We start from the raw sequence: 250,613 nt of genomic DNA on the forward strand, positions 1-250,613 counted from the left end.
AACCAACCAAACAAAAAAAACCCCAAACAGTTTATTTGCCTTCTGGTTTCTGAGTCTTTAGGGGGCACTTGGATCAGATTTGTAAGTGTTTCTCCACAACTGTGAGGGCTAGAAACATATTTATTTATTTGTAATGAAAGTTAAGATTTTCACCTAATCAGTTGTCTCTAGATTCTGGGGCTTTAAGAAGAACACTGAATTTAATGAGACTCACAATAAAATAAGGAGATTGAAATATGGTATCAGATATTTCCCACAAGGACATTGCAGCGTGCACTGAGTAATGGGTTCAGGAAAGTGATGGACGAGCAAGGGCTGGAGGGGAGTATTCACCTTACAGATGGCACAAAGCTTGGTGAGATGCACTAGGGGCAGAAGGGGGATGCTCCAGGGAGAAGGTGCAGGACTTTGCAAAATAGTCCAGATAGAGTGTTCAAGAGTACTATAAACTATGCAGAAATCTCAGCGAATTGGAATATAGCTCTGATACTAAGATAGGTCTCTGAGGGATGGAGATATACATGGTAATGCACTCAGAAACCAGAGATGCCCTGTGGAAGATCTAGTAGGATGGGCTGCCAGACTGCACCATGCATTGCAGATGTCTCAGTGCTCTGGAGGAGGGGATTGTCCTGAGGGATGCACTGTTGGAGGACTAAAGGGAATAAACTAGTCAGAGAGCTCTTAGGGACTGGAGATACTTCAGGAGGGTGAGGGAATGAGGATTAAGGAATGGGGGTTAGCCAGGTAGAGTTGGGTGCTTCCCTGTAGGGAAAAGGGTGGATGGAGATTGTCCCAGGCTAGGGAAATGCCCTAGGCTAGGGCAAACCTCCCCTTGGGAGGTGTGATGGGGCAGTGCTGGAGGCTAAGGCCTGCTACTTTGGTGCGGAGACCAGGGCTAGCTGAGAAGTGCCCTGGTGGGAGCAGTGGAGCTGCCCTTCTGGTTGGACACACGGTGATGGTAGGGATGCTGGAGAGATGGGGGCGCACTAGGAGGGTAACGGAGGCACCGGGGCCTGCCTTGGAGGGAGGCTGGGGCGGCCCCAGTGCCATTTCCTGGGGGATGACTGGAAGGAGCCTGGGGTAATGGGGGCTGCCCTGGGTTTGTCGGTGCCTGGGGACTCAAGGAGTTTCCTCAGCGCTGGGGTTCTGGTTGGGGAGAGCGGGGGCGGGGGCTTCCCCGGCAGGGCTCCGCCTCTGGGGGCAGGGCCTAGGCGGGCTGAGCTGGGAGCCTGAGCCTGCAGCGGACTTCCTCGGCTGCGCTCGCGTTGGAGAAAGCTGCTCGAGCGAATGCACCCTAGACACTGAGCCACCCTCAGCTCTGGTGCATGGTCCCAGCGGAGCTCGGCCGGCCTGGGCTGCAGCGAGCGCCCAGCCCGTCGGAGGAGCGGCCGCTGCTGCGGAGCGACCCGGAGAACTTTCTGTGTCCCAGAGCCCGGTGCAGGGCTGGAGCTGCGGCGGGGACTGCCAGCATGAGGCGGCTCGGGGGCTCCCTCCTGCCGCTGCTGCTGGGAGCCCTGCTCTGCGTCCGAGGTAAGCGCTTGCCTCAGGATCGTCTCTTCCCTGGGCAGCCCCCTTCTCCCGCCCCCGTGCGCTGAAGGCCCCTGGCCGGGGGCAGTAGCAGTACCGCTCCCCCAGCGCTGTCGGGGCGCGGGACTCCCCCTGCGGGGCGCCCAGGTGCAGGACCCCACCGCCCAGCTTCTCGGGCCAGGAGGGCTGTACTCACCCGGCTGAGATCTGGGGGCAGCAGCTGCTCCTTCCCTCGGGCCTTGGTGCTTGAAGCCCCCAGCAGCTGCTCAGACTCTCGGCCCCCTTTCCCTCCAAAGCCGCGTCCCGAGCGCGGGGTGAGCCCCTAGCTAGCGCTGGGTCAGGTACCGCGCACCTGGCTGGCTCTCCCTGGGGGGTGGAGGTGGGGGGAAGAGCTCCGCCGCGTGCGGGGCACCCGGGGAAGAGGCGCGCTGGCGGAATCTGTTGATTTAGTAGTAAGCTGGAGATGGCTGAGTGTTTGCCTCGCTCTGGCGCTGGAGGCATCCCGCGGGGTTAGATACCTGGGCAACCTCGCGTTGCCTTTTCCCGAGCTGGGCTTTGTCTGCTGTGTCCTCACCCCATGCCCCGGGGCACTCGCTTTTTCCCCTGCTCCAGAGACGGGCGAGTTAATGGTGGGGGTCTGGAGGGAACCCTGGGGTTCCTGAAGATCACTGAACAACTTTCTGAGTAGATAATGCTGCAGCAATCGGGCCAGGCCCTTCACAAAGCCACAGAAAAGGAGCCCCGCTCCCTTGATCTATTCTTGTATGATTCACGGTTTTCCAAAGGGCCCCTTCCCTTCCCTTCAGCAGCACATGCTGTCTCCTTCCTCCTCTCTCTGAAGTTTGGTCTCTAATGGACTTAGCTCTTTGTTTCTGCTGCGCCCTCTGTTTGTTTCCTCTGCTCTGTGTGTTTTGAGAGACTGTGACACAGAGGATGAGTTCTGAGCTAGAAGGTTGTATGTGTGCAGGTTATTTCCAGCCTCTCCTGCATGTTGGGACAGCAGCCCTTCCTGGGCAGGAATGCAGCTACTCATCCTATTACACGGCCCCTTAAAGGTACAGTCCTGCTTTGGTGAAATGTCTCCTAACTTACCCTCTCTGCTTTTGAAGGAATTAAGGTGTTTTTCTCCCCACATGCTATCTTGGGACTCCTTGAGATAGAAATGTCAACAGAGGGGAACTGCCAAAAATAGTGGATACAAAACTCTGTGTGTATAATAACCTCTTCGTAGTGGAGCAGCTTGAGAACTAGTCATGAGAATTGTGTCCACCTATTTGCTCTGTTTAAGTCCAGTCTAGCGAACAGGACAAAATTCTCATGACTAGTTCTGCCCCCTACACAGTGATGTATTTAAAAAATGTGGGGGGTAGTAGTGATAGGGAGGAAAGGGCCTCTGTTGAGCATCTTTCAATAATGTTTACAAGGGAAGTTGACATTTTGTGAGCTGGAGGTTCCACTCTTGGCTGATACAATGCATTTTTCTCAGATGCTGGATTGAAGTTGTAAGGAATCTTTGCACTGATCTCCATGATTGTGCAAGCATTGCCTCTGGGGTACAACCAGGTTGTGTTTAGTTTTCAAGCAGTGTTATTGCCTTTCTACCAAGAATAGTATTTGCACACTATTTTGAAGAAGGTGCTAAAATGGTTTGAAAATGCTAGGTAAACAAGACTGTAGCGTTGTATCTCAGAGAATCTGGTATTAGTAACCAGAGGAGATAGAAGTGCCTCTGGAATTGCCACAGGTGTTGGAATCCAGAAGGAGTGGAAAGAATCTTAACTATAGAAATTTGTGTAGGTAAAAAACTGGATGGAATTTTATTTTGGCTGTTACCAAGGTGCTCCTAGTTAATGTGTCTTGGCTGTTAACGACTGACCAGGTGGGGGATGTTTCACTGTAAAGTGCAGGTGAGTTGCTGTGTTTGCTCTAAGCGATAGTACACTGATGTCCATGGGAAACTTTTCATGGCAGTTTGTCTATGCCTGAGGTTCCATGCCAGTGTTTGTTCCTGGTCTACCTATGTAGCTGAATGCTGGGGTTTAAGATGGGTTGTGCCAACTGTAGCTATGGGAAACTGTATCCTCTTTACTTCACAAACATAAACCAGATTTGTTTCAATAAGGAAATAATTCCCAAATATTTTGCCCCCTTTTTGGGGTGAGTGTCAAGGAAGGTGCAAATGCCTACTTTTCAGGTGTCTGCCCTCCTGCTTCTGTAGTCTCTTACCAGCATTGCATCTTAGCAATATCCGTTTGGAAGGTTTAGGATTTAATAATTTTATTTGCAAAGCATCCATACCTGAGGTGCTCAGGGTGCCACACAGTTCAAAGTACAACAGCCATTAAAACAGCACATTTACTGCTGTGTCTCAGCTCAGGGACAAGAAGAGGGGCTCTTATCCAAACAACAAGCATGTCAGATTGAACTTTGACCCACTATTAATGGAGAGCGGCTGTGGAAGCTTGTGCCAAAGAAGAGAGTGTGCATATGTTTGGCTCACATGTGGAGAGGTGAGGCATAGGGAGAGATGCTTGCAAGTTAATGTTAATGGTGTTGGTGGGGAAGGAAGGGTTGATGGAGTGATGGTCTATTAGAGTTTGTCTGCAAGGTTACAGAATCTTTCTGAGTTTTGTGCCTGTAGGTTTATCTTTGAGATCTTTGCCAGTAGAATTACATCTTTATTTAAAAGTTTTACTTCACAAACTGACAACATTTTTAGAATCCCAAACTAAAATGAAACTTTCCATTAGAAGAAGTGTGGTCAGGACTGGGAGTCAGGATCCCTGGATTCTGATCCTGGCTCTGCTACTGACTTGAGATCCTGGGCAAGTCACTGAACACTACTCTACCTACCTCTCTCACAGGATGTTGACCCTATTGACAGGATTACTGTTGACCCCATTATCTTGGCACTGGAGGTTGTGAGATGACCTTCCTGAGGCAAGGAAATCTGTTTATAAAAGCTGGTGTAGGACACTGTGCTGCTTCTTTTTTGTCAGAGTAATGAAGAAGTTGCAGGTATAATGAAAATAATTCTACCCCAGATCTTTCCAAATCAAGACTAGGTGCTGCAGAAAGAAGAACAGGGGTCTATTTTTATGTACTTCTACTAGCAACAAAACTTGCCAACGATAGCAAAGAAACTTCCATTTCCATGGTGAAATGAATATGGTTGGTCAGTTAATACAGGAGACCACAGCCTGAGTACATTAAACAAACATTTCGAATTGAATTTAATTTTGTGTGTTCACTAGCATTTTCTGCAGTGGAGATTCCCCCTTTCTCTGAGCTCATACCATAGAAATTAGGGTGCGTACTGTAACTATATTAAAAAGTACTTTAAAGATACTAAGTATTTTCATTTTAAAAGGGGAATTGTCAGATCAATTCAGGCTCCAAACTAGATTCTATAAAAAGAAGGCTTCACAAAACCCCAAGAGTGATATAAGTGTTTCCATGCAATCTCTTGGAAATTTAAAAAGAGAAGCATTCTCCAGTTGTCTGCAGCTCAAACCTGGAAGCTACTAGTAAAAAATATCCATGAAACAGGGGAAGACTGACTGACTGTACAGGGAAAACAGTGAACCTGACTCTATATGACTGTCAACTACAGAAAGGAGATTACAAAAATAGATAATTTGTTTCTCTAATTTCCTTTTATCTTTCCTTAACTATTGCTTGTAGAAGGTAAAACATTTTCAGACAGTTTTTTTTTTTAAAGTTGATGGTCTCCCTTTAAAGTGTTTTGTCTTTATCTTGTTTTAGAATCTAGAACAGGAGTTCTGGTATGCAGAAAACCCACCGCATTAATTGGCTGTCTGTATTTCGCAGAGACCTTTGCAAAGAACACTAACCGTAGCTGCCATCCGTGAATTTAATGTGCCTGGCAGTAGGCTCTTTTAGAGTTGGGTTTGCAGTGACTTTGGTTCTTTGACACAGCTGTTATGCTAAGCGTCACTCTCCTATGGGATTTTATTGTCTGCACTGGCCAGAGACTAGGTGCAGTAATATTTCTTTAATCCCTTCTTTTCATCCCTTCTGCAAGGAATTGCATTTTCCAATATTGAAGGCAAAAATGAAGAGAATTTGTAGGTTAGGGAATTCTTTCAATCCCATAGGATAATGGGTTTATTCATTCTGTGGGACTGGTGGTTCAGGGACAGTATTATAGTGGGGGTGATTGATTTTCACCTTGCTGTGGATTAGTCTATATCAGGGGTCGGCAGCCTTTCAGAAGTGGTGTGCCAAGTCTTCATTTATTCGCTCTAATTTAAAGTTTTGTGAGCCAGTAATACATTTTAACGTTTTTAGAAGGTCTCTTTCTCTAATTCTATAAAATATAACTAAACTATTGTTGTGAAAAGTAAATAAGATTTTTAAAATGTTTAAGAAGCTTCATTTAAAATTAAATTAAAATGCAGAGCCCCCTGGACCGGTGGCCATGACCCGGGCAGTGCGAGTGCCACTGAAAATCAGCTTGGGTGCTGCCTTCGGCACGTGTGCCATAAGTTGTCAACCCCTAGTCTATATTGAGCTTTTGCGCACATTCTCTCTACTTTAATCACACAGCACTACCCATTAAATGCTGAGGTGCTCCAGTTTGCACATCTAGCCTCTGAGAGCTTTGTGCCCTAGAGAATTAGTTCTGTTCTTAATAGAACCTTTTTCATAAGTTACAAATCCAGGTGGAAGGAGGTTCCATGCACCGGGTATGAAGAGAAGTTTTGATAGACACTTCACTAGTATCAAATGGAATTGGTGCAATATTTCAGGTGATTGAAATTTTCCAAATCTGTCTATTTCCTAGCAACATTAGGGTTTCTGAGCTCACATGTGAGCCTGACTTTTAAATGGGACGCTATGTCACAGGGCAGATAAAGGCCTGCATGAAGGGTTTGAATGAGAGTGCAACCTTAGAGTTCTGATAAACAGTATTGGAGATTTTAAATTTCTGTTTCATGTAGGGCTGGCAGTTTTCAGATATTTGATGATGTGGGCTTTATGGGTAACCCAGGAGATCCACAGTCTAATGGTGTTCATTTAATGGCTAGCATTGTATATTTGTATTAAATGTTTGGATTGCAAATTGCAATCTAGTTGGATTAAAATGTTGATATGACCAAAGACATTATGCTTTTTGCTCCCCAAATACTCCTACATCTAAATGGATCTTGCTAATGCATCACCTCTGATGGTAATACTCATGGCTAAGTGAAGTGTCCAGCTATCTCTCACCATGAGTTATGCAGTGGATTATTTTTGATTCCTTACTGACCTGTGGTAATAGGACGTTTCCTGGAACAGGCCTCTGCTAGAAGCTGTGCTGAAGCAACAAGCTTGCATGAAACCAAATTCCAGGTGCTATAGCAACTGACTGAATCTTGTCTCTGAGGTTAAAGTTATCAGCAGTGAGGTATGACTGGGACTGTAGCCAGTGGAGACCCCTCTCCTGGTTACTTGTGTAGTGAATTCCTTAGTATGCCCAAGCAAGGCATAATTTTCTGTGTCCTTTTGTAACTGCCTGACAGCCCCTCCTGACTGCTGGAGCTTTCTGTCCTTATTGCATTGCAGCAGTTCTTTAATCAGAAATCTTGTTAGTATTCAGAGATAATTGATCCGACTCTCTGGTAGGGGGTGGGTGCCTCCTTCTACTTGCCACCCCCACTCTGACCCCTGTTGTCTCTTTGTTTTCCTCTGTTAAGTTTGTGCCAGTGATGTAGTGTGTGTGCTGTTTTTCCAAGCAGCCTGAAGTTGGCCGTAACCAAGAGCCGCAGTTAAATAGAGCCTGATTTCCCCGCTTCCTGGAGTTCAGTTGTTTGACTCCATTTTCTGGTCGTCTGTGTTTTTGATTTACAGAGAAGCAAACCTCCTTGTTGCCCCCGGGCATCTCTTAAACCCATTAAAACAAACTCCATTATTTCCCTGTGCTTAGAAATCCCCCTCTTTAGTCCCAGCATCCATCAAAATAATGTATCCTCTGTAAGGTCCTCTGAAAAATGTTTAATAGGGGCTTTTCAAACTCAAGGACAGTTCCAGGTTGGAAGGGGGAGGGGAGCCAGGAACCAACCTAATGGGAGGTATGACTGTGACTTGCAGTGAGCCCTGACTTGATCTGTCAGCTCTCCCTTCACCTCTGTGCAGAGGGCGTGGTGAACCGAGCAGATCCAAAACTGGGATCAAAGCTGGAAACAAAAGTCTTCAGGAGAAAAATTTCCCATCTGGTCAAGAGGAAGCTACACAAAAGTGTTGTATAATGTATCGCACACGGTCCGTACTTCTTTGGAAAGACAGAAAAAGTGATTCTAATTAGATTAGAGGGAAAAGTGGTGGCTGCAGTCCTGCTACTGGGAGTTGGGGAGGCACAAGGGGAAAAAAATATTTAAAAAGTCCAGTCTCAGTCACCCTCCTTTCCCCATCCATGCAGTCTCCTCTTGCAGGGGAAACTGCCTTCGGCAGGGAACCTACTCTTGGACCTGTCTTTGGACCTACTGGAAAAGCCAGTTTCTTTACCTCCCCTCCCATCCCCCAAACCCGGTGTTCAGGATGAAACTGGTGTTGGCAAAGCATAAGGTGTTTGGTTCTTTTTTCTCATCCAGCAGATGAGGCAGAATGCTGCGGCACTGCACAATACAGAGGAAGATGCTGTGTCAGCCCCAAAGTGGTTTTGTTCTAAATTAGAGAGATGATACAGATCAAACTCATAGGATGCTGGTAGGGGAGATAAGGTCCAATATTAAAATAGCACAGCCTTTTAATTTTTCTCTGGATTTTGGATTAATGGGATCTGTATTCTAGGGAGGGATTGGAATTGAAAGAGAGTGCTCCATTGGGGAGCAAGGAGAAGGCGGGGATTCCAAGGGTATGAGGTGACATGGAAGATGGCACAAAGCTGAGAGTTGGAGAAGTAGATAGATGGAGGGTTTTATTAGGAAGCAGGCTCGGGTGCAGCACAAGCAATGTGAAGAGTCCTAGGTGGGAACAAGAGTGGAGGGTGTAAGCAGGGGCCAGGATGTGTGCAGTCATGAAAATGAGGGCCAGAAACTTGAGCATGATGAGGAGTGAAGTGGGGAATCAGTCAAGGAGATCCAACCATAGGGAGATAAAGGGCTCTCTGAGGCCTGGTCTACACTATGCGTTTAAACCGGTTTAAGGAGCGTAAAACCGATTTAACGCCACACCCGTCCACACTAAGAGGCCCTTTATATCGATATAAAGGGCTCTTTAAACCGGTTTCTGTACTCCTCCTCTCGTTAGGGAGTAGCGCTAGTATTGGAATTACCATATCGGATTAGGGTTAGTGTGGCCGCAGATCGACGGTATTGGCCTCCGGGTGGTATCCCACAGTGCACCACTGACCGCTCTGGACAGCAATCTGAACTCAGATGCAGTGGCCAGGTAGACAGGAAAAGCCCCGCGAACTTTTGAATATTTCCTGTTTACCCAGTGTGGAGCTCCGATAAGCACGGGTGGCAATGCAGTCCGAAATCAAAATAAAAAAAGAGCTCCAGCATGGACCATGCGGATGTGATCGCAGAAAGGGCAGGCAAATCTGTTCTATCAGCGCTCCATTACAGAAGACGAAATTCAAAATCATTTTTAAAAAAATCTCCAGACAGACGCCATAGCAGGGACTCAGCGCACTGCTGCGTGACAAGCGTAACGGAAAGCCAAAGAATCAAATGGACGCTCATGAAGGGGGGACTGGAGTGGGGACTGGAGGACTCAAGCTATCCCACAGTGCCTGCAGTCTCTGAAAAGCATTTGCATTCTTGGCTTGACCCTAGAAGCTCCAAATGCTTCTAGGGTCAAACACAGTGTCCGCGGTGGTTCAGGGCATAGCTCGGCAATTTACGCAACCCCCCCCCCACCCCCAGAAGTGAAAGGGAAAACAATCCTCTCTTGACTCTTTTACATGTCACCCTATCTTTACTGAATGCTGCAGATAGACGCGATGCTGCAGCAGTCAACACCAACATCCTTGCTCCCCCCCCCCGCCATGGGTGGCTGATGGTACAATATGGCTGATATCCATCGTCATCATCAGCCTATTGGCACATGGGGCAGTGCAAAAGGACGGGTAACCATGCCGACTAGCATTCAGTGAGGTCTATCATGGGCGCCTGTGTAAAAAGCTCCTGATTTTTCCTGGTAGATGGTGCAGTATGGCTGGTAACCATCTTCATCATAGCAACAGGGGGCTGAGCTCCATCAGCCCCTGCCCTTCATGTGTAAAGAACAGATTAAATTGTCCCTGGACTAGCAGCGGGATGCTGGGCTCCTCTCCTCCACACTGCTTAATGTCCTGTCTGGACTATCATAGCAGCTGGAGGCTGCCTTCCACTCATTTCTCACTAACAAGTCACTGTGTCTTATTCCTGCTTTCTTTATTACTTCATCACACAAGTAGGAGGACACTGCTACAGTAGCCCAGGAAGGCTGGGGGAAGAACGGAATCAACAGGTGGGGTTGTTGCAGGAGCACCCCCTGTGAATAGCATACAGCTCATAATTTCTGCTGGATCTGACACAGAGCAGCTGTGCTCTCTGGTTCTATGATACAGTGGTTCTCTAGTACACTTGCCCATATTCTAGGCAGGACTGATTCTCTTTTTAGATACCAAAAGGAGGGATTGACTCAGGGAGTCATTCCCAATTTTGGCTTTTGCACCCCGGCTGATCTCAGCCAGGGGCGCTTTTGCACTGCACCATTTGCTGCTGTCATAAGGACTGGTAACCATGATCATCTTATTACCAATTTATGGTATGGTAGATGGTACAGTATGGCTGGTAACCATCTCTGCTGTCATGCAAAAGCAAAAGCATGCTGCTGTGTAGCGCTGCTGAATCGCCTCTGTCAGCGGCATCTAGTACACATACGGTGACAGTCACAAAAGGCAAAACAGGCTCCATGATTGCCATGCTATGGCATCTGCCAGGGCAATCCAGGGAAAAAAGGCGCGAAATGCTTGTCTGCCGTTGCTTTCCCAGAGGAAGGAGTGACTGACATTTACCCAGAACCACCCGCGACAATGATTTTTGCCCCATCAGGCACTGGGATCTCAACCCGGAAATTCCAAGGGGCGGGGGAGGCTGCGGGAACTATGGGATAGCTACAGAATAGCTACCCACAGTGCAACGCACCAGAAGTCGACGCTAACCTCGGACCATGGACGCGCACCACCAATTTAATGTGTTTAGTGTGGCCGCGCGCACTCGATTTTATACAATCTGTTTTGCTAAACTGGTTTATGTAAAATCGGAATAATCCCGTAGTGTAGACGTACCCTGAGTGGCAGAAGGAGGAGGTGATTTAGCTACCGCATTTTGAAGGATTATATGGGAGCAAGTCGGAGTCAGGGAGGAGAAAGAGGAGGAGGTTGCACGGTGAGAGGTGACTCAGATGTGAATGATATTAGCCGGTGGGATGGAGAGAGAGAGCCAATTTCAGCAGTGCTTTAAAGGAAAAAGTGACAGAGCTTGGCAACTAGGCAGAGAATACGTCTTTATACCTGTTTGGGCAGCATCTATAAATGGGGGCCTCACAGTTTCTGTTCTCTAATTCTGTTCTTGGTATCTGTTGTTTCTGTTCTTAAAATGCCTGAGTGTGCATCTTTACTGCTCTGAGGGCATCCCCCAAACCTGTTTCTCCTAAGTGTTTTTAGGGTGCCTATCACCATAGGCCCTAAACATCAATATGATGAGAACCTAGGCTCCGCGTGCCAGGACAGAAGTTTGAACAGGTTGTGGGTAGGGTGCCATTCCTGGGACTAAAATCTGAAACTTTTGATAGATGGAAAAGTATAGACTTGGGCAAGTAGCAATGGCAACAGCTGTGCATAGAGTGTGGCCACAGATCTCTACCCAAGTGCTGAATCTGTGGAACTCCTTGGAAGTGTACAGTGGGAGTTGGTAGGTAGGAGGTTATTCAGAGTTTGAAGTGGCCCTCATTGAGCATTGGCTGACTCCCACATCCCTCTAGGCTGCCTGTCTGAATGAACAAGGGGAACTTAAGAACACTTATCACTTGCAGACAAAAGCGTCTGTGCCCCCCACCCCATTGCTTTCCTGTTGTGCTTTGTGCCCTTTCTTTGTGTTGATTGGGTGCTCACCCAGTGATCTGCCCAGGGAACAAACTCTCTAAACAAACAATACTCACTCTTCCTGTAGCTTTTCAAATGCATGGGGAGAGAGGGAAATTCCCTCAGAGGGGTGAGTCTTCTGATGAAGCCAATTAATGGTCTCCATGATCCAAACTTTGAACAAACCAGGGTTTGATGGCATGAAGTGAAGGGCTTGCACTTGAGGAAAAAGAGGAGCAAGGCTGGAGCAGGAGCTGGTCTTGGCAGTGCAGAGCATGGGAGAGGTTTTTTTTCATTCTGCTTGTCTCTGTGATTGTTTCTTCTTTCTGCTACTTTGGGATTTGGTCTAGCTCAGGATGCTGCACCTTCCAGTCTCTGTCTCTCTAGAAAATGTTTACTCTCCACTCCTACCAATTTGAATGGTCCTAGCTCCAGCCATAACGCCCCAAGACTTTCATCTGCAGTGCTCTCTTATATTGGAGGCACAAGTGTTTGTAAGATTAGGATAAAGTCACCCCAAAGCATGATATTGACATGGGTACACACTCCTCTGGTATTAGCTGGTTCTAGTGGGGTAATGGACAGATAGTATCAGTGGTGCTAGTGCTGTGGGAGGAAGAGAGGAAGCTCAGGAGTCTTCTTGCTGAGAAATGAACCTTGACCACATCTTTATGTTCCAGATGCTCATTAACAGATATGAATGCATAGTGGTGGGAGAAGGGGGGAATCATAACAATGGAAGATATTTGCCTGCTCTATGGACTTTAAAAAAACCTATTTGACTCAGCGTGTCTTGCAGGACCGAACCCTACCATGCTACAGAAAGAAACTGTTAGGAAATCATAGCACCACTAAATCCATGTACCAATCCATCAAACGCAGGATAGAAATAAACAATATGCAAATAGGTTGTCAAGCAAGGCAGGGGAGTGAGACAGGGATAACAGCTTCGGTATGTACATCATGGCTTACTCCTCTAGCAAAGCAGCCTCTGAGCTGAGGGCTCATTAAATGACTGTGACAGCTGCTAATACACCTATGTTTTCTAGAAACATACTTCAGTGCATGGGTCCTAAAGGCTAACCCGTAAAAGAGAAAAGTGATATTTTTGAGAAAAAGCCCAAAACAAACTCAAATGATATCATAGTTACACAATCTACACCCTACATTCCAGGGCTTTAAATATGGTGGGGAGCTTCAAATTGGCTATTTAAATACACCTCTACCCCGATATAACGTGACCCGATATAACGCGGTAAAGCAGTGCTCCGGGGGGTGCGGGGCTGTGCACTCCGGCGGATCAAAGCAAGTTTGATATAACATGGTTTCACCTATAATGCGGTAAGATTTTTTTGGCTCCTGAGGACAGCGTTATATTGGGGTAGAGGTGCATTTACTAGGGAGAAGAGGTCCTCTGAGCCATAAAGGAACAGCTAAATGAATACAACACACTGATAATCCTGCTATATCTATTTGATAGTATAATTCAACCCATTCCCCTGTATGAGAGTGAAGTCTGGGGCTCCAAGCCATCTACGCTAATTGGGGCAAAATTCTGTATTTACGCTGTTCCCCCTCTCCCCCCCCCCCCCCAGAACTATATGTACACAGGAATTTCAGTTGCTGCAGAACAGAACTGTGATGATTCCCCTTCCTGATGATTGCATAAAAAGAGATTTATTTCTGGTACTACCTCAGCCAAAGCAGCAAATACTCCCACCATGTAAAAATACTTGAGGACTACAAACTAAAACGAAAAGAAAAAGTAATCTGCTCCTCTTCTATAAACATCACACCTGGGATTTAGCCCTCCTCTCCAGGTCAATGGAGCAAACAACTTCTTCTAGAACCATACAATGCTTAATAAGGCTGTCGGCTAAACCTACCCCAGCTGTGGGGTACAGATCAAAACCAATAGCCACCTTGACTGTGACAAATTCTTCTATGCAAAAATCACACTGGCAGATACTTCAGCATAGTGAAATGTGCACAACCAATTTGGCTGCCTCTTACCAAATACAGAACTGGCCATTGTACATTAGAATTGGAAGCTGGGGGAAGCTTCATAAACCTAGGAATAAATGACTGTGCTGCTGAAATGACAGGAGAGATGGAGAGACTTTCTATTTCTGTGTTCAGAATGATTAGGCATGAGAGAGAAGGCAAGGAACTCTATCAGAAATAAGACTTTTTCCTTTCCCCTAGACTGGGTTCTGAATAGTGTTTCCTTATCACATTTTAATGGAGTCAGAATCAGTGGCATCATGCTATGTGGCCTCCCTGTCAGCAAAACCCTAAACACATTGAAGCACTGGCCTGGGCAGATGCTCTGTGTATTGAATCTGTTTCTTGACAGAATCCCAGTGTTCTGTCTTTTATGTGGGCAGCACTTATATAGCTTGTCATGCCAATAAAATATCTTTGAATGGAGTTTGGTGGGATGAGGGTGCAAATTCTAACACGATGTGAGAGTATTGGTGAGGGGGGATTTTGATGAGAGCTTTTTTAAAAAATTACTGGAGGTTTTATTCTTGTTGCTGTAGTGGCTCCTTCCCTTTCTCTCAGCACCCTCCCTTCCCCAAGTCCTCGGTTTCATGGTTTATCCAACATGTTTTCCTTCTTTTAAGGAAATTTCATTTATCCTTGGAAGCCAAAACTGCTTCCCCTCTTCCACTTAATAATGTTCCCAGCTTGCTGTAATGATAACCTGTCTGCCTGCCTTCCGGTCCCCATTTCTTTCAGGGGCACTAGGAAAAATGACCCGCAGCAGATCATGAATCACACCTGTGCTCTCCCCCATCCCTTGATCTCTGCCTGCTTGGACCCCCTCCATGGTGTTGTCTTGTTAGTTACACTTTAAAAAGAATCTAGTACATAATCTTCAAAGAGGTTTATTTGGAGGCTATGGGGTGGGGTTTGGTCTTTATCTCTGCAGTTGCCTAGCTCACACCTTACTGTTGCTGCTCAGGTAATTACGGAATTAAATTGCAAATGACTTGTGTGACTGCCAACAAGGGCACATGGTCTAGCTGGAACACCACAACTGGGGTTTAGTGCAATCTAGGTTGTGGCTGATTTATTTTAAAAATATACATTTAGAATAGCACAAGTCCCATGTTTTGGGACCAGTGATGGGAGCACTATTCTATTTCCCCTACCACATACCTGATGTCCATCTCTACATTTTTAAAAAGTGAATTTCTTGTGGTGAGGGTGCCAGGCTGACTTTGCTGAGAACTGTGTTTTTTTTGTTTTGTTTTTTAAATCCCTGGAATACATATAGCATTGCCAATAGCCATGCGAATGTCCTCAACTGACAGTGTGCCTCAGCCTTAACCTAAAAGGGCTTGAGAGGGGGAATTCAGTCATCATGGCCTATTTAAATGTTGGCCTTTCACTACTATTTATATAGGAGGGGAAAAAAGTTGCTACCCTATTGGTGGCATTCTCCTATTCCTCTGAGAAATCCTGTGGACCCTTATATTTCCTCGTTTTCTGCCAGTATCTTCATTAACTTATTGGCATTGACAATTGCCTGTAATGGGGCATCTGGTCTGTGAATCGAGGTTATTGCTAAAGTCTCTTTTCTGGCTGTAATGACTCCAGTAGAATGGATTATGGATGGGCAGGAAATTGAAAATGGAGGCTAACCTGTCTGACTCGCTTGGTAGACTCCAAGTGTAAGACCTAACTTGGTATCTTCTGGCTTCAGCAAACTTCAAACAATAACCATTAAATGTCCCCTTCAATTCTTTGTAGCATTAAACTAAATTTCTACTTTAGAGCTCAGTAAATATGTGATTGACCTTCACAGCCGTATTTACTCAATAACTGAAGTGCCTTTCTCCGGAATCTGTGAGGATTATCTGCGCAAGACCTTTTTTGAGAGTGCTCTATTTACAGATTTTTGACTTCATGGTCTTCTAGGGCTGTTGGCTCAGTGATGCTGTGAATGGGCCTTATGCTTAGATCTTCCCCAGGCTGTTTAGTCTCTTCCCTGCATACAGAGAAGCAGAAGGCTTTATTTTGAAGGATATTGGAGTTTCTCCCAGTAGGGATAAGGAATTGTGGAACTGAAGTTGGTTGCTTTCCTCAAAGCTCTTTATTCATGTACTGAAGTTGGTGGTATATTCCCAGATTAGGAGGTTATATTTTAAACTATTTATTGTACTGAAGTATAGAATGAACTGATTCACAAACACTTGGTAAACAGTATATAAGAAACAAAATAGCTCTTGAGTCATTACAGAAACACATCTGTGAAAGCCTGGACAGGAAATGACCCTCTGCTCCTTGTCCTTGCACTTAGTTTCTGCATAAAGTGCTGCTCCCTGGCAGCCCCCTTCCCCCCTCTATTTAAACATTGCATTTTTTGGTGACCTGAGAGCTGTTTTGTCACTTAAGCACATTCAAATCAATGTTACGCTCTAAGGGAGGATATAGGGAGGTCTGTCATGGAACAATATCTTGCACAGAAACAAAATTCTGGGATATGGAGTAAGGAGTAGAGCTTGTTCCTTGGCCACAGAAAATAAGTCTACACAACTTTGGTGACTGGAGAGCTAATTTTTCTCTTATATTTGTTCAAATCCTAGTTAATTTTTCCAGTTACTAAGTATTTGTATCTGGGGGGGAATGAGACATCTGAAGTATGGGGGAGTCATGACGATGATGTCCAGGCAGCGTTAAGAATTAGTTTGTGTAATTCAGTATCATTTTAGTACCTGCATTTAGAAAAAATAAATACAATTTGAAGTGGGATTAAGTTACCAAATTGAACCTATGTATAAGAAACTGGGATCAGGGGGAAATTGCTTGAGTTCAGCCAGTAAGAAGGAATGTGTGCCGCAGCTTGAAGAAAGGGGTGATAACATGATCCTACCTGTGTCTGGTTTAGTGGCATCCCTTTACTTCATTAGGTTTGACCCTGACCTCACAAGGTTCACTTCCTGCACGTGCAGCCATTGCACATGTTCTTATACAACAGAAGGCACTAACTAGGCTTACCTATTCTTAGTATATTTTCTGTTGTGAATTAGTTTATAAATATATTGCCTTAATCAGAAACAATCACACTTTGGGATGAGAGGAACTGTGGTTGTGTAGCACCAAAAGCACTTCACAAACTTAACTGAAGATGTGAATTGCACATAGCGGTCTCTGTCCCAACATGGAAATATAGCTGCCTGTAAGTGAAACAAAACAGCTTTTTTAACAGCTACATGTTAGTGTTAAGAGTGGAAGTGAAGAAGAATCCGTATCCAATTGAAAAAGCAAGAAAGATTTAGAGAGACAGACTCTAATTACTGGAGTGGGAATTTTGCCAGGACATGAGAGTTAACACCCCAACTAGAGTAGGGAAAAGTTCCACCGAGTCTCTGACCACAAATCAGTTTCATTTCCTTTGAAAGATGGTACATCCAGGAGTACAGCAGCCAGTAGAGCACGGGGAGTGGGGCAAGGGGTGGGGGGCAAGGGGTGAGTGCCATGGGTCATTCTTGGCTCAGTGACAGGAGTGCACTCTCTTAAATCACCAACGCCACTTTTTGTAGTACTTTCAGTTTCTTGAAGGCTTTCCACCCAAGTATTGACTCGGATAGACCCAGTCTAATGTGTGGGGTCTGATGGGGTTGCAGCACAAGGTGATAGGTATGTCTGTAGCTATGGGTGAGCTTGTATTTTCTCTGAAAAGGTTTGTAACTAGAAGAGGTTAAATAGTTTAATAAATATAAAGAAACTTGGGGCTGGATCCAAGTGTCTATGGAAGTTAACTGGAGTCTTAACAGTGATTTAAATGGGCTTTAGATTAGTCTCGGAGCTCTTTAAAAGGGAGATTCCCACCACAGTGATATTGGCCCTCTCCATTAGGGGGTGCCTGCCTGCCCTTTGGTACTCAGGTTTGCAAGCTGGTGGGCTTGCTGGATACTTGGGTGCTTCTAGATTCCCATGTCACAAAAGTGGCTCCACGTTAAGACTTGTACTGTTCCAGTTACAAAAAGCTCTACTGGCTGCTGGTTTGGGTTCAGATGTTTGATTTTAACCTGTAAAGCTGTAATCAGGTTGGCTCTTATATGTCTATTTAAATGCTTCACTGTTCTCATCACGGTGTTATCCGAGGGACCTGGTCACCTGAGTCTTCCCGAGTGATACTGTGGCTGTTGAGATCATCGGAGTCACTGGATTGAACATTGCCCTGATTTAATTGGGAGAAGGCTGAAGGCAGGGTACTCTCTTTCCTACTGGAGCTTAAACTGGTTGATCTTTGGATCACCATACTAAGTCTGCGTCTCTCAGCCTTGTTCTGGGTAGAAGGGATGCTGGTTCAGAGGTTTTGTTGGGGAAATGAGAGAGTTTTTCCTCTTCTCTTCCCCACCCTAAACACTGCTCCTATGTGGTGAGCTGTAGTTTTACGACTCTGCCTGGGCTCAAAGCCTTAGATGAGCACATTTTGAAACCAAATTTAAGGTGGTCGTCCCTGAACTCCTATTGAGTGTTCCAGTTACCAAAGACAGTGAAGCTTTGTCATTATTCATGATTGATTTGCTGTATTTTACTTAGGCACAGGGTACTTACTTGCTTTCCTCAAGTCATCATCTGTGTCTGGTGTTGTATGGGCTGCTGGTCGGTCTTTCTTCCCACTGGGGCGGTGTGATGCCCCTTCAGGGTCTCTGTTGCTTTTGGAATTCACCTTCCAGGCTTGGTGCTTTCTTAGAATCTCTCATTTGTTTAATACTGTGAGAAAAGGTCCTTCTGAAAGCAGAAGAATTAACGCTGAGCAGCATCTGCTTGGAGGAGGAAGTGTGTTTGTGTGTAAATAGAAGATTTAAAAGGGTCCTGCTATTGGCAAAGGAGCAGTTGGGGAATTTTTAAAGGAATATTGTTGCACCGAGTTGGCACTCGGAGGCCCTTCGGAAACAAGGGGCTGAAGAATTCCTATCTGCTTTTGCTTGATCGGAGAGGGCCTGTGCTCTCACAAGCTGCTATGCTGTCCTTTTGAACCATTGTCTCCTCTCCCCTGCTTGGATTGCAGAATAGTCACTCTTTTTTTGTTGTTGTTTGTTAGAGAAAAGAAACATTCCAGATTTTTCGACCTTTACATTCTGTACTTTTCTCTTTTTGTTGTGCTTCTCCCCCGTCGAGCATTGTGGGAGAATCTTCCCCTCTGCAGGGGATTGTGGGAACAGTTCTGGCCTCACTTATCACCAGTGACAAATCAATGGAAGCCTTCAGAAAGCTGGCCCCCAGGATTCCAGCTCAGCCCAGCCCTGCAGCAGTGGGAGGCTTCCCTGGTGGATAAAAGACTCCTTGCAGCTCTGACTTGTTGCCTTAAATCTAACTGAGGAAACCTTTTCTCTCTCTTTAGAAGCAGCCCCCTCCGGTCTTGATTTGTCTTGAGGAAGGTGGCAACTGGCGGGTGGGAGATACTAAGGGGGGAAACTGTGGGGGGGCGGGGAGAGGCAGCATTTGAGTTTGTAACGGTTTTTCTGTTTGTTTCCCTTTCACAATAGTCTGGCCAGTACACACAGAGGGCTTCTTTACCTGTCCTCCAGGGAATAAGGGAGCCATCCCAGAATTCCTGTTCAGCCACTCACACATGTTTTCTACTACTGCTCTTGCCTCAGTAAATTTAAAAATCTCCTTCCTGTTTGCTGCAGCCAGTGTGGAGTGCAATCAGTTAATCAGTTACAGGTTACAGGTAACCATGGAATTGCAGGACCTCATCAGTGTTGGGGTGAGAGCAGATATCAAGGGATGCAGATAGAAACATCTTCCAGGATTAAGTCCTGTGAGAGATAGGAGATAAGATCACCCCCTGCATCTCATCTTCACTCAACCTCTTGTGTTAATGAAATGTTGTGTGTCTGTGTCTGTCAAGGAAGTTTTTTCTTTCAATAAAACAATTCTTGGCTTTGAAAAGTCTTTTATATAGCAGATAGTGAAAGACACATTAGCCCAGTAAAAAGAGAGAGGCACAAAAAATCATATTTATTATTATGGATAATAATATAACAGTGTGCAGTCTAATCCTTGAAGCCCTGTGCTGGCCCTCTCTATTAGCCCCTGCTGCTGTGCATATTCAGCCTCCAGGACTTGAAACAAACATCTCCAGCACTGGTTCTCACTTTGGAGCCAGAGTTAGCCTCACAAAGCCTCCCTGAAGCTGCTGGAGTCCCGCAGTGCTCCTCACAGTGCATGTTTGCTGTGTGTATTCTCATCAACAATACAGTCGGGCCCAGCAACGGGCTCTAGCATTGGGCAAATATTTCTACAGCTTTTCATTAACCGCTCTTGAGGGGTGTGTATGTGTGGGGTGGGAGGGGAGAGGAGACAGTGGGGATGACTGAAGGGGCTTATCCCCACCAGTTTGGAGATGTGGGACTCTAAAGTGGGCTTTAGTCATCACTTGGCTTCAGTATTGAAGCTGGAGGATCTGCATTCATTGTTGTTTTTTGGGGAGTGGGTGAGTGAGCTTTGGGACATGGTGGCTCTGGGCCAGCCTGTCTCTTAGCTCTGTTAGGGTGCATTAGCTGAGATGCCCTGTGATCTGAGCAATTTGGGCAGAAGGGTTGAGTATGCCCTAGTGTCAAAGCCTGCTCTCTTGATAGAGAACCATATAAGCCTTGCTCCTACCATTCTGATGTGAGCACAATTCTTCCAACTTTCCCACCTCTTCTGCTCCTAGTTAATTGTTTTTCAGTTCCTAGGTTTTTTTTGGTCTTTGGGTCCAGGCTCCAGAGGCTGAAGAAACAGCAAAGGTGGTTATATATTTAAAGCAAATGGTTCCAGTGTGGCTGTAAACTGCTGAGGTTTATACTATAATGTGGTATTGATACTCAGCTGCCCTGGAGTGGCTCTGGCCCATTTGAAGGCAGTTCCCTGGCCTTTGTAGCCTTGTTCTTCCTCTACCCCATTACCACATTCTTGCAATAGTCATGTAGGCACCTTGCTTCATAGACTTTAAGGTCAGAAGGGACCATTATGAGGTGGGGTCTGACTAACACAAATGCTTCCTGCTGGGTAGTCTGTGAGTACAGACTGCCATTCCTTTATGCCCCCATCCTAAAGCTGAAAAGTCTAACTGGGGACTCTTGCTGCTACAAAACCTCCATGTTAGCCCTCCTCTGCCTAGCGTCCCAAAAGAGGCTAATGGGGCTAACATTTGAAGCATGCCATTCCAGCCAAGCTGTAGGGTTAGTAACAAGCTGGGTATATAAATTATATTAGCCTGGATTCTAACCTTGGCTGCTCTGTATGGCACATTCTATGAGCTTGTATTATAGATTAAAATGTCTCTTTTAAATTGTTTTTTCTGAACATGGTGGGAGTGAAGCAAGAAGGCTTATTTCCACTCTTGACATATCTTACCATACCTGAGCAGGAGATGCTTACCTGGCCCAATGTTGGCATGTGGCTAGGGGAGAGGGTTCTGTTGCATATGGACACTTCCTCTCTAATAGGTCATTGTTGTTGATTTCCTGCCCAGGCTCTAAAAACACTCAAATTTTCAGCATTGTAACTAAATTAAAAAACAAACAAACCCCAAACGCCTTTGGGATGTGAGAAGAGGCAGGCTTGGTACCTTGGTGACTGTGCAAAATGCATTTGTCCCTCTAAGCGCTGATGTGTGCAGGTGCAGAGAGACCAGTGGTGGTAGTAGTAAGGCTGCTAGTGAAGTTCTGCCTACGCACAGCTGCATCTGTTCAACTCCCTTTACCAATCTCTCCATCTATAACTGGTTTCTGTGAGGGAAGTTGCTGCCTCTGATCAGAAGATGTGAATGCTAGGGAGAAAATACAGATATCCCAGACAGGAAATGGATTCTGGGGAAGCCCAAATGTTGAACCTACCTATGTAGATTCTTTTAAGACCCTCATCATTGTAGTATGAGTGCTTTACTGAGACATGGTGAGAGCCTTCCCCTCCTTGTGACTTCTCCTAGTTATACATTAGAGGCAGAACTTGCTGCAATATCTGAAGGAAAGGTCGTCTAACACTTTCCATTATAAACTCTCCTTTTCAGTTGCTTATAACTTTAGAAAACTAACCATTCAGGCTGAAATTTTACATGTTGAGTGTCTGCGTCAGGTTGAACTTTTCTGGAAAGTTTCAGCTGAAAATGGTTCAGTAATTTCTGAGAAAAAGGTTAGGGGAAATGTTATTTAGTCCATGTTACAATCCTACAACTTTTTCATTGAGAAACTCTAGGACTTCCATGCTTTGCAGCAAGGACTTGAAATAGGCTGGGGTTCACCTTTAGATTAAAGAGAGAGATCTTTCTGCCCTTGTGAAAATTCATGCATATTTGGCCAAGTTATAAACATTTGAAAATTGCCACTTGCATTTGCTCAGTAGAAGGTTGTTAGAGGTTGGCAGCAAAAATCTCCAGGAATTTGGTCTGCACTGAGCATGCTCCAGGCTATGGCTTCAGAGTTGAGTGAGACTTTTGTGACAATTGTTCATTCAGGTAGCTGGGGGCTGCTGTGGCATTGTGTACTAGAACTGATTGTTGGGAGGCTTTCTCTCCTGTGCTGAATATTCCCCCAGCTGACACCCATGCAGCCTGGAAGAGGAAGCAGCAGCAGCCTGACTTGAATACAGAGGAGAGAGCAGTGAAGGGACATGGTAGGGGCAGAGAGGATAGGAGGAGTGGAGGACAGTGACAAGGTTGGGGAAGCAGGGAAACAAGGGTCAGGGCAAAACAGGCTAGGCTGTGTGTGGTGGGTAAAAGGTGGGGTAATGAGGAACAGGTACAGAATAGGGGAGGCCAGTTCATACCCTTCAACCCCTTTCCTCTCTTCCCCTAAAGCTTCCAGGCTCTCTTCTACAGTCTGCTCTTGTTTCCCACTAGCTTCTCCAGGCTCTTCAGTCCCTCCTCATGTCCCATATCACTCTGCTTGTGCATGGGACTAGGCTCGTGCCTCCTCTCACATTTTTCCCACTGTCCTGGGGCATCCTGGGATGGGGAGGAATAAATGACCAGTTTCTTATTGGTGAGAAACATCACACACAAATCTTTGTTTCCATTTTTTTTCCCTAACAAACTTGACAGCTATGCAGCATGAGATGTCTAGGGCCTGATCTCCCCCCCCCACCCCCTGAGTGCTTAGCATTTTTATAGCACTCTGTATGTTCAGAGCACAGCTCTCATGACTTCTGTTGCAGTTCTGAGTGCTCGGCATTTATGCAAATGATGCCCAGAGCTTCTCAAGTTGGTCACCCAGTAGTGGACACTTAGCCTTAATCTCTCTGTGCCTCAGTTCCCCATCTGTAGAATAGGGATAATAATACTTCCCTACCTCACAGGGGTATTGTGACGATAAATCCATAATGTTTGTGGACCATTCAGATATAGTGCTACAGAAAGCTCAGGGGGAAACTTAATAATTTGGTATTCATTGCAGGAGTTGGGTTGTATGCAGTAAATATAGCATAGAGCCATACGTTGAATGATGAGGCTAAAAAAAAATATTCAGTAGCTACTCATTCTGTGAGCACCATCTGTCCTATGTACTGAATGAGGCTGGAGTGCAGTGGAAACATAATATATGATACAGTCTAATGACATGATCACAGCGCCTACACATACAGGGAGGCAACCTTAATTCTATCCCTTCTTAACTTTTGAGTTCTTGACTTTGCAGCCTTAATGTTCTTTTTTATGTAATTGTATATACACTTTGCTGTCAATAGCTGTTTAAGTTTTCTCTGAAGCATGCAATACAAGAGACCAGACTAGCGGAATTATAGCTCCGTCCTGCTGTGGCAATTTCTATGTACCAAAGAGCAGCACTTCTGATTCTCACCTATGCAAAATTATTCTTAAAATCTAATGAGCTCTTTAGCCAGCACTCCAAGCCTGACAGTTTTTCTTCTACTGGGAGAGGTTGGTATTGTGGAGCTCACAGCTGCTCTATAGCCAGTGATGATTCTACGCTGTTCCCTACAGTGCCATCTTCGTGGTCTGGGTGACTAAATTACCCTGCCTGTTCTAGTGGAGCAACAGTGGTGCCTGATTGTTACACTGACAGCTCCCATCCTGGTGACTGGAGGTGGGGAGTGTGTTTTTTCTCAGGGTCCTGTTTGATATTTGTCCTTTTCCATTTTTGAATTGTCTTGAAGTAACTGCCCCCTATTTTTGCTGCTTTGGGGTGTAGAGAATGTTCTGAATCTTCACTTACCCTGTGTTCACCTCCTACTTCCCCTTCTCTGACCTGAGGCCTGGTGAAAGAAAGGGGTGAGGGGGGCTAAAGGCTACATGCCTGCACGTGAAATACATAGAGAACATGAGTTGGGATCCATATGGATTTCCACCAGGAAACTGCATTTCTGCACTTATAGCTCCAACTTCCTAACGAAGAAAGAGGTTTTGTCCCCCTAACCCCTTCAAACCCGGTTCTCCCTGCAGCAGGCAAACCAGACATGCAATGGGGTAGGTCAGTGGGGGCCTGAGAACTTTTGGGTTTTGTGTCTTCACAGTGCTACACTGTGGAAGGGGGACTGTTCTCTTCCCTCCAGCCCCCCCGCCCAACCAAAAATAAATACAATTTTATTTCATCGTATTGCTGCTGAACTGCTGTTGCTTTTCATACAAAAAAAGGTGCAAGGGGCAAGGAGGAACGAAAGCGTCTGGCGACAGGAGGAGATGAATTGCTGGAGAATGACACTGGCAGGGACTATTGTTCATTTTAACGCTGAAGCAGGGGCAGAGAGAAACGTTCACACGCCATTCTTGGGCATCCTGCTGGGCAGGCTAGGAAAGGGGCATTCCAGCTGGTCATGAGATTTGGCCAGCCGGATTGAATTGGGCTGAATAGAGTGCTGGCCGTTCATTTTATTTTTTAAAAAGCAGCTTGCTGATTAACTGCAATGGAACCTGATTAAAGGGAGACTCTGAAATCCACATAGACCATTACAGACATAAAACTGTCAGCCTACCAGCATGTGATAACCAGGCCTTAACTCTTTGCAGGCTGAGGAGGTTGTTATGAGAGCCAGCATTTCACAAGAGATCTGTGTGGCTGAGAGAGAGAAGGACTTACTACCATTTGGGGAAGGGGCTGCATGCACCATAGGAGACCTGTAAACCGTTCCCCACCCTATGAAAGATAAGTGACTAGGAAGTGAAAATGGGGCAGAGGGCTGCTGCACCGAATAAAGGCTCCTTTGCGTCACTTGAAGGCTGCAATTCACAACCAAACTCCCCTTGTGGTGGTAATTGTTGAGAACTTGTTTTAGTAGCTGTGCAGCAGTCTGGGCCCATATCTGTCTCCTCCTGAACCCTACAAATGCAAAAGGTAAGAATCCATAGACAGATTTGGAAAAAAATCCCTCTTCAGTCCCTTACAGGGGAACAATACAGAACTCCTTTCTATGACCTTGGATATTACCATGGCATGTTTAGCATAAAAAGGACACATACTAGTATCTTGTAAGGGTGCCTAGTTAAATATTTGTATGTTTGTGTTCTCAGATGGAAAAAAAAATAAAAAAAAAACAAAGCTGCATTCTAACTAAATCTACTGGTTGGGAGGGGTGACTGCAGAAGGGCCTTTTGAAACACAGCTTCCTGCCTCTGGTAACAAGTGTCTAGGCTGTCATAAGGTTTGGCCTCTTCAGTGATGGGATTGGGCTCTAGGGGTATATCTACACTGCAATTAAATACCCGTGGCCGGTCTGTGGCAGCTGGCTTGGTCTATGGGGCTGTTTAATTGTGATGTAGATGGTTGGGCTTCAGGGGCAGGGTCCCAGAGCCTGGGCTCCAGCCTGAGCACTAGCATCTACACGGCAATTAAATAATGCTGTAGCATGAGCTCTGTGAGCTTGAATCAACTGTTTAATTGCAGTATAGACATACCCTGGGGCACTGTACCAAGGGCTCTCCAAGAAGTCTTTTGAAACTAGATGGTTTATCTGTCCTGCCATTGCACCCTGGGGAGTTTTCATTTCTGCTTGTTGAACCTTTTCCCCTTTTAGTCTGAATTCAAATAGGAAAAATTAACCATAAGAATAGTTCTGGGGCTCTTGCTTGTCCCGTTACCCCATGAGTTACGTATTTGGTACTTCTCCCGGATCCTGTGTCTGGAGAAGTCCTGATATGTGCTTTCTACTCGCCCTGTTGCTTGTTCAATGTCATGGGTTTTTTTTGTGCTGTTGAGCAGCACAGCTGATGTATTCACACAGGCTCCCCGAGGTTAGAAAGGGATCTCTGGTGTGGGGAGGGAGAGAGAGGCCATTCTTGCCCCCCATCACTGCCCAGCTTGCAATATGGAGGAGTGGGGTAGTGGGAGATGGGAGTGTAGAAACTCTGAGTAAGTTCTCCAGCCATTTTGCCTTCTCCTTGAACACCCCTGCATGTGCATGCCCACTGACTCAGAAATGTTTCTGTAGCAAGGTGAAAAGGAGCAGGACACAACTGGGAGGAGAACAAAGGTTCTTGAGGAGTTGCTTTTCAGTATCCAGTGCTCCTTGCTTGGGGAGGGGAAGTGGATACAGTCAGGAGGGGGATGGTGGTTTCTGAAGTGGATGCTGTTTCTTCCTCCCTTCAATGCCCCCCCCCCCCCGCCTTGGTTTTGCCCATCCAAAAGCAGTAATGCATCGTGCTCCCTTGCTAGCTGGTTCCACAGGAGGTAGCTGTCTAGTGCTGAGCCTCTTTCACTGAGCTTTTTTTCTAGCCTGCCCCTCCACTTCATCCCCTTTGCCATGAGTTGGATCTGGCAGTTCCTGTAGAATGTGTCTTTGTGTGCTATGGGGAGGGTCCTGGACAGAGAGCCCCCCTTCAGCATGGGTCAGTTTATCTATCAGTAGGTTGGAGAATAGCATGGTGAGAATATGTTCTGAGAGAGAGGGGCCTCTCATTTCCCACCATGCTTGGAAAACACTGTTCTGTATAGCTCACTGCAGGTGCACTCCAAGAGAAATATAAACTCCCAGTGAGTGAGATTGAGGAGAAAAGGATCTGTCACTAGCAGCATTGCTCAGTCACAGAGACTGGGAATAACCACCCTGCTTGTGGATGCCCAGGAGCTCAGTGTCTGCATGGTTAAGGATTCAGGAATAATAGTTTCCTCTAACTTATGATCCATCTTCATGGCAAATGTGGAGAGAGGTAGGTGGTAGAGATCCATGTAAACACAGCCAGCTACAAGAGAATCTGATCTGGGAACATCCCCCAATGTTCCTCCTTTTTGTTCCTTTTCTCCAGTGCAGGAGACCTGCTTCTCAGTCCCAATACCGAGGTCTCCCTACCTGGGAATGGCTCTCTTAATTTCTGATGGCTGGTTTCCTCCCTCCCCCACACCCCCAGTAGTCCCCTCCTGTAGCTCTGTTAACATTTAACAAATTTCCCTCCATGTTTCTTTTGGCTGTGGATCAACGCAAACTCCCTAGATCCAAAACCAATTTAGGGCTCTGAGCAACAGTAGCGTTTAAGTGTTGGCTTCTTGCCAGCAGGCCAGGCAGCCTCTTCACTGAGAAGAAATCTAATTCCAGTGTTTATTAGATCAACAATGACTTCAGGGCTGGGCTTGCTTTAATTCTAGCCTCTTAATAATTATAAGGCTAGTATAGGAACTTGGGACCCCCAAGAGTGTCTCAAGAGCTAAACTCTGGCCTTCCTCTGGCAGGATGCAGATCCCATTTCATTTGGATCAGAGAGCATAAGGGAAGAGGACTGATTGCACTTCAATTGCTGAAGAGGAGCAGGAGGCTTTATTTTGATTTCTCGAATGGACTGTGTAAATCCTGTCACATCTGCATGATAGTAATTTGTTTTCCAGAGACGTTGTGTTTTAATAATCAGTTTAGGGACACGGACCTACATGTGGGGGACGGATGGTCTTGTGGTTAAGGCACTGGACTGGTACTCAGGAGGATCTGGGTTAGTTTCCTAGCTCTGGCACAGATTCCTTGTGCATCACTGAACAAGTCGCCTGGGACTTGAGTTTCAGAGGCTTTGAGCATCTCCAATGCTGGTTGAAGTCAATGAGAGATGTGGGTGCTCAGTAATCCTAAAAATCAGGCCCTAAATCTCTTTGCCTCCATTCCCTGTCTGTAAAGTGGTGATAACACTTCCCTAACTCCCAAAGGTATAGAGGATAGATTCATTAATATACGTGAGTCCCTCTGATATTACAATGACAGGGGCCATAGAAGTACCTAGGATATAGACCCTGGTCAAATTTGGGTCTGTAACTGGGCAGCCTTTTTTCTTCAGTGGTCTCTGTTGCTGTTCTTTCCCTTCAAGTTGATGTGAAATCCAATTTCTGGGCACAGATGTGGGGAGTGTGAGGTGGCCTTCTAAGCATTGGAAGAGGTTCTGAGGTGTGAATGAGAATGAATCAGAGAGTTTGCAGGTGTGTAGGCACAGACCCTGATCTGGGATGAGGCTGGAGAGATTTGCTTCGTGCAGCTGAATTTGAAGAATTTAATAACTCCTTTCTAAATATTGCAAAGGAGACTGAGGCCCAGGTGCAGTGGGAGTCTCAGGATGATAGTTCGTGAGCTGCCTAGAAAGCAGACAAGTGCTTGTGGATGGGCTTAATAGGGGCTGGTATCTCCTGCTAGGAGCAGGATGCAGGCCATGGACACCCTGCTGTAACCCGATTGCTGAGGTTCTAGTTTTTTCCTGCTGGCAGTTCTGTTGGAAAGAGGCGGTCCTATCTGAGCCCATAAAACATATTTGTGTTTGAATATTTTTTTTTAACTGGTCATGGTTTCTTTTTACTTTTAAGTTAATTTCTTCCAGTTTTCTGGTAGGCAGCAGGGTTGCTGTGATGTCTTTGTGGCTGTGAGGTACTGTTTCTGCCAGGCCAAGCCCAGCTCTGCCATAGCCAATTCAGTGTGGGCAGTTAATAATTGCCCCCTTGCTGCTCACCCTCTGAGGGTCACATCATACCAATTGTTTGCTTATTTTTTTAAAGCTTTATAGAGCAACTCTCTCTCCCAAGATAGCTCCATTTATCTTGTGGTTCTTGCTTTTGAAGTCCCTCTGTCTGTGGGATTGCAAAAATGAGTTTCTGCCTCCTTCTCACCACAAAACCACACTGTGTATCCTATCCCTTCCCTGGAGATCTCTTCTGCTAAGCTGAGCCATTGCGGTTTGTGTCCCAGTCTCTAGTGTGGTAGAGAGCTGGGGAGCTACACAGCTCATATGCTCCACCACCAACATGATGGCCTCTTCAGAGAACACCAAAATAACCCCCTTAAACCAACCCTCTAAGAGAACAGTCTCTGTCCTGTCCCGGGAGCCTGGTCTCTCTGTATCATACCATAATGATGGGAAGAGTCTGACTGCAACCCGCAAAAGCCAAAATAGGCTGTTTTAGAGAGAGCCCCTGTCCTCTCCTCACCCTGTGGGGCTTGGGCTTTGCAGTCCCACTGGTGTATAAGATCCCCCCACTACAGAGGGTCCCGGAACACTGATGAGTTTGATTCCCTAAAAGGAGGTGTGACTGCTGTGATGTTGATTTTTTTTGTATTTGTGAGGGCAGTGGAACTAGATTTGCAGCATGAATGGGGTACAACAAGCAACGAATGTTCCATGTTCTGGCTCTGGGGAAAGGGCAGTCACATGTCCTGAAAGAGAAGAGAGCCTTTTTAACAGCAAGCCCAGTGCCTGGGAACACCCTCCCAAAAGAGATCAGAGAGAGATCTAGCTTCACTACCATCAGCTCACTGTAAGATCCAGCTATTTCTTTTTCTTTTTTTCTTTCTTTGAATCAGCATTCACCAAGGAACCAGTTTTCACAGATCTGCGGGATTGGTGCTACACCCCCAGCTTTGGAACAGTCTCTTGGAGGAACCCCTTCAGTATCCCAGAGCTGCAAAGGGTCTCACTCTTCTTTCAGGGTAGGCCTTATTGAATTCCAGGAGGCGGGCGGGCCGCATCAGGGTAAGCCATGCAGCCTCACCGCCTCCTAAGACTGAACTTCTGGAGCTTCAGCACTCCTGCTTCACACCGTGAGCTGTGCTCAGCAAGTCCAGCTGCGATGGACTCCTGGTAGAGACTTGTACGGTCTCCAGGGATTAATGCACCTTAGCAAGCATTTGCAGTGACACTCAAATAGCATTGTCAAAACAGGGGGTTATTAGTCAACTGGAACAAAGCATAGGAATTCCTTTGGTTAGCCCAGAGACATGAAGGATAATGCATAGTCCAAGCCCATTCTGGTTAGCCCCGAGCACAGCCTAGCTGTAGTGAACTCCCATGTTCAAGCTCGGTTTCTCCTTCAGGGCATGTCTTCATATGGACAGCTACGGTGGGACAACTGCAGCTGTGACACTGTAGTACTTCAGTGCAGGCACTTCCTATGCGAAAGGGAGGGGTCTTTCATTAGTGTAGGTAATCCACCTCTCCAAGAGGCAGTAGCTAGGTTAATGGAAGAATTCTTCTGTCAATCTAGCACTGTCTGTACCGGAGATTAGGTCAGTTCAACTGCATCACTTGGGTGTGGATTTTTCACAGGTGAGAGTCCAGGTACATTCAGCAGTCAACTCTTACCCCCCACCTCAGACCTTCCCAGTCCTTGGTTCTTAAACTGGGATCTTTGCTCAGCTTTCCTGCTGAGATGTGGGGAAATCCATCTCCCTCTGGGTCATTGGCTGCTAAGCGTCAATATCCTGGTCACTGGGTTGTCTATTGATGTGGGGTCGGCCTCAGGCAGTCTTTTTTTTAGTGACTCATTCAGGCTCAGCTAGCTAGGCGACATTCATACCTACAAAAAGCAACAAAGAGTCCTGTGGCACCTTATAGACTAACAGATGTATTGGAGCATAAGCTTTCGTGCATCTGACGAAGTGGGTATTCACCCACGAAAGCTTATGCTCCAATACATCTGTTAGTTAGTTTATAAGGTGCCACAGGACTCTTTGTTACTTTTTACAGATCCAGACTAACACGGCTATCCCTCTGATACTTGAATTCATACCTATGTCTCCTCGCAAACAGCCCTTTTTCTCCCACTGAGTAGCCACATGAAATTTAGGGAAAGCCAAGGCACACATAGGATTCATAAAAATATTACATACAATTCCCACTTTGTTACACCGGTGCATCAGGAAGCTTGATATATTGGCAGAGGGTGTTATTTTTTATCAAGCTAACTTACAGATGTTTTTTAAATGCAAATAGAGAAGTGTGAGGGCCTGAATACCTTAAATGCAAAATGCTCTTCCTCTGTTGAGGAGACTCTCAGGAATGTACCAACAAGCCCTGATGGACTGGATAATGGGATGACCAGAAGAGAGTGGAGATTTGGGCACGGGGAGAGGAAGCTGAAAGTGAGAGAAACCTGTGAGCCTGAAGAAAATGGAACCCAAATCCTTAAGAGAATGTGTAATAAGGAACTGCTGACAAGTGGAATGAAGGACTGAGAGGGTTGAGAATCAACTGTGTGCTAGAAATATTAGTGTGTTCACACACCAGCAGGGAAGTCCTTTGTTACCCAAAAGGTGACTGAGCTGGTGGGATGTGACACAGAAAAAGAGCCAATTCAACTTGATAAAAGTTAAGGTAGAAAACAACTGGTCTGGCAGCACTTTCATTTTCATAATAATAGGAGATAGGCTGCAAAAAGATCTTCTCCAAGAACCAAATTATGTTACCAGATTTAACATACCTGGCAACCCCCAGGGTACGTCTAGACTACCCGCCGTATTGGCGGGTAGCAATCGATTTCTCGGGGATCAATATAGCGCGTCTCATCTAGACACGATATATCGATTCCCCGAAAGCGCTCCCATCGACTCCAGAACTCCACCAGCACGAATGGCAGTAGCGGAGTCGACGGGGGGAGCCACGGACGTTGATTCCGCGCCGTGAGGACGAGAGGTAAATCGATCTAAGATTCTTCGACTAGCTGAAGTTGTGTATCTTAGATCGATTTCCCAGTGTAGACCAGCTCCCAGTCAGAGGAGTTTCCTCCAAAGGCTCAAGAGAGCTAAGAAAAACTGCAGCTTTGAGCCCAGCCAGACTTAGAGTGCTGTAGAAGTATTCATTCTGAGATGACAGGAGTGTCTCCCAACTGTTGAACAAGGTGACTTGTGAATTCCAGAGACTGGCAGGTTGGAAAAGACATGATAGAGATTTTTGGGAAAGAGTCCATTTTGGAATGTTTGTCCTCTTATATGCCGTTAATAGGGCAAGTAGGATAAACCAGGGTGGTGATACTGTTGCAGTTACAGGAGGAAGTTCTAGAACTGTCTGAAAGTTAATGCCTGAGTGATAGAAACAGAGAGGGGTTGAGGAAGAAGGGGGAGGAATTCATGTATGTAACTCAAACTACCAGTCTCCTATGCTACTGGCATGGGTGACACATATCAAAGGGTTCTAAACCTCATGCCAAACAGTGGTAAGGCAGAGCTGTAAAGTTTCCTGACTTGTGAAATAACTCTCAAACTCTGATTCTGGAAAGATCCAAGAAATGACTCAGTAATTGATAGGGAGTGACTGCTGGTCATGAGAAAATAGCTGCTGCTGGGAGTGGGTTTAGAATCATAGAATATCAGGGTTGGAAGGGGCCTCAGGAGATCATCTAGTCCAACCCCCTGCTCAAAGCAGGACCAATCCCTAACTAAATCCCCAAATCCCTAAGTGGCCCCCTCAAGGATTGAACTCACAACCCTGGGTTTAGCAGGTCAATGCTCAAACCACTGAGCTATCCCCCCCACCCCCAGGGCTGGGCAAACTTTTGGCTCGAGGGCCATATCTGGGTATAGAAATTGTATGGCGGGCCATGAATGCTCACAAAATTGGGGGTTGGGGTGTGGGAGGGGGTGAGGGCTCCGGCTGGGGGTGTGGGCTCTGGGATGGTGCCAGAAATGAGGAGTTCAGGGTGTGGGAGGGGACTCCGGGGGCAGGGGATTGGGGTGCAGGCTCTGAGGTGGGGCTGGGGATGAGGGGTTAGGGGTGCAGGAGGGTGCTCCGGGCTGGGACTGAGGGGTTCAGAGGGTGGGAGGGGGATCAGGGCTGGGGCAGGGGGTTGGGGTGCAGGAGGGAGTCAGTGATGAAGGCTCCAGACAGCACTTACCTTAAGCAGCTCCTGGAAGCATCGACATGTCTCCCCTCTGGTTCCTACGTGGAGGCACACCCAGGCGGCTCTGTGCACTGCCCCGCCCGTGGTTCCCGGCCAATGGGAGCTGTGGGGGCAGCACTTTGGGTAGGGGCAGCGTGCAGAGCTTCCTGGCTGTGCCTCCATGTAGGAGCTGGAGATGGGGACATGCCGCTGCTTCCGGGAGCCGTGCAGAGCCATAGCACATGCAGAGCAGGGCAAGTCCTGGACCCTGCTCCCCGTCGGGAGCTTGAGGGCCAGATTAAAACATCTGAAGGACCGGATGTGGCCCCTGGGCTATAGTTTGCCCACCCCTGGTTTAGTCCCTAGATGAATAATAGAAAGATTGGTGAAATCCAAAAGCCCAGGACCCTTTTTGGCAGTGCTATAATAAGCAAACAGTTCTCCAGCTGTTTGGTCTATAGTCTGTTTGACCTCCAGGGTTCTGCAGAGCCCTTTGTGAATGAAATGTTGAGATCCAAGTAGTGAGGTTTTGAGGTCTGAAAATAAAGAGGAGTTGGGTCTTTCATAGGTCTTGCCATAATTGATTAGACCAGTGGCCCATCTCTTTCAATATTCTGTCTCTGAGAGTGGCCAGTGTCAAATGCTACAGAGGAAGTTTCTTCTTAACCCTGGGCAGTTAGTGCCCTGACTCATGATGGTTCTCAAACTCTTAATTATGTGAACCTCTAGAGAGAGATTCTTGGAGATACCTATGGTCCCTTCTCCTCCTATAGGTGATCCCATAACCCTCCCTCTGGCAACCACAGCAATTGTTTACAAGGGGAAATAAATATTTAGAAGAGTCTTTAATGCATTTTAGCTTCTAATATAGTTTAGCAGCAGGGATCTAGGAGGAGACCACACCAGGTGTCTAGCCAGTGGTCCACCCAACACAATAGGAGAACCATCTCACTGAAGCCTGAGAGCCTGTGTCCTTCATGAAATGGTCTGCATAGTTGTAAGGTTGGAGGTGTTCCTCTGCCTATGGATTAGGGGAAATGTCTCTCTGAAAGGTAGATAATTGGAAAGGTCCTGGGAGTGAAACCTTGGCACCACAAGTCTTGTAACTGCAAGCTGAGAAGGGAAGCATATGGGATGGAGCAAAGTGCTGCCCTTGTCCTGTTGGGATAGAATAGGAGTTGTAAAGCAGGAAGGGGGCTCCCTGTTTGAATGCTCAACAAATTTCATTCCCTAAGGAGGGTGATTAATGAAATTCATTAGGACACTTCCCACTGCAGGGAGTGAAATACATCTGAAACACCTTCTAGCTCTGGTCTTCTGTTATAGCAGCATGTTGCTCCTCCTGCCCAGTCATCTAGCTGGGACTTGGCAGTTGTCCAATGTCTGATAATGTCTCCTAGTAGTGTAAGTTGGAAGAATGGTTAACTATTAATTTAACTTGACTGTCATTTCATGAATGGGAATGAGCAGTGGGTGACTTTACTGTTTGCTGTCCCATACTGGTTGGGAGGCTCTGCGTAAACAACATCTGAGTGGAAGAGATAGATGATCATTGTATCACATTGCTGAGGTGACTGGCTAACTTGTAAGATAGTACTGGGTTAGAGTTAGAGACATTCAGTTGTGTTTGAATTTTTAGGGATTGAATCACTTACATTCTCTCTTGCAGGTGTTAGGTAAAAAGCAGTCTACTCTACTCCCTCTCCAGCAGTTGTCTGCGTTGTTTGGAGGATAGAGATCTGTCAGAGACCAGACAACAACAACAATTGATCAATCAGCTCACACACATCCATCAGCTTAAGCAGCTTAAGTGATGAGTGTGTGTTAGTGAGTGGGGGTGAGCATCAATATTTATACACAGAAAGAAAGTAATTAACAAAACATAATGGTCATGCATAATCAAACAAGATTCTACAACATAAAACAACAAAAAAAAAAAATAAAAAAAAAAATTAAAAAAAGACAGGATGAGGAGGGGGGTGGGGAGGGTGTGTGATGAAGTAGTTTGATTAGAAGTTTCAGACAGAAAGTTTCAGAGACATTGTGTGGTCTCAGTTCTTCAGAGTTCAAGACTCACATTTCAGACATTCCTGTTATTTTAACTGTTGCAAACTATTTACCAAGCTAAGCTAAACCCCATTTTGCCAATTTCCTGCTGGGCCAAGAGAGTAAGGCCTTTGGCTGGAGAGAAAAAAGAAAAAAGTAGTAAAAATAACTGGTTTAACATCTGTTTTAATATCTAAAAAAAGCATTATAAATATTAAAAAATAAATAAAAAAAAAAAATAAAAAAAAAATAAAAATCAAAAAAAAAAAACATTTTATTTTCATTTTTTTAAGTCTCTTTTTTCTTTTGTCTGAAAAGTTCTGAGTGGTGTGGAGGGTGTCCAGAGGCAGTGTGGGTCAGAGGCAGTCCGTCACTGTGGTCCTGTGGTCCTGGGTCTGTGGCGTGGCTGGGCTGGGAGGTGGTATTCAGTGGATGGATTAGCGTTGCGTCAGTGGACTGCAGTCTGGTGGGGGGTGGAAACCTCGGCTGGTGGGTGGGGCGTCACTGGAGAGCGGACACGAAAAGAGCCGAAGTTTTGGTTGCCCTGGGTTCTGGTGGTGGATCTGTTCTTCTAGTGGCACACGCCAAAGGAAAACTGCGGGGCAAAAAGGGAGAGGTGAGCCTGAGCCTGCTGAAACTGAGCGCGCGGCAATAGTGAAACTCCCAGTGAATGAAACACCCGCCAGTGTGGTGGGTGGCCAGGTTTGAAAGGGGGTGTCCATAGAGCAAAGGGGGGGGGGGTAATCAGGGGATTGGGGGTGTACGCACGAAACAGAGACAGGACTGAACCTTAGGGAGGCCACTTTTTTACCAATGTTTCTTACAGTATTTAGCCAAAATAACCTTAAACTCCCTATTTATTGGCTCAACTTTCCCGCTAGACTGTGGGGGGGTGTGGGTGTAAGGAGTGTAAAATGCTCAGCCAAGTGGGTGCTAAAATCATGAAAAGACAGTACCAAAGTGGGGTCCGTGATCTGAGTCAAGTATAAGAGGGATGCCAAGGGCAGGGGGTGCTCTGTAATGATCTTCGCCACTGAGGCAGCAGTACATAGCAGTTCAGCAAAGCTTTCAACCAAAAAAAGGAGGGCAAGAAAAAAAAGAGAAAAAGGTTTTTCAAAGCAAAAGCCTTTCTGCAATCAAAAAATAGCTGCAAGAATTGAATTGGAGCAAGCAGAAGGTGTTGGTCCGCATGCGGTAATTAGCAGGCAGTTGGTGCTGACAGGTGGAGTTGACTGCCACTGCACATACCAATTAGGCAGCCATGCCTGGAGCAGTGGGTTGAGCACTGGTGCGAGCGATGGTGTCCACAAGTGCGTGCGTAGGGTGGCTGCCTCGGGGAGGTGCCAGCGGCATGTGCACGGGCAGAGGTGGAGCAAGGGAGAGGCTCAGCAGCTCTCCCCATCCAAGCCCTTTTGGGTAGAGTGGCTCCGTACTGCTCTCCGGTACTAAGTTCAGCAGCGGGTACTGGTAGTAGGTAAAAAGCATACTTGCTATCAGTAAAATGGCATTGGGCTCCCAGCTGGCCAGGCAGTGCTCGCCAGCGCGGCGGGCCAGTGGGGCTTGGGCTCCCAGTGGCCTGGCCAGGGCCCCAGTGTGAAAGCCTGGAGAGGTGAGAGCAGACTGCAGAATTCTGGTGTGAAAGAGGAAGTGTCTTTAGCAGGGTTGGATGACAGTCAGGTTGTCCAGTCACCTCTGATCCTGACTGTGCTGACTGGCAGGGATGCTGACAGGGTAGCTGGACTGGGGGCCCACACCTTGGATTAAGGTGGCCTAAGGGTTAAGCCTCTAGCGGCCTCTAGCTGCTGCTGTCTTTAAAAGTTGGCTGCTAGTCTGCTAGGGAGGGAACCAGAGGCTGTGGGAGTGCCCCTACGAGGATGACAAGGGCAGAGAGGGGCAGGGTAAAGGCGGCAAGGACAGTGAAAGTCAGTCAACAGGGCAGGTCTTCCAGTGGAGCGGCATGGAAACCTAGTGCAAGACTGGACAGGAGGCTTCAGCAGATTTGAAACCTAAAGTTGTTAGAACTGGGTTTCTGGTTCTCTTTTGGGTCAGGTTTTTTGGATCTTTTATGGGACTATCCATTTCTCTCTCTGTCTTTAACAGGTGGTCAGATCCTCTGATCCTGTGGGACCCACTAATCTTGCCTTTGTCTATAACTGTGGGGAGGTGTCTTCGTGATAGTATGGCCCCGTGGTTGATTAGCCTAGAGGATGTCATCATCTAGGGACTGGTGGTGTAGGATTCATTATAGTAGGGCATTGGCTGAAAATCGTGCGTCGTCTGTGGCGCAGCATTGGCTGTAAGTGTCAGCCAGGAATTTGAGTCGTGGCGGGGCTGTCTCTGTCTAAGTGAGAAGGTGAAGGCCAGGAGAGCTGAAAGAAAGCAAAAGAGATAATGAGAGTCTGGAGTCCAGGCAGGAAGGTGAGAATGCTGATGAGTGAGAGTGAGGGAGTTTGAATGCAGATGTATCTGGAGGGAGAACTACTGAGATGAGAGAATGATCTGACACTGGATTTAATGGCCCTAGGATCAGGCTTTATAAAAGGCCCCTAGATCCTGTAAAGCGCCAGCGAGGTAGGGTCTCGGCAGTCAGCGGGAGGCTTTATCAGGTGGTATGGGCGACAATGGGGGTGCGAGTAGCAGAGGGAGGCGACGCGGCTTTTGTGCATGGGAGACGGGGGGGCTAGGGTCTCGGACTTTCGAGGGGGGGGACATGGGTGGGGGAAATTCCAGGCGGAAGGCATCAGAATATTTACTGGGGCTCTGCTGCTGAGGGGAGCAGGCCAGCATCTGAGTCAGGGAGGTCCCAGGAGAGTGAAGGCAATAGTGAGGATTCAGAGAGAGAGAGAGGTTTCCCCCTTACCCGGGTTAGGGAGAATCATAAACTGAGTTCATCAGCCAAAGTACCCTAAAAGGAGTGCAGAGAAAAAGCCTCAAGCACAGAAGGATATCCAGCCCAAAAAAAAAAGGGAAAAAAGAAAAACAATGGGAAAAAAGAAAACATTTATCAGCAACATTAACATTAGAGAAAAGAGTGGGAGGGCATGATTTAAATTGGGATGCACCTTCAGTTTCAAGAGAGGGAGGAAGACAGGCAGTCCCTGGACTGAAGAAAGGGAGAGATGAGGCTCAGAGAGGAACAAGAGGGAGAAAGCTGAGAAAAGGGTTAGGAGGGAAATAGGAGAGGCTAGAGGAGGAGAAAGACAGGGAGGAAGGAAGACATTAGGAGCCATCTTAAGATGCAGCTGCTGCCCCTGGAAGCCTGATTGAAATGCAGCTGCCGCTGTTGTGGTGAGAGTGCTGAGGCTGCCCGCAGGCGCTGGCTGAGGGCTGGGGTGGGGCTGGGCTGGCTGGTGTGGGTATTCTGTCGGGCGACTGGTGGGTGTGGGTGGGACCCTCTGCACTGAGCTCTAAGGCCCCACGGGGCATTCACGCCCCGACCTGGCTCCCAACGTGACTGGGCCGCCACGTTTGATGATCTGGCCTTCCTGACGCACAAAGCCCTGAACATGCCTCTCTTCGCTTGCTTTCTTTTCCAAGCCACCAACGCCTTTCTCCTTTGCATCTTTCATCTGCTTTCTCTTTTTTTCTCTCTTTCTTCTTCCTTCCATTTTCTTCCTCCCTTCCTCCTCCTCTTTCTCCCCTCCTCTTTCCTCCCTGCATTCTGCAGATTCCGCCCTGCTGTCCCTGTGATGAGCTCCTCTGCTGAGGGCTGGAGGTGACGGGGAGGGAGGAAGAAGAACGGACAGGGAGTTAAAACACGCCGTGTAAGGATCGCTGTAACAGGGAGGATATGAGAAAAAACATACACCTGCCATTTTAAAATGAGCATACCCCCTATCTATAATTTTTAAAGATTTCAGCTGCTGTGTTGTGTCCCATCTCAAAACAGGTCTGTACTCTCTTCCCTGGTCACAGTCTATTTTCCCTCTAACTTCTTGGTCCTCTTATCTCAGGTCCTGAACTGCTCTTAAGGCAGCCTGTTCATACTTAAGTGTTACACTGCATCCTCCCCTGTCCTGTCACACACACTGTGGTCCTCTTCTCCAATTCATTCCTGTGTCTGAGCCCACACTTCCCAGCGGACTCTCAAGTGCTTTGACCTGAGGACTCTCAAGAGGCACCCAGTGACAGGAGCCCCCCAGCTGGTCTAGGCACAAGCTGGGATCCCTTATCTGCTGGGAGAGTGGCTGGAGAGGCCTCCGAATTGCCTGCTGGAAGAGCCCCCCGTGGTGCCTGCACTGGTGAGAGGCTGTGGACCCTCCACTGGACAGAGGCACCGCACCAGAAGGAAAGTAAAAAGAGGAACCCCACTCACCTCTCCAGCACCAAGTTTGTGCGGAGTTGGTATAGCAATCAGTGATCTGTCAAGATGAGACTCTGTGATTATGAGGGAGAGAGACTACAAGAAGACAGGCTCAAAACAGAAGAGCAATAGGGCAATCAAATATAAGACACAGAAGTTAAAGCAGTTATTTATAATTAAAACAAAATGATACAAAGTATATAAAAGTTTAATAATGTAAAGTGATAAATTAACAGATTTGGCAGGTAAAAAACAGAGCTTAAAAAAGAGATTCAGACAGAGAAAAGTTAAAAAAGAGGGAGGATAAAAAGACAAAGGGGATGAGTAACAGGTGATGTCCTGACTATGAGTTCTCTGGCTGGTGTTTCCAGAGGCTGGTGGTGACAGCTCTGGACCACATTATATAGAAGCAACCTTTTCATGTTTACCTCTTTCCAATTGGTGGCTCATTACCATTTAATGTGTCTGCGTGGAGTGGTCCTGTGTGAAAGTCATTTCTCATTTTGGGTGGCCCCATAAGATCTGTCCCTGAGATGTTTAGTTGCAACTCTGTGTTTGTGTGGTAGGAAATAGTTACTGGTTGCGTTTCATAGGAGCTTGTAACTAAGCAAGAAAAAGCCACTCATGGCTTAAAGCAAAAGGTATTTCTCTGCAGTATCCTTCAAGAGTCGCTGGGTGCTTTGTATGAGCTATATGTTATAAAATGGTCTATGCTTAAGAGAAGGCAAAAGCTGCAGCAAACCTCATGTCAAGACAGGGGTATGCCTATTAGTAATAGGCAGTAAATTCTACATGCAGGGAGCATAATGCCTGTACTCTCTGGAACTCAAGGTTCTATATAGGACAAAGCAAGTGGCCAACTGAGTCTGGCCTCAGTGAATGAGTGCAAATACATGGTGATAAAAGATTGAAGAAGCTGGACCCCAGCCAGTGAGTACCTTGGAGGTACGAAACAAAATATTAATAAATATTGATACAGAAATTAATGGGCCTCAGTGTAAGTTTTCGAGTGATGCATTCTATGGAGAAACTGTAAGGATGTAAACTGCCTTATTTAGGATCTAATGCGATCAGACACTCTTGAGAAGAGAGTGGTGATAGTGCAGCCTTGAACACTAGTGTATTTCAGGTATCAGAGAGGTAGCCGTGTTAGTCTGGTTCTGTAAAAGCAGCAAAGCATTCCAAATCCTTCTCTGAAGGATAGAGGTTCTGGTACTAGAACAAAGATGTGCTCATTGATATTGTCACTGGATTTATAACCCTCCAAGCTCATGATGCTTGAAGACTGGTTTGAGAGACTAGTATTGTGTTGGACTGCTTGGATGGAGAGTATCCCTTGGCAAGCACTTGGAGCCAGCTAACAAGACCTGGGTTGTGATTCGTGAGATATGTAGTTGTATTTGGCACAGTTAGCGTGACAGTGTAGGCCTTTTAACTGGACCAAAGGGAGATATCTTGATAACACCCATATAACAATGCAAATTTTCTACCATCCAATGGCAACTAAATGCAGAGAAAAGATCCCTGAGTTGTGCACAGTTAAGCCAAGAGAATTAGGGAACTAAAGAATGAAGGAGTTTCTTTTGGTTCTTTTAGACTAGTCCAGAGTCTTGGATTTAGTTCTTTCCAAGCAATGTTTGGAGATGGCACAGTTTGAACTTTTGAGTGACTTTATTTTCTTCTAAATAAATGGGCCTGGCCACACCAGTTATTTGGAGCAGCAGGTTCAGCAGCTGCCTAGCTGATATGGAAAACTTCTAGTATTGGTTTTTATATAGTCCATCCTTCTTTCACGCTCCACACTTCCCTGCGAGCCGTTGCAAAGCAAAATTATTTTCTACAGTCTGTTCTCCAGGTGCTTTGTCCAGTTTAGTGTTAAGTGGTCTAAGTAATGGGACTTCCATCGTTTCCCTAGGGAGACAATATCACAACCTAATGCATCTCACACTCAGGAATAGGAATGCTGATGTTCAGCCTAAATGTTCTCTTTCTTCATTCCACTTCCTTACTCATAATTTTATCCCTGTGATCGCCCTGAATAGTTCCTCTCCTTTATTGGTATTAACCTGTTCAGATATCTGTAGATGGTTATTGCTGTCTTCCCTTAGTTGTCACTTAACCAAGCTATATACTGTGGTGGTGTTGTTTTTTTTTCCTCTGAAACCCCTTCAGCACCTGATTAATCTCATTCTCAGAATTCCCTCCACTTTCTCTACATTTTTCTGGTGCTGAGGTACCTAGAATTGATTGTTTTATTTCAGATCTATTTAGAGAGGGACCTCTCAGCTCCCTGATGCCAGGCCTCTGCGTATTAGCTCATATATATATATTTTTGGCTGCAGTATTGTACTGTAAACCCATGTCTAACTTGTCCATTGTCTTGCCTTAGTTTCTCTAAGCATTTCTGCTTTCCAGATTTTTACTTCCCTCATAGTATTTGAGAGTCTGTTTCAAATTATTTTCCACCAGATGCATTAGTTGCATTTTTTCTAGGTTGAATCTTAATTTCCTGCCCATATTTCTAATCTTTTAAGGTCCTTTTTGTATTATTTTTCTGTCTTCAGTAGTGTTTGCAGCAAGTCCTATTTTGGCATCATCTGCAGACTTCTTTAACATGCCATTTATTCTCCTTCAGATCACGAATGAAGATATTTAATGACTCGATCTAACACTGTTCTCAATGGTATCTACTAGCATCTTCACCCCCCCATAGCTTGACATATTGCCACTTCTCATTACCCTTTATTTGTGGTCATTTAGTCAGAGTTTTATCGTTTGGATTCATAACCAAGACAAGTTGAATTAGTTTTATGAGTAGGTGGATTTTATGGGGATAATATTCTGCCCTTCTATAGTATCTTTCATTCAGGGATACCAAAGTCCTTTACAAGCATTAAGCCTTAAGGCAGGCATCCTGCTGAAATAGTATATTTTACAGATGAAAAGAAATAATTTGCCCAAGATATTGCACTGAGTCAGTGGAAGAGGTGGGACTAGAATTTAGGAGTCTTGAGTTCCAGTGTTATATACTCACATCTTGTGAGAGAGAACTTAAACGGAGGAGAAAGCAACTCTAAGGGCTTGTCTACACTACAGGACTATTCGAGATATACAGTCGAATTTGTGGATATTCCCTTAATAAAATAATTTGTGTGTATCCATAAATAATACACAAATTCGAACTTCTGAGTCCCACATTCACAGGGCCAGCTGGAAGCGGGGTGCACTGTGAGAAGCTATCGCACCCACGCCCACGCACTCCCGCTGCCAGGATTTCAATGCATTGGGGCCCCAATGCATGGAAAATGTCAAAATTCCGCCAACTCTCTTCCCCCCTCCTCCCCCTCTCTCTTGAAAAAAAAGCGCCTTCTCTGGTCTCGCTCTGGCGCGTGGTCCACAAGCACCGCGACAGGCCACAGCACACGTGAGATGCACGCTCGCCGTCTTCACCGCACTCGTGGCCTCTCCTCGCATCCACCTCTTCCACAGTCAGACAGTGAGAGGCTGGCGAGGAGGCGGAGGAGGCTCCAGCAGGGGCAAGCAAGAGAGTCTCTCAGCAGGGCTCTCACAAAGGGCAAGCCGGAGGCAGGGTGGCAAATGGTGGTGTTCATGGTGGGGTGGGGGGGTGCGATTCTGGGTCGTGGGGAGGGCACAAGACTGGAGTGACATAGTGCTGGGATGCTGGGGACTGGGGGAGAGATGCGCGGCTTCTTCAGGAAACTGTGACACACTTTCCTTTCCTGTGTGTGAGGCGCGTCCCCTGCCCATGCCGCCAGGACAGCTGGATGCAAAGCAGCTGCAGCATAGCAGTGGCGAACGCCCAGCCCATACTTGCTCTGAAACAGTAGCGCGCCAGAGGCGGCAGGTCAGTGGCGTGGGCAAACTTTGGCCGTGTTCAAAATCTTGTGTGTAGCCCTAGCCAATCGTTGGTAGGCGCAAACTGTGAGCAAACAGTCTCATGGTAAATGTCCGATGGGGTCGCGAGATGGGATTCCGATGGGATTGGCTATAGATAGGATCACCAGGGCACTATAGACCCAGGCCAGCTGGCACATCCCACCAGCCCACCCACAGCAACCGCTACTTTTCAAAGTAATGGTTTTGCAAGCTGCAACCAAGCTGGGCGATTACCAACATCAATCAGAGCGTTCGGCGGGTGGCAGGGCAAGGTTCAGGTTCTCGGTGTGTTTTAGGCGTTGTGGCACTTTCACCGCATTCCAGCCACAAGCGGTCGGGGATGTCCAGATGCCTACAGTGATCCTCCTACAGTGATCCTGGAAGCTCTATACCTACTCCTTGGGCCCTGCCCAGGCTCCTTGGACACTGAAGGAACGCTTGGCAACTGCCGGAGAGTGGTCTTCAACTACCGGTGGAGTGTGCTGAGGTGACGGACGAAGCTTCGTGGCGGACCAGACTATCTTCTCTCGGACATCTGATGCTCAGAGCATACAGCTTGCTGCGTGGTGTGCTGTGCTCACAATGTCTGTGAGGTCAGAGAGACCTGTGCTCCGTGGCCGCTGGAGGTTGGCGAGCTGTTAGCCTGGCTGCTGTTCAGAGGCTCAGAGACAATCCCAGCAGGAGAGAATCCCAGCGATAGAGCATTTGAAGCGAGTGAAGGCGAGGATAGTTTTGCAGAGTGACTCTAGGAGTGTTTTTTAACTTGATTTAAGAGAATTTGATTTAAAACTAAGTTTTCCCTTAAACCCAAGGACATGTTTTTTTTCACAACATTTTATAATTCTAAATTATAAAAAAAATGACTTTTGATTTCTTCTTCTTCGTTCTTCGTTGAAACATGCATTTGGATTGTGCTGGGTGTGGTGGGTGTGGTGTGCATGGCTGGGGGCAGGGGTGAGGGGAATAGGGTGGGTTTTACCATGATGGGGTTGAGGGGTGGAAGGGGGGAGGAGGTGGGGAGGGGGAGGGGGGGCCCCTGGAGTGGGAGTTGGAGGATTGGGGCTCTTGGGGGGGAGGCACGTGGGGCACGGGGATGCCGTGAAAAGGGAAGCCTGCAGGACCATTCACATGTCTCAGGCACCAAGGAAACATGCACCTGAGACATCACACAAGCAGCTAACTGGCCACAACACTGTACCCACACTGTCCTGCAGCCTGTGTGTGTGCCAGCTGTTGCTGTGCCCCAATGACTGTACCCCTTAAAAATGCTGCCACTGTGTACTGTGTAAAATGTGTAGTCAAACGACACGAAGCAGCGAAGAAAGTGAATAACACAAAACAGCAAACGCTTGCATACACAGTATACAATAATGTTATAACTGGGGTTGGAACTTAGTGGGGGTGGGGTGTGGCTGTAAGAAACACTAGCCTACAAATTCTTGTAGAGGTTCACGACAATTACAGCGCTTCTTGTCACTTTGGGTGAGGCTTCTTGTCTATTTGGGTGAGGGGACACTGCTGAGCTGACCTTCTTGGCTCTTTGGCTCTGGGCAGAGGGGGGTGCCAGGGCTCTCTCTGCTCCTGCCTGTGGTCGCTGGCAGTGGGCCTCTCCCGCGCTGCCTTTGCTCCTCCTGCAACATCTACTGCGCGCGGGGCCTCTCCTGCTCTCTCCGCCTGCCATCCTTCCTGCCGTTCGTTCTCCCTGCGACTCCTGCCTGTGCTCTGTCCTCCTCTCTCAGTATCTCCGCTCTGGCCTCCTCCGCCTCCTCTCTTGTCTCTGGGTTCCTTGCCTCCTCTTCTCTTGGCTTTTTCAGTTGACTGGAAGGGTGAGTGAGGATAGCGGATGGATCGCGGGAGCGAGCTGATGCAAATGAAAGGTGAGGGCCAGGCAGAAAACAGTAAACAATTTCAAATGTTTACACAGAGTCAGTTTCCTTGAACAACCTGATGTTTGCCAACAGTAAACACAGTCTAGTCTCTTTCAGTAGTCAAGACCAGAATGAAGACTCATTGGCGGAGAATCTTGCAGACTCAGCTGGCGTGCTTGACGAGACTGCTGCATCCCTCTCCTTACAAGTCAGACTGCTTATCAGATAGTGCAACTGCTTATCAGATAGTGCAGTTTGTCTGTGCTGCCAGGCTTAACAAAAGTGCGAAAAGAATGAGCGTTATAGTAGATCCCTGCTCCGTGAGCCGAAAGACAACTGCACTTCCTTCCTCTGAGGCGCTGCAACACGTGGCTGTTAAGCGGCAACTCTAAGACCTTAAAAGCCTTATACATTAAAATGGGTCACTGTAGCCGAGTCATTTGTATGCAAAGTAAATCCAAAGTAAAACTCTGTTAGTCTAGCACTTAAACAACAGTAAAAGTACTAATTCACCAAAAAGACATCACACTTCTACATCGCACTCTGCAGCACACCGCACACAGAGAAAACAGCTACAGCAGGACGAAGCCCTGCTGCTGTGCGACCACAACGTGCGACACAAGAGGAGGGATGGTAAGAATGCTCTAGCGCACATGTTTCCTCGGGCTCCTGGCGCTGAGCCTCCCAGAAACCTCTTGCTCAGGCTTTTCCATCTGCTCTCTGAGCTGCTCTTGCTCACCCAGAGCTTTTTTCCTCCTCTTTTTGAGTTTGCTGCTTTTGTTTGTTTTTTTGTTTTTATTTTGAAATATTTGTTTATATTATTTGCTTTGTTTTTATAATCCTCCTGTTTTTATAAAAATTTCCCATTTTGTTTAAAATATACTTTTCTTTGATCCTTCCCTGATTCCGAGTTCCAAAAAAAAAATAAATGTTTCCAGGGTTTGTTACCTAGGGATCCTGATCCTGGCTCTGATGTCCTGGTGAAGAGTGCGGGGCGGGCGGGGTTCGGGATCTGCTGTCACTGGATCCTGAGTGGCCCTTGTCTCGGGGAGTGGGTTCGATGTCGCTGTCGCGCACTCGTCCTCCGCAGGTACCTTCCTCATCTCTGGATCACACTGAGTCCACCCAGAGAAGTGCCCGCCAGAACACACTGCACGTCATGTCTGGGGCACTGGGCACTGGGCCCGGCAGACCCTGCTGCCTGGGGACTAGTGCGCATGTCTCTTTGGTCCTTCACTTTCATGCATCGCTTTGACGCGGAGTCTCATCTTTGGCTCTGAGTATCCTTTTGACCGAGGCACTCGCTTTGGGCATCCCCTTTGTTGCCTTCAGCTTCGCTGGACTCCTCGCTTCTCCTCCGACTCCTCCTGGGATGCCCACTGGACTCCCACTCCTCGCTCCACTCCTCATCTTCCCACACCTCTTTCTATTCTGGAGCTGGGCGACTTCCTGCGGCTGGGGGCTGCCCGACGTGGGCAACTTCTACAGAACTCCAGATTGCAGAACTGCAGACAGGAAAATGAATTCAAATTTCTCGGTCATTTCCTGGGCTGGCAAGAAGACAAATTCAGCTCTACTGCTGTCAGAAGTGCCAACAGAGTGGTGCACTGTGGGGAAGAGTGTCAGCGTCAGAGCATTAGCATCCACACTGTAGAAGCGGCTGGCTTCCTGGTGTGGTATTAGCATCACTGCGGGTGTCGAGCTAGCAAAGCATTTGAATTTAGAATTACGAATTAAATGGCCCCTAAGTCATCTCCACTTCTTGAGCATTCGGTTCTTGAGTCTTATGTTCACATTTTCCAAATATTCCCCTATCTGCTCTTTACCAATAGCTCTTTCTATAAGCTCTTCATTATTTACTAACTGCTGGCTCTGGCTTCCACTGAAGTTGGTGGGAATTCAGTAAGAGCAGGATTGGGCCCTAAGTGTCCAAACTTCTTTATTTTTAAGATCTATTTTTAAAAAGCCTCCTGTCTCTTTTCCCCTTTAGTCATTAATTCTACTCCCTCCAGTTTTTTACCAGTTTCTTATTCCTTTACCCTTAAAAGTACTCATAAGAATCTGTCTCCACTTCCCCTGAATCCCTTTTGCTAGCCTTAACTCATATGTTCTTTTGCTGCTCTCAAATCTTAATTGACTGCAATCTTATTGCAATTGTCTTCCTTATGTTATAACCCAGACCTACTAAATTTGTTGAACTTGGCCCCGGATGACAGTTGTACTAAGAGTAATAGGCTGAAGATAAAAGTAAAAAATATTAGGCAATATTTTTGATTAAATTAATACAACAGACTTCTGATAGTAAAGTATGAGAGGCTGTGAAATTGCTTCCCCAGGGAAGGTGTGGAAGCCTCATTGCGGGGGGTGGGGGGGTGTATATAAAAATTACACTTGACAAGACACCAGAAAAGTTCAGCTGAAGGTCTAAACGGCCTTTTTCATTTCTCTATTCCAAGATCCCACAATTGCTTGACAGTTTATTTGAAGCATGGGCTAGAATTCATGTTTTCAGTAAGGCTCTGGGGTAAATTCTGTTGCATGCTCCTCTACCACTGTTTGTAGCACCCAATGGGTCTGCAGTTACAAGGCCTGTGCCAGAATAGTTCTGTAGTTGTCCCCTGTTAAGAGCTGGGCTTGGTTTTGCATCATGCAGTTTGTCTCTTGAGGTTAGGGCAGTTCTCTGATCTTTGAATTGACCTGAGCACAGTTAGGATGGAATGAAATTCCCTTCCTGGTCTGTAGGAAGTTGTTTTCCCTGAATCAGTTTCTATAGCAAATGGCTACACTTTCTTTGCTTGTCTATGTTGAGGGAAACTGAAAACTTTAGTTTGAGTAGATTTTGGATTTTTCCTCTCTTCCCCAAATAAGTTTTCCACTGAAGGAGAGTACAGTTAATCCAGCTTTAGAAGAGGGATTTGCTGACCGTTGTTTAAATAGAGAGCTCTACTGGCAGACAGTGAAGAAGGAACATTACACCAACACATTCTGATGTCAGAAGGGGCACTGCTCACCGATAAAGGCCACCAAGATGTTTAAGTAGTGGGAGAAGCTGAACTTAATTTGCCTGTGTGTACCATGGCCTCCAGAGATTTGATATCTGATAAGAAGTTTGTATAACTTGCATTCTGAATGTACCACTTGTAGGAACAGGCCAATAGTTTCAAAGCCTTCAAGCACCACTTCCTCAATTTTGTGTTCTGAGGGGCGTGTCAGAGACATTCCTGCTAGAAGGATAGCCTCCCTCGTAAGGCAGGTTTTGCAGTGTCTACTTTGGGGTTTCCCAATAAGGGGTTCAGATGCTTCAGATATTTTAGCGTGTTATCTTACTGTCGTGCCCATGTGACTCCTCATAGTGAGCACAGCACTGCAGTTGCTGTGCCTCAGTTTCCCTAACTGTGTTACCAGCCCACTCTGGTGGCTCACCCTCCAGGCAGGTCATTACAAGCGTTCAACCCCCATCCAGAGTAGCAGAGTCCAAAGTCAGTCCAAAACAAATATGAAATAAAGGACCCTTTCTCAGCTGGGCCTAATAATTGAACAAGGCCATTTGATCTCTAGTGTGGAGGGGGATCTCAGCCATCACAAGTGAGGCTGGGCCTGACTCTCCTTAATGGGTCAGCCAGCCTGTGACACACACCCACATTCTCCTGAAGACTTTATACTGTACATATTTAGGTTTTTTTCCCCCTCGCCCCATAATATTTTTCTTTCAGCTTTCTTCCAATTTTTTTGTGTGTTTCTAGTGATGAGGTGTCAAACAAAAGTCAGTATGCCATTAACATTTTGCTCTAGTGCACCAAGTGAAGGTAAAAGTTTTGTTTTGTCCATTGCAGATGGGGTGTGTGTGTGTGTGTGTGTATGTATGTATGTATAGGTATATATGTGTGTGTGTGTGTGTGTGTGTGTATGTATATACCCCCAGATCTGTGACACTCAGTCCTGGACCTAAAGAATGATTGATCTTCCTAGATCCCTGTGGTTCAAAACTGAATAGTTTATACAGGTAGTAAACCCAGGCAGATATTGTCTTCTCTGGATTTTCAGAGCATTATATCAGTACTCCATCCCACCTCACCAAAAATCCCTCAAATTTGCAATACTCTGAAAGATCTAGATGTATGTGTACCCAGAACATAACGGTTAGCTAATCATGGGTAAATGAATCACTCCTACCCAACAAGCAAACTGTTGTCTGCTAGTTTCTGTAGAGTCATGTTAGGTTTAGATAGATAACTAAAAAGGTGGGTTTTTGGGGGGTGGGAAGCAGTACCCTGCTTACTCACTTGATCTTGTGTGTCTGGGAGTAAGGAATGTGGGTACTCCTGAAGACCACCTAGGATCCATAGCAGCATCATTACGTGTGCTATCCTCAGCCCATGTCCGCTGAGGCAACTTCAGCCTTATTCAGGGATTACTAGAAAATGCTACCATTCCAGAGTGAGCTTCCACATCTTGACAAAGAGTTGATCAGCCAACTAGCTGTTAACTTCAGAGGCCAGCCTCTGCAGATGGGGAACTTCTTTAAGCAATAGTCTCTGGCAGATGAACCAGCAACAGACTGGAAATAAGAGTAGCCACATAATCTCTGTTGTTCTGTTCATTCCTTCTGGGGCACCTGGCATTGGCCACTGTCGGAAGACCGGATACTGGGCTAGATGGACTTCTGGTCTGACCGAATATGGCCATTCTTAAATTCTTTTGCTCTTGCTGAAATTGGAATTAACATCCCTACCCTTGGAAGGAAAAGGGCCATGGGAAGTTAAATGAAGCAAGAATTTTAATCTCATCTGGAAAAGGACACCTAATAAAACAGGGGGCTGCAAAGTCCAGTCTGGGTGATTACATTCTGACTCCCTAAATTCCCCTGTAAATTCCAATGGATGTTATATTTGTGACTGATGTGGAGCTGCTATGTAATAATCTCAGACTACTGAAATGTAATAACTTTATAAACATTGTATGTGACCTGGTCAGTAAGGGAAAGTTATTGTATGTTGGGTTATAAAACTTTCCTATATCAATGTATTGATCTAGCTTAATAGGGAGCTGGGGTGTGGAGGAGGTGAAACAACCAGGAAAGCAACACAGGAGCTAGAGAAAAGCAAACCTACCAACACACATTGGGGTGCAATTACAGGACAATAGCATGCTTCTAGGCTTCAGCCTGATGTTGCACAGCTGTTTTGCCAGGCCGGGAAACTAGAGATCAACAGGACACTAAACAATTAAAAAGCTCTCTCAGGAGAGGAAGAGGGGATCAGTTGTCAGGGACTGTTCAAGGGGACAAGTTGACACTGAGAAGCTCTGAAGAAGTTGGGCCTGCTAGACTAAATGAGAGGGATAGAATCATAGAACTGTAGGGCTGGCAGGGACATTAAGAAGTTAAGTCCAGCCCCCTGCACTCAGGCAGAACCAAGTAAACCTAGACCATCCTTGACAGGTGTTTCTCCAACCTGTTTTTAAAAACCTCTAGTGATGGGGATTCTGTGGCCTCTTGGAAGTCTAGTCCAGAGCTTAACTACCACTATTGTTAGATTTTCCTAATATATAAAGTAAATTTCCCTTGTTGCAGATTAAGCCAGTTACTATTTGTCCTACCTTCAGTGGACATGGAGAACAATTGATCACTGTCCTCTTTATAACAGCCCGTAACATATTGGAAGACTGGAGTCAAGTCCCCACTCAGTCTTCTTTTCTCAAGACTAAACATGTCCATTTTTTTGTAACCTTCCTTCATAGGTCAGGTTTTCTAAACCTTTTATCATGGTTGCTCTCCTCTGGACTCGCTTTCCAATTTCTCCATATCTTTGCTAAAGTATGGTGCCCAGAATTGGACTCAATACTTCAGCTGAGGCCTCACCAGTTCTGAGTAGAACGTTACAATTACATTCAGTGTCTTACATATGATACTCTTGCTAATTCACCCCAGAACATTAGCTTTTTATGTAGTGCATCACATTGTTCACTGATATTCAATTTGTGATCCTCTACAACCTCCAGATCCTTTTCAGCAGTACTACCACATAGCCAGTTATTCCCACTTTAGAATCATAGAGAGGTCATCTAGTCCAGTCCCTTGCACTCATGGCAGGACTAAGTACAGTCAAACCTCGCAATAACAGGAATTCAGATATAACATGATCATAAGTTGGCTCCCCTTTAAGGCTGTAATACTGGTCATGTTTTGCTGGAATACTTTTTTTTTCAACATTTATAAATAAACCGCGTTCTTCTGGTCTTATAGGATAAAGTGACTCATGGCCGTTGCAGGCCCATTGCACTTAGTTCTCGGGTTGTACATATGTATGGTGTTTGCCTATGAACTTGTTATTAATTTCCTATATTTTAAAAAATATTTTACCGTTATGGATGCGGTAGTTTACAAACGCAAGTTGTTTTCTGCCCAAGAGAAATTGTATGCCTTGGATCAACTAAAGAAGGGCAAACAACAAACTCAGCTTTCTAGAGATCTAGGAATTAGCGAGTCCACTCTGCGAGGGTGGAAAAAAGAAGAAAAGCTCCATAGCCTACCCTGCATTCTTGAAGAGGAAACTGGTTTACAGCGTAAAAAGGTCAAGTTTGCTAATGACAAAGGCCTAGATTCAGCCTCGTATCAATGGTTTGTCCAGGCTCGCTCAGAAGGAGTTCCCATTTCTGGCCCTATTCTGAAAGCTCAAGCAGAGAAATTTGATCTCCTTATCAATGGAAATGAATCGAAATTTAAGGCGAGTAACGTCTGGGTGGACAGATTCAAGAAAAGGCACACTATAAGCCAAGTTCTTGTGTCTGGGGAAATTCGCTCAGCTGATGAAGATGCTGCTGATTCCTACCCAATTGAGCTTAAAAAGTTGCTGGAGGAAGGCTGCTACACAGCCAATCAAGTTTACAACTGTGACGAGACTGGTTTATGCTTTAAAATGTTACCTGATTGCACCCTCTGAACCAGGACTGATAGTCACAAACGAGAAGGCTTTAAGCAGAGGAAGGACTGAGTCACTCTCTTGTTTTGTGTCAACAAGTCTGGCAGCCAGAAAGTCAGACCTCTGATAGGAAAAGCGAGGTCTCCCAGATGTTTTCATCATGTTAATTTGAATACACCAACAGCAAGAATGCATGGTTGAATAGCTCCATATTTAAAGACTGGTTCCATAAAACTTTTGTGCCAGCCGTTCGGGCTCATTTGCGAAAACTCAAGCAGGAGGAAAAAGCTCTCCTGCTGCTGGATAATTGCCTTGCCCACCCCCCCGCGGAAAATCTTGTCAGTCGTAACGGCAAGATTAAAGTCTCTTATCTCCCGAAGAACACTGCATCAGAAATCCAGCCACTGGACCAAGGCATCATATTGGTATTTAAGCAAAACTATAGTCGTGAAATGATCAAGCGGATGATAGCGGATAACAGTTCCTCTGTCAACACATCACTGGCGTCACTCAACTTGAAAGAAGTCTGTCACCTCAGTGGGAAAGCCTGGGATGCTATCTCTGCACGTTGCATTGAACGATGCTGGATAAAGGGTCTTGGTCCAGCTTTTCTGTCATCTACACATGATGATGGTAATGACTACAAGCCTGAATTTACAAGATTCATTGAAGACGACGTATGTTTAACCAAAGAAGCACTTGGAGAATATGAGCACAGTCATCATGATATCCTCAACTGATTTTCAGCAGATGACATCTGCCCCATATATGAACACATCTCAGATGACGAAATTGTTGCAAATGTCAGTGGGAAGAATGAAGCTGCACCACCAGAGCCGGAAACCAGTGGTGCTGATGACGATGATGTCACCTCAATTCACCCACCAAAAGTGTCCAAGGCAGTAAAGCACCTAGAAGCCAATTTGAGGTGGCTGAAAACTTAAGATGTGGACAGCATCAAAATCTTCCAACTCAGAAGCATACTTGACTTTGCTAGAAGCCAACAGTCCGCAGCAAATAAGCAGACCACACTAGATAGTGGTTTTTTTTTTTTTTTTAAAGTGATGAAATTTTAAAATTTATGGAGTCATGCAACCAGATTGACTTTGCACCCTGCACAATGATTAGTATAGTCGATTTCACGTTTCTTTCATGAACATGTAATTAAATTACTACTTTTGTGTTTAAAACACACTGGGATAACCGTTGTTGTTTTTTTTTGTTTTGTTTTGTTTTAAACAAGACTTAAACTGACCGGCTTGAAATGGTAAATTTTCGTTACCCTGCATTTATCACGATCGAATTTTTTGAACCTCAATTATCGTGTTATAGCGGGGTTTCACTGTATTCTTTAGATCAGTGGTCCCCAACCTTTTTCATCTGGCGGGCACCAGACGACAAGCCACAGAAGACTATGCTGGTGGATGAGTGTCCGCCGAAATTCCGCCGACAAGCGGCAACGTCAATAGGCATCACCGCCAAAATGCCGCCGACATTCAGGCAGCATTTTGGTGGCGATGCCTCTGGATGACTCAGCTTGTCGGCGGCATTTCGGTGGATGCTCGTCTGCTGGCCAGTACGCTGGCGCACTTAGACGCCCTGGCGAGCGCCACGGCGCCCGCGGGCACCACGTTGGGGACCTCTGCTCTAGATTGATCCCTGGAGGTGTTTGTCTAACCTGCTCTTAAAAATCTCCAATAACAGAGATTCCACCACCTCCCTAGGCAATTTATTCCAATGCTTAACCACCCTGACAGCTAGGAAGTTTTTCCTAATGTCCAACCTAGACTGCCCTTGCTGCCATTTAAGACCATTGCTTCTTGTCCTATTCTCAGAGGTTAACAAAAACAATTTTTCTTCCTTCTTCTTGTGACAATCTTTTATATACTTGAAAACTGTTATGTCCCTTCTCAGTCTTCTTTTTTCCAGACTAAACAAACCCAATTTTTTCAATTTCCCTCATAGGTCAGGTTTTCTAGACCTGTAATAATTTTTGTTGCACTTCTCTGGACTTTTTCAGAGTTGTCCACATCTTTCCTAAAATGTGGCACCCAGAACTGGACGCAATACTCCAGTTGAGGCCTAATCAGTGTGGAGTAGTGCTGAAGAATTACTACTTGTGTCTTGCTTACAACACTAATACATCCCAGAACGATGTTTCCTTTTTATGCAACAACGTTACACTGTTGACTCATATTTATCTTGATTTGTAGTTGTGCATTTGATTTTTCTTTCTCAAATGAAGTAAAGAGAGGCACTATGTTTGCCCTTCTCCAGTCTTCTGGGGCCTCACCTATCCGCCAGGAGTTTTCGAAGATAATTACTAATGGTTCCGAGGTTGATTTAGCTTGTTCCTTAAGTACCCTAGGATGAATTTCATCAAGCTCTGCCATCCTGAATACATCTAATTTATCTCAATAGTCTTTAACCTGTTCTTTCCCAATTTTGGCCTGTGTTCCTTCTCCCTTGTCATTAGTATTAATTGTGTTGAGTATCCAGGTGCTATTAACCATTTTAGTGCAGACTGAAGCAAAATAGGCATTAAACACCTCAGCTTTATCGATATAATCAGTTATTAGCTCTTCTTCCCTGCTAAGTAGGGCCCTACACTTCCCTTCATCTTTTTCTTGCTCCTCATGTATTTAAAGAACCTCTTGTCACTACCTTATTATGTCCCTTGCTAGATGTAACTCATATTGTGCCTTAGCCTTTCTGATTTTGTCCCTACATGCTTGTGCTCTTGTTCTGTACTCCTTAGCAATTCATCCATGTTTCCACTTTCTGTAGAATTTCCTTTCGATTTGTCAGGTCATTAAAGATCTCCTGATGGAGCACTGCTGGCCTTTGCATTGGGATACTTTGCAGTGATACCTTTTAATATAGGCTCCTTGAGAAACTGCCAGTTCTCCTGAACTACTTTTTCCTTTAAATTTTTTTCCTATGCACCTTGCCTACCAGTTCTCTGAGTTTGTTAAAGTCTGCTTTTTGGATGGTAAGCTCTAGGTAAATAGGCCTGCATATAGGATGGTTGGTTGATTTTTAAGATCTGTTTTCTCTATAATGCTTTCATTCTAAATTAAATAAAATTTTGTTTTAAGAAGGCTGCTTGATTACTGGGCACCACTATCATTGCTTCTGGAGGGAACAGAACTGCAGGTACTGAGGAAAAGTCTGTCCTGCTGAGGTAATTGCAGTTGATCACAGGGACTGCAGCCCAGGGCTGGTCTGAGAGTGGGGAAAATTGTGTGATTCTACCCCTAGAGAGGTGACCGCTTGAGGCCCAAGACCTGAGGGGGTGCTCTCAAAGAAAACAGGAGGGGTCAGAGGTGCAGTTAGCCCACTAACTGAGTCAATATTCTTACAATCTTCCTTTGGCTAGGGAGTTTCTGTGCACTGTTAAACAGCTTCCATTTTGCTTCAGAGACAGGCAAAGTGATTCCTATGTATAGAGAGTTGATAGTGTCTTGGTCTCCTTGGCAATGAAAAATTCTAGATAAATGTTTAGCAAAGTCAAGATTGGGGGTGCCAGTGTGTGTTCCTGTTGTAGAGGAGTCTGCAGTAGCCCAAGTGAGTGACATTCTAATGTGATTATAAGAGGATGTTTCTGCCTGGTTGCTTATTTAGTTGCCCAGAGGGGAGACACACTGACTTCCGGCCCATTTCCAGATTCCTCTAGCTGATTGGGATTGAAACGTGAGATGGGGTCATGTTCCACACCAATGTGCACTTGGTTGGTTAGTTTCCTATCACACATGCCCTATTTTTAGAGAGAGCGCTCACCAGCAAGGAATGACACTTCATTGAGTCTCCTCACACCCACTGCACTCTTTCTACTTTCCCTCAAGGTAATTTGGTACTCTGGGGAGAACAGTCTCCTAATCCCTAGTCTTCTGGGTGTCTCCTGTTACAGAGGGGAGCAGCAATAAAGTTCCGAGTGTGTTGTATGTGAGAGGATAGAGCAGAGTGTTGGACACAGGAGGTTGAAATCCTGCCTCATTTGAAATAAAGGGCAAAATTTTCATTGACTTCAGAGGGGGAGGGGGATTTTACCTTTTGAGTTTGTAGGAGAGAGATACGATCCATCTAGCTGTGGTTAGTTCTTTGACACACATTAACTGCGATTTAGTTATGTATAAAAATTTAAGCCTATTTCTCAGTGTTGGGGGGAGGAGTTGTAGTATCTGTACAAGGGTGCAGTGTCCTCAGCTTGCAGTATTGTCAGGGTAAAGCAGGGTTTATAAAAGGCACTACTGGAAATAACCACAAGGCCAGTGAAACTAAAGATGACAAACCACAAAATATTAGGCCACTGAAGATAATAAAAGGCACGTGGCTTAACTATTTTATGTACTATATCAGTTTAGGTCAAGCAAAGAACATTTACTTGGACAATCACTTGTCAGGGATGGTCTAGGTGTACATTGTCCTGCCTCAGCACGGGGGGCTGGATTTGACGACTTCCCAAGGTCTCTCGCAGCCCTACATTCCTACGATTCTATGATTAATAGCAGAGTTTAACTTTAAAGATGATAATAAAATAGGGAATATAGCAGAGTAAGTTGCAGCACACACAGTGAATTCTTAATATTACTAGACAGCTGCAGTTATTCCCCTTCAGCTCTCTAAGCTCCACCACTATCTTGATATTTGGCAGCAAAACTAATGCCCCATAAAAATAAACCTCTGATTTGCCATTCATCTAAAAATAATTTGTAAAAGTTTCCCCCCAAGTTTGGGAGTTGACTGTCTTGACACTTTACCTCTTGTTGTTGGCAGATGCCACCTCAAATTGACTGGCTCAAACTCGCTCTAGGCCTAGCCCTCTGTTGAATTACATTGTTGTTCTGTTTTTTTGTGGTAAAGGGGACAACACTGAAACTGTAAACTCTCATCCACTTTCCTTTACCTCCCAGATTGTTGCTGTATGGGAGGGCGAAGCTGGGGGTGCTGCTGTGTCTTCCCTTAGAGCACAGTCAGAGTTCAAACTAGCTCAGATGAGTTGCCAGGTACTGTTGGGCAAAATGGTAGAATAATTGGTGCTCTGTGAAGTTGACCATAGAAAGAGGTTAGGTAAGGACAACTTGAGAGCACAGAGACAAAATGCAATAGGTTTCTGCCTTTCTAGGAAGTGGTAAGCTCCCAGCGGAAGATGGTTTGCCCAGAATTTTTCATAAGTTTCCAGTTTGAGTGTTTTTCTATCTCAGTGTGGGTTGATGAAGAGATTTGAAGGGGGTGCTTGGTCTTGTAAACTTAATTTTGAATTGGCAAGCTGATTATTTACCCCAAATAATTAACTTCCAATAGTCAAGCAAGTCCCATGGATGACATCTTGCTTTCCTCTTTGAACACCGTCACTGGCTTTCCCCACCTTCTGAATCATGCTCAAGTTTCTTAGCTTGGCCTCATCTTCAGGGCTCTGTAATACTCTGCTACTGCCTATATTTCTGTTTTCTCGCCCCCCCCCCCCACCCCTTTGCTCTGCTATCACTTCCCACCTCATCAATGAAAATTGAAAGGTGGATAAGGAACTGGTTAAAGGAGAGACTACAACAGGTCATACTGAAAGGTGAACTCTCAGGCTGGAGGGAGGTTACTAGTGGAGTTCCTCAGGGATCAGTTTTGGGACCAATCTTGTTTAATCTTTTTATTACTGACCTTGGCACAAAAAGTGGGAATGTGCTAATAAAGTTTGTGGATGACACAAAGCTGGGAGGTATTGCCAATACAGAGAAGTATTGGGATATCATACAGGAAGATCTGGATGACCTTGTAAACTGGAGTATTAGTATGAAATAGGATGAAATTTAATAGTGAAAAATGCAAGGTCATGCATTTAGAGATTAATAACAAGAATTATTATTATAAGCTGGGGACACATGAGTTGGAAGTAACAGAGGAGGAGAAGGGCCTCGGAGTATTGGTTGGTCACAGGATGACTATGAGCCACCAATGTGATATGGCCGTTAAAAAAGCTAATGCGGTTTTAGGATGCATCAGGCGAGGTATTTCCAGCAAAGATAAGGAGGTGTTAGTACCGTTATACAAGGCACTGGTGAGACCTCATCTGGAATACTGTGTGCAGTTCTGGTCTCCCATGTTAAAAAAGGATTAATTCAAACTGGAACAGGTACAGAGAAGGGCTACTAGGATGATCTGAGGAATGGAAATCTGTCTTATGAAAGGAGACTGAAAGAGCTTGGCTTGTTTAGCCTAACCAAAAGAAGACTAAGGGAATATATGATTGCTCTCTACAAATATATCAGAGGAATAAATACCAGGGAGAGAGAGGAATTATTTAAGCTCAGTACCAATGTGAACATAAGAACAAATGGATATAAACTGGCTATCAGGAAGTTTAGACTTGAAATTAGACAAAGGTTTCTAACCATCAGAGGAGTGAAGTTCTGGAACAGCCTTCCAAGGGGAGCCGTGGGGGCAAAAGACACATCTGGCTTCAAGACTAAGCTTGATAAGTTTATGGAGGGGATGGTATAATGGGATAGCCTAATTTTGGCAATTAATTGGTGTTTGACTATTAGCGGTAAATATGCCCAATGGCCTGTGATGGGATGTTAGATGGGTGGGATCTGAGTTACTACAGAGAATTCTTTCCTGGGTGTCTGGCTGGTGAGTCTTGCCCACATGCGCAGGGTTTAGCTGATTGCCATATTTGGGGTCGGGAAGGAATTTTCCTCCAGGGCAGATTGGCAGAGGCCCTGGGGGGTTTTCGCCTTCCTCTGCAGCATGGGGCATGGAAGATTCTCTGTACCTTGAAGTCTTTAAACCATGATTTGAGGACTTCAATGGCTCAGACATAGGTTTGATACAGGAGTGGGCGGGTGAGATTCTGTGGCCTGCATTGTGCAGGAGGTCAGACTAGATGATCATAGTGGTCCCTTCTGACCTTAGAGTCTATGATTCTATGATTCCCTTGGTCTCCTTTTTCCACTCTCTCATCTTTGCATCTTTGTCCCAGCCCTTTACTCTTGAAGCATTTTCTTTCTTTCTTTTTTGCACCAAATGTTGACTGTTCTCTATTCTTTAAAATTCCTTCTAAGAACATGTTTCCATGAAGCCTTTTAAAGGTGATGTGCAAAGGAGTCAGGGGAGAGGGGAAAAGCTTGTATGTCTCCTCTCCTCCCCACAACTCTCCTTATGTTCTATTAAAGAAGGTCTAGGAGGCTTTAATTTAAAACAGATAAAATCTGAACTTCTAGTGTAGCAACCCTCTTTTTTTTCTTTAAGGACTCTGTAGAGAACTAATAGGTGTTTGACTTCAGATAGCATGGAACCTCCATTGCTGGTGTTGCTGATTTATCTCAGCATAGGGCTTGCAACTTTTTAATCACACAAAACCGACACCCTTCTCCGAGGCTCCACCCCCCACACTCCATCTCCCTTCCCTCCATCACTTGTTCTCCCCCACCCTCACTCACTTTCACCGGGCTGAGGCAGGGCGTTGGGGTGCAGGAGTGGTTGAGGGCTCCAGCTAGGGGTGCAGGCTTTGGAGTGGGGCTGGGGAATGAGGGGTTTGGGGTGCAGGCTGGGGCAGGAGGTGAGAGGTGCGGGCTCTGGGTGACGCTTACCTCAGAGGCAGCTCCCTCTGGCTCCTAGGCACAGAAGTGGCCAGGTGGCTCTGTGCGCTGCGCCTGCCTGACAATGGGAGCTACAGAGCTGGCGCTTGAGGCAGGGGCAGTGCATGGAGTCTCCGTTGCCACCACTGCGCCTAGGAGCCGGACATGCCAGCCACTTCCGGGAGTAGCATGGAGCCAGGGCAGGCAGGGAACCTGCCTTAGCTCTGCTGTGCCGCTGACTGGATTTTTAGTGGTCTGGTCAGCGGTGCTGACTGGAGCCACCAGGGTCCCTTTTCGACCAGGCATTCAGGTTGAAAACCGGATGCCTGGCAGCCCTAGCTCAGCACTTTCTGGGTCTGATGGCCTCCTTTGTTTTCCTTCCTACTGAGTCATTCTGGAGTTGTGGGGGTGTGTGTGTGTGGGGGGCTGGAATGTCTGCAGCAAGTGTTCAGTATTGCCAGCCCATATATTCAAAAACCATGCATCAGACCCCCCATATTCATGAGATTAATTTAAAAATTGAGATATTTAAAAATTAATAATCGTTGTTTTTTGCCTCCCTTCTGTTTTTTTGCCTTGAAGAGAAGTGCCAGCTCCTTCTCCAATTTGTGTGCCATCATCTTAGGTTCAAAACTGCCCCTTAAATACCCCCACCTCCCATACAGTTCTTCCTGTTAACTGCTCAAAGGGGGCTCTGCTTATCCCTTTCTGTTGCTGAGGGCGTGGGGAACTACCACTCTGTCCCCCTCCCTAGTTTGGCTGTCCCACTCACTCTGCCTCCCTGCTCTCCCATGGTCTGGTATTCCCCACCTGGCCCTGATTCTCTTGCCCCTTCTATAGTGCGCTTCCTTTCCCCTCACAGCCTCCTACCAGTCACATTCTCCTTCTCTGCCATGTTATGTTCCCCTAAGCACACCCCTTTGTTCCTCCTGCTCCCCACATTCCCCGACTCCACATAGTTTCCTGTCCCATTTCCAGTATTGCCAAACCCAAATGTTCAATATCATGAGACAGGCCCCTAAAGATCATGAGACTTTAAAATAAAAGTTTTATTTATATTTCGCTCCTGGTTTGTAAGCCCTAAGGATGCACTTGAGTCCCATGTCAATGTTTTTCTACGCAAGAGGCTAGAAACTGAGATACACATGTAATTGAGATGCCAGGAGGGCTTTAAATAAAATATTAAATATTACAAGATTAGGCAACACCCTGTTATGTAACAGATTCACCCTCCCTGCTGTCACTGTAGTTTCATTCCCGCCTCCTCTGCATCCTTCTAGGAGATGGTGACCATCTTTCCTGGAGACAGCCAGCTCACTTTCACATGTACAGATTCAAGGGACAAGGTGGCCAACTTGCTGAGGGCAGTCTGTGGTTTCATTTCTCATTATCATCAGGGAGACTGGTGGCCATTTTGGATAGGGATAAAACTTCACAAGATTGAAGGCAGAAATCAGAAACTCATATAATTGTTTAGCATCCCTGACAATATCGCAAGACTTGGGATAAAATTGGAAGAGTTCTTAATTCACAAATCATAGAAATTTAAAGATGCAAATACCTATTAAGCCATCTTGTCCACCTGTTCCTTTGAGTCCAGTGGTGGAATATTCCCTATAGTCTGTTCGCTATGGCCTTTGTCTTCCCTTCTCTGGTCCTAAGTGACAGTGCTCCCACCTTATCCCTTGGAAATTGATGCCATAGCCTCACCCATCTCATTGTTACAGATCTTCTGGAAGTTTCCACTCATATTAACTTTTGTTCTGTTTTCTCTTAAATGGGTCCTGTGTTCTTCTCTTGTTTCCATTAACTCCACAACGAGGTGCGACAGCAAATGTCAGCAGATGAATTACAGTGAACCGTTTTAGATCTGTAGGGGTCTGCTCTTAGATGAACTAGATTCAAGTAAATAACAAAGATGCACCGGTGAGAGGGTGGCAGTGACAATTAAATTTAAGGAAGCCCAAATATCTGCCTGCTGTGCTGATCCCTAGGCCTCTTCCTGGCTGCTTGCTTTGTGGTTTTACCTCCAGATAGTGTCACTCCGGGAATCTGTACACATCATTGAGACCAAGGATGGAAGGTGTTTTTCTTTTTGCAATGAGTTGTATATGTGGGGAAGAATTGTGATGTTTGGAAGCTGTTGCACTTGCGTTAAAACAATGGGGTCCTTTCTCCCTCTCTCTGACCATTTGATTATTTTCTTTGTCTCCCCCTGCAGGTGTAAAAAGCAGCACTGACTGTTCCTGTGGACGCAATCACTTTACTTGTGCAGTCAGTGCCTTTGGCGAGTGCACGTGCATCCCGGCTCAGTGGCAATGTGATGGTGACAATGACTGTGGGGACCACAGTGATGAAGATGGCTGCAGTAAGGAAATAACTCCTTTTGTGTGTACATGTGGGTGAGCACGCTAGCAGGCAGGAGTGTGTGTGTGTGTGAGAGAGAGAGAGAAGGCTGAATATGAAGGTTTTAACTTTCCTCTATGGACCTGAGAACTCTGTGTCTGATTTAGAAGTTACAATGAGTTTGTTTTGGCTTGTTTCGCACCTGCTAACTGTCCTTTTTGACTGAGGCCTATTTCTGGAATAATAGAGAGCTATTAGTCAGGACTATGTGTTCAGGTAGCACAGGATGGGAATAGCGGAGGCATCTGTAGTCAGAGTAGAAGTCAAAGAGGAGGCTTGCTCTTGTACTATGCCCATGTTCAGTCCCTAGCATGCTTTTTGTATTTTAAACTTTGATTGAATTCTGTTTTGAGCTGGTGAAAATCGTTTTGAACTAAAATGTAAAACCTGTGAACAGACAGACACACCAAATGAGCCTACCTCTCTGCTCCACCCGCCCTTCAAAATCAGTTGCCCTTGAGCAGTGTGTCTCCTTCACCACCTGGCTCCTTTTTGGGAGCTCCAGTGGCCCTGACTGTATGAGATGCTTTTCCATTTATATTCACAACAGCTGAGGTTCACTAAAGTGCTTGAGCTGACAGTCCTCAGATTTCAGAGCTAGGGAGCTAGTAGCTGTGGGGCTCTGGACTCTGAGGCTCCCATATTCTGACAGAGCCCAAATCCACTAACCTCGGGCATTGTGCCAGGCCCATTCTTGCTTTCTGGACTGGTTGGGGTCATGTGGGAGGAATTGGGGGGGGGGGAAGGGGGAGTGTCCTCTTCCTCATGTAAATTGGTTTGTGTAGCTGAGCTATATAGGTGGAGTAAATAAACGTGCTGTGTGAGTATGTTCTGGATTAGTGTGCCCTCCCTCCATCTAGTGGGCTGCAATGTTACCCACCCTAGATGCTCTGTGAGGGGAGGGGAAAACAGCCCTTCTAAGCTACGCTCCTGTCATTCATCTGTTGCTGTGGGATCCTGTGAGCGAGATCATCTGACAACTGATGTCCGTGTCTGTTTAGCTGTGTGCACAGATGAGAACTGATGAAAAGCTGGGCTCCCAGTGGGTGTAGCAGGAAGGAAAAGAATTAGAATGCAGAATTCCTCTCCCTAGGACCACAAGGAAATGCAGCTGCTTCCTTTACTCACCTCCTGGGATTTCACAGATTCCATTGGAGGATAAAAGCTCAACTTGAAGAATTACTTTTCTTCAAATGACCTAGTATCCAAAGGGAATCCAGGCCCCTCTCTCTAGTGGAGGTGGGGAAATCTTTCTCCACTGAGACATGTGTCCCTACCCAACTTCTCCTTGGTTCCTGCTGTTCTGACATCTGTGCGGGAGAAAATTTCATTCCTCTTGTGGAATGGAGTATTAGGGAATCCCACTGATGTTTCTCTGCCCCCTTTCGATTCTCTCCATAGGTGTGGGAGAATCCTGCACTGCTGTAGGGAAGTTACCTTCCTCCCCAACCTTGGTTCCGGCATCTCTGGACAGAATATTTAGAAACATGGGAAACTCACAGGGGGAAAATAGGCCCTCAGGAAATTAAAGAGAGCAGGACTCTGACGTAAAGATGACCAGTGGGAAGAGAACCTGAGAACCCTGTGCAGGAAGCAGGGAAATTATCCGAGACAATATTTGGAGAGTCCAAGAACAAAGGAGGAAGTGGAACAATGGGGATAGAATCTGCCCAGACCTGCAGGACTGGACCCAAGGAAGAAAAGCACAAAACCTCCAAGAAGAACCTTCATGTGCTATGGGGGTGGGTGCCTGGGAGCCAGGGAAAATCTCAATCCCTGAAAAGGGTGGGAGGAGAGAAACAGGAACCCACCAGTTGTCTGTCTCAGGTTGAGAATAGGGGAGGTGAGACAGGAATATCTGATAACCAAGCACCCTGGGCTGATTTTGAAAATTGGTCTTGCTGGCCTCCAGTGCACTTACTGAGGCAGGACGGGAGATAAAAGGGAGACAGGGTCTACTTGGGCTTCACACAATGAGTGAGGCTTCACACAAACTGGGGAGGGGTGGCAAATTGATCTGTGATCAGATTGGCTGACCTCCCTATGATTGGGAAGGAGAAGAAATAAACATGGCAGTTGCAGACAACCAAGTGAGCTATAAAGCCTGGGAATCTCAGGCCATCAACATGAATCAGTCTGAGTGACTGACCCTTTACACTCAGGGAGGGGAGATAACACAGCTGCAAACAGGGGCAGCTCTCTGGAAAACAGCAAGTCTGAGACAGGAGTGATTAGACCCCCTGCTGCCAGACTATTGTGTGTAGTTCTGGTCCCCACAGTTTAGAAGGAGAGAGACAAACTGCTAGAGCATACAAAGAAGGGTAACAAAACTGGTAAAATGGGAGAGGAGCTGGAAGGAGCTAAATTTATACAGGGTAGAAGTAACTTGAGGGGAGGGGTTGGAAAATGATCTGCCTCTATAAATACCTGCGAGGAAACAGGGTAAATAAAGGGAAAGAATTCTTCAGCTCACAGCCAGGATAGGAAGGAAGGCAAAAGCAGAAGCTAGATCAGAGATGGGCAAACTACGGCCTACCGGGCGCATCCGGCCGTCCTGCCTGGCCCTTGAGCCCCAGGCCCCTCCCCTGCTGTCCTCCCTCCCCCACAGCTACACCACCATGGGGATGTGGAATGTGTGTGTGTGGGGGGGGCTGGATAAGCATGGGAGTCTCAGGGGGTGGGGGTGTGGATGGGGTCAGGGGATGGGGAACAGTGGTGGTTGGATAGGTGTGGGGTCCCAGGGACCAGTCAGGGGGCTGGGATGTGGTTAGGGGTCGGGGCAGTCAGGGAACTGGGAGCAGGGGGCGTTGGTTGAGAGTGGGTTCCTGAGGGGTGGTTAGGGAACAAGGAGCGAGGGGGGTTGGATGGGTTGGGGTTCCTGAGGGGGGCAGTCAGTAGGCGGGAAGTGGGAGGGGGCAGATGGGGGTGAGGGCCAGGCTGTTTGGTGAGACACAGCCTTCTCTACCCGGCCTTCCATACAGTTTTGCAACCCCAATGTGGCCCTTGGGCCAAAATGTTTGCCCACCCCTGAGCTAGATGCTGGAGCTGAGGAGCTGGTAACTCTCGCAAAGGACTTGAAAAGAACCCACCAATCCCAGGACTATGTGAGCATTCCCAGTTGCCAGGCTTAGAGAGGCACTTGGAACACTTCTGCTCCATTGAGGCTGCTGAGTCATCTGAGTGGCTGTCTAGCATGCATCATGCTGCATGATATTACTAGCCTGTTAGGGACGGGACAGGACAGCTTTATGATGTGTGGTGCAGGTGACTGCTTTCTTTATTAATCTCCCATTCTGCCTGGCTATTATGGTGAAAGCTCCTTGCTAAAGCCAATAGTGCTGAATCCCTTTCCTAGCCTAGCTGTTAGTCCAGGGTTTCTCAAACAGGCGTCACTGCTTGTGTAGGGAAAGCCCCTGGTGAGCTGGGCCAGTGTGTTTATTTGCCCTGTCCGCAGGTCCGGCCGATTGCGGCTCCCACTGACCGCGGATCACTGCTTTGAGCCAATGGGAGCTGCTGGAAGCGGCGGCCAGTATGTCCCTCATCCCGCACCGCTTCCAGCAGCTCCCATGGGCCCGGAGCAGTGATCCGCGGCCAGTGGGAGCCGCAATCGGCCGGACCTGCGGACGGGGCAGGTAAACACACCGGCCCGGCCCACCAGAGGCTTTCCCTACACAGGCGGCGACCCCTGTTTGAGAAACCCTGTGTTAGTCTTCCCAGAGATGTCTGAAGGTGTTGGATTTTCACAAACTCCTGGCAAAGCACCTTTAAGAGCACTCCCATCACAGCCTAACCATTTCCTTCCTTCCATTTTTCCACTGTTCAAGCAGCTTCTTCACGATCCATATGCTGTCCCAGTTAGAGTTCCTGCTACTGCCGCCGCCTCCTCCTCCTGTTGGATTTTGTCTGCTTCCAGCTCCCCCCTCTCATTGTCTCCTTTTCTGAACTTGCCCTATTTACTGTCTGCTTATTTTCACCATGTCTAAAACTCCTGAATTCCCAGGTAGCTTTTATAGGCATAAGTACGAGGCAGTGGGATAGGATTGCACACTTCCCTTCCAGAAGTTAAAGGCCCAGTTAAGACATCATTGAGGTTCCTTGAAAACCATGGAGCTAGGATTCAGACTGGAATGAGCCATATGATGTGTTTTGGCCCATGAATCTAGTTCTATGCAGCCACATGCATGTTCCCATCTGAGATGGAGAAGAAAGTACAGGGACGAGCCTTCCGCAAGGTATGGTGCTATAGCTCCTCCTCTGGCCAATCAATGAAGTATTGTTGGTGAGCTCCTTAGAGAGTCATGCCCAACTCCCGAGAGGGAGAGGACTGGGGGGACTTTAGAACTCATAACCCCAAAGGCAAACAGTGACCCAGACCCAAAGGTCTCCGCTCTTGAGGTGGGATCTGTGTCCATAAAGTGTGGTGTATGCTGGAGTAATTGAGCTAGTTAATTGCAATTAACTAATTTTACATTAGTGCCATTTGTCAACCCCTTTGAAGTGGTAACGTGTTAATTGTTGTGGGGAGGGCTTGAAATGGAAGGTGAACAAGAAAGCAGGACATGCAGCAATGAAAGGGGATGTGTCAGCCCAAAGCGGGTGCAGGAAAGGGATGCACAGAGGAGAACATATCATCCTTTACGAGTGTGCCTTGTCTCAGGTTTTCAGTTCTAAATATGGTGGCTACCAGCCTCCTGTCAAATCTTCCCCCAGGAGGCAGGAAATCTAACTCACCCCAAATCTAGGGCCATGTCTACACTGGCAAGTTTCTGTGCAGTAGAGCAGCTTTCTGCGGTGTAACTCCCGAGGTGTACACACTGCCAAGCCACTTGATGCGCAGAAATGGCACAGTTACAGCGCGATAAAAAAATCACCCCAGTGAGAGGTGTACAGCTTTCTGTGCTGGGGCTACAGTGTTGCAGTACCAGTCAGACACCCTGGTTGATTACAGTGCTGCAGTTGACCTCCAGGAGGTGTCCCACAATGCCTGTTCTCGCCTCTCTGGTCATCGATTTGAACTCTACTGCCCTGCCCTCAGGTGACCAACCGTGAGCCCCATCCCTTTAAATTCCTTGGGAATTTTGAAAGACCCCTTCCTGTTTACTCGGTGATGTGTGCAGTGGCCTCAGAGCATCTTTCCAGGTGACCATGCCTGCTCCATGCACCAGGCGATCCTCCGCTTGGAGCAATGCCGAGCTGCTGGACCTCATCATCATTTGGAAAGAGGAGGCTGTCCAGTCCCAGCTGCGCTCCAGCCGTAGGAATTATGATACCTACAGACAGATTTCATGATGCATGTCAGAAAGGGGCCATGACCGACACACACTGCAGTGCAGGGTCAAAGTGAAGGAGCTGCGGAACGCCTACCGCAAGGCACGGGAGACAAACTGCCGCTCCGGTGCTGCACCCATGAGCTGCTGGTTGTACAAAGAGCTGGACGCTACTCGGTGGTGACCCCACCTCCACTGGGAAGGCCACTGTGGATATGTCGGTGGCTCACATGCCAGTTGATAGTGGACTGAGCCAGGAGGAGGAAATCTTGGATGAGGATGTGGAGTGGGAGGGGGACGCAGAGGATGACTCAGAGGTCAGAGATACATGCAACCAGGAGCAATTCCCTACCCCAGAGGAGGCTAACCAGTCACAGCGATGGGAGCTTGGTGAAGCACAAAGAGGAGAGGAGGCCCCTGGTAAGTGGCTTTGATTTTGGGAATTGCTGAAGCAAGTTATGGGGGGCAGGAGGGTTGCAGAAAGCAGGCTTGTGTCTTTATGATCACGTACCGCCACATGCCCACTCTGAGCGATGGAACAGGGTGTTGATTGACTCCCTCAGTTCATGGGAATCTACCTCGGAGATCTCCAGGAAACTCTCATGGAGATACTGGGCAATCTACTGCCGCAGGTTCTTTGGCAGAGCTGCTTTGTTTCTTGCCCCTTTAAGGGTAACTTTCCTGTGCCACTGTGCCATCATTAGGGAATGGGGGGGGGGGATGACCAATGCTTCACAGAGGTGAGCTGCATAAGGGCCAGGGCAGAAGCCACAGTGTTGAAGAAGACTGTCACTTAATTCCCTGCTCGCCCTCAGCAGTGAGATATCTTCCATAATTAACAGAGCCTGTGGAAAACGTGGGGATAGCAATGATTATAAGGCCCCCACTTACAGTGGTGGCTCTCCCCAAGAGCCACGTATCCAATGTACAGTATGGTACTGGAACACTGATTTTTCCCCTGCCTCTCCGGCTACTCACCATTTTGGGGGTCTTGTGACTCATGTGTGCTTGCCTGGGGTCAGCCAGTTAGTGACAGGTACGTGAATAGTGGCTGTGTTTTAAATCACTGAATCAGTGGTCTGTGTGTTGGAAACAATGTTGCATTTTGGCTTCACAGATATGACCTTGGGAGTCCAACCTCCCTCTTTGTTGTCGCCAGCTGAATGGCTGCGCAGAATTAGAAAGCGGCCACGAAGAACTAAAGAGGAATTTCGGCATGATGTCATGACGCACTCTGCGGCCGAAAAACAAGAATTGAAGGCGTGGTGGGACAGCAAGAAGAGGGACTGAAAGGAGAACGCAGTGTGCCAGAACGAAGCCATGGACCGGCTCTTAAACGTTATGGAGCAGCAAGTGGACACGCTCCAGGCGCTACTAGCACTGCAAACCGAGCTGCTCTACGCCTGCCCTCCCCTGCAACTGTTGTCGCAAAACTCTCCCATGCACCCCCCCAGACGCTGCCAACACACTATCAACCTCCTGGCTTCAGTCTGTACCTGCTGCATTCCATTCCTGCCCCATCACAGTTCAGCCCTGCGTATTCCCAGTACCTGCTGCACTCAACACCAGTCCCTCTGCAGTTTAGCCTGCTGAAGAACAGTACCTGTTGCACTGTACTCCAAAGGAGAAGGTTGCATATGATATCTGGACATACATAAATCTTTAACTGTCCTGGGACCCCACCTCCTCCTGAGACCCTCCCATCCCCCACAGTGCTGATGTGTTTTTGTTTTTGTTTGTCTCTCTCCTCCTGTTGTTGTTTTTTAATAAAAGAATTGTTTTGGTTTGAAAACAATCTTTATTCCATTAATTGAAACCAAACAGAGCCCTGCAAAGCAACAGGCAATTTTCTTAAATCTCCGCAGTGCATTGTCTGCACCAATCACAATCACTTCCTAGCATTACAAGCACTGCACTCCCGAGCATAGCAACAAATATTAGTGGCTTTCAGCTTCAAATTGCTACCTCAAGGCATCCCTGATCCTTATGGCTCCGCTCTGCACCCCTCTAATAGCCCTGGTCTCTGGCTGTTCAAATTCAGCCCCCAGGTGCTGAGCCTCAGCGGTCCAGCCCTGAGTGAAGCTCAGGGGCGGCTCTAGGTATTTTCCGCCCCAAGCACGGCAGGCAGGCTGCCTTTGGTGGCTTGCCTGCGGGAGGTCCCCAGTCCCGTGGATTTGGCGGCACACCTGCGGGGCCCGCCGAAGCCGCGGGACCAGCGGACCCTCCGCAGGCGTGCCGCCGAAGGCAACCTGCCTGCCGCCCTCACGGCGACTGGCAGAGTGCCCCCAGTGGCTTGCCGTCCCAGGCATGCGCTTGGCGTGCTGGTGCCTGGAGCTGCCCCTGGTGAAGCTTTCACCCTTCCCTTCACAAATATTATGGAGTGACAGCATGTGGCTATAAGCTTATAGCATAGGAGTATTGTCATCAGCCAGATCCAGTCTCCTATATAGGTAGTGCCAGCAGGACCTTTAAATGCTCAAAAGCACACTCAACGAGTATTTTGCACTTGCTCGGACTGTTGTTGAACTGCTGCTTGCTGTCAAGGTTCCCCGTATATGGCTTCATAAACCATGGCATTAAGGGGTAGGCAGGGTCTCCCAGGATCAGAATGGGCATTTCGACTTCTCCTACGGTGATCTTCTGGTCCGGGAAGAAAGTTACTTCTTGCAGCATCATGCATCTTTCTGGATGAGCCTGCGTTAATTTCCGTGAAACGTTCACAGTGATTCACGAGTGCCTGGAGAACCATAGAGAAATACCGCTTCAGATTAATGTACTCAGTGGCTAGATGGTCTGGTGCCAGAATTGGAATATGCGTGCCATCTATCGCCCCTCCGCAGTTAGGGAAGCCCATTTGTGGAAAGCCATCCACAATGTCACACACGTTGCCAAGAATCACGATCTTTCGGAGCTGGATTTAATTAATGGCCTTGCACACTTCCATCAACACGAATCCAACGGTCGACTTTCCCATTCCAAACTGGTTAGCGACCGATCGGTACCAGTCTAGAGTAGCCAGTTTCCACAGTGCAATCGCCACGCACTTCTCCAATGATAGAGAAGCTCTCATTCTCATGTCCTTGCACCGCAGGGCTGGGGCGAGCTCATTACACAGTTCCATAAATGTGGCTTTCCTCATCCAAAAGTTCTGCAGCCCAGACATGCATGACAAATAAGCATTCAATGCTTATTTCCAGAGCCCAGAAGCGGTGTTCCACTGTGGTCAGCATCTCCGTGAATGCCACAAGCAGTCTTGTGTCGTAGCTACTATACGTGGCAAGATCAAGGTCACACTCCTCTTGCCTTTGTAGTTTAAGAATAACCCAACTGCCACTCATCATGTGTTAGTGAGATTGAGCAGCATATTGATCACCAGTGTGGGATCCATTCCTGCAGAGTGAAGAGGCAGAGCGCGCAGTACACAAACCGTTGAAAGATGGCGCCAAATGCGGATGGAAGCACAGGGATTGCTGGGATGCAAAGCAATGCATCATGGGGCATTGGGACAGGACCCAGGATGCCCTGCGACCCCCTTTGCCTTCCCACAAGTCTTAGTGGCAGAAGAGGAAGGATGCTCTGTGGGATAGCTGCCCAGAGTGCACCGCTCCAAATAGTGATGCAAGTGCCGCAAGTGTGAACACGCTATTGTACAGGCAGCTGACAGTGTGAACACACAACAGCCGTTTCTCTTCAGTGCTCTCTGAGCAACAATGTAACTTTGCCAGTGTAGACATACCCAAAGTGTGTGTGTGCGTGTGTATAGAGTTTCTCCCCTATATTTCCAGTGTAAGGAGAAGGAATGCACCAGTGAGTAAAGGCATTGGAGTGGCCTTTTTTCCATTTCCATCTATGAAGCAAGTTTGTATGGTTTCCGGGTTAGTCACTCTTCCTTTGTTCCCCACTTGTTACCCTTCCTTCTTGCTACAGCCCCTGCCTGGCTTCCCTGAGGCCTTGCTCAGTTTTACTGCATGAGAGTAACTGGTGTATCTGACTTGCACAGGGTCTTCCCCTGGCCCTGAGGATTATCAGTAATGGCCTGGGCAAGGAGAACCTATCCTCTGCCAGCATATGTGTTCTCTGCCGACCTCTCTGTGGCAGGGACTGCTTTCCTCCCAAAGCTGAACCCCTGCTATTATGGGAGCCAATTAGTCCATTTCATATTTGCTTCCTGCTCTGGTTCATGTTTAGAAGCCAAAGTGCTGTAGTAATAATAGTAATAAGCACCCTCGCAGCTGTCATGCCAGCTTCATAGACTTTCTTTCGGGTGTCAGCTCTTTGGCTCCATGACAGCATGTTTTGGAACCACTTGTTACATGTGCCAGAGCAGCTCAGCTGCCTACACACCTTGGCCTAGCAGAGGCTGCCTGGGATTGTTGCTAACCAAAGCAGACTGTACCACTTTATGAGGCCAGGGTGGGAGGAGAACTGAGTAAATTCAGCCTCAGCCTTGACAAACTGGCTGCTCCCTGAAAGATTGCCCTTGTTTCATTCATGCTGTCCCCTTTTCCATGGAGTCTTCCTGCTCTGATGAACATACTCCACCTGTGCTTGTATTGGTCCTGTTCTGCCTTTGAACTGTCGGCTCTTTGGGACTTGCTTGCTTGACCCAACATCCTGTTGTGCCACACTTTCTGGGCTTAAGGAGAGTGGGGGACTGATTACTCTTTTTGTCCTAGTTATTGAAAATGGGATAAAACTCCACTGCTCTGAACCCAGTAGGAAGTGTAGACAGCTTCTCTTGAGCCACAGGAGTGTGTAACTCAAACCTTTTTTTTTTTTTGAGACATTTTCCTGGGTTCTGTGTCTCTTTTCACCTATGAGAACTGGGCTGTGTGTGAGATTACTAAACGAATCTGTCCCAGACCAAAACTGTGAGGTGATGCTAAGGGTAAAAATTCTTACAGGAGCCTTTTGCTGTAGTTAATGTGTAAATTAAAAAACAACAACAAATAATTACTCCCTAACCCACATAAATTCCTGACTTTTGAGCGATGGTTAAGAGTTCAGGTTAAACTTAAAAGAATCCCCAACCTCTGAAAGTCTGGAAATTCAAAATAAAGTCCACAACCTACATTAACTCTACCCCTGAAGTGACACCAGCCCCACATCTGACCTACTTTGGGGATTTTAGCTTTGCAGTTGGCTTAATTCATATCTCTGAAACTAACAGACAAACCACATCACAGAAGATATGGTGCTCCCAAGCATTGTCCCTTGCCACTTCAGGATTGCAAAGGGCTCGTTGCAGATGGTCTCTTTCTATTTCTGTCTCACTTTTGCACAGCTTGTGTGGGAGTCCAGATTTTCTGACAATACATTTGAACATCGAATTCAATGATACCACTAGAGGGAGTATTTTCTATTTTGGTTTCTGGAGAAATAACAGCAAAATGTAGTGGCCCCTGCTGAGCATCCTGTTTTCTGCTCAAGCCTGGATTAAGGGTCTCCGTCTTCTATTTTGGGCTTGCTGCACATTCTGCTGATTTCCTTTAGCTAGTAAGCATCAGCAACTAACAAAGGCGCGGTGTCCCTGGCCTCTGTGTGTGGAGCAGACCTGTGTGATGTGCTCTCAGCTGGCTCCCCAAACTCTGGGGAGGCACCATTGGGAAAGAAGGGGTGGGGAAGGTCAACTCTAATGGCATTCTCCTCCTCCTCAGCAAATGTGTGGAGCATGATTGCTTATCACAAATACCATCTTTAAACAGAGGGACAAATATAAGACCACTTGGAAACACCCACATTCTGAACACTTGTATCTTCTTGACTATGTCATCGTTGGAGCCCATGATTGTACTGATATCCATATTACATGAGCGATGAAAGGTATGGATGTCTGCTGGACAGGCCGTTGTTTAGTCAGATCAATTATGAACACGTGGCTTGCACCACAACACCAAAACAACCAAAAGGAATGTGGAAGAGATTTAACATTAGGGCACTTCAGAATCACGCTAGTTGTGACACCCTTCAGCAACGTCTCATTGAGAGGCTCTCTGACCTACCTGACAACAACAGTGATATCCAAACACATTGGGAGGAGTTCAAGACCATTATTCACAAGGCATGTGCCGAATCGATTGGATACTCCACTCACCGCCATTAGGATTGGTTTGATGAGAACAGCAAGGAAATCCTAGCACTGACTCATCAGATGAGAAGCACATTTTGCACTTGGCAAAATGAACCCTTTAACTAGCAAAAACAAGAGACATATCAGCTTAAAGCTGTAGCTCAAAGGAGGCTGTGTGACATCAAGAATCAGTGGTGGCAAGCAATGCCCATGGAGATCCAGAACTTTGCTGATCAACATGATATAAGAAGTTTGTTTGTTTGTTTGTTTTTCAAGCAACGAAAGCCATCTACGGGCCAATCTCAAGCATCACGACCACTCTGCAATCTCAGGACAGCTCCACCCTTCTTGAGGACAATGTAGCTCTCAAGCAATGTTGGAAGGAGCACTTCGAGACCCTATTAAACCATGGATCTAAATTCTCAGCTGCCACCATCGAGTCCATTCCCCAGCAACCAGTAATAGAACCTCTTGCTGACCCCCATCTTCTGAGGAAGTTTGGCGAGCCATCACTCAGACTAGAAACAACAAGGCACCAGGCCCAGATGGCATCCCCATGGAGGTCTTCAAAACTGGTGGAATAGCACTCATGCAAAAACTTCATCAACTTCTTGTTAGAATTTTGGTTAATGAGGAAATTCCACCTGACTTAGAGTGCCAATAGTGTCACTGTTTTTCAGAAAGGGGACAAGTCAATGTGCGGGAATTATTGAGGCATTGCCCTCCTCTCCATTGTGGGGAAAATCTTTGCTCACATCCTTTTGAATCATCTCCTCTCTCTTGCCAAAGATATCCTTCCGGAATCCCAATGTGGTTTCAGACTGTCTTGGGGCACCACTGACATGATTTTTGTTGCACGACAGATCCAAGAGAAGTGTAGAGAACAACACCAGCCATTGTTTATGGCATTTATTGATTTAACTAAGGCCTTTGATTCCATCAGTCATGAAGCATTATGGAAAGTGCTATCTAGGTTCGGTTGTCCATTCAAGTTCATTCACGTTCTCAGGCTACTTCATGATGAGATGACTGCCACTGTCCTCTGTAACGGGTTGTAGACAGACCTGTTTACCATCTGTACTGGTGTTAAGCAGGGCTGTGTTATTGCCTCAACCCTTTTTTCCATCTACCTTGCTGTGATCTTGATTCTTCTTCATGACTACCTTTCTTCTGGAGTTGGGATTGAGTATTGCGTGGCTGGCCAGCTCTTCAACCTGCGACATCTTTATTCTAAAACGAAGGTCAGCAGGATTGTTATTACCAACCTTCAGTATGCCGAAGACTGGGCTTGCGCACAACAAGGCTGACTTGCAATCCACCCTAGATCTTTTCTCAGGTGCCTTTTTCAGGCCTTTCATAGCTCAGGACTTTCCCTCAACATTGGGAAGACTAAGGTTCTCCACCAGCCTGTGCAGGTTGCCTCCCTTCTCACACAAATTGTCATCGGTGGTGAACTCCTAGAAAACATTGAGCATTTCCATTATTTTGGTAGCCATCCTTCCCAGACAGACAATCTTGATGTGCAGATCGAACATAGGATCCATTATGCCAGCGCATCCTTCGGAATGTTGCTGCATTGTGACTTTACTGATAGGGAGCTGCAGATGGAAACTAAGATCCTTGTCTACAATGCAGTAGTTATCCCCACTATTCTTTTTTGGTGCGAGACATGGGTGACATACCGAAGCCATCTTAAGTGTCTGGCGTGGTGCCACCAATGCTGCCTTAGGAAGGTTCTCCGTATCAGATGGGAAGATTGTTGCACCAATGCCAGCGCTCTCTCTGCAGTTAACATCACCAATGTTGAGGCAAAGATTATGAACCATCAATTTTTCTGGGATGGCCATTATGTGCAGATGGCTGATACTCTTCTTCAGAAGCAAGTTCTCTTTTCTCAACTTAGTCATGGTAAGAGGACTCACAGGGAACAGAAATGCTACAAAGACACCCTCAAAGTACATCTTCAGAAGGGAGGCGTTGACCCCACAAATTGGGACAAGCTGGCTGGCATCGCATCATACATCAAGCCTCAGCCCGTTTTGAGAGAATTGCCTTACTCGAGAGGCTGAGAAATGGCAGAGGAGGAAAGAAAGGGTACAGCATCCCAGCCAGCAGTTGTGCTCTCTCCAAGCAGCCACCTGTCAAATATGTGGAAAAACCTGTAGAGCACAGATTGGACTCCTCAGCCATCTTATTTCTCAGTAATGCCTCTCTTTCCCCCCCTCCCCCGCAGACATCATCCTCGTATCGAGGGATAGCTGATGATGACGATGGCTCTCAGCTGGAGAGCAGCATGTTGAGTTATTTGTGAGCCTCAAACCCAGCCTGGAGATAGTGTCATTAAATGTTAATGTAGATTCTGTGAAGAATATAAAAAGCAACCTCTCTCTTTCTTGGTGTCAAGCGAACAGCCTGTCTGGTAAGGACTGTGAGGCACTTGCTTTCCTGGGTGCCAGGTGATTTCTTCCGCAGCACAAAGCAGGGTTGGAGCATTCTGAGGGCTGTGGGACATGATTCAGCCTGTTCATCTTTCATGACTCTCCTCTCCTCCCTTCCCCCCCCCCCCCCCCCCCCGGGACCATAAAAACCAGCAGGAAGTAGTGGATACAACAGGCCTATGGTAGATCTAGCTCTGCTGAAATCTTGGATGACTTCCAGTGTGATTGTGCAATAGGGATAAGTACGGACGTGGTCAGGAGTTCAAAGGCCTTTTTGTGTTGCCTACTGCCAGTGACCAGAATTAGCCTGTGGAACTCATTACCACAAGGTACCAACTGAGGCTAAGGAGGATTCAAAAAAGGATTAGCCATATATGGTTAGTGAGAACATCCACAGTAACATTAGAGAGGATTACAAATATAGTACATAAAATTAATGCATAAAATTAGCTGATGAGAGGTAAAAGGGAGTGAGTTTGGGAATAAGTTTACACTCTGGGGATGCTAGAGGAGGGCTAGCTCAGTGGTTTGAGCATGGGCCTACTAACCCAGGGTTGTGAGTTAAATCCTTGAGGGGGCCACTTCGGGATCTGGGGCAAAATCAGTACTTGATCCTGCTAGTGAAGGCATGGGGCTGGACTCTTCAGGGTCCCTTCCAGTTCTATGAGATAGCAGATATATTGAGATATACCTACTGGCCGCTGTCAGGATAGGTAGGTCCACACCGCAAAAAAGGATGTTTTTAACTGGGATAGATAGCTAGTATTAGTGTTGGCTAATTCAGTGGAGATATGACAACTAAGTTTTTAGGCTTGAACTCAAGCTGCTAACCTGAGTGAAAAGTTGAGTTGCTATGTTTTTGCTGCTGTTTTAAATCCAGGTTAGCTTATGTGGGTTAGCTAACTTTATTTTTTTTCCTCTCCCCCTTCTCCCAGCCCAGGGTACTGGATTAGATGGACACTAGTGGTCTGGTCTGAGCTGGCAATTCCTATGTTCTGTGAAACTTCAGCCTTGGGTTTCTTTACAGGAGGCTCTTGAAGAGGTAGCTCTATCTGTGCCCTGGTGTTGTCTGGGCTCACAGACACACTTGCTGTGTGCTGGGGTGGGAATGGGGCCCTTCTTTGCATGTAGCAGTTTCTGTGTGTCATTTTATTTTTCCTAGCTCCTCAAGCTTATTTTTTATATTTAAGGAGAGTATGAAATTGGCTGAACTGCTCCCTGTAGGGGTGGAATTTCATTTTGCGCAGTTACTTCATGAAGAGAAGCAGGAGTTCAATGGGATGTTGGTATCCGCTCTGAACCAGTGCTAATGGCCTAAACCTCTGGGAGCCTGAAAAATTCTTCCCTGGAAAGTCAGTATGCAAATTCCCTTCCAGGCAGCTCCTGCACAGCCCTTTGGTGATTAGTCATGCTGGGACTGGGGAGAGCAGACAGTAATGCATATGTTGGTGGGGGGGAGGGGGCGGATGGTTTTAGCCTTGCAGTAGGGGAGGGTCACGGCCAGCATGCTGATGGGAGCTGTTTTTAATGAGGAAATGGTGACCACCTCTCTGAAGCACCAAGGTATTTATGAGCAAGGGACTGTAAAGAAATGGCATTTGGGGTCCTCTGGTCCCCAGTGGCATTGATAGTCCGTGTGGCTGTGTATGAATGGTCATTCAGACTCTGACTGAAGGGTTGGGAGGTTCTATTAAAGTAGCCTGAAAGGCAAAAAAAAACTGCTGCTGAGGCTAGGAAGGGTCTGGTCTGTGTGCAGTCTGCAGAGGCTACATTGATGGGAGAGAGGCAGAGCTGTGGGCTTGGCTTGTCTCTCAAGATCCTGCATTTCCTGGTTTTTTTTTTTGGGGGGGGAGTAAAGTTTGGGGAGGAGGGTGTCGCCCCCTCTTCCTGCCCCATGACAGGGAATTCCAGTCTCCATGTTCAGTCAGTACTGGGATTCTCTAGGAGGAGGTTGTTGGAGGTGTGCACCTGCCTTGAAGGAGAGCATGGTCAAAGGAAACAAACCAGCAGCTAGAAAACCTACTTTTATCTCTATGCATCACTATTGAGTCTCTGGTTGGTAAATGTAGAGACGTGTATGTGTGCCTTCCTCTGCATCCAGGCCTCAGACAGGTGGGAGGTTACGCCTACACAGGGAGGGGCAACCTGCGGCAGCAATACTCAGAGCCTGGGTCAGTAGACTCAGAATTGTGCCACAGCGCTAAAAATTGCTGTATTGACATTAGGGCTCTGAAGCCTTGGAAGGTGGTGGGCATTGGTGCCCGAGCTCCAGCCTGAGTCACAATATTTATACAGCTATTTTTAATGCCATAGCATGAGCCCTGTGAGCCCAAGTCTGTTGACTGGGCTCTGAGACTTGCTGTTCTGGGCTGTGGAGATGTATCTGAAAAGGCTAGGTGTGATTTGAACACAAGTCTTTGCAGAATCCTAGGCAGTAAAAATGGAAAAGGCCTTTTGGCTCCTCCAGTCTGTCTCTCGGGGGCCAGTGCAGGATTCTGTAGTGATTTGTGCAGTGCTGTTTTAAATGCTCTGTGTGGTGGGGCTTCTGCTCCTTCCCTGGGGAGAATATCCTACACCCTGAGATACCTCATTGTCAGGAAGTTTTCCTTCATATTTGGCCTACTTGTCCTCTCTTAATTTCAGCCCATTGCACCTACTTTTATCTCTATGCATCACTCTAAATAGGGGTGAATGAAATATCCATTGTGAATGTTCTTTTCAACAGATGTCTTGTTTGGAGTCCCCTAAACTTCTGTAAAGTTGTATTGTACGTACAGCCTTTGTTTAGTTACAAAGTATCTCTAAGACCAGTCAGTGGCTGTGGTGGGATTAGAGTTCAGGTCCTCTTAGCTTCCAGCCCTGTGCCAAGTCTGCCATCCCATGTGGCTTTTGCTATGATGGGAGGGGGAACTGCTCTTCTTTTCAGCTTCCTCCATGGAACCACGTTGTTGGGGGGGAGGGATAGCTCAGTGGTTTGAGCATTGGCCTGCTAAACCCAGGGTTGTGAGTTCAGTCCTTGAGGGGGCCACTTAAGGATCTGGGGCAAAAATTGGTCCTGCTAGTGAAGGCAGGGGGCTGGACTCAATGACCTTTCAAGGTCCCTTCCAGTTCTAGGAGATTGGTATATCTCCAATTATTATTATTTATTATATTATAGCTAGAGGGGCTAGCATTTCAGTAGATGGTGTTTAAGGGTGAAACCGTGTTGTAGTGATTTAGCTCATTTAAGACAGTAAAAGTGGGATGGAAAGTGGGAGTCCCGAGAGGTGGTCAAAAAGCACACTCAGCACTTAAATACCATGGTGCTAGCTGCCTTAGCTAGAGAAGGGTGACGAACAGGCTGGGATGCAGAGGGCTATGCACTGAGGAATTGGGGTGGGCTGCAGAGGTGCCCTGCGTTAGGAGATGAACCCTGTCCCAGGATGCACCAAGCAGAGAAAAGACCTAGCAAAAGGCCCTGAAGTTGCACTTAGGAAGGGGGAACCACGTGTGTGTGTGTGTGTGTGTGTGTGAGGCAGAGCAGGCCCTAGGCCTCTTGCACCTTTGTGCTGTTATCTTGGGAGCTCTCTGGGACAGGCGCTTGGTTCCTTGCCATTTTCCACCTATAGGAGAGAGCCATGCATGCTTCTGGGCTTAGGTCCCTAATATTCCTGCTGAGAAGGGAAAATATTCAGTCCTACAGAGAGGCCTGTTAGAGTTAGTGGAACTGTGGGAGCCAGGGGTGCAGGCACTTGCTCTGTGGGTTCTGCAAAGCTGCAGGAGGTGCTCTCCCATGCTGAGTTTAATCCTGTTACAGTCCCAGGTGGGACTGATTAAGTAAAAGAGCCCCTGGGGTTCCTCCGTCTAATCTGCACTGGCTACACAGGATGTTGGCAGCAATTCTGAGCTGTGGGGGACTGGAGGGTGTTGCCATCCAGTATGTTCTCTCTAGCCCACAGGGGATCTGCCTCTTCCCTTGTCTATTGTGTTGCTGCTGTATTCACCCCCCACTCAGAGCCTTTGGCAGGTAAGGGAGGAGTTATGAGCCTAGCAGAGCAGGACTGGCCTGGCTGGTGACAGCTGGGAGATGCTATCAGCAGGCTGGGCTAGGATGAAAGGGTTTCAGAGACCCAGCCTCTCCCTGCTCTGCTCCTCTTTGTATCATTAAGGTAACATTGTTCTTTGGAGAAGACACCTGTCAGGAGCAGAGCCCTGTGTAAGCCTCATTCCCACAGCAGCTGGCAGCACTTGAAAGCATGAACCTCCCAGGGCTCAGAGTGTTCCTCTCATCTGTGAGGGAAGGGCAGGGCTGGGCTTATGCTCTACCTCAAATTCCAGCCTTGTGGATGCTCACAGGCCCCTTTAAAGCCACAGTCCAGCAGCCCCACTTTGTTGCCACTCTGTTGAACTCATAAAGGTGCCTCCCCTCCTCCCCCATCCTCCTATTCTTCCTACAGTGCCTGGATTCTGCCATATACTGTGCCTGAGGCAGGGAGTAGCATCTTCATCTGCTGCCTTAAACTCCTTTTTATGAGTCCTAGAAACATCATCTCATTGGGAGAGCACCCCTCATACACATGCTATAGCAGGCTGGGCATGTGCCTCAGAAACCCAACTGCTCGACAGCATCACTTCAGAGACACTTCCCGTGTAATAGACAAGGGAGGATAGGATGCACTGGGGGAGCACGCAGGGAGGGGAAGAATTTAGATATATTTTTATGTTGCTAACTCTCTTTTGAATGTCCGGAAGGACGTGAAACTACAGGGAGGGGACCAGGATGGGGAGAATTGCCTTGTGTAGGGGATGGGAAAGGGAGAAGAAGCTGAATGCGGTACTGTGGTTCGGCCCCTGTATTGGGAAGGTCAGTGCTCCTGTGGTGATGCAGCAGCACTCAGCCACAGGTTCCCAGAGTCTGTTCTCACTGATAACCTGAAACTCATCCTCATTACCGCTTGGGGATGTGTCCCTTGCTAGCGGGGGAGACGGAGAAAACAGTCATTATAGGAACGCTGCTGCAGGCACATAGTGAGTTGTCTCCTTTCTCCTGTGTCCAGTGCTGCCTACTTGCTCGCCCTTGGATTTCCACTGTGACAATGGGAAGTGTATCCGTCGCTCATGGGTCTGTGATGGAGACAATGACTGTGAAGATGATTCTGATGAACAGGACTGCCGTAAGTTAACCCTTCAAGGGGAAGATGACATGCTGCTGAAAGGATGGTTGCCATGTTGGCTTGCTAGGCCTCTCGGAAGCTGGCACCCAAACGGTTAACCAGGGTTAACTTTGTTGACACAGGAACATGGGAGTTTTTCCACTCAATCAGACCAATGGCCCACATAATTCCATATGCTTCAGTACCTGATGCTTCAGAGGAGGGTGACCCTCCCCCAGTGCACCTGGCCAGACAATTGTGTAGCTCTTTATCCTGGGGGAGGGGATGCTTCCCGGTCCCAGCTGGAGAACAGTTTACGCCCTGCAGCCTGCTAGTTAATGTCCCATGAAGCACTTCCCCCAGCTTCCCAGGGAGCTGAGCTGCTCCTGTGCTCCTTGTTCATGGAAATGCCTAACCCCTGCTAAATCCCACTAAACTGTTTGTCTGGCTGGTTTCCTGTGGCCTCAGGTTCCACTGTCTGACTCCGCTGCTGTGTGGGGCCATCCTGAGGGTCCTCTCCCTTCAAACAGCTTCACTGAGGAGAGTGTTGCTGGGATATTGGCCTGGCCAGAGGCCCAGTTACTCTGAGACATGGCAACCTGGCACCACATGAGAGAGCCCAGCCACTTCTACTGTACCACAATAGCTCTGGCAGCACCTAAGGCTGTTGTCATGCCAGTAAAGTTAACAGAATGTGAATGGAAATATACCTGATCTCTTGCAGCTCCACCCTTTTTCCTTCTGTGCTGGGGACAGGGGTTACTTGGGGATGTTTTTTTATAAGTAAAGTGATTTAAGTGCCCCTCCCTGCTCTGTGGTTGCCTCATTGCACCCATCTCAGTGACTGTCAGCATGTGCCAGAGAACCAGCTTTTCCTGCAGCACACATCAATGACAGCTCTCAGGAGCTGCACCTGACATTAGGGCTGGTGTCTGGCTGCTGTTAGATGCTGAGATGCATGCTGTCAGACTAGTGCTCTCAGCTCCTCAATGCACACTTCTCCCCAGGTACACTGAGCAATAGGGGAGGAGTGTGCAGGGTGATTCATGTGTATGTGCTCCTGAGCCTGCTCCCAGAGCACCTGACTTGATGCTTTCCCTGATGACCCCCTTCCACCTCCCAGACAACTGCAGCGCTTATCTCACGCCCACCTAGTGACATTTTGCCAGTCCTCAGAGTGCTCCCCATTGGGACTGTAGCTATTTAATGTGGGCTACACCCTGATCTCTTCTATAGACTGGAGGCGGGGGAGTCTAGAATTAGTGCTCTGTAGGTTTGAGGTTTTGTATGACAGTTTGGCTGTCCAGCTTTCCGGTATCTTTTCCATGCCTTTCTCAATCCATAGAGCTCATTAATCAGGGCCAGCTCACATGGACATTCCTCTAGACAGGGATTGGGATGCCCATAGATTTGGGGTGCAAGTGTTTGGTCATTTACGGCAATATTCTCCAGTTCCGTCCCCTACCCCACCTTGGGAGGTCAGAGCAGCAAGGCAGGGGTGGTGATTTTAATGAGAACTCTGAGACCAAATCTGGTGTCACTGAGAGGGACCCTTCCTCATGACTGTTACATGGCAGCAAATCTAGGGGAAACAGGAGACCCAACAAACCAATATTATGTGCAGGATCCAGCAGCAAACTCTTGCTCCTGTATGGGGATAACACATAAAAGGGACGTGTTGGTGAGAAGCCGCTTTATCCCCTGCAGATCACAGTCCTGTGGAATAGGGCAGACTTCTCTGGACCTGAAGCCAAGAGCTTGCTTGAGATTGTTTTTGCTGTGGGCTTTGGCATGTACTGTTGCTAACTTGTTCAGGTCTGAGCTGTGCTGACCTTTTACCCTCTGCTGAAATGCTGAGTTGGGTGTTGGAGGAGTATGGGCTATGGATAGGCCTTTTCCAGGGAGTAGGGAAGGGGAAGAAGAGAGATTTGGAACTATGGGAAGGAGGAGGACAAAGTTGACTACATGCATGAGCTCCCAGGAAGTGTGGGCTGGGTCAGTGAGGTGAACTGCCCAGTCTGCAGTACAGGAGATAGGGATCCAGTTCCTCTCAGTGAGGGAAGGCTCCCCCTGAAAAGCTGCTGATACTGCAGTCCGTTCCTCATTGTCCTGCAAGGAAATCTCTGGGAGGGGATCTGAAGAGATGACTTGGAATCCTGGGCTGGCTTTGGCTCTCTCTAACCTCCACCCCATGTTGTGCTGTGTGATGGGGGACGAGTTTTCCCTTCATGGTGGCACCCTCTTGGAGGGCATTGTTTCAAAGGGCCCATTTGTGCTGGGCTGAAGACTTGACTCTGTACGGTAAATCAGCTTGTCTTCAGCTCACTCTCGGCTGTGTTCTTGTAGCACCACGGGAATGCGAGGAGGATGAGTTCTCGTGTCAGAATGGATATTGCATCCGCAGCCTGTGGCACTGTGACGGTGACAACGACTGTGGTGACAACAGCGATGAGCAGTGTGGTGAGTGGCATGATCATGTGAATGCCATGAATGGGGTGCCTGCGCAGTTGGCCCAGGACAGCTGCTTACAAAGAGGCTTGCATCCACTCCCAGCCACTGGGTGCTAATCTCCTAAAGTATGGTAAGGCCACATAGTTGGATTGCCTGAGATGAGCAGCTGGGGACATGCTTACCAGGGTTACTGCTTGGGATCTAAGGCTGTGGGGCTTCTCTTCCAACCAGCAGCCCAGCCTGGTCTCATTTGTCCATGCTGGGACCTGTTGTTCCTTGACACAGAGCTCTGAATTCTTGAGGATTCCTTTCTAATCCAACAGCCAATGCTAAACAGAATGAGCACCGCTGGTGTGGCCAGGCACCAGAGGGCATGGGTGTCTTTGGGTGCCCTGGGGGATTCAGTGGGTGGCATAGGCGTGTTTGGGTGTCCTGGGAGACGGTGGGCTCTGATTGCATTGCTGTCTCTGGCCTGCAGACATGAGGAAATGTTCGGAGAAGGAATTCCGCTGCAGCGATGGCAGCTGCATAGCCGAGCACTGGTTCTGTGATGGCGATACAGACTGCAAGGATGGCTCGGATGAGGAGAACTGCCGTGAGTATCCTCCTTCCCTTGGAGCCTTGGGAGCTAGCTGCTTGCCCCTGCTACCAACCTGGGGCCTAGTGTGTCTTCTGTAATATATGTTGGAAATGAACTGGCCCTGTTTGTACTAGCAGCTTCGCTGTGTTCCATCCCTGGTGCTGGGGGCCATCATCAGCCCCATGGTGCAGACAAGTACTGTATGTCTGTCTCTCTCTCTGAGTGGTAACCTGGGCTGGCTGCTTCTCCCTTCTGTTCCCAGGCTGGTGCGACCTTGAGCCAGAGCCAGGGATCCTGTGCACCGCAGATGGGCCATATAATGAAGTGGGGAAGGAGAGGAAGGATCCCTCCCCCCCCCCCCTTTGATTCCTGCAGAGAATTCTAAAGGAGCCTCCCATGCCTGCACACTCTTTGGGGTCCCCCCCGACCTTCCATCTGTTTACTGGGATAATTTGTTGAAAAATTTGTCCAGTATTAGCTAAGTGTATAGAAGAGCTGGGAGCAGATCTCGGGAGTGTGGGGGGGCCAGAAGCAGCTGTCCCCATTCTACGGGCCTGTAGCAACAGGGGCAGGATCCTGTTACTCCCCCCACTCCCTTGCTCTTGAGTCTCTGAGCGGCAGTTAGTGTCTGTGGAAGTTGCAGAGCTCCCCTCCCCCACTCCACTCTCAAGGGCAGTTTGCAGAATTTGTTCTAGATAGGAGGAAACTTCAAAAGGCTCTGGGAGGGGGATCAGGGCCTCCAGCTCCTGAAGGGCGGGAGGGGGTATGCGGGGAAGGGGGAGGGGAGTTGTCTTTTATCTCTCCAGATAATGAGAGCTGGCAGGGAGCCAGAGCTGCAAAGATTTCTGAGCTGGGAAAGGACTCTGAGAAGAAGCCAACCTCCCTCCCTCCTTCCAGCTCCCCTGCCTGTCCTTTCCCTGCTGGCCATGGACAGGCCCCAAGGAAGGGAGAGGGAGACCTCCAACTTCCTGCTGCATGGCAGGATGGGGTAGAAATGGTGTCCCCTCCTCTCAGGCTTACTTTGTGTTTCTCAAAGCCTGGCTAGTCCCCTTTTCTACTTTCTAACTGTTTTGCAGATAAGCATTTTATTGGATAGTAGGGTCAGTCTCCTACCCTCTCCCCTTTTATCCTCCTCCCCCGGACTGCCAGCTGCCCTCTCTTCCCTGAACCCCACTGCCTGCCTGTTCAGCTCTCTAGAAGAGTACCTGGAGCCAGTCAGTTGGGCTCCTGTTCAGCATCTGGATATCAGACACTGGCATGAAATAAAGCTCTTACTGGGTGTCTGCCTTTGCCCCATGCTCCCAGCTGGAGGGGCAGTTCTGTATGAATTCCTAGCAGTGGCAGCTTTCAGTCCAGTCCTCATCCCAAAGCCTCTCCATGACTCCAGAGATCACCAAGTTATTAGTTGGGTTCTTCAGCCTCCGTGTGCTTAAATGTTGCATTTTCTTCTCTGGACAGTGTCCCACGGCTCCCTGCCTGGGGATAGAGGGGAATTCAGTCTCCATTGCACTGAACTCTCCAATAATTCCTTGGCGAGGGCACCTTCCTGTGCAGCACCTGGCTGTTCCAGAGCAGGGCAGTGGGCAAACTCTTGACTCTGAATGTGCCAGGTCCTGCACAGGGTCGGTCTGCTGGGAAGGATTTCAGTGATTTGGAGCAGTTTGTTTTGGCAGCATGTCAGGGGAAGCAATGCTTCAAAGGCCTGGTGAAAACCCAGGCACCTTGCTGCTCCACTGCTTACCTTCCCATCACATTTCTGAGTTCTTAAAGGAACAGTCCCTGCAGTCTGACCTACCTTGAACCTCAGTAAGGTGAGCACCACAAAGGCTGACTTTATTCTAAGAAGTATAGGGTTGAGTCAGGCTTGTTGCTTTGAGTCCACCCCTCACCCTACTCCCACCCCTTGAGGTATTATGTAAGCCTTTATAATAGGGCAGTATGATCTAGTGCTCTGACCACAGAATGAGGGAGTTAGCACTCCTAGGTTCTGTCCCTGGCTTTCCCTCTGTTGCTTCACCTCTCCATGCTTCAGTTCCCCACCTGTAATTCGGAGATAAGGGTGGATCTCTGGGTGGTGCTGAGTGGGTTGGTTCCATTGCATGCAGCTGTCAACAGCTTTCCAGTGAAGTGTTTGAGTCTGTGTCAGTGCTGTGGACATGCTGAAGACTGGAGGGAGGGAGCGAGCCACTTGTGCACATGCACTGCACCTGCTGCATTGTATGCTTGCCCGGCCCCTCTTATTCCCACCAACATATGCATAAAGTGGCTTGGTCCCTGCCCTCAGCCTTTCCTTTCCCTTGGTTTCCTTGTTAGCATCAGATGTTCCAGCCACAACCTGTAGCCTGGAGGAGTTCCAGTGTGCCTACGGACGCTGCATTCTGGACATCTACCATTGTGATGGCGATGATGACTGTGGGGACTGGTCTGATGAGTCCGACTGCTGTGAGTCAGCAGCAAGGGAGAGTAATCCCCTGGGTCCCCCCGGCAGCTGATCCAAATGGGAGGATTTGGCTGGAGTTGGGGAAGGTGTCCCTCCCCAGTGCCCTGGCTGGAATTGGTTGGGGAGGGACACTGCCTAGAAGGAAAGTTCCTATTGGTGGAGCCCAAGCTGGTTTTGTTGGCCTGGGTGGCAGGGTCATTGTCTAGCCAGGAGCCCTAGATACAAGGGCTGAAGCATTCCTGAATGGGTCAATTACATGAGAGTGACCCTACTTGGTCAGACCAATGGTCCATCTAGCTCAGTATCCTGTATCCAGCAGAGTCCAGTACCAGAGCTTCATGGGGAGTGTACGGAACAGGGCAGCTGAAGTGATCCACCCAAGTTCCCTTCCTTGCTTCTGGCAGTCAGAGATTTACGGTTGCCCTGAGCATGGGGTTCATGTTCGTACCAGTTGGACGTGAGGATGGCCTGGGGGGGAATTGAAATGCCTTGGTACTAACATGCTATGCCCTCTCTGCAGCATCTCACCAGCCGTGCCGCTCCGGGGAATTCATGTGCAACAGTGGCTTGTGTATCAATGCAGGCTGGCGGTGTGATGGCGACTTTGATTGTGATGACCAGTCAGATGAGAAGAACTGCAGTGAGTGTCTGGGATGCCAGGCAGAGGCCTGGGCTGTGGTGGTGATATGGAGTGGAAGGGAATTAGGGTATGAGGCTGGTGGGTTAGATTATAATTGCTCTGTATAGTTGTTTTTCCTTTGTTTCCTCAGCCACATCCATGTGCACAGCTGACCAATTCCGCTGTAAATCTGGGCGCTGTGTCCGTCTGTCATGGCGTTGTGATGGAGAGGACGACTGTTCTGACAACAGTGATGAGGAGAGCTGTGAGAACACAGGTAGGTCTTGGCGGGGGCAGCTGCATTGTTTGTTACAGCTAATGGATCTGAATTAGATATCATAGGTAGCTAAGTATTGATTCCTCCCCCTCCCCCTTTGCCCATCCTTCAGCAACAACTTCTGGTATGGAGACTGCACTTACTGCATTAGTCAATAACATCTCTGTAGATATTGACTGAAGTTCAAGTGTCCATGCTGACTGTTTTAGAGCTATCAGCTGTTGTAGGTACCTTTTGTGCAGGAGATGCTAATCCTGAAAATGCAATTGCACATGTAACCACAACTACAAGGAGTCTGATAACACCACTGGTCCTCACCCCAGTAATGAAGGTATCTAAACAAAAAGTCAAAGGAATGATGACCTCCAAGAAACCAAACCAAGCCTGCAGTACCCTTGAAATAAAATATCAGGGTTGGGATGAATTGATACATCCAACACAATAATAAAGCCAACTCTAAGGAGATTCTTCATTAAACAGACAATACCTACCATAAATATGGTGAAGGTCAGCTGATAACAGTTAACTGATGGGATCCAGTACACACACTCTGTAAAATGTCTGAGGATTTGTCTGGCCAGGAATGTTATCTAATGTTCAGTGACTTATAGTAAAGTTGACATTTAAGAGTCCAAAACTGGTGCTGAAATTTGGCTCAGTGGAGAATTAGTTTTACCAGCTATGAAAAAAACTTAAGACACAAGCACCTTCCAGACACGTAATTGCCAGTGCGACAAAGCTGATCAATTGGTGTTGCTTTAGTCTGTCTAGTCAGCTATTTGAAATCACAAAACCAGAAATAATATGGCATCTTTCTGTCAGTTATAATGAACAAGCTTCAGATGTCAAAATGGCTCATTTAAACTGGCTCCGCTCTGAAAAGCGACTCTGTAAATATATTGTTGGATTCCAGGTTTGTGTGTCTATCTGGATCTTGTATTGGTGCCCATCACCATAGTCTCTTGATTTTTTTTCTTCTCACACATCACTTGTAATAAAGGTTCTGGAGGCCAAATTATTTCATCAGTACATCTGTAGAGCCCCATTGCCTTTCATGGTTTTTCACAGGTGTTACCATAACCAATTATGCTGATGATTTACAAGAAGGAATTGGTTCCAGCTCCCTCCCTCTGAGCTGGGTTGGTTCTGCAAGGCTAACAGGAGTAAACAGCAGTCACAACATATTTTAGTAACTCGGATCATCAGATCTGACTCTGATGATTAAGATGATCCCATTTTATATAGTGATCTTTTACAGTAAAAATTAATTTCAGAAACAAATAAAAGGAGAAAGGAAGCTCCTGGATAAAACTGCACAGTGTCTCCCTGCCATCAGCAGAAACTGAAGTGTGTGGCTCACTTGTGAAATCCTCTTTCCACAGATGACTTTTCAAGGCTTTGTGTAAACCTTAGTCCAAATCCATCAAAGAGCTTTCCATCTAGAACAGGGTAAAATTCTGTTTTTGACAAACATAAGATTGCATTAGGATGACATCTCACATGATTAAAGTGGGAGGAAACGTGCAGGCTAGCTCCTCGGACACATGTTGAGAAGGGGCCCAGGGCGCTTGTGGAATCTGGCACCAACAGGAATTAAACCATGATTTTGCACTTAATCTGAGAGAAATAAAATCTATATATATAAAATATCTGGACTTCTTCATAGAGTAATACTTGGCACAGTCTGGAGGGGAATCTGAAGTCCTCTGAAGCAACACAAGGGAGGAGGCAGTAGTGGGGAGTGTAAAGTGAACCTAAGCTGCTTTCCCAGGAGCCACAGAAACATAAAACAATAGGTTCACTGTAAATCCAAAAGAGAAGACTGTAATGAATGTGATGGAGATGCAGTAACCTAGCACAGCCAAGCACTCCTCTTTTCTTCTTTCTGCCCTGGGACTTGCTGTCCTGTGCAGCAAACCTCTGCTGAGCTGTTCTTGTTTGAATCCTAGTTCTGGGTATGTGACTTCCCTTCTGCCCCCACAGGGAGTCCCCAGTGTGCCCCTGACCAGTTCCTTTGTGGGAACGGGCGCTGTATTGGCCAGAGGAAGCTGTGCAACGGTGTGAACGACTGTGGAGATGGCAGCGACGAGAGTCCCCACCAAAACTGCCGTAAGTCTCCCTATTCCCAGTGCCTCATGGTTGAGCTGGGTAAGGTGGGGGTCAACCCCCGTGATGTTATTGAGAGCCATGTGCCTAGGGAAAGCGACCCTAGTGATCTTAATAGGAGTTATGAGGAAGAGACCCCAGCAATGGTCGCTGGGGTGATTGATGTGTGCAGGCTTAGAGGAGGGAGTGGGGGGAGCAATAGGAAGATCAATCCTGTGCTGTCAAACAGCTGAATGTTTTTTCAGAGAGTGAATCCCAAAGGTTCCTGCTCCAACCGCCAATGCACAGATCTTGGGAGGAGTTGTTACCCTCTGTCTGAGTGGAATGTTGCTACCACCTAAGGGGATGCAGCCCTCTTCAGGACGTGTCTCCTCCCTTCAGGGTTAGCCTCTTCCACAAGCCTGCTGCTGTCTAACAGCTGAGCATAATAGCAGCTGCCTTGTCTCATCTCTGCCCTCTTTACATGTTGCTGCCCCTACAGGTCCACGGACAGGTGAGGAGAACTGCAATCTCAACAATGGGGGCTGTGCCCAGAAGTGCCATATGGTGCGAGGGATGGTGCAGTGCACCTGCCACACAGGTTACAGGCTGCTGGAGGACGGCCGATCATGTCAAGGTGAGCAGGCAGGGTCAGTCTTTCCATCTCTCCACACTGCAGCAATAAGGTACTCGCAGCTGAAGGTCTATGACAGGGGTGGAAGTTGGAACACGGACATAGAGACAGAGCAGCAGGGAGATGTGGACAGCTTCTTGTAGGGGTGAGATCTTGGTGAGCTAATTGAAACTTTGTTCCCTTGCCCTTTTGTAGATGTGAATGAATGTGCTGACGAGGGTTACTGCAGCCAGGGCTGCACCAACAGTGAGGGTGGCTTCCAGTGCTGGTGTGAGCAAGGCTATGAGCTTCGCCCGGACAAGCGCAGCTGTAAAGCTCTGGGTAAGAAGGAACTGTCTGCTCTAGTGTGTGGACATGCATGTGCACACTCTGGTAACTCAGTTCAGTAATACTTTGTTAACCTGGCTAGGTGGATAAGTCCTACCAATATGTAAGAGAGGTGGGGCTCTCAAGTCTGTGTCAGAGATGGTATGATCTGCCTAGGACAGAGATACACCCTCCGGGTTTACTGCCCAGTGGTTGGTAGCTGTGTAGTGCCACAACTCTCCCTCCGCTAGGGTCAAGCCCAGCTCCTCTCCTTCTGGCTCCCTTGTGTCCCAGACCCTGCAGCAGAAAGAATTTCCTTGTCATGCTGGTTGCACAGTTGCTCCTCTATGGGTTTGGACTGAGCTTTGTAACCAGAAATAGAAACAGACTCATGATCACTTATTCTGTATTGGCAAGACTCTGCTTTATGTTTGCATATTTCATTCTCTGAGTGTGGACACCGTGTGGTTTTAAAAGACACACATTGTTTTCACCTTAGCTTGGTTCCTTAGCTCCCCTAATGTAGCATAGCTCAGCAAGTGCAGTTGTACACCTACTTACAAGACAAAACCAAAAAAAGAAGCAAAAAAGGCAGCCCCTCTCTGCTCAGCTTGCTCTGGCTGTTTAGGACTGACTGTAACTGTTGTCTCACCTGTCATAGAATCATAGAATCAGACTGTAAGTTGTGTTGTAGAGGGGGAGGGCGGAATACACCATATGCTTGTGATGTTGGGTGCTTGTGTCTGGGGGAATGGCTGATGGGGCTGATGTGAGATGCTCAGGCAGGGGATGGGGTTAATCAGTTCTTGGTGAGCATTTTGCAAAGTGCTTCCAAGCTCTCCATCCCAGTGTCATTAGTGTGAACACTCACCTTGTCTCTTCTTCCCAGTCCTTTACACCCATCAGTTGGCTCTCTGGTACCAATGTAAGGAAGTGATGACATTAGGCTCAGGGGGTGACCACGTCAGGTTCCCCTCATGCTCTCTTCTGTATGTCCCTCAGGGCCAGAGCCAGTGCTGCTCTTTGCCAATCGGATTGACATCCGGCAGGTGCTGCCTCACCGCTCAGAGTACACCTTGCTCCTGAACAACCTGGAGAATGCCATTGCCCTTGATTTCCACCACAGCAAGGAGCTAGTGTTCTGGTCTGATGTCACACTGGACCGCATCATGAGGGCCAACCTCAATGGCAGCAACGTAGAGGAGGTGGTGTCCACGGGACTGGAGAGCCCAGGTGTGTGGCCAGCAATCAGGGCAAAGGCATGGGAAGCTGACCAGACCACACAATGTGGGAGTGGAGGAAGAGAGAGACAGCTGGGATGTGTCCCTTTTGGATGGGGATGGTGGAGGGTACTCTCCTCTTGGAGGTTTAGAGGCTGGGCCTCTAGAGGGATTGAAGGAGAAGAGGAATTGTTTCTAGCAGCATAATCTGCCCTCCTTGGTTTTGGTCTGTGATTAATTCTTCCCCTTGGCTAGGTGGACTTGCCATTGACTGGATCCATGACAAACTGTACTGGACAGACTCTGGGACGTCTCGGATTGAAGTGGCGAATCTGGATGGCACGCACAGAAAGGTGCTTCTGTGGGAGAACCTGGAGAAACCACGAGCAATTGCGCTCCACCCCATGGAGGGGTGAGTGGGGGCATGAGGCTCTACTAACTCCTGTATTAGGGGAACCCTCCAAATCAGTGCTTAATTTGTGCCTGGGCTGACCCCGACACCTGTACGCTTGGAAGTTCATAGCCCCGGCATCTCTGGGCTTGTTGTGTCAGTTATGAGAGTAAAAAGATTGCTTGAGCCCTGTAGGGTGACCAGATGTCCTGATTTTATAGGGACAGTCCTGATTTTTGGGTCTTTTTCTTATGTAGACTCCTATTCCTCCCCCCCCCCTCCTTTCCCCCCGGCCCGATTTTTCACACTTGTTGTCTGGTCACCCTAGAGCCCTGGCACCTCTTTCTTTACAAATTAAGTATTGTTCCAGATACATGGGACTGAGCAGTGAGGGCCCTATTCTTGATCTAGACTTCTCCTTATTTCCTGGCCCAGGGCCTCCTCTGTGCACACAGTATTGCCTTTGATCACAGGGTTAGGGAGCCTTACAAAGCAGGGGGCTTCGGGCCAGGATGCATCCAGGGAAATGCTTGCCTTTCCCTTGGGTCACTGCAAATTGAATCCAAAGAGTGTTGCATGGCAGGCTGGGGCTGCTCTCGCTTCCCCTGTGACTGAGACCCAGTCCCATGGCTTGAGGTTACAGAGCCAGCTTGTTCTCTCCCTTGCTGTGAAGTGATGCCTGGTGCCATTCTTAGGGCCTCAATTTCCTAGCCTTCAGGCCTCTCCTTCCCTCCTCTAGCACCATCTACTGGACAGATTGGGGCAACACACCTCGCATTGAATACTCCAGCATGGATGGCTCCAATCGACGCATCATTGCTGATACTCACCTCTTCTGGCCCAACGGGCTGACCATTGACTATGCTGGGCACCGGATGTACTGGGTGGACGCCAAGCACCATGTCATTGAGAGGGCTGACTTGGATGGGCGGAACAGGAAGGCTGTTATCAGCCAAGGTGAGAACTAGGCTTCAGCTGTGGGGAGAGCTATGCTGCGTCAGGAAAGATATAGCAGTACAGAGTGAGCTTTGGAGCAACCTGTATGAGGGCTGCTACATTTACTTTCCATTCCCCCAACTCCCCAAACACCATCATAGAGTGAGTCTGCCATACTTCTCCCATCCTTTGGGGACAGGCTCTGCCCCTCTCCTCCCAGCCCTTGAAGAGAAGCAAAGTTCTTTTTGGTGAACACTGGATTTGACTCTGCTGAGTCTGTCAGGGTCAGAGACCCCTCGGTGTGCAGGAACGCCCCAGAGGGACAGGCTCAGGGGCTTTCCTCTGCTTTTCTGCTAGTCTGGCTTTCCTGGGATCTGAATTAACCTGTATGTCTGTGCTGGACTCTTGCTGCAGGCCTCCCACACCCCTTTGCTATCACAGTGTTTGAGGATAGCCTGTACTGGACAGACTGGCACACCAAGAGCATCAATAGTGCCAACAAATTCACCGGCAAGAACCAGGAGATCATCCGCAACAAGCTCCACTTCCCCATGGACATCCACACACTGCACCCTCAGCGCCAGCCAGCAGGTAACTGCAGGGGGAAAGCCAACCAGCTGGGGACCTGTTACTGCCCAGCCTCTATATGGCAGGGAGAGTCCAGGCCTGGGACTCAGGGATACTGTTCTATCCACTACTCACTATCTTCCCCCATGAGGCCCATGCCTGACCCCAAGCTTACCTCTGCTACCAGAGTCCAGCACTAATTTCTCCATCCAGCAACTTTTGGTTTGATGTTATTTCAAGGCTCTTTCTCCAGTTGTTGGATGGGTGTACCACAGGCCCCCACCCCTCTCTGCTGGCACAGGGGGTCAGTTGCTTTTTGATCATGAATGTTTAGGGCAGTGATCCCCAAACTGTGGCGTGTGCCCCCCTAGGACAGTGTGGTGGAATGAGCAGTGGGGCCTGGGCCAGCCCCCACAGGGGGCAGGGAGGGAACGCCCCCCAGACCTCTCCCCCCAGCTCCCAGTTCCACTCTGGCACCACCCTGCTTCCCAGCTCCACTCTGGCCCCACCCCCAACCACGGGCTCCTGACGGCAGTTCCACTCCTGGCCACGGCGCAGCTCTGACTGCAACCCTGCTCCTGGCCCCAGCTGCAGCTCCGACTGCGGCCTTGTTCCTGGCCACAGCTCTGCTCCTGATTGTGGCCCCCGGCTCCCAGCCTCAACCGCACCCCTGTTCCCGGCCGTGACTTCAGCTGCAGCACTGGCCCTGCTCCCAACCATGGCTCCCAGCCCCAACTGCAGCTCCTGACCGGGGGGATGCGTACTAGGAAAGGGGAGAATGCAACCAAAAAAGTTTGGGGACCACTAGTTTAGGGCTTGTCTACAAACAAGTTATTCTGAAATAGTTACACAACTCTAAGTTCACTCCCTACCCTATTCCAGAATAACTTTCCTATGTAGACAAGCCGTTGGTACCCATGTTCCTGCGGGACTGGTCTACGTGAATGGGCAGGAGGTCCAAATAGCAACCCCAAAGTAGAACATTTCCCAGCTCTTGTGTGTGTGTGTGCCTGCGTGTCCCTCTCTGCCCTTCCCACCTGCCCTCACCCTTGCTATATCTCTTGCTCTCTTTACTGGTTGCCTTATGCGTGGTTGTTTTTTGTTTTTGGCTATTTGAGCAGGGAAAAACCGCTGTGGGGCCAACAATGGGGGCTGCACTCATCTGTGCTTGCCAAACAGCAAGGATTACACCTGTGCCTGCCCCACAGGCTTCCGCAAGACCAGCAGCCACACCTGTGCTCAGAGTAAGTGGGGTGGGATCGGAGCCTGCATGTCACAGTCCCAAATGCTCCCAGTCTCAGATGTGCTCACGCAGCCCCGCGTCCCATGTGTAGAAGTGGGTCAGAAATCTGAGTAAGCAGCAGCTGTGTCACTTCCAGGCATGGGGTGAGAGGGGTGCAGCAGAAAAAGCCTTTAGAGGAGGGTAGGGTAACTGTAGGAGGTCTACTGTAAGATCATGTCATCCTTTTGCACCCCTCTACTGAGCACCAGGTTGGTGCAAGATGCATGTTTGCTTTGCATATCCATTCTAGCCTGCTTACAGCTGAGGTAGTGCTTATGCCATAGTGTGTGTCCACAGCTGGATGGGTGTGTCACCTGGAAACTCCCATCTGAATTGCACCCTTTGGCCTTTGTGAACAATGAATAGCTTAATTCTAAGGACTGCAGGGGAGTTAGTCCTGATTTACAGTGTGCTCAATTACAGGAGAATTAGCCCCCTTGTTTCCTGGAATCACAGATGATGGCAAAGCTACCTGCTGTGGGTCAGATCTGTGTTTCATGTAGGTTCCAGATCTGATGGGCTTGTTCCATGTACTGTGATCTCTCCCACCCCCAGGAAACAGATTCCCATTACTATGTTCTCCCACCCCGTTCCCAGCAGTGAGGGCCTGGCCTGTGAATCAGTATTGAGTGGTGTGTATGCAGTGGAGCTCCGATGTAACAGGAGAATTGTCTGTGTTTGTCACTATGTTGTTGAACTTAGAGAAATTAAAAGAAGACCTTTCGACCTTTGATCAGGTCTTGACAAGTTCCTGCTTTTTGCCCGAAGGATGGACATCCGTCGGATCAGCTTCGACACAGAAGACCTGTCAGATGATGTCATTCCCCTGGCTGATGTGCGCAGTGCTGTGGCTCTGGACTGGGACTCAAAGGATGACTATGTCTACTGGACAGATGTCAGCACCGACTCTATTAGCAGAGCAAAATGGGACGGATCAGGCCAGGAGGTACAGTATTTTGTAGATGTGAGGTTACCAGGCCAAGCAGCTTCTGAGGATCTCAGCCTTCTGTGTTGTGAATCTGGCTTGAGGTTTCTGTATGAACCATTGGGGCTGTATCAGCCTTCTGGGGGTCTGCTGCCCTGGTCCTGTCCATACCCACATTAGTTTTGACTCGTGTTAATCACTGGTGATCCAAGGTGAGCTCTTAGACCCTTGTGTGTGCTGTGTGTGCCTTGTCTGGGACTCCCTGCAGTTAGGGCAAGAGAGAACATTGATTTGTAAATACCCAGCTCCGGCTTCGATTTTTCACAGGCAGAGTCTCAATAAAACACAAACGAACAAGGTTCTAAATCCCCTTTTCCCTGGCTCAGCAGGGACTGTGAGTTACTTTCTGGGTATCCCCTTTGGCTCATGCTCAGGCTGCCATTGTCAGAGCTCAAGAGTTTGGCAGTCGGGGAATGAAATAAAGGTAGAAAATGAGGTGTCCAACAGCCATTCTTTAACTTACATGTTTGAATTCTGAAGTCCTCAGCACTTTTTCTCACGTGGATCTTTCCTGCTTGGATTTTGCTAGCCTGAGTTGTTTGTGTTGCTGGCAGTGGACAGGCAGAGAGCCAGACTCAAGGACTCTTCTCAAGGGAGTTTCTTGTTTGGTGACCTTTGTTTTGGTTCTTGCTCAGGTTGTGGTGGATACCAGCTTGGAAAGCCCAGCTGGACTGGCTATCGATTGGGTCACCAACAAGCTATATTGGACTGATGCAGGTACTGGGGTCTTCTGCTCTCTACAGGGTGTAATCTTCTTCCCTGTTCATAAAAACTCAGTATAAGCTTGGCAGCCTGATCTGTTTCAATTTTGTCTTTCTCCGTTTGGCAAACATGGGTTCTCCTTCCCCATCTTTCTAATGAAGCGGGAACCAACTTGGCTTCCTGTGTTACTTCTACTGGGGCTCTAACCCCATTGCTGATGTCTGCAGGAATGTGTATGTCCGAGGACAACAGATGCTCGCTGCAAAGGGCTCTCACTTGAGTTTTCCAACCACGTACCTCAGGACAGAATGGTTAGAATCTGGAGGATATTTCTGCCAGAGAATTAGAGTTCTGAGGTATGTCAGGAAGGTATCCCCCTAGACATCCTCTGGGGCCTAGCCAGATGCCTGGGATGATCTGGTAGAGCACTTCCTACCAGCTGCACCAGGTTTCAGCAGTTGCTGGGTTTGGGAAGTTGAACGTGAGAGTTCTCTGCTGAGTAAATCTGTTCCACACTCACTTTAGGCCTCCCAGGTTAGGTGAGAGGATGGCAGGCAGGGAAACTGAATCACTGTATCAATGTTAGTTTCTTCTGTCTCCTGTGGTTCCAGAGGTCTTTGATCTTTCTCTCCTTCTCTCTCCCCTCCTCTCCTGATCTCTGTAGGAATAGACCGGATAGAGGTCTCCAACACAGATGGGACCATGAGGACTGTACTGATCTGGGAGAACCTAGATAGACCACGAGATATTGTGGTGGATCCTGTTGGAGGGTGAGAACTTCTTTCCTCTTGGGATTACATGGCAATAAATTCTGTGTCTCTCTGAATTGTTTGGGTTTGATTCATTGTGCCATTGCCCTTCTATTGGACACCTTGTGGCTTTAGAGAGACCCACACCTAGAAAGGCCTCCATAACAGGTCTACCAAAGTCTGAAAAGAAGTGCCTGACTTGTGGATGCTGATGGCATTGACAAGACAAGCAGCAGGGACTTCTAGAACAAGCTGTCAGAGTGATAGCTGTTATTTTGGGCCTCATCCCACTCTCACAGTATAAATCAGGAGTAACCCACTGAAGTCCATATAGTTACACTAGTGTAAAATAAGTTTGAGAAGAGAATGAGGGCTTTTATTTATTTATTTATTTAGTGTTTTCTTCATTCCATGTTGATGCTGAGTTCTTGTGAGGGCCCTGCTATCTGCTTGGCCATTAGGTTAATCTGAAGACAGAAGTGAATTACAGTGGCATATCACCAACTAAATTAGTGCAAACATTTTTGGTCCCAAGTGAGCTGCAGAATCAATGGGCCCAGGAATATCATATCCAGTGAGTGTGCCTCCAAGGTTTCATTCTCCCACAGAAAGAAAATCTCAAAATAGCATGTTTGTAGGAAGTGAATTGTAATAAAAGCTTCTGCCTTTGAGCCACAGGACCTTGCAGAGCCAAGCATCAGGCTAGGTTGGGTGGCTGGGCACAAGCCCAGCAGCTCTTGCTTCCAAGTGTTGGAAGGCTGGAATAAATCTGCACCGTTATCTTCTTTGGTGTTTACTGGGAGGCTGATGCAGAGCAGCTCTGCTTCCCTCTCGTGATTGCAGGGATTTGAAGACAGTTAAGAAATATCTTATGGCAACAATAAGCCAACTTGCTTCTGCATCCTCTTTCAGTCTTACTCTCTCTCTCCTCCTTGCCAGGTTCTTGGCAGAGGAGGGGCTATGAATTCTGGACCAGGACAATGTGTATAAAAAGGTGGCAGGGCTCTAGGGATGGAAGTACAGATCATGTTAGCCTGACACTGTTTCCCTCTGGCTGCTGAAGGCACCAAGACACTTGACTTCTCTGGCTAATGGTGAGCATCTGTGGGAGCAGGAGTAGGAGTGCAGGTGCTCACTTCCCTTTGGGCCCTGTGTTCAGGTTCATGTACTGGACTGATTGGGGAGTCAGCCCGAAGATTGAGCGTGCCGGTATGGATGCCTCCAGCCGCCTGGTGATCATCTCCTCCAATCTGACTTGGCCCAATGGGTTGGCCATTGACTACGAGTCTCAGCGCCTGTATTGGGCGGATGCTGGCATGAAGACCATTGAGTATGCTAACCTGGATGGCAGTGAGAGAAAGGTAAGAGGGAAGGGGAGGCTGGGATGCTGAGTGCCTATCCTAGATGGCAAAGTGCTGGCAGGAAAGAACGGCATGGGCCAAATGGAAGTAAAGTTCCCAAATCAAGACATTGTCAGCTACTTGTACAGAGAGGAAAGAGCCCCGTTTATGAGGGCAAAGTATGTGGGCAGCCACCTCTCCCACATCAACGTTTCCCATCTTGATGCTACCAGGCCATTTACATATCACCTTTGTTGTTCTCCAAGCCCCATCCATTCTAGGGGATGATTGGAGGCGTGGGTGGAAGCACCACCATGTGATTTCCTAAGGACATTTGTTTTGGGGGCTGACAGGTGCTGATTGGAAGCAATCTGCCCCACCCATTTGGACTTACTCTTTATGGTGAGCGGATCTACTGGACAGACTGGCAGGCCAAGAGCATCCAGAGTGCAGACAGGAGGACGGGGCAGGCTCGTGAAACACTGCAGGATAACTTGGAGAACCTCATGGACATCCATGTTTTCCACCGGCACAGACATACAGGTACAGAGTCAGCCTCACCCTCATGGGGAGCTCTGAACTCACCCAGGCTTTTGCTGCCCTGCACATCGTGTGTGTGTGTGTGTGTGTGTGTGTGTGTGTGTGTGTGTGTGTGTGTGTGTGTGTGTGTGTGTGTGTGTGAAAAATCCCTATTGGCCTCTTAAAGAGAGTGTGCTCCCATACCCCCAGCCTGCATTTCTATAGCTGTTGCCAACTTTGATAGTGACCGTCCCTCCACGAACCTAACACTGAGCTCTCAGGTGTGTGCCTGTGCCTCATGGTTTTCTCCTGTTCCCTCCTCCAGTACGCACAGCATGTGGAGTTAATAATGGTGGCTGCAGCCACCTGTGCCTCCTGGCTCCTCTCCCTAAAGGTTATAGCTGTACCTGCCCCACTGGTATCAACCTCCAAGCTGATGGCAAGACCTGCTCATCTGGTAAGTTTCCTCTGTAGGGTTCTCATTGCAGTTGGATCTCAGGCTCCACGTTCCACTCCTGGCCCCTTGGCACCAGTTACTGAAACCCACTCCTCAGGGGACTTGGGTGTGACTCCACCATCCTCGGCCCCTTGAGAAGCCCATATAGTGCTTGTGCCCTCAGGACTGGTGGTAAAAGTCTGTGGATTGGCTTAGGGTGCCCTGGGAGGGGTGTGGGGAGATTAAATTGTCCAAAAGGAAAACTTCACCAACGTGATGCCATATGGTTCATCTGTATGTCAGTCTCTCCCATAGATCTGTCTTGAGTTTGAAGTAGGCTCAGCCCCTTCCTGGAATGATGCTGTACTTTATAGTACGGCTGAGTAGAGCCTACTCCTCCCCTCACAGCCACCTTCCCTTTCAGTACCATGAAGAGTCTTGGCTTCAGGCCTTTGAAGCAATAACTCTGCCTGGGTCCCATCTTGTTCACCTCAATAGGAAAACTGGTTTCCATTCCCCCACAATTAACACTTCTATGAGGGCTTCCTCTTCCCACCCCACAGGTAACTAGAGAACTGTTCTGTGTTATTCAGTGGAGTGGGAGAGTCTTTCTGCTTGTGGTATTTCAGATCTAAGACCTTTCCTTCTCCCTAAAGGCTGAAGCTGTCTCTTGGGTGGCTCAAGGATATGATTCAGCAGACTGTGCCCCAGGGACAATTGGCTTGACCTTCTCCCTGCCCTTCACTGACACTGTTGGTCTATCCTCAACTTTCCGCAGGGATGACCAGCTTCCTGATCTTTGCCAGAAGGACGGACATCCGCATGGTCTCCTTGGATATCCCGTATTTTGCAGACGTCGTTGTCTCAGTCAATGTCACTATGAAAAACACCATTGCCATTGGGGTGGATCCCCAGGAAGGTCTGAACTGCCTTGTATATCTAACCACATTCAACACTGGTTATTGCAGGGCTGCCGTTCTCAATTGGCGGTCTCTCTCCGAGGGAAGGCACTGCCAGTGGTTCACTCAGTGTCATAAAGGTGGACAGATGTAGGCTTCTGTTTCTCTAGTGCATGCTGCATAGATTCCCTTCCTTCACCACTGTTGTGATTCTAAGACAGGCTCCAGCTGGCTGACATGCAGGGCTAAAACCCCAACTAGCTGGAATAAGCTGCCTGGTCCACTGAGACAGGCTCACATAGTCTGAATTTAAATAATTTGCTCTCCTATCTAAGTCTTGTTAATGTAAAGAGAGCTGGGCTGGTGGCTATTGGTTTACACGAAGGGCTTGTGTACCCTCGAAATGCTACAGCAGCACAGCTGCAACTGCGCTGCTGTAGCATTTCAAGTGTAGACACTCACTACAGTGATGGGAGGGGTTCTCCCATCGGCATAGGTAACCAACCTTGCTGAGAGGCGCAGTAGCTCAGTTAACAGAAGAATTCTGTCTGTTGCTCAGGGCTGCAGATTTTTCACACCCCTGAGCAATGTAACTGGTTTGACCTAAAGTTTGAGGATTGACCTGGCCTGTGTATCTGGCATTATATCTCTGGGTTGAACCCCATTTTGTGTGGTGGGTTAGAATGTCTGACTCTTGTCTTTTGGGACCCTCCTGAAAACCAGACATGGGTCTGATTACACTATTGATCAGTAACATTTTAAATAATAAACTGCATTGTTCTGTACAGGGACCCTTTCAAGAGCAGCTGGGAGCTCACCAGAGGCAGTGCTCCTCACCATTCACTATGGTACCTCCCTCTGGGAGAGGCTGGAGGAGCTGTGGCTCTCCTGTCCCTTTAACTGAATTACTGTGGCTCTGTGTCCTGTGGTGCTGGACACTGACAGAGCACTGGATTGCATGACCCTGCTGCTCTTCAGAGTAATTCAGGTGCCTATAATCTCAAGGAGGCCTGGGGCTATTTGAAGGAGTTTGCTGATTTTTAATTTTTCCTATTTCCCTACCAGGAAAGGTTTACTGGTCAGATAGCACGCTGCGGAAAATCAGCAGGGCTGCCCTGGATGGCTCACAGTATGAGGACATCATCACCACAGGTGAGGGATGCTTTGCAGAGTGCACCATGTCTTCATGTGGCAGCCTGGAGGGGGATTCCTTGGGTTTCCAGCTCTAGAGAGGTCAGAGGTGGAAGTCCTGTAGGTATTGTAGGGGGAGCGCTCCCAGACTTGAGTGGTGAGCAGGGGTAATCCCCTGGGTTATCTGATCGGTGTTGAAGGATGAGAAGTTACCTTGGTACAATTCTGGTTTCTCAGGTCTGCTGACCACAGATGGGCTGGCAGTGGATGCTGTTGGCCGCAAGGTATATTGGACAGACACGGGAACCAATCGGATTGAAGTGGGCAACCTGGATGGATCAATGAGGAAGGTTTTGGTCTGGCAGAACTTGGACAGCCCAAGAGCAATTGCATTGTATCACGAGATGGGGTTAGTGCTGGCAGGGGACTGTCTTGAGGGAGGAGTCCTGGAGGCATTAACCTCTTTGCTGTTTCTCTGATGTGTTCTTGGCTTTCCCTTTTCCCTAGATACATGTACTGGACAGATTGGGGTGAGAATGCCAAGCTGGAGCGCTCTGGCATGGATGGCTCAGGACGCCTGGTGCTGATCAGTAACAACCTGGGCTGGCCCAATGGGCTGGCAGTGGATAAGGCTGGATCGCAGCTGCTGTGGGCTGATGCGCACACAGAGGTTGGTGTCTTCTCTTCAATGATTCCTATGGGATTAACATTGGAGCCATGGTATCCTAGAGGCTGTTTCTGAAGCCCCTGGGTAAGGTGTCAGAAGAGAAAGGGACTGTGTGGAAGTACTCTGAGGCTTCCTTTGGGCTTGGGCTGTTGGGGATGCTGGACCAGAGCCATGTTGCTTGCTTGGACTCCAGTCCCAGCTTCACGCATGCTTGTCTTTGCTCAGGACATTATCTAAGGGAAAGGACTGAGCAGGGCATTTCTTCTTGCCCCTTCTCTAGCGCATTGAGGCTGCAGACCTAAATGGTGCAAATCGCCACACCCTGCTGTCCCCAGTGCAGCATCCCTATGGTCTCACCCTACTGGACTCATACATCTACTGGACTGACTGGCAAACCCGCAGCATTCACAGGGCTGACAAGGACACTGGTGCCAACGTCATCCTGGTGAGGGCAAACCTGCCTGGCCTGATGGACATTCAAGCTGTTGACAGGACACGACCACTTGGTGAGTTTCCAGGCTGCCTTGGAGCCAGGAGCATCATCAGGCCTTTATGACTAGAGGGGCCTCTGGAAGCTGTAACTGAGTGGATCTTCTGGTGTTTCAGTGGGAGATCATGCAGGGCTGAAAAGAAATTCCTTCTCCGACCTCAGTCCCTTCCCCAAACCGCTCCCACAGTAATTGACTGTTTCCATCATCCACCCAGTTACCCAGCTGCACAGTCTTGGTGTCATTTTTGACTTCTGCTTTCCCTGCTCTCCTTACATTGAGGCTGTCACTCAGTCCAGCCCATTCTCAGACACTGCAAATACTCAACTGCTGCTAAACTGCTGCTTTCATCACATCCTCTTCCTCCAATGTCTCCTTGGCAGTGTAAAATTCCTTACACTACCCTTCTGGGGCCTGCACAACCATTCCCTGTCTCCAGTTCATTTCCCATTCTCACTGTTCCCTCACTCTGCTGGCTTCGCTCACTGGAATGTGCCTCCTTACCTTCTCCTACAGGCAGCTCTTGGCCTCTTCTCACATGACTGGAACATCCTCCCTAATACTATGCAACCCCACTCCCTCCTCAAGACATGCTGCTTTTGGTCAGCATCCCAGTCCCACTCCCTCATGTTTGCTCCAGCCCTGACATCGCCCTTGTCTCATACCTTTTGCCTTTCCCCTTGCTTCTGGTGGACTTTCCTCCCTTACACTAAATGTATATAGATTTATTAATTAAAAAAGTCTGACTACTCCCATGTTAAAACTAAATATGAAAACTCACTAAGAAGCCATTGGCTTAATGTGGACCTCCCTAGCACCCCTGCTGCATGTGTCTAACTTAGAATGGAAACTCCTGGGCCAGACTGGCTAGGGGTGGCTTATTATGCCACTCCTGCACTCTTCCCAGCTAGGGTCTTGTTGCTGCTATTGCAAATAGCAGAGCTAAACTGGAATCACATGATCCTCAGCCGGCCAATGGAAACCAGCTGTTTGCTGTTTCTTCCATTGGGAAATTCTGATATCGAGGGGTACAGGCCAGGGGGCTATCCCTACTGGACTCCCCACATCCACTGACCCCTGCAGAGCACAGTCGAATCTTTGGGTAAATGTCCCTTTGTGGTGACCTACAATCTAGTCCTAGGAAGGATGTGGTTGGAATGAAATCAGCTGCCAGTGAATTGTGTGTTCATGCCCTGTAAAGAGATGGAAGGCTTAGGTCTCTGGAAACATGAAGTCAGGCTGATTTTTCCTCTCCCTTTTTCCCAAAGGCTTTAACAAGTGCAGCATAAGGAATGGTGGCTGCTCCCACCTCTGCCTGCCCCACCCTGCTGGCTTCTCCTGTGCCTGCCCCACCGGCATACAGCTGAAGAGTGATGAGCAGACCTGTGACCCCTCTCCAGAGACCTATCTGCTCTTCTCCAGCCGTGGCTCCATCCGACGCATCTCACTGGACACAAATGATCACACTGATGTGCATGTCCCTGTCCCAGAACTAAACAATGTCATCTCTCTGGACTATGACAGCGTGGATGGCAAGATTTACTACACAGATGTCTTCCTTGATGTCATCAGGTAGGTGCCCAGGGGTAAGTGGCTGCTGGGCACCCAGCCTCTCAGGCTGAGTTTTTTTGCATCGTTGGCTGCTCTTATAGATTAGACTTTTCCAGTAGGTGGAGGTGGTTCCTGCCTAAAGGGCTGGGAATGTAGTAATGGTGCAGAAAACTTATGACTGGTGTAGAGAAAGTAGATAAGGAAGTGTTGTTTACTACTTCTCATAACACAAGAACTAGGGGTCACCAAATGAAATTAATAGGGAGCAGGTTTAAAACAAAGAAGACAGGATACTGGGCTAGATGGACCTTTTAGTCTGATCCAGTAGGGCCATTCTTATGTTCTTATGATATTTGCCGATAGCACAGAGAGCAGTTTGTGTTACTGAACTAATTGTTGAAGTCTTCATAGTAACTGGGGGTAGGGTCTGGTGGTCCCATTGATAGAGAAGAATGGCACAAGGAGACTTGAAGTATCATGAGGAGCCCTCTTATGCCTTATCCTATTTGGCACTGATTTCCCCCAGGCGGGCAGACCTGAATGGCAGCAGCATGGAGACGGTCATTGGTCACGGGCTGAAGACGACGGATGGCTTGGCAGTGGACTGGGTTGCCAGGAACCTATACTGGACGGATACAGGTCGCAACACCATTGAAGTGGCCAGACTGGATGGCAGCTGCAGAAAAGTGCTTATTAATAACAGCCTGGATGAACCCCGAGCAATTGCTGCCTTTCCCAAGAAGGGGTAGGTCTAGGGCGAAGTGGAGGGGAAGATGGGGGAGGTTGGGTTGTACAAGGCCAGTTCAGTGGGAGGGAGATCTGTGAGAAAGGATGGATGTGTGGTCTGAGTCTGGCAGGTTTCCAGAGACTGGGCTGCCTGTGCATGGAGTGGGATGATGTTAGCGACTGGGGAAGAGTTAGGTCTAGCTGGGAGTGATGGGGGCCAAGATTGGGAAAATGGGGTGCGATAAATGAACAAAACTGGAACTTTTAGTGAAAAATGTAGACTCAGCTGTTTTAGACCACAAGTAAAGCTTTTTAGTGGACTTAATAATGCAAAGTCTCAAACCTGTCCCTCTGCCTCCTCCCTCATCCCCCAGGGGCTTACCCGTCTCTTGCATCTGCCTTGTCTCTGTTCAGGTACCTCTTCTGGACGGACTGGGGTCACATCGCTAAAATTGAGCGGGCAAACTTGGATGGCTCTGAACGCAAAATTCTAATCAACACCGACCTGGGCTGGCCCAATGGACTGACATTAGACTATGATACTAGAAGGTCAGTGCAAGAGTGGGAGTGATGCTGTCATACGCAGGAGAACTGAGTAAGATCTGTAGTGCACCTGAGCCTTTTTAGCTCGATCCTCTGAAGTGTTTTGCCTGATGTGAAGCATCTTGGGCTAGTGAGTGACTCAGAAGAGAGGATGTGAGTATGGGTGGAAGACTAACCGTGGGGCTTGGTCTCATCTCTTTTCCCTGTCTGTACAGGATTTACTGGGTGGATGCACATCTTGACCGTATCGAGAGTGCTGATCTCAATGGGAAGCTACGCCAGGTGCTGGTCAGCCAGGTGTCGCACCCCTTTGCCCTGACACAGGTAAAGAGGAGCCCGCGGGTAGTGGTGAATGCAGTGACTGCTGTACAGCCAGGCTCCCTAGGGGATAATACAGACTGCTTGGGTATATATGGGGTAGTGGGGGATCTGGTGTGTGCCTCTCTGGTTTGGGATTTACCTAAGGCTGTTCCTAGGCTAAGCAGCTCGAGGAGGTGGGGGAAGCGTCTGATTGACATTGAGAAGAGGGAAGTTAGGCTGGTAAGGGGCTTTGTCTGTAGCCCTAAGCCCCATGAATACTCTTCTGTGCAGTTCCTTTATATACGTGGCCAAGTGCTCTAATGCCTTTGATTTTTCCCTCTGAGCAGCAGGACAGGTGGATCTACTGGACTGACTGGCAAACTAAATCTATCCAGCGAGTGGACAAATACTCAGGCCGAAACAAGGAGACTGTCCTGGCCAATGTTGAGGGGCTAATGGATATCATTGTGGTCTCCCCACAGAGGCAGACAGGTATATGGGGTGATTCTAATTGCTGCCTCTGGTGGTTGGCACCAAGCAGGCTGCAGGCATCCTGGCATATTTAATGAGCGCAGAGTCTACCCAGAGAGCCCTTGCCCTCCACCCACCCCCTCTGTGTGCCCTACAAACTGTGACTCTTCACTCAGTCTTGTTGGGGCACATTCTCTGCCTCTCTGAGATTTCAGCTGAGGAAGCCTATGTTATAACTTCCTTATAGCTGCCTATCTTTCCTCATTCAGGAAGGCAGGCAGGGAAAAAAGGGAAGAGGAGTTGCATTGTATATCCAGAATATATATTCTTGTTCTGAGATCCAGAAGGAGGTGAGAGGAAGGTCTCTGAAAGTCTCTGAGTGAAGATAAGGGGGGGGGGGAAACCCAGGAGCAGTGTCATGGTAGGAGACTACTACAGACCACAATCAGGAGGAGGATGAAGCATGTCCAGAACAAATAACAGAAATACCAAAACACAAGACCTGGTAGTAATGGGAGACTTGAACTACCCAGATGTCTGTTGGAAAAGTAACACAAAATGGCCAGTAATTTCATGGAATGTGTTGGGGACAACTTCTTGTTTCTGAACGTGGAGGAAGTAACCAGGGGGACAATCAGTTTAGCCTTGAGTCTTACTAATGGAGGAATTGGTTGCAAATCTGAAGGAGGAAAGCAACTGGGGTGAAAGTGATCATAAAATGGTAGATTTCATGAGTCTAAGGAAAGGAAGGAGTGAGAGCAGCTGAATAAGGATGATGGACTTTAAAAAAAAAAAAAAATCATACTTTAACCAACTCAGAGAACTGGTAGGTAAGGTTCAATGGGAAGAAACTCTGAGAGAAAAAGGAGTTTTGGAGAGCTGGTAGTTTCTCAGAGTTTGTTGTTGCTCCTTTGATATTGCCTATCTCGATGTGAAGGAAAGATAGGAAGAATAGCAAAAGGCCAATGGCTCTATCAGGAGTTCTTTTTAATGACCTGAAAATCAAAAAAGAAACCTACAAAAAGTGGAAACATGGACAAATTGCTAAGGATGATTACAAAACAATAACACAAGCATGTAGGGACTAAACCAGAAAGGCTAAGGAACAAAAAGAGTTATACCTGGCAAGTGATATAACAGGCAATAAGAAGAGGTTCTATAAACAGGGTAGGAGCAAGGGAAAGATGAAGGAAAGTGTAGACCTCTAGTTAGCAGGGAAGGAGAGCAAATATCAGACAACTGGAAAAAGGCTGAGGTGTTTCATCCCTATTTTGCTTCAGTCTTCACTAAAAGAATTAATTATGACCAGATGCATCACACAATTGATATTAATAACAAGGGGGAAGGAACACAGGCCAAAATAGAGGAAGATAGATAAATTAGATGTATTCAAGTTGGCTGGACCTTATGAAATTCATTCTAGTGTCTGTAAGGAACTAGCTGAAGCAATTTGGGAACCGTAAGCAATTATTTTTGAGAACTCATGGAGGGGAGGGGAAGTTCCCAGAGGACAGGAGAAGGCAAATATAGTATCTGTCTTTAAAAAGGGGAACAGAGGACTTGGGGAATCATAGACCAGTCAGCCTAACTTTGATACCTGGAAAATATCCTGGAAGAAATTATTAAACAATCAGTTCAGACTCATAGACTTTAAGGCCAGAAGGGACCACCATCATGATCATGTAGTCTGACCACCTGCACATCCCAGTCCACAGAACCTCACCCACCTGCCCTATGCCCATAATCTCTGGCTGAGTTATTGAAGTCCTCAAATCTTGATTGAAAGACTTAAAGTTACAGAGAATCCACCATTTACTCTAGGTCTCTTCTTCTTCCTCTTATTCACTCCCAGTGGAGTATAAGGCGTCAACCATTCTCCTCCATTCATTTCGTTCTTGAGCGAGGCAGCAAATTTCATCCCACTTCATTCCCGTGCCTTTCATTTCCTCTTCAATGGTCCTTTGCCACGTCCCCAATGGTCTACCTCTCCTCCTTCTTCCTTGTGGTGTCCATCGTAGGGCAATATGAGGGTGTCTATCAGCACCCATTCTCAACACATGCCCCAACCATCTCCATCTTCGTTGTTTGGCTTCATCCACTATGTTGTCACTAGGTCAGGTGTCTCAAATTCAAATGACCACAAGGGCCACATGAGATCTAGTGCATTGGCCTGAGGTCTGCATCATTGACACCCCCACCCTCACTGCCCCTGGCCCTGCCCCCACTCCGCCCCTTCCCTGAGGCCCCACCCCTTCCCTGCCCCTTTCTACCCCCTTCCCCAAAGTCCCCACCCCAATGCTGCCCCTTCCCTGTCACCAGGGGGTGGAGGAAGGGTGCAGGGTGTGGCAGGGACTCAGGGCAGGGAGTTGGTGTGTGGGGTGCAAGAGGGGTGAGGGGTGTGGCAGGGAGTCGGGGTGCAGCAGGTGGCTGAGGGCAGGGAGTGCAGGAGGAGTGCGGTGGGGGCGCAGGGCGTTGGGGTGCAGGAGGGGTGTGGGATGCGGCGGGGGGCTCAGGGCAGGGAGTTGGGTGCAGGAGGGATGTGAGGTGCAGCGGGGGGCTCAGGGCAGGGAGTCGAGTGCAGGAGGAGTGCAGGGTGCGAGCTCTCGCCTGGTGCTGCTTACCTAGAGCGGCTCCGGGGTGGCAGCGGTGCACAGCGGGGCCAGGGCAGGCTCCTGGCCCCATGCCGTGCAGCTCCAGGAAGCAGCCAGAACCACGGCCCCTGGGGGAGCGGGGGTGGGCACAGGGCTCCGCTGCTGCTCCTCCAAATACCTCCCACGAAGCTCACATTGGCCACGGTTCCCTGTTCCCAGCCAATGAGAGCTGTGGGGGGCGGTACCTTAAAGTGAGGCAGTGCAGGAGCCCTCTGCCTCCTCCCCTCCGTCCCTTGGGGACGTGCTGCCAGCCGCTTAAGGGAGCGGCGCGGGGCTCGCGGTGCCACGGGGGGCAATCCCGCGGGCCGATGTAGTTTGCCCACCCCTGGCCTGGAGGTAGGCAGAGGGGCGGGGGGACCTTGGCGGGCTGCACAGAAGAGCCCTGCAGGCTGTGTGTTTGAGACCCCTGCTCTAGGTCAAACCAGCAAGTGACCCATGCCCCATGTTGCAGAGGATTGCAAATCTGACCTGGGCATTCCTTCCCAACCCCAAATATGGCGATCGGTTAGATCCTGAGCATGTGGGCAAGACCCTCCAGTGAGAGACCTGGGAAAGAATTCCCTGTAGTAACACAGAGAGTCTATTCCTAAGATCTGTCTGTTTGGCTGCATTGGTTGGGCTCCTCTCTGCTGATTCTCAGAAGATTCTAGCCCCTTTTTGACATGGTTATTGTAATCTGCTGGTGCATGACTCTCTCCATCATTCTCTCAGCACTGTGGGGTAGAGGGGTTGGTTCATGTGGCACAGAAATTCCTTGGCCTCCTGGCCAGTCTATCTTGATTGAGAGGGAAGTGAGGCTCCTGCCCTTGTGTACTGAATTCCATCAAGGCCTCACCTGATCACCTGCTCCAGGTTTAATGGCTTGGTTGTCTCCTTCAGGTACAAATGCCTGTGGAGTGAATAATGGAGGCTGCACCCATCTCTGCTTCGCCAGGGTTTCTGACTTTGTTTGTGCATGTCCAGATGAACCAGACGGACGACCCTGCTCCACTGGTGAGTTCAGAGAGGTTCTCTGGGGTAATAGCATCCATATATGAACCACAGCCAGCACTCTCATCCTGGCCTTTAGCATCTCCTGTTGAGATGCAGAGTATCTGTGAGGTCTCCACAACCTACAAAAGTCCCTACAACATTCTGTACTGTAAGTCAAGCAGCTGTGAGCTTCAGATATCTTTCTTACATTGCTTCCTGCTGGAAAGGATGGGCATGGGGTGTCTGAGCTCTGTACACAAATTCTTGGTCTCCCTATTTAGGAAGTGATCTGTGGTCTAGCAGACTTCTCCATCTGTCTCACAAAACTGGGCTCCTATTTATTTTTCTGTCTGTATTGTTTAGTTCCTGGCATGGTGCCCCCTGTTCCTGAAACAACCAGTGTGAGCGAGAGGAGCCAGACCTCACCTGGCAGATCAGGCTCCTCAACGACGAAACCCCACACATCCTTGGAAGCCACGGAAGGAAAGTGAGTGACTTTGCAGCTTGCAATCTGGACTTGAGAGTTAAATGCAGGATGAGCATGTCCCCTTCACCTTCCACCACCCTATCACACCTCCCCAAGATGGAGTGAGACCATACAACCTCTAGACCCTGTCTGTGAAGGCAGAGGCTCTCACTAGACCCCTGCAAATCTGTGGATATCCGAGGACCATTTTTGCAGATTGGATGCGGATACAAATTTTGTATTCACACAGGGCTCTAAATATAGGATCTCAAAGGTGGGGAAGCAGCTGTCTGCAGCTCATAACCTGTGAAGCTGCTTCCCTGCCTTCCCTCTCCCTGCTCCATACAGAGAAAGGGGAGGTGACAGATCAAGACAGCCATCAAAATCCCCCAGGCTCCTATTGACACAGTTTAAGCAGCTAAGCAATTTAGGAAACTCCTGACTTCAGTATTGCCGTATCAGGTCAGTTGGAGAGGGAGGCAGCTGCTTCTGCAAAGTAAGTCAGGAAGCCTTATGAGCTGCAGATAGATGCTTCTTGATCTATCGCCTCCCTTTTCTCTGTATGGGGACGGGATTGGGGGAGGAATACAGGATCTAGAAGGTGAGGAAGCAGCCTCATAGGCTATGAGCTGCAGACAGCTGCTTCCCTGCTTTTGAGATCCTATATACAGTACACTCACACACAGACACTCCTCCTAGGAGGCACTGTGAGATAGCGTGCTTCTGGTGTGGCTGCAGATACAAGACAGAGTGCAGATTGTGGGTCGGATACAACTTGATTCTTTCGGATGTGGATCCACATTTTTGTATCTCTCTGGAACTGGCATGGGCTGCATAGGCCTTGCTACCCACTTCATTCAAATGTGCCTGCTAGCCTGATTGACTGTGCAAGGTGCAGGAATCCTCTTGGCCCTGCCCATGGTAGCCTGTGCTTCACATGTATGACTGCTGAACTCTTAACTTGGAGAATGGTTCCCATGGGATGGGGTGGGAGCTCCATTGCTTTAATCATTTTAAACTAGACTGGGCAGAGCCCTGGGAGCAATCCTGCCTTGACCCTGAAGGGATGGCTAAGATGGGACCAACAGCGTGTCTGAAGGTCTTACTTTTATGATTCAATGCATAGAAAGTATTTTCTGCCGTTCTCCCTTGGCCCACTTCTCTCCCTGCCCAGCAGGGAGAGCTCTTCCATCGCATATTGGGGTATTAACTCCAAGCAAAGACATACCACTTTCTCTTTGCTGGGAATAAAAATCCTTGCAGACATTTTTTTTTCTACAGAGCTGGCTTTTCTTTTGTTCCTTTCCTAAGAGGTTAGTATGATGTAGCCTCACTGCAGAGGGAAGGGGAAGAGTGTCTGCTCAGCGCTAATGCCCTTTCTTGAAAATGTCCCATGCACAAGCTGTCCAAAGATTCCAGCTTCACTTGTAGTGAGACAGAAGTGTGTGGACACTCTAGGATCTAGTGTTAGATCCTAGAGTGTCTAGGCCCAGAGAAACCTCTTGCATCTGGGTAGAAGGGTATACTTGAGTAGGCAAAGGAAGCTCTTGTCATAGTGCCCCTTCTCTACCCCCCAGCTTATCCTCCATTCCTAGCTGCAGCCTGCCCTATCCTACATGGCTCCATCCATGCCCAGAAGATGGCTGGCTGCTCTGTGCAATGAGATAACAACTCTGTGTGTCTTTGTGCCCTTCAGCTGCTCTGACAAAGATGTTGGCCAAGGCCTGTGCAACCGGAAGAATGAGGCAGTACTGGCAACCACAGGTGAGTTGTTCTTCCTTACCTTCTGCTAGCTGAACATTTCTTTCAGGTTATGCCAGGGCCTTTCACTCCAAGGTTTTCAGGACTCAAATGTGACCACCTTCAATCTCATTCTGAGCAAGACAAAATCAGTCATGCTCTCTTTCAGCCCCAAGCAGGCTCTTCCCCGGGTGGCCAGAGGAGAGGATTTTAGTTTGAAGGACAGCAGAGTTACCCAACCCCCAAATTCATCACTCAGGCGGAACAAGCTTAGTTCCCATAGGGTGCTTTCCCCCTTTAGTATGGTTGGTGAGGAAGACTGATCCCATAGCAGGGAGCAACCTCGTAGCAGAAGGGGGTTAACTTGCCCCTATCTTTGAGAAATAATATCACCCCTACTTCAGAGGTCTTCTCCAGATTCCCTGAGGGGGAAAGAATGGGCTCAAGCTGTGCCAAGCTCCACCCTAGAGTTGGGCTGCTAAATCACAGTACATAGGTGTGTGAACACACAGCTACACTAGTTTTGAACATAGTCCAGTGGCATAGAAAGGGCCTCCTCTCACCCTTGCTGTTCTTTTTCAGGAGAAGGGCTGCATGTCAGCTACATTATTGGAGGCCTCCTCAGTGTCTTGGTCATTCTGCTGTTTATTGCTGCTCTAATTATATACAGGTATCTGACCCCCCACTTCCCATCCTGTCCCTTTCTTCCCTATTGCTGGTGAATTGAGTCTTTTGGTTGAAGGAGACTTTCAACAAAGGTCCTTCATCACTGGGGATACAAGCATCTCATTATCTGGAAACAGTAATAATAACTATTTCATTTTATTTACAAAGCCCCCTGCCCCACATGGACCTCGGAGAGCAGACTGAGCTGTAGGGTGACCCTAAAGTTCTCCTCCTCCCTATAAAGAGCATGTGAGAAGAGCCACCCCCTGCACGTGCACCCAGCCCTCCTGCTCCCTGCTCTGCAAAATCCGGTTTGGTTCTATTTTATAGAGAGTCTGGAAAATCATATGCAGGAGTGCGATGGAATTTGTATCACCATGGCATTGGACCTCGTCTAGTACAGGGGTTCTCAACTTTCATTGTACTGCGACCCCCTTCTGACAACAAAAATTACTACATGATCCCAGGACGGGGGACTGAAGCCTGAGCCCACCTGAGCACTGCTGGCCCGGGTTGGGGGGCCAAAGCCCGAGCCATACCGCCCTTGGGGAAGGGGGATGGCAGGGGAAAAGTCGAAACCTAGGCAAAGGGTCTATAACCTGAGCCCCGCCACCCAGGGCTGCAGCCCTTGGGCTTCAGCTTCAGCCTAGGGTGATGGGGCTCGGACTTCAGTCCTGGGCTCCAGCAAGTCTAACACCAGGCCTGGTGACCCCGTTAAAATGGGGTCGTGACCCACTTTGGGGTCCTGACCTGCAGTTTGAGAAATGCTGGTCTAGTAACTCTCCAATGCTTTCAGCCAGCTGGACTCTTAAGCTCTTCCAGAACTTGACCCTCTCCTAAGGGGGACTTGTTTCCTTCTACTGATCTCTGTCTCTGTCAAGTCCATGACCTGATTCTGCTCTCATGGGTTTTACACTAATATGACTTCATTGCCTAGTAGTGGAGTCGCCTCTGACTTATACTGGTATAAGCGAGAGACAACTTGACTGCATTGCACTGGTGCATGGTGGCTGTACAGGCAGCTGAAGGGAACACCTGTACCTCATGAAACAGGCTCTCCTCTGGCCTGAGGGAACAAACAGATCATTGGTGCTTTCTGGTCACTGGGTTGGGGCCTTGTCTGTAGAAATGGACCTTTTGACAATTGGACCCTATCTCTGTACTGACAGAATTATAGAAATGTAGGGCTGGAAGGGACCTCAAGAGGTCATGTAGTCCAGTCCTCTGCACTGAGACAGGACCAAGTAAATCTAGACTGTGACAGGTGGTTTTTAAGAACAGGGTCAGACAAACTCCACTTATGGGGATTCCACAACCTCCTTTGATAACTTATTCCAGTGCTTAAATATTCTTATAGTTGGAAATTTTTCCTCACATCTAGCCAAAGTCTCCCTTGCTGCAGATTAAGCCTGTTATTTCTTCACCTACCCTCGGTAGTCATGGAGAACAATCAGTCACGGTCCTCTTTATAATAGCCCCTAACATATTTAAAGACTGTTATCAGGTGCCCATCTGTCTTCTTTTCTCAAGACCAAACATACCCAGTTTTTTTAAACCTTTCCTCACTGGTCAGGTTTTGTAAACCATTTATCATTTTTGCTGCTGTCCTCTAGACACTCTCCAATCTATCCACGTGTGGCGCTCAAAACTGGACACAGAACTCTAGATGAAGCCTCACCAGTACCAAGTAGAGCAGAATAATTACCCCCGTGTTACACATGACACTCCTGTAAATATACTCCAGAAAAATATTAGCGTTTTTCACAGTGTATCACATTATTGGCTCTCATTCAATTAGTGATCCACTATAACCACCCCAGTCCTTTTCAGCAGTACTGTCCCCATTTTGTTGTTGTGCATTTAATTTTCCCTTCCTAAACGTGGTACTTTATACTGGTATTTATTGAATTTCATCTTGTTGATTTCAGTTCAATTTGTCAGTCATTTAGAATTTTAAACTTGCCCTGCAAAGTGCTTGTAATCCCTCACAGCTTGGTGTCATCCTCAAATTTTATAAGCATACTCTCCACTCCATTATGAGAGTCGTCTAATTAAAATATTGACTGGTACCAGACCCAGAATGATACTACCCATGTGGGACCCCATTAGATATGTCCCCCTACTTTGACGGTGAACCAGTGATAACTACGATTTTAGTACGGTCTTTCAACAAGTTGTACACTTTATAGTAATTTAATCACATTTCCTTATTTTGCTGATGGGAATATAATATGGGACTGTGTCAAAAGCCTTATGAAAATCAAGATATATCATGAGTATTGCTTCCCCTCTATTCACTAGACCAGTAACCCTGTCAAAAAGGAAGTTAGTTTGGTTTAGCATGATTTATTCTTGACAAATCCATTTTAACTATTCCTTATAACCCTGTTCTCTCCTAATCCAAGTTGGGTTGACTGCTCTATAATTCTCTAGGCGCTCTGTGTTTCTCCTTTTTAAATATAGTTGCTATGTTTTCCCTTTTCCAGTCATCAGGGACCTCACCTGTTCTCCATCAGTTCTCAAAGATAATTGGTAACAGTTCCGAGATTGCTTCAGCTAGTTACTTAAGGACACTAGGGTGAATGTCATCAGGCCTAGCCAACTTGAATACATCTCACTTGTCTAAATATTCTCTAATCTGTTCTTTCTCTATTTTGGCTTGTGCTCCGTCTCCTTTGTTGTTAAATGAATTCTATTAAGCATCTGGTCACAATAAACCTTTTTAGTGAAGACTGAAGCAAAGTAAGCATTAAATACCTCAGCTTTCTGGAGTTCTCTGTTAGGTCCTCTACTTAGTGGTGAAGGAGACCTACACCAGGGGTAGGCAATCTATGGCACGGGTGCCGAAGGCGGCACGCGAGCTGGTTTTCAGTGGCACTCTCATTGCCCAGATCCTGGCCACCAGTCTGGGAAGCTCTACATTTTAATTTAATTTTAAATGACGCTTCTTAAACATTTTTTAAATCTTATTTACTTTACATACAACAATCGTTTAGTTATATATTATAGACTTATAGAAAGAGACCTTCTAAAAACGTTAAAATGTATTACTGGCACACAAAACCTTAAATTAGAGTGAATAAATGAAGACTTGGCACACCACTTCTGACAGGTTGCTGACCCCTGACCTACACTTTCATTTGTCTTTCTCTTAGTATATTGATGGAACCTCTTCTTATTGCCTTTTATGTCCCTTGCTAGGTGTAACTTATTTTGTGTCTTAGCCTTTCTGACTTTGTCCCTGCATGCTTGTGCTATTCTTTTGTACTCCTCCTTGGCAATTTGTCCATGTTTCCACTTTTTGTAGGTTTCCTTTTTGATTTTCAGGTCATTAAAGGCCCCTGATGGAGCCATACTGTCTTCTGACTAGTCTTTCTATCTTTCCTTACCATCGAGAGAGTTTGCTGTTGCTCCTTTAATATTGTCTCTTTGAGAAACTACCAGCTTCCCTGAACTCTTTTTTTTCTCTTAGAATTTCTTCCCATGGGGCCTTATCTACCAATTCTGAGTTGGTTAAAGTCTGATTTTTGAAGTCCATCATTCTTATTCTGCTGCTTTCACTTCTTCCTTTCCTTATAATCATGAAGCCCATCATTTCATGGTCACTTTCACCCAAGTTGCCTTGCACCTTCAGATTAGCAACCGATTCCTTCCTGTTAGTTAGAATCAAGTCTAAACTAGCTGTGTCCCTAGTTACTGCCTCCACCTTCTCAAACAAGTTCTCCCCAACATATTCCAAGAACTTACTGGATATTTTGTGTTACCTTGCCAACAGATATCTGGGTAGTTAGTCTCCCATTACTACCAGGTCATGTGTTTTGGATATTTCTGTTTGTTTTTCCACCTCCTCCTGGTTTCTTCTCCTACAGACACAAGAAGTCTAAGTTCACAGACTCTGGCTTGGGGAACCTGACTTACAGTAACCCGTCATACCGGACATCTACCCAGGAGGTGAAGATTGAAACTATTCCCAAGCCGACCTTGTACAACCAGCTGTGCTATAAGAAGGAGGTAAGAGCTGCTGGTAGAGGCCTCAGGAACCAACTTCAAACTGTCCTAACATTACAAATCTATGTAAATAGTGAGAGAGAATTGTGCTTGGTTCTTGGCAGGTGCCTGAACCCCAAAAACATCCCCATCCCCAGAGCTCTCCACCATCTGTCCCAAAAAGATCCCTGGGATGGGTGAGGGCAGCTGCAGTAAGCTACCAAGCAAGACTCACAGGGCTTAACTAGCAGCATCTCTCAGTTCCTCATTGTGTCCCAGTTGCATGTACCTGCCTGAGGCTCCAACTTTCCCCTCCATTCCTGTAGTCTCCTGTGACCCTTTTACAGTGTTGCTGGCCACCAGGCTATTGGGTTTAAAGGGAAAATTCTACTTTTGGACCCATGTTCCTTGGCTGAGCCCTGTCCTTCCCCACTCATCCTAACGCTGCCCTGGGCAGTCACAGAGAGAACCAGGAAGAGTCTGGCTAGAAAGGACGCAGCTCTTGTCTATGCACCATGTGGAGGGGTAGGGTGGAGAGAAGAACTGAAAATGCTGATGACCAGGGCATTGGTATGGGCCCCATATAGGGCTGTATCTATTTTATCATGTAGCACTTAGTTTCTCCTCTTTGTTTCCTCAGCAACTTTCTCATCCCCCTGATAGCTTCTCATCTTTCTTCTTCTGATTTCTGCTCACATCCTCACGTCAGGTATCACTGCACTGTTTGTATGTGGGTATGTGTATGTGTGAGTGACCCCCACCTCCCTCACTCGTGCAGCCCTGAAAGGCTCTGACACTGTCATGTACTAATTGCTGCGCGGCTGGCTTCCCATGTGTCTGTGTCTGTGCCTTTGAACTAGCTCAACTACCTCCCTTGGCTGGGGATGGAGAGCGAATTTTCTAGCACAGGTTCTTTGGCTGTGTAGCTAAGGGTTTGCAGTTTATGCTACTTAAAGAAAATAATTTACCTGGGGCATTTGTTATGATTCTTGTAGACCCTGGAGATGGATAAGGCCTGTTATACCACTGACTCCCTTTCCCAGGGGCCAGAATAGGATTCTTCCATATAGGACAATTTTTAGTGATATTGTTTTAAATGCCTCAACAAATAGATCTCCCCCCAACCTTTCCTCTGTATTTCACAGCCTCCAATACCCCACTGTCAGAATGGTTTCCCTGAGATTCACTCTAAATCTTTCCCGTTTTTTTTCTTAGTCCCATTGCTTAGATATACCCATGTGTCTCACACACAATTCTTCTCTCCTCAGGGAGGTTGTTTACAAACACCTATCAGAGGTCTACACCCATGCCTCTTTAGTCATCACTGAGCCAAGCTAGACAGAATTCACTCTTAATCTCTGCTCATAACTTTGTCCCTCTAGCCCTCTGATCATTTCTGTTGTTGTTCTCTATACTTCCTCCATTATTTTCGTTGCAATGAGGTGCTCCAACCCAACACAGTAGCCCAGGTGAGCTGTCTCAAGATGTGTGTAGAGGGCAACTTGCTTCTCCCTGCTTTGGGATATAAAGCCACTGCATATGCATCTCCCAAACTGATTAACCTTTTTAGCAGCCTTTTCCCACTGAAAACTCCTACCTGATTTCCTGCCTACTGCCCTTGGCTGTTCCTGTTTCCCAGGTTTCTCCTTCCTATTCAGGCTCTGGCTCTAGTATTATTCCTGTCCCCAAATAGCATTGGCTCCATTTGTCCAAGTGACACAGAAGAGCCATCTTCTCTCACCTCTTTTTTCATGGATTGAAGGAGCCTGGAGATTGGAATGGGTATTCCTTTGGGGAGGGCTGGTGTGTTAGGCTGAGCATTGTGAGGGGGGGAGCCTAGAATGGACTCTCCTGTCCTGATGGCAGCAACCCGTTACTCTTTTCATTGAGGGCCATCCCTTTGCTTGCTTCTTTGCCTGTCCTCATTCCAGCTGCTTTGTTCTTTGGCTAGAAGTGACTGATGCTCTGTGGGTATTTGCATTCTGTTGTCTCCCTGCTAGGCTGGTCATGATCATTGCTACACCAAGGAAAAGATCAAGATTGTGGAAGGGATATGCCTCTTGTCCGGTGACGAGTCTGAGTGGGATGACCTCAAGCAGATACGGAGCTCCCGGGGAGGGATACTTCGGGACCATGTCTGCATGAAGACTGACACTGTCTCTATCCAGGCCAGCTCTGGCTCACTGGATGACACCGAAACTGAGCAGCTGCTGCAGGAGGAGCAGTCTGAGTGCAGCAGTGTCAACACGGCAGCAGCCACCCCGGAACGACGTGGCTCACTCCCAGACACAGGCTGGAAACACCAATGCAAGCCCTCCACGGAGAGTGAGGTCTAAAGCATGCACTACCTTGGAGATGCCCAGCTCCTCCACAGCCCCTGTTCCATATGAATGAGACTGGACTCATTCTGCCATGCTGGGAGAAGCCCAGAGACTAGCCTTCGTGTTGCAAGGAGGCCAGAGACTAGCTGCCTTTCAGCAAGGAGACGGGGCCAGACTCTTCCGTCATGGCAGGGGGAAATGGACCCCAGAGACCTTTTTGGCTCATTCTTACTGTTTTGTGGTTTATTTATATGTTCTGTTTCCCTGGAAGCTGCCATGATAACTTCTGCAGTGACTCCTCTGAGCTGAGTCTAATTCAGATTATGTCCCCTCTGGCAATCTGCGAGTCCTGCACTGTCAAGCTCACAATTCATGCCTCTGGGAGAGCAGAGCTTCTCCACTACCAGCTTCTCATCAGGCTCAGCACCTCTTGCCCCTGATTCATTCAGAGGCCAGCTCTGCTCTCTCTACTTTAGGGAATTGGTGGAGGGCTGAAAGAGGGGACAGTGTAGCAGCAGGTCACTTCTACGGGGATAAAGAGAGCAACTGCAGCTGCTATGTTTCTTGTGATTGATGTCATTAGAATGTCACTGCCACTTTCCCCACATTCTGGCACATCTCTACAGGAGTGAAGCCTGGTGCTGGAGCACTGTCTGTTGCTGGCAATGGCCACTGCTCCTAATCACTTTTTGCTATCACCCACTTCAAAAAGTAACTGAATGCAGATAGGACTCTCCTAACTGCTTTCAGTGTATATTGGAGTTAGAGCTGCCAGATCAGGGGACAGAGTATATTTTTTACTGCTCTTAGCTCCACAGGCCTACTGAGAGGAAGCTCAGCTCAGAGGGAGAAAGTCTGGAGTCTATTCCTTCTTTTACATCATCAACAAAACTGTTCATAAAGTTCCAATCAGAAAGCCAGCCAGTTACATTTGTGCAAACCTATGGAAGGCCATGGGTCTGACTAGATGTCACTGAGGGTCTGTTGTGGTCGGTAGAACCTTTTATTACTAGTGATGTGTGAAATGGGATGATTGGGGAAACTGTTCTATTAGTAAACTGAGCCCATTTGACATGGAATCAGAGAAAATAACCATGGAGCTCTAAGGGCCATTTTTGAGTAGTCACTTATCAACTAGAGCAGTGGCTCTCAAACTTTTTTACTAGTGACCCCTTTCACATAGCAAGCCTCTGAGTGTGACCCCCCCCCCCAAATTAAAAACACTTTTTTATATATTTAACACCGTTATAAATGCTGGAGGCAAAGCAGGGTTTGGAGTGGAGGCTGACAGCTCGCAACCCCCCCATGTAATAACCTCGCGACCCCCTGAGGGGTCCCGACCCCCAGTTTCAGAACCGCTGAACTAGAGCTGTGCTTTAAGCTCCATTTTTTTACTGGCAAATAATTCTTGCAGCGGTCTATGTTCTTCCCCTCAGCTGTACGAGGACACAATTCTGTTCTCGCTCTGCAGCCTATGAGGCCTTTCCCTTATATCTGGCTCCCATACACAGTTCATGATTAGTTTCTTGCTGGGCCCTGGTAGCTTTGGGGTGTGTTTGGGCCTGGGTGCTGACTGGTGTCCCATGCATGACATAGGCAATAGACACCCACATGGAATAGGGCTCATGGGAACCCACAGACAAACCACATATGAACTAATCTCTGCAAATCCTCATTTTTTAGGAGGGAAGGAGAGAGCAGGGAAGGTGGAGTGTGGAAAACCCACCCATCTAATTATTTGCGCTTCAAGAGAGACATCCCTGGCAGCATTTGAAGCTCTAGCGCCCTCGGGGCACAAAGGTCTTTTAATAATCTCTTGACTTGGCACATCTAAAGGAAAAAACTTCTCCCCCTTCCAAAAGAGGGTTTAGTCCCCACATTTCATTCATAAGAATTTTATCTAAGGTAAAAAATGAAATCCCAAGCCAGGTGTTGGAAACAGAACTGTCCCAAGGAGGGATCCCTTGTGACAATCCCAGCCTTGCCTCCTGCTGTGGAAAGGCCAGGTGCATTCCCATCCATGGTGTAGGGAGGACCCAGCTGGTGCTAGGGGTGCTGCATGGAATGGTGATTTGGATGGGATACCCAGGCAATATTTTTTTAATCCAGTGAACAGAGGAGAGTCCCTCCTGCTTCTGTTTAGCCTTGCTCAAATCCCAGAAACCCTGGTAGTGCCCAGAGAAAGTGGCAGTTACCAGCAGGCTTTCAATACTACTTACACCCAGAGATACCACTGCAGTTAAGGTTCATCTTAAATTTGCAAGCCAGGACTGAAACTCCATCTATAACTTGCACCATTAGGCCTGGCTGGTGTGTACTCATGTGGGAAGTGAGTTAGGGCTGGGGCTTGAGAATTTCCATGTTAATATGGGACTCTTTCCTGCTCCTAGAGTTAATATAAAATGATTCTATTTTAATTTATTTGATTGGCTCCAGGCTAGGAGTTGTTGGTCCAGATGCCACCATTGCTTTGTGTGGTACTAGCTGCAGATGCACTTTGGGACAGAGGCTCCAAGATCTGGATTCAGTGACGAGAAAGAGCAGCAGGAGCTAGAGCTTTACTATCTCACTAACATGGACTTGGGCTATCCAGGCGGCATCACACAGGGGCAAAAGCAAGGGCTCAAGTGTAGGAGGAAGACCACAGTTGAGAGGGAGCCTGTGTGTAGGGGTTATGGAGGGCAGTAGAAGTAGGATGGGGAATTAGCCGGTGTGGGAAAAGGCTCTAATATCCTGGGAGAACAGCTCTACCTCTCTTCTCCCGATGAGCTATGTGAATGCATCACTCTGCACTGCACATTAAACATCCAGGAGTGTGGGGAAGAGGGACTGGAAACATCCACCCATTCCTCTCAGTGGGGTCTCAATGGACCTATGGAAATAATAGCTGCTTGAGTTGAGAATGCAGAATAGAAGGAAAAGCTCAATCAGTCTTTCCAACAGCTACTAGTGTTCAAACTCTGCCTGAAACTATGCCCATTCCTACTCCTAGGAAGGAAACCTATACATTCCAGCCCCAAGACCATTCACACAGCTACTCTCTAAACTTTCCCAGTCCCTTCCCCTCCAACCCCGCCAGAGGTCATATGTCTGCTACTTTGGGGAGATGGAGCAGTGAAATCTCCTACAGCCCTAGTTCCACTACTGATGTGAGCAGACAAGATTCCCCAATGTGAGCAAACAGCCCTTGTGAGATGCTGCCTAAGGGGTGCATTGCATTTTCCCATTCTGGGGAGGAAAAGTCCTTAATTGCATGAGGGCTATACAGAATGTAGAAAGGTCAGAACTGGGGGATGATCTCTTGAGCACTGATTTACTATGTAAAAAGCAAACTTCTATCTCCTGTCTGTCCTGAGCTAATGGCAGTGATTCTTGTGTAATGATTTTAATGTTACTCACTGGAGAGATTGGACTTTCTGGAGTTATTTAACCACTATGTTCAGTATTTTAGGAGTTGATAATTTAATATAAATTTAGCTTTTCTTAATCACTCTGCTTGGCTTTGGGTTGTGAATCACGCATGTTATACTGGCTCCTTCTGGAGGATGAGCTCCCAGCCTTGTTTGCATAGAACCTCATCTCTGCTCACTGAGCACTGCGGTTGGAGGGAGTGAGAAGATGAAAATGGAGGCAGTGTTCTTTGGATAATCCCACTGACTCTCACACACACATTCTTCAGCAGTGAAGCCTGAACTAAGGCCCACTGCCAAGAAAGAGACAGCTGTGGCTCAAATGCAGTGAGTTCACATTCTTCATTCTCTCTGTTTGACATGACAACAGGGGCTAGTGGCCTGGTCTTTCTGAAGAACATCGTGACCAAATTGTTGTAAGCTGTATAGGGATAGTGTTGCCTTTTCTATGGCTGCTGCAGGAGTCCTCTCTTCATTGGTGCCTTTGCTTAATGCAGTTTGATGCTTTAAAGTCATTCTTGGTAGTAGGGGGCATGTAGTGGCAGAGTTGTAAATGGAATCAGTGTCCAGCCACGTCTCCCTGCTCTAACCACTAGACGGGAATGACCGTCACACAGTTTACTGAGAAAAGTGAGATTTGGTCCTTCTCATTTTAGTAATAATTTAAAACTGAAAGAAGAGGATACTCAAGCTTCTCTATGCGGCGATCCATCTCTGTACCAGCCCCAGTATGGTATGCAGGCAACAAGAGCAGAGAAGGCTGGTCTTCCACAGCAGACCACAACAAGGTAATTCAGTGTGGGCATGGAAGCTGGTGCTCCTGAGCCCTCAACTTCTTATTTTTTAAATGTCACAGTGATACTTGTGTTTGGGTACATGTGGTCCAATTTCTGACACAAGTTATCTCCACTGCCAAGACCGAGAGCCAGGCCCAATTCAAACTCACTTCCTAATCTGGCAGGGTTTGGGAAGTAGGTACAGAATGCACCTAACTCCTGGGAACGGTGGGAAGACAGAACCTTCTGTCACAGGTGGAGGAGTTACTTCAGCATAAGGAGGCCTAAAAGGAGGTCCACTCCACTGACAAAAGGTGGGTAGACTCAAGGGCAGTAGAGCTAAACAGGAGTCAACTATTCATAGGGTACTGAGAGAGATGATCCTAAAAGGGGAGTACAGAAGCCACCACGTGCATAACAAAATCAATGGAGTGATGAATGCCCTAAGCTGGGACTGCCATGATGCTCTAAAACACATTCAGGGGATAGTAATGGAGCCTGGCCCAGCAGGATTGATTTTCTCCATGTATGTATGCTTGTTCCTCTGCAAAACATTCATAGAAAGTTTCAGCCCCTAATATCTTGGACTCTGCCCTCAGAGGTTTTATTTTTTTCTGTAAGTTCCCATAAGGTGGACTGTTTAAGAGTTTGGATTTGTCCTGGGGAAGACTCCAGAGGGGTGGGTGTGTGTGGGTGTGTATCACACCTCACACATGTACTCAATTAGATCAACAGGACAAATTGCATTGTTTCCTCATTTAACATTTCTATTTTCTTAGAACAAAACAAATAGGGAAGTTAAATGCAAAAACTAAATTTAATCTTAGGGTTATGGCTTTGAACTGTAAGAAGTCATAGATTAGGGTTGGAAGAGACCTCAGGAGGTCATCTAATCCAATCCCCTGCTTAAAGCAGGACCAACCCCAACTAAATCACCCTAGCCAGGGCTTTGTCAAGCCAGGCCTTAAACTTCTAAAGGATGGAGAGTCCACCAATTCCCTCGGTAACCCATTCCAGTGCTTCATTCTCCTCCTAGTGAAATAGTTTTTCCTAATATCAAACCTAGACCTCCCTCACTGCACCTTGAGACCATTGCTCCTTGTTCTGTCATCTGCCACCCCTGAGAACAGTCTAGCTCCATCCTCTTTGGAACCCCCCTTCAGGTAGTTGAAGGCTGCTATCAAATCCCCCCTCACTCTTCTCTTCTATAGAGTGAATAAACCCAGTTCCCTCAGCCTCTCCTGGTAAATCATGTGCCCCAGCCCCCTAATCATTTTTGTTGCCCTCTGTTGGACTCTCCCCAATTTGTCCACATCCTTTTTGTAATGGGGGGCTCAACACTGGACACAATACTCCAGATGTGGCCTGACCAGTGCCAAATAGAGGGGAATAATCACTTCACTCCATCTGCTGGCAGTGCTCCTACTAATGCAGCCCTGTGTGATGTTCACCGCTTTGGCAACAAGGGTACACTGACTCATATTCAGCTTCTCATGCACTATAATCCCCAGGTCCTTTTCTGCAGAACTGCTGCTTATCCAGTCGGTCCGCAGCCTGTAGTAGTGCATGGGATTCTTTCATCCTAAGTGCAGGACTCTGCACTTGTCCTTGTTGAACCTCATCAGATTACTTTTGGCCCAGTCCTTCAATTTGTCTGTCATTCTGGACCCTATCCCTACCTTCCAGCATATCTGCCTCTCCCCCCAGCTTAGCATCAGCCATTAACTTGCTGAGGGTGCAATCCATCCCATCATCCAGATCATTAATGAAGATGTTGAACAAAACAGACTCCTGGGGCAATCCGCTTGATACCAGCTGCCAACTAGATAGCGAGCTGTTGATCACTACCCATTGAGCCCAATGATCTAGCCAGCTTTTTATCCATCTTCTAGTCCATTCATCCAATCCATACTTTAACTTTCTGGTAAGAATACTGTGTATCAAAAGCTTTGCTAAAGTCAAGATAGATCAGGTCCACTGCTTTCCCCATCTCCACAGTGCCTTCTATGATGAGATCACTGGCAATCAGGTTGGTCACAATACAGAAGGCTCATCACAATGCTAACTTGTCACATTGCGGGTAGTATATCTTAAGATCTCATTTAACAGGCCTAACTGCTACTCAAGTATATGCTGCTCTAATATCCTCTGGTAGATACAGCAGAACCTAGACTGACTAATAGGAGTTTCAGTCCAAGGCTGGCTGCCAGAATGAAATGTGGCCACAAAAATATGTGGGGCAGTTAGTTCCGATGGGAACATTAACTGGTGCATTTCTTGATTTAAGAACATTTAAACTCCTACCCTAACCATTTCCATTAACCTAGATGTTTGCATTTAATACCACAATGCAATTGGAAAGTATTCAGAAAGCCATCAGAAAATCACTAATTGTTTACAACAATATTAGGCTCCCCCATGAGACAAGAGATTGGGCCTTAGCTTGAACACTGCACTAAGGAGTACAGTATAAACACATATCTGTTGACTCCTCTGTCTAGGAATTTATAGTGTGGTTGACAGTGATATCTGAGCACCTCTCCTGAAAAGTAAATACAAAAAGAAAAGCCCCTCTTTTCAACCCTGCCAACAGCAACACGGTTACAGTTCTGTATATTTTTATATATACAAAATGTAAGGATGCTGATGTTTGAGAGGGTTGTTTTGAGAAAACGAAGTTAAAGTCCACCCTCCTTTTGCTGCAGAAACTCCTTCACCTGTGACAGGAGGTTGTCTTCCCAGGAGTTAGGTGCATTTTGTGCATAATTCCCAAACCCTGCCAGGTTAGGAAGTGAGTGTGAATTGGGCCTGGCTCTCTGGTTTGTCAGTAGAGAGAACTTGTTTCAGAAATTGGAGCACATGTACCCAGAGGCAAGTGCAACATTAAAAAATAAAAAGGTGAGGACTCCGGCACTCCCAGCTGCCATACCCAAACTGAATTACCCTGTTGTGGTCTGCTTTTGGAAGACCAGCCTTCTCTACTAACCTTGCAGCAGCTGGAATTAACTGTAGTTAACTCAGGCAGTAAATTCTAGTCTTGATCCATCTTCTGTGAAAGTTCTATCTCCTGCAGATACAAGTCTTCCTCATTTGTTGACTAGTTCATTTTATAGATTTGTTTTTTAGACTTTTCCTAGTAAGTAATAGCAAAGTATGTAGGCTATCAGTGAACATATCACGGCTATCCAAGGTCAGAAATTTAAACCCTTGGCCCTTCACTACGATACTCAGTGCTATTTACATTCCACATCTACTTTCTCTGGATTATTTTCAGTGCCAGTCTCCAGCAACTGGCATATTTAAAGAAGAGAGGAATTAGTTATTTTCTGTATTTTCCTTCCATGTATTTAATGAGTAGCTTAGGGCATTAAAGCCACTGGTGCAACTATATTACTTTTATATCACTTTAGATAGGAATTGCCATACTCGTTCAGACCAGTGGTCCATCAAGTCCAGTCTGAGGAAGACTTATGAAAACATGAAGTAGGCAATTACAGAATGATTTTCAGCATAAGCTTTTTCTTCACCTACCACTTAATTAGCACCTCACTCACCTCCTGAAGCAGGCAGTCTATATGTCCCCTGTATAGGTTTATCATTTCTAATGTAACTATGGCTGTTCACTGGTCATCGACCCAGCAACCATTTCTTGAATCCTGCTAAGCCCCTGACGGGTTCTCGTGGTAGTGAGTTCCCCGGGTCACTGATGCGTCCTATAAAAAGAATCATTTCCTTAGTGTCACGTGTTGCCTTCCACGCGCAGCGCACGCCCCCTCGTCCCTCCAGCAATACAGCGGCGCGAGATGCAGCCCGGCGCCTCCCTTGCCTTGCCCGAGTCACTCGCGGCCCTGCTGCCTCCGGTTCCGGCTCCCCAGCAGGGCGCAGCCCGCGCCGGTAATCCGGCACCCGCGGACAGCGGGGCGAGCGGGGCTTTGGCAGGAGAAGTTTCCTATGCCAGACGCAGCGCCGCAGCCGCTGTGGCCTGGAGCTGCCCCTTTAAAGAACGGGGACGGTACGTGGCTTTGCCGGATTCAAACTACCCAATGAGATGCCAGGTTGAGGCAGTGGGCGGAGCCGGTAGCGACCAATGGGTGCTCAGGACACTGCGAGGTGCGGGGGGCGGTAGTGATTTCAAACCCCGCTGAGGAGCGGCCTAGGGTTCGCCGCACCGGCTCAGGTGAGTGTTGTCAGCATCCCCCCCCCCCGGATTTACATGTCTAGTCTGGGGCCTTCCCGCCCGGGTCACGAGTCTCCCGCTCGGGGGTGGTGTTTCCCCCCTTCCCGCCCAACAGGGTCGGGGGGGGGCAGTGAAGTGAGCGGACAGTTTAACGTCCTACTGGGGGGCGGGGCCGGCGCGGGGTCTCTAGGCCCATCCACCCCGTGAGGCGCCCGGGGCCCTGGTGGGGACCGGGGAGAACAAACCCGTTCCCTTGGGCCTCTCCTGCGAGCCAGAGCTCGGGCCCTGCCCCTGCCAGCACCCGATCCTGCGGCGATGGGGGTGCGGAGCTGCGAACAGAGCGCCCTGGCCGGCAGCGACCCCTCCCCGAGAGGCCGTGGGGCGAGTCTGCACAGGCGCCCCTGGGGAACGTAGGGCACCCCCATTAGGTGCCTACCAACGCGAGGTGGGGCCTGGCGTGTGGCCTGCGGAGATGAGCGGTTCCAGCGCTGAGGGCGCCGGGCCCCCCCCGCCCCCCCCCCCCGGTACTCGCACCTCCGTGTTAGCGCAGCTGGTGGCTGAAATATGCCCCGCTTGAAAGTGTTGGATGCAGCCCTTGGACTTCCCGTGAGTCGTCAATGCGGGATTCAGCTGGCACTTTGCTCAGAGCTAAGGTGTTGTAGTGCATCGGGCTCTTGTTACCTGGTAGCATTAAAGGTACTTTTTGGGTCACTGTGCAGGGTATCAGCTACCCCAGCGTGCTGAGCTTTATTAGCACCAGACAGACTTCCTAACAACTAATTTGGAAAATAATCACTTGAGTTTTCGCTATGGAATTTAGATCAGGCGAGACTTTCTAAGTGGAAACCACTTTATGATACTTGACAATTCCTGCCTCCAGAAGTGATTTGAAAAAAACAAACAAACAGATGTCTTGTGAGTTGAGTTTTCTCTTCACAACTCTTGGAAGTCAGTTAGTTCTTCGCAGCTTTTGATACTTGGACTTAAGATGTGTCTTGGATTCTGGTGATCTAGCTTCAAAGTGAGTGACTTTTCCGTGGTGTGGGTCACAAGATATCCCCTGAGAATATTCTCATTTCTGTCAAATCTTTTGGTATTCTTGCTAAGTAGAAAGATGTCTTGTGACCCTTATCACAACACCAGTTAACAGGCTAGGCAGTCTATTACCTTTTGCAAATTTTACTTTGGCTGAATCTGGCTGTCAGTGACAATCCAAAAATACAACGCAGCTTTGATACTATGCAGACTAAGAGGATAGAGAATGTAAATTAGATTGTGCGCGTAACATAAGATAAAACTGCTACCCCTGCAAGCAAATCATTCTGCCATATATTTCTCATGGAGTGTATTTACAGTGCTAGACTGGAGCAGATTTTAATCCATGTGTAGGCTGTCTCATTATGCTGCATTCTTTCCTTTCTTGATTCTCATTTTTATTTTGTATACAGAGGTACAGACAGGGTTTGAAATGGGCTGTGACTGAAGATGGTGCTCTTTTTATCTTGTTAAAATGTGGCTTGTTTCTGCAATTGCTTACTTTGTTATTCAGCAGTGCAAATGTTGAACAAAACTTTTATTAGCAGCTATCTAATTTTCAGAAAAAAATGGAACTTTGAATTTTGGATTGTGTGCTATAGGGGAACTTCTTCATGATAGAGAGGTCACATGGTATCACCTCTACTAACACACTTGTCTTTGCAGGCCATGGAAATTTACCTGCCACTGTGTCCTTTTAAATATGCATTTTGCAGTGTAGTGAATATAGGCTCCAACACTGGAGCAGCTGAGCTTATAAATTCAAAAGGTGATCTTATTCTCCTATTTCTCTCCCTCCCCCTACATCCTTTCTCTTTCCACATTTGACCTTGTTTGAGGTTTTTATCCTTTCAGCACAGGTAGCTCCTGTCTTTAAAATTTGTGGATGTACTTTTAATTTCATTGCAACTCCATTTGTTTTTAAAACACTTTTGTGTTGCATTCAAAGAACATGTTATATTAAGGAAAATGCCAGCAAAAGTAGCAGTTCATTGCCCTAATGTGGCTCTAAACAAAGGACCTTAAACTTGCAATTAGTAGCTTATTGGTGAGAATTCTCAGCAAGATGGGAAGTTTAGAACAGTAGCTGGGAGTGTGTGTGTGAGAGAGTGAGTGAGAGAGGCATGTGTGCACACACAATTCAGGTTAAACTTGAAAAGCTGGATTTCTGAAGTATGGAAAATCAGAGAAGGTAGTCAAACTACCTTCTCTCTTCCCTGTAGAGATTCAAGAATCCCATCATTCCTTTTTGTTGGAACAACAAATATGAAAAAAGTTTTAAAAACTTTTTCTATGGAGTACATATGTGCATCTCATATTTTAAATGTGACTTATTTCCATGCTAACTTTTGCTGTCTGTATACTATAGCTTCATGGTCTAGGCATGTGATATGTTTGGGAAAATGTGCTAGTTCTATGCCTAGGTGTGGAAGAGGGGGAGTTGGCCACTTGAGTGGAAGAATAGCATTCAATCCTTTGAGGTGCTGAGTAGTTTAGGATTTGGTCTAATGAAGAGTGGAGAATAAATAATTGGTTACCTGTTAACCATCTCACAGGAGTTTGTAAGATTCACTGATGTATGATTAAAGTGCCATTTCTTTATGGCTCTATCATGTATGATTATGGAACTCAAAGTTATGGTCACAGTTTAAAATAAAGCTGTATATTATGGATTGATATGGTTGCAGTGTGCTTCAACTCTGAATTTCCTGTGTTCCTAACTTTATAGACTATTAGATTTTAATTTTTTTAACATTGAAAACAACTGATGTAATATGATTCTGGTTTATGGATTTTATACAGGTTTGGGAGAGAATTGAGTTCCTACTAGAAGTCCTGTTGCATCCGTAAGGATTGAATGCCTGTCCTCCTTCCATAGTCAAATGAAACTGATTAGGTTTGCATCATCTTTGCAGGCATTGTAGAGTATAGGAGGAACAGCACTCGCCAGGATATTTTCTCACAAGGGGTGATGGTGGTGAGTCCAGATGTGTGCTGCAGGAAAATCTAGTATGTTTGCATTTAAATTTAACTCTGTCTGGACCATATATGAAAAGGCAATGTTGCTGTGGCTGTCCATCCAACCTAAGAAGTCTCTTGAAGTGAGTTGGTGCAAAGATTCTTGCCTTTTGAGTTGGGATTGTGAGCTTTGAAGCAAGTTATCATAGAAACAGTTACTTTTGCAGCTTGATTACAGTGAATGGTAAATCTTCAACAGAAGAAAATGTTGTGTACTGTTGATTCCTCATGAGGGAGCTGTAACAGTGGAAAGGTATCTTCAGAGACCAGTTCCCCGAGCAACAGTTTGATACTCCAGTGCCCAGAGCAGACTTATTTCTTCAGGATACGGGAATAGAAGGCTGAAAAGGCAGATCACTTGTTTCCTCCACTCAGGAGGAAACTCTTCACCCCTGGCTTCTACTGTATCAGGCTTTGTCATAAATGGCACTTAGATATTTTAGAACAGTGGCTCTCAACCAGAGGTACATGTACCCCCAGGGTACGCAGAGGTCTTCAGGGGGTACATCCAATCATCTAGATCAGGGGTGGCCAGCCTGAGAAGGAGCCAGAATTCACCAATGTACATTGCCAAAGAGCCACAGTAATATGTCAGCCACAGGTTGTCGACCCCTGATATTTTTATGTAGCCTGTTGTAAAACTAAGCAAATATCTAGGACTACTGAAGTTAGTACAGACTAAAATGTCATACAATTACTTGTTTATACTGTTCTATATACACTACACATGAAATGTAAGTACAGTATTTATATTTCAGTTGATTTATTTTATAATTGGTAAAAATGAGAAAGTAACTATTTTTTTCAGTAATAGTGTGCTGTGACACTTATGTCTAATTTTGTAAGCAAGTAATTGTGGTGAAACTTGGGGGGTATGCAAGACAAATTATACTACTGAAAGGGGTAGAGTCGTTTAGAAAGATTGAGAGCCATTGTTCTAATATGTTGCTTGACATTTTGAGATGCATGTTCTAGAAGTGTTACTGATTGATCTGCCCCACAGGATAGCCATAATTGCATGTCTTGTATAGAGCACTAGCTGAAAGTATGGTCCTCTCACAGGTTACATCTTTAATGTCCCACAGCTCCAGCCCATCACTGCTACCCTTGTTAGAGTTGTATGCAAGTTTTTAAAAAGCCTAACAGGCATAGCAGGCAGATTCTCTCTCAAAAATGATTTTGTAGCAAGTACTAACTGGAGGAGTTTAATCATAGAAATGTAGGACTGGAAGGGACCTTACTCAGTCATCTAGTCCAGTTCCCAGTGCTGAGGCAGGACTAAATATTCTCTAGACCGGGGTGCCCAACCTATGGCCTGTATGTTGCCCACCAGAGCATTTCATAAGGCCTGTGTCATGCTTCAACACAGTATACTAAAGGCCAATTTATTAGCATTTTGTCATTATGTTTACATCATTTAGTTTACACAAGGAAGTATGTAGAATCTGTTTGGCAAACACAAGGTTGTGTTTTGGTTTATGTGGTGGTCCTATGTAATAAGATTGGGGACCACTGATCTAGAACATCCCGTGTTTGTAGGTTTTTAAGAAGTTCTTGTCCTGTCCTCAGTGGATGAGGAAAATAATTTATCCTCCTCTTTATAACAAACTTGTACATACTTGAAGACTTATCAGGTTCCCAGTCAGTTTTCTTTCCTTATTTAAAACTCACCTTCTGGCTATAGAGAAGGAACGGGTAGCAGTGATGGGCTGGAGCTGTGGGACGTTAAAGACAGTAACCTGTGAGAAGACTATACTTTCAGCTAGTGCTCTAGTACAAAACATGCAATTACAGCTATCCTATGGGGCAGATCAATCAGTGACACTTCTAATTTGTTGCTTGACATTTTGAGATGCATGTTCTAGAACAATGGCTCTCAATCTTTCTAAACTACTGTACCCCTTTCAGCAGTACAATTTGTCTTGCATACCCCCCAAGTTTCACCACACTTATGTCTCATTTTGTAAGCAAGTAATATTTGTGTCACAGCACACTACTACTGAAAAATGCTTACTTTCTAATTTTTACCATATAAAATAAATCAATTGAAATATAAATATTGTACTTACATGTCATTGTATAGTGTATATAGAACAATATAAACAAGTAATTGTATGACATTTTAGCCTGTACTGACTTCAGTAGTCCTTTTTATGTAGCCTGTTGTAAAACTAAGCAAATATCTAGATCGGGGGCTATGGTCCTGCAGATAAAATACTGTGATTTGGTGTCAGAATTCAGAAGTAATGGACTAGGACCCAAGAGACCTGGCTTCTATTCCCAGCCTTGCTACTGGTCTGTTGTGACCTTGGGCAGGTCACTTCACCTCTCATTTCCATATCTGTAAAATGGGGATGATACTTCCCTCTTTGAGTGCTTTGAGATCTACCGAGGAAAAGTACTATGTTGGAGCTAGGTGATATTGTTTCCAATGACAATTGTGCATCCCAAGGGCCAACCTGGTGGCTCACTGACTGCATGTTGTTGGTGCTGATCTACTGCAGTGACTGGTTTAGAAATGCCTAAAGCATTGAGGGGTGTCTGACCTGGTCCAAGCTGCTGCCAAAGGAGACAAGTGGCTTGGAGCAGCACATCCTCTCCCACAGGAGCCAAGCCTTTGCTCTTCAACTTCAGAGCAGAGGAATTCAGGCCCTCCAAGGGGGACACCTCAGCTGGTGTCTCGGGAAAGAAATGGGTCTTCATGAAGGGCGGGAGGAGACCTGGTAGCCCTGGAACTGTGGGTCCATGTGATCTGGAAAGGGGAGGCGGTTTGGGGACAGGTATGGAGAAGCTGGACCCCATGGGGCTGTGGGCGACTCTGCTAACCTCTGAAGACACTGGGAAAAGGGGGTATAGAATGGGCCCCGTAGGGTTTTAACTACTCTGGGCGCCTTTGTCTGGCACATGATAGGGGGTGCCTCCCGCCCAGGGGCGAGGGGAGGCGGGGGCTGGTAGCGTCGGCTGCAGCGTTCTGCGCTCCGCCCTTGGAGGAGGTGCCGCCTGCTTCCCGGCCGGGGATGAAGCGCCCCGCCCGCTGTTGCAGCTGAGCCGGGTCCCGGCCGCGCGGGTGAGTGTCTGGCTTGGTCTGCCGTGGACAAGGAAAGCTGGGGGGATAATTGCCTGTCCCGGAGTGATGGCGGGGCTGTCGGGGCCTAGCGTCTGGGAGGAGGAAGGGGGCGGAGGAGACTGCGAGGATAAACAATGCCGGGCGGGCGGCCTGCTCCGCTCTATCTGGCCTCGGAGCCGAGCATTAGGGGTTGCACCGAGCCGTAGCTCCGGGCCCAGAGCCTTCCCATCCGAGGAACCGCTCTGTTTTGGCTGCAGGGGGACTGCTTATAAAATGTCTCCGAGCTGCCGCATCTGGAGGAGGTGGGGCCCCGCTGGAGAGTTTGGGAGAGGGCGTTTGTGGCCTCGTGTGGGTTTAGGCAGGGGAAATCTGGCAGGCAAATGAGTTGTTTATTGGCTGGGGGAAGGTTAGGCCTGAGGATCTGGCAGAGTTTGAGGGGTAGCTTGCTGGAAAGCCTGGGTAAAGGGGATTAAGCAAGAAGTCCAGCTGGGTGACAATTCTAGCTGTTGTGGGGAGGATGGCTGTGTGTGAACTAGACTGGGGTTAGAGGGTATCTCCATATGGGAGGGGGAGGCAGCTGGTGATCATATAGGGGTTCTCACTGGGGGTGATTCCTGTATGTTTAACATGCTGGTGAAGGAGGATTCAGTCCCCCTCAGCCTAAAATTTTTAAAGGTTTTCATGGCCCTTAGCTTTGTAAACACTCAGGTGGGGGAGGGGAGGCAAGGCAGTCTGTAAGTAGTGACCCACTAGCATTTGGAGCTCTCATATCTAGCATTATAATTTAGCCTACTTGTTCCAAAGTTGACCACATTTTGTCCTTCCTTCCCTTATCCCCCCCCCCCCCCCCCACTTTCCATTTGCTTCTAATGTTGGCCTTGTTTCAGGTTTTATTCTTGCAGCACAAGTCACTCTTGCTTTCTTAGCCATGATGAAGAGTCAGTTTGCTTTGGCTCACCTCAGTAACTTGTATATATTCTTTCTAGAGTGCATCTAAATTGCATTCAAAGAGCACACTTAGGAAAAGTTACGTTTTCTGGAATTTCTTTCAATATCCATTCCTCAGTACATAGCAGTAATGTGATTAAATTTGCATTTACTCTTTTTTTTGTGAGTTCTCAGCAAGGCAGATATAGAACAAAGTTATTGAACACTAGAGGGAAGACTTACTAAGAACACCTTATTGCTGGATATCTTTGGGCTTGTCTACACTGGCATGTTACAGCACTGCAACTTTCTTGCTCAGGGGTCTGAACAACCCCACGCCCCTCTTTCTCCTTCTCCCCCTGCCCCCCTGAGCGCCGCAAGTTTCAGTGCTGTAAAGTGCACCAGCTCTGGGAGCTATTCCCCTTGTGGAGGTGGTGTGGTTGTTTTTTTTTTTTAAGTTTTTTTTTTATTTAAAGTGCTGGGAGAGCTCTTTATAGTGCTGTGGCAGTGCTTTAACGTGGCTGTGTAGTTGCAGCCCCAGCACTGGGAGAGAGCTCTCCCAGCGCTGGGGCTGCGACTACACAGCCACATTAGCTGCTTTAACATTGCTAGTGAAGATATGCCCTTAGTGTATAGCTTATCTTGCCTCTTCAGCTGAGAGAAACAACCTTATTCAACTGTCTTTGCCATTGTGTTTGGAGTTCATTTCTCCCTATCTGCGTTTCCTGTTTGCTTCCTTCCATTGAGGACTTGTGTTGTGGGTTTCTGTAATCTTTGGGCACGATTTCTGCAGGATGACAACTATCTTGAAGATCGCTTAATGAGATTCTCTCTCTCTCTCTCTCCCAAAACAGTACCCAGCCCTCTTCCATTGCTGAGGAATGTCCAATCAGTGACTTAAAGCAGGGGTGGGCAAACTTTTTTTGGCCTGAGGGCTGCATCAGGTTTTGTAAATTGTATGGAGGGCCGATTAGGGGAGGGGGTTGTGGCCCGGACCCCACCTCCTATCTGACCCCCCCCGGGACCCCTGCCCCCCATTCCCTGATGGCCCTTCTGGGACCCCTGCCCCACCCACCTCCCCCCGCTCCATGTCCCCTGATGGCCCCTGGACCCCTGCCGCCCCATCCAACCCCTGCTGCCCCATCCAACCCCTCCTTGTTCCTGACTGCTCCCCCGGGACCCCTGCCCCCATTCAACCCCCTGTTCTCCCTGACCCCTAGCCATGCCTCTGACCACAACCCCGAACTCCCCTGCTCGCTAGCCAACCCCCCCGTTCCCTGCCCCCTTACCGCTTTACCTGGAGCACTGGTGGTCGACAGGGCGCTGCCCCAGGAGCTCACAGCTCTGCCACCCAGAGCATTGTGCTGGTGGCAGAGCAAGCTAGCTGAGGCTGCAGGAGAGGGGGGGCAGCAGGGGCGGGGCTGGGGGCTTGGGAGCCAGGCAGGATGGTCCCGCAGGCTGTAGTTTGCCCACCTCTGACTTAAAGCCTGCCAGTGTTTCTCTTTAATCATCTTGAGAAATTTTTACTGAGTGACATGGTTAAAGTTCCCCTGATTTCTCGTTGCTCCTCTTGAAGGCGTCAAGAGGTCAGGACTGGTAATGGGACCTGAGTTTCTCAGTAGTAGAGTAGAACCTGCTACACAAGCCCAAAGAGTTCTAACTAGGTATTATTTATTACTCTGGTCTGATTGAACAGACTATAGTTCTTGGATTAGGGACATTTTACACACTCAATTTTTCTGTTGCACCGTTGAGAGTTGTAAAATAAAAGCTGGGTATCTGCTGCTCTGATCTCTTGGGTTTTCTGAAGAACTTTTCTATTGGGCTATTTTAGTATGTTCAGATTTTAGCTTAAGTGAAACTTCAGGCTCAGATGCCATGGTGTTGAAACTCATAAATATTGTAAATGTGATAAAACTTTAATCTAGTTCAAGTAAAACTTGGCATTTCCAGAGCTAAAAATTAAACATGACTTGAAACTGCTATAAAACAAGTATGTGTGGACAGATAATCGTGTCCTGTCAGTGCAGTGTGCAGTCATCCCTTCAGGAAGAAGGGAACAACCTGAATTGGCAGGTCTAATCTCAGCTGGTTCATTCAACTAATATTGTAGCTTTCTTGATAGTGGGCAAAACAGTGCCTCCATTGCAGGAGAAACTTAAAAAAAATTAAGCCACTAAATACTTTTGAAGAGAGAGCCTCCTTGGAAATTGACTTGGTCTAACCAATTTCTCAGAATTTAATGTTTTTAAACAATCTTCTAGAAAAGTTTGTTTTACTTGTAAGAGTACAACAGCATTGAAACAGTAGGTATCTATTCTTTTGGAACAGTAATGTTTAGATACTGAAGTGGTGGGGAGTCATATAAATATTGCAATAGCAGGAGCAGATGTCAGTTCCAGTAATGTCCATTCTGGCTTAGGACAAACTAGTCTTGTTGGTATTTGCACTTGTCATGGACGGGTCATTTGCGAGGTGAAACAGTATTACTTTTGCTAAATAAGTTCTATGTTTCTAAACATCTCAAAACCAAATGTCTTCACTATTTGCATCCTCAAGATTTTAAGAGCCAGGTTTAGCTAACAGAACTAAGGTTTTGGCTACACTGCAGAATTCTGCTAGCATAGTTATGTTGCTCAGGAGTGTGATCCCTGACCAACATAGCTGCACTGGCAAAAGTCCCTGGTGTGGATGCAGCCAAACCAGTAAAGTGCAGTTTTGCCATTATAGTTGCATCCACACTAGGAGCACTTTGGCAGTATAATGCATTGTCACTCCTACTGTAGACATGGCTGCCAAATTTAACTAGAAAAAACTTATGCCAACTGTTGCTCTTCAATGTTACTCAAAACTTTCACTTGATAGTCTCTTCCTCATTATGTCACAACAAACTTTAGGCAGTTTGTCCACAGCTTTATAATGTTCTCTCAGCATTTCCCACTTTAACACTTTATTATGTCTCTTGGAATCCTCCAAGTGTTAGCCTTGTGTTAGTCATTGGTTACAGGCTGGGGCACAGACCAGACCCTGTCTCGTGGGAGGGGCCCATTTAGTGTGCTGGGCCCCAAGGACCCACGGAGTTCCACATGGGCAGGCCCATGGTCTTCAGGACTCTGAGACTAGGGCTTTGGCAACAGCTATCTCTGTGGCTCTCTGCAGTAAATCCAGCCAAGCCAGAGTCCTGCACCAGGCTTGAACTGTACCCCTTCAGGGCACGACAAACTCATTGAGTATTTACAGTGAAACAGGCAGCCTTTTCAAAACAAGGTAACATATATATTAGTCACTTGGCGCATACACAAGCTGAAAGTCCTTAACTTCTGCCTCTCTGTGCTAATCTAAGTCATAGTCTACCCAGGTCAAACCAGTGCCATGATGAGCCAGCCAAGCTGTGATAGACTCCATCTCTTGCTCTCCCTCTCCCCCTTGTCTGTCTCCCCAGGGTTTTCTGCTGTTTGTTGTTCAATCATTGGACATCTTTGTCTTGATGGTTGCTCTGATTCAAGGTCTGTTTCAGACAGTTATTTTATGACCCTGTTCATGACAGCCAGGTGATACCCTACCTCATGCCTTCTATGCTGTCTGACCAGGAGACTGACTTTTTTACAATGTGAAGTGCAGAGGGAAACTCAGGCACACATAGGATTCATAACTATTACAGAAAATTCCCCTTGTCACATCTTTCCTCTCCTCTCTTGCCTATAAATTACCTATAAGGTCTGTAGACATAGCCCTTTCCTTGGCATCCTTTATACGTCAGCTGCTCTGTATTATAGGAGCTTGTCCAGCCAAGAGTTGCTAAGGAGGTTTTGCCTTTCATCTCAGCAGATGAATCTGGGAATTTGCAGTTATAAATGTCTTATTGATCAAGCCAAAACCAAACTAGTATTACAAAACTTTCTTCAGTTGATTAGCAAGCTTTCATTTTTGGGATAGTGCTGAATTGTAACAATTGACTTTGAAAGAACTAGAATCTGTTCTTTATTTGAACTTTTCATCCTATTTACTAGTGAAACTAGTTGGAAAAGTTCCAGAGCTAAAACACTTCAGTCTTGCAAATCTATTAGTAATAAAGCAGTCTTAGTATAGCAGGCATTGTTATCTATGGAGGCTAATTACTAATTAGATGTTAGAAAGTATTCACATTGGCATTCATATGCCTCCTATAAGAAGCCTTCAGATAATAAAAGCAGAACCTTGGTTGCAAATGAGGCCTTTGGAGTATCATACAAGACTGAAAAATTGGAGAGGCATGCAGAACCCATTAAAGGGTCTCAAGGGTTTTTCACCTTCATTTTAAGCTATTTTGACAGAGGAAAAATTCAAACTATGTAAGATGTTAAGAATAAGGAATATGTGGGGCAATAATTAAGCCTAAAGAGAAGTGATCTTTAAGACTGCAATTCTCCAGCTGTGGACAATTGAAGCTTTTTTTGCTGATTCTCAGAGCTGGTTGCCTATAGGATGCTGGTTGGTTTTCATTATTTCTATATGTGATTTGGCATCTGGAAGGCAGGCTAAAATGTACTACTTTGCTATGACTTTAGTTGACATATATGTTGTGTGATTGTGAGTGGGAGGGAAGATGTTGAAGAATGGGTAGGAAGGTTTCTGGGGGACTGACTTTCTGCCACATTGTGAAAAAGCTTGAGGACTCCTATTTTAGGGCTGGCCTTACTTTTGGTCATGAGATGATCCCTAAAATACAAAAAGCTATGGAGTTAAACTTTGGAAACTTCAGCACTGAATTAACAGGCTCAAAGATAAAATAGCTGGATGAAGAGAGAGGTCCACTTTGCTCAGTGTTGCATTAACACTTCACTAGAAAGCTACTTAACTTTTACTGTTGCTGTGTTGATCATAATGTTAGATGCAACTCTGATGGGGCTAGTGTGGTCACTTCTGTCCTATACCAAACCTTTACTTTGTGCTTAGCACTGGAAGACTTTGGAGAGAAGCAAAACACTTCCTTTTATTCCTGGAGTAGTGAATTCATGTTGCTGATCTCTCTTCTTGGACACAGATGAGGGTTTGCCTTGAACAAGGCAAGTGTTAAACTTTTTTTGTTGCAGTGCTTTTTGGACATTGCTTTCTGGTACCTTCATTTTAATACCTGTCCCTGTCTCTTCTAGGCTTTCTCCTTGTGAATAACTTGAGACCTTGTGTCTGCTGCTCCTTGTAGACTTCCTCAGGAACATGAAATAAACAAGTGACAGTTTCACTGCTGCTCCCAGGATTCTGAGTAGGAGCCATAAATCTATCCAATGTCTTAACTTCACACTCCTGCTGCTTGGCAAAGCTGAGTAGCAGACACTGGAGCTGTCTGCAGATTGGGGAAGACAACACTACGTCTGTTTACATTTGGTTCCCTTTCGGATGGTTACCTTCACAATTTATAAGGGCTAGAAACAATCCCTCATACACTTGGGAAGCTTCCCACTTGTTACTGGTAAATGTATTTTTCAAACCCTTACTTTAGTGCACACAAGCATTGTGGGAAAGGTGGATCTTCTGGCAGGGCCGGATTAATCGTTTGTGGGCTTGGCACCACTTGCCTGGAGGGGCCCAGCCAAGCCCCCCACACTTTCCCCCCCCGCCCAACTGCTGAGACTGACCAGGCTTCTGCACCAGTCCCAAGTGGCTCAGCTCTGGGGAGACAGGTGGGGCCCCATAGGTGGTGGGAAGCAGAGACTGCCTGGAGCTGGAGGTGCACTGCGGTCTGGCTAGGGGGCTGAGAGGAGCAAGTGATTGGGGGTGGGGTGGGAGGAGGGCAGGGGGAACCAGCAGGCTGGCAGAGTCTCGGGGCACAGTGTTATCTTTCACCTAGTCGTAAATGTAGATTAAAGACAACAGGTAGTTCAGAGAGATTTTGGTGGAAGAGAGGGATCAATATAAGGTGTAGGAAGAGAAGAGGTCAGTTATGTAGATGCAAATTCAGTTACAGAATGCTGGTGATCTGGCTTGAAACAGAGGGGCTTTGACACCATAAGGTGCATTAGTGAAACTGACTTTATTGTACTACAGTAACTCCTCACTTAAGGTTGTAGTTATGTTCCTGAAAAATGCGACTTTAAGCAAAATGATGTTAGGTGAATTCAATTTCCCCATAAGAATTAATGTAAATAAAGGGGGTTAGGTTCCAGGGAATTTTTTTTCACCCAACTATATATTGTATAGATATACACACAGTATACGTTTTAAACAATTTAATACTATTCACAGCTATGATGATTGTGAAGCTTGGTTGAGGTGGTGAAGTTAGAGGGTGGAAGAGGGAGGGATATTTCCCAGGGAATGCCTTGCTGCTAAATGATGAACTAGCACTTGGCAGAGCCCTCAAGGGTTAACATGTTGTTAATGTAGCCTCTCACACAAGGCAGCACGAACATGACAGAGGCGAGAGAGCATGGCAGACACACACCCTTGTGGGTGGGTGGGAGAGAGATGTGCACTGCCCCTTCAAGTAAGCTGACCCACTCTTAAGTGCATTGTCTTTTTAAGTGGATCAGGAAGTTGAGAGAGCAGTTGCTGCCCCAAGCTCTGTGTCCCCTCCCTGCTCTATATGGAGAAAGGGTAAGCGGAGTGCAGGAGCAGGGAGACACCCTGACATTAGCAGCTCCTTTCCTTCCCCCTGCACAGCAAGCAGGAGTCTCTGGGAGCAGCTCTGCAGAGGACAGGAGCAGTACATGACAGTGGGGGGAGGGACAGCTGAACTGCTGGCAATTGATAGCCTGCTGAGTGGCTGCAGCACAGGGAACTTAGGGGGACTGCCAGTCCACCCTGGTTACAAGCCCCCACCAGCTAGCTGCAATGGTTGCTCTTCCTGCAAGCAGTGGTTAGAAGGGAGCATTGCACAACTTTAAACAAGCATGTTCCCTAATTGATCAGCAATGTAACAACAAAACAACTTAACCAGGACAACTTTAAGTGAGGAGTTACTGTACCTCTGTGGAGTGTGGAAGTGTGTGGGGGGTTTTTAATGGTGCTTCTCCTGTGGAGTGTGTGGTGGCTTTTTTTATTTTGTTCTGTTTTTGTTTTTAAATGGTACCTCCTTTAACACAAACTTCAAGGGTTGAATTCTGCCTTAGATACAGAGTACCTTTTTGTGTTGAAGTTGATGGCTTGTCCTACCTTATGTACCAAGGGAAGAATTTGGTCAGTAGGCTGAAATTAAGCTCTGGTATAAATGGGTGAAATGCCCATTTAAATTGGTGAGAGTTGTATCCACTTACAAAAGGCTAAATTTGGTCCATAATCTAAATTAATTGGCAAACGGGAATAGTAAACCCAGCCATTGTTGGCCTTCCCACCCTCCTATGCATAGAATCTTAGAGTGATCTGGGGATGGTCTCTTTATTATTACCCTAATATTATTTATTTAACTAAATAGGACAAATCCCCATTTTTGTTGGCACCTTAAGTTTGATTTCTGTCTTTGCTTCTGAAAAACCAAACTTGTCCTATTTTCAATACCATTTAAGTAACTCTGCTGTTGCTGAAAAGGAAGAAAACAATCACATCAGTGTTTGCAAACTGGGAAAGACAAATTACATAGTTACACTTTAGAATAGGTTTGCTACTTTTGATTGTACTTTCTGCACATAAGCCTAATGTTGACTCTTTCTTTCACTGTGGAAACTCTGTGCAAATTGGCTGGTTTATGCATCCATGGTGAGAACAATCTTGAGCAATATCCCTAGAAGATGAGAGTATTTGAGTAGATCTTCCTGACTTTTTAATTAAAAAAAAAGTACCTGAGTTTATAAAGTAACTCTAGAAGATGTCCCACTTAGTATTATCTATTACTCTTCTTCCTGTTCTGCACATCCTAGTTGATATTCTGGATTCTTTGCAACCGCTTCAAGTTGACCCTTTTCCAGATTCACTTCATCTGTTTGTATACAGAGCCCCGGGAACTCTTCCCTTCCTGCTGCTGAATTTTTATTCTACTAACTTCTTCTCCCTTGTAGCAGTATTCTTGGTTTATTTGCTGAACAGTCAGATTAGTCACATAATACATCCAAGATGGGGATTGGGTCTCAATGATCTGTGACCCATTCCTATTAGATTTAAGAAACTTCTAGAAATATTTAAATGGATGTGAGTTTGTAAAAAATTGACCTGCTGCTGACAACTGAACAAGTGATAAAACTAATTTGACTGCTAGCATAAATGGGTCTGTCCCTCTTTCAGCACTGTTCAAATCAATCATGCTTTTTTGTCAAAGTCCTAGAAATGGCTGTCCTTATACTAGCAAGTCAACTATTTTCAGGGTACCTGTTGCTGACAATTCTTGTCAGCAATGAGTCAGCTTTCTAGTGTAGATAGGCATCTAGTCCTTTTTGGCTTTTTTAAAAACTTCCTTGAACTCGCTACACTTAGTCTGACTTCTGCATGTCTTATTTCCCATTTGAAACTTTCCCAGACTGAGGCTTCAGTCCCCTGGAATATAACAGATTACAGTATCAATGTTCTTTAACCTGTAACTGTTTAGTTGTCTTTCTTCTAAGGCTAGAAGAATACCATGGCCTTAGTGGTGGGTACCTAAATGTAATGGCTAGCTTAATTCCCACCCAACCCCAGCTACAAGGATTAGAATGTTTTTATGGAATATTGGATTTTCACTTTTATTTCTGTTGGAATAATAAACAAACTAGATGTAGCACCTTCTGAAACTGCCTGGCTTGTTGGAGTTAACGGTATTTTTCTCTCCCCAGGAATTACTGTAACTATAGAGAGAACCTGAGGCACAATGGGAGACGATAGCGAGTGGATTAAACTGTCCATTGACCAGAAATGTGAACACAAGGTAGGAGAACTTGTCCGTGGGAGCTGGCTTCCTCCATATACTTGATGTGGGTGGTTCAATGTGGCTGCTGTACATACTGATTACACCAAAGTGGGTAGAGTCTGGACAATCCCATGTTAAAGCATGCAACCTTATTTGAAACTGCCTCAGTTCTGTTAACAAAAGAGGGAACTGAAAGCTGAGTAGGATTTCTAGAGCAGAATTTAGTTGATAGCCTCCTCTTAATAGATCAATCGAAGTGTAGTGTCCAACATGTTAATGTTCCACACATGTGAAATGGATGTCCATGTCAGCTCCTCTGCAGTTGAACTGCTGCCAGGACCCCTGAGGAGTGATGGGAAGAATTGATATCAACCGGTGGTGGTGATTCTTTACTAAGAAGGAGATAATATATCCATTTTTCATGTCCACCTTCAAGTACAGTAGAACCTCAGTTACGAACACCAGCTTTACTAATTGACCAGTCAACCCCACACCTCATCTGGAACTGGAAGTACACAATCAGGGAGCAGCAGAGATTGGGAGGGGGGGCAAATACAGTACAGTACTATGTTAAACGTAAACTACTAAAAAAAAAAAGGGAAAGCAGCATGTTTCTTTACATAGGAAATTTTCAAAACTGTTAAGTCAGTGTTCAGTTGTAAACTTTTTGAAAGAACAACCATAATATTTTGTTCAGTTATGAACAACCTCCATTCCTGAGGTGTTTGTAACTCTGAGGTTATACTGTAATGATTGAAGAGAAATCTTGAGGTTGCCAACACAGCGAGGATGTCTTGATACGTAGGAAAAATAAAACTTTCAGAATTTCAATTCAGTTAGGCTAATGTATTTGGTAAACCAAGTACACCTCTACCTTGATATAATGCCGTCCTTGGGAGCCAAAATATCTTACCACGTTATAGGTGAAACCGTGTTATATTGAACTTGTTTTGATCCACTGGAGTGCGCAGCCGCCCCCTCCCCTCCCCCCCCAGAGCACTGCTTTACCACGTTGTATCCAAATTCGTGTTATATTGGGTGGCGTTATAGCAAGGTAGCGGTGTATTCAGTATGTACTAGGAGTTTGATATTAGGTATGCATGTAACTTTGTGTATATGTACATTCTGTGGATTTTATTCCCACTTCAATCTCCTGACAAGTCTTATGTGGAGGAATTGAATCTGGTTCCAGTTGGCTGGCAAGTATAACTGAGCTGGGAGGTCTTTAAGGCCAAAGTGAATTGTACTCAACCTGTGAATTTAAGGAGCTTTTGCATCCTTGCTCTCCATCTTACTGAACAAACTGGAAGACAGGTAACCAGACACTTACGGGCAAATACTAAGGGTGATCAACTATTTTTTTTTTTTTTTTAAATTAAGAATTTCCTTAAGATGGGTCTTCCATGCTTTCTTAACTGTGAAAACCCTTCCTACCTTCAAGAAAAGCTGCATTGGAATATAAAATACTTTCCAAACTCACTCCAGCTAAAATGGGCATAGAATCACAAATTGAAATTGGGGGGAAAAAAACTATTAGAATCACCTCATCTTTAATTCAGGATTGGTCCCTGCAGATATAACTTTGTTTTTATGTAGTACACTTTAGAAGTTGGTTTCTCATGAATTAAAGTGGGAGGCATCTATGCTTAGCCTGACATACATCAGTATAAGAATCTTGGAGATTCCCACAGCCACAAGACTTATGCTGATCTATAGATCAGCGGTTCTCAAAGTTTAGCAACCCTAGGACCTCTGCTTTTATTTAAAAAATTTTGGGGACCCCCCAAGCCTTCCCTGCTCAGCCCCCCCCCTCTGTGGCACTCTGTCCCCCATTCTCACTCACTTTCACAGGCTGGGGCAGGTGGTTGGGGTGCGGGTTCTGGGAGGGAGTTTTGGTGTGGGAGGGGGTGCGGGCTCTGGGTATGGGAGGGAGTTTGGGTGCAGGCTCTGGGCTGGAGCAAGGGGCAGGGGTGCAGGCTCCTGCTGGGTTGCGCTTACCTCTGGTGGCTCCCGAAAGCAACCGGCACATCTCTCTGGCAGCAGCTCCTAGGTGTGGGGGCCAGGGGATCTCTGTGCACTACCCCTGCCCGCAGGCACCGCACCCATTGACCTGCAGTTCCCAGCCATTGAGAGCTGCGGCATTGGAGCTTGGGGCAGGGGCAGTGCACAGAGGGACATTCTCCCCCCCCACACCTTAGCCCCACTGTGCTGACAGACTTTTAGCGCAAGGGAGTTGAGGGGGGGAGTTAATCAGCAGGCTCCATGGACCTGCGGAGGTACCCTCAATGGACCCCAGTTTGAGAAATGCTGCTTTAGATGTTGTATCGTCTGACTTATACTCAACCAAAAAAATTGTCCTGTTTTTTTCCCTCACTGGGAAGTTTCAGACTGCATCTCAGACATTCTGTCTTGATGTGTGTCGTGAAGTTGCATGCATTTTATGTTGAGATCATCCTTGGAAAGAGTGCTTTGGGATTATGTAGCTGCCCAGTTCATACAGATGGAGAAGTTTTAAATACTGTTCTAAAATGTTCTTGTTTAGCTTGCATATTCTAAGTAATCTTGGCTATATTCATTTAAGGTAGCAGTGATGGTTTTTGTGTGTGTGGTGTGTTTTTTTGTTTTTTGTTTTTTTAGTTAAACGTGACCTAAAAATGTACTCTCCGGACATACAGGCTAGGGCAGAATAAACAGTGTCTGTAACTGAATAAATTTATTAATCATAACTCTTACCATGATCAAAATTAAACCAATTATACAAAGCTAGTACATACACTTAGGACCTGAAGCTGTACAGAATTCCTATTGAGGAAAATAAGAATTCTGCATGTAGAGGGCTTGCAGGATTAAACACTTTTTCAAACCTTCAGTGGACTAACAAGCAATAATACCAGTGTGGGTAAAACTAATTCTTACATGAACCTGATGTTTCTTCAGTGGAGAATAGGCAGACTAGCTGCAGCTGGTGTATCTACACAAATTTTCATTCACAACTGATCTATGTGCTTGCTATTCTTAGCCTGTGCTTCCTTTTGATCAGAGACAACTATTCAAGCTATGTACTGAGAAGGACAAATCTACACAAGTTATAATGAAAGTTAAATGGCAGGCTGTTTAACTAAATACAGTGCCTAACTCGTGACTTCTTTTCCTAGTTGTGGAAAGCCAGAGTGAATGGCTATGAAGAAGCTCTGAAGCTTTTTCAGAAAATAGAAGATGAGAAAAGCCCTGAATGGTCCAAGTATCTGGGACTAATAAAGAAACTTGTGACAGACTCCAATGCGGTGGCTCAGTTGAAAGGATTAGAAGCAGCACTTGCCTATGTTGAAAATGCTCATGTAGCAGGAAAGTAAGTCCTTTCTCCTTCCTAATGTTTTTGTGACAGTTAACATGACCTTTCTAGGAAGAGCTAATTTGCCCTGTGCAGCTGCCACTTTTAGTGTTTCTGCCATGTTGCCAATTTACTGCCTGATCTGAAGAAACTGTTTACTGGATGGCCAGTTGCTAATGACTCTGCTGTGCTCTGACTGTAACTTCTTGTATTCATAAGCTCTGTGACAAAACAGTGTGTTTTAGTATTCTAAATCCTAAAAAAAAGTCTTTTCTGAAACAGGAAAGACAAGTAAAATGCAATGATGAGTTGAAGGAATGATGCCATAAACTGGGATTCCTTTTCTCACTTGACCATAATACATTAAGCAGTCTTATAACTTGAGAAGGGTAGGAAGTGGAATAAAAAGTTCAAAGTTAAATCCTTCACATGAAACTGAACTCTTCTTCAATAGACCTATATGGAGTGAGTAGAACACACAATTAGCTTTGGAGTTAAGGCTTAGATGAAATTGCCTGGATTATGTATGGTAAAAATACTATGTGATTTTAGTTTTAATGTACAAAATCCCAGCCAACTAACGGTCTTTGTGAATCATTGTGATTGTCAAACAATATAAATGAAAACTCATTCAAATGTGGTGAGTGATCTGGTCTATCATCCAATATAGTGTACAATGCAAGGTTACAAGAAATCAGGAGCTGCTGTTTGCATGGTAGCTGTTTCTTCAAACCTGCTGATGTTTAGAAAAGAGCCATCTGGGTTAACTTTCTTCCTCCTGACTCAGGGTGGATTTGATTTAAATCAGTTTGATTTAAATCACTAGTCAGGAAGACTTGATTTAATCATAGATGTCTACATAAAAGTGCATTCTTGTTGGTCGTTATAACCTTAATACATATTCTTCACAACTGTGAGATAGATGAGACCCAATCTGGGTCTCTTACGGCTTACTGCCATTATAGGTTTTCCCTTCTGGTGAGAGAATGGTATGGTAGATTTCAAATCAATGAAGGCTACACTCAGAAAGACCTCAAGACTCCTGGAATATTCTGCTCAAACAGTTTCACTTTTGTTTCTACTGCTTTTCCCTCCCTTCTCACATTTATCTCCAGACTACTTTTCCTTGTCCAGAACTATTCTGCCCCCAACAATTTTCTGTTCATTGAACTTTTTGAAACTTGTGTATTTCTCTCCTTGTCATAAGGAACTTACAGGAAATAATAGTGTGGGACATAGTTTATTATTAAAAAACTAAAAAGTGTTTTTTAATATGTAGTGAATTTTGTTAGCAGTCTAATCATTTCTATTGCTATGTTGCAGAAAAAGTAAAATAGGGAGGGGGGAAGTCTTACAATTAAATGAGTCAACTTTCAGAATTTAACTGGAAAATTCTATATGCTCTAGAAATGTGTAGAAATCAAACCAATGGACTTTGTTTATCTCTAGTTCAAAACTAGCAACCCATTTCACCATGTTCGTTGGATATAGCATTAGAAATCAGTTAACCTTAACTCAGGACGTTAAGAAAACACAGCACACCAAGCAATTGTAGGTAGTCTTCTCTTGTATACTGGAGAAGTTAAAATTGTCATGTTTTTGGGAGTTGCTCCATCAGGCTAGAGACAGCCAGAACTGCTTGTATAGTGAACAGTGATGTTCTAATATTGCTGGTTTTTAATTAAAGAACAGAAGTCTTTAGAATAGACCGTCCTTCCCAACCAAAGTGCAGTATTGCCAGCCGCAGTGGTATCCTAGATTTTACTATACCTTTCTCTGCTTCCAAGGCCAGGGTATATCTACATAGCAAAGAAAAACCCAGGGCTGGCCAATGCCAGCCAACTCGGGCTCATGGGGCTTTGGCTGCGGGGCTATTTCATTGAGTGAAGACTTCCAGGCTTGGACTGGAGCACAGGCTCTAGGACCGTCCCACCCTGCAGGATCTTAGAGCCCAGGCTCTAGTCCAAGCCTGGAAGTCATTCACAGCAATGAAACAGCACCGCAGCCTGAGCCCTGCAAGCCTGAGTCGGCTGGCATGGACCAGTTGCAGGTTTTTCTTGGCTATGTAGATGTACCCTCAGAGTACAGACTTAGTGTTGTCCACTTTACGTTCAGCTCAATGAAGAGAGCATCTGTGTTGGAAATTTTTACTCTTTCAAATGAAAATTGAAGATGCAAAATATTAGTACCTCAGACGGGAGTTATATAAAAAGTCCTGTCAATAGTTTCAAAACTATAGCATATGCTATAATTAACTGCTAAATTCCAGCACTTGGAATATCCATCCTGATGGTGCATACCAGCATACTTTCCCTTATTCTCTTCTAAATCCCTCCTTCAATTAATCTTTTCTTCCTCATCCCTTAAACCCACTCTTCTATGCCAACCTTCTATATTATCTAAAGATTTAAAAAGAAGCTAAAGGACAGAACATGTAATTCCATAACTGCTGTATATGAACCTCCCTCTTTTCCTGGTATCTTTTTGTACTATACTTAGATTGCAAGTTTCTTGAGCATGGATTTGCATCTTTATTTTCTGTATGAAGCACTGTATACCTATGAGAGAGCAGAGTGTCTGTCTGTCCATAATATTTCTCTCACGCACAACTTTTGGTTAGTGCCTTGGAACTCTCAAAGCTAGTCTCCTCAGGCATTATGCTGTTCTGCATGTATTGAAAGATTAGTGTGCACATATATATTATTAGTGGTGCCCATTAGTGTGGGTTCCACTGTGCTAGCACTGTACAGTCCCTGCCACAAAAAGCTTTACAATCTTAAACAAGATACAACAGGCACATGAAACAAACATAGAGGGGGAACACTCTTTAGCTAGTAAAGTGCATGTGTAGTACCGAGCCAAGTTCAGTAACAGTGGAGCAAGTCTTCAGGGAATGTTATTGCCATGGTTAACCTAAATAAGATCTAGTTTCCAGAAGGTGAAGCTTGCTTAGTTATCTCAGTATTACTATGTGTGCATATGTCACATGGGTCGTAGAACTAATTACATTCGCTATTCTGTCTGCTGAAAACTAAATGTGATCTGTTTTCAGGACAACAGGAGAAGTGATTTCTGGAGTTGTAAATAAAGTGTTCAATCAACCTAAAGCCAGAGCAAAGGAGTTGGGTATAGACATCTGTTTAATGTATATAGAAATTGAGAAAGGGGAGCCTGTACAAGAAGAGCTGTTAAAAGGCCTGGACAACAAGAACCCTAAGATCATAGTAGCATGTATAGAGACATTGAGGAAAGCACTGAGGTAAGTTCTCTTGTTTCAACTCCACATGCTGTTAAGTAACAGATAATTTAGGTAAGGCTGTAGGTGGCTCTGGAATTTTGGTATTGTTAAATCTTCTAGATTGTAATGACTTCAGTGAACTGAATCTTTTTTAATGGCCACATTTGCCCTGACAGGAACAGTGTGGGAATTTAATCAGATGAGTTTTCTCTGCAATTACCGTTCTTGTGTCTTGATCAGTTTCGGTCTTGGCAATCTGGTTGCCAGACTGATTAAGGAAAACATTTTCTTGAATGCTAGGAGCAGGGTTATTGCCCAGCAGAACTATTGATTCCAGGCTTGGGAACTTACCTCTTCTGAACAGATGAAACAAAGTTGTTGAATGAACTAGAACAATTGTAAATAAATACACCTCTACCCCGATATAACATGAATGTGGATATAATGTGGTAAATCAGTGCTCTGGGGGGGGAGGTGAGGAGGGCTGTGCACTCGGGCAGATCAAAGCAAGTTCAATATAACACAGTTTCACCTATAATGCAGTAAGTTTTTTTTGGCTCCCGAGGACACTGTTATATCAGGGTAGAAGGGTATCTTTGAGTTTAAAATAAAAATGGTTTTGTGTCTTCCCCACAAATGCTCCCCTTGCTGATTGCTAATGCATAAAGTAATATAATCTATTAGTGTGGTGTTAATGAAACAGCAGTCTCACTTGGGATAACAACAGCTTTCACTAAAGAATTTGATATTGTTCAGGTCATTCCTAAAGCAAATTTTAAATATCTTTGGCTTGGTGTGCATGCAATTAAAGAAAAGATGCGTCTTGTATTGTGCAATAATTTATTTTAAAGCAAGAACTGGTGAGCAAGGGAATTCATGTGTCTGGCATAGTCTAGGAATTTCTTAATAGGAAAGGCTATAACAAACTTCTCAGAAGCCCAATCAGTGTAAGTCTAAAATAAAATATAATTTTAGACTTATAGCACATCTTGGGTACAAATGTCACATGAAGTGTCTTACATCTGTCAAATCTGCAAAAAAAAAAAAAAAGGAATTTTGCTTATAAGTTTCTGAATACTTTTCTATATTTTTTGCACTTTCAGATTTCTAATTCAGGAGTTCCATGTAGTATCAGTTACTTAGCTGTCCCCTTGATCTGTAGATGAACTTTTAAAAATATTCCCTTGGAAGTGTCTAATTTCACCAGTATGTGGAGTTTGCCAAATCCCTGTAGTATTTCTCTTTGCTAAATGTAGGCTTATCATTGTTTTCCTCTTCTCTCCTCCCTCAAGACACTTTTTTTTTTTCCTTTTTTCCTCAGTCTAAATCTCTAAATTTTCAGTGTCTGATGGATGATCCTGTCAGTATTTGGTATGTGAAATAGAAACTTTAAGCATAGGAATCTCTAGAACAGATACAAATGGCCAGTATTGGGTCCTTTTTGAAGAAAGCAACCCCCTAAAAATCAGCTAGTTCCTAAAGCATGAGGATAGATTGTCTTTGTTGTTGGTGTTCCATCTACTGTTACTGCAGATGACATCCTACGTCTAAAGCCTATTTTTAATTCTAAGATATATGCCTCTGTAGTAGTGTCCCAGATTTAAGAGTAATTATCAGTTATAAGTTGCCTTATTTAATCATGTCATATTGTGCTATAAAAACAAACCGTGTAACTGGGAATCCTGATGAGCCTTCTCTGCCACTTGCGTTTCAGCTGTAGCTCATTCTATAGTTATGTTCAATTCTTTAAACTAGTCTATAAAATTATTTTATATCCTTCAGAGATGAGATGGTAAAACCAAATTCATTATTCAAGGTGGAACTCACCATTGACCCATGGGACTAGACGGTTTTTTGCATTTTTGCTGTATTAATACAAGAACAGAGATCTCAGCCTTTGTGGCCCATCCTGTGTATCAAGCAGGCATCTTTGAGCTGTCTGCATTGGTGCCTAGCTTTGTCAAGCGTGTAACCAATTAGAACCCATTTGTTTTAATTAAAAAATGTTCCTTCAGCGTGCATTACCTCACACTTCTCAGGTTTTAGTCTGTTTAGCTAGTTAGTAGGGAAATTCTTCCATAGTTACTCACAATCATCCCTAGTCTCTTGACATAACCATGTTGTAGGCTAATGTATGGACCAACATTGGCCCTAGTATGCTTCCCTGGGAAACTCTGGTATATATTAACATTCCCTTGCACTGGATTGGTGACTCATTTGTATTCTATATCTTAATCCGTGACTGGGATGTTCCTCCTGCAGCTAATCTGTTTGTTATAAAGCTTCTTGTAAACATCTGATAACAAGAGTGCAATAGCACCTGACCAGTTCTTAGTAGCAGAGTACAGGAAGAGTACTGGTGTGCTCCCATTCAGTAGTGATTGAAAGCTGAGACTGTGCAACAGGCACAAGGGCAACTTGCAGATTCTGGTACCAAATGGTGGATGACCAGGTTTGTGTGGGGGGGAAGTGTGTGTCAAAGTGCACACTTTCTGTGAGATGACCCATGGCTCACTAATCTGCTCTGACAAACAGCAAAATTACTAATGCTTTTCTGCAGTGTGCCTCCAAGGGATAGTCAAAGGAGATTCTAGTGTGATCAGAAAAATAGATCACATAAACTCCAGTCTAAGGAGATTTCTTGTTCTCTGGCAAGGGGACAGGCTTAAGCAGCAGGTTGGATTACATGCTTTGACGTGGTTCAAAAGCCTGGTTTTATTATTCCAAACTATGAAGGAGGGAAGGAATTGTGATAGAGCAACTGTTCTTTAACACAACAAATGAGTAGCTTCAGATTGGTAAATGATGGCAATGCATGTTAATATGTAGAACCATTGCTGATAGTATATATTCTGACACAACCTCTTGTATAGGCTGTGTCTTGTACAAGAAGTTCTGTCTAGGACCCTGTGTCAAGATAATAGCTAATTAACATTGATGGTCTTTGTGGCTGAATTTGTTGGATTTTGCGCTCTGCCATTGACATCTGTGTGTGTTCTTTTTAACTTTCAGTGAGTTTGGTTCAAAAATAATCTCACTAAAGCCAATTATCAAAGTGTTGCCAAAACTCTTTGAGTCTCGAGAGAAGGCTGTTCGAGATGAAGCCAAACTCCTTGCTGTAGAGGTCTACCGCTGGATAAGGGATGCTCTGAGACCACCATTACAGAACATAAACTCGGTTCAGGTAGGCTACAGAAAGTGTCTATCTGAGCAAAGTTTTATGAACTAAGGTTCATAAATATTCCAGTGTTCAAACTAATTCTTATAACCCCCTGTTATATACCAGGATGGGATATTTTTACCTGAGCATGTATTTTTCTTGAGCCTTTCCGTCTTACTGAAAACTGTTGCTGTCTAGTAAAAACACTCTAACTTTCTCTCTAAAACAAAATTATTTCATTTTTGTGGCTTCAAAATAGTAACTAAGCAACATTTGTGGTTAAAGATGCATAGCAAATCTGTTCACTACTTTGGTGGGTGAGACGTGGGAAAAATACCATATCCAATTGCAACTAGAGGGGGAATTTAGGTGGGTAGTTTAGATTCTCCCCATCTTTTTTGGGCAACTACACTTGCCCATCTGCTCCCTTTAATAACTAGGTGTCAGGGTCACCATTCTCTCTTGGCAAAGAAGAGAGAACTTGCAGTGTATTATAACAAAAATAAATATGTTCTGGTAATGTCCAGGATTTGATAGGCATTGTCTATGCACAGGAAGGTCTTAATGCAATAGTATGGTGTTATGGAAACTAAATACTCAATCTTCAGGGCTTTCCAAATGCCCACACATCCATCCTCTGTTTAATTGAGTATTGTGGTCAGATGGGAAGTTGTTGCTTTTAAACAATAAGGTAGTAACATCTCTGGTATACAGAGAGATTCAAAAAGATTCCTTTCCCTGAAAAACTGAATTACCAGTACTGGTTTCTACAACTAGGTATTCAAAGCTGGGCTGACCCAACCCTGCTTACCTAGTGACTTTATGCTATAGCCATGCCATTGCATGCAGGGAGATTAATAAAGACTTTCATATAATCAACCAGCCATTTTTCCTTTATTTAGATCATAACCTCTTCACAAAAGCCAAAAATGTTTTCCCACTGTCCTAACCAGTTTCTGTTTTTTAGTAAACATTTCCCTCACCCCTGGTAATATTTCTATGCACTATAAATATTACTAGTCAATCCTAAACAGTGAGTTTACCTTACCTCTGGGAGGAGGGAGGTTAGCTTTGTTGCCTCTGGCCATCTCCACAATCGGACAAATACTGTAGTATTACAATATCATTGCAAGTGAACTGAAAGGATAGCACAACCAGATTATAAGATTAAAACCTAAACAAGAAAATTCCTGACAATTGGGGGGGGAAATGCATTGCTTTTAATAAGGTGGAAGTTTGCCTTGAGTAATCCTATATCATTGGTGGAATGTTATGTTTCATGCTTTAGGCCTTGAGAATTATTCTTGTGATTTTTGTAGCTAAAAGAGCTGGAAGAAGAATGGGTCAAGCTACCGCCAGCAGCTCCCAAACAGACCAGATTCCTGCGTTCCCAGCAAGAGCTGAAAGCCAAGTTTGAGCAGCAGCAGGCAGCTGGAGGTGATGCAGATGGAGGTAACCTATGTGACGTTGATACTCTACTTGGAAACACTAAACTTTTAACATTTATTAAAAGACACAGTAAGAAATAGAACAGACCAAAAAGGTGCAATCAATTAAAAGAGATGTAAAGCAAATGGGGCACACCATCCTATCAACAAGACACATTTGGGGGAGACAGTAGTATTGAACATCATCCTGGTATCAAAGTAGCAAAAACATTACCATTCATAGACCACTTCCCCTCCTGTCTTTGATGAAGGGAGCATGGGGATGTGTAAGAATGAAATTTGACTGAAATGACAAGCCTCTCTGCTAAGCTTGCATACCCCTAATTTTTCCTCTCTTGGCCTGCAGGAGGAGATGATGGGGATGAGGTTGTCCCACAGGTGGATGCTTATGAGCTGCTGGAAGCTGTGGAGATTCTTTCCAAACTTCCCAAAGACTTCTATGACAAAATAGTAAGTATAAACTGCCAACTCTTTTCTCTGCAATATTGAGAGGTGACGGCTGATGGACTTTAAGACCCGACATACATCCTGCAAATAGGCAGTACTGTTATATGAATAATAGGGAGCTGGCTTGCAAGCTTTGGGGGGAGGGATAGCTCAGTGGTTTGAGCATTGGCCTGCTAAACCCAGGGTTGTGAGTTCAAACATTGAGGGGCCACTTAGGGATCTGGGGCAAAAATTGGTCCTGCTAGTGAAGGCAGGGGGCTGGACTTGATGACCTTTCAAGGTCCCTTCCAGTTCTAGGAGATTGGTATATCTCCAATTATCTATTTTTTAAGATATAGACTGTCTAATCTGCATAAATAGCTGTAAAATCAAGATGGAAATTGAAATGTGGGAGTGCATTCCAATGGCTAGCTGTAACCACCAATCTTAGAGTATATGAGGATTTGAAGAGTACTTGAATTTCTTGGGACAAAGTTAGGCTCTAGAGTCTATAGTCTGTCTACAGTGAGCTTTCCTAGAGCTGTTAGGTGTCTGGTGTACTCAAATGTAGAATGCTTTGCTTTGCAGGAAGCCAAGAAGTGGCAAGAGAGAAAAGAAGCTCTGGAAGCTGTTGAAATGCTGGTGAAGAATCCCAAACTAGAAGCAGGGGACTATGCAGACATGGTGAAAGTTCTTAAGAAGGTAAAAATCGCTGTACCAGTCATATGTATTTTGCATTTGTATATTGCAGCAGTTAACTGCTTAATGCCAAAAGATTAGATTTTAATGCCTGAAAGGCCACCACTGGTCATAAGACCAAATACTGGCATTATGCCTCTGTCCAAATTACTCTTAACATTACACCTTTGATGAACAGACCCACCCAATAGGGTGGTGCTTAAATTATTTTGGCTTGCTTCTGTCCTGTTGAACATTGATACCTGTAGTCTTCTCAAATAGTATGAGAATCCAACAGACCTTACCCAAATGTATTATTGGAGGAATGTGCCTCTTCCTGCAGACACTTGAGGACAGTTTAGAAAAAATGGGATGGAGGAAAAATACTGAATATATAATTATATATATCAGTGGTATGCTCTCACCTTGAATTCTGTGTTCAGTTCTGGTCACCCTTTTTCAAAGAATATAGCACAATTACAGGGTATCACGGCACACAATTGGCCTGTAGAACACATTGCCATGTAACATCAGAAGCTAAGAGCTTAACTGGATTTGGGAAAGGATTGGATGGTTATACAAATAACAAGAATATTCAGAATTCTTATAGTAAAGATTTAAAATAAAAAGATATGGAACGGCTATAAACTCTATTCTCCAGAGAAAAAGGAGAACCTCTAATGAGTGGGGCTTAGTAAGAAACTTCCCCTTTGTCCTGTAACGCTCCGGGTAGGTTATTGCACAACTTCCTACTGCAGGGCTTCATGCACCTTCCTTTGAAGCAGGTGGTGCAGCCTACTGTTGGAGATAGATCAGTGGTCTATAACCTGATCCAGTGTGGGAATTCCTATGTTCCTAGCCTTGTCCACAAGTCTCTAGGGATTGATCATATTCCTTCCACCTTCAGACCAAATGTTCTGCTTGTGAAGGTGCAAAAATAGTGGCAATTTATTGCTTTCACTTGATTGTATTACAATCCTAACTTTCAAATCTGATTTTTGGGGGAGCAGCATGCCTACTCAATGCTCCCTTAGGGGACTGCAGTTTTCTAGGGCTTTGGCTGCCTGTTTGGGATTTCACAAGTCCAAGTAGAGGAGAATGGTACCTCCACAACCTGCAGCTCTTCATAAAGCTGCCATTTTTAGACACACAAGTGGCACTACATTGTAAGTGTGTAATATGTACATGCATTTAGATGTATGCTTTCAACAAACCTTTTTAGCTCCCCATCCAAACACCTGGTCTTAAGTTAATTCCAGTCTATATTTATTAAAGTATAGTTCTGCAAAATGGGGAAGACTTGTCTCATCCAGCCCTTGACTTACTCTTCTATCAGAAATCCATATGGCTTCCTGACTGAGACTTTCAAGTTAGTCAGGCACACTTTGTTACTGGCAAACTACATCCTTTTAAAGGCAGTCCTGAAATGTACCTGTTTGAGATCAACCCACAAACTCACAATTGATGCACACTCAATTACAGAGAGTAGAATTCTCTCTGGCAAGAACTAGAATCTGATTTCTGATTGCCTTTGAGTTTGGGTCTGTCATGCACTCTGTAAAATATACACACGTGTGTGTGTGTGTGTGTGTATACACACCACATTGATTTATGGGCCTGTGGTAGAAGCAACCAAATGACCCTTTTGAGTCCAGATGCAAGGCATAACTTGCACTAACATCCTAAAACTTTCTGAGCAGAAAATGGCAATCACAAACTGGTACATAGCCATTTAATACTCAGCGGGGAATTCCGCACCAAAAAATTAAATTCTGTGCACAATATTATAAAATTCTGCATATTTTCTTTGTCAAAATAACACCATATAATCACACCAGTTTCAATTATTTTGGTAACTTTTATTTCAAAATACCTGTCAGCAAGTATGTCTGTAACAATACAAGAACAAAAACGTTTCTCCCAGGAGAAGAGAGTTAAACCCCTATAAAAACCCAGTTTCTGTTTCTCTGTTACCATTTTATTGGGTGTCTCAATCTGCGTGTGTCATATGCCAGCTGGACACCTCGGGGAGTGGTGGGGGGGGCACTCTGCCTCTCTGGTCTGATACCTGCACCTCCTACCCACTCACCCCAAAAAAAAGGCCTAGGAAAACAGCCTGATGCTGGTTCCAGGGCTTGTACAGAGTTTCCTGCACACCACCACCTTCCTTCAAGATGTACTGGGAACTGGAGCTGCCTGGAACCCTCCAGCTCTCCCTCCCCCATGGCAGTGTCTTGTATTTGCGAGCTGGAGAGTTGGGCTCTGCTGGGTCCAGCGGCTCTGCTGCACCAGTTCCATGGGGAAAAATGAAATTCTGCACAGATCATTAATTCTGCATAAATTCAGCATTGCGCAGTGGGGCAGAATTCCCCCAGAAGTAATTTAAAATAGTATGATGGGACTTTCATTGACTGGCTAGGACTACTACAGTTCACTGATTGAATGATAAATGTTACTTCAGCGTACCAGGACAGTGATGCAGTATCCTTCTGGGATTTAATGAAATTATCCGGCCCAGTTTAAGTTGGTACCCAAGTAACTGCTTCACTCTTAATTTTGAACAAATTCACTGTTGCTGCTGTGGCCATCCTTTCAATGCAAGTAGCACTCTGCCTAGACTACTTCTGATTCTCTGAAACCTTGCCTGTTTACCTGTAATGTTGTCCTTCCTTTGCAGGTTGTTGGAAAGGACACAAATGTCATGTTGGTTGCTTTGGCTGCCAAATGCCTTGCTGGATTGGCTACCGGCCTCAGGAAAAAATTTGGACAATATGCAGGACAAGTAAGTAATAGGTACTTCACTCTGCATTTCCTCCTTGGTATATGGTGACAGTAATAAAACTCCTATAAAAATAACTACTCCTTTTAATGACTGTCAGGGCTTGGTATTTCTCTTTTTAAACAAAGTAAACGTGATATGCATATATTCCTTCTACGCTTTAATACTTGCTGGATTAAGGGGTGAAAGTTTCCAAGTATGTACAGATCTTTAGTCGTGGTATTAAGTTACAAGGTCCTTGTTTCCTGTTCTTTACTGCTAAGCATGAGCAGGGTCCAATGTCATTGCAGGAACAATTCTTAAATTCCATGATATTTAATTTGTTCTACTGCCCTCAAATACTCTTTGTCCCTATTTCCTCATTCCCAGAGGAACACCCACAGAAACACAGATTTGTAGCTCATAAAAGAAAATATTCACTGACCTAGAATGCCAAATCTTGGGGAAGAAGGGGAGCGTGTAGGAGACTTCAGTGGCTTATCTATCTGATTTCTCAGGCCTGTGCTGATATGCTGCTCTCTAGGCCATAGGTTCTCAGGACAAATTATTTGGTGGCTGCACTCTTGCTCACCTGGAGGGCAAGGTAGCCAGGGTCCTCACGGGCAACATGGCCTCCATGTTCTATATCAACAGGCAAGGCGCTGTCCGATCCTCTGCCACAAAGCCCTCAGTCTGTGGGGCTTTTGTATAGCCTCCGACATCCACCTAAAGGCCTTCCACCTGCTGGGCTTCTGGAACGTGAGGACGGATTTCTTGAGCAGGGATTTTTCCTCTCAACACGAATGGTCTCTCCACCCGGAAGTGGCCCACCAGCTCTTCCGGAGGTGGGGAACTTCCCAGGTGAACCTATTCACAACCCGGCAGAACCAGCGATGTCCCTGGTTCTGCTCTGGGGGCACCTGGGGAGGGGCGCTATCTCTGATGCCTTTCTCCTGGCCTGGTCGGGCCAGCTTCTCTATGCCTTTTCCCCTATTCCCTCTAATCAGCAGGATCCTGGAAAAGATAAACAGATAAGGCCCAGGTCCTTCTCGTAGCCCCAGCACGGCCCAGGCAGCATTGGTACGGGACCCTCTCGGGCCTGGCAGTGGCTCTGCCGTGGCCGTTGCCACTCTGCCTGGACCTGGTCTCTCAGGACCAGGGCCACCTCCTCCATCCCAACCTAGCGGCTCTTCACCTCACAGTGTGGCTGCTCAGTGGCTAGGTGGCGAGGAAAGGACGTGCTCGGAATAAGTTCAGCAAGTCTTCCTTGAAAGTAGATGGCCCTCCGCTCGCCGCTCCTATTTTGGCAAAGTGGTCTCATTTTTCTAGGTGGGCTGCGGACCAGGGTGTTTCCCTGATGGACGCCCTGCTCCAACTTATCCTTGATTACCACCTCTACCTGAGGGCCCAGGGCCTGGCACCCTCGTCAGTCAGGGTGCACCTGGCAGCCATTTTGGCCTTCCAACCCCCGGTGCAAGGACACAGTGTTTTCTCATGCTGTGACCAGCTGGTTCCTTAAGGGTTTGGACCGTCTATACCCATATTCTAAGCCCCTGGTCCCACTGTGGGACCTGAACCTGGTGCTTGTTCATCTTACGGGGTCCCTGTTTGAACCGTTGGCTACGTGCTCCTGGTCTCACCTCTTGTGGAAGGTGGCCTTCCTGGTTGTTATCACGTCGGCCAGGCGGGTCTCGGAGATCAGGGCCCTGGCCTCCGAGCCGCCATACACGGCCTTTCATAAGGACATGGTCCAGCTCCGCCCACACCCTGCGTTCCTCCCGAAGATGGTCTCCGCCTACCACATGGGTCAGGACATTTTTCTACCAGTTCTCTGTCTCAAGCCTCATGTGACCAGTGAGGAGCACTGTCTCCACATGCTTGATGTACGGCGGGCCCTGGCTTTCTACCTTGAGCGGACCAAGCCGTTCAGAAAGTCCTCGCAACTGTTGGTTGCCTCGGCCAAGCGTGCAAGGGGCCAGCCGATTTCCACACAGCGGCTTTCTAATCAGATCACTTCGTGCATCTGGTCCTGCTATGAACTAGCGGGTGTCCCCCCGCTGCCCATTGTGAGGGCACACAACTCGGGCACAGGCCTCGTCAGCTGCCTTCATGGCCCATGTCCCTATACAGGACATTTGTAGGGCTGCCACGTGGTCTTCGGTTCACGCGTTCACCTTTCACTATGTGATAGTCTCCCAAACCAGGGATGATGCCAGGTTCCGCAGAGTGGTATGCTGTCCCGAGAACTTGTGAACTCCTACCCACCTCCAGTAGATACAGCTTGGAATCACCTATTTTGGAATACACGTGAGCAATCACCCGAAGAAGAAAAGACAGTTACCTTTTCGTAACTGGTGTTCTTAGATGTGTTGCTCATGTCTATTCCACATCCCACCCTCCTTCCCCTCTACCGGAGTTGTCTGGCAAGAAGGAACTGAGGTTGGGGGGAGCGTGCAGCTCCCCTTATACCGTGCCAGGCAGGTGCCACTCCAGGGGGTGTGGGGGGTGCTGCCCCCCTACAGGTACTGCTAAGGCGAAAAACTTCCGGCACCAGCACATGTGGTGAGCATGCACACCTATTGTGGAATAGACATGAGCAACACATCTCGAACACCAGTTACAAAAAGGTAAGTCTTTTACCGGGTTCCATGGTGCAGTGCAGGGAGTATGCGCTATAATTCAGTTAACTCTCTTGTGGAGAACCAATGGGAGCTGCAGGTAGGGCCTAGCAGTGTAGAGAGAACTCGGGTACCTGGCTGCAGCAGAATGACTCATTCAGTTGTAAAAATGAGTTCTTTGACATTGGGGGGAAAAAAGCCAAATCTTCTCTTCTGCAGAATCACTTGCGTCCAGAGGGCCTTTATTGAGATGAATGGGACATTGTCTCTCTGTCTGTCTGAACTTGTTTTAGGCAGACGCAAGCATTATTGCCTCTGTTTACACTTGGTTTGTGTTTTAATGGTTAGCCCTTATAGCTGCAGAGATAGTAACATAATTTAAAAGACCAGATTCTGCAGCTAAATTCTGATGCAAGGAATAGATTCTATAGTTGTGGGATATGTGAGGTGGTGGAGTTGCTCTGAGTACATGCTCTGTTCAGTACTGTAATGGGAATCTCTGACTTCCACAAACTTAGTACATAGCCATTTGCTAGGGAACTTGGTTTGCCTAGTTTTTTTCTAAGAAATTGGACCTTTCCTGTGAGTTATTGGCCAATATTTTAGCACATCATCCGTTAATCCTCCAAAGAATGTACACTGTATGAACACTTTCAGAGTCAAATGCATTGTGATTCTCTTGAAGCTTCGTTTAATCAGCTTGATTGTAATTTAAGTCAATCTACATAGAAATCTATTCCTGATTCTAGCTGGGTGCATTTGAACCCAGGATTTAACAATATGATAGAAACTAATTTATAGCCTAGTGCAAATTGGCTCTTCAGTTAACCACCTCTGACTTACTTGTAACAGTCTCATTGCGAATACTACCGTACATTGAACTCAGCAGGTTCCAGGAAGGTTGGTGGAAAGGAGATTTCACAAGTGAATTTCTTTTTGCTGTCTGACCAACTCCCTTTACTTCACCCCTAAATTGTGGAACTTTCTCATCTATTAATTGGATGTCCATACTACATTTCGCCTTTTTTCTGAGATACCAAGAGTCCAGTAGAACTATGGAACTCCCTCTCTTTGTTTATGTTCTATGTCAGTTGTTACACAGCACTCATTGTTGGAGTATGAGCATTTTCCAGTAGTGTGTTAAAAGTGATGTGACAGACTTCTGTCACATGGTCTGTCCGTAAGGGGAGAAGTGTGCACAATGAAGTATCTTGTTTTGGTAAATTTTAGGTATGTGTGCATTCACGCGTAATATGTACACTCAAAGTATTGCAAAGTGTTCATGAAGGTAGAGCAAAGAAATTCACCTTGCACTTGGAGCACCAACTGGTGAGGTTGGTAATGATCCTTAGTTTCTGGGGGAATAAAATGCACAAGCTCAGGCTGGCCCCTGAGAAAGCACTGTCTCCCACACAGCTAGGTTTTACCTTATGGTAAAAAGTTTCATTGTGCCAGTGGAGTAAAGTTGTTGACCAGTCTTCATCCTGAAAGTTTAGGTGGTCTTTCAGATATCTGGCCATGGAGTGCTTTGAGGATAAGAAGAGAGCCTTGAACTTGATTTGGTGTTCTGTGGGCAGCCAGGGTAGAGAGTAGAGGATACATTTCATGTGTTCACAGAAGCCTGCATTGCTGAAGAGAGAGACTTCAGAGTTCTGTACAAACTGGAATTTCCTAAGTGCTGAAGGCTACATGACCAGGCATACTGCATTGCTGTAGTGCAGCCAAGAAGTGGTGACAGCATGAATAACTGAGGCCCAGGTCATCATTGGTCAGGATGGGCTGGAGTCTATCATCCTCAATTGACTAGAAAGCATTACTCATGGATGCTGCTATGTGAGCTCCGTGTCAGTGAGGGACCAGAGTAGTGTTAACCTATTGACTGAATTGTTCAGTTGTGGGTGTGTGCCTTCAACCAAAGGAAACTGCACTGTGGCTGCAAGCTCTTGGATGCTTTCCTCTGCCCATGAGCATCACTCCTGTCCTGCTCAGGTTCAGCTTCAACCTTTTGTCCGTCTGTGAGCTAATCTCATGCAAGTACTGACCTGTGTTGGTGGCAGTGGTATGGTCTTGTGATGGATAGATAGAATTATTGTTCTTTGCATGATTGTTCACATCAATTCTAATCTGGTGTGCACGTGCTGCGTGAATGGTTGTCGGAAACTTTTTCCCTCCGCAGCTCCTCTTGGGTTGGCTAGGGAGCCCCCTGGAGTGGCACCCTCAGGGCTCTCAATATATGACCTTGGCGACCCAACACCCCCTGCCCCACTTCAGTTCCTTCTTACTGTCTGTGGTGGCGTTGGAACTGCGTTTCGCTTGCTTGAAAGTGTTCCCGTAGCTGTTGCTTAGTCCTACACAGTTTTTGTTTTTGTAGTTAGTTTATAGTTTGTCTGTAGTTAGGATAGACTTGGAGAGTGGGATTTAAATCTTGCAGTGTATGCAAGAAGCCTATGTCCAATAGCAACCCTCACGACTCATGCCTGAGGTGTGTAGGGGAGGAGCATCCGTCTGAGTGCTGCAAGATTTGTAAGGCTTTCAAGCCTAGGACTAGGAAGGAATGTGACTTCCATTAACAGCTGCTTCAAATGGAAGCCGCACTCTGTCCAGGGGCACCTGACTGCCAAGTCCCAGGCCTGAGCTTGGTGCAGAGCGCCCCGGCATCAGTCCACAAATCGGTAGTGAGGAAGGACTCCGGTGCTAGAGACCCTCGATACTGGAGGTCCCCGGCGCTGCAGCATGGAACGGCACCCCAGCGCTGGTCAGCATCCCCAGTGCCCCATAAGAAGGCGGACAGAGGGCGCTCTCCTCAGAGAGCAAGACCCATACGGGGAGACTTCGCTGCCTCAGAGAGAGGACAGGACTTCGAAGCAACAAGACCTCGTGCTGTCGACTCCGGCGCCCCAGTTGGTACTGTTGAGCCCTGCACTGTGACTCTCCGGCGGGGCACTGCTTGGAGGAGTTGGAACCTCCCTCCATCCCAGACACTTTTGAAGCTGCAAAGGAACTTGTAGAAAGTACTGCGCCTCAGCCCCTTGCTGTTAGAGAGAAGCCTCCGGAACTGCTGAGACAAATGCCATCTAGAGGCAACCCCGTGATGATGAGGCCTCTTTCATCACCAGACTGGCACCGTTCTCAGTCTACATCGCCACAACATCCCCTGGCACTGGCCTTGGTACAAGATCTCCCGGTGCAGGGAGCGTGACGATCGGTGTCTCTGGCACCGAGGGGTTGGCACTGATTGCACTCACAGTCTCTTGGCCAGCTCTAAAACACGGCCCTGGAACACAGGAGCTGTTCTCCGGCACCAGACACGCAGCACTGGTCTCAGTCGCAGGACAGCTGGCACTGTTCCTCTACATGATCGTTGTGGCACTGTTTCCTGATTTCCTCTTCTCAGCACCAACCGCCATCTCAGAGATTGTCGGCACTGTTGTGGTCATCGCCTTTGGGACCTCGGACCCTGAGGCCGACTCCTCCTACTTGTGGCACAGTAGGCACAGGTCGGATAAGCGCCAGAGATGCGCACAGTCGACCTGGCAGCCACAGTGGCTTCCCACTGCACAATGGCCCTTCTGGACTCCCTGCGTTTTATCATCAGGCCCAGGATACCCCTTCCAGGGTTTCTAGTCCGTGATATCGGGGTATCATCCTGCATGGTCACCGGTGGATAGACCTGCCCTTTTGGAGTCTTTTTGGGACTCCACAAGTGAGTGGTCTGGTGGCATAACAATGGAAATAATATGTAGAGATGAGCCCAGCAAAAATGGGAGGTATTAATGGCATCAGGCATTCATTTCCTTCACACACACTTTCTGATATGATTTCCCTAATGCTCTTACCTGCCTGGGGGAAGAGATGGAGTGGAGAGAAGAGGGGTGATAAGTACTTATTTATAGGCTGAATTACAACTGTAAAGTGGCTTTCTGGCGAACAGGTGGCAACAAAAGCTGAAAAAGCAGGAATAGGGATCAGGGCTCCTTCCTCAAAGGGCAGAGCCCTTAGGCAGCCTTCTTCCTGATGGTGTCCCTTTTGCTGGAGGGAGGTGTTAGGAGAAGTGTCTCAGCATCCCTGACATTTAGAAACCAGATTTTTTTTTTTCTAAAATTGTCATAAATGAGTGAAGTCCAGTGCCCTGCCGTTTCTGGTGGTGGTAACGGTAGCATATAGGGCCAGCAGGAGCTGGTTCCTTACCACTGCTATGTCCCTGTGGCAGGGGTGAGGGAGGTGAGTTGAGGAATCCTTCACTAATGTGCATACACTCATGAATCATGAGGGTGTGAAGTGTCCCATTGGGGAGGGTTTTTGTTTTTTCTGCAGTTAGGCAATTGAAGTATTGTGTGTCCTTTTTAAAAACAGGTTGTCCCAACTATCCTGGAGAAGTTTAAAGAGAAGAAGCCTCAGGTCGTGCAGGCCCTCCAGGAAGCCATAGATGCAATCTTCCTTACGGTAAGGACAAATGTTAAACTCTGTCAGTACTGTGCTACTGAGAATTGATCATGCTGGTTGTTTGAGAAGACTCTTCTCCTATCCCTCTTCTGAAGCTAACCACCTCACATGTTCAACCTTTTAGACTACATTGCAGAACATAAGTGAGGATATTTTGGCTGTGATGGATAACAAAAACCCAACAATCAAGCAACAGACATCCCTATTCATTGCAAGAAGTTTTCGTCACTGTACACCTTCTACCCTGCCAAAGAGCCTGCTAAAACCCTTCTGTGCTGCTCTTCTTAAGGTAAAACAGGATGGATTGATACTTCTGTAGGAAGCAGTGTGTTGTGGTGGACGCACTGGATTGGATGAAGTGAGAAGCCTTTCTGATGGGATGTACCATGTAGTGAAGCTTTGCGCGTATTCTGGTACAGCAAGTAGAATAACTGGGAGGGTTGGGTGACAACTAGCCTGCAGCAAAGTAGGCTAGTTTCCTTTATTCCAGTGGAATAATGTTCTTTGATCCTTTTTAGTTTCCTGAATGGAAAAGACTCTTCCCTATGGTACAGGTGGAGTTTTAGGAAAAAGTGGAAATCACTGACTTAGGAGAGACTCCCAGTGACTAGGCCTACTTGTAACATTGTGTAAGCTTTTTTTCCACTGAACTAAACTTCTACCACTCTGTCATAAAATGAAATTGGAGCGGGCAATAGCTTTAAGATAGTCTAGTCCACTGGCAACTAGTTAATACCTCCTCCCTTCATACAATCCACTCTTCACCACAAGTATTTCCAGTAAATATAGGGCATTGCTATTATAATTTAGAACAGTACTTAGTACTCACCTTGTTATTTACAAATGAATCCTCTCAACAGCATATCAATGACTCTGCCCCTGAAGTTAGAGATGCTGCATTTGAAGCACTAGGCACAGCTCTGAAGGTGGCTGGAGAGAAAGCTGTGAACCCTTTCCTAGCAGATGTGGACAAACTCAAACTTGATCGGGTGAGCTTATGAATTTGGACAGAATGCTGTATATGTAGTGGCTGGTGAAGTGCTTTCATACCTCTGCAATGTCCTAGTGTGTTGTGGGTAACCAACTTCCTAAAATCCATGTAGGGAATAATCCATCTCTAAGACGTATTATCTCAGGCTTAATGTGGACTAGTATTTAAAGGTGTGATGTTCATTTCCCACGCCCCCCAACCTGCCAGCTGTAACTTGGTCAGTTTAGGATCATTAAAGGCACTGACTTCGAAACTTGTTAGTGTACATTAGCTAACATCACACCTTAAATCCTGATCTAGATACAAGGCCTCTGTTGTTGGTTTGGAGGTTGTGATGTCTGTAATAGATTTCTATCTTATCTCCTTTCTGCCAGCTGGAGTTTGGAACTCCTGCCATCTGGTTTGTGACCCTAGTTAAGCTTCAAATCCTGCATAACACTATGTGTGGACTTATCCCTTCAGGGTGAGGTATTCACCTATGTACAGATGCTGACAGGCTTGTTAAATAAGCTTTTAAACTATATAGTCATTCAGTGATACCTGCTCTAAAAACTGACTTTGCTTTTATTTCCTTTACAAGGTCTTCCTTTCTATATACACATCTTCCACTTACATTAATGGGATCTGTATGCACACATTAAGAGACTGTACTGTGTGGACTAGAAGTTCAAATTGATGCCATTGTCCTGTTAACATTGCTAAGTGCTGCTTAAATAGCATTAGCTTTTTGGCAGTAAAACAAGTTGTATGATTTTCATGTAGCTTCTCGAGCTGTAGTGGCTCAGAGCTGGCTCTGGATTGGTGGCTTTGACTGGTTAGATGCTGTAGCTGTACTTAAATGGCTTTGGTCTCCTAACATTGTTCCTTAGATTAAAGAGTGTGCTGAAAAGGTGGAGTTGGCTTATGGTAAGAACACAGGTGGAGCAGCTGATAAAAAGGAATGCAGACCTGCTGCTGGAAAGACCCCAGTTCTTTCAGGGGCTGCTGGGGACAAGGATACAAAAGACACTTCAGCCAAATCAGGACCTTTGAAAAAGGCTCCTGCTGCCAAGGTAAGTGGAATATGGCCTGAGATAGTTACTGCTTGAAACCCCAAAGTTGGCCTATTAAATTTCCTCCAGTTGCAGCCCTCTGCAAATCTAATCTACAAGTTAATCAGAACAAATCTTCTCTTCTGTTCCTGTTCTACCTCTTGTTCAGGAGTAGGTGGTATGCAGTAACAGGCTTTAAAAGAATGCATCCTGTACTCTTTCAGAAAGCAATCTGGTGTAGAATTGAGAATTCCACCATTTTTCTGTCCACTAAATGATTTCTTGCTTGTGTTTTAATGCCAAGTCCTGATGATGTGATACTGCAGACAGCCCAATGAATGCTTTCAAAGGGTTCTGTAAGCAGTAATGCAACTGGGCATGCCAGTGTAATACTAACACATCGCTGAAGAGAACACACTCAATGACCATATATTGCTCTTGCAATAAACATGCTTTGGAGTGTTATCTTCCTGATTATCAAATGTGTAAACCACCAGTCTGGATGGGGGGCGGGGGAAACTATGATTAAATTTTAAAAAGCTTTAAGCAATACATTGTTGTCTTAGCACCCTTCAGTCCCCTTTTGCTTGGTCAAACAGTTGTTGAGGAATGCAGAAGTGAATATTTAAATTGATCAGGGGTCTCAAAACACCTGTTTAGTACTGTAGTGAAAAACTAATTTTATTTTTCCAGGCTGCCAGTCATACTTTATGCCTAACTGCAACCTCAAAGGAAATTGATTTGATTAACTTATTATTCTCGCACCCTTTTCAAATGAACATTAATCCTTCTATTTCCACTGCCTTTTACTTCTCACTATTATTTGACCCAACTCCTGAAATTTACTGTCCTGGAAATATGACGTCTGATTGAGCTAGCCTGTTCGTTGTTATCATCCTGCCTGTTGCACACTGCTACTGTTAAAAGTAACAACTTGTTTGTCAAACTACATTGTTACTGAAGACGTAAGTCTCCTTAATGCAGGGGTAGTCAGTAGGAGACTTTTTGGGCCAAATCCATACGGCTAGACACTTTTGAACGGACCACAAAATTGTTTTGTTTACTTAGTACTATCATGGTTCTTGCAGCGTGAAAAATGTTTCTCCAGAGTCTGGGCCTTGACCAAGAAATTGGACCTTGACAAAAAATAGAGTACCCCTGCCTTAATGTAACCTTGGAAGTAGAGCATGGAATGTTAGAAAGCAAGACCTTTTGATTTTAAGTATTGATTTTGAACTCTGGTGAATTAAGAGCTTGATCCTTGCTAACTCTGGTTTCCTCCTTAGTCTGGGGGCCCTCCCAAGAAAGGCAAGCCATCTGCAGCTGCTGGTGCAGGAGGTGCTGGGACTAAAGGCAAGAAAGGATCTGAGACCAAAGAGCTATTTGAACCTGAACTCTCGGTAGGCACTGTACTATATTCTGAAATGCAAAGTGCAATGCAGTATCATGTAAGCAGTGCTAGTTGGGCTATTCTCTTGATTTTGTAGAATTAATGGCCCTGAAGTTGGGATTTAAACCCATTGCTTTCCCCTGCTTCAGGCGTTTCAACTGGGACAATGTGTGAAGAACTGTACATAACTGTTAATCTTGACTTGTGGAGCCTCTAATAAACATACAGGTTATTTTCTGTACAATCCATTATTCAAATATTAGTGGGGACTTTTATGAACTTGACTGTGGCCTAAGTGTGAGTCCTTTTGCCTCTCAGCTGAACTGAGCTGTTGGGAGGAGTGGGGGGGCTGAGATGTAATTTCTGTGGAATTACCAGGTGTGTAACTAAATTGTATTGGCTGGAGTTAAAAGCCTTGGAAACCCAAGAGTGTCCTGGAGCTTGACTCTGAAACCTAGACTGAAATACCCTAGATAGTTCAGTGATTTATTTGCTCAGGCCTACCTATTGAAAACCTAGTCTGCTCCTGGGTTATTCAGATTAAATTGTGAAACTCTCAAACTCTTTCTGAAGTATTTCAGACTGAGACGTATAGTTTGTAGCAGTAGTTCTGATGAAGGAGCAGAAAAAGTTAGAAACCCACAAGGAAGCTGTCTGTGTGCTGAGCAGCAATAAAAAGAAAGTCATTGTGTTTGAACTCCTTGGTGTAGCCTTCATGCTCTAGATTTGTATGGAGAGTCCTAAAAATGAGAATTTTCCTAGTTATTTGATGCTACTGGTGTAAAAATTGAACGTCTGACAGGCTGGCAAATATGCAGCCCTTGAGGGAGATGCAGATGAGAAGAACCTAGTGGGAATGAATGAATGAGATAAGCTCCCTCCTTGTGGATAATGCACTAAAATAAACTTGCTAAGTGCTACTCATCCCCCTCTCCTAGAATGGACATGTAAAATGTCTTCTCTACTCTCCCCCCACCCCCACCCTCTTTATCAGTCCTCCTGGTGATTGACTTTGTGCCTCCCTAACTAAATATTTATAATATTTGCAAAGCTGCACTAAAATTTGCTTAACCCTAAAACTAAGAGAAGACAGCACAAGATTACATTTTGCTCTTCTCCTAGTATGTCTGATTAAGCATAGCGACCAGAAAAAGTTAGTTTGATCTCCTCTATCACAATCCACGGGTATCCTTTCTCATAATTTAAATGCCTCCTGAATACCACTTTCACAAGGCCTATAAACTGTAGTCATCTCAACTAATGAAAATATTGTTCCTCCTCTCGATCTCCTGTGTGGATCTACTAATTGGTCTCCTACATTGCACGTGCCTTGAGGCATGGTTATCTCTATGCCCTCCTGCACTTGTATACCAGTCAGTAATCTGATGATTAAAGAGAGCATGCGGTAAGGTGTTAACCTTGTTGTATTCTGTCTGCAGATAGAAGTGTGTGAAGAGAGAGCTTCAGCTGTCCTCCCAGCCGCTTGCATACAGCAGTTAGATAGTGGTAACTGGAAGGAGAGACTTGCCTGCATGGAGGAGTTTCAGAAGGTAAGTATTGTGTAATGGAGAGTAAGAGGATGACTTTTTCATGCTTCCTTCTTAAAAAAACCCAAAAAACTGGAATTAATGACTTTCTGCTGCCATTTAGTCTCAGTCTGTTACTCTGACTACTGCAAATGTCTGCCACAATCTACCAAAGTCCCTGCTGGCTCCACACTAGGCAGCAATTAAAATACAAATGCTGGCTGGCAAACTTCTAGTTTCAAATGCCAGCTGATTGCATCCTATTACATCAGCCTTTACAGCTGGGAATATGAGGGATCTCCATTGTCTCCCCTGGAAAGACACAAACTAAGCATTATGAGTTACAGAGACTGGTCTATTTAGTGTGGAGCTGGCTTTCTTCCATTAAAGCATCCATACCATATGATGCTTTTGGACTGAGTCTTACTTTAAAAGGCATCTACTGCACATCTGCAAATATTTCATATCCTATTGCAACAGCTATTGAGCTTCAGTATTTGGCATATAAACAGGCTTAAGTGCAGTGGCGTATCCCTTTTACCACAAAGGGCTGCACTTCATAATCTGATGGGGTCTGGAGCAGCATCTAGCCTCTAGCAATCATTAAGCATTCAAGTTTTCACTGGGATGCAACTTCCCCTCTTGGAATGGATTAAAGAGCAGGTTTAAAAGCTACAAAGTAGACTCTTAAGTCCAAGATGTCTAGACTCCATTTTTATGAGGAGTTGTCTGGTGCAACCTCTGTTTTAAGTTGAAACGGTATTGGGTATGTGATGCACCTCTCAATAGTTACTGGATTTTTTTTTAGAGGCTGCTGTGTTATTTGTCCAAGACAATATTGCCATTTAAAAAAACTTGTTGGGCATGGCTGCTCGTGTGTTTGGAGTTTTGTATGGGCGCACGTTAAATAAAATGAAGGAAATAAATACAAATGCATTAAAAAGGCCTTTTGTCTAAAGGACAGAACAGCTCATAGGCCCCCCCCTTGGTGTAAAATGAAATCCAGACTAGTCCTATTTATCTTGCAGAGAAGCCTAAATTGCAAATCTCACTCCCAATAGTTTCCTTGGATTTTATTTTGCATGTTTTGGACCTAATGGTTAATTTGATTTTGACCCTTTAGGCCGTAGAACTGATGGAGAGAAGTGAAATGCCCTGCCAAGCTCTGGTGAGGATGCTGGCCAAGAAACCTGGGTGGAAGGAAACCAACTTTCAGGTAGACCACTATCTTTTCCTATTTTTAATTGATTGCAGTCTCTTGTTACAACAATAGTCTGTTACTCCATTGTACACCCTCTTACCTGCTAAAAGAAATGCAGATCTTAAGCTATAAAAATGCAACTGCTGGTGGCCAGTTACTTCATTGCTTAGTCAATAAATACTCTCTGATTTGAGCATGTCAGTTTCTGCTTTAGGATTCCTAGTGGGGCACTTCATTCCAAGTAACTTGTTTTTTCTTCATGCCTTTGTAATAGAGGAACAATCTAAAGGAATTCATATTTAGAGGCCACCTTTAAAGAAATACTGTTAGCTTCATTTAGGCCTGAAGTTGGGCTTTTGTAGAAAATAATATTTTTGATACGCAATATAAATTGAAATCAACTGAAAAGAAATTCTGTTAAAATGTTCTGGGGATCTTAACATAGCTATAGCATATTACTCCTATATCAGATAAAACAGTGGTTGAAGGCACAAGAGTTTTTGGTGTAAGCAGTGATAGAAGCACCTCAGTTTTAATAGTAGTTCTAGAAGTCCTTTTGTCCATCCATTCTTGGGTAAAATTTGAACAGCTGTATTTTTATGGCTTTGTCAGCAAGAGAAGAAAATTGAGTTCTTCTTCGAGTGCTTGTTCATGTCCATTTCATATTAGGTGTGTATGCTCGCCACATGCACCAGTGCCAGAAGTTTTTTTCTCTCAGCAGTATCCGTGGGGGACCGGCTCTGGTGCCCGCTGGAGTGGCACTCGAATGGCATGGTATAAGGGGCGCCACCAGCTCCCCCCTACCCTCAGTTCCTTCTTGCTGCCGGTGACAGTGCTGGAACGTCTGTTGCTTCGGCTAGCATTGATTCCTTCTCTGTTCTTGTGATCTTTGAAATTCTGTAAAATAGTTATGCATAGTAGTTTTCTTAGTTACCCTTAGTAGTAGTTCTCAAACTCTGTTAGTCCCGAACGAAACCCAGTCGGGGCATGCCCCGGTCCGCAGGCTTTAAGCCTTGCGATGGCTGCAAACAGCCTGTGCCCGCCAGCAATCCACACACCAGCTAAGTGAGGGGCATATAAGTGACAAGTGCCATATCTGCAAGTCCTTCAAACCTAGGACGAAGAAGGAGCTCAGTATCCGTCTAAAAATGCTCCTAATGGAGTTGGCACTCTCTCTGGCACTGGCGCAGTGGTCCACCTGTGCACCGAGCACTGTGGCCTCTGTGCGCAGGGCTCCCCCGGTGCTGTCCACGAGCCAGCACTGGTCTCCCTCCACGGCTCCGGTCAAGAAGCCGAAAAAGACTGAGGAGAAGATCTCCTATGTCGTACAAGAGACAGGAGATGGTGGGGGTGAGCCAAGACCAGTGTCGGGCAGCTCAACATCCCCCTTGAGAAGTTGGGCCCCATCCCAAGTCGAGTGGTGCAGCCCATCCCATGCCTTGACTGTGACTCCGGATAGCAGTGCAGGCCCTGGCCAGCTTCAGGTGATGTTGACGCCCAAAGCCCTTCAAGCAGTTCAAGAGATCCTGGTGCTGCCCTTCAACGGCTCCTACGGTACCCCAGTCTTGGGGAAAACCTGTGTTGGGATCTATGCATGTGTCCCCGCCTCAGCATTCCCCATCGAGGGGGACATCCCTCCAGTGTTCACCTACTTGCAGCCATCCTGCCTCAGGATGGAAGAGGCAGGCTCAGCGGAGCCCTCTTCTGTCCCCGCACCGGGGGTACTGATTGAGGGACTCAAGGCGTACCTCGCCAGTAGATTGGCGCAGACCCTCTAAAGCACATACCACCTGGCAAGTGCTCCAGGACCAGCTCTGACCATCTTCAAGGGCCCAGAGCCAATCCCAGGACTGATTGGGTACCAGAGATGGCCGGGCCATCATCACCTGTCTCCAAAAGGAAGGTCGCCCTGCTTGGGATGATCCGGCAACTGGCTTGTAGTAGCTCCCGGTCTCATTCGACATCCCAGTCGGGTAGTCGACGCAGATCCTCTGAATGTTAGTCCCCAAGAGCCCTACCAAGACAGTCTCGCTTGGACAGGTTGGCTTCAGGATGCAGTGACTGGCACCAGTCGGACAAGAGCCACCGCTCAGCCCAATCCTGGTCACCCGGGACCGACTGCTCTGCTGGTAGCTCTAGCTGGGAACGAGGTTCCCTGACTGTGGGACGAGCCCCGGTACCGATGGTGCCAACTATATTATCAGCACCAAAACCTGTCTCATTTCCCCAAGCGCAGTGTCCAGTGCCATGGTATCTGTGGAACCCTTAGGGGTTCACCCAACCTTTCCAGGCTGCTCACTCTGTGTCAGGAGCCTCGGAGAGGCCAGCGGCCTCAGTATCCTGTCCCCCTCTGGTGCTGGAGACTTCAGGGGGTAAGACCCTGCAGGTCCAGGAGGACCCAGGGGAGCAAGTTGCTGTGCCACCAGTGGACATGGGGTTTCCCGTGGAATTGGCATCAGCATTGTCTGGCGACGATGAGGACATCATGGGACCCCCCGGCCCAGTTCCTCAGGATGATATCAAGGCACATCAGGAACTTCTAAAGGGGATTGCTTCTAACCTAGGGCTTCAGGCAGAGGATTTGGAAGAGCCCTTGGACTCCGTTTGATGTCCTCGGCTCCTGCCAGGGTGGCTCTACCCCTTCATGAAGGGGTTTCTAAAATCACTAATGCCCTGTGGCAGACCCTCTCTTCCCAGACCCCTATCTCTCTAAAAGAGCTGAATGCAAGTACTTTGACAGCCAAAGGGCATGAGTACTTGTTCTCCCACCCAGCCCCCAATTCTCTTGTGGTTGAGACGGTTAACCACAAGGAGAGGCAGGGACAACCTGGGGCCACCCCCAAAAATAAAGACTCAAGGAGGCTGGATCTTTTTGAATGAAAGGTTTATTCGCCTTCCAGCCTTCAGTTGAGAGCGGCCAACCACCAAGCTAGGTAATAATTGGAGATATACCAATCTCCTAGAACTGGAAGGGACTTTGAAAGGTCATTGAGTCCAGCCCCCTGCCTTCGGGACCTGGGGCAAAAATTGGTCCTGCTAGTGAAGTGGCCTCCTCAAGGATTGAACTCACAACCCTGGGTTTAGTAGGCCAACGCTCAAACCACTGAGCTATCCCTCCCCCCTTGGCTCTCCTTGGCTGATATGATTTCAATATGTGGCAAGCCATGGCCAAGTTCGAAGGGTCGCTCCCCAAGGCTTTCAAGAAGGAATTCTGAGCGCTCCTCAATGAGGATGTGACTGCGGCCAGGGTGGCCCTCCAAGCAGCATCAGATGCTGTGGCTGCTGCTGCCCAAGCCATGGCTTCCGCTATCTCCATGCGGTGAGCTTCTTTGCTGCTCCTCTCTGGATGCCCACTGGGGCTCAGCAGTCAATGCGGAACTTGCCCTTTGATGGCCAGGCCCTATTAGTGGAACAGACAGACAGTAAATTGCATGGCCTCAAGGACTCCTGCACCACCCTAAAAACCTTGGGTTTCTATGCTTCAGCCCTGGCGCATAAGCAGTTCAAACTGCAGCAGTCACAGGGCCAGGGGAGTCAGCCTTGGCAGGACCAGCCCCCATAAATGAACCAAGGGCTACAAGTGCCGCTTGAGCCACCCGCCTCTACCCTCTGCCCAGTCGGGCTTGACCTTTTAAAGCAGGGGGCTAAACAGTTGTTTTGAGGGTGCGCCTGAGGGCTACCTACCAGATTTACTGGATCCATCCTTCCCTGTGTTCTCCAACTGCCTTTCCCTCTTCCTGCTTACCTGTCGGTATAACCTCTGACCAGTGGATCCTCAGTACAGGGGAACTGGGTTATATCCTACAGTTCCTTTCTACCTCCCCCTTCCCTCCCACCTTCCCCATACCTCTTCAGGGACCCCTCTCATGAGTCTCCTCACGCAGGAGGTAATGGGGTTACTACAGCTGGCTGTGGTGGAAGAAGTTCCTCATGAGTACATCAACAAGGGGTTCTATTCCTGGTACTTTTAATCCCAAAGGCCAAGTGTGGTCTACGGCCCATCCTGGACCTGCGAGACCTCAACAAGTTATTTAAAGAAATTAAAGTTCTGCATGGTTTTCCTGGCTTCTATTTTCCCCTCCCTGGATCCAGGAGACTGGTATGCCGCCCTGGATTTGGACTCATACTTGCACATAGTGATCTTTCAAGGACACAGACGCTTCCTCCAGTTTACAGTCGGGGGCCCCCACCACTACCGGTTTAGTCTTCCCATTCAGCCTGGTGACAGCACAGAAAGTGTTTACCAAGTGCATGTTGCTGGTAGTGGCTTACTTCAGGCACTGGGGTATTCAGAGCTACCTGTATCTTGACAACTGGTTCGTCAAGGACAGCTCTAGGTCTCAAGTCCAAAGGGATATCAGGGTGCTTCAGGCCACGTGCTGCTCTCTGGGCCTGCTGGGAAATGACAAAAAGTCGATGTTGGTGCTGAGGATAGAGTTCATCAGAGCGGTCCTCAATTTGACCTGCGCCAGGGCGTTTCTGCTGCTGGAAAGGGTCAGATGTTGCCAAACCTCATCACGGAAGTCTCCATGTTCCCTCTGACTACAGCCAGGGTCTGTCTGTGCTTCCTGGGTCACATGGCAGCATGCACTTATGTGGTCTGCTGTACCAGGCTCCAGATGTGCCTCTGCAACAATGGCTAGGGACAGTCCTATTCCCAGTCCAGAGACCCCCTGGAAAAGATCATTACCATTCCCCAGGCGATGCTTATCTCGCTGTGGTGGTGGACCAACCGGAAGACAGTCCTGGAGAGGGGTATGTTCAGCAACCCCCCTCACTCCATCGAGTTGGTGTTGGACACCTCGGACCTCGACTAGGGTGTGGATCTCTGCAACCTCCATGCTTAGGGCACGTGGTCCCCAGAGGAGGCGAAGTTGCACATAAACGTCAAAGAGCTCTGAGCAGTTCTGATGGATAACACAGCCGCTATGTTCTACATCAACAGCAAGGGGGAGCGCGCTCATAGACTTTGTCAAGAGGCACTCTATGGGACTTCTGCATCAGCCACGAAATACATCTGGAAGCTTGTCACCTTCCTGGTGTAAAGAATATGCTGGTGGACCAGCTCAGCAGGGACTTCTCCTCTCATCATGAATGGTCGCTCCATCCAGCCTGCATGATCTTCCAAAGTTGGGGAACTCCCCAAGTGGCCTGTTTGCTACCAGACAGAACATGAAATGCCCCTGGTTTTGCTCTTGGCAAGGTTCGAGCAAGGGCTCCCTCTCCGATGCTTTTCTGTCATGGTCAGGGAGCCTGATGTACACGTTCCCTCCGATTCCACTCATTGACAGGGTCCTGGCAAAGATTGAGATACAAAGCACAGGTTATTGTGATCACCCTGGCGTGACCTCGCCAACATTGGTTCGGAATACTCATGAGCTTATCAGCACCCACTCCCTGGCCCCTGCCCAACCACCCGGACCTGCTGCCACAGGACCATGTCCGGCTCCTACACCCCAACCTCGAGTCCCTCCATCTCTCAGCGTGGATACTGCATGGCTGAACCTGGAGGAACAGACCTGTTTGGAAGGAATCCAATAGGTCCTCCTGGGGAGTAGAAAGCCCTCAACCAGACTGACTTACCTTGCCAAGTGGACGAGGTTTTCCCGCTGGGCATTAGCGTGGCATCTCTCCCTCATGTTCTTCCATACAGGCTGTCCTGGACTACCTGCTCATTTGAGGAACCAAGCCCTGGCACACTCTTCCATTAGAGTGCATCTAACGGCCATCTCCACTTTTCACTCACCGATCCAAGGACAAATGGTGTTTTCCAATGGCATAACTGTCAGATTCTTGAGAGGGCTCTAGAGACTCTTCCCGCAGGTACAGACTCCTGTCCTGCAGCAGGATCTTAACTTGGTCCTCTCTAGGCTCACAGCCCACCCTTTGAGCCGCTGGGTTCCTGCTCCCTTGCCCACTGGTCATGGAAGGTTGTGTTTCTGGTGGTGGTGACGTCTGCAAGATGGGATCTCTGAAATTTTAAGCCTTGACCTCAGAACCTCCGTACACGGTCTTCTACAAAGATAAGGTTCAGTTACGGCCCCACCTGGCCTTCCTGCTTAAAGTGGTCTTCACCTTCCATATCAATCAGGACATCTTCCTCCCGGTGTTCTGTCCCAAACTGCACAAGACCAGTGAGAAGAGGCATCTTTGTGCCCTGGACATCTGGAGGGCTTTGGCTTTCTACTTGGAACGTACCAAGCCTTTCTGAAAATCGACTCAACTCTTCATCACTACAGCAGATAGGATGAAGGGTCACCTAGTGTCCTCGCAGAGAATTTTCAATTGGATTACCGCATGCATAAGGACCTGTTAGGACCTGGCGGGAGTTCCTCCGCCACTGGTTGTCCGAGCCCGCTCGATGAGAGTACAGGCATCTTCAGCTGTCTTCCTGGCATACATCCCTGTCCAGGACATCTGTAAAGCTGCAATGTGGTCATGTGTTCACATGTTTTCCGCTCATTATGCCATCACTCAGCAGGCCAGAGATGACACTGGGTTCAGCAGAGCTGTGTTGCAATCTACACGACCATGAACTCCTACCCACTTCCAGGGATACTGCTTTAGTCACCTAATATGGAACCCCTGGGGGTTCATGAAATGTTACAGGGGGTTCTCGAGAGAAAATGTGCTAATGGTGGACAGAGCTGTCCCTAGGGACTGGGATAACTCAGGGCCAGCAGCCCTGGACTTCCAAGAGCTAAGCAGATCAAAGCAAGCATATCTGTCATGCTGAGGAGATTTGAACTTCAAGACTCCTTATAGGAAAGGGAGGTGGATATTTTTTTGCTGTTTTTTTTTTTTTTTTAAATTACCGGTAAATAGACAGCTAGTATTTTAAAATTACTATGAAGAACAAGTTTAAGCATTGTTGTAACGTGAGTTGTTTGCCTGGACTGCTCAAGACCTGAATGCTTGTGCAGGACAAACTCTTTGAGTTGGCTTCTTAAATACCTTCATGCTTTTTCACGTTTGATACTCCTTGATGAAACATAGGAGCCTTGTCTTATAAGAGGCTTATTCAAAATGATACAAGCTACGAAAGTGAGATCTTGGAAGAGTGTTGCCATTTTCATAATGTAATAAAAATACTGTAATGATTAATAATGTGTAATAAGCTTGTCATAAAAACAAATTTTATTTCCAAGATCACTGCTTTTATAATTTATAAAGTAAAGAAGAAAATCCCTGGAAAATATTATTTTTTTTTTTAGGAGGGAGTTAACGAGACTTGATGCCTTAGTGAAAGGGGTTCACAGGTTGTTAAAGTTTGGGAATCACTGCTCTAGTTGCTTGTGTCCTGCTAGTTACTAATAACCTCCATAGTATCTGTAAACCTACTCTTTATTCTATTTCTACTGGGGTCTTCTGAGATTGTTTGACAGGACTTCAGGCTAATCTGAGCTGCATTGTGGTCCAGGCTAGAACATATAGCAGCACACAAGTCTATTTACTTTCCTAATATTATGGCTATGCTGTTTGTCCTTCCCAGGTAATGCAAATGAAGCTTCATATAGTTGCCCTGATTGCTCAGAAGGGGAACTTTTCCAAAACATCAGCCCAAATTGTGCTGGATGGTCTCGTGGACAAGATTGGTGATGTGAAATGTGGGAGTAACGCAAAAGAAGCAATGACAGCAATAGCGGAAGCATGTCTGTTGCCATGGACTGCTGAACAGGTCAGTGAGGAATGAATGGAGATTACCTCTGGTTGCCTAGTGTGGCTCATAACTGTCTCTTCTTCAGATATCTACCTTATTGCAACCACTCTCTCCTTACAGTAGAGCATTAATTATCTGTTGTGCATATATCCCTATCTGTCTCGGTTTAACAGCACTGCAAAGTCTTCGCAGGTGCCAGCACTCTTCTGTTAGAGGGTGTTCCATCTGATCTATCAGTGACAATAAAGATTTGAATTTTTCCTTTCTATTCCAGGTTATGTCCATGGCTTTCTCTCAAAAGAATCCTAAAAACCAGTCGGAAACCCTGAACTGGCTCTCAAATGCAATTAAAGAGTTTGGCTTTTCTGGGTAAGTCTTAGGATAAGGTATTGAATAGAAAAATTGGGATGCGAGTTGTCATTGTAGGAAAAACTGAGATTCTGCTTCTCCACAGAATGCAGTGTGCATCTATATTGTTTTTTGGCGGACTGCTGAGACAAGTGCATCAAGCCTTTGTTCCCAGAGTTCTCAGACATTAGCATTTAACTACGAGCTTCAAAAAGCTATTCAGTCATATAGACATCTTCGTGGGTCAGGTTAAGTGTTTAATATATCCGTATAGTAAAAATAAGGAAGTCCATGAGTGAATACTGATTAGCTTCTTCGAGTAGTGTTCCTATGGATGCTCCACTGTAGATGTGTCTGCCGCCCTGCACTGCTGATAAGAGAGCTTTGGTAGCAGTGACTGTTGGGCCCACATATGCACTGTCTGTCCTCAAGCTGCAAGGCTTGTACTTCCGTGTAGCCATCCACCAAACCCACAGAAAGTGCCTGTGTTTCATAGTGGATCATATAACTATCAGTAAACGGTACTGCCACTTCTACAGAAGGTTTTAATGAAATGCCTCAAGGTGGTAGCAACTGATCTGAGGAGACAAGACATTCATATCTACCCCAGCTTGGATGACTGGTTGCTGTGAGGTGAAACACTGGATTGATAAGAAGGTCCTAGTACCAGATTGTCACTGGTCAACTGGCTTGGTTGTTGGAACTCACAAACATGACAAAACATCCCCCTTCATGGCAGACATTAACTACAGATGTGGCAGGAACAGGTTGTGGAGCTCATCTGAACCATCTGCAGATCCAAGGAACTTGGTCCCCAGATGATGTGAGGCTACATACAAATGTCTTAGCACTCCGAGCCATCAGATTGGCCTGTATAGGACAGGTATAGCACTTAAGAATTTGGACAGGTACAGCACCATACAGATCTGCAGTATTTACCTGATAGCCATGCACTACATGAAGAAGCTAAGAGCTTCCTCCACCTGGAAGCTATCAGCTTCTGGAATTGGTGACATTAGAATAGGGTAACACTGATAGTCCTTCACCTCCTGGGAGTCAGCAAAAACTTAGTCGACTTCCTGGGCAGGCAGACAGTAACCATGAATGTTCCTTGCACAGATCTGTCATGGAAGTGATAGCCTATCAGTAGGGATCCTCCACGAGAGACTTGTTTGGCACCAAGAAAAATGCAGATTGTCAATTTCTATTCCAAAGGAGGCCTGAGTCCAGAGTCTCTGCCCAATGTCTGTCTTCTGCTGTAGAATAGAGGCTTGCTTTATGCCTTTCCACCAATTCCTTGATTCCCAGGGCGACTTCCAAAATCAAGAGACAAAGCCATGATCACTCTCGTGGCTCCAGGCTTTGTGAGGTAGTTCTGATTTACAGATGTCCATCCAGCTCTCAGACTGTTTGGCTCTGATCTGACAGTGGTGGCATAAAGCTCTTCATCCAGACCCAAAGTCACTGTAATGATGTGGTGAAGTGGCTAAGCACCATAGACAGGGATTTCTCCCTGCAGATCCAGGAAATCGTGATACAAAACAGGAAAACTTTTACCAGAATATATTATTCAGAAAAGAAGAGGTTCTTGATATGGGAGGCCATAAAGGCCCAAACCCAGTGCAGATCTCAGTACCACAGAACCTTGATTATATTGTACCTCAGACAGGCCAGTCTTTAGGTCAACTCTATTAAAGGCCACTTTGCCATTCCAGTTTGTTGCCTGCTTTACATTCATGTTTGGTCTTTCATCCCACAGTACTGACGCTTCTTAAAGGGCTGCTACTCACTTACCCACCAGTCAGAGAACCCATTCCTGCATGGAACATCTATATACTCCTATTGACATGGAGACTCCATTTGACCTTCTATTTCAGTGTATCTTGGAATGCTCTATACACCATCTCACTTTGAAGACAAGTATCAGAGGGGTAGCCGTGTTAGTCTGGATCTGTAAAAGCAACAAAGAATCCTGTGGCACCTTATAGACTAACAGACGTTTTGCAGCATGAGCTTTCGTGGGTGAATACCCACTTCTTCAGATGCAAGACAGTCTGAGAGTAGTCTGGAAGAGCTTGGCTTGTTTGTTAAATACCAGGGAGGGTGAAGAGCTATTTAAGCTAAAAGAGAATGTTGGCACAGGAACAAATGGTTATAAACTGGCCATGAACAAACTCAGGCTGGAAACTAGAAGATTACTAACCATCAGAGAGGTGAGGTTCTGGAACAGCCTCACAGTAGGAATTGTGGGTGCAAACAACTTAATTAGTTTCCAGAGAGCTGGACAAACTTGAGTGCAATTTTATGGTGGAGCGGCTTGTGATGGTAGGGGGCACAGGGCTCAACAGCCCTGAAGCTCACTTCTGATTTCTTTTTTTTTCCTGAAAGCTTATGCTTCAGGGTTTCAACTGGCCACCTGCAGGGGTTAGGAAAGCATCCAGGAGGTCCAGAGCTCTGATGTGGCACCAAGTATCCTTCAGGTGCTTGGCTTGTTGGTTCTTGCTCACATGCTAAGGGTTTAACTGATCATATGTGGGGTTGGGAAGGAATTTCTCCCCAGGCAGTGACCTTGGAAACTGTTTGTGCCTCTCTGCAGCATGTACCTCATTTGATCATTTCCCTATTACCGTGGCGGGACGGGGGGCCTTTGGGCTCTGGTTCACTGTGGTCCCTTCTATTCTCTGCTGGTAGCACATAAGTGTAGTCTCCTGTGGACTGTAACACTTTGGTCCATTTTGGTTGTTGGGTTTTACTGTGTGGGTTCTGGTGGCTTGTGATATACAGAAGGTCAAATTAGATTATCTTGGAGGTCCCTTCTGGCCTTAAACACTAATCATTGTCACTCCGGCCAGAAGTGAGTGAGAGCTTCAGGCGGTTATTGCTGACCCTCCCTATACAACATTCCGTAGGGACATGGTGGAGCTACTACCTCACCTGAACTTCATCCCCAGGAAGGCCTCGGAATATCATCTAAACTAATCCATTAATTTACCTGTCTCTTTTCAAAGACCACATTCAATACCGGGTGGGGACGGGGACTGGGGAATCACACTCACACACACACTCTGGTTTCATTCTCTTTTATATAAAAGTGGACTGTTGCCCTGTCTATTTCTGGATAGAGCCGGGCGTTCCAAAGGTCAGAATCGATCACATAATGTATCGGTTACCAATTCATGAGTGAATTTGTCTTACCAAACATAAAGGCTTACTGCACCAGGGTTGAAGTAATGTCTTCTGGCTGCTTCAGATATACTAATATCAGATCTGCAAGATGATGACATGGAGTAACCTACTGACCTATGCCAAACATCTTGGACATAGCTGCCAGAGACGCCAAGTTCAGGAGAACAAAACTACAATCACTGTTGGACTAATGCAGCTGAAACTCCTCATTCACATCATCTAATGAGGCTAGTGCTTGCCAGTCACCTACAGGGATCCACAGTGACACACTAAGTATTACCCTCAAATAAGGGAGAATGGTTATGTCCCTATAGGCCAGGGGTCCCCAACGCGGATGCTCGACTGCTGCCATGGTCCTTCGTCTGGCACCCGCCAGACGAAAAGGTTGGGGACAACTGCTATAGGCAGCCATTTCGGACTCAACAGCAAGAGCTCATCCTCCAGCCCCACCCCAGAGCCTGCACACTCAGCCAGAGCCTGCACCCCAGCCCTCCTCCCCCTCCTGCCCTCTGAACCCCTCGGTCCCAGCCCAGACACCTCAGCCCGGACCCCCAACTAGAACAAACCAATCTTTATGTGCAGAGTCGCTAAGACTCTGGAACTGGTGTATTTACCAGTGAATAAGCTTATCAGCAATCCGTCTACCAGGCCTTCAGAATACAATTGCAAATTCCCTGAGCAGTTGCTTTTGGCAAGATCACAAATGGGAGCTCAAAGACTGTCTTTTTCAGTATGTGCCAGACCTGGGGTCTGCCACGAGTAGATCTCTTCGCCACCCGGAACAACTCCAGATGTCACCTGTTTTTGCTCCAAGGGAAGTTACAGCTTCAGTTCTCTTGGAGATGCGTGGATATTTCCATGGCCTCAGGTCCTTTTTTATGCTTATCCACTGATACCATTAATCCTCAAGACTCTCTTCTCAGGTTATGCATGGAAAGAGTGCTATTCTCATAGCAGCAGTCAGGCCAAGACAGGTGTAGTACTCAAACTTCATCCACCTCTTGGAGGTGGCACCCCTGTGATTACCACTAAGGAACTACAGACACACGACTTGGGGTCCCTCATCCTCCCCACCCGTTCCTTTCTGAACCTCAGGACATGGCTCCTGAATGGTTCTCAGCCATGGAATTGACCTGTTCAGATGCAGTTAAGTTGGTGGGGTTTTTTTGTCCAGTAGAAAGCCCAGTATCCAGAAGACTTACTTCCAGAAGTGGAAATGCTTTCACTCTGGTGCTCTTCCATCTCCCCAAGCCTCAGAAGTTCCGTTTCCCAAGGTACTGAACTATCCATTGAGATGCCTATTTTAATTCCAACAATTTCAGTGAAGGTACAGTTGGCTGCTATCACAGCTTTCCACCCACCCATCCAGGGGTTCTTGGTTTTTGCCCACTCTGTCACAGGCAGATTCTTCAAAGGTCTGTACAATTTATATCATCCTGTTTGGGACCGAGCCCCCAGGTGGGACCTCAACCTTGTTCTTAATGCTCTAAGTAGAGCCCCCTTTGAACCAATGGCTACCTGCAATCTCCTCCATATTTCCTTTAAAACTTAATTCCTGGTCACCATTACTTCAGCAACAACGGTAGGAGAGCTGGGGGCACTCATGGCTGAACCACCATATACCACCTTTTATAGGGACACTGCTGTACTATGCCCTCATTCCTGTTTTCTTCCTAAGGTCTCATCAGCATATCCTATTAACCAAGAGATTTGGCTTCCTGTATTCAACTCAAAATCTCATTCCTCTAGAGAAGAATCAAGCCTTCATTCACTGGATGTTAGACCTTGTCTTCTATTTAGACAGAACTCAATCCTTTAGGACCTCTCCAAGGGTATTTGTATCATTTGCAGAAAGAACGAAGGGCCAACTTATTTCTAAGCAGAGATTATTTAAGTGGGTTTTGGGTTGTATTTTTGCCTGTTATGAAAGAACTGAGGTACAGCCTCTCCACAGACTGACAGCACATTACATTAGAGCTCAGTCAAAGTCTGTGGCTCTACTAAAAGATGTTCCTATAGCAGAAGTCTGCAGGTGACTTTTTGGACTTCTAGTCATACCTTTGCCAAGCATTATGCCATCTTACCTGCTTCCAGAGATGGCACTGTCTTTGGTGATGCAGTTCTCTACACAGTTCTTGACCTACCTCCCCAGCACTCACCTTCTCTTTGAATTACTGCTTGAGAGTCTCCTATGGTGGAGCATCCATGGGGACGTATACTTGGAGGGAATCTTTCTTTCCTACTTACTTACAGAAACTAGAGTTCTTAAGGTTTTTGTTCCTGTGGGTGCTCCACCTCCCACCCTCCTTTTCCTCTGCTGTGAAGTCTCTGGCTTCATGGCTGTGAAGGAACTGAGCAGCGACAAGCCTGCTCCTGCCTATATCCCCTCATTTGGAATACGAGGTGCTGTTCTGCACAGGTCTGTGAGCACTACTTTACAGTCTCTGATCAAGAGTGCATGAGCATATGCTCATCCTACAGTGGAGCACCCGTATGGACAAAAAGATGTTGAACACACATTACTGAAGGTAAGTAACCTCTCCTTTGTCTACACTGGCTGTGGTTCTTCCATATGTTGTCAGTGTGGATCCCATGTCCCCACTTTTCAGAGTCCTTCGCTACCATGAGCTTCAAATTCTGAATGAACTTAAGGGAAGGGGTCACAGCCACTCTGTCCTTTATGCCCTCACACAGAGGTCTATGGTACATTGCCATTCAGAAAATTTAGTCTTATGTATATGGGGAATGTGTGCACCTACAATGGGACCCATACTGAAAACATCTAGAAGAATCATTATTGCAATATATGTAACCGTTTTTATTCATGGACTAGCTTTTCAGGCAATAAAAGGGCTGCCTTCATATTTATAGTAAACTGGTCTTGGGCAGTATTTCACTGAAAAAGATTATCCAACTTTGGAAGGAGCTTTCTGTTAACTCACTACCTTTTAGGTTTATCTACAAATATAAATGTCTGATGCTTTGGGGAGTTTTGTTGGTAGTTCCAGTCTAACAGGTTAAAAGTTAATTTATCTTCCATAACTAATTGTAGCTGCCTTGTTTCTTACTGATGCCTCCTGCAATGTTGCCCGGTGGGCTATCTTGATTTTATGATATTCATATTCTCTCTTAGGTTGAATGTTAAGGCTTTCATCAGCAACGTAAAGACAGCTCTTGCTGCCACTAACCCAGTGAGTAAATGTAAATTCATTCTGAAACTTCAACACTGTTTAGTTTGAAATCCATTAAGTGCTTTCTGTTCTATTTTGGCAGGCTGTAAGGACTGCTGCTATTACCTTGTTGGGTGTCATGTATCTCTATGTGGGACCCCCTTTGCGAATGTTCTTTGAGGATGAGAAGCCAGCTCTTCTCTCCCAGATAGATGCAGAATTTGAAAAGGTAAGACCTCTGCAAGCCTTAATTCTCTTAGTAGACAGCTGGAAGTGCTAACTTCAATATAGTGTAGGGTGACCAGATCACCCAGGTCAAATATTGGAACGCGGGGGGGGCGGGGGCAGAGAAAAAAAATCCCCCACCCCCGATTCCTCCTCCCTCTGCAAGCGCAGGAGGGAGGCCCGGGAGACTCAGGGAAGCACGGGGCCAGGGTGTGTGTGAGTCTGGCCTGGCCCCAAGCAGGCAGGACTCGGGCACAGTACCTGGAGAGAGAGAGTAGGGGGTGGCCCGCGGGGGCCAGGCGGCGGCTGTTCTCCCCACCTGGTCAGCAGGACTCGGGAGCAGCCACTGCTGCAGCTCCCACTGCCGCGGGGGGAGGAAGCGGCCGCTGGCCAAGCTCAGCGGCTGTGGCTCTGGCACGCACGAACCCCCCGAGCCCAGGCCTGCTGCGGGGACCCTGCGTGCGCCCAGCCCCTTTCCAGTCGCGTCTGGGCTGGCTGCCCAGCTGGTGCAATCCCGTGGGCGGCCCTGGAGTGGGGGCAGCAGGCCCCATCCCGCTCGGGTCCCGCAGGGGAATGAACGGGGCTGGGCTGCCGATGCCTCCGCCACGGGATTGCACTAGCTGGGCAGCCAGCCCAGACACGACTGGCCAGGGGCTGGGCGCAGCGTGCGTGCTGCTGGGTCCTTGCAGCGGGACTGGGCTTGGGGGGGGTTCGGGCCCGAGCGCCACATGCTTGGCCACTTCCTCCCCCCGCAGCAGTGGGAGCGGCAGCTCCCGAGTCCCGCTGCCCAGGTGGGGAGAACAGCCACCGCCTGGCCCCGCAGGCCGCCCCCTACTCTCCCTCCAGGTACAGCGCCCGAGTCCTGCCTGCTCGGGCCAGGCCGGACTCTCACTCACCCCGGCCCCTCGCTCCCCTGCGTCAACTGGGCATGGTGTGCTTGGCAAGAGGCGGGGATTTGGGGAGGGAGCCAATGGGGCAGGGATGGGGGCAGGGATTTGGGGAGGGATCCAATGGGGGAAGAAGGGGGCGTAGTTGGGGCGGGGGAAGGCGCAAGCCCTTCTGGGCTCCGGAGCCTTTGCTTTTTTGTCCAGTGTCCCGACCTAACATTGGTCGGGACGCAGGACAAAAAAGCAAATATCGGGACAGTCCTGATAAAATCGGGACATCTGGTCACCCTAATATAGTGCCATTTGCCCTGGGTTTAGAACTTTAAGTAGGCTGGCTCTTTACTGGTATTCCTGGATGACTGATTAGTAGTGTGCGAGACCACCACGCTTCAGAGGGCATGTAGCCACACAAATGGGTGTCTTGGCTGTTTTGGCTTTGAATAAGGAGTCACTCTTTTCTTTGAGTGGTGGTCCCTACATGTAGCCTGCATGTGGGATACACGTGCACACCATGTGGCTGAGTGCATAATTTCTTGCAGGCAGTGTCTGGCTATAGCTGTCCTTGTGCTCCCACCCCAGGGAAAAAAGGGTGGTGCAAGCCATCTCCTCTCCAGTTCCTTCTTGTTGTCTCATGATCTGAGTTAGAATCTTTGGTGTCCTCAGCTCCTTTTTTAGTGTCATTCATTCCTTTAAGAATTGTGTATAGTTGGTTTTAGTAGTAGTTATACCTTAGTATAGCATAGATAGTTAGAGGGAATTTTTCCTCAGCCCCAGGGATTTTCCTCTGAGAAGTCTGGGATTAATGCCAGGATCCAAAAGTTGTTTCCTGCCTTTGCTTCTCTTCTGTGAGTGAGGAATGTCAATGCTGGCTCTACTGGGTGAGGCTCACATTTCTGCCAAGTGCAGCATCTGCTGCTCTTTTTGCTCCTAAGGGCTGGGTACTGAGACTCAGAAAATACCTTATGGAGAAGGCAATGAACTCCCAATCAGATCTAGGCTGAGGGACTGCCCCTTTACATCAACCTTTTCAAGTGGGCAGCACCCCTCTGAGCATTAGCTCAGGAATGGAGGCTAAGTTTGTTAAGCCTAAGAGAAGGATTCACAAGAGAGTATGGAGCACTCTTATGGACATAAGAATAAGTCTTCTGTCTCCATGTCATAAAAAGAAAGCATCCCTCCATTACCCCCTCAGTCATGAGAGCCAACACACACAAGCTCTAAGGTCTTAAGCCAGACTAAATCTTCTCAGAAAGAGGAAGGCTCACAAATGTATGGATCCAACAGTTCTGACACTGGCTCTGGTGGTGGAGACATGGGGTTAGCTCGTTGTGCTTTCATCCACTTTGCAACTGAGGTGGTATCGATAGCTAAACAGCCCCAGAGAGATCAGACAAACATGGTGACCAGCTCCACCAGTGGACTCCTTGTACTCTGGAACAGTTAGGGGCATATGTCTCCCCGGAAGATGTCTTTGCTCTCCCCTATCGGCATCAATTGCTCCTATCAGGTCCGTCAACATTCCAGGATGTTATGCTGAAGGAGGAGTCTATCACAAGGAGATAGTCGTTCCCCAATTCCACCTGCCAGCTTTGAATTGCAGCCATCAGTCCCACCAGTGACCGGGGATCCGGCCTTCTATTCTGGTGAGTCAGAGACTCCATAGGTGTCTGCCGCACTGAGAGATGGCCCCGAACAGAAGCCCTAGGAGGTCAGGGTTCCAACCTCCAACCAGACATGATTGGCCATGGGACAGGTGGTACTCCATGCCATCCTCCTCCAGTGACTCCATCTTACTGGCAATATTAGGAGCCCTACCCTGGACACCCAGGATCAGTGCATTAGTCCTACTTGCCATTGCCTGGCCGTATGCAGCTAGCTCTGAGTATTCGGAGGAGGAAGGTGAGCTGGATTTTGCGATGACAAGATTGCTCCCAGAACAGTAACTGGTCAGGTGGTCACTCCATATTCTCAGTCTCCACCAGATGACTAAACTATACCAAGACTTTATGTATAAGGTAGTGGCAGAGCTACAAATCCAGCTGGAAGAAGTAAGAGTCTCAGGGCAGCTTTCTAGACATTCTGCAGCTCTCCAGTCCCAGTAGAGTGGCCTTCCCCATCAATGAGGACATCATGAACCCAACAAAGGCAGTTTCGTACACCCCTGCTTCTTGTGCTCCCACCCCTAAAAGGGCCAAGTATCACTACTTTTGTCCCATCTAAGGAAGGAGTTCTTGAGGGCCAGGCAGCTACAGAGCAATCCAAACAGCACTTCTTATCCTCTAATAAGGGTACACTTGACCTTCTGGGAAGAAAGATCTTCTCTTTCACCTCCCTCCAGTTCAGCATATCTAATTGTCAGGCCCTCTTGGCCAAATACGATATCAGTTATGCTAGATCTCTAGAGTGTAAGGACAATGTCCAGGAGGAGGATAGAGCCCGCTTTCAGGCCTTACTGGATGAGGGCAAATTGGTAGCCAAAACTTCACTCTTAAGTCATGGTGGACATGGCAGATAGAGGGGTATGGTTATGATCGTTGTCATGAGGAGAGACTTGTTGCAATCCTCAGGTTTCCCTAAAAAAGTGCAAGTACGGTTGCACAGAAAAACAGATGAGTGTCTCCACCCCTTCAAAGACTTGAACAACACTTTACTTGCTGGGCATCTATATCTCTGCTCCCAAGAGTAAGCATCATAGAAAGGGATATGGGGCAAGACCACCTCTTCCGCCCTTTTATCATCATCATCAGGACTCACCACATAAGAAACAGAGGTGTGTAGACCCAGGAACCCAGCCTCTGAAACATCCACTGTTACTTCGCACTGTAACCTCCAGGCAAAGAGATTCTTCTGATGGGGTTGTCAAGACCCGCCACCCTTTATTGATGCCTAATTGGAGGGCCCTAACTACAGACAAATTGGAATTTGAGGTTATCCAGGGTGGCTATCTGATGATTTGACACCACTTTCCTGGTTCCTCTTCAGGGACCACTCACAAGGAGGTTTTAAGAGCGGAGGTGAACTCCCTGCCCCTCAGAGGAGCCAAAGAAAATGTTACACCTCAACACCACAGGAAGGGGGTTTATTCTCTTTACTTCTTGATTCCCAAGTAAAATGGAGAATGGAGACTAATTTTTGATCTGTCAGTTAAACAAGTTTATCCAAAAACTAAAATTCTGCACGATATCCTTGGCATCCTTATTGGAGGAGAGCACATGGTTCGCAGCTCTTAACATGAGATGCGTATTTTCTTCTAGATATCCATCCAGTCCACAAGTAGTTCCTCAGGTTCTTCCTCTTTGGCTAAGACAATTTCTAATCCAGAGTCTTAACTTTTGGTCTGGCCTCAGCACTCGGTGTTTACAAAAGTTTTTTCAATAGTAGCTGCTTGGATGAGAAGAGACTGCTTTACAGTCTTCCTATACTTTGACAACTGGCTTTTCATAGGGAACTGCTACGACAAGGTCGACATAGCAACCCATATTCTGCTCAGCCTTTTGCCTTCCCTAGGTGTTAGTGTCAATCATGAAAAATCCATGTTGATCTCCACAAGGTGCATAGACTTTGTACGGGGACGTTAGACTCTACTACAAGAAGAGCATTATCTATCCCTCAAAAGGTTTCAGACCATGAGTGTTGTCATAGACTAGGTCACTGTCGTATACAGGACATTAGTCAGAACTTGCCTTTCTGTCCCTGGCAACATGGCTTCATGCATGCTACACCATTTGCCAAGCTATATCTATGATGCCTACAAGCCTGACTTCAGTGTACTCACCAGAGAAGGGGACCATAAATGAAAAGGTCACAATTCTGCCCAGAGTATTAGGCTTTCTTGTCTGGCGGACAAAATTGGAGAAGGTTTGGTGTGTGGAAAGGGCTACCTACCCAAACACCCAAGGCAAACCATTGTTACCAATGCCTGCCTATGGATTGGGGTGTGCGATCATATGGCACAGGGTCATCTGGAATGCCCAGAAGTGCCAGAATGTACATTAGCTTACTAGAACTCAAGGTGGTCTCTTGGGCCTGCAGTGCCTTCCTCCCACTCATCCGATCCAAAGAGGTTTGTATAATGTCAGACAATAACAGTATTTTATATAAAGAAGTAAAGGAAAACAAGTTCCTTTCTGTGTATAGAGGCAGTTACCCTCTAGATTTGTTGCATCAAACATCACAATGCTATCAGCAACACGTTTACCAGGGGCACAAAATTCCCTAGCAGACTGCCTTAGCGCAAACAAATCACAAATAGGAGATTCAAGATTTGGTTCTTAGTGACATCTTTGCTCAATGGGGAATGCCAGCTTGGGACCACTTTGCCTCACAGGTGAACAAGAAGCATCCTTAGTAATGCTCTAGAGCAGTCCTGGGCAAATACTTACTGGAAGATGCCCTCCTGCTTGTTGTGGAAGGGTTGCCTGGGGTATGCATTCCCTTCAGTTCCTTTAATACCACGGTTTATTGGAAGATCTGTTGAGACACACCCAACTGGCCAAGACAGTTCTGATTCACTGATCTGTTGAAGCTATCAGTGCAACTACCCATGAACATCCCCATGTTGCCGGACCTTCTAACGCAGCACTGCAGCAAGGTCACATGTCCCAGTCCGGGACCGCTGCAGCTCAGAGCCTGGCATTTTGGATGCAAGTCAGATATAGAACACGTTCCTAGAGGGTGCAGTCCATCCTTAACCAAAGTAGGAAAAGATTCTATGAGAAGCTGTTGTTCAGCTAAATGGAAGCGTTCCTCCACGTGAGCTCATCAACGCAATGTCTCCGGACTCCACCAGAGTCACTGATATGTTAGAGTGGCTACTTATGGATAAGTTTTCGGATCTTGCATTCAGGTCCCTGCGAGTGCATTTAGCAGTCATCCATGCTTTCCATCCTCCAGGGATAACCCTATGATCTTTACACATCCTATCACAACTGTGTGGTATTGGGTGTGTTTTTTTTTTTAAGGAGATTCTCTGATCCTCCTCCAGTGGTGAAATTCACACCTCCAGTGAGACCTCATTTTTGTTCTATCGTGTCTCATGAAGACTCCCTTTGAGCTACTGGTCACATGCTCTGCGAACCATCTGTCCGTGAAGGTGGCCTTTTTGAATAGCTATAATATCAGCCAGAAGAATCAGTGAACTGGGAGCACTTGTGGTGGGTCCACCATATACTACCTTTTTATAAAGAAAAGGTCTTGCTACTCCCCAACTCCAGATTCATACCCACTGTAGTGTGAGTTTCATGTGGGTCAGGTCATCCGCTTAACTCTATTCTCCTCCTTCCCCCTCTTCTCCCCCCCCCCCCAAAAAAAAAAAGGAAAAAAACAAAACTACATCTCTGGGAAGAGGAGAGAAGACTGCATCATGTGGCTATCCAGAGGGCTTTGTCCTTTTATCTACAAAGGTTAGGTGTCTGTCTCATGTCCTTTGTTCTATTTGTTTGCATAGCAGAGCCATCAAGTGCAGAGACTTTTGAAATGGATCTCTGGTTATATTATCCTTTACCCCTTCTGGGAGCAGGAGGGAGAAGATGCCAGCTAGATGGTAAAGACTCATTCCATCAGGGGGCAACCTACATCAGCTGTATCTCTGAGATGTACCCATACTAGAGCTATTTAGGGCAGCTACTTGAAGTTCTCTGCATACCTTCATCAGATGTTATGCTCTGGTACAATTGTGAACTGTCGATACAGCAGGACTAAACTCAGTTATCACTTCAGTATGCTCGCATCCACCCCATTTTTGACTACTGCTTGTTAATCGTCCACCTGTGGAATACACAAAGATTATCATTCAAAGAAATGGAGGTTACTCACCTGTAACTGGACTTTCTTTGAGATGTGTGGTCCCTATCTGTGTCCCCTCTGCTGTGGCTTCGTTACACTGCAGTAAGAATGGAAAACGAGAGAGGCATCAGCCTGCACTGCCCTTTATGCCCTTGGTTTGGAGCCTGAGGAGAGCCACGGCACATGTGCAGGCCAATGGACACTGCAAGAAATTCCAGACTCAGGCGTACAGTGCACATGCATATCCCATGTGTGGAATACAGATAGGGACCCCACACCTTGAAGAACCTCCAGTTACAGGTAAGTAACATCCATTCCTGGTTTTATGATGAATTTCAGAAGCTACTGCTTTTTTGGAGCAACGCTTTATGTTGAAAAGGTATTGCTCTGGGCCACATGACTGAGATATGGAGGTGTGTGAACAGCCCCAGATGTAGGATTCTTAAACATCTAATTTGTATGTGTCCCATGTTTGCAGATGCAAGGGCAGATTGCACCTGCTCCAACTCGAGGCACTTCCAGACACAGTGGTGGCAGCGGGGATGATGGTGAGGAAAGAGATGAGCAAGAGGATATAGGGAATGATGTTGTGGATCTTCTTCCAAGAACAGAGATCAGGTGGGTTTAGATTCAACAAACTAAGGACTGACTTTTTGCTGCTGCATATTCTAAAATGAGCAACTTTGTATCTGAAGTCCTTTTCTCTGTTTTGGTTCACTATGGCCTTTGAAGGGCATTCAGAGAGGAGTGTCTGGTTCATATGTTGTGCTGCTATAATAGAAAATGATACTGGATGTCAGGGATTGGTTTTGTTTTTTTCTACAGTGATAAGATCACAGCTGAATTGGTGTCTAAGATCGGGGACAAAAACTGGAAGATCCGAAAGGAGGGTCTGGATGAAGTGACGAGCATCATTAATGATGCTAAATTTATACAGCCAAATATAGGAGAACTTTCAGCTGCCTTGAAGTGTCGTCTCAATGACTCCAATAAAATCTTGGTATGCTACTAAAAATCCTAATGTCTGAAGCAAATTCCTGTTGCAGTCGCTTCAGATTATTATTCAGCCTGTTTCAGTTCCTTCATGGGTTGAGTGGGGCTTGAAAAGTAGATTAGTGTTTCATCCATGAAAGAAACTTTTTTTTACCAAAGTCTGTATAATAGAGCATTAAAATAGACATCTGGTAAGTTAATGAAGTGCGTGGCTCCAGGGCCTCTGTCTGCCACTTTCCCCATTGCTGTGTAAAAGACCCCACAAACTGGAAGGATGCTATAAATAAGCCAAACTTTTATGTTCAATAATTCATAATATATGCAACATCAGGAGATTAAATCACTTTTGCCTGAAAATGGGTTTTTAAATTGGTGTCCCTTTAAATCTACATGAAACACAGCAATAACTTCACCTATGCATGGCATAAACTATCTCTTGCTATCAAATGGAAGTAAATGCAGGAATAGGCATGTTCTCACAGCCCTTCAAGAGACAGTCTAGATAAGCCATAATAGCAATATGTTTGTAGTGGGGGCCTGGAGCACAGAGCACCTAATAACTAGTTCATTAAAACACTTTTTTCTTTCTCATCCAGGTTCAACAAACACTGAGCATCCTCCAGCAGTTAGCCATGGCAATGGGCCCAAACATTAGGCAACATGTGAAAAACCTGGGCATTCCCATCATCACAGTTCTTGGGGACAGTAAGGTAGGCAATCAAGTCTTGTATTTTCCTTTAGGAATGAAGGCTCATCCTCTGTATACTTCCAGATACAATGGGAGCAATCTTCAGTGTTTGACTTAAACTAGCCTAGATGTTCAGAGGCAGGTGAGCTTTCAGAAGCTTTCTGAATGCTACTCAGAGCTCTGTCTTCCAAATTACTGCAGATTTACTATTCGCAGATATGAATACTGTCTGTGCTGTGATTAAGCTGGTAGCTTTTTTGTTCAATGTCCATGGTGTACAATACAGCCCATTTATGCACAGTGTCTAGCTCTTCATCTTAAACTGATTTTTAATAAACTCTGCTTCTCAATGTAGAAGATACAGCCCAGGTTAGCAGTACTAGGGCAGCAAGTTGGTTTGCTGTGCAGGGATCAGTGCCAGGCCTAGCTCTCTGGATAGAGTGGGCACTTATGCTACTACAGTGACTTACCCCCAGCTGATGTGTAGCTTTCTGTCCAGTATTTAGCTGTGAAGAATCCTGCTGACATGGGCCCTCTCAGAATGTCTCTCTGAAAATAAGGTATATTGGAGGTCCTAAACATGATTCTATTGGAGGAATATCATAAAGGAGACTTTCATTTTTTTTGTTGGGTTGGAGTTTATTTTTACCTGGCTGTTTTAAATTCTATTTTGCTTAGTGTGATAGGTGGATTGAATAGAGTGAAGTAACTAACATCTAAGTAGTCAGAACTTAATAGAGATGTCATATTGCTTATAAAACTCTATTCCATGTAGTCTGGCATCCTTGAATAGGTGTGTAAATTAGCTGCTTCAGAGCAGGCTGTTGCCTTTCGCTTTTTAGGTGTCACTGGGAAGTATTGGGTCGTGCTGTGAGTGTGTAGGAGTAAGAGATGGCATTCTCCTTGACCTCAGCCGATGATCAGTTCATGCCCTGAAGTAGAAGTAGCTGGGTTTGGGCAGTTCATAGAAATGTAGGGCTGGAAGGGACGTCTGGAAGTCCTCTAGACCAGCTTCCTGTGCTGAGGCAGGACCGAGTAAACTTAGACCATTCCTGATAGGTATTTGTATAACCTGTTCTTAAGCCTCCAATTATTGTGATTCCACTACCTCCTTTGGAAGTCTAGTCCAGTGTTTAACTATCCTCATAGTTAGGAAAATCTTTCTAAGTATTCCTTGCTGCAGATTAAGTCCTACTTTCCACCTTCAGAACAATCGATCATTGTCCTCTTTATAACAACCCTTAATATATTTGAAGACAAGTCATTGGGTATCCTCGGAGTCCTCTTTTTTTTCAAAACTAAATATACCAAGTATTTTAACCTTTCCTTTATAAGTTAAGTTTTCTTAATTTTTGTTGCCGGCCTCTGTCTAGTTTGTCCATATCTTAAAGTGTGCCACCCAGAATTGGACACGGTGCTCCAGCTGAGGCTTCACCAGTGCTGAGTAGAACGGGACAGTTGCCTCCCATGTCACTCTTATTAATACACCCCAGAATACTAGCCCTTTTTTTTATAACTGCATCACATTGTTGGCTCATATTCAATTTGTGATCCACAATAAACTGGGTTACAGAAAAGTAGCTGGAGGTATCTTCTAATCCGGCCTGGATTCATAAACATGCAAAACCTGTTTTAACCTTCATGTAAGTAAGTAACCTCATTCTTTAGCCCTCTTGTGAGTTGTGGATTTGAGATTATCCTTTCATTAGGGAGGGGCAGCAGACAAAACTCTTTCAAAGATGCTCCCATTCCTTTTCTGTATCAGGCCTTACCTAAACTTGTCGTCTGACTAGTGTATTATGCCTACTTTTCAGAGACTTCTCTGTCTGATAGAATGAGTTGCATTTTGTGATGCTGGGACTTGGGTTTCCCAGCAATGAACAAAAATGAGTTCTTGATGCAAGATGATTTAATCTTTGATGGAAAGGCTGATCCCAGAACCTCCCCAGTTTTTATCTTCTTGCTACAGAACAATGTACGTGCTGCTGCCTTGGCTACTGTGAATGCCTGGACAGAACAGACTGGCATGAAAGAATGGTTGGAAGGAGAGGACCTGTCTGAGGAGCTCAAAAAAGAAAACCCTTTCTTAAGACAAGAGGTAAAGATTGGTACTGTGTATACGAGTTTGTTCCTTATACTTTTGAATTGCTGCTTAGCCATAGTATGAGCATAACTATAGAAATAAAGGGGTGAGGCCTGTGCTAGTGCAGACTGCAGTATCACGAGGGTAAGAAATGTGTAATTCTGTTTGTGTACTGACTTGTAACAGTAAAAAGAAAATTTAACAAGGATGATATTGTTACTCTCACTGGTGGTGCTGAAATTCAAATTTCAGTGTTGCTCAAATTAAATAAAATTAAAGGTGCTGCTTCCCTCAAATGAGCCTTACTTTATGCACAGGTGCTTAAGAGCAGAGCTGAGGCTTTGGGATATTGCCTGAGCCAGGGATGCCCAAAGTGCAACTCACCGACCAAGAGTAATGCACAACTCTGAAATGCTGCCCTTATCTTTAACTTGGAATAGTAGCCATAATGGAGCCTGGCTCTAATTCTGTTCCTATTAAGACTGCTGGTGACTCCTTACCACAATGCATGTTTCGGACATCAGTTATATTCTGAAGGGCAAAGCTAACCTGTGCTATCTCCTTCCAGCTTCTGGGCTGGTTGGCTGACAAGCTGCCTACCCTCCGTTCTGTTCCTTCTGACTTGCTTTTGTGTGTGCCTCACCTGTACTCCTGCCTGGAGGATCGAAATGGAGACGTGCGTAAAAAAGCACAGGATGCCTTGCCATTCTTTATGATGCATCTCGGTTTTGAAAAGATGGCCAAAGCTACTGGCAAGCTGAAGGTATTGTTAGACTCTTACCTGAGGAAGAAGGCAGTGTATGAATGAGCTTGGGTGAAAGTGGGTGTAATGTCTGTGGCAAATGTCTGACTCTTACTAGAAAGTGATCTTGTGAATGTTTTGAGCCATTTAAACTCTCAGGAATCACTGCTGATTTCAGGTGTGAAATACTTGATCTTCAGTGAGTGTGGTTGAAAGTAGTTACATATGTTAACTACATTACGACTTCAAATTCTCAAAGCACTGTCTCTTTGGCTAAACTACCTTCCATTTAGCCTCTTGCACACTGCACTTTTAAACTGCAGCCGTTTATCCCTGTTCATAGACTGACATATCTCTCTGTATATGCATCTTTCTCTCTAGCCAACTTCCAAAGATCAGGTACTGGCCATGCTCGAAAAAGCCAAAGCCATCATGCCAGCCAAACCTGCTGCTCCTGCTAAGGCATCTTCCAGAGTGGTAGGAGGAGCAGCTCCAGCCAAATTCCAGTCTGCATCAGGTAATCTATCTTGTAATGCTGGGAAATGTATGGGAAAGAATTTCCTCAGAAAATAGTAATTTGAAGGGAAACACTAAATTTTAATCAGTCATGAAAGCGTGTGTGTGTGTGTGTAAGACACGGACCCTTTGGGGAGGGCTTTGTTTGCAGAAGCAGGGTATAGGGCAGGGGTTGGCAACCTATGCCTGCTGGGACTCTGCGTGCTATTAAAAATCCTGCCGACGTGGCAAGCCGCGGGGTCTGCAGTCCCGGGCCGGAGCGCCGGCTGAGTGCAGCAAGCCGCCAGCCCCTCCCCCGCCTTCCCCCAGAGCCCTGCCGCCATGCGCGCAGCGTTCTGGGGGCTGGGGCTGTGCACTCCTGCGGGGCAGCATTTGGCTCCGTGGAGAGGTAAAGACGCTCCCTGCTCATCCAGAGCCCTGCTGTTGCGCACACATCGCTCTGAGGAGCGGGGCTGGGCTGGGCTGCATGTGCGGCGGCGGCAGGGCTCCAGATGAGCAGGGAGCCTCATGGTAAGGGGGCTGAGGGCGGGGGCAGTCAAGGGACAGGGAGCAGGTTGGGTTGGATGGGGGTGGGATCTGGGGGTGGGGTCTCTGGAGGGGGCAGTCAGGGGGGGCGTTGGATGGGGCATGGGAGTTCTGGGGTCTGTTTGGGGGTGGATAGGGGTCAGGGGACAAGGAGGGTCCTGGGGAGCAGTTGGGGGTGTCTCTGGAGGGGTGGTCAGGGGACAAGGAGCTGGGGGTTGGATGAGTCAGGAGTTCTGGGGGGGGGGCCCTGTCAGGAGGCAGGGGTGTGGAGAGGGGTTGGGGCAGGCAGGGAGCAGGGGGGCGTTGTATGGGTCCAGAGTTCTGGGGGTCCTGTCAGGGGGCGGGGAGCGGTTAGATAGGCATGGGGGTCTGTCTGGGTGCAGGGGTGTGGATAAGGGTTGGGGCAGTCAGGGGACAGGTAGGGGGTAGGGTCCTAGGGGGGCAGTCAGGGGACAAGGGGCAGGGAGGCTTAGATAGGGGGTGGAGTTGGGGATTCTGGGGGGGGGCCAGTCACGCAGCCCTGAGCTCTGACCCTCTCTCCCCCCCACACCCTCACCCTCCCCGGCCCCTGCCCTGAGCCCTGTACCACCCAGCCCTCTGACTCCTTCACACACACCCCATGACCCCAGCCCTGACTCTGGCACCCCCACACATACCCAGCCCCCCTCCCCTTACACCTGCACCCCCTCACATGCCCCCAGTCCTCTGCCCTGACTCTTGCACCCCGCACATCCCCACCCCCACCCTGAGAACCAAACGGGAGTCACATTCCCATCTGCACCCCTCACACAAAATGGGAGCTGCCCAGGTAAGTGCCCCCACACCCAAACCTCCTGCCCCAACCCTGAGCCCCCTCCTTCATTCTAGCTCCTGGCCAGACCCTTCACTCCCAGCCCTGTGCTCAGTGCACTCCCACCCTCAGCTCAGTGCAGAGAGAGGAAGAGAATGGGCCAGAACCAGGGAGAAGGTAGGTACCCACTGTATGTGGGCAGGGCCGGGATCCCAGACCGGCAGTGGGCTGAGCGGGTCCAGCAGCCGGGATCCCAGCTGGCAGGAGCCAGAGGATGGAACCCCTGAGCGGCAGTGGGCTGAGCCGCTCAGCCCACAGCCGGTCTGGGGTCTCTGCTGCCGGCCCCGCACAGCCCGCGGCCGGTCTGGGGTTCTGGCTGCCAGACCTTTCCCAGCTGAGGTCCCGGCCACAGCCCCACTCAGCCCACTGCCGTCCTAGGTGAACAGAACCCCAGACCAGCAGTAGGCTGAGCGGGCCGGTGGCGTAAGATCAACATTTTAATTTAATTTTAAATGAAGCTTCTTAAACATTTTGAAAACCTTCTTTATTTTACAATACAACACTAGTTTGTTATATATGGACTTGTAGAGAGAGAGAGAGAGAGAGAGAGACCTTCTAAAAAACATTAAAATGTATTACCAGCATGCAAAACCTTAAGTTAGAGTGAATAAATGAAGACTCGGCACACCACTTCTGAAAGGTTGCCTACTCCTGGTATAGGGAATAAGAACCACTCTGTAATGTCCCCTGTCAAGATAGTAGGTTGAATGTCTGTGGAAGACAAGTTTCATTTGTGCGCGGATGGGTTTCATTGGAATGTAGAGGCAAGCCAGTTAATCACAGGGCCTTGGTGTGGTACTGGTAAATCACAGGGAAGTCAAGTCATTAAGACTTACTACTGTGGAATTAGTCACTCCATAGTCTGAAAAGCTTTTAAGGACTACTTATAGAAACCCACCTCTGGGGGCTGGAGCTGCAGGTTCCCAGGGTTTTGGTGTCTTTAGCTTAATATGCAAATATTCTTATGTGTAGAATCTCTCTGGTCTGTAGAACATGACTGTTGGATTAATCAAACCTACAGGACAAGAGAGGCAAAGTTCTTGTGCTTGAAAAGTTGCCATATGTCAGCCTCGAAAGGGCGCCGCAATCCTCCGCTGCTGCTTCTGTTGTGGCGCTCTGAGCTCTTTGGGGAGGCTACAGACTGTGGGGTTTTCTTGGTGTATCATCTGTTTGTGTGTATTCCCCCTCCCACCAGCCTTTGCTCTTCCTTCTCCTTGGCACTTCCAAACTAAGGTAGAGGAGAAGTTATGCAGTTTCAGTTTTGAGAACTGTTGTGAACCAGCAATGGTAACCTCTGACAGTGATGCACTGGCTTAGTCCTGCCCTCTTGTCCCATTCTTCTAGCACCAACTTGGGAAGTCACTCACTCTGAGTGATTGGGTTTATGCCTGCCTCTCTCTAGAGCAGTGGTTTTCAAACTTATTTTTTTCTGGCAACCCAGTTGAAAAAAAATTGATGCTGTGACCCAACAGAGCTGGGGATGAGGGGTTTGGGGTGTGGGCTGGGGTGCAGGAGGGGTCAGGGCCCTGGGCTGGAGCTGCAGGCTCTGGAGTGGGGACAAGGATGAGGAGGTTGGGGTGCAGGAGGGGCCCTGGGATTGGGGTGTGGGTTTGGGATGTGGGCTTACCTTGGGCGGCTCCCGGTCAGCGACGCAGCGGAAGTGCTAAGGCAGGCTTCCTGCCTGTCCTGGCACCGTGGACCATGCTGCGCCCCAGACGTGGCCAGCAATAGGTCCAGCTCCTAGGTGGAGGCTCACAAGTGGCTCTGCCTGCAGGCAAACACCCCCCCTCCCCCAAGCTCCCATTGGCTGGTTCTCGGCCAGTGGGAGTGCAGAACCAGTGTTCGGGGTGGGGGCAGCATGCAGAGCCCCGTGGCTGCCCTGCCCGCCTAGGAGCTGGACCTGCTGGCCACTTCTGGGGCTCAGTGCGGTGTCAGAACAGGTAGGGACTAGCCTGCCTTAGCTGGGCAGCACTGCCAGTGGGACTTCTAACGGCCCGGTCAGCGGTGCTGGGTCTTGACCCACAGTTTGAAAACCATTGTTCTAGAGTGCTTGCGTGGCAAAGCTGTTGAAGGACCTGAGCCTACTTTTCAGCAGCCCCACATAAACCGTAAGGAACAATCCCTGTTAAGCTTGCCATCTAAGACCAGAAACATACTAAGATTGAGGAAAGAGGAAGATTAAAATGTGCAAATTTTTATATACATTTAGATACGAGGGTTAGTTTCTTGGTGTTGACGTAGTCTGTAAATACCTGACTGTTAGCACAGTCAGCTTCCTTTGTGCATCTGAAACCCCTGCCTCTCCTTGTGATTTAAGGGTTTTGTTCTCATTATGAGCAGCATCCCTTCTCTGCAGTGAGACTGAAGAACGGGGCTGGACTGAATGTGCTGTTCGTGAATGGACTCATTTTTTCAAAATGTGTTTGAAATAATCTCTTGTTTCCAAGCACCTGCTGAAGATTCAGGGTCTAGCACCATGGAGCCCAAGCCTGACCCCAAAAAGGCCAAAGCAGGAGGAGCTGCCTCTAAAGCTAAGGTACAGTGATGCCACCATGCAAGACTAATGATCTGGGTTCCAGTTGGGGAGTGTAACAGCTTGTTAATGAAGCCCTTGATGCTTTTACAGAAGTGCTCCGTGCAAGCTTATGAGAGTATCCAGTCTCTTAAGTGAAAGATGCCCTTCACATCTGTTGTGCTGCTATCATTGTTTTTGCCCAGTCCTACTTAATAGGCTTGCCACAGTCTGAAGTTCAGATCACTGGGTCTTTAACTTCCCTTACTATAAACCTCCTTGGCTTTTTATCAAATATGGTCTGTATTTAAAATGTATCTTGATAAACTCAATCTTGTAGTCTGTTCTAATATTATAAAATCTAGTTTTGAACAGTAATTCTGAATCCACATGCCAGAGAAATTCCCATCTTTAGTCCACTGCATCCAAGGGTATATCTCTCAGCACAGTGCACAAAGGAGATGCTTAAGGATGCAATGGTAGCTACAGCTGGCTGTACCTGAAGTGCAGAGTTTAAGTTGTACTCCCATTAGTGTCTGTTTTTTATATTCTGTTACTTTGCTATTGAACTTACCAGATAAGTGGGGCAGAAACTTCACAAGTGCTGCTCCACGTGTTGGTTGCCACTGCAACTATAGCAGTCCACCCTGCCACAAATTTGGAACAGGAAAAACATCAGAGGTTAAGGCAGGGGTAGGCAACCTATGCCATGTGTGCTGAAGGCAGCACACGAGCTGATTTTCAGTGGCACTCTCACTGCCTGGGTCCTGGCCACCAGTCCGGGGGGCTCTGCATTTTAATTTAATTTTAAATGAAGCTTCTTAAACATTTTAAAAACCTTATTTACTTTACATACAACAATAGTTTAGTTATATATTATAGACTTATAGAAAGAGACCTTCTAAAAACATTAAAATGTGTTACTGGCACGCAAAACCTTAAATCAGAGTGAATAAATGAAGACTCGACACACCACTTCTGAAAGGTTGCCGAACCCTGGGTTAAGGTGTCTTTGTAAACCAGCCTGCAGCCACTGAAATCCTTCATCTAAAGTCTAGCGCTGTTTGGGGGCTTCAGGGTCTAAAGGGAGTGATTTAGAGGTACATGTTGAGTTGTCTAACCACCAAGCCTTTTCTGTGGCCTATTGCAGCAGTCTGATGGTAATAACAGTATGTCCAAGGCTAATACAAGCCTCACCAAAGGCAATACCAGTCTGACAAAGAACAAACCCATCAAACAGGTACCAACTTAAGGTTTAGACACCCCAGGTGACTGGTGCACTGGCCAAGTCTGAAGTGTCCTGTCTCACAAAAGGCTATTGCACACTTTGCTGTGGGTTTTGCTTCCACACCACCAGAGCATGTATCTGAGGATTCTAACCACTGTTGCCAGCTTCTACCTGCATCTCATACATTTGGCCAGCATGAGGTCAGGGGTTGGTGTCTGGCATCACTTGGAATGAAGGGTTGTATATAGGTTTTGCAGTGCTTTCTGCTCAGTACTACTTTTGCTTTTTCAGGGTGCACAAGGGAAGAAGGTACAAAGTAAGCCCAACCTGAAGGAAGATGATGACAAATCAGGTCCTATTTTTATCATTGTCCCAAATGGGAAAGAGCAAAGAATGAAAGATGAGAAAGGATTGAAGGTGAGAGGGATCTTGAGAGCATACTCAATTTTCAGAAGTTTAGGTATTAAAGGAAATACGTTGTATTACCTGTGAGCTTAGTGTTGCACCTTGTGTAGCATGGGAATCCAGTCTTCATTTGATGTCTTGATACTTCAAAGCTAAGGACCATCTCTTATAGGCTGTTTACAAGGTCTTCAGTCTCCATAGCATGTATAAGAAAGCAAAAACTGTCTCCTAAGAGAAGTGGCAGAAACCTCATTGCTTTAGGTCACTCTTAAAACTAGATTGGACCAAACAATAGAGAGTACAATATGTAATAAGCCTGGCCAAGCTCTCGGGGATGGACAAGGTGACCTAATGGGCCTCTTCCATCTCTGAGTACTAGAATTCTGAGAGACTCCATAGGTTTTTTATTCTAACAAGCACCTGTTATCAAGCTTGGCTCTCATAACAAATCTTAATTTGCAGGCTCCTCTTACTTTGAAACCTACACTTTTTCGGTTATCTGATGATGGTTGGACCCCCAGCTGGTTAAGTGGGCATATATCTGTAGATACAGTTTAAAGATGAGGTGTTTGGCTTAGATACGACCCGTGTTAACACGAGCATACTAGCAAGTACATTGAAGTATTGCTGCTTCCATTCTTATGGATGTAGAATGCTAAACCTGTGCATTTTTTGGTTGCAGGAGGGAGTTTGCTATTCTCTGAGCCTGTTCTGTTAGTTATGCACTGTGGCTCTTGGGTATCAGCTCAGTAACAAGCAGTATATTGCTGGCCTTGAGTTACGAGTGTGTTTTGTTTCTTGTTTTGAAGGTGCTGAAATGGAACTTCACTACTCCCCGTGATGAATATATCGAACAGCTAAAGACTCAGATGTCCAGCTGTGTTGCCAGATGGGTACAAGATGAGATGTTTCATACAGACTTTCAGCACCACAACAAGGCATTGGCTGCGATGGTAGAGGTGAGTTAGGCACCTATAGCAGACAACAATGGAACGTGGGATGTCCTTTACCATGTCCACATACTGCAGCAGTGAAATATCAAGTTAGGAGTTCTTCCTAAGTGGGCAGTAGGTTAGGAGACTTCATGGTACTAGCTTGGGCACACATTTCTCAAGTTATAGGCCTAAATGAGCACTTTCAGAGGGACAATACAATTAGTATTAATCTCTTTTGCTGAGGGAGGGAGATGCTTTGTTTGTTCAACTTTAGCTACTGCTCTGAATTTTATTAGTGAAATCTAGTAGCAGGTGCCAGCTGCTACCATGCAGTGTGGGAGAGTTGCTTAGTATGTAATAGTTGAGGGGTCTCACTAAGGCTTAAAGCCCAAGAATCTTTTATGAATCTACAACAGGAAGCTGCCACCTATAAATTCATTTTACTGGAACAGACATGGCTTTTGATTTATACTTTGCCCTTCCTCACTTTTCTTTCCATGGACTATACCATTTATGTATTTGATCCTGCACAACCTGATGGTTTTTTCCCTTCATCTCAAGCACTTGGAGAGTGAAAAAGATGGAGTCATCAGCTGCCTGGATCTGATCTTGAAATGGCTCACCTTACGGTTCTTTGATACCAACACAAGTGTTCTGATGAAGGCCCTTGAATACCTTAAATTGCTTTTCACCTTGCTGAGCCAGGAGGAGTATCATCTTACGGAGAACGAGGCATCTTCTTTCATCCCATATCTTATCCTGAAGGTACTACATACTGAGGGAAATTAGGATAATGACTTGCCCCTGGACACTACCAGGGCACCAGCTAATGCTGTAGTTACTCTGTTCTGTACTGCTTTGATGCAGTTACCTTTGAATAGCATGGGTGGGTGGTGTGGTTGGGTTTTTTGAGTGTAAGCCTGGTATCATGCAGACTAACTGGCAAAAGTATGCTGCTGGTGCAGAGTATTTAGAAGTGTCTGTCCTGGTTTCTTTTCTTTCTCTGATCATCTCCTCCACCCCCCAGGTTGGGGAACCGAAAGATGTTGTCCGCAAGGATGTGCGTGCCATTCTGAATAGGATGTGCTTAATCTATCCAGCCAGCAAGATGTTCACTTTCATCATGGAGGGGACAAAGTCGAAAAACTCCAAACAGCGGGCAGGTAGGAAATAGCACTGTTGGCTGGAGAACTTTTGGTGTACCATTGTACACATCCCCAAACTCATTTCAGAATGCAATGTGGATTAGGATATGCTGGCCATAACATTTTCTGAAAAACTGAGTTTTTCCTATCTGTGATATCTTCCCCAAATGCATAACAACTTGGGTGACAAGGAGAAGATTGTAAAGAAGAAATATCAAGCCTCCTTGTCATCTCTCACATGCATGCACGCAAGCTCTCTGCCTGAGCCACAAACATTATGCCTCAAGCAGCTTTCTAGTCATCTGGGAGGGGCCTGCTCTGGAATAAGAGTGATTAGGCAGAAAGTGTTAGTCAGTTTTGTCTAACCCAACATCACACATGCACAAATGGTTAAGCTGTCCAGCTCTCATTGATTTACCCACCTCCCACCACCAGTTGCACTATTCCTGTCCTGATGTATGGAAGAAGGCTCAGTTGTTTTCCATAATACTGCAGAACTCCCGCAATTCAACCCCTCCCCTGACCCTAGAACCATGCATTGGATTTGAAGCTTCACATGAAGATTTTTAGCTCTATGGTAGTGAAGAGAACTTTCAGAACTGATGCAAGGTTGTGTTCCAGAATCCGCCAACAGCCTGAAACAGCTGTGTGAACTGTTCCTATTTATCTATGGGGGATTAACTAATCATTACTTTATAGTTAAATGTTGGCATGAATTATTTCACTGCTGCTCATTTTAGAAACACTAAGCTAATGTGCTTATGGCTGGCAATATTTGGATGGGGACTGTGGGCCAACTGACTACTGTCAAGGGTGGCTGGATGGCAAATTTAAAAATTCAAGCCCCCTTCAGAACTGAATTGCCTCTAACCCTGCCCACAAAGTGAAGGGAGTTTCCAGTTTGTCACCAAATTGAGCATTAGAATGCCACAGGCAGATGCATTACCACAGAATATAGATTCAGGTAACTGCAGAGTATATTGGAGTGGGGCACTTGTCTATTTAACTATCTCGGTTGAGATTCAGTTAAAAAATCAGTGTTTCTGATCCTGTAGAGTGCCTAGAAGAGCTGGGGTGTCTCGTTGAGTCATACGGCATGAATGTGTGCCAGCCAACTCCTGGCAAAGCGTTAAAGGAGATGGCCATTCACATTGGCGACAGAGACAACACTGTCCGCAATGCTGCACTCAACACCATCGTGACTGTCTACAACGTGCATGGGGAGCAGGTGTTCAAGTTGATTGGAAATGTGAGTAATTGGAAATGGAAGGAGGTAGCCGGAACCAGGTTTTAATCTTGTGTAAGGGAATCATTCACAGTGAAGTGGTAATGATCAATCATGGCACATCCTGCTGCTGACAATGGGATAGATGCCAAGAGCTCTACTTATGGTGTCAGAGTTAATCTACCATGACACATCCTTTAAAAGTTATTTGGTTAATTCCAGATTATGGGATCTCCAGTAACCATAGGTGGCAAACTAGAGTACTGAGGGAAGAAGTAAATGCTGACTGTGATCCCTTTATAGGGGACTGTATTGTTTGTAAATAGTGACTTACTTTAGAATGATGATGTGATGCCTCTGGTGACTTTGGAGGAACCTTGGATGAAGTTCTAAACCAGGGGTGGTCAAACAATGACACACACACACCCCCCCACACACACACCTGTATTCGGCCTGTCAGGGTTTAGGATCCGGCCCGGGGGATTGCCAGTCCCGTGGCACAGTGGGACTAAGGCAGGCTCCCTGCTTGCCCCGTCCCCATGCCGCTCCCAAAAGCGGCCGACACCATGTCCCTGAGGCCCTGGAGGAGGAGGGGACAGAGTGCTCTGTGCACTGACCTGCTGCAGGCACTGCCCCCTCCCACAGCTCCCATTGGCCGGGAACGGGGAATTGTGACCAATGGGAGCTTTTGGGGAGGTACCTGCAGGCAAGGCATGCAGAGCCCTCTGCCCCCCCTCCCCCAGGGGCCACAGGGATGTGGTGCCAGCCACTTCCGGGAGTGGCGTGGAGGCAGGCAGGGAGCCTGTTTTAGGCCCGCTGCAGCTGCTACCCCAGAGCTGCTCAAGATAAGTGATGCCGGGCTAGAGCCCGCACCCAATCCCCTCCTGCCCATAGACCCCTCCCACACCCAACCCTTTGCCCTAAGCCCCTTCCTGCACTCCGCACCCCCTCCCACACCCTGCAGTCCCTCTTGCACCCCAACCCCTAGCCCAGCCCTACATTCATGGCCCTGCATGCAATTTCCCATCCAGATGTGACAAAAAGGTTGCTCACCCCTGTTCTAAACTCTTTTATGTATTCCAAATGAGGCATAAAACCAGCTGTAGCAATTGGCTTGCTGCCTTGTTTCTTTGAAATAGGAATTCATTTAATCTAACCTTCCACTCTAGCATATAAATGGCAGTGCTGATATAAGACTTCTTCAGTACTTCTGCCTGGGGTCTTGAATGTGCTTCTATTATTCTTCACCTTGTATTGCACCCTTTGCTAAAACTTAATACTCATATGCTATAACTACTAGCTGTAAAATCTCAACCATGAAGACCTTAGAATCTGGAGGACACTTCAAATAGATTCTAACCATTCCAAGGTTAATCAGATTAAGGGCCTTAAGTTGATGGTCTGGTTGCTTCTCCAGAGGAGGGAGGCTAAATGTTGACCTCTCCTTTTATCCCATAGCACTACATAGTAACTTGAGATGAATGGAGTAGGATTGTGTATATCATAGGTGGCAGCTGCAGTTCCTAAAACATGTGCAGAGTTTGCAGACTGAACTGAAGTTGTCTTTCTCTCTCAGCTTTCTGAGAAAGACATGAGTATGCTGGAGGAGAGAATAAAGCGGGCTGCTAAGAGGCCCACTGCTGCGCCGGCAAGGCAGGCAGAAGAGAAACCTCAGCGTGCTCCGAGCACGAACACTAATGCTAGCGTGCTGAGGAAGGGACCAGCTGAGGACATGTCTTCCAAACTCAAGTATGTAATGAAATAGTTATGGTTTTCTCTGGCTTCTGCAGTGTATGTGCTAAGAACATGTTCTGCAGTGTTACCTTAGTTCTTGTAGTCATTGTCTTTGCATGTTGTGAAAACTGTCTGGGCAAATATTGTAAAACAAAGTGTTTGTTTGAATCTCTCCATTGTTTTGTCTTGTCTGTCTGTCTCTCTCTTGAATCCTTTCTAAATGGTCTTGTGCCTTCTTTCACTGCTTCTCCATGGACAGAATTATGTATCGCACTTATAGGATGTAAGTACTGTCCACTAACTCCTTGGTAGCAGGGCTCTTGTATCTTTCTAACTTCTGCCTTAATCATTCCCTCTGAGTGCCTGACTCTTTATGCTGGCCAGTTCTAGTTATTTGTAAATAACTTAGACTAAAATTACAAGAATAGAGGGCTTCTGCCAAGAACAACTACAACCCAAACTGCTAGCAGACATGGCAATTCCATGCTGGGCAGCTGCTGGAAATATTAGAACTCCATTCCCATGTGTTGAATTAAACTTGGTATTGATTAGAATCCATTCTTAATTTGATAGGGCCAGTGTACAGAGGCCAGCTAGATGAGCATTTTTAATCTCAGAGCTTGGGGATACATACCCATACCACAAAAACAAAGCTTAGCAACTGTACCTTGCATCACATGTCAATGTATTTTAGATCATTCTGATTTTTGGAGAAAAGGCCCCTGGTGAAACTTATGTAATAGAATGTTCCACCTAAAGGGAATCAAATCTCTAACATGAAACTGTTTCAGGACCCTCTGGGAGTCCTGGATGCTGATTGGCTTGTCTGGTTACTAATTCAGTGTACCTTCTCTTAGCTGTGATAAAGACCTGAGCTTCAATAAGATGTCCCATCAATGCCATCTTTGGTGCTGGATCTCAGTCATAGGCAGAGCAGTGCATGCCTGTCACAACTTCACTGTGGGCTGTAGGGAAAACCAGCAGCTTCTCAGGTGAACTATGAAAGCAAGTAATTGGCAGTGACTCTCTTGGCTTGCATAAGCCTTTACTGCTAACAGCTGGGGGAACTGTAAAGGGTTCCATTAGAGAACTGAATAAAATGAGATGTGCAAAATCACAACCTTGATATGAGAGCTTAGGACTACCACTGGATGCTAGTGTTAACATGCTGGCTTAGTGTGTATAGACATAAACACCTTTCTTCTGGTTTCCATAGCCAAGCCCGCAACATGAGTGGCCATTCTGAGATAACTCATACAGTTCCACGGGAATTCCAGCTGGATCTAGATGAAATTGAGAATGACAATGGAACAGTTCGATGCGAGATGCCAGCACTTGTACAGCACAAACTAGATGACATCTTTGAGCCAGTCCTGATCCCAGAACCCAAGTGAGTTTAGATGTGCTCCTGCTTAGGTGAACGCTAGTTGAAACTGTCTAGAACAGAGGTGGGCAAACTATGGCCCGCGGGCCACATGGCCTGTGGGACCCTCCTGGCCAGCCCCTGAGCTCCTGCCCTGGGAGGCTCGCCCTGGCCCCTCTCCCGCAGCCTCAGCTCACTGCTGCGCTGGCGCAGTGCTCTGGGTGGCCAGGCAGCACAGCTGCAGAGCTCGGCCTGACCCAGTGCTCTGTGCTGCATGTGGTGTGGCTGGCTCCAACTGGGCAGCATGGCTGTAGCGCTGCCAGCCACTGGTTCACCAAGCAGTGTGGTAAGGGGGCAGGGAGCAGGTGGGGTTGGATAGAGGGCAGGAGAGTTCAGGGTGGTGGTCAGGTGCCCATGATCTTGCTACACAGAGGAAAAGGAAGCCTGGTCTCATGGTTAATGCATGGTCTGAGTGAGATTAAATTGTCAGTTCTGTCCCAGGTGGCTATGTGATTAACACACATCACTTAATATCTCTTTTCCATCCTCTGTAAATGAGAATGAAACTGTCCTCACAGGGATGTCTGTGAGGATGGATCCCGCTTTAAGTATCTTTGAGATCTGACTGGAAGGCAACAGTGAAGTGCAGGTTGGAACTATTTTTCCATGGAGAGTCATAAGACCTTTTCCCTTCCCAACTGTCTAGGATCCGTGCTGTGTCCCCACACTTCGATGACATGCACAGTAATACAGCTTCCACCATCAACTTTGTCATCTCCCAGGTAGCCAGTGGTGACATAAATACTAGTATCCAGGCTCTGGCACAGGTAAGTGGAACTTTTAGTTGGTAGCTACACTGCACTGAGCTTAAGGCCAGTAGTCTGCGAGAGTGATGAGTTGCACACTGGTGGTGTAGCCATGTCAGGTGATGTGGGCACCACTCAGAATCTCCCTGATGACAAAGCCAAGTGCACAGGGGCCATCTGACTCGCTAATTCCATAAGTTTTCCATCAGACAGAACGTAGGACGTGTTCTGTAGGTGGGAACTTGTAGTAGATTATCATCCATATAGATTCCAGCTCTGAGCTGGTGATGTCTGTCAGTGATGATGAAATGGTGGTGGTGTCTTAAGACTCTCTTCCTGTTTCAACTTTGCTTTTACCCTGACATCCGTTCAGGTTACTGGATGTTTCACCTCCATGTTGAGCCGGTGAGGGTTAGTTTTCGATTAAACTGCCTTGCATATCCCCAGTGTAGGAGTTGCATGCCCTGACTCATAACCCTTGAACCATTCTGTTAGGGAGCACCATGTCCAGAAAATTACACAAGACCAATAATTACAAAATCTGTAATATAAGCTCTTGATCACTCAAAATTTTGCACAGTTCCATGAGTATAGGATAGAAGTCATAGCTAAGCAAGGGATCACTAATGCCACTGAATGTACTGGGATTAGTTGTAGAAGTGCAAAGTCTCTAATTTTTAAGATGAATTTTTAGAAAGCAGATGTCTTGACTAATAGAATAGTAAGTGTGGAGGAAGCGAAGTTAAACATTCTTCCTGTACCGTTTGCAGAGGATCAACTTTAATGTGTCTGGGGTGTTTTGCTCTTAGATTGATGAGGTCCTCAGACAGGAGGACAAAGCAGAAGCCATGTCTGGACACATTGACCAGTTCCTAATAGCTACATTCATGCAGCTCCGACTGATCTACAACACACACATGGCAGATGAGAAACTGGACAAGGATGAGATAGTCAAGCTCTACAGCTGCATCATCGGGAACATGATCTCGGTAAGGCAGGGAGGAAAGGGAACAAGCCTTGTGCAAGTGGAGGGTGGAGATGACACTGTCCTGCACTGGCCTTGCCATCTAGTGAATCTTGTTTAAGAAGGCTTCTTTCTAGCTATTCTCTAAAATGGCTCATTTGGAGCTAATCTAGCAACAGCCCTGTGCAGGAAATCAAATTGGATACAAAGTACATGAGGCATAGGGGGAATGAATGCTTCATGTCTGTCTCCAGCCAATGCTCAGATTAGCTGCAAGCATCTTGGGACAATAGGGGTTAAGGAATCTTATTCCAAAGAGGACTATAGTTAGACACCCTCTGGATGGGTTGGTGTGATGTACAGATTGAGCTTTGTGTCTAGTACTGTACAGAACATACGTACACTCATTGTTTTATGAAACTTGCTGATAAATGGTAGCCCGTTCCAGACATTATTTATACACGAGATGTTGATTGAATGGTGAACTTTCATTCTACCATGAATACTGCGGCTGAAAGGTTAGTGATTGCTACAGTTTGGGTTGTTTGTCTTCAGTTGCTGAAAGTTTCTAGACTTGGTTTCTGTCAGAGGATAACTTTTTTTTAACTTTCTAACATGGCACAGTTATCTGAAATGAGGCAGTGGCAAGGGGGAAATACTTTCCCTGTTGCAACAGCTTGTGACCACCCTGAATAACTCTAGTGTTGAAATTGAGCAGGGATGAGGCCTTGTCTAAAGGAAGTACCATTGACTACTAAAAATGACTTCTTGTATCCCTAGCCAGGGGATTGGGAAATGTATTTTTGTTCTAGCATTTTTAAGACCAGAAATGACCATTATGATTTAGTTTGACTTCCTGCATAACACAGACGCTAGAATTTGTACATCAAGCCTAGTAACTTGTGGCTGAACTAGAGCATGAGGTACGGTACAGTCTGGATGTTAGTCTTCCAAACATCCTAAGTAAAATATGGCTGAGTTGTATAGGTCTGCCTGATTTCAGTGTATGGTGGAGGAGGCATAGACTGTTACCTTAATTCAGAGCCCTTGTGCATATACATTATGATCACTAGCTGTTCCCCATCTCCCCCTCCCCCCAGCACCCACCTTGTTCAATGCACAGGATGGGTGGTGCTCACTTAATGATATGCTATTATTTTTCCCCTTGTTCATTGTGCATCCCCATGCCTTCTTTAGTGCACACTGTTCAAATTTTGTTCTTAAGACAGAATTATTTCTTTCAGGCATTTCTGTGGTGCTCATCACATAGTGTGAGTGCTTTTCAAATTTATTAATTTTTCATAACACCCCCGAGAGATTCGGGAGGGGGGAGAGTTGTTTGTTATCCCAATTTTACAGATGAGGAGCTGGGGCACAGAGGAATTTGAGATGTCTAGTCCTGATGTTTGAGTATATGTAGCATTGTACAGCACTTCATATAGTCAAAGCACAGCTCCATTGAATGCAATTGTGAGTGTGCAGCGCTTCTGCAAACTAGACCCCAAGATCTGAAGTCAAGCACCAAAAAAATGGGGAACACACAATTAGTGACCACCTGTGAAAAGTCTGGTTTAAGTGACTTGCTTAGCATCACATAGGAACTCTGTGGCAGAGGTGGGGACAAAATTCAGTTTTCCGGGCAGCGTTCAACTGCCTTAATCAGGAGAGCATCCTTTTTCTTCCTGCAATCCTCTGCTTCATTTACTACACATGTTCCAGTTTTTGCAACAAATGAAGCAAGGGTCCTATAGACCAGTGTTTCTCAGTGACTGGTCCATGGACCAGCGCCAGTCCCTGACACAGTTTAGGAAGGCAGCAAGTCAGTCCCTGGTATCAAAAAGGTTGAGAAATTATGCTATAGACAATAGTCTCCTTCACCACACAACCCTGATTTAGCCCCACAGCGGGCCCATCCTGTGGAGGAAAATATATTTTGATCATGGCGGGTGAACTAAGGTTGCAGAGGCATCCTTAACTCTGGCATCTCCTAACTTGTGATTAGAGCTGGGCAAATGGACATTTTTGGTTTGTTGGCAATTCTGAAAAATCAAAGGTTTTCAGTTTTGGGTTGAATTGAAACCAACTTTTTTTTAAATCTTTCAGCCAATCAGTCAAAACATTTCATTTCAGCCTGAAACATTTGTTTAGCTATTCAATCATTTTTGACAAAAGAACAGGAAAACTAGATTCACAGAAGGGCCGTAGGAAGAGGTGGCAGTAATGTCTTCCTTTATAAGCTTTAGCCCAATGGTTAGGACACTCACCAGGGATTTGGGAGACTTTGGGTTCAGTTCCCCCTGTTTTTGCCTAATGTAGAGATGAGATTTGAACTTGGGTCTCACATGTGGGAGAGTGCCCTAGCTGCTGGGATATGCTGATGTGGGTCTTAACATGGGACAGCGTCAGGAGTGGGTGGGTGAGATTCTGTGGCCTGCATTGTGCAGGAGGTCAGACTAGATCATAATGGTCCCTTCTGACCTTAAAGTCTGAGCCTATAAGAGGAGAATGTGTTTATAAATAGAGTAATTGGAGCAGGGACTTAAACCTGGGTTTCCTCATCAAAGATTAGTGCCCTGTCTACTGGGTTGTGGAATCATTCTCTCACTTTACCTGGCCCAGTGACTATGAATGACAATGGTAGAGGAATGGTGATACTTAAACATTTTTTTAGGTTCCATCCAGGCGCTGGAGGGGAGTATGCTCTGGTAGGCACAGGCTCTTCTGCCCCAACTACTCTTTCAGTCCTGTCTCTTTCCCCACCTTTGGCTTATTGTCCGAGCTCCATTCTCCTTACCTAGACACCTCTCAGCCTCCACTTCAAGCTAATGGGCTCCCAGTCCCAGTCTCTTCTTGCCCAGCCAGTCCCCCTACAAGTCTGGCTCTTGTCCTTTTCTGTGTTCAAATCAGGCAGGCAGATTCCTTCTCTATGCTGCCTGGGCACCAGCTGGGGGGTCCTGGACAGTCTCCCTGCTCTGTTTAGAGACCTGGACCCAGCATGGCCTCCAGTAGCCCAGAATAACTTGGCCAGATTCTGGTGGATTTTCACAGGGATTCTCCCTGCCAAATTTCATCCCCTGTCCCAAAGCATGGGGATGCCCAAGCTTTTCAAAGGATAAGTCACCAGAATATTTTAACATGGGCAGAACAACTTATTTTTTCACTAGCTTTGTTCTTGGAAACGGCTGAACCATTTTGACTGAATTTTTTTTAAAAAAACAACCCATTAACTTGAGGCAGATAGCTGGTATGGAAAACTTCAGCCAAAACATGTAAAATTTGGCAAAGGTGCAACTGAAAACAAGGACTTATAGCGGGAAGTATTGGGAAACCTTAAGTGTTGGTACCAGGCCCGCCTATGTCTTTTTTCCTAGATTCTCTGACATGCATGGTAATGCTTCATGTGTATCTAAGGTTGAAGGAAAAATAGTGTATTGCAGTATCTGAAAAATAATGTAATTATGTGTATGCATTAAGATACTATGTTAAGAAACGCAACTAAAATGCAGTTCTATCTTAGCTGGTGCTGTCTGTCAGTTTCTTGCATTGCCACCAACAATAAAGGTCTGCAACTCAAATCAGCTCCTCAGGGTCCAGTGCAACTTAATTTTTTTCCTCACGGGTTTGCACAGGTAATAGAGTTGCTTTATTTTAACTATTCTTGACACAAATGAAGCAGTAGAATCTTGCTTCTCCCTCAGAGCTGGGTTGGCTCAGGAGGGCCAAGAGTAGGAAATATAGTGAATCTCCATTGTAGTCATTGAAATCAGTAGCTCTGACCAATACACACATGGGGAGTAGATCTTTTGGGGGTAAGAAACCATTTTTACATATTCTATTTTCAAAATAAAACCAACTAACATTTACATGTACAGCCTTAACTTTGGTATTTCCTGCCTTTGAACGCTTGACTCTATAACCTTAATGTTCTTCCCATACATTTTAATAGACTATATAAACACTTTGTGAAAGAGGTGCATATTTAAAGAGAGAGTTGCAAGTAGAATCCCAGATGAGTCCCTTAACTAAATGGTGCATGCTGAAGAAATTTCTAATCCTGGCTTTGATTGGCAGCTATTCCAGATGGAGAGCCTGGCTCGGGAGGCCTCCACAGGAGTGCTGAAAGACTTAATGCATGGCCTCATTACATTAATGCTGGATTCACGGGTTGAAGACCTTGAGGAAGGGCAGCAGGTCATCCGATCAGTCAACCTTTTGGTGGTGAAGGTTCTGGAAAAGTCTGACCAGACCAACATATTGAGGTAAGTTAGTCTTTGCTAGAATCAGAGAAGACCCAAGTTCTCTCCCTCTACAACAGTCCTATACCACAGATGAAATACCACGTCACTGTTCGTGTATGTGATTTCAGCTAACATGGCTCTCCAGTCTGCTTTTACCATATGTTAGTCACTGTCTCATTGAGTCCTCTTGCAAGACAATGGCCTGTCAACTAAAGTGGTGAGCAAAGCTGGCTGTAGAATAGTTCACCTGGCTACTGAAAAAACAAGCGTATCAGGACAGTAACTTTAGCTTCTGGCCCTGAATCTAAGGAAATGTCTACATCAGGGGTAGGCAACCTATGGCACGTGCGCCGAAGGCGGCACACGAGCAGGTTTTCAATGGCACTCACACGGCCCAGGTCTTGGCCACAGGTCCGGGGGCTCTGCATTCTAATTTAATTTTAAATGAAGCTGCTTAAACATTTTTAAAAACTTATTTACTTTATATACAACAATAGTTTAGTTATATATTATAGACTTTTATAGAAAGAGACCTTCTAAAATCTTTAAAATGTATTACCGGCACGCAAAACCTTAAATTAGAGTGAATAAATGAAGACTCGGCACACCGCTTCTGAAAGGTTGCCGACCCCTGGTCTACATAGTAGCTGGGAGCATGCTTCCCAGTGCAGGTAGCCGTGATAAAAATAGCAGTGTGGCTACAGCTGCTCAGACTAGCCAGCTGAATACAACCCTGCCTGACTCCCTTAGGTATGTACTTGGGTGGCTAGCTTGAGTTGCCGTCAGCGCTGCTACAGCCATGCTGCTGTTTGTGCACGCTAGCTCAAGCAGAGCCTGTGAGCGTATGTCTACGCTTGCTGGGAAGGATGCTCTCAGCTGCTGTGTAGATGTATCTAAAGGGGCACAGTTGTAACTAAATCACTGTCCAATCTATATCATTGAGGTAAAGCTTTACAATGAACCATTCTACAACCTAAACTTGTAGTCTGTCATTGGACTGTCAGTTGACCAGTTTTGACATGGTATGTTCTGCAGAAATTCAGCTCTCCATTTTTATGGAGCTGATAGTAAGATATTGGGGACAGGGAGGAGGTGCAGAGCATTGTGTGAAAGCTGAACTAGTTGCGATCTGTAGTCCCTGGTGTGGTGGTCAGTAGGGCGGTGTTATTCCAATCCCTTTTATAGTATTTGCCCATCTAATGCTACTTGTTCTCTCCAGTGCCCTGCTTGTTCTGCTCCAAGACAGTCTGCTAGCAACAGCCAGCTCTCCCAAGTTCTCAGAGCTTGTCATGAAGGTGAGCCTATAATGGGGGTTGTGTACTCACTTGTTCCTTCTCTGAAGTGTCTGTTCCTAATTGAGACTTGTTGGTTCAGACAGAAACAAAGTGCTTTAAGACCAAGTTGGTGAACATAACTTTAAATGCTACTCTAGCGCCTAGTCTAGATCATGTTAAGATAAAACTTGCCCCATCTACGCTAAGGTTCTAAAACATGCTAGTTAAAATACTGATGTTAAACACCCCTTATCCTAGGTTAGACATACCCTTAGTGAGATTAGAAGCATCCAGCAGGCCCAGAGCAGTGTGTGAAGCTCATGGTAGTGTACATACACTAATAACTCGATCAATCTCCTGGTAATGGAATCAACAGCACTTACTCTTCTGGGCATCTAGCTCCAGATACCGACACCCTGGATACAGCAAAACCTGCAGCAGGAACTCCCCTCTGACTTGAGCAGTTGGTTCTTCATAAACTTTTCTTTCTCTCCAGTGTCTGTGGAGAATGGTGCGGCTTCTTCCTGAAACCATCAATAGCATCAACCTGGATCGAATCCTGCTGGACATCCACATTTTCATGAAGGTGTTTCCCAAGGAGAAGCTGAAGCAGTGTAAAAGTGAATTCCCCATAAGGACACTTAAAACCCTGCTTCACACTCTGTGCAAGCTGAAAGGGCCCAAGGTTAGAGCAGAAACCAGCTATGTGCTTTAATTTAAAATGCTCAAGCTGTCTTTAAAGTTTTTATTATGTCTTTCTCAGATCTTGGACCATTTAACAATGATAGAAAACAAGAATGAATCTGAGCTGGAGGCTCACCTGTGTCGAGTAATGAAGCACTCCATGGACCAAACTGGAAGCAAGACTGATAAAGAGACAGAAAAGGGGGCTTCTCGCATAGTAAGTAACATGAAGTTAACGGTGAAGGGAAAGGTGGCAAATGGACTCTGTTCTAAGAAACAAGTTCCTAACTAGCTCCAGTCAGATGTGAAGTTAGGTTGCCCACTGGAACATGTGATCAGTGTCTGAAATTGGTCCTTCTAATACTGTGCCTCTGAGATGCGTTAAGGCTCAATAGTACCCATCTTGCTTGCTGAACAGGAGCTCTGATAATGGCTGGTCCACTAAACTTTAACTGTGGCCAGAACAGGCTTTAAATGTAGGTCTTCTAAGATGTGTCGTCCTCTGTACCTGACATCCGTATAAACCCCAGTCTTGTAAAAGACGGTTCTTTTGACCCAGCTAGCCTGTGCTGTTGTGGGTGTGTCTGTCCCTGAAGCGCCACAGGCATCTGGTAGGTCCTTGGCACTTGAGTGTATTGTAAATTGTTTAGCTAAGGACCTCTAATTTTTTGGGGATGCCACTTTAAACAATCTTGTTCAGGAGTTTCAATTTCTTTCTTAGGATGAAAAGTCTTCAAAGGCCAAAGTAAATGATTTTTTAGCAGAGATATTTAAGAAGATTGGCTCCAAGGAGAACACTAAAGAGGTGAGTGCATTTTTACCATAGGAAGAAGGGGAAGATTATACCACCTCATGTGCCTACTGCAGTTTGGGTAACACATGGAAAGTTTCCTCCTTCCCCAGGGCCTGGCAGAGCTGTATGAATACAAAAAGAAGTATTCTGATGCAGACATTGAGCCCTTCCTGAAAAACTCATCTCAGTTTTTCCAGAGCTACGTAGAACGAGGCCTCCGGCACATTGAGATGGAAAAGGAGGGCAAAGGACGCATTCCTTCATCTACAGGTATAGAGCTTCTTGGCAACACAAGTGAATTGGGCCTGGGGACTTGGCATGCTGAATCTAGCTATAATGTGGCAACTGTAGCTGCTCCCTTTAAATGTCACTATGTTTGAAAGCCTTATGGGCTTCCAAAGTAACCCCGTTATTCTCTGAGCACTCATTAGTGGCACATTTGTGAAGTCACTATGGCACCTGTTGCAAAGACCACTTATGCTTTGCCACTCACAGGGAAGGTGCTGTGGTTACCTTACCGAACTAGGTGGGAAGAGATAGAGGTAAAGATCTGAAAGGACTTCAGTGCACATCATTCTGGTCATGGTTAGAGAAGTGCCCCTCTAAAAGAAAATTCAAAAACTTTTACTCTGTCTAATGGAGTGCAGTGCTCTGGAGTCCTATGTTGAAGGCCTGGCAAGCAAGCAATTCTTGTTGCAGTAACTTAGTCTGAAGTTCTCCTTATCCTAAACTAGGCTTCCTTGGTGAAGCATCCTATCAGGACATCACAGTGGCAGCTGCAAAATTCTCCCTCTTCTTTTAGGGCTGCTAAAATAGTGTCATAGGATCTTTGCATGAAACTGTCAGACTGAAGCAAGGCATAAACTTCGTAGATTTCACATCAACACAGCAGACATAAAATATAGCTTTTTTCTTCTAATTTCCCCAATCTTGGCTAGGAATAGCCTGGCAATCCTTAGTAGGAGCAGTCTATATCAGGTTAGTTGTTAAGTCACTTCGTAAATGTCCCAGGAAGCCAGGGGATAGTCACAGTTATCCATTCAGAGCTCGGTCACCACAGAGGCCTGCTTAATGGGCTATCTTGTTTACTAGATCCTTGCTCCCATAAATTCTGAATTTCACATGTCTCAACTTGCCCAATGAAGAGTTTCAGTAGAACAGAACTCGGAAATTTGTCCGTAAGCACACTCCAGTAATTAAGAAAATGCAGTATAATAAAACTACAGATCCCATTAGGAAATCATGAAACATGGCAATAGAATAGCTTCTTATAGTAAAGGGCACATACTACGCTTGTCCTTCTGCTCCTAGAAGATCCCACACTGCCCATTGTGGTCTTTCCCCTTAACTCCCCCTTCCCCCAAAGTAATTTGTCACAAGCTTCGGCAAAAGGAGTGACTGAGTCTCTGAGAACCTCCTAAATGCTGCTGGTAATTCAGAACCAACTTCTGTCCCCACCTTGAAAAATCTGCACAGTCAAAAGATGATGCGCTAGTTAGCACCTCAGCAATGTAGCCTTCCAAACTGCATTCTTCATATTGCTTAGTTTCATTTAAAGGCTAAAAGGAATACTTCAGGACTCACTGTTTCCTGTGGGTGGAGAGCATATATGTACCTAAACTCCCTCAACTTTAAAGATCCAAGGCAACCTTCTGCCTCACTCTCTCTTCTTAGTTTCTCCATTCCATGAAGAGATAGCGCTTTTCATTAATTTGATAAAGGCTGTCTGATATGTGGAGGCTAGAGGGAAAGGGGATCTTTGGAAGCTCTTTCACCACTCTCAATTACATGAAAAGGAATTGGGAGAAGCAGTGCCCTTAAGCTTCCTGCACAAGAATACTGGGTGGGTTTAGGTCAATTGAGGAATACATCAGTCCTCTCGGTGTTCCTCTAACTTGGCTTGCTGCACTGAAGAGCAAAGGATACATTTCAAAGCCTTTCCATCATGTAATGTCAATTTACCATTTGGTTTTAATGGCTACTCATGACCCACAATAGCCTCTTCAGCTGTTCCAATTAATGGCCAGAACATGTTGCTTTTTGGAGCTGCTTTGCTGCTCACTTATGGTGGCTTGACTTGTTTCAAAAAATGGGCTAATCACTGTCAACACTCAAACCCATTGCCCTACCAGTAAATATAATTATGATTAATGGGATTTCCAAGAGCACAATGTGGCTTGATGTAGTCTCAAGCTCTGGATTGTTCTGTTGGATTCATGAGGCTGACTAAGAGGCTTAAGCGTGTTTTTTCCCTTTCCTAGGAATTTCTCCTCAAACGGAGTTAACATGTGTCCCCACTTCCACCAACACCGTGTCCTCATCCATAGGAAACACAAATGGGGAAGAGGTGGGGCCTTCAGTCTACCTGGAAAGGCTAAAAATCCTCAGGCAGCGTTGTGGCCTTGACAATGCAAAGGTATTGTACTTCTGAAGACCCCTATAAACTCTACAAGGGAAGTGGCTCACTTTGGGTGAAGCCAGTCATTTGGAGATCTGCTGTACAGTGCCCAGACTCTGATCCCAATGAGTCTTACTGCATGTACCTTTCCTGGTGTAAACGGCTTTAAAGCTGTTACCTGGCTGAGTAGACTTTTAGTGCTTCAACTCTCTCTTTTGTCTGCTGCACCGATGTAGACACCACTAGCTGCTACAACTTGAGTCTGATCTCCTCTTCTCTTGCCAGGTAATTAACTGAGTTTCAGGAAAAGGCTAAATGACTTACCTTTAATTACTGGTCTCTAAAGGGTAATGCCTATATTAAGCAATACTCCTGGGTCACATGACAGTGAGTGTTCTAAACTTCTGTACCCTCCCACTCTACAACTAAAAGCTGCATGAATGGAGGGCTGTATGGTTGGGGTACATGGAATTTTGAGACAGCAATAATGCTGAATATGCTCAGTATGTTACATCAGGAACCTATGGAATGGGTCAAACCTTCAATACATCCAGTGCTCTCTGGGAATCTTAGTTACACACTGAAAGATGGTTATTGCCAGCCATTTTAGACATACTGGTGACTCCAAGAATAGCTACAAGGATTAGGTGGTATAGATTTAGGTAAAACACTACCCTTACCTTTTAAGATAGGACATGCACATCAGTTTACAGTGCAAAATGGCATGTGGTGCAGACGTAAACTCAACTGTCACTGACTTTTTTGTAGCTGCAGATTCCCAGGAGAGCAGTGACTTGACTTTGAATCACCTGATGGCAGAAGAATTCTGTTAGGCAATCCCAAGTTTTCTTTCTGCTCAGTTACTTCAGAATTCCTCACTTGTGTCCTCATGATGCCATATGTGGGAGCAGCCACTGTCTACACTGAGAGTTTAAATACAGTGGGAGACTTGCAGGATCGCAGCAGGCCTTCCCAATGAAATGGGAACTGATTTTTATCATCTCTGAAGAGAATGAGAGCTGTTGTGTGAGGATGGGCTTTGCTTTAAATCCCAAGTAGTACTCAATAGTGCAGACCTTTGGCTCCTTTAGTTAATTGAGATGAGAAGCAGTAAGTGATTAAGCAAAGATTTAGGCTCTAAGGTAGAAAACTTCTCACACACAGGTAATTCAGAAGACTTGCGCTTAATGCAAGTGATCATGAGAAGCATGTGATTCACTCTGGTCCTCACTAACACAAAATGGTGACCTTGGTTCCAAGTAGCTAATGCATCATGGCAATAGCTTACATATTATCTGTCCTGGAAATGGAGGAGTTGGAATGTATATACTGTACTAATGTTGGACTGCTCCTTTTCTTCCTCTGTTCAGCATGTTTCCCATGAGGGTGAGGAGCCATTCATTTATGGTGTGGATTTCTTGCACAGCTTTTGCCCTCCGGTGTCTTAAATAACATCTCCTTTTCCCCACCCCATAGCAGGAAGACAGACCACCATTGACATCACTGCTCTCCAAACCAGCAGCCCCTACAGTTGCATCTTCCACGGATATGCTGCACAGTAAGCTCTCTCAGCTCCGTGAGTCACGGGAGCACTACCAGCATTTGGACCTAGACTCCAATCAGACTCACTCCTCTGGCATTGGAACCACCACCTCTTCCTCCTCTTCCACAGCAGCCAATATTGATGACTTAAAAAAAAGACTGGAGAGAATAAAAAGCAGTCGCAAATGAAGCTGTTTGAGAGAGAGCATGGCTGCTGCTTAGCTGTCTTCAGCTTTAGTTTACTAAACTAGAAGTCTTCATAGTTAAAGGGGCCTCATTTAGGCCTAGTGTATACAAACTGGTTTATGTATAATACAGTGGATTTTGGGGGATGATCTGAGTCATTGTGGCACAAGTATTTGTACATACTCTGCTTCTCAGTGAGCATCTCTCGACAATAGAAGATTGTCTGTGTATTAGGTGTCGTGTACAGACCTGTAAACAGCTGTCCTCCTGCTCAGACTAGCTTCTCATACCTTGGTTTTTTTATTTGTAAAATTGTCTTAAGATCTTTTCCTAGCTCTTAACTCTTAGAAGCTCTTTAGTGGTTTCACTTTTAATTTTGTGAATTCTTATCCATGTAATCCTTGAACTGTTGATTCTGTATGGACGCATGGCATGGCGTAACTAATTTAAGTGTCTTTTTGTAAATAAAGTTTGCATTAACTATACCAGTCCCTGTAGGAGCAGCAGTGACTGTCCATGGGAATAGAAGCCACTGTGTATTTTTGGATGCTAGTGAATGGGTATTGCTGAGCTGAAACCAGAGGCTCTTGAGCTGAATACAGCAATGAATTGCCCTGGGCTGCTGCTGCTACTATTCATGGAAGGGAACCCTGGACTTTTCAGCCTTTTATTTCTACCAGCAGTATTGTTGCTGTTAATACAGCTGCCTTTCAGCTTCCTCCTAAGAACATTCAGGAAGTAGAAAGAAATGATTGACTTTGCTAGACATTTATTAGTCTATCTAGCAACTTCAAGCTACAGGCCCTGTGAAGTCACTACCAAGAGCAAGCATAGTCCCCATTGTGGATAAGTGCAGTGACACATCTGCCCCCTTCAAGAGAGGTTACTGAGAGATAGAAATGTTCTTACAGAATAGGTAAGTGGCATCCCATGTTCAAAATACTCTCAGCTAGGAATCAAAGCTCATGGGGTTTTCCTCATGTAGCTGTGCAGATGCAAGTGCATCCCAGCCTACAGAACCACCATTGCAATTATAAGAATCTGTGGTAATACCGGTTTTTGAAGATTGTTGCCATTGGTTGTGATTAGTAAGAGGACATTTCCTCTGGCTACTACTCCCCCCCCTCCCCCCAAAATCCTTGGGCATAAAATTTTGACCCGTATTGCATTGACTGCTTACTATTTAACGTGATAGTTGTCTTCAGCACACTTGTTATGGAATATGACTTGCATATGCTTTTGAGCTGTATCCTGTGATACTCATGGCACAGAGGGTTTCTGTAGTATATTTCTGCTTCTAGGTTCATCTCTGCTCCCTGAAGAGTTGCTGCTTCATGAGCTATTCTCCTAAACCAGCAGTTCCTACCACAGGGCTGGCATTTAACTAATCGTGGCTGAATTTTAATGCAGCTCTGAAGAATATAGTTTAAATCATTACTGTCTGTGCTGCAGCTTCTGCAGTTGTCTGTCTTCCACAGAAATGATGAGGCAGTAACCTGCTACTTAGTGCCTGTATCGAGTCTGTGTAGTATGGAAGGAATCTCCATCTTATGCTAGTGGCCAGCTGGTGTCAATCACTTCCCACCCCTATTCTGTTCCTGCCAGGCTTTTTGTCCAGTTCTTCTGAAAACGATTCTAGACATAGGGTGGCCTCATAGCTCTATTCCATTGAAAAGGGTATGACAGAGCATGCTGACAATCTACAGCTGGGGCTAAGTATTGACAGGGTGTAGCTGGATAGTTTGTTTCCTGGAATGGGTGCCACTGCTGTCATCACTCAATTAGTGCTGTGTTGCACTGATAAATTGCCAGTTACTTTCTGGGTTATGTTTTGCCTTTTGCACAAAGTCACAAAGTAGCCAACTGACTCAGTTCTGCTGTTACATTATTATATGTTGTAAAATGCTGCATCCATCGTTTGTAATTGCCAATTGGTGCAGTAGTGAGTGAAGTAAAAGGAATGCCTGTAAACCTGTACAACACTAACTTTTCACATTATTCTGGAAGTTAAGTTCAGAAGCAATTAAGTATCAGTGGTAGAAACCAGTATTATCTAAGGTTTTTGCCCATGTTGCTTCTGCAGTATAGCTTATTCTTGTCCAATGGTGTATGGTTGGCCCAGGAATTACTTGATAGGTAAAATGTAGGCTGTTAATTAACACACACTAATCAGCCTAATGCAAATATTTCCATCCTATTAGGTAAATTTTGTTTAAAAACAAGTGTGTAACAAGTCAGCCTTTAAAGTGACTGTACCAGACATGAAACTAGTTTTTTTCCTCATTTGCCTACTGTTAGACTAAGTACATTAGAATTGACAACTGTTTTCATAGTCAGGACATTTTACTCCAGACTCTTGTAAGCAGAGGCCATTAAATGTATAAAACAAGCACCTGATAGCTCTGTAAGTTTTTTGTGGAGTTTGACCATTTTAGTATGTTCCCTTATTCCATATGGTGGTGCTCTCAGCCTTGTCACACTAGTGAATCTGGGAGAGCAATACTGCTGTAGGAATGACTTTTGGGCCTGGTCTACATGACGCGTTTAAACCGATTTTAGCAGCATTAAACCGATTTAACATTGCACCTGTCCACACAACGAGGCCCTTTATATCAATATAAAGGGCTCTTTAAACTGCTTTCTGTACTCCTCCCTGATGAGAGGAGTAGCACTGAAATCGGTATTACCATATCGGATTACAGTTAGTGTGGCTGCAAATCGATAGTATTGGCCTCCGGGCGGTATCCCAAAGTGCACCATTGTGATTGCTCTGGATAGCAATCTGAACACCGATGCACTGGCCAGGTAGACAGGAAAAGCTCCGTGAACTTTTGAATTTCATTTCCTGTTTGCCTAGCATGGAGATCTGATCAGCATGGGTGGCGATACAGTCCCAAATCCAAAAAGCGCTTCAGCAAGGACCATATGGGAGATACTGGCTCTCATCGCTGTATGGGAAGGCAAATCTATTCTATCACAGCTCCATTACAGAAGATAAAATGCTAAAGCATTTGAAAAAATCTCCAGATAGAGGCCATAGCAGGGACTCAGCACAGTACTGCATGACAAGTGTAACAGAAAGCCAAAGAATCAAATGGATGCTCAGAGAGGGAGGGGGTACTGAGGACTCCAGCTCTCCCGCAGTCTCTGAAAAGAATTTGCATTCTTGGCTGAGCTCCCAATGCCTGTAGGGTCTAACACATTGTCTGGGGTGGTTCAGGGTATAGCTTGTCAATTTACCCCCTCCCCCCTGTGAAAGAAAAGGGAAAAAAAATAGTTTGACTTTTTTCAATGTCACCCTATGTCTACTGAATGCTTCTGGTAGACATGATGCTGCAGCAGTGAACAACAGCATCCCCTCCCCGGTGGCAGATGGTACAATATAACTGCTATCCATTGTCATCACCAGCCCGTAAGTGCTCCTGGCTGGCCTCAGGTGAGGTGGGACGGGGGTGCCTGGGTAAAAAGAGGAATGACTCCCAGTTATTCCCAGTAGATGGTACAGAACAGCTGGTAACCATCTTCATCATAGCAATGGGGGCCTGAGCTCCATCAGCCACCCCCCCTTCATGTCCAAAGAAAAGATTCTGTACTGCCTGGATGATGATAGCAGCTGGAGGCTGCTGCCTCCTCCTCCTCCATTTTATCTCACTAAAAAGTCAGTGTTTCTTATTCCTGCATTCTTTATAACTTCATCACACAAAAGGGGGGACACTGCCATGGTAGCCCAGGAGGGTTGGCAGAGGAAGGAAGCAATGGGTGGGGTTGTTGCAGGGGCACCCCCTAGAATGGCATGCAGCTCATCATTTCTGCGAGATCTCTGGGGCTCTGACACGGAGCAGCTGTGCTCTCTGGTTCTCTAGTACACTAGCCCCATATTCTAGGCAGGACTGACTCTATTTTTAGACAAAACATAGGAAGGGAATAACCCAGGGGGTCATTCCCATTTTTGCCTATGCGCCCCTGGCCGACCTCAGCGAGGCCAGCCAGGAGCATCCATGGTAGCAGCAGACGGTACAGAACGACTGATAACCATCATCTCATTGCCAATTTACAATGGCATGGCAGATGGTACAGAACAACTGATAACCGTCTCTGCTATCTTGCAAAGGCAAATGAATGCTGCTCTGTAGCACTGCAGTACCATGTCTGTCAGCAGCATCCAGTACACATACGGTGACAGTGACAAAAGGCAAACTGGGCTCCATGGTTGCCAAGCTATGGCATCTGCCACGGCAATCCAGGGAAAAAGGGCGCGAAATGCTTGTCTGCTGTTGCTTTCCCGGAAGAAGGATTGAGTGACGACATTTACCCAGCATCACCTGACACACTGTTTTTACATTGGGATCGCAACCCAGAATTCCAATGGGCAGAGGAGACTGCAGGAACTACGGGATAGCTACCCACAGTGCAATGCTCTGGAAATCAACACTAGCCTCCGTACATGGACGCACACCGCCAAATTAATGTGCTTAGTGTGGCCATGTGCACTCAATTTTAAACTGGTTTTGTAAAACAGATTGTATATGTAAAATCAGAATAATCCTGTAGTGTAGACACACCCTTAGATTACCTAGTGGGGGGGACAGGAGCCTAGCATCCAGCAATTGTTCTGATGGGTTTAATTACATCCCAGCAGTTGAAAAAAATTAAGTAACCTACTACCTAATCCCTTTTCAAAAATGCAACCTTTCCCTTGCAGCACAACCAACTGTTTACACTGACTACATTGTCAATTCACGAAGATGGTCAGAGAACAGGTCATTTTGTGTGTGTGCGCTTCCTCTAGCCAAGAGCCCCAGATACATAACTAGAAAAGTGCTTATTTGAAGATGAACACTGTAGGTATTTGTTTAGGGGGATTCCCATGTCTTTCACTCATAAGATACCCTTTCCTTGCAGGGATGGAGTTGGACAGCTGCCCCTTGCCTGCCTTTTGCTGAGGGTGAGGTTTTTTTTATAGTAGCATTTTAACTGCCCCATTGTAGCAGTTTAGTGTTTCCTTCTCTGAAGGCTCAGTCTAGTTGCTAGATATCAGAGGCTCTACAACTGACATGGAGCACCTGATCTTGGTTTGTAACTTTAGGCATTATCCCAGTTTTAGACAGAAGTAATGTGACTTGCTTATCTGCAGGGGCAAAGATTGGCAAGCTGACTTGTTTAATACACATGTTCTTATTAGTGCTCAGGTGCTGGGGCACTAATTACAGATTAGAGTTGGATGGAACCAAGTCCTGTTCTCAGCACTGCCAACATACAAAGCAGGCACAATTGTTGCTATACCCATTTTATTGGCAATGGTGCCAGAGAACACCTCTAGCCATTTTACTTCAGGTTCCTTAGTGTTCATAGTGCTACAAATTAAAGCAGCTGTAACCGTTGAGACGTGACAGATGCGTTCTTTATTGCCCATATTTGTTGATGGTTTTTAGCATCCATTTCTTCAAGCGGAATACATGTGTATAAAATCCGTATTTACCATCACGATCACAGCCTTCTCCCCATGAGACGATCCCCACCTGATACCAGCGGTTATCTGCTGGGCTCTTATAGAGACAGACAGGAAAATAGATTAGTGCTCTACACCGTGCTAGCCTCAAGAGCAGCAGCAGTGAGATTTGTGCCCTAGACAGCCTAGACCTCCAGCTGGGCTAGGTAGAGGTTCAACAGTGATAGCTGTAACCCAGTTGGATGGGAGCATAACAGTCCCCTGTTAGCTGGATACCCAGCTGGTGTAGATATACTCAGACAAGCTATCACTCTCAAACTCTTCACAAGTGGTCTCAGAATGCCTGAAGCTTGATCAGTGTAGAATGGGGCTGGATTTTTTCAGGATTTCTCTTCAGTCCAAAACCAGAAATAGAGCTGCTGTTTAGGTAGCTGCAGCTGCAGCCATTTGAGAGCAGCACCTCCCCACTATTACTTCAACCCTCTTAAAATTAAAGGCTTCTGCTGCAACCTCCTCTCAAAGTCTCCTATGAGCAAAGCCACCATGTTGGTGCCTGTTGCACATACCTTCATGACAAAAGGGCCCCCGCTGTCCCCCTCGCAAGCATCCCCTCTCTTGGAGTCTTCAGGACTGTATCCTACAGGAGAAGAGGCAAAGGGCTGTTTTCTCTACTTCATTTGTACCTTTAATATTACAGTGATGCTAAGTCTGGGAAATGGTATTAACAGTATGGCCCTTCCAAACATGCCCTTAACTCACCCTCTGTGTGTGTTGTCATAAAGGTACCAGCTTACTTAATTAGTATCTTTCCGCTGAAAAGCTCAAATAAAGGTGCTTTCTTATAGCCTCCTCCAACATCTCTGCAATATGTTTCCAGTGCTGCTATAATTCCATCTCCTCTCCCCTGGGTTAGTACATTGCCCCAGACTCCCATCTACTGTGATCTCCCTCCCGTGCACACTATAGCTTTGGCCTGGGATATTGTAGGTCCCTACTCTAAGTCCTAGGTTTTTTGAGCAAAATCCAGTCAGTCTTCTCACATTCATTTAATCCCCTCCCCTATTTAGTACAGGATCCAGTTGCCCTTATTTAGGATCATCCCTAGCCTTGCTGTATATTCCCCTTAAAAGACTTTTTTGCTGTTCTCACCTGATTTCTTCCTACAGCAGGGTGAACCACTGATTTTAATCCAGCCCTCAAGCGCCCAGTGGGGAGTGGGGTCAGGGGCTGCTCCACATGGCCCCCCTGGCTCCTACAGGGGAGACCACTCTGCACACTGCCCCTACTCCAAGCACCACCCCTGCAGCTCCCATTGGCCAGGAACTGCAGCCAAGGGGCGCTGCAGGGGCAATGTGCAGAGGTGCCTGGCCACACCTCCACGTAGGAGCTGGAGTAGCAACATGCTTCTGCGAGCCACTTGAGATAGGAGTGCTGGCTCCAGGCGGCGCCTAAGCCCACCCTCCAAACCTCTCCATCCCAACCCAGAGCACCCTCCTGCACCCACATCCCCAGAGCCTGCACCCCTTCCCATGCCCCTGCCCTCCAAACCCCTCAGTCCCAGCCTGGAGCACCCTCCTGCACCCCACACTCCTCATCCCCAGCCAGAGCCCACACACCACCCCCCTTCAGCCCCAATTTTGTGAGTATTCTATTCCCCCCTCTGGCCAAAAAGTTTGCCCACCCCGTCCTATAGTATTAGTATCACCACTGCTAGGGTCAGGGCTCTCTGCTGCAGCTCTGGAACAGCCTCCCTCTATTTTCGTTATCTAAAAGTGTTTCCTTGCCTCCAAGTGCTGCAGGCTCTGCCCTCAGCTGGTGCTATTTAACACTAATGTTTTCAGTAATGCAAGTTGAATGAAGCACTATGTAAAACAGTACTATGGCGTAAGCTGGCTCTGGCAGTCACTCCCTCACATTCAGTATCCTAGGTATTGACCACTAGTACAGCCAAGCTCTCAGAATCCCGTAATGCTAGACTCTGCTAATTATGTACATTTACAGGAAAGCCCCATTCTATCTCATCTCTCACAACCAGCTGATGCCCAAGAGTCTTATTCATGGCTCTCAAGTCTTCATCCCTAGGGTAACCAGATGGCCCAATTTTATAGGGACAGTCCTGATTTTTGGGTTTTTTTCTTATGTAGACTCCTATTACCCCCCAACCCCATCCCGATTTTTCACATTTGCTCTCTGGTCACCCTGTTCATCCCTACATAGGTTGGGGATTCCAGAGGCTCATTCATGCCCTGGGCATACTATTTCTTTAGGATAGATCAAAGTTTACTGGGCAGTAATTAGGCTAAGTGAGCCCTTGCATTATGGCACATGGTACTGAGAGCAACTTTGCCCCCTGACCCATCCATCACTGCCCGCCTGTGCAGCAGTTAGCTCTGCACACCCAGCAGCACTTACCTGCACAGAACATGTTGTCAGTGAGTTTGATGTTAGTGGATGCCTTGCAGGTATCCTGGCTGACTATGGGGAGGTTCACCTGTTGCAGAACTGAGGGCAGTGCAGCGGTGCCAGAGCTCCAGGTCTCATACAGATTTCCCCATCCAGATACCCGCCCTTTGAATCCTGTCAGCATCAGGCTGCAGGAAGAAGCAAGGTTAAAGCACATGGAAATATTACATGTCACCCTTATAGCCTAGCACTCCCCAGCCTCTGGAGGGGCACCTCATCAACTGGCTCACCTATTGCAAACCAGCACAAAAGATGCATCCTGCTTTTTCCTAGGGCTTTCCTGATACTTCATGTAGACCCAAAGGAGACATTTGCAGCCCTGCTCCCTGGGGTTCTGGAGCTGCTTTCTCCCTCCAGCCTCCTCACCTCTGCACCAGCTCCCTGGTGGGCAGGCAGACAGGGTGGATGTAGTCGCTGAAGACTATGGGTTTCTTCAGGAGCATCAGTGCAATGTCTCGGTCCAGGTTCTCTTTCCAGTTGTACTTGGGATGGATGATGATTTTATCCAGCATGGCGATTTTCTCTGTGTTCCGCTCGTACCTGAAACAATTCCAACAGAAGGAGAGAAGTGACTGTGCAGCAGCAACAGCTATGAGCTCTGGGGGCTGCTGGCCCTCTGGCTGGCTTGCAGCACCATCCTTCTCACAAGGAAGAGTGGCCCTGGGAGGGGTGCAAACTGCCCTCCCTTTCACTTTAGACTCGGGGATCAGCAGAGCCTCAGTGAGTGGCATCTCCATGGGAACCCACTATAACCTGGGGAAGCACCTGACAGTCTGGTTTGCCATGGGGGTTCCCATAATGCCAGATGACATTCTCTCTAGACCCCAACTTTATTCTCCCACTACACTCAGGGGACTCCCATCTGCTTTCCCCTCCCTCCCCCATTCAAGTTCTTACTTTGTTCTCTGGTGCTTCCCAATCCGCACCAAGATGTCATCTGTGGTGAAGTTCTTGTCCCAGGGTGGGTAAAAGAGGCAGTGGGCAGCAGTAAGGACCCAGCGGTCACTGATGAGGCTGGCACCACACAGCAACTCCTGTGGACTCTTCCTAAAAAGCATCACCTGCCTGGGATGGGAAGAGAAAATGAGAGATTTACCCAGGGCACTGGTTCAGCTGGCTGCATGCTCTTGCGTGCCTTGCAGGAACAGCAGTTTGGCATGACCAGGGAAACCTGCTCTCACTGCCCCAGGAGACCATGACAGCACTCCCCTAGCATGAGTCAGGTCTAGTCCTTAGGACCCTGGGACCTGGAACTGAGGATGAGTATTCTCCTTGCAATCCTATCTGAAGGGTACTTTTCCCCTGCCACTTTCCCCCTCTAATTAGACTTCTAATCCCTGCCATGGCCACCAACAGAGACCTGTGCCTGCAGGACTGGAACGAGTAGGATGAGGGTGAAACACACAGTCTGCAGAGTGCTTCCCTTTCCATGGCAGCCATGCATTTGGCCCCAAAGGAGAGAGGGCATCTCTGTCCAGCTGTAGTAGTGCTGCCAAGTCAGCCCCCAGAAGGGGCTATGAGTAGAGGTGGTGCTGGCTGAATACACCATGCCAGCTGACAGACTCCTGATTTCCCTTGGTCTAAAAGGAAAGACTGTAGAGAAACTGCAGCAACAGTACTTACCAGGGGGCACTGCCAACTTCTGCATTTTCCCCCTTTACAATCCGGCCCCCAATGTAGGATGCCAACAGCTCCTGCTCACTCTTATCAGAAATCTTTTTCTTCTCAAACAGGGGACGGGTGCCACAATCTGAAAAACCAGGCAGCCTGTCTCTGTTACTCTACCTGATTTGCAATGCAGGAGACCTGCTCTACAGACAACAACATGCTTGACTGGGAGGAATAGTAGCTGCCTAATTTTTAGGGTTACCACCTCGCTGGTATCTGACTGGCCTGGCTGGTTTTTTTTAATGAATGTGCCAGTTACCAGAAAAATAAATGTAATCTGCCTGGTTTCTTCCATATGGGTCTAAAGATTTACATTATCACCACACTACACTGGGATATCTAATGTTAAAAGTTTGTGTGTCCAGCTACCAGTACTGCAGTGTTCCCACTTCCACAGTTTAAGCAACAACAAATCAAAACTGTTGAAAATATAACAGCTGCCTGCCCCACAACACGCAAGCACACTGCACGTGCGAGAGAGGGTTTGAGTACTGCAGGAGTGAGGAGACATGCAAGGCATATTAAATAATGGAAGATCAGGGCGATGGTGTGAGTGATCCTACTACTCCCCTTCCCCCCAATAAAAAAAAATAAAGCTCACATCAGAAACTGCACATTCAGTGACAACTGGCTAAATGAAACAGACTAAAGGCTGGCTGGCAAAATTTGCTGATAAAACAAACACCCATTTGTTATTGATGATGTTCTCCCTCTAGATACTATAAGTGGCTGTTGAATGGGGGGGTTGCGGAATTGCCTTGTAGTGGGGGTTGTGGCAGGCTTGCCTTGGAGGTGGGAGGGGGAGGGAGTGCTGATTTTTTTGCATTTCAAAAGACAGTAACCGTACTCATTCTCTGTTGTGCTCTTTGCTGGGAGAGGCTGGGACTGGAAGATCTCCCAAAGCCAGCAGTCTTGCACCTTCTCCTACAGCATTTCTTGCTCTGAACCAGGGCTGAAGTAGCAGGGATCTCCCCATTGCACCTCCGGCTGGGGAAAGCTGGGACTGTAAGGACTGAGGGCTTCCTCATAACCGGAGTCTAGCTTTTTAGACAGAACCTAAAGCAGTTTTAGCATCAACTTCTGCTTTCAGCAGTAGGCATTTAAGAGGCTTTATTCCCCCTGAGGAACAATGCATTGTGGGAAGGAGCTGCAGCTTCTGCAGCACTTTTGGTCCTATGTTTGTGCCTCCTGGGTCCTTTGCTCACCTGCTTCACCTGAACCAAAAGTCTTAACATCAAAGAAGGTTTGGTGCTCTTGGGTAATGGTCCGCCCTGCTATTACGTCGTCCATCTCATCCAAAGGCCTTGCTGAGAGAGAGAGACAGATGTTGAGAGGCAAAGCTCCAACGTTTTACATAGGACTTCAGAAGTGGCACCATCCCTCCCAACACGTAGTGGGGTTGGTGGAAATATTGCTTTTTTTAAGCAAGACCATTGGTTCACAAATTCTTCCCAACCTCTGGCCAACAGGTGAACTAATAAGCACCATCCAGTTAGCTGGAATATGGGAGCACATATTGAGGTGATGCAGGGGGATGGGGATGTCAGTCAATAAAGGGCTCCTCAAACCTCAGGCATAGTCTTACATGTGTACACATATACCATGTGACCCACACATGCATGACTTAATGTAAACAGATGAATCCCATATATGTAGCCTCCCATGAGGCTGTGGCCCACCCACTCCTCACCACAAGGTCCCTTCACCACAGTACTGTATCCTCCTGGCTACTGTGAATTTCTCCCACCCTGCAGGCCCAAGATCCCCATAGCCGCCCCATACCCACTGAAGCGCCTCACCACAGTAGTGCAGGTCACAGTACTCAAAGGTAGTATTTGGATGATGCACATAACACCAAACACCTTCATCATCCCCATCAGGATTCCGGCAATAATTCTCCACCAGCTTCACTTCTGGGAGAAACATAGTTCCATGGGACAGCTCCTTTGCCTTGTCTGAGGCCCATGGCAAACACTTGGCCCCAGAGACGGTGACAGAGCGATTCCCATTGTAAAGCAGCCCTTTGTCTGTTTCACATGGCTCCTGTGTTTTGTCCAGTGGAGGAGTCCGGGGAATAAATGGAACTGTGGTCTTGTCCTGACCTGAGAGAGAAGGAGCAAGACAGCCGTTATCAGACTCATGGCCCTGCAGTGGGAAGTGCTGGTGTCTGGCTACAGACCAGATTCCAGCAGGCCCCAGAGCACTTCACTATGTCCCATCACTCCACTATGTCTGGGAGTCCCCACCCTGAATCCCATGGGATACCCCACACAGCCCAGGAGCCCCCGCCTCACCAGTGAGGCACCTGGGGGTGCTGTGTCACTCAAAGTAAAATGAAGCAGACCTTTATCCCACTTCTCTGTGCCATTCCCAGATGTTAATGGCACTTCAGTGTGTTTGCATTTTCAGGGAAAGGCTCCCTACAAGGCAGTTACATTGATGCCCCAGGCACTTCCTGTGGGAAATGGAGTGACCCAGCCCCAGCCTTCTCTGCTCCCTTGGCTCCCAGGCTTTTTTTTGGGGGGGGGGGGAACCACCCCCCAGCACTCGCTGGCAGCATGGCTGGGAGCGGAGCAGGCTGGGGCCGGGTCAATCTACTTACAGGTGAGTGCAGGCCCGACTGCTCCTGAAGTCCTCAGGAGAGTGGGGGCAGGGCTGGGGCGGGGAAGAGGCAGAGCAGGGGCAGGAGCAGCACACAGCTGCCCTACGTAGCGGCGTACTTTGCGTATGGGTAAGGACAGCCCTGTATGGAGGGTTACCCAAGAAACCACTTACAGTTCTAAGCTAGAGCTACCACAGCCCTCCACTCCTTTGGAGCACATGGGGAGATAGCCCTTCGCAGTCATGTGCAGCCAGCTTCCAAACCGCAGGCCCCCTCAAAACATTTCTGCCTCAGCCAATGAGGCATAAAATATTCTTCACAGCCCCAAGTCCATTAGTTCTGTTCTCATCCTCTCACAGGTCTCGCCTGGTGGCAAGTCGTGGGGAGCAGGGCTCCAGTTTCCTGGGGCAGGCAGGCAGGCAAACACCAGGAGAGGTACTGTGCAGCTGTAGCTTGGCTTCACCCTCCTTTCGTTCTCCTCATGTAGTACTGGAGCCCCAGTGTTGGCAGCTGCTGTGACAGCAGCAGGCACATCTGTGATATCGTAGCTACCTGAGCGAGCAGCAGCAGGGTCAAGCCTAGGTTCTGAGAAGCTGCCCCTCCCTGGTGTAGCCAATTCCTGTCCGGCATGAGCAACCAGGGCACCATCCATGAAGGGAAATGATGCTTCTCTAATGTGCTAGTCTCTGAGCACGTAAGCAAGATGATGGCTAAGACAGAGTCAGCTAGTAAAAGCCTCTGCCATGGGTCAGAAACTGGCCAAGGAGCAGAGAACAGCACAGGGACAAGTGGCCGAGTCTCCCCCAGCAAAGGGGGACAGTGGCATTTAAAAAAATATATATTCCCATACTCTTATTCCTAGTTTCAGCCTTGAAAGCTCCCCTATCAGAAGGGCTGCCATCGCCTACTGTCAGCAGGGCCGATGCCTGGCACAACAGCTGCCATTTCCTGACAGACTCTGCATGTGGACTGCTCCTAGCGAGATGGCTATCACATCTCATTGTGTTCAATGAGACAGAGGCCAGGCTGCTCTCAAGGAAGATGGCTGCCACTCTAGAGGGAGCTAGAGAGGACACTAGGGAGAGGAGCTGGGCTAATGAGGTGCAGGGGGCTGCAGCCTGCACAGGGGAGACTAAGTGGATGTCTAGAGGGTGCAGCAGCCTGTGGGAGAGCGGGGGGCAGAGCACAATGGGGGGCACAGCTGCCAAGTGAGGGAGGGGCAGGGAGAAGGACACAGCGCTGCCAAGGCTGGAGAGTGCTTCATGCATCACCTGCCTTTGGCCAGGGCCCAAGCCCTTCTGCCAACCCCTCATGTTTCAGCTCTGCCTGAAGTAAAACCCTCTCTGATTGGCTGCCTGCCCCACCTCCTGGGGAAGCTGGCAGAGCTATCCCCTCAGGACCCGCCCGCCCCCATGCCAGTCTCACTGGAGGGGAGGAGGGAGCAGAAAGAGCCCAGCAGCTCTGGGTGGCTCTGCTCCCCTCCTGTGAGCAGTGGGAACAGCAGGGTTCCTCTGCACCTTCCCCCTCCACTCTCCCTCCCTACAACACCTGGCCTGGGAAGAGGGAAGGGCGAGGAATACCTGGAGCTGCAGGAACAGATGTGAGGCTGGCAGATGTGGAGCGGAGAGCTCCTGCAGCGAGGTGCCAAAAATCACCTTAATCAAATTTGGGACCATTGGTACCACCTGTTGTCACCCTCCCACACACTGGAGGGGGCAGGAATTTTAAACAAAAAACCCAAAACCTATATTGTGTTTTTTGGTCTCTTTCTATAACATGATTTTGGAACCTTTGGGGCTGGCAATACTGAGAATAGCAGTTTCCCATCCTCTCGGTGATGAGAGGATAAGCGGAGGTCAAGCAGTGAGTGAGTGAGTGTATGTGTGTGTGTGTTTTGAACCTGAGAGGATCACACACAAATAGGGGAGGGATGGTTTTGCCATAACGGTTACTTAAAAAAACAGAAAGTAGGCAAAAAAAATATGATTTATTCATTCCTGATTTATGAATGCCTGAGGCTGGCAGCAGTGATGCAGCTGCTGCAAGGCTCTAGGGGGCACAACATTATTTAGAGTCGGGGTCGGCTCCAGCTTTTTTGCTGCCCCAAGCGGCGAAGCGGGGTGGGGAGATAAAGCTGTGATCAGCGGCTCTTCGGCAGCAGCTCTACCACGCTGCTTCATTCTTCGGCGGTAATTCGGCGACGAGTCCTTTGCTCCAAGAGAGACTGAGGGATCCGCCGCCGAATTGCTGCCGAAGACCCGGACATGCCGCCCCTTTCCACTGGCTGCCCCAAGCACCTGCTTCCTTTGCTGGTGCCTGGCCGGCCCTGTTTAGAGTAGCGAAGAATAGTAACGATTGAGCACTTCAGAGGGACCTAAGCAAGCTAGGTGAATGGACAGCACAATGGGGAGCCCTCTCCAGCTCAGTGTGCATTTGCCTTCCAAGCCATAGCTCCGCCACCCATTCCCACAGGACTCCTCCCTCCCGCACCCATTCTCCACAGACCCTCCCCTTTCTTGAGGTCCATAGTATCAGCATTAGAGTAAATTCTTCCCTCCCAGGGAGCGGGGTATCTCAGGGCCCAGTGGCGAGGCTCACCACACACTGGAACAGCACACTCCTCCCGTCGCACTGTTGGGTCTCGGGTGTAGCACCAGGGGCCATTTGGGTTGTTGTCTGGGTTTCTGCAGTAATTCTTGGTGAGATTGGCATCCAGATGGGTGGTGACGTTAAACCTATGAGAAAGGAGTGATGAGGTAGCTAGCAGCCTAGAGTACCCCTCCAATCAGGGTTGTGGTCTTCCTCACAACCTAGCTCCTCCAACCAGAGCTGGGATTTAGTGTGTGTTGAAGAGGATTATGGACTTACTCAGGTCTGTGAGGGAATTTGCTTGTCCAGAACTGACATTCAATCCCCGACTTGGTGACAGAAACTGTCCCTCGATAGTTCTGCCCACTTCCTGAGACACAGTTTCCTGCCAAAGTCCCAACAGAGGGTAAGTCAGACCCAGAGGGAAATCAGAGGCATTATTTTCATGGAGTCCATAGGTACCAGCCTATAAATCCCTGACTTGGGTTCTCACATACATGCACAGACCCACCTTAAACAAAGTTTACCCCCAGATCATCCTGATGGACTTCACTTCTGTATCTCAGTGCCTTGATTTGGAGCTGGGAATAGCAGTGAGGAACTGGCTCCTCACTGGAGCTGGCGGCAGCTGGGCATCTATCCTATGCTATTCCAAGGGGGAATCCAGGGTTTTTGGGATGTTAAAGAAACGTGTTTGTGGGGGATCAATATGGCAGGAAAGTCTAGGGGGCTCTGCCTCCCCCTCTAAGTGCTGTTGCTCCCCCTGATATTGTCCATCTGACGACCTCACCGCTTCTTTAGAATTTCCTCCCAAATTGTGCTGGGAGCAGGTTTCCAGGAACTCACCATCTCCAGTGGCTCATGAGGTCTCCAAGCCCCTCTTACCTGCCAAACACTCATCCAGTGCTGTCCTGAGCTTCCTCTGGGATTCACATTCTAACAAATAAGAGCAAGAAACCTGTCAGGTCAAAGGCTCTCCAATGAGCACTGCAGCTCAAGTCAGCATAACATATGAGAGGATAGAGCCCTGGGGAGTGGGCCCTGCTAACGAAGCTAGGGAGCCAGCTCTTTGGGGTACAGCAATACAGCCTGTGCGACATCAAAGCATTTGCAGGACTTGAACCAACTTACCCCTGTATTTCCTCCAGAATTCATCCTGCAAAACAAATGCAAACACTTAGGATCCGAGTAATGGAGCCTCAGCCCTGCCTGAACTTCTGCAATTCAAACCAAAGCCAGACACCATCTCGGTAAGAGAATGTCCCTTCTTGGCAAACAGGGAGCAAATTCTGGCCCTGCTGAGATCAAAGATACTGGAGCACAACAGAGAGAAAGTGACACTGAGTCACATGCTTTCCTTCAAATTCTGGGGCTACCTATCCTATCACAGCCCTGCCCCAATGGAGGCCGTTTGAAAGCAGCCCATTTCACTTCTGCCTGACCTATCTCAGCATCACCAGTTTCCAGCTGTCAAATCCTCTTCAAGCAGAATACTGCCTTGAGAACTACCCCACTTGGGGAGTAGCAGGGGACTGGAGACAAAGCATTTCAGGTGGGGAACACTGGCAGTAATGGCCTTTCCTGTGGTCAGCTGCCTTCCCTCTCCATTCTGGGCTTGGGGTGCCTAAGTTTACATCAGCCAGCCACAAACTCCTCTTTGCTTCCATCCCTGCAGGGTCAGGCACCAGTGGCAAGCATTAGCTCTATGATTTATATTACACTAGTATCCCAAATGTGCTGGGTGCTGCCTAGACATGTAGTAATGGACAATCCTTGGTGCAAAAACCTTCTAAACCGGAAAGACAAATAACTGACAAAGCTTGGGGGCAAGGGAAACATCATAAGCAAAGGAGTCAGGGGCTGATTGGTAGCAATCTTGTACAGACTTATCTACAAGGCGTGTTAGTCCTTGCTAGAAGGGTATACATTCTAGTACACACTAGCATGTTGCACACTAACTGGCTTGTGTGGACCCTGCTAGTGTGTACTAAGAGCGTGCATAGGGTTGCCAGATGTCCAGTTTTTGACCGGAATGCCTGGTCAAAAAGGGATCCAGGCGGTGCTGAAGTCCGGTCGGCAGCGCAGCATGGCTAAGGCAGGCTCCCTGCCTGCTCTGGCTCCATGCAGCTCCTGGAAGCCGCTAGCATTTCCCTCCGGCTCCTAGGCGGAGGTGCAGCCACAGGGGCTCTGCATGCTGCCCCTGCCCTAAGTGCCGGCTCCGTAGCTCCCATTGACTAGGAACCATGGCCAGTGGGAGCTGTGGGGGCAGCGCCTGCAGAGCCCCCAGGGCCACGCCTCCTCCTAGGAGCCGGACATGCCGGTCACTTTTGGGAGCCACCTGAGGTAAGTGCTGCATGGATCCCTGGAGCCTGCATCCCTCACCCCCTACCACACCCCAGCCCTGAGCCCCCTCACACATCCGAACTCCCTCCCAGAGCCTGCACCCCCTCCCTCCCGAACCCTTTGGCCCCAGTCCAGAGCCTCCTCCTGCATCCCAAACTCCTCATCCCCAGCCCCACACCAGAGCCCGCACTCCCAGCAGGAGCCATCACCCCCACCCCTGCACCTCAACCCCCAGCCTGGAGCCCACATGCACCCTGAACCCTCATTTCTGGCCCCACCCCAGAGCCCATACTCCCCTTCCACAGCCTATCTCCCTGCCCAGAGGCCTCAGCCCAGAGTCCGCACCCCCAGCCAGAGCCCTCACCCCCTCCCACACTCCAACCTCCTGCCCAGCCCAGTGAAAATGAGCAAGAGAGCAAGGATGGGGGACAGCGAGTGATGGAGGGTGGGGGGATGGAGTGAGTGGGGGCAGGGCAACGATGTTCGGTTTTCTGCAATCAGAAAGTTGGTAATCCTAAGCGAACATTAATATAGTCCTGTTTCAAAGGTGCACTAGGGAACTTTAGTGCACACCATCATGGGCCAGCTAGTGTGTTACACACTAGCTCACACTAGAATTTACACCCTTCTGGTGTGGACTAATGCAGCTTGTAGGCAAGCCTGTAGTTTCACTTATTTTATATATATATATAAGCTATGGCATAACTAGATATTTTCAGGCCTGTTTTGTTCTGCTGAATGCTCATTAGTCTCAATTTAAAAGCAAATGAAAGACAATTGAGCAAGCTTTATTTAACTGGCTTAAAAATTGAAAATAGGCCCAGATCCCCACAACATGCATGTGCTCCATTGGGATCAGCAGGAGCCAAGAAGCAAGCATGCGCTCTGTTTGCAGGATAGGGGCTGTGGCCGTTCGGAAGTCTTGCTTTTGTATTAACCCTTATTTGCTTAGTTAGTTAGATGTTTAAAATCTCTGCCTTTTTTTTATTTGAGGTCCCCATCTTGCAATCAGACCTAATAACTCCAACCCCTGGGGCTCTGCCCAGCTTGTACTTTAACCTAGGCCTAATTCCTGTGCACTCTTACCTGTTTTCAATTAATTTTTCATTTTTAGAATATTTTGCTCTTCCCTGTATCAACTAAGATTTCCTTGTACAGACCTTTCCCAGCTGTCTTGCACCTCGCCCCCAGCACATACACATTTACACTCATTGTGATGCTCATTTTTAACATAGAACTAAATATACCCAATTTCCCTCAAAGTAACCTCTTACCCCCAACCTCCACCTAGCTGCATTTTCCAACCCCCCCTCCCAGTAATGAGGATGGGGCTTGGCAGGCACCTCCCTAGAGTTTTCCCTCTTGCTCTGTCAGACAGGATGGCTCCCAGGACTGTAAGGGTGCTGCCACCAGAACCTCTCTGACCTTTCAGGAGAGGAAGGTAGTTCCTGCCCCAATTAGGAAATATGCCACAGAACCAAAGTCATTCCTTGAAGGGGGTCTGGGAACACACTGGACCTCACCTTGGCAGCCCCTTGATGAACCCTTTAGAAGCTATGATCCTCGACTATCTGGTCTCTCCTCATGGTACCCATATGAAGGAACATTTCCTGGGAGTGGCTGTACATACCGTGCGAACAGTGGACTCGAGGGCTTCATAGGCCTCCTCGTAGCTACATTTCTCTTCTAGACACTCCCGTTCCAGGTTGCCTTTGAGCATCTCTTCCAGGAATCCCCTGTTGGCACGTCGCGGGCGCTTGAGCAGGGAAAGCGCTTGCTGCTGCCCAAGGAAAACTACCAAACCAGAACACTGACCAGTCACTCGACACAGAGCTGGGAGAGAACCGTTTCCTTGGCAGGCTCTGCATGTCTGGTCATGGGTCTGAATCAGTGAACACACACAGCCAGCGAGCCTCTCCTACTGCCTCACCTCTAGTGGAATACAGGGGATGAAAGAGGCCCAATGGGACCTATCCAGTTCACCCTAAGGCCCCATGCAGGATTAACCTCCCTGCAATCTGTGAGCTAAGGCTGTGGCCAGTCCTAGATGCCCCAATGGCTGGGGCCTCCACCCCTTCCCTGTACATTTCCTTCGGCAAGGCCACTCCACTAGTTCACTACTGGGCCAAAGTCTGTCTGCTTGGAGCATCAGCACTCACTGGCTTTGTACTGCCACATACTGGCAGCTGTTTCTCTCACTCTGGTGTGTATCTTTTTGCAATCCCAGCTCAGTGGGATATGCTGGGAAATCACTTCCATCTGCCTGTTCAGAGACCCTGACTTCCAACCTAGCTTCAGCCTTCTCCCATTCCTCTGCATAGCAGTGGGGAGAGGAGACTGTCAGAAAGTCCTATCTGAGGGGACCCTGCCCCCACATCAGGGAGAGACAGGAATGAGGGAGCAGAAGCCCTAATGGGGAACAAAGGAGGAGCACCAGGAACAGGGACACAGTATATTGCATATGCCTGGGAGTGAGATAGGGCCTAGCCTGTACTACGTGTTGTTCGGACAGCCAGAGGGGCAAAGGCAAAGTGGAGAACAATAGCCGCCCTCTCCCCGCATAAATAAAGCAGGTCACCAAGAGAAAGTGAGTCCCTGGCCCAGGAAATGCCACCTGTGGCCAGCACAAGACGCAGCACTGATTAAGATACCCCTTCCCTCCGCCCAGGTTCATTCATGCTCCAAGACAGGGGGCTTTGAAATATACAGTCAGAATAACCCAACACAATCCACTGAACTGTAGTAGCCAGCCACTCTCCCCACCCCATCCTGCTCTTTCCCCAGAATCTGGGGACTGCTGCTTCTCCCTACACAGCAACAGGGAAGCCCTGCGTGCTCTCGCCCCACTTCTTAGCAAGCTAGTGCCTACTATCTTAGCTGGAACAACCCCCTGGCCACTCCAGGGACTGTCAGCCCCTCATACAGGCTTCTCCTTCCAGCTGCAGCTTGGGAATGAACAGTCCCATTCGTTTTCCTCAGCCTCCCATCACCCCTGCCCTTCCCTCGATACTCAATGAGCCCTTACCCCTGTCATGGCTCAGCACGAGGTGCAGAAGGCAGAAAAGGAGCAGGCTGCTCAGCACTCTGACTCTCCTGTGCCTCATGGTATATGCCTCAGCTGCAGGGGAAATGAAGAGGGAGCAGGACAAGAGAAGTCCCAGCCCTGTCTGGGTTAATGTTGAACCAACATGAAGAAATAGGACCCAGGAGGTCAGGGTGTGTGGTGTGTCAGGGACAGCTGTCCCTCCTCCACTTGGCTTCTCTCCCTCCCCTTCGTGCATTTTCACTTTCAACCATTTTACTGGTCTGAGCAGCACAATAAAACAACAATTATACTACCTAGCTCTGCTATAGCGCTGTCATAACCATCATCACACTGGGCAGGTCAAACACTTCAAAGACGAGTTACTGCAGCCTCATAACTGCCAGGAGGTCACAGATGGGGAAATGGAAGCAGATGGAAAGAGAAGGATGCTCCCAGGCACACAGTGAGCCAGCAGCAGAGCCAGAAGAGCCCAGCCTACCTTGGTGAGGTCACTGCTAGATCAACAGAGCTGAAACAATTTCTCCCAAGCCATCTTTGCTCCCACCTTGCCCCACCACTTCCCTGGCACATGGGCTATGTCTACACTATGAACTATGAGTGTGATTCTCAGCTCACTTACACATACTCACGCTAGCTCGAGGAGAGCTAGTGCGAGTATAAATAGCAGGGTAGCTATGGTAGCACGGGTAGTGGCTGCATGGCTCTGACATGCTGAGTACTTGCCCACAGGGTTCAGACAGTTTGTACTCAGCACGGCTGAGCCACGTGTATGTGATCTGGGAATCACCTGCCTACCCCATAGTGTAGACATAACCCTAGACTCATTGTCAACACCTCCCCTCACATCCAGGCTGACACCAACTCTCCCTGTTCTTTCCTCTCTTCTCTGCCCATCACACATTTGTCAATACCCTGGTCATCTGTGATTGATGCAGCCTCCTCTTCTCTGGCCTCCCCAATCCTCACCCCCCACTTCCACTCCATCGAAAATGCAACTGCAAGGATTCTCTCCCTTACTCACCAATCCCAAATGCATCCCTCCCCTCTGGGGATCTCTCCACTAGCTCCCCTTTACCCATCACATCCAGTTTAAACTTCTCATTCTTGCCTCCAATGCCCTACACAGCTCCAGCATGGTCTTCATCCTGGCTCATTTCTTAGGGTCTCCTCTTAGCCCCTTGCTTCACCAGGGATGCCAACACCATCACTCCCTTCGTTTCCTGGGCCCACACTCACTCTCCTCCATGTGGCCCCTCACACATGAAACAACCTCCCAGTCCGTGTGTGCCAGCCTCCCCTGCCCCCCCAGCTCTCTGCCTCCAAACCCCTCCCAAAGACTCACTATGGTCATAAAGATCAAGGTCAGGATGAAGACGACCTACCCCTATGCTTGCCCTCTCCTCTGAACTTGTTGGGCATTGCATCTTGAACTCCTGAGCAGGGACTGGTCCCTATAGAAATGTAACAGAGTCAATGCTTTAAGGAAGTGAACTTTCTCCCAGCTCTGCCCCATGTCTTAGCCACAAGCCTCCCATTCAGAATTCAACCATTTCTTCTCCTCTCTGAGCACCATAGCTGGTGGTCTGCCAGAGAATCAGCTCCCCTCCCCTCCCCACACTGCCAAGGAGCATGAGGGGGTGGCAGCTGCTGCTACAGCCCATTGGAGTTCTTTTCAGTTAGTTTAATAAAGCAATTCCTGATACAACCCCCCCACACCCCAGGGGGGCACAAAGTGGGCAGTGCTGGAGGCCCCGTTTATCCTACTCGAGTGAAAGAAGAGGCATGTACTAAAGGGAGCCCAAAAAAGAAAGGAGATGAAAAGATTCTGCCGAGCAAGAAACTAGTCAGGTGGACAGATAAACCCTGGAGATGCAGGGGATGAATCTGCGAGAACAGGAAGGCAGGATTAACCTGAGAGCTGTGAAATCAAAATGACTAATTGAACCCAAGAAAGATCTAGTGCTTCATACAGCATGTTAAAGAACAGCAATGTGGCCATCCCCAGCGTGAGCTTCCTCAGAGCAGGGCCTGTAAAAGTAACATGGGACAGGTTCAGAGCACAGAAAATGGGGCTGCCAGAGCCTGGGGGACAGTGGCTCAATATGATGAAGCTTTTTGTTATGTCCCTCTGCACTCATGGAGTATTTTTCCAGTCTGTGCATTGGATACTTCTTCTAACTAGTGTTTATCTCCATGGGGGGAGTGCAAATATTAGTATTAGGGCAGCCGGAGAAATGACTCTTCGGCCAGGGGTACAAAGAGCAGTTATGTAGGCTCCCTCCCCCACCTGAGAACAGGGGTTCTGGGGAGAAGAAAGTCACACCCTGAGGCATTTGGAGAAGTCCCCTAGGACTCCCTTAGGAAAGAGCTGGGATGCCCTGGGTCAGGAAGGTTGTATGAGGGGTCAGAGATCAGCCTGGAAACAGCCTATGTTACCTAGAGAGCATGAGCAAATCATCCCCAGAGAGAGAGAGAGAGAGAGAAATGCAGAGGGGCTGGGGAAGGGAGGAAGGTGAAGACAAAGGAGAACATACACCATTGGGACAGCTGGGGAAATAGGGCCATGTGCTGCAGCCAGCCAGAGCCTCTCTTGGGGTGGGGGGGGGGGGGAAAGAGGTGTCAATAACATTAGCACACAGTATTTTCCAAGTCCCAGCTGGGGGCAGAAGGATCTTGCTCAGCTGATTAACTGCACACAAAGGGTGAGGGGTGGGGGTGGGGCGGGAAGAGGCTACTGGTAGGGCCTGGGCTCAGTCCTTGTGCTCTTTCACACTCCCTACAAGTCCATTTGATTTTTGGGCCTGAGCTCCAGGACTGCAGCGACCTTAGGGCCCCTTTCACTGAGGCAGGATGGTCTGGCCTGACAGGGTGGGAAAGCAGAGCCTCCAGGCTATCACCTCACACCAAAGCATTGGAGGAAGGTTAAGGTGTCTCTATGCTACAGCTAGGCCATTCACAGTTGTCTTGCTTATTCTCTCCTGTCTTCCCAGAAGAAAGGAGGCAGCCTGGGGTCAGCATAGGGAGTAAGAGACTGAACAGCAGGTAAGGGAGACTGCAGTTTGCAGGTATCCCTGCAACTGTGCCTCACTCCCCAGGAGCCGTGGCAGAGGACAGATGCCTGGATCAAACATGGCTATCTCTGTGTCATGAAGGTCACTTTGCAACTGTGTCAATATTTGACAAATGCAGAGAGCTGGGCCAGTCACCTGGAGTTAGAGGAGCAGGAACATACTAAATGTACTAATCTTTCTAGCTTCAAAAACAACCTTCACCCACACAGTTTAGCAGCAGCACTGGGCCCAGATGCACCCTATTTACATACATATTACTGAATAAAGGTGCACCCAGCAGTGGCAAGATGCCAGCAAAGCATCTGAGACAGGAGAGCCTATCATCTTATTCAACATTAATTCAAACTGGCTTGGACCTGGGACCATTGCCTGGCCTAGTAACTGGCTAAAAGCCCCTAAACTGAGGGGAATGATATGTGACAACAGAATGAGGTATGGGAAAGGGTCTAAGTGGGGACCCATAAGGAGCAGAAGTAGCAGTATGGTCCTCCTACTGCTTTAATAACATTCCAAAATGGGGAATAAAAACACCAGTGACATTCCCAGGGGATAAAGGTAATAATTAGAGATATACCAATCTCCTAGAACTGGAAGGGACTTTGAAAGGTCATTGAGTCCAGCCCCCTGCCTTCACCAGCAGGACCAATTTTTGCCCCAGATCCCTAAGTGGCCCCCTCAAGGATTGAACTCTCAACCCTGGGTTTAGCAGGCCAATGCTCAAACCACTGAGCGATCCCTCTCCCCTGATAAGAACAGGGGCGGCTCTACGTTTTTGGCCGCCCCAAGCAGTCATGCGCGGGAGGCGCCCTGGAGCCGCGGGAGCAGCGGACCTCCCGTGGGCATGACTGCAGAGGGACCGCTGGTCCCGCGTGGCTCGGCTGGACCTCCCGCGGCTGCGGACGGTTCGCGGGTCCGGCGGCTCCGCTTGAGCTGCCGCAGTCATGCCTGCGGGAGGTCCAGCCGAGCCGCGGGACGAGCGCCCCCTCTGCAGTCATGCCTGCGGCAGATCCACTCATCCCGGGGCTCCGGTGGACCTCCCGCAGGCATGACTGCGGCAGGTCCGCCGGCCCAGCCTGCCGACCCCCCGGCCGCAGGGGACGCCCCCTAGATTTTGCCGCCCTAGGCACCAGCTTGTTTTGCTGGTGCCTAGAGCCGCCCCTGGATAAGAAACAGGGAGGAGCTGGACATCTATGAGGACAGACAAATAATCCTAAGGGCCTGTAAATGGGTGCACCTACTCTGCAGTGCCACCTGCTGGCCAAGCCTGGCTCTGTGATGCCTGGCCTCAGGTTCCCTTTACTGTCCCACAGGCACTTGTGTCCAATAACAAACCCTCTTGTTGGGGTCTGGTTTAACATAAAACAAAGGCACAGTAAGGACTCTTCCACCTCTGTCTCCTGCTGGACACAGACCCTCATCTAGAAGGTCCACCGAGCACCAACCTCTTTGCTAGGTACAGTTCTCAGTCCTTACCAGGCGCTACTCAGTCTCTCCCTTCGAAGTCAAGGGGTTGTACCCGTCCCCTTGTTTGCTGTATTCTCAGGCTGCTCCTCCAGGAGCTCCCCCAGCAACTTCCTTCCTGAGCCGTCTCAGCAGCTCTGTAACAGCTCTCCCAGCAACTTTCCCAATTGTTGTCTCCCCTTTTTAAGGCCCAGGTGCCTTCCCTTAAGCCCAAAAGGGCAGCAGGTAATAAATCACAAGTGCACTGGACTCTGCTTTTCCCAGGAGACTCAGTCGGGGGAAAATTAATCAAACAGGTCCTCAGAGAGGAGGAAATCGGGGCAGCAAGTATGGTTGAATCTTTGGAGGCAGTGAACAAGACAGGCATTTGCAATGAGATATGGAAGTCAAACAAGCCAATGGAGGTTTTGGCCATATACAGACAGGGATGGTCCCTGCTCTAAAACACTGTGTTGAGTTGGCACCTAGGATGGGATGTTTCCCTACTAGGAGATGACTGACAAATGAGTGAGTTCAGAGAAAATAATCACGGAGGAGGATATTGGAGGGACTGACTGTGTAAGAACAATTATCCAAGTGATACATATGCCTATTCTAAGGCCTGGTCTACACTACAAAGTTGGGTTGCAGTAAGCTGCCTTGCACTGACCTAGTTGTGCATGTGTCTATGTTTAAATTTGTCTCCTACTGATGTAAGTGCCCAGTTACAGCAACACAGTAGCCACCTCCATTAGTGGCGTTGAGCCATGGTCGATGTACTGAGGTCAACGCAGTGCAAATTTAGACACTACATTACCTCTGTCAACTCTAACAGTCCTCCAACAGCTATCCCAAAATGCCTGACACTGACCATTCTGGTCACAATTGTGAACTCCACTGCCCAGGGTCAGGCAGACTGGAGGGCCCCCTCCCTTTTAAAGCCCAGCAAATTTTTTACATGCTTTTTCCTGATTGTCCAGCTTGGCAAGCACACCTAGCAGATCCCATTGTTGTGTGCAACTGCTCAAGTGACCATGCCAGCTACATGCTCCATCCTGGAGTAGAGAGGAGATATTGGATCTCTTGGGTCTGTGGGAAGAAAAGGCTGTGCAAGCACAGCTACGGACCAGCCGTAGAAACATCAACATCTATGAGCAGATTGCATGGAGGATGCAGGAGAAAGGACATGACAGGGATCAGCAGCAGTGTCACGTGAAAGTGAAGGAATTGCATCAGGCATATCAGAAGGCCAGGGAGGCCAACAGCTGATCTGATGCCAAGCCACAGACCTGCCGCTTTTACAAAGAGCTGCATGCTATCCTTGGCGGAGCCCCCCCTCCCCTGCTCTTCACCATGGATACCTCCAAGAAGCCCAAGCCACAGGCGCCTGGCATAAACAGCGAGAATGAGGGGGAGGATGGGGGACAGGGAACTGGAGGGGGGGAAATCCAGCTACACTGTGAGCCAGGACCTCTTTGAGACTTCAATGCAGTCCAATCAGTCGAGCCTGGGCAAGCCTGATGCAGGGAAAGGAATCTCAGGTAAGTGTGTAAATGTATTTCCCATTACAACGATGTACTGATGGTGCCCCCAACTCAACAGGACACAGCTACTGACTTTTGATTAATTCACTCACACTAGAAGAGGTAGTGGGACAACAAAGACGTAGCATTGTTATGTGATTTTCACTCCCCTGTAGAGATTGGGGGGGGGGGCGCTATGCGGAGCAGTTTGTTTATGTACACAGGGATAGGCTCTGAATCCTCCTGAGATTTTGATTAAATTGTCATGGAGGTACTCTGCAATGCTCTCCTGGAGGTTTCTAGGGATGGCGGCCTCAGTTCTTCCTCTGCAGTAGGACACTTCCGCACACCAGTCAGTGATAACTTTGTCAGGTACCATTGCAGTACACAGACTAGCAGCATATGGGCCCAGGTGGCTTTGGGACACCCCCAGCAGCAGTTGTGTTATCTGTGCCTTTGTTACCCTCAGGAGTGAGATATCCACTACAATCACCACTGCCTGCAGAAAATGGTGCCAGTACTCAGTGCCATTGCCCTATATTCAGTTTCATGCAACTGAGCAATTCCCTCCTCATTTCCCTCACGCTTGCAGCTCACACTCACTGTGACTGGTGCTGAGTGATGCCATGCACAGGCACTCCCAAGCAGAAGTGTCAACAAGCACGTCTTGTTTAAAGGTTAAGGGGAGCAGCGGAAGGGAGTTCTGAATCTTACGTTTTTCCTTCTGTTGTGACTAAACGGACAATGGTACCTCTGTGTGTTTTATCTGCAGCTGCTGCGGCCTTGAAGGGGGGTCCCTCTCCACACTTGCAGAACGCCTGAGTCAGATAAGGAGAAAGAAGAGGACTTGGTATAACATGTTCAATGAGATCCTGCAACCCAGAACTGCACCACACCATCAGCAATGGGCCTGGAGGGTGAACACTGCAGGCAGCCTGGAGAAGGAAACAGCAGACAGGAGAAAGGGCCAGGAGTCCCAGCAGGAAAAGGAGAGGGAGATGCACCAGGACTTAATAGAACTTCTCTGGCAGCAAACAGGTGCTGCTGACTGTTATGGACCTACAGATTCAACAACCATGGGATCCTCACCCTCTTCAGTCCCTGGAGAACTCCACTACAGCACCTCCCCTCACACGCCCCCTCCCAACATTCCATATGGTAGTAGGGGGAAACATACCTACCCCTGCCACATTAAGGACAACCACAACTTCACATACAGCAACCATGGCTTTCGCAGGTCAGTGTATGTGTAGCTAAAATAGACATGAATGTTCTTTCTCCTTAAGTTCTGTTCCATTAATTTAGTAAGTTTTTAATGTATTTGCTTTTAAGATACACATTTTTCTGTGCACTGGGTTTGTTAAAGTTTAATTATTTTCCAAATAATATATCTTTATTAGTTCACAACATATGCTGCAGAGTGCCTTGCAGTTCTGAAAACACCCACTTACTTGTCACTGTACTACACCATAACACAGCTCATAGGCCAGTGACAAAGTGTAATAATCATAAATTAACACCAAGCACTGCAAAATTAATAGCTGCATTGACAGTGTTCTATTCAGAGGTGTACACCAAGCACCCCACAATTCCTAACAGCCCCAAAACATCAGGGGCAGGTACAGCACAGTACATTACTGTGGCTCACTGTTAAAAGTGCTCTTTACAAGTCTCTCTCAGCCATATAGCTCTGTGCTGAGCTCTTCTAACAGCCCTTGTATCTGGCTGTTCAAACTCCGCTGACAGCTGCTCCTGTCCTACAGCCCTGTGGCAACTTTCCCCCACTTTGCTTCACAGATCTTATGCAATACACAGTGGGCTGCTATAACTATTAGGATTTTTTTTCCCCCACTGAGATACAATTTTGTAAGTAAACAATGCCAGCGTCCCTTCAATCTACCAAAAGCACATTCAACCATCACCCTGCTTGGGCGCTAGTTGCTTGGTGCTGTTGAGGTGGATGGTGTATGGCTTCATGAGGCAAGGGAGCAGGGGAGACAGGGTCCCCCCAAGGTTGCTAGTGGTACTTTAACACTGCCAGTTGTAGCTTTCTGAAAAGTCTTGTGTTCTTAAACATGCACCTTCCTTGAGCAGCCACCATATTATTGGTGACGCATCCCCCGTGAGCCACCAATGCTTGCATAATCACAGAAAAGTAGCCCTCTCTGTTGATCTACCCTGTGGCAAAGTGGCCAGGTGCCAAAATAGGGATTTGAATGCCATCTATTACTCCACTGCAGTTCGGGAACCC

At 46.9% G+C, this 250,613-nt stretch overlaps 3 protein-coding genes and 1 non-coding gene across 12 annotated transcripts; 3 read left to right on the plus strand and 1 right to left on the minus strand.

Moving 5' to 3' along the window:
• The first annotated feature begins 1,279 nt into the window (after nucleotides 1-1,279).
• Nucleotides 1,280-119,838, plus strand: LRP4 (LDL receptor related protein 4). 3 transcript variants are annotated; one of them, XM_039538387.1, is made up of 38 exons: nucleotides 1,280-1,533; nucleotides 61,449-61,595; nucleotides 80,445-80,561; nucleotides 82,887-83,000; nucleotides 83,470-83,586; nucleotides 85,885-86,013; nucleotides 86,532-86,651; nucleotides 86,782-86,907; nucleotides 88,891-89,016; nucleotides 89,495-89,629; nucleotides 89,822-89,947; nucleotides 90,935-91,165; nucleotides 91,408-91,564; nucleotides 92,283-92,500; nucleotides 92,894-93,070; nucleotides 94,168-94,290; nucleotides 95,066-95,274; nucleotides 95,949-96,030; nucleotides 96,680-96,785; nucleotides 97,924-98,125; nucleotides 98,458-98,647; nucleotides 98,949-99,080; nucleotides 99,838-99,978; nucleotides 101,024-101,110; nucleotides 101,327-101,498; nucleotides 101,597-101,759; nucleotides 102,037-102,262; nucleotides 103,513-103,816; nucleotides 104,322-104,540; nucleotides 104,936-105,070; nucleotides 105,280-105,388; nucleotides 105,712-105,856; nucleotides 109,366-109,479; nucleotides 109,822-109,945; nucleotides 111,621-111,688; nucleotides 112,247-112,334; nucleotides 116,200-116,341; nucleotides 118,318-118,653. In XM_039538387.1, exons 1-38 carry the CDS (start codon nucleotides 1,329-1,331, stop codon nucleotides 118,651-118,653), a joined length of 5,862 nt encoding a protein of 1,953 aa, XP_039394321.1. In that variant the 5' UTR covers nucleotides 1,280-1,328. The 3 variants fall into 3 exon arrangements, with proteins under 3 accessions (XP_039394321.1, XP_039394320.1, XP_039394322.1); XM_039538386.1 differs by having other exon boundaries at nucleotides 1,329-1,533; nucleotides 94,165-94,290; nucleotides 118,318-119,838; XM_039538388.1 differs by lacking the exons at nucleotides 1,280-1,533; nucleotides 61,449-61,595 and adding an exon at nucleotides 74,614-74,878 and having other exon boundaries at nucleotides 94,165-94,290; nucleotides 118,318-119,838.
• A 7,024-nt stretch (nucleotides 119,839-126,862) lies between these two features.
• On the plus strand, nucleotides 126,863-224,557 carry CKAP5 (cytoskeleton associated protein 5). 6 transcript variants are annotated; one of them, XM_039538384.1, is made up of 46 exons: nucleotides 126,901-127,001; nucleotides 139,182-139,498; nucleotides 142,767-142,858; nucleotides 145,996-146,189; nucleotides 149,224-149,430; nucleotides 152,422-152,593; nucleotides 153,889-154,021; nucleotides 154,364-154,467; nucleotides 155,032-155,145; nucleotides 157,799-157,903; nucleotides 164,851-164,940; nucleotides 165,065-165,229; nucleotides 165,801-165,929; nucleotides 166,801-166,983; nucleotides 168,249-168,362; nucleotides 169,792-169,902; nucleotides 171,002-171,094; nucleotides 178,572-178,757; nucleotides 179,014-179,108; nucleotides 185,407-185,464; nucleotides 185,547-185,672; nucleotides 192,818-192,957; nucleotides 193,165-193,339; nucleotides 193,929-194,042; nucleotides 195,990-196,118; nucleotides 196,672-196,866; nucleotides 197,227-197,362; nucleotides 201,184-201,272; nucleotides 202,399-202,488; nucleotides 202,768-202,893; nucleotides 203,691-203,840; nucleotides 204,378-204,581; nucleotides 204,844-204,979; nucleotides 206,017-206,210; nucleotides 207,763-207,935; nucleotides 209,137-209,310; nucleotides 209,990-210,110; nucleotides 210,899-211,078; nucleotides 215,125-215,312; nucleotides 216,511-216,586; nucleotides 217,062-217,250; nucleotides 217,329-217,466; nucleotides 217,971-218,054; nucleotides 218,153-218,312; nucleotides 220,304-220,458; nucleotides 221,920-224,557. In XM_039538384.1, exons 3-46 carry the CDS (start codon nucleotides 142,802-142,804, stop codon nucleotides 222,169-222,171), a joined length of 6,204 nt encoding a protein of 2,067 aa, XP_039394318.1. In that variant the 5' UTR covers nucleotides 126,901-127,001; nucleotides 139,182-139,498; nucleotides 142,767-142,801; the 3' UTR covers nucleotides 222,172-224,557. The 6 variants fall into 6 exon arrangements, with proteins under 6 accessions (XP_039394315.1, XP_039394318.1, XP_039394313.1 ...); XM_039538379.1 differs by having other exon boundaries at nucleotides 126,981-127,001; nucleotides 221,917-224,557; XM_039538381.1 differs by lacking the exon at nucleotides 139,182-139,498 and having other exon boundaries at nucleotides 126,863-127,001; nucleotides 221,917-224,557.
• LOC120405479 lies at nucleotides 210,166-210,276 on the plus strand. Its single transcript, XR_005598594.1, has one exon. It is a non-coding gene; the product is annotated as a small nucleolar RNA SNORD67 (small nucleolar RNA).
• A 2,864-nt stretch (nucleotides 224,558-227,421) lies between the features above and the next one.
• F2 (coagulation factor II, thrombin) lies at nucleotides 227,422-242,578 on the minus strand. 2 transcript variants are annotated; one of them, XM_039538313.1, is made up of 14 exons: nucleotides 242,308-242,578; nucleotides 240,913-241,076; nucleotides 238,071-238,095; nucleotides 237,825-237,875; nucleotides 237,219-237,324; nucleotides 236,949-237,085; nucleotides 233,548-233,850; nucleotides 232,954-233,055; nucleotides 231,704-231,830; nucleotides 230,978-231,145; nucleotides 230,447-230,620; nucleotides 230,030-230,208; nucleotides 228,184-228,254; nucleotides 227,422-227,714 (listed from the first exon to the last, which is right to left on the minus strand). In XM_039538313.1, exons 1-14 carry the CDS (start codon nucleotides 242,561-242,563, stop codon nucleotides 227,571-227,573), a joined length of 2,007 nt encoding a protein of 668 aa, XP_039394247.1. In that variant the 5' UTR covers nucleotides 242,564-242,578; the 3' UTR covers nucleotides 227,422-227,570. The 2 variants fall into 2 exon arrangements, with proteins under 2 accessions (XP_039394247.1, XP_039394246.1); XM_039538312.1 differs by having other exon boundaries at nucleotides 240,913-241,115; nucleotides 242,308-242,475.
• Nucleotides 242,579-250,613: the final 8,035 nt, after the last annotated feature.

Source organism: Mauremys reevesii, linkage group 4 (assembly GCF_016161935.1).
Source record: "Mauremys reevesii isolate NIE-2019 linkage group 4, ASM1616193v1, whole genome shotgun sequence".
NCBI classification, from domain to species: domain Eukaryota; kingdom Metazoa; phylum Chordata; order Testudines; family Geoemydidae; genus Mauremys; species Mauremys reevesii.

Coding starts and splice junctions, on each gene's coding strand:
- F2 (XM_039538313.1), bottom strand. CDS start 242,563: ATGCACGAAGGGGAGGGAGAGAAGCCAAGTGGAGGAGGGACAGCTGTC. Junction 233,056..233,547: donor CTGTGACCTGCACTACTGTG/GTGAGGCGCTTC, acceptor TCTCTCTCTCAG/CAAGGCCTTTGGATGAGATG. Junction 231,146..231,703: donor GAAGTTGGCAGTGCCCCCTG/GTAAGTACTGTT, acceptor TTCCCATCCCAG/GCAGGTGATGCTTTTTAGGA.
- CKAP5 (XM_039538381.1), top strand. CDS start 142,802: ATGGGAGACGATAGCGAGTGGATTAAACTGTCCATTGACCAGAAATGT. Junction 164,941..165,064: donor TAGATGCAATCTTCCTTACG/GTAAGGACAAAT, acceptor TCAACCTTTTAG/ACTACATTGCAGAACATAAG. Junction 196,119..196,671: donor ACCCTTTCTTAAGACAAGAG/GTAAAGATTGGT, acceptor ATCTCCTTCCAG/CTTCTGGGCTGGTTGGCTGA.
- LRP4 (XM_039538386.1), top strand. CDS start 1,329: ATGGTCCCAGCGGAGCTCGGCCGGCCTGGGCTGCAGCGAGCGCCCAGC. Junction 83,001..83,469: donor CAACAGCGATGAGCAGTGTG/GTGAGTGGCATG, acceptor TCTGGCCTGCAG/ACATGAGGAAATGTTCGGAG. Junction 101,760..102,036: donor GGGCTGATGCGCACACAGAG/GTTGGTGTCTTC, acceptor CCCCTTCTCTAG/CGCATTGAGGCTGCAGACCT.